The sequence below is a fragment of the Crinia signifera genome, chromosome 5, assembly GCF_055691185.1.
Source record: "Crinia signifera chromosome 5, ASM5569118v1, whole genome shotgun sequence".
Classification (NCBI taxonomy): domain Eukaryota; kingdom Metazoa; phylum Chordata; class Amphibia; order Anura; family Myobatrachidae; genus Crinia; species Crinia signifera.
The window spans coordinates 183,451,399-183,739,756 of NC_139221.1; the positions used below are offsets into that span (position 1 = coordinate 183,451,399).

The following is a 288,358-nucleotide window of genomic DNA, read 5'->3' on the forward strand; positions in this document are numbered from 1 at the left end:
AATTAAACAGCCCCTTCTAGCCACATTACTCCCATTCTCTACTCCCTTACTGGCTTCACTGGCTGCCAATAAAATGGCAAATAATTTTCAAGATCAATCTACTGAGTTTCAAAGCCCTACATGACCAAGGCCCAAGGTACCTGAAGCAGCTTCTGATTCCATACTGTTCCACCCAATTACTGCGGTCTGTAGATGAAGGACTTTTAGCAGTACCTAGGATCTCCTGTAATTCATCTGGGGTCAAGCTTTTAGCCATTCAGCTCCGACTCTATGGAACTCACTTCCCCGCACAGTTCGAGAGACCAACACTCTAGAATGCTTCAAAAACCGACTCAAGACTTTAATATTTACTCAAGTGTTTCCTTCAGTCCTTTAAGTATTGTTTATGAAAAGCTTTTCTGTAATTCATTGTTTCTGTACTGTATTACATTCATTCTATCTGTTAAGCGCCTTGAGTCATATTGGAGAAAGAGCGCTATATAAATTATTATTATTATTATTATTAAATGATGGGTCGCAAGTACATTCATAGAGAAATATTTAAGCTTAATTATCTGCAAAAGTGTTATTGCTCTGTAAAATATGACTGTAAAGCTAACAAAGTTGTTGGTACATTTGTCACCCATGCTACTGGACTGAAAATTCCCATAATGTTATCTTGTTTGAACTTGAAACAATTAGTTGGTGTGATGTAAATTTGATTGGTTGGATGGAAAATCTTGATGGCCAATGTTGTTAGGCTCCTTTATTTTCAATAATGTGAGATTAAATATTATCCTTTGTTTAGACACAGTAATGAATCTCTGGCAACATGGCATTTACATGGTTGATTTAAGCTTGTTTGCAATTGTTCAATGAACTTTATGAAAGCACTGGAGCTATGCTCTATGTATCACTTATCCCTTGAAATATACAGTACAAAAATACATTTCTATTGTAACTTCAAAGTGAACAAATGGACATATGTTTTAGTGATTCATCTAATTGTGTTGTATAATTCTTAAATCCTGCATCCAAAGAGCTTTTATTTCAATGTCAACTATTTTAAAGGGCAACATATAATATTTATTATTTGTTCTTAAAACAGAGCAATTTTTTTTTTAGGAGCAAATTAAGGCCTGATTCAGAACTGATCGCACGTCTCCGTATTTGTACGACAGCTGATTATAGATATGCTGCACATGCGTAAGGTTCAAAGTAAGCATGTGCAAGGCCGCCCTGTGAAGAAATCCTGCAACTAATTCAGGCGTCTGAGATGATTTGTGCCCAGTGACAAAATCATTAGATGGTGAGCCTATTGCGATGGGTTTTGGACATATTTGCATGGTTGCAAATGGATGTGTAGCCATACACATCCATTAGCAAACACTTTAATTCACAAGGAGTGCTTTCACTCTAGAGGGGCAGCGTCTTCACTGAAAGCTGGCTATACAAATTTGTAACTGTGCGATCATGCCTGAATCAGTCCCAAAAAACAAACCTTTGAAAGGAGATATATGACTCAAGCCAGACTGCATAATTTATTTAAATTGGGTAACATTTAAGGGCCCTACATACGCAGAGATTTGTGCCAGAGATTCATAACAGGAGATTCAGCACGAGAGATTTCACTCTCTCAGATAATGATCCACATACAGAGAGATTTGTGTCAAAGATTCATAATGGGAGATTCAGCATGGGAAATTTTAAATCTGTCACAACTGTCACAGAAAGTGACGTTAAAAAAACTGCACTTCATCACAAAAATGATGTTATATGGTATAGACAGTGATTTCCTAAATAAACGTATAAATAAATAAATAAATAAATGTATTTAATAAATAAACATTGAAGGCATAGTGCCTCGAACAAATAAATATTGGTGGCATAGTGTCCCCCCTCCCCCAACCAAAGAAACATTGGTTTAATACGGGGACAAAATGAATAGGGGGTCCCCCATATTTTGGGGACCAGCACCAGGCTCCACTAGCAGGGGGTGTTATGCCATAGCCAGGGGACTTTATGTGGTCCCATGGCCAAACCATTACCCACACTAACTAGTCAGACCAGGCCGGGAGTTTTTGGGGAGGTGGGGACCCCCCAAAATAAAGGGGTCCCCCCTCTCCAGGGCACTTTGTGGCCATTTTGAAATATTTTTCTCCGCTCCACTGCACCAATGGATGAGGGGGACCCAGACCACCACCCATGGGGACCAGGAACACCGCCGACGCCACCAGGGTGAGTTTATTGAGGGTGGGGGAGGTTTGGAAGTGCTGCGAGGGGTGAGGGTGGGATCGGAAATGCAGCAAGTGTGGGAGGGGGGGATCTAGGTGCATCGAGTGGGGGAGGGGGTCGGAAGTGCAGAAAGTGGGGGATGGGGGGTGTCTGGGTGCCACAAGTGGGGGAGGGGGGGTTCGGAAGTACCGCGAGTGGGAGAGGGGGGTCCGGGTGCTGCGAGTGGGGGAGGGGGGTCAGAAGTGCCGCAAATGGGGGAGGGGGGGTCCAGGTGCTGCGAGTGGGGGAGGGGGATGGAATTACCATGAGTGGGGGAGGGGGGCCGGAATTGCTTCCAGTGGGGGGCGGGTGGGTGCTGCGATTGGGGGTCTGGGAGGGGGGGGTGCCGCATCATCCGCTCAGACGCCCTGCTCATCTGCCCGCACCACACATGCAGGATATGTGCAGGAGCTTCTGAGCGACTGCAGAGAAATTATCTGACCCATCTGTTCTGAATCTTGGGCAGATTCAGAACGGTGGGGCCGCACATTTAAATTGCTGTGTAGTCTACACACACAGCCATTTACATGTCTTTTAGGCATTTTCTGAGTGAAAATGCCTGAAAATGCCTGAATGTCGCCCTGTGTGTGGGGCCCATTACTTTCCAATCCATTTGATTTGGGAATGGGATCATTCCTCAGACTGCATTTAGGTCTACAGTCATTAGGTCGACCCCACTAGGTCGACTGGCAGGAAGGTCGACCTGACTTAAGGTCGACATGGGCCAATGTCGACATGACTTAAGGTCGAATTTGCATAAAGGTCGACATGAGGAAGGTCGACTGGTCATAAGGTCGACATGGGTTTTTCACTGTTTTTTGATCCGAATGTCGACACAGTCGACATGGACACAGTTGGCAATGAGAATCGGACCCTCGCATCGCTCGCTTCGCTCGCGATGCTTCGGGCACGGTGCCTCGCTGCGCTCGGCACACTATTTTATTCTCCCACCACGCCCTAGTGGATGGTAGGGCATGAAATACCGCCTGTCGGCACATGTCGGCTCAAAAAACAGTGAAAAACCCATGTCGACCTTATGACCAGTCGACCTTCCTCATGTCGACCTTTATGCAAATTCGACCTTAAGTCATGTCGACCTTGGACCATGTCGACCTTAAGTCAGGTCGACCTTCCTGCCAGTCGACCTAGTGGGGTCGACCTAATGACTGTAGACCTAAGTTCATTCTAATAGATGACCGCATCCCTTGATTTGTATGTGATGGAAGCTAATTTCCTATAACATTTAGTTCACTAAACCAACAATTAAAAAAATACAATCATAGACTGACTTGTATGTCCTGAAATGTAATCTAGCCATCCTTGTAAGACCATATTCATTATATTTTGATGCAAAAAATCCAGCAAAAGGATTACCGAGAGGTGAACTTTTAAGTGTAGGGTAATCTATTGTTGATTTCATCCTCATGTTTAAACTTGGAGTTTATCTTACAGGTAACTCTTTACTTTACAATGATAGATGTTGGCAAACAAGGACCTGAAGCACAGTCATTGAAAATGTCAAAAACATGACTTTTTAAAGTAATAGCCAAAAAAGCTAATGTATTTACCCATTGCAAATTGGGTGTAGAAAACTTTTATTGTAGGTGCCTAGATAGGATGGATAGTGATTGCTGCTACCGCTTCATTTGTTTTCAGACAATGGAAAGATCTGACACTCTATATTCAGGCTGTCAAGCAAAAGCAAGACAAATGTGGTGTCCTTAGTGATTATTTTCTTAGATGCTAAATCAATGAGCTTATTATCACTGCAATTACATTACTAATGTAAACAGATGCTCCGTATAGACAACCAGTTAACCACTTATAGGAGTACTTATTTTTTATTCCCTCCGGAGAGTGGGTGTGTTTGTGTGCATTTAATTAACATTACAATTACAATGGATCTTGTGTTCCCGGTATTAAAAGATTTTATTTTGTAGTTTTGTGTGATACAAAAATAACTCACACAGAGGGTGAAATTTAATAGGATGAGAGATTTAGACAGGGGTTAAAGTGAGGGGGAACGAGGTGGAACTGAGTTCCACCACCTCTAATGGTCAGGTGGAATATTTACACCTCAACATTGGCCTTGCACAGTAATTCTCACAGAAAAGCATTCCAGTTTGCAGGGGGATGCCAAAAACCCTACCACTGGCCCTGTCTCTGCCTAATGGGGGGAGGAAAGGGGGTGTAATTAGATGGCATAGAGAAATGAGTTCCCCCACCTCTGCATGACCACTTTATGCCCTGGATTTAGAAAGTGAGAGAGTTGATAAGTTTTTTGGTCCAGTTTTTTTAAACCGGTTTGATTTTGAAGTGTAAATGAATGCCGCTTTAAATATACTGGAGATTTCTTACCAAATCTCTCACTTTCTGAATCTCTCATCCTATTACATTTCACCCATTATGTTTGAATCGCTTGTATAGGGTATAACTTTCCAACATACTGTTTACACAGAACTTAGCCATTTATACAGACTCCAAGGTTCAACTTTTGTCTGCATAGTTAATGTCTAAGAGTGGATATATTTTTTACATAGTTAAGGTACTTGTGGAGTATCACGGCTCCCATCGTATGCCATCGTATGCCATATGTAGTGGCATACGATGGCATACGATGCGATGCGATGTTTTACCGATTTTTGAGCATTTTTGCTCAAAAATCGTATGCCATCGCATGGCATCGTATGCCATATGTAGTGGCATACGATGGCATATGATGCGATACGATGTTTTACCGATTTTTGAGCATTATAGCTCAAAAATCGTATGCAATCGCATCGGATGCCATACGATGGCATCCGATGCGATGCGATGGCACCCGATTTTGCACAGAAATGCATCAGAATGCATTGAAATGTGTATTAAAGTAGTGAAATGCCCCCAAATGCCATTTTTCATAGTGCACCACCCCCACTATCAACGTCAACCCGAAGCGTGGCGAGCGCAGCGAGCCCGCGAGGGGCGGCGGTACGCGTCCTACGACCTTTTCATACCCCCACTATCCACGTCGGCGTGGAGATGAGAATAGAATAGTGTGGCGAGCGCAGCGAGCCACCGAGCCCGAAGCGTGGCGAGGGGCCGCGGATACCTGTGAAGCCCGCGAGGGGACACGTTTAGCTGTGATGGTATCCGCGTCCCCTCGCGGGGCTCGCTGCGCTCGCCACGCTTCGGGCTCGGTGGCTCGCTGCGCTCGCCACACTATTCTATTCTCAACTCCACGCCGACGTGGATAGTGGGGGTATGAAAAGGTCGTAGGACGCGTACCGCCGCCCCTCGCGGGCTCGCTGCGCTCGCCACGCTTCGGGTTGACGTTGATAGTGGGGGGTGGTGCACTATGAAAATGGCATTTGGGGGCGTTTCACAAGTTTAATACACATTTCAATGCATTCTGATGCATTTCAGTGCAAAATCGGGTGCGATCGCATCGCATCGCATGCGATTTGATCGCATGCGATGCGATTTTTAGCATACGATCTGCATACGATGCAGGTCGTGGGAGCCGTGATACTCCACAAGTACCCATAATTACTTATGACCCAGCATAATATGTTTGGATATTTATTTTGAAATAAGGAACAGAGAAATAAATTTTCTTCCACTAGTGATCTTTCTTTGACATGTACCATGAATTATTGATTTATGCAATTATCATACTTTTTATTATCTTCCACATATCACTAAATTGCCGCTAAAATCTAAATTGGCAATAGTCAGGATGGTTTCTAGATTTTATGACCGCTGATGCAGATGGAATCATGCTATATAATTGTGTATGGGAAAATTATGTTTTATATTTTTATTAAAACTCTTTGAAAAGTTTGTTACTCCAGTAGTTTGTATTTTAGTAGGATATCAAGATACAGTATTATTATTATTATTATTATTATTATTATTATTATTATTATTATTATTTCTATTGCACCACTGATTCTGGAAATCCGTACAGACAAAAGTACAAGATTTGTGTCAATTATATATGAAAACAATATATTAATGCTGAAGTTCAACTGAGTGTACTTCATGTGCAAAAATATAATGGATATCATACCAAAACAGGAATACATTATGGGCCAAATTCTGGTTCACCCGCAAAAGCAAACTCCTTCTTTAATGGAAACTTCAGGTGGTACTGATTTAAGATGTGCAGAGAGAGTTAGATTTGTGTGAGTTATTTTGTTTCTGTGCAGTGTAAATACAGGTTGAGTATCCTGTATCCGGGCATCCATTATCCGAATTATTCCAAAAACCGTGGTTTTTGGAATCATTCGAATAATTTTTTTCCCCCAGGACTGCGTGGACGCCGAGGGACCACCGGACACCATCAGGGGACAGGTAAGTATGGAAAAAAAAATGTATTCCAAAAACCGAAAAATTCCCCTATCCGGAATGCTCGCGGTCCCGAGCATTTCGGATAGGGGATACTCAACCTGTACTAACTGCACAGAAACAAACTACAAATAAGTACACTGCAATATAGATATCAGTTTGAAGTACAAACCCCACCCAAATCTAACTTTCAACCCCACCCCATCCCTGCAGTGCACAGGGTTTTGTCCATTAAAGAAGGAGGTTGCTTTTGCAAGTGAACCAGAATATGGCTCTATATGTATAGTACCTGGCTTCAGTAATATAAACATAAGGCAAAACATCACTTTTCATTGTACGACATAACAGGGATATTTAAGTTAACGCAAAGGACATGATTGATAACCGGGGCAATTGCTTAGCTATAAATTTTGCTCCCTTCTGCCAAAAATGTTTCAGCTGTTCACCCCTCACTGACTTCAGCAGCCATTTCAAATATGGTGCTGGCTCCTGAGCCAATTGCAGCTCACAGGCTGGTAGCCTATCACCATGGCTGCTTGCTCTGATTGGCTGGCAGCCAGCACCACATGTGAATTGTCTGGATGTGATGCCCTTAAGCCACTACGAGGGCAGCGGGGGTTGTACATACACCAATGCATGGTGGGAATGTAATAGCCTGCCGGATGCAGGCATTGCCACAAGACTGCCAAGTTTTTCCAATGTATTAAAGCAGCAATAATTGGAAAGGTGAAATCAGGTTGGTTTAGGCTTTTATATGATTGCTGATTTAGAACATTTGGCAGACATTATTTAATTGCGCAGATTCTTGCATTTCACAGGCTATTACATTACATATAGATTTTTTGTTTACTAAGATGATTCTACCCAGCAGATTTAAACCCAAATTTTGAAAGATCAACAATTGCAAGGTAGGAGGGAGTAAAATTGCCTAATACAATTCAGTTTTAAGGCTGTATCCCATTATCTGCAGTAACTTACCATAGATAATTACGCTGGCGGTGGTATCCAATCCACCTTTTTTCCATGAAAAGTGCCATAAAAAAAACACAGTGACAAAGCAAAAGTTTTCAGCTGCAAAAAATAGTGACCTAATTGGGTGCTTCAAAAAATTGGTGATAAACAATAAAGTATTTGTGAAAATCCCCCCATTTTTCACATCCAAAATCTTTTTGGGAAAAATAGGATACTTTCTAAAGGTACCCATACACGCTGCGATTATCGCATGCGTTTTGAACTTTTAAAGTTCAAAACGCATCGCATTTGCGATGATCACTCCGTGTACCTGCGGGGATGCGATGTGATGCATCCCCATGGGTACAATATTGTATAGCACAAAAAGTATCTGCAGGCAGTACTTCTTGTGCTACATTGCATCGCATCAATTTAGTAGTACATGCGATGCGATGCTATGTACATTTGTAACTATTAACTTTAAAAAACAAAGAGAGGCTGAAATCGCATTGCACCCGCAAAGTATAGTACATCGCATCACATCCACTTCAAGGGACAAAATTGCATGGCAGCTTGAAGTTTAAAACGCACAGCACACAAAATTGGTGCGTGTTTGGGCACCTTAAGTCTTAATTTTTATACAGACATTTAAACAATAGAAAGAAATCCAGTTGGCCCTCTAGAAAACAGATGGCATAATTATGGTTATGGGGAAATCTAGAGGTGGTATGGGTCATTTTTCCTGTGCAATTGCGATGGAAGTGAGGGCACCAGCAAGGGGAGGGATCAGAGAAGAGGGAAAAATTTAAGAATCATGATCAATTACCACCCTACAATACATATCAGCAAATATGTCACTGTCTCCATGATATAAGGCCAGAGTTATATGCAAACCCCATGGTTTGCATTCAACTCCAATAGTAGGTGTATTGTGCATGCGCAGAAAGGTCCTATACTTCTTCTGACACAGATTCCCAGATGTGTCAGGAGCCGCATGGTTAATAGGAGACTGAGGCAGGCTGCTCTAGTATAGCATCTGCCTTTACTTACTCAATTAGGCATCTGCTGCGGTGGTTGGTGGATTCTCATACAGGTTGAGTATCCCGTATCCGAGTATCCGTTATCCGAATTATTCCGAAAACCATACATTCCAGAAAGTGAATTTTTTTTTTTTGCTAAAAACTCACTGGGGACATTTGTAACAGCACTACTGGTGACATGATATGTAACTGGCACTATTTAGGTGCAAGAAAATGATTGCTTGACATTCAAATTCAATATCTTAGATAGTACACAAATTTTGTTTCATGTTTTGAAACCTTGTTTTTTGAACAAATAAAATATATTTGTGTGTATTTTATGTGGTAATAAAATATATTTGTGTGTATTTTATGTGTTTATACAGCATACATGCAAGATACTTCAAAATAAATAATTGAAATATTAAAATATTCCAAAATACGGAATAATCCGTTATCCAAAATTCTCCTGGTCCCGAGCATTTTGGATACGGGATACTCAACCTGTATTTAAGGAGCTTCCTGTGAGCCCATCCCCGCCGGTAATAACTTTCTTTGTTGACAGCCCCTGGATCCTGAATCCAGATTCTGCAAGTCTGTATCCTGTTTCCAGTCTGTGAGATCATGTTTTCCTTCATCCAGTCTGAGTGGACATGAAATTCTGGTCCTGTACTGTGTACTCCTGTAGTCACCGTATACATCCCTCATGGTACCGGGAGTCCAGTGGCTTCACCGCACATTGCAGCAATAGCCAAATTTATTTTGTACTAGTTTACTATGTTCTTATCGCACTTTATTGTTTATACATTATCATATTACATTTATGCGTCAGTGTCACATATTAGCTGTGGGACGTTAGATCTTGTTTATCTGTGTTATTCGCAGCAGAGCTGCTCATATCTGGTATTATTCTGAGCCTGGTTTCATCCCTTGTGTTCTGTTATTTAAGTTTCCTCTTCCTTTCTCTGTTGGTACCTTGTCACCCTGCAAAACCTGGTGGCATCCAAATATGGAACAACCATATAACCTCTGAAAAACAGAGGTTGATTGGGCGCTAATGAACCAAAAGAGTAAAAGATTTTTTCAAAGTATATTAAAGAATATTTGAATATATATTACTGAGCTGCAGTTCTCAAAAATTGTACTTGTGTCTGTACATATACAGTAGGCTGTGTTTCCTCATATACCAGGTTTTTAGACCTGGCTTTGAGTATACACAGAAAGAATACTTGGTTCCTAAAAGGAATGGAGGACTGCGCTAATAAATAAAATTTCCTGTCTTACACCATGAGTAAATATGCATGCTCAAAACAATGTTTTAATTTTAAATGAAATATTTTGCAATTTATTTAATAAATATAAAGATGAATAAAAACAAAAAATAGGCGCCACCTATGACAAATAATGCACTATTAAATCACATCAATATGCACATTCAGGATTTAAATAAATAAATAAAATGCAGTACAAAGAATAAATGCAAATATATGTTCCTTATATATGAAACTGCAAGGACATACTTATTATAATTTAAGCCACAAGACTTCCAATGGACTATAGAATTCCACACTTTATATGTATCCTTAGAAATAGAGAGAGACGACTTTTGCCCGCTATAATGCCAGATGTCAGTAATCACAAATAAAGAGCAAAGGACAGTCATTTGTTGGGTGTATATAGTAATTGTGTGCATTTAGCACATGGATCTCACCCGTAGTGGTCCTGGATGGTGGTGAATTAATGGAGTGTCCAGCTGGTAGGGGATCAGCGTGTCTGTCCGTGTGATGAAGGCAGCTGGTGGGACTCTCACCCCAGCTGCTGCTGGCTGGTGGTATGATGCTGATGGCTGTGTGTCTCTCACTTACACCTGCCGTATCTCCTCCTCCTCCCAGCATTTTCCAAGTGAAGCGGTTTGGGCTGCGGCTGTGACGGCTCAGATTGGAAAGCGCCATGTGCTGGATATTGGATGGTGTGGATGATGGAATTGTGTCCAGTGGATATCTGTGGTCTTGGGCTTGATAAGGCTTTTAGTGGATGGCTTGGCCTTGAAAAAGCTGTGTGGGTAGTGAAACATGTGTTGGCTATGATCTAACAATGTCAATTAGAATAATAGATATGTTATTTTAATGTTTTTAGAAAGATCAAATATCTACCATACTGAATACGAAATTGTTGGAGTTATGTTCTCCTTTCCAAACAGCAGAGGGCATAAATGCTCATAAAATACAAATTTATCTGATATATAACTCAGACAAGCCAATCCACCCAATAGAGGGCGGTAGAACCTAGACTACTGTTTTCCCAAGATTATGTTATAATACAACTATTTGGTGGCAACAATAGAGGCAATATAGCCAGAATTGCAAAGACCACCCAGTCTATAATATACATGACTGAACATAGTTGTATGTATTAAATTACACAACAGGGGATATTCATATATCTATTTCTGGCTCTTGTACATAAAAGTGCCTAAGAACCCTAATCTGTACAGCAGAGGTCAGTAAAGCCATATTAAACTACCAGTAAAGATAGTAGACTTTTTGAGTACATGTTTGGAAAAAGGAATAATCACATACCCATTAAACTGACCAGTCATTGATATTTCCTTAGATCTGAACTATTATATACATTGAAGCTGTGCTGAAATAAATAAAATTGACATTTTCAGTTATATACCTTTCTAGGATCACCTTTCTCCTCTATTTGTTCACTAAAACACCATCTGTGTGTATATATGTTTGTATGTGTGATTTTAACCCCTGTAAATTCACTGCAGCCTCCCATCATATCCTACAATGGGACTTTTTAGAATATGACATATTAAAAGTTACATTTTATGTATACTTTTTTGCGTCTGAAGTGTACTCCCAAAACAATAGTCCTTTTTCTCCTTGTTAATGCTTAAATCTTTACTGTTTGGGAACTGCACCCCCACCAACTAATTGAATAAATGTGGGGAATGGATCTACGGATCATATAAACATAATCTCTCTTTAGTGTGCAGGCATACCCCCAGGTCCGATAAGGAGCAACTTGCCTATATCTAAGTGATAATCTCTCTTTAGTGTGCAGGCATACCCCCAGGTCCGATAAGGAACAACTTGCCTATATCTAATTGAATTCACCCTATTTATAAATAAACTGTTATTTCAACTTTTGCACATTTCTGTTTTATATATACCTCACTTTAAATAAGTATTTGTCCTATTGAGCATCTCAGTATCACAGACAACAATTTCATAGATAACTCACATTCATGGAGAAAATAAGTTTTACCCCATAATAGTATTACATTGTCACATACACTATCTCCAGTGAATTTTTAAATGTTCCTAGTGTTCCTATTAGCACCAGAGAACATTTTTAAAGACTACCCCCAGTGTCTAGTTAGTTGGGAGAGAAGATTTGAATATACCTTTGTTGTGTGAATCTTACATTATTCTATTTTGCTAACTATTAAACATAGATGGAACTTATGCATACAAATAAACTCAAAATTATAAACCTTAAAATTCAAGCATAATATTATAAAGATCCATGTAGGCTAGAGCAAACCACTGTACCTGTTTTCTGCAAAAAGCCCTTGCTTTGTTGTCTGCCAATTGTTTTTATTTTATGCCGCTAAACAACTACTTCTTCTTAAGCATTTAAATTAAAAACAATGGACTCTAGAAGCATAAACCATATCACTTTAACTGAATTGTAGTTATAGCAATAGCTTTTCAAATTGATGGGAAGTAGTTCCACTTGAGGAGGACATGGCTGGCATGTTAGTTCCTGACAGCAGACTTTGTTTGGTACATGGTGCATTTAGGATTATTGTCAACCTATTGTTTAGAGCCATGCTGTTTTATTCTTCAACCATTTTCTGTTGTCTATGGCTGAGCAACTATCTTCACATACTTAACAGAGCAGAAAGAGGCTCCCCCCTGTTGTATGACTTCTCACATTTAATTACCTGATTTTCTTATTCTATGGTCAGAACGTAAAATAGTATCACACCATGCTCCATGTAACCTTCGAACAGCATTGATTTTTTCTAATAGAGCCACGGGTGACAGGCACAATAGTTGTATCCTTTGTTTCAGATCGGATATTAGACCATTCAAACAAGGGGAAATGTTCCTGGTCTGCAGATTTTCAATAGAACACAATGGAATCAGATTTCTACCTTGTCATCCACAGCAAAATATAAATCTTTATTAACACTTATGACTTTCTGCATCCTTTACATATCTTCCTAAATATATCACTACATATGAATAAAATTGATACTAGCTTTAAACGTGCACATCATTTGTTACATATGTACATCAATATTAATGAAAAAGATGGTAATATAGACACATCTCAAAGGAGGCTAGAAACAAACTAGTTTTATATATATATATATATATATATATATATATATATATATATATATATATATATATATATATATATATATACACATATAAATGGCTGTCAGACCGGCACTCAACCCGAAGATGAGCAACCACCTGGGTGCCCCCTGGAACTGTGATGTAGTATTCGGTGCTGGACAAACAGCGGCATGTTTTGGGGCCATAAATGGAACCCATTCTTCAAGGTATATAAGCATATACATACTAAAAGCAAACTGGAACATACATACATACATATATATATATATATATATATATATATATATATATATATATATATATATATATATATATATATATAACAGGCGTAGGGTCAGGCACTCCAAATAACACAGGTAACTTCAGCTGGTGCCAGCATAAATAGATAGGTATAGAGCCGGTAGATGTGGCACTCTTAGCTTGTTGTAATATAAATGACAATAGCCAAGATTATAACAACGTTTCAAATTTTAGTAATTTTTTTTTTTTTGGTAACCTGATGAAAAATTACTAAAATTTTAAACGTTGTTATAATCTTGGCTATTGTCATTTATATTACAACAAGCTACGAGTGCCACATCTACTGGCTATATATATATATATATATATATATATATATATATATATATATATATATATATATATATATATATATATAGCATAGAACACCCACCAGGTCTCCCCGCAGGGTGGTGAGATTAAGAATCTCACCACCCTGCGGGGAGACCTGGTGGGTGTTCTATGCTATATTTGCTATTGGAAGGCACCGCGGCATTACAATCCTCATCTGGAGTGCCGATCGCTCAAACTCCACTATATATATATATATAATTATTTATTTACAGTTTCTTATATAGCGCAGCAGATTCCGTTGCGCTTTACAATAGTAAACAGTGATAAAACAAACTGGATAACAACAGACAGACTTAGAGGTAGGAGGGCCCTGCTGCAAGCTTACAATCTTTAGGGACATAGGAGGGACACACAAGGACAGGCACCAGTAATAGCATAGCAGTCCCACCAAGTTGCAAGTCCAGAAGAAAATCTATATAATACATAAGTGCCTCAGAGGGTTATGCTTGTGGTACTTAAACATGATAGGCTTGCCTGAAGAGGTGAGTTTTCAGGGAACGCTTGAAAGTTTGGAGGCTAGTGGAGAGTCTTATTGTGCGTGGAAGGGCATTCCATAGGATGGGAGCAGCCCGATGAAAGTCCTGTAATAGTGAATGGGAGCTAGTGATCCAGGCAGAAGAGAGACGGAGATCTTGTGAAGAATGGAGCAAGTGAGATGGGAGATATTTTGTGATAAGTAAAGAGATATATGCTGGTGCAGTATGGTTAATAGCTTTATATGTGAGTAGAAGTGTTTTATATTGAATATGGTAAGATACAGGCAACCAAGGAGGGACTGACAGAGCAGAACAGCAGACGATGAGCGTCTTTCAAGGAAGATCAGCCTAGCAGCAGCATTTAAAATGGATTGCAGTAGTGAGAGTCTGTTCTTGGGATGACCAGTTAGGAGACTATTGCAATACTCTATGCGGGATATAATGAGTGCATGGATAAGAGATTTAGTAGTGTCTTGTGTGAGATAGGGTCGCATTTTGGATATATCTTTTAGATGCATGTAACATGATTTGGAGACAGATTGAATGTGGGGAAAAAGGGACAATTCAGAGTTGAGGATGACCCCTAGGCAATGAGCTTGTGGGGTTGGGTAGATTGTTGAGTTGTCAACAGTGATGGAGATATCAGGATGGTAACTGTTCTTGGCTGGTGGGAATATAAGTAATTCCGTTTTGGAAATATTGAGTTTGAGTTGGCGAGAAGACATCCAAGATGAGATGCAGAGAGACATTCAGATACTCGGCCCAAAACCACTGGTGACAACTCTGGGGTTGGTAGATAGATTTGAGTATCATCCGCATATAAGTAATACTGAAATCCAAAAGAGCTGATTAGTTTGCCAAGAGAGGAAGTATAGATTGAGAAAAGCAGAGGACCTAAGACTGAGCCTTGTGGAACTCTGACTGTCAGAGGTAGTGAAGAGGAGGTAGAGTCAGAGAAGCGAACACTGAAAGAGCGATCAGATAGGTAAGATGAGAACCAGGAAAGGGCAGTATCATTAAGACCTAGGGAGTGTAGTGTTTGTAAGAGAAGAGTGTGATCCACAGTGTCAAACTCAGCAGAAAGATCTAGAAGAATAAGTAGTGAGTAATGGCCTTTAGACTTAGCAGTTACCAGATCATTCGCCACTTTAGTCAGTGCTGTCTCAGTGGAGTGTTGAGAGCTAAAGCCTGACTGAAGCAGGTCTAATAGGGCATGAGAGTTAAGAAAGTGTGTGAGGTGAGAGTAGACAAGTCTCTCCAGTAGTTTGGAGTGGCATGGGAGCTGAGAGATACGATGATAGTTAGAGAGAGAGTTAGGGTCAGAATTGTGTTTTTTTTCAGAATGGGAGTAATCACTGCATGTTTGAGCAGAGAAGGAAAAGTACCAGTAGCAAGAGAGTGATTGCAGATTTTAGTTAAGGTTGGAATAATCACAGGAGATAGATTTTTAATGACTTGCGCAGGTATAGGATTGAGAGGAGAGGTAGTAGAGTAGGAGGATAAGAAGAGTGTGGATACTTTCATTTGCTGGCTCAAATGAAGAGAAAGTGCCAGAGGGTTCAGCAGGGGAAAAAAGTGGGTTAGAGGTTGAGGAAGAGCATACCATTTCATCTCAGATGTTAACAATCTTGTCCTTAAAGTAGGAGGCAAGTTCTTGTGCACTGATGGTAGCCGGTGGGGGAGGGTACAGAAGAGACTTAAATGTGTTAAAAAGTTGCTTAGGGTTGGTGGCATGAGAAGAGATAAGAGATTGGTAGTATGTTTGTTTGGCAGTGTTCAAAGCATTGCTGTAGGAGTGGTACTAGTCTTATATGTGAGGAAGTCAGTCATATTACGATATTTACAGTGATTGGTGTTCTACTTTACGTGACTGATTTCTTAGTTGCCTTGTTGTTTTAGAGTGCCACGGTTGGCATCTAAGCCTACATGGTGTGTAATGGGAAGCTGGAGCCACTTCATCAAGGGCTGCTTCTAGTGTCTGGTAGAGGTGGGAAACAGCAGTCAGGAGAGGTAAATATCGAAATTAGTGAGAGTGGTTGTTGCAGGGAGGTTGAAGATTGTGGAAAATTAATACCATTAGTATTTCTGCAGGTTATGGTAGGCTTACATGATTTCAGTGTCAATGTGCTTGGGGTAATGGAGTCGAGCGAGAGGGTAATGAGATTGTGATCAGAGAGAGGGAAGGGGGTGTTAGTAAAATCAGAGTCTGAGCACAGCCTGGTGAAAACAAGGTCAAGGCAGTGGCCTTCCTCATGAGTAGAGGAGTCGGACCACTGGGAGAGGACGAGAGAGGAGGTTAGAGAGAGGAGTTTGGAAGCATGCAAAGATGGTGGACTGTCAATAGCAATATTTAAGTCACCCAGGATGATAGTGGAGATGTCAGAGGATAAGAAATGGGGGAGCCAGGCAGAGAAATCTTCTAGAAATTGAGTTTTGGGAAGCTAAGGTGGGCGATAGCAGCAACACGCAGAGGGAAAGGGGAAAAAACCCTAATAGAGTGAACTTCAAATGATGTAAATGTGAGTGATGGAACTGGTGGTAGAACCAGGGGCGGATCCAGGATAAAATGACAGGGGGGGCACCATGATAAAAGAGGGTTTAGGTGGGGGAGGGGCGGTGTTAGTGGTGCCAGTGTACATGGTAAGAGAGCAGCAGAGAGAGGGTGGGAATGGGATTAAAAATAGGCCCTGGCATTTAAAGTACGCAGGCCCACCATGGTGACAAAAGTGAAGGATGTAGTTGTGCGCGCGCCGAAGGCGCGCTCCGGAAAATGGGGTGTGGCCACTCAACAGGGGGCGTGTCCTTGAGTGTAGTGTACAACACCATATACAACTTCTACACATTATGCAACAAAATACTAGACCCCATTATACTTGTCCCTTACACATGATGCCAAATGGAATGAGCCAAAATTCACATTATGCCACACGGATTGAGCCAAAATTCAAATAATGCCACATGGATTGATCCAAAATTCAAATAGTACCACATGGATTGTGTCAAAATTCACATCAAGCCACACGAATTGAGCCAAAATTCACATAATGCCACATGGATTGATCCAAAATTCAAATAGTACCACATGGATTGTGTCAAAATTCACATAATGCCACACGGATTGAGCCAAAATTTACATAATAACACACGGATTGAGCCAAAATTCACATAATGCCAAATGGATTGAGCCAAAATAAACATAATGCCATATGGATTGTGTCAAAATTCACATAATGCCACACGGATTGAGACAAAATTCACATAATGCCACACGGATTGAGACAAAATTCACATAATGCCACACGTATTGAGCCAAAATTCACATAATGCCACACGGATTGTGACAAAATTCACATAATGCCACACGGATTGAGCCAAAATTCACATAATGCCACACGGATTGAGCCAGAATTCACATTATGCCACACAGATTAAGCCAAAATTCACAATACGTTTCATAAACAGGAACATTGTCCACCAAAGGAGCGCATTAAACATTTACACCATAATGTCCATTACACGTTAAGTTACACGCCATTATGTCCATTATGTATTATGTCAAACACCATAATGCCTATTAAAAATTATGCTACGTAAGTGCTGCTTATCTACATGCTCATTGCCAAGGGTCCCATGCTCATTGCTAGAGGTTCCATGCTCATTGCCATGTGGGATTACATGCTCATTGCCAAGGGGAATACATGCTCGTGGTAAATGGGGGACAGCCGCCAGGCAGAAGTGATAGCCACTGACAGTGGCAGAGCCTGGCTGTATTCAGAGCACTGCAGGTCCCGGCTATTTGAAATAATACCCCTTTCACACCAGAAAATGCATTCCCAGGTTGGCCCCTTTTACACCAGCCTAGTCCCTGCATTTTCTGGTGTGAGGGGGAGAGAAAACCACCCCTTCCCCCTCTTTAACCAGTTATCTTATTTAACCGGCTATATATTCGGAACCAACTGATCCATTTACATGAGACAAGTATCATATTGAAGAACTTTTGAGTGGGCTTTGAATGATTTTGGTCCAGTGAAACTGGAACGTTTGGTTCCAGAGTAATCTGCCCTCAAAGAACATGAACAGCCATGAAATTACATTTCAAAAATAAAAAAATTAGTTTACACGCAATATCTCTGGAAACGATTAACCGATATGGACCAGCCTGGTATCATATTGAAGGCCCAGCGATTTGGAATTGAATGAGATCAACCACCAGCTTCTGGGATGCCAGGGGGGGAACTGGCAGCCGTCGGAACTGGGTGGAGGTCAGAATTGACGGGTCCCATTTTATCCTATGGGGAAAAAACGTTACAGGATTGCCAGGCGATATCTCTGGTTCCCGGGGGGCTAGAGACACGGGGCTGGGCTCATTGGAAAGCCCTATTCCTCGGCTACAAAATGAATGAAAGGGGGGGCACGTGCCCAGGTGCCCCCTCCTGAATCCGCCACTGGGTAGAACTGAGTATGCGAAGGCTTGTAAGATACCTACCCCACCTCCTTTACAGTTACCAGGCCTGGAGGTGTGAGTGAAGTGGAAACCACCATGTGACAGTGCTGCAGGCGAGGCTGTGTCTGATTGTGTGAGCCAGGTTTCTGTAATGGCCAGCAGTTTGAAGTTACGAGAGATAAAGAGGTAATCAATGGATGTTAATTTTTTGCAAACAGAGCGTTCATTCAATAGGGCACATTTAAGTTGTTTGGTGTGTGGTGGGAGGCATGTGATACTTATGAGGTTAGCTCTATTTCTATAAGGCTTAGAAGCAATTCAATCTGAGTGGGACAGGTGGTTGGGGCCTGGGTTTGGTAATTTGTCACCAGCTAATAAGATTAGAAAGGAGAAATAGATATAGGTGGATGTTTGTGTTTTTTTGTATTGGTGGTGGGATGTGGATGTAAAAGTACAAGTAGAGAGGTAAACAAAGAGCTCATGGGTGTTTAGAAGAGGGGCGTGAATGATAGAAGAGGCAATGTGCACTGAGTGGTGAGTGTCATGGAGATTATAGGATGGTTGAAGTTTGGTGAGTATACCATGTAATGAAATGAGAAGTAGCAGTTTGGTAAGCATGATGTGATTGTGTGTATGTTTGAGACAGGGTTAAAAAGAGTGGATTTGTATAATAATGAATCTGATGTGTAATAAGTATTGTATTTACTTTGCTTGATGTTGGTCAATGTTTTTCAAGTGTTTTTTTTTTTCAATATCGTTTTTATTGAAATTTTCAGACACATCAAGTAGCAAAACATTAACCGATATGGTATACAGTGGAGTAAGTAATGTGTAACAAAACTTGACGATATCTTTACCAGTATAAAATCCATGACATTTCAGTTCGTTGTTACCAAATATATTTCAAAATATTCAACATATACGAGATTTCACTGTATATAATCTGCCATTGAATATTATGTACATCAAACTATTGTCGATTTCTTAAATATCAATGACAAATAAATCTAGACGTAGACATAAACATAAACTAAACATCCTTAGAAAAGAAATAAGAAATTTGACGAAGACGGGGGGGGGGGGGGGTAAGGGGTAGTAGGGAGGAAGGGGTGGTAAATAGGGGAGGGGGGAGTGAAGTGTCCGAACTGGTGTATTTGGTAAATATGAATAATATATATCTTCTGTACTGCAAATTTACATACTAAGTCTTTCTACAGGGTCATCGATAGTAGAAGTAACTTTCCTTTTAACCACCGCATCTAATGTGTTTATGAAAAAAGACCATTTTACATATACTTTACGTTTTCCATCAAGAAGATTTAGTCTGGCATGTTTTTTCTCAAAAAGAAGGATTTGTACAGTTTATGTTACAAACCATTGATAGGTTCGGAGCCAACTTTTTCGTCCAATGCATTAAGATACATTTACGTGCAACTGTAATTATTGTTATTAACAAAGGAAGAATTTCTCTGTTAATATTTTCCATGGACAATACAGGCTAAGGGATCCACACTCCACTTGGCAGAAAACATCATGTTGATAAAACTAATGATCTTACTCCAAAATCTTCTGAGTTTGTAGCAATCCCACATATAGTGTGCGAAGTCAGCTTTGGACACACCACACTTATAACAATAACCCTTTTCTTCTGCTACCATGTGTCTACGTTGGTAAGGTGTGATATATGCTCGATGTATTGTTCTAATAAAGACCTCTTGAAAATATGATGATTTAAGCATTTTAATTGATAAGGTATATAATGTATTAATATCTTCAATGTTTTCAATAGATGTTATATCGGTGGACCATCTTTCAGCCAGGCCAGACCACTGCACATTTTTAGAGAAAGCTATGTCGCCAATGAGATCATATAGATATTTTAATTTAAATCATTTGGTGATTAGGTGTTGTAATATTTCATCAACCGTAGAAAATTTCAAAGATGTCACTGAGGTATTAAATATAGGTACAGTAGCCTTAATGTGGCGCAAAAAAATTCGTAATTGGTAATATAAGAACAGGTGGGATTGGGGAGATCGAATTGTTGTGACAATATTGAAAATGGAAGTATACTCCCTCCAGGGTCAAAGACTTTGCTAGATAAGTCCAGCCCTCTATCCCTCCAGATATTGAATCGGGTGTCAAGTAGTGAAGGGGGGAAAGCGGGATTTTCCCATTATGGGATTTAGAGAGTAATGCATGATTTTCTTTTAGTGGTAGAAACATCCCCACTTCCGAATTGCAAAATAAAAAGCTTCTCTCTCTAGTTTTAAGTCTGCATAGGTGGATTTATTTAGTAGCCAGTCGCCTATGTAACGGAGATGTATAGCTAAAGAATAATTGAACAAATCTGGGTAACCTAGTCCCCCTTTAGATGCATGGGTTTTGAGTTTTTGGAGTTTTCCATAAAAATTTAGAAAACAATGTTTCTACTTTTAAAATATCCGATTTTTTGAGTGAGGATGGGATCATTTGCATACGGTATAACATTTTGGGCAACAAGACTGATCTCATCACCGCCATCCTTCCTAAATTGGGAGATCCTTCCAGGAATCTAATTTTGTGGCTATATGTGAGATAATGTGAGAGAAATTTAAGGGATAAAATTGTGTAAGATCATTGATTTGGATTCCCAAATATTTAAAATGCGTTTTGCAGATAGGGAATGGAACATTCAGGGACTACAGCAACTGAGGATCCGTATGTCCAAGTGCAGAAGTTCTGATTTTGTTAGATTGACTTTATATCCGGATATTTTTCCAAATGAGTTAATAAGATGTAATAACGCCGGTAGTAAATGGGTGGGATTTGAAATAAAAATCAAGGTGTCATCTGTAAAAAGTGCGATCTTAATTTCTTAATTTCTAATTTTAATTCCCTGAATTAAAGGGATCTAATTGCCGCCGCCAAGGGCTCAACTGCTATGGCGAAAAGGAGAGGGGATAAGCGGCATCCCTGGCGAGTGCCTCTATTCAATAGAAAGGGTTCTGAAAGAAGTCCATTACAGGCTATTTTCAACTTTGGGGAGGTATATAAGGTTCGAATAATATTAACAAATTCTAAGGGAAAACCAAATTTGTCTAAAGTTTGGTAAGGGTGGGGCCACAGAACCATGTCAAATGCTTTCTCAGCATCTAACGTCAACTAAATTGTTTTCATTTCGATTGGCTGAGAAAGCATGTGACTTCTGTATGGCTATCAATAATCTACGGACATTCGATACTGAATAGCGACCTGTAATAAAACCAGACTGGTCTGTATGAATTATGTTCGGAACGATGTGTTTTAGCCTTTCGGCAAGGATTTTAGTAAATAATTTATATTCAATGTTAAGTAGGGAGATAGTTCTGTAAGACCGTGGTAAACTCATGTTACAATCTTTTTTCGGCAATATTTTGATGATAGCAAGGCGGTAAAGAGCCTTGTGTCATAATGAAGTTAAAGCTTGCCACCAGGGGTGCAGCTATATGTGGTGCCATAAGCTTAAAAAACTTGTTTGAATAGCCGCCAGGCCTTTGCCAATTTCAATTTACTGATGTCCCATAGGACTTCCTCTTCTGTGATAGGAGAGGCTAAATTGCTTTTAAGGGTTTCTGGAACTTGAGGCAAAGTTAAGGAATTCCAGTAAGTTGGTAAGGTATCTTTTCTCTCCATGGGTCCACCCACCCCATATCTGTCACAAAACTGCCAAAGTTCTTAGAGCTACTGTCCCTTTTAATACCCGATACATTTTTGTTCCATCTATCCATTTTTGAATCTAGCACGTTATTAAAGTCGCCGAGACAAATTACTGGGACCTCTGGGGTTAATGCAACAAAATCTGCTATCTTTACCATAACATCAAAGGAAAAGGGGGGCGGGATATATACAGCAAGTAAAAGAATATGTAAGTTATTAATCACACAATCCAAACAAATAAATCTCCCTCCAGGATCAATTTTAACTCTTGTATATGAAAACGCTATGGATTTTCTAATAAGGATTGATATACCACGTGCTGACGATGTGAAGGGGGCATGAAAAACATGACCTACCCAAGCCTTTTTTAAGGCCAGAAGTTTCCCACCTATCAGATGGGTCTCAGTTAAACAAACAATATCTACGGCGCAGCCCCTAATATACCGCAAGACTAATGACCGCTTTATCTTGTTATTCATCCCCCTAGTATTCCAGGTTAATAACCGTACCATTAATCAGTTTTAAGATAATCCCATTTTTCCCGTTCCCCTTCCACCACCAGCATAATTACAGACATTTTCTTGGTGCCTTGATGTCCTTGTCCAACTCATAACACACAACCCCTTACATATACCCCCCTCCCTCCAACATATAGCACACGAACCCTTACATATACCCCCCTCCCACCACCCTGTATACCTCCCCCCCCTTGGTATACCTAACCTCTCCACCCTCCTCCCTTGCAGGTTAGGTTACCCTATCCTGCTCCCAATTTGTATGAGGCTAAAATCCCCTGTAACCACTTATTCCTTTGAGACCGTAATAGTTCCCCTCCCCTGGCTTATTTATTATGTTTGTTTTTCTAAATTTTTTTTTTTTTTTTTTTTTTTTAAGAAAAATGCATGTTCATTATTGTCTCTACAGTAATGTTCATTACCCGACTATGTAAAGGCTTTTATCCGGCTTTTCTACATGCCGTTATACAGATTCCAGTGCAGCCACATTTTAGTACCCCTCCCCACCCCGCCCCCCCAGTAACAAGCATCTATCTCCAACTTATATTATACTTTTACGATATTACTTAATATCTCAACTGGGCTGTTCAAAAACGACGTATTATGTTAATATCGACAATTCTAACATTTAACATCGTTAGCCTCTTATACTCTAGCAACACAACCCTTTACCCGCAATAACCGGTGGGTCACAGACATCCCAACCTAGGCAGCTATTTGATGCCCAGCTGGAAATCTACTGTCCAACCATTCTCCAGCCTCCTTTGGTGAGTGAAAAAATTTTGTTCCATCGTCAATAATGACTCTCAGTTTGGCCGGAAACTGCATGGAATATTTTATGTCCAGGGACCTTAGGCGTTTTTTAACATCTGCATATTTTGCCCTGCTCTTCTGCACCTCGATAGAAAAGTCTGGGAATACTGCCAGTTTTACACCTTTATAGTCCATAGGGCCTTTCACCCGTGAAAGGCGCAGGATTGTGTCCCGGTCTTGGTAGTTAAGCATCTTAAATATAAGAGTACGGGGTGGAGCCCCTGGTGGCAAAGGTTTAGTTGGTACTCTATGCGCCCTTTCGACCGCAAATTGGCCCGAGAAGGAAGAGGCACTGTAGTTCTCCCTCAGTAATTGTTCCACGAATTTCGGCACCTCATTGCCCTCCTCTCTCTCGGGGAGGCCCACCAACCTCACATTGTTCCGACGTAGCCTTCCTTCCACGTCGGATAATTTCAGGTTTATATCCCGAATTTGCCCGGCCATTATGTCCATTGATTTTAACATTTTAGTGTTAGAGTCCTCCAGACTAGAGACCCGATTTTCTGCCTCTTTAATTCTCTCTTTCACGGATTAAACGTCCTGCTTTATCTGTGCTATATCCACCTGTACATCATTAATTTTCTCAAGCAGTCTAGTCTCACTGCTACTGATTGCATCGAGTATCTGTTGCAATGTTATATCTGTGGTGATAGCAGGGGTTATAGCGGGGTTTGATCCTTTAGCAGGGGTGGTTTGAGGAGTGGTAATATTTGACTGTGATGAGTTCCCTGCTTGGGACCTTGCATATTTTTCCAGGCGTGCGGCCGCAGCTGTATTGCCTGTCTTCCCCATTATGCTCAATGCTTAATACCGTCTCCCAGCTTTTGTTAAGGACAGTCAATTCCTTCCTACACGGGAAGTGTCGCGTAGGCACCGGTCAAACAACCCAAATGTAAAGGGCCCTTGATGCGGGAAAGTTCACCAGATTTATTTCTTACAGAGCTACACAGCTACACAGTCTATCAACGACAGTTATTAGGCACTTTTTTATAAGCCGGTTTCACTCACCCCTTTCTGCAACCACGGGCTTTCACCGCTTCACTGCGTCCAACTGCTGTCGTTACTCTCCAGACGCTCACACCTTCCTGTTGCACAGCAACAGTTTTGGACGGTTTGGAGGGGGATTTCCACCGTGGGAGCCCGGGCAGATATTCACGCTTCTGGTTACTGTGTACTGTGTATGCCGGCGTTCCCAATATCTGTGCCTTTGTCCCGGCGCTTTTAGGCCAGTGTTGGTGCTTCACTCAGCACTATATGTCCAGGCTGCCAATTTCTATCTGGTTTAAGCAACCAGCACTTCTCCTCTGCGCCTGCCACTCACAGGCAGAAGGCTGGGTACAAGTCGGCGTCTCTGGGTGCCCTGTGCACCACCACACACCCTGGTCAAATTCTGCTTGGAGGTGTCACTGTTACTGGGTGCAGTTAATGAGCTGGGGAGACTGCTGGGGAGACTGCTCATTAGCCGGCTTCTAGCTGTGCCTGCGTCTCCGTCTCACAATACCTAATCTGGCTTCCAGCGCAGCTTGTAGCAGTATACGCTGAATGATAGAACGGCCGCTTAGTTCTGCTGATAGGCGGAGGGGGAGACAAGCGCGCTGTATGTCTGTTTTCACCTGTAGCCGGGTCCCCGTTTCCAGCGCCTCCACACCGCGTCACTTCCCCGCACTCTCCCGGAAGTGTGCACGGGAAAAGCGCTCCCCGCCACGAAGCACACAGTGCTTTGTTCCGACTGCCGGGCTCCACTTCCAGGACCAAGGCAACTCAATTGCACATTATATCGAACTCAACTGTGCCTCCGTCCAGCGTTCCCCAGCGGCATCACACCCCCGCTCTCTGCCGGCGATATAAACGGGTAAGCAGGCTCACTGTGCACGCATTTTTCTTATGGATGTGTAGCCAGGGGAGCTGCGACCATACTCCTCACTCCTGCTCGTCCGTGGCCACGCCTCGTTTACAAACGTAATACAATACTCTTGTTTTTCTGCATCACATACTGCCTTTTCAAGAATTGATATGGTATTTGTTTCTAGGGTGCTGTTGCCTTCAGTTAGTGAAGTTAGTTATAAAACTCGGGGGATCTCCGACCACTCCCCACTAGTGATAGAGTTGAGAGAGTTGACTGACAGGGGTTGCCAATTTTGGAAGTGTGATGCCGTATGGTTAAACAATCCGGAAGTGACAACAGGACTGTTAGATCAATGGGGTGAATTCTGGGCAATCAATAAGGGGACCGCTTCGGAAAATATAACTTGGGATGCTTTCAAAGCCTTTCTAAGAGGGACATTTAAAAAAAAAATAGGTATAGTGAAAAGAACAAATCGTCAAAAGCTAATGGAATTGGAAAAAAATTGTAACATAAACGAAGCAAAATTTTTGACGGAAGGTACAGCAGAGGCGAAAAAAGAGTGGGAGGCTTCTAGAGAGCGGTGGTTGGATTACTTAAATACAGCAAATGTTAAAAACATGAAAGTAAATGCACAAAAGCTATATAATAATACAGATAGGGCTGGGAGATATTTAGCCTATCTTGCTAATGTAGATAAACCATTAAACACGATTCACAAAATAAAGGATTTATCAGGGGCATTGCAATTTAAAACACCAGAAATAGGCGGTGCATTTAGGGAGTATTTCTGCAGGCTGTACAGGACTAGGGTGCAATTTGATCAGTACCAAATCCGGGAGTATATTAGTAAGATAGGGCTACCCTCCTTGGAGGAGGTGGAAATGCAGTCCATGGAAGGCCCCATAACATTGGAGGAGATTATGATGGCGATCAAAGAATTACCAGCTGGGAAAGCCCCGGGATTGGATGGCATCCCGATGGATGTATATAAAAAGTATGCGGAATTTCTCGCCCCATTATTGCTTGAGCTGTATAAAGCTTGCTTTGATACTGGAGATTGCCCGCAAACAATGATGGAGGCGAGAATAATTCTACTACCAAAGCAGGGGAAGGATCAGGAGGACTTAGAGGCATACAGACCTATCTCTCTATTGCCCTCAGAAGCTAAAATCTTGGCAAAACTGTTGGCAAGGAGGCTGGGCGGTAATATTGATAAAATTATTCATCCGGATCAAACCGGCTTCATGCCCGAGAAATCTACATCCATCAACATCAGAAAAGTATTTAGACACCTACAAGTCACTAATAATAATACAGATGACACAGCAATAATGTCATTAGATGCCATTAAGGCATTTGATGCTGTTGAATGGCCATACCTGTGGGAGGTGATGAGGGCGTTTGGATTCGGGCCTAACTTCGTGAGATGGGTTCAGCTTCTCTATTCTGATCCAAGGGCCAGGGTGTCGGTGAACGGGTGGACGTCCTCTGCCTTCTCCCTCTCAAGGGGGACGAGGCAGGGATGTCCACTGTCGCCGAGCCTGTTCGCATTGGCGGTGGAGCCTTTGGCTTGCGTCATGAGAAGGCATCCTGATGTAAAGGGCTTTGGGGCAGGACCAGTGACCGATACAGTGGCATTATACGCCGACGATGTATTAATATTTTTGCAGAATTATAGGGATGCAGCCTCTAGGGTCCTACAGTTAATTACAACGCATGGAGGATACTCGGGCTTTGAAATTAATGTTCATAAATCCTGTATATTGGCAATAAAAAAACAGCCTATAATCGGGGCACAGGGAACACTGCCAATTAAATGGACAGAGGCCTTTAAATACCTCGGGATATGGATTACTAGAGACCCTTTTGATTTCATTAAACTAAACCTACAGCCATTGTGGGAGTACGTAGGTAGAAAGTTTAAAACTTGGAGTAAGCTCCCAATCTCAATGTCTGGGCGGGTAAACTTAATAAAAATGATAATTTTGCCGAAAGTCCTGTACATTCTGCAGCAGTCTCCGGTGTATCTGCCAATGGCCATCTTTAAGAGGCTGAATAGCTTAATATCATCCTTTTTATGGGATAACAAAAGAGTTAAAATTAAACTAGATACCCTAATGAGAAAAAAGGGGCAAGGCGGATTAGCACTCCCCAATTTCAGATTGTACTATTTGGCTGGCCAGTTGGCACATATACGGGAGTGGGTTGTAGAGGACGTAGGGACTAACTTAGTTAAAATTTTGATTGCTCAAGGCAAGGGAAATAACAGCCCAGTACAACTTTTATTAAAGGGGGTTGTATCAAAATTTGATGCACCATTAGTAGTACAGGCGATTAAAGTCTGGAGAGAGGCTGGTAAAATAACCAAATATAATGATATAGAAATAGACCACCCTCTATCAGACATTAGACGATTTAAAGAACTTAGTGAACTGCGTCCCGATAAAATATGGGGTACATATGGGATTAGTGCAATGAGTCAATTGTTTAATACTGAGGGGCTGAAATCATTTACACAGCTGGCGGAGGAATTTTCACTCCCACGGTCATTTTTTTTTAGATTTCTACAAATAAGAAGTGCATTAGAGACCCAATTTAGGAATGAAACACTTATATTTTCAGTTTCCCCTTTAAAAAAAACCTTACTGGAAGGGGGTAAAAAGAAAGTAGTATCAAGGCTGTACAATCAGTTAGTGGAAGCCATTCATGATGACAAAATGGGGGAACTTAGAGTAAAATGGGTAGAAGATGTTGGTAATATAACAGAAATAGAATGGAATATGGCCCTGAAGATGGTCTCAGTAGCTACTAATTCAATAAAAACCCAGCAAGTACAACTATACATTGTAAATAGGAGCTATCTGACTACAAATAGATTGGCTAAGATTAAGGGCAATGTTTCATCCTCTTGTCCTAAATGTAACAATGGTATAGGCACGTTATGGCATTTATTATGGGATTGTCCAGTCCTGAGAATTTTCTGGACTAAAGTAATTAAAACTATTAACAACACAGGGATACCTGAATCAACGCTAGGGCCAAAAAGCTGTATACTTGGAATATGTATGGATAGGAATCTGAATAGATATGATAAAGCATATATAATTAATTTATGTGCTTTGGCAAAATTACTCATAGCTAGAGTATGGATGGCAAAGGATGGACCAGAACATGTAGCTTGGATTAACTTAGTCAACCTCACAATGGGACAAGAAAAGTATGTATACATAGGTAGAAATAGCACGAATATATACACAAAGATTTGGCACAGATGGATTAGTTCCGGGCATACGTCAGCTAGCCCGGTCTTAGGTTAACGTTGATTAATATTAAAATAAAAAAAAAAAAATATATAAAAATAATATAAAAAAAAAACAAAAAAAAAACACAGAACTGTATGGATAAATACTAGGTATTTAAGTGACACAAATATTGCAAAATAAGCACGTTGTTGATAGAAATTATCATAAAACACATTATTAACACGGTTATCTAAATAGAACCACAAAAAAAACTAAAAAAACACATAAAGACACAACACATGGACTCATTGTCTAGGGATAATGTTGTTGTAAAGGTTGATGGATAGCATGTTGATGTTGCTACAAATAAAGATAGTTCTGGGATCTAGGGGAGTTGAGCCCGTACTATAGTATTAAACCATAGCGAGTAAAAGACTATAAGAATAGATAAGTATTAAATGACGCAGTAAAGTTATAATTTATCCGTTGCCAATTCCACAAGTGATAGAGCGTTCAGCAGGTGTCAGGTTGTCCTAAAAGAGTGTGCTGTCCAACTGTCTGTATTGTAATGTAATTGTATTGTATGTCATGTAAAGGTAAAGCATATTTGATTACTAATGTAATACATATGTACTTTTTGTTACTGTTGCAAAAGAAAATAAATTCAAATTTTAAAAAGTTGGTAAGGTATCAGAGTTATGTATAGGAGAGGGAGCATATTGTCCAGGTAGGTCTACTAAAGGGGGTTCTGGCACCGAATAGAGTTGTTCGTAATAATTTTTTAAGACTGCTGCAGTCTGAACGTCGGACTCGGTAAGGGTACCATCCTCGCTTATTAGAGGCTGTACAATGGTACGTAGTCTAGAGCCTTGCAATAGATTGGTGAGTATTTTACCAATCTTATTTCCAAATTTAAAAAATTTGGAGTTTACATTAAACAGATATTTGTCTCCAGTTGTGGCCAGATATTCATTACAATGCAGTTGTGCCGTTTGATAAGCTAATTTATTAGCTGGGGACGGGGATTGTTTAAATTTCTGGAAAGCATCAGAAAGTTCTGCCTGTAGGTCTATATATCCTTTATTTTGCTGCCTCTTTAGTTTTGAGACGAAGGAGATTCAACTGTTTTTTTAACTGTTCTTTATGAGTAATTCCCACTTTGTAATTTCGACTTCATATATTTCTAACTGAGACAACTGCCCTGGCAAAGAACTGCCCTCTATTTGAAGAGATATAGCAGTTCTAATTAGGAGAGCCTACAGCCGAGGTCACATAACCAGCTAATCAAAGGACATAAATTAGCCTGAGTTAAATAAACACTAGTCAAAAAATATACTCCAATAAATTATGCTTCACTGAACATCAGCTTCAAACAGGTAATACACAGACCAGAAACACATCTTTAACAATACAACACTGGTTATGCAATGGGCAAAATACAGATTAGCAGTTATAATGATTTTAAGATGCAAGATTAAATCACATACATTGTATAATTACTGCAATGTGCTCATGGGAGTTTATGCACAGCAGACAGCTGGGACTTGTAGTGCTGATCAGTATATATACCTCTGACGAAGTTTTAATACGAAACGCGTTAGGGCGGAGCCAGGTGACGATCGCTCTCCTTACCAGGCATCCCACTACTACCCGCTGTTCCTGTGTTGGGTGCCCGAGACGCCGAGTCCACGTGGAGTGACCAGCGTTCCTTGCTGTGGTTTCCCCCAGAGCTCCGGAGGCGGTAGGAGTGATTGCCTGGATTGTATATATAATATCGTGTGGTAGCCAGCCCACAGCAGTGTGTCTTTTGGTACGAGCATTATATTGGCTGTTACCTTGGAGCTTTTTACTGCCCATTAAAATATTGTGGTTTTACACTATGGAGCGCTCCTCCTTTGTTCTATTTTGACATATATATATATATATATATATATATATATATATATATATATATACAGTGGTAGAAGAAGTGGGCCAGTATGCGACGGTATGACATACCGGAACTTCTTTTCCACTGACCCGGAAGTGCTGTTTTTTGAATAAATTAATGTGGACAGAGAGGCAGCCGCTCTATCCTAGTTGCCGGAATCCCACTACTCCCTCAGCTGACCTACTTTGCCTTAGGTACAATATTGTATCTGCACCCCTCTGCGCCTCTCCCGTTTATCACCTGAAATCAGCTGCGCTGCATGCTGTCAGGCGCCAAGAAGCATGAGAAGACTCTGTGCTAGGGATTGGGAGCGGGAGCTGCTGGGGACCCTGCACTGAGAAAACCTAGCACCATGGAGCGGGAGCTGTAGGAAGAAAACTTGGCTCCATGGAGCAAGAGCTGCCGGGGACCCTGCACTGCTGAAAGGAGACCCAGGAAGACAGAGTAGAAGCACCTGGGGGAGAGAGTACATCTGCTCATCCTCCATATGTCCACTCCTCCTCTCCTCCCCCTCCTCCTCCCAACTCCCTTCTGCCCCCCTCCTCCTCCCAACTCCCTTCTGCCTCCCTCCTACCCCTCCCCTCCTCCTTCCTCCCCCCTTCCCCTCCTCCCTCCTCCCCTTCCTCCTTCCTCCTTCCTCCCCCTCCTGCTCCCTCCCCCTCCTTCCTCCTCTTCCCCCCTCCCCCTCCCCCTCCTTCCTCCCCCTACCCATCCACCCTTCTTCCTCCTCCACCCACACCTCCTCCTCCCACTAATCCTCCTCTCCCTCAATGTCACCCTCCCCCTCCTCCTCCTCTCCCCCCTCCTCCTCCACCCACCACTTACCCTCCTCCTCCTCTCCCCCACCTCCTCTCCCCACCCTCCTCTTCTACATTCTTCCACACTTTTCCACTCCTCTGCTTAACTCACCGTCAGGCCCTCACCCCTCTCATGCTCTCCCTTCTCCTCTCCTCAGCTCCCCCACCACCTCCTCTGCTTTCCCTCCTACTCACCCCCTATCCTCCGCACCCCTCTACCCCTCCTTTGTTCTCCCTTCTCCTCTCCACCATTCCTCCTCCTTTCATCAGCTCCCCCACCACCTCCTCCTCCGTTACCCCTCCTCTCCTCTGATTCCCCTCCTTCTTACCCCCTTTCCTCGGCACACCCTCTCCTCTCCCTTTTCCGCTCCCTCTTCTCTGTTCCCCCTCTCCTCCTCCCCTTCATTTCCCCTCCTCCTCTCCCCCTCTCCATCTCTTCCACTCCCTCTCCTCCTCTCCTCCTTTTACCCTCTTATTCACCCTCTCCTCCTCTCCCCTCTCTTTCCCTCACTCCCTCCGCCCTGCTTTCTCTTCCTCATCTATCTCTATCCTCCCCACCACTTTCACCACACTTCTCTCTCTTTCCAAGACTGCCAGGGACCCTGCGCTGGGGTACAGGAAAAGAATACCCAGCGCCAAGAAAGTGGACGGCAGGGAACAGGCACTGCCGGGGACCCTGTGCTGCAGGGGGAAGAGTGCAGCAGACCCGGGAACAGGAGCAGAAAAAAAAACAGGAGCAGACCCAGGAACAGGAGCAGCTACCATTGCTGCTTGTTGTGACAGGAGGTACACAGCGCCCGCTTCTACTGCTCACCCTTCTCTGCTCCTCCTCCTCTTCTCCCCCCACATCCCCATCTCCTTCCCCTACCTCCTCTCCTGCCCTACCCTTCCCCCTACCTCCTCTTCCTCTTATACTCTTCCACTACTCCTCTCCTCTGCTTAATCTCCTTCTAACCCCCTCTCCCCGTCTCCCTGTCCCCTGCTCTCCCTTCTCCTCCTCCTCTCCCGATCCTTTAATTCATTTCCCCTCATCCGCTCATGCTCTCCCTTCTCCTCTCCTCAGCTTCCCCTCCTCTTCTACTATGCTTCCCTCCTCTACTCCTCTGCTTTCACTCCTCCTCTCCTCTGATTCCATCCTTCTCATCACCTATCCTCTGCACCCCCTCCTCCACTCCCCTCCTATCCTCCCCCTCTCCTTTACTTCCCCTCCTCCTCACTCCCTCTCCTGCTCTCCCTTCTCCGCTCACCTCCTCTTCTCCTTTGCTCCCCTTTCTCCACCACTCCCCCACCTCCTCCGCTCATCCTCACCTACGCTCCCCATCCCCCACTGTCCATCCTCCTCTCCCCTTCTCTCTCCCTCCCTCCCTCCCTCTGCCCTGCTTTCTCTTCCCCCTCTATCACTCTCCTCTCCACCACTTTCACCACACTTCTCTCTCTTTCCCAGACTGCCATGGACCCTGCGATGGGGTACAGGAAAAGAAGACCGGCGCCAAGAAAGTGCTGTGCCAGGGAACAGGCACTGCTGGGGACCCTGTGCTGCAGGGGGAAGAGTGCAGAAGACCTGGGAACACAAGCAGAAAAAAAACAAGAGAAGACCCAGGAACAGGAGCAGCTACCATTGCTAGGGGCCCCCGGCCCAGCCCAATGGGAAAGATGGTGGCCGGGGTCTGGGAATCTGCTCACCCTCGCTGGGGGATCCGGGCAGGGGGATCAGGGCGGTGGCGGTAGCTAGAAGCCTGATTCGGCGAAGCTCTATTTGCCGGTGGGGCGGGAAGCGCTGTTGCATTTGAATAGACTGGCCAGACGCCGATTGGCTGAATTCAGAACATCAGCATCCGGCCAGTCTTTGAAAAGGCAACAGCGCTTCCCACCCCGCCGGCAAATAGCGCTTCACCTCCTAGCTAGCAGTGAATTTAATTTCGGGGGTCCGTGTGCCGGGGTTCTGATCACCCTCACTGGGTGATCCGGCAGGGGGATCAGGGCATTGGTGGCGGTAGCTAGGAGCCCGAAGCGGCGAAGCGCTATTTGCCGGCAGGGGGGGCGAGAAGCGCTGCTGCATTTAAAATGACTGGCTGAATGCTGATTGGCTGAATTCAGCCAATCAGCATCCGGCCAGTCTTTTCAAATTCAACAGCGCTTCCCGCCCCCGCCGACAAATAGTGCTTCGCCGCTTCGGGCTCCTAGCTACCGCCACCGCCGCCCTGATCCCCTTCCCCAGCGAGGATGGTCGGATCCCCGCCACCCGGCCACCATCTTTCCCATTAGCGCTATTTGCCGGTGGGGCGGGAAGCGCTGCTGCATTTGAAAAGACTGGCCGAACGCTGATTGGCTGAATTCAGCCAATCAGCGTCTGGCCAGTCTTTTCAAATGCAACAGCGCTTCCCGCACCGCCAGTTAATAGCGCTTTGCCACTTCAGGGCAGGCTCCTAGCTACCGCCGCTGCCCTGATCCCGCTGCCCGGATCCCCCAGCGAAGATGATCGGATCCCCGGCAGCCAGAAGCTGACTGGCTGCCGCACGGAGCCAGAGAGGTGAGGGTTGGGGAGGTGACTGTGGGCTCCTGGGCAAACTAATTTGGGGGGGTCCAGTGAGCTAGGTTGCCCAGGGGCCCTTCCTAATGTTAAGACGGCCCTGACTTCCCCTCCTCCTCACCACCTCTTATCATCTAGCTTCTTTGCTCCTTCTCTCCTCCGCTTCCCCTCCCCCTCTCCTATGCTCCAAATCCTCGCCCTCCTCCTCCACTCCCCCACCTCCTCCACTTCCCATCCTCTCCCCCTCTCTTTCTCCTCCTCTCCCTCTACCCTATGCTCCCCATCCTCCTCTCCCCCCTGTTCTTCCTCCGCTCCCCCCTCCTCCTCTTCTAGACTCCTCCTCTCCTCTGCTTAGCCTCCTTCTCACCCCCTCTACCCCTACCCTGCTCTCCCTTCTCCGCTCCTCCTCTCCTCCTCCTTTCTTTAACTTCCCCTCCTCCTCTCTTCCATTCTAGCTATCCCTTCTCTTCTCCACTCCTTCTCTTCTCCACTTCTTCTCCACCACCTCCTCCTCTCCTCAGCTCCCCCCACCACATCCTCATCTGCTCCCGCTTTTCCCCATCTCCACTCCTCTATTTCCCCTCCTCCTCTCCTCTGCTTCAATCCTCCTCACCCCCTATCATCCTCTCCTCTGCTCCACCTCTTCTACTCAGCTCCCCCACCACCTTCTCCTCCTGTCCACTGCTTCCCCTCCTCTGCACCCCCTACTCCTCTCCGCTGTTTCCCACCTCCTCTCCTCTGTTTCCCTCCTCCTCACCCCCTTTCCTCTACACCTGCTCTCCCTTTTCTGGTCTCCCTCTCCTCCACCCCGCTCTCCTCTTCCCTACACTTCCCTCCTCCCCTTCACTTCCCTTCCCTTACCATATGCTACGCACAGTGATCCTCATTATACATATGCCGGACACTGTGATGCCCATATTCAACCAGAAGAGAATAGGGAAGAAAACCAGCGCAAAGATTTCACAGAGACTTGCTTGTGAGCAGGAGAATCGGGACACAGGTGCTGTGCTTTGAGTGGGCTTAATTAACCACACTTACTTTCTGCTCCCGACCCGCGTTCACATAGCAGTTTCTTTAAACACCATAAGCGATAGGTATCACAGGTTTCTTGATATAAAAGGCAAATGAAAACTTACATCAGTATTCTGTCACGCATTCACGTAACAGTTTCTTTAGGATCCACTGCACGGACTCCAAGATCACTGCAAAAAGGTTTATTGAACAAGCAGGGTATACACACACGATTTAAACCAACAGGTGTCACCGCAGTCTTCCAGCTAGCATAGATGTTGCACAGTCCCCCCGGCGCTGCAGACGCTTGAAGAGGATGCTTGCTTCCAGACCACGGATCTGTACCTGAACATACACTTCTGACGGCGGGTAACGTCAGGATGTCACGTCAACGCGTTTCGGATTACCTCCTTTTTCAAGACGTGCTGCTCGTTATCCACGGTTCCTTATTTATTGCAGGAACCGGTGTCACATGATATTAGATCCTCCAATCAGCTTATACCTATATCCCGGCTCAGTACCTTTCATTTCATACCTAATGGCATCTATTTCAAAGCCACATTGAATGCATACACACTATCCAATCTAAAAAATTTCATACATATATATAAATATGAAAATACATATCATAAATCAATATAATAGTACAAAAAATACAAAAATAGAAAAATTACACCAATAAATTTTTTTATATAAAAGTACAAAAATACAAATAGAGCGATAAAAAGATCTGATAAAATGTATGCACATTGGACATAATAAATTACTGTACAGCTTATAAATTCAGAGCCGGGATAAGGGAACATAAACGACAAACAAACAAGAATAAAAACAGATTAGTATGATATTAAAACCAATAATGCCCTGCAATAAAATGTTTAAATGAACCATTTGTATTCAAAGTCTACATTGAGACCTCTTGGGGTCAGGGTCTTAAGTTCAAAGATAGTCTTCATCTCAAGTTTAGCCAGGTCTTGTTCAGTATTTTTAGTGCGCCACTTTTTATTGCACATTCTGATCCCACAAAAATTCTTTATGTGGTTTACATCACAAGCATGGCTATTCTTGAAATGAAGGGATACGTTGTGTAATTCGTTTCCCTTCTTTATATTGCGGATATGCTCTCCTAAACGATCCTTGAGCATCCGCCCTGTCCTCCCAACATATTGGGAACCGCAAGAGCACTCCAACAAGTATATAACATTCTTGCTGCCACAGGTGATAAAGTCTCTTATTTCATATTCAACATCTGTTGCATTCGACTTATACCTAGTAATTTTTTTCTCTGTTTTTATAATTTTACAAATGGTACATTGTCCACATCTAAAAAAACCTTTTGTTGTGATTCTACTTGGTCTCGTGTCTTTAGGCAGAGCGCTTTTAACCAACATACTGCGTAGATTATCTGCTCTCCTGTACACGAATCTAGGACCCGTGCCCAGGAAAGGTTGCAATTCGGGATCTTTAATAAGAACATACCAATGTTTCCTTATAATGTGTTCTATGGTTTTATGGTGGGAAGTATATTTGGTGATAAAACTAATTTCATTCGCACCATTCTTGGGATTTTTCTCTTTCCCTTCTAACAGAGTACTCCTAGGTATTTCTGCGCACATTTCCAATGATTTCTCAACCATAGTGGGGTCATACCCCTTTTCCAGGAAATTTCTTTTCATTAATTGGGCTTGTTCATTATAAACAGTCACGTCCGTACAATTTCTACGCAATCTTTGAAATTGTCCCTTAGGAATACTACGGGCCCAATTTCTATGGTGGTTGCTTTCACAACTTACATAAGAGTTACAATCTGTTGGCTTGATAAAGTTTTTTGTTTTGATCTGATTATTTTCCACATATATCGTGAGATCCAGAAAATTAATCTCATTCACACTTATGGTAAATGATAACTCTATATTATATATATTTTTATTCAGGTGTGAACAAAAATCCTGTAATAGTTCTGGACCCCCACTCCACACAAATAAAATATCATCTATGTAGCGGGTCCAGAGTACCAAGCTGGCAATCCAGGGGTGTCCTGCCCATACCTGTTCGTCCTCCCATAAGGACATAAACAGGTTGGCATACCCCGGTGCCAGCTTGGCACCCATCGCTGAACCCGCTACCTGGAGATAGAACTCTCCTTCATACCAAAAATAATTGTTGGTTAACACCAATTCTAACCCCTCAATAATAAAATTTTTATGTTTACCAGTGATTGTGTGTTTTTCCAAATGGTAGTCCACTGCCTTAATACCATCACTGTGCTGTATAATAGTATAAAGCGACTTTACGTCCGCAGTGACTAAGGTGTAATTAGATTCCCATTTTATATTGTTAATACTATTGATCACCGATATTGTATCTTTGGCATATGATCGGGTAGCTTTCACCATCAACTGAAGTTTATTATCCACATAACTTGATAGGTTAGCTGTAGCTGACCCGATACTTGCCACTATCGGTCTCCCTGGTGGATTGCTGGTGGTTTTATGTATTTTCGGGAGCAGATAAATTACTGGAATCGAGGGATTATCAACTTTTAAAAATTCGGCTTCTTTGTCTGTTATGGCGTCGAGGGACAGATACAGTTGTATAAACGTGTCCATTTTTTTCTGTATTTTTATAGTAGGGTCAGCAGTCAGTTTTTTATATGTATTTAAATCCCTGAGCTGCCTCATTACTTCTGTATGATAGTCATCCCTATCAAGGATGACTATCCCTCCGCCCTTGTCAGCCGGTTTTATTACTATTTGGCTGTTATTTTTAAGGGAGTCTATGGCCTTCTTTTGTGCCTTTGTAATATTGGGGTCACGAATCTTATTAAATGAGGATTTTTCCAGATCATCCTTGACCAAATTCTCAAAAACGTCTATAAAACTGTGATGCCCATTATACATATGCCACACACTGTGATGCTCATTATACATTTGCCACACACCGTGATGCCACAAATTGTAATACCCAATATACATATGTGGCTGTCCCTGTGTCCCCGTTGTCTCTCTGTGTCTCCACTGTCACTCTCTCTATGTTCCCGCTATCAGTCTCTTTCTCTGCTTTCACTCTCCCTGTCTTTTTGTCCTTGCTGTCCTTGAATTTTGGCTCATACCATGTGGCACAATGTGTCATGTTCACTAGTACAAGATAGTATAAGGGTTAAAGGGGTCCTACTAGTGTGGTGTATAAGCGGTATGTGTTGTGGTATGTTACACTTAAAGACACGCCCCCTTTTTCAGTGGCCACACCCTCTTTTCCCAGATCACGAGCACCTTTGGAGTGTGCTTAAATAACTCTATATTTTTCCATACCCCCACTAAAATTTCCACTTCAAGCACTGTATATATATATATATAAATCCAGAAACAGGGCACTCACCAATTATTTGCAATAAAAAGTGCTTTTATTCCTCACAAATGCTGCATATTCCCAACGTTTTAGTCATGGTGCAGTCCATCACAAAAACCTTAAAGTAGTGAATGACTGCCTGCACCATTGAATCAGTATATGTAGTCACACAATTAGCATATTGAATGACACCTGTGTTTCTAAGGTCAGCCCATCTTACACCATAGTGTTAACTTCTATTTAAGCCATCTTATCATCCACACCACCAGAATTTTCAGGTTTAAATATTTCAGAATAAATACATTTATTAATGATCTCTATATCTTAATATACTTCATATATAAAGTGCTCTAGTGCCCACATATAGTCTATATCAGTAGTTTTAGCTGCCATCCACAACCTGCATATCGCAATACTGTTCTTATAAAACCACTATAGACAAACATGTAACATATATTAACCCTTAAATATGTAACATATATGTAACCCTTCACTATCTCCAATTAATAGAGATTTAGGGTCCAAAATATACAAAACATACATATATTATAAATAAATACATGCAAAAACCCAAATGATATATAAACAATTCCTGTATAAAGCCTGTCCTTATTATAACCAATTCCGTGTATGGTACCAAGTTTTAGTCAATATTTTTATAGAAAACATCTTAGCTAGTTGTTTTCATTTAACCCTCTCGGGTTAATGGTATCCAAATGGTATATCCATCTTGCCTCCTTTCGTAATAGGATTTTGGCCCTATTACACCCCTCAATGGTACAGGGACATGATCTATGATCATACTTCTTACAGTGAATAAGGGGTGTGATTGTTCCAAAAAATGGCATGTCACTGGTTTATCAGAGTGCCCAGATAATAGTGCACCCCGTATACTTGTCCGATGGTTCGCGATTCGTTCTTTAAAGGCACGCACTGTCTTGCCGACATAGATGAGTCCAAAGGGACATTTCAATATGTAGATAACGAACTCCAAAGAACATGTCAGGCGATGTTTTATCTTATACAGAAAGAACACCCTGAGTCTGCTATCACTGAGGTGTGACATATTTAGACACACAGTGCGACACCAGAAACCAGGGATATCGGGCGCATGCAATTAAAAGATATAATAAACTGCAATTTAGTTATAAACAAGTTGTGGCAAGTGCTGCTCTCAGGAGTGATTCTGTATCACTCAGAATAAAGACACCACAAAGCAGTCGAGGATGATTGTGACTACTACACATGAACCTAATGCTCAGATCCTCACGAACAGCTTCAGGAAACATTGGGGCATTGTGTCGACTGACCCCAGATAGGGGCTAGATAAGAAGAGACCACTGATTTCTTATCGAAGAGGGTGATATTGCGAGATCAGCTAATGAGACCAACGCTGAATTTTCAACTGACTCTAAGTCAAATGTGGTTGAACAAAACCAAACTGGGATGTTTAAGGTGTACTGGTTGTACAACAGACCAGTCAATGAACACAGGCAGTTTCTTTAACCACCCATATAAAGGGAATAAGATTGAGATAAAACCTCGCCTGACATGTTCTTCGGAGTCTGTTATCTACATATTGAAATGTCCCTGTGGACACCGGAACCTTACACCAGCATTATCAGTGAGTTCCGGGACCATACAGACTATATATATGTATATATATATATATATATATATATATATATATATATATATATATATATATATACAAAGAAGATCAGGGTGCGCTAAGGTAAATTACACAACTTTCTCATTAAAACATAAATATTTAATAAAAAGCCTCTGATAAGGCTTAGAATAAATCAAATCAAAAAGAGTTACACAGCCATTTCATAGAATAATTTAACAATCCACAGTATGGAACAGGCCCAACGCCCCAATCATCAAATTAAAAAAGTGCTTGAAAAGCATTGGTCCATCCTCTTAAGAGATCCGGTCCTAGGTCAACATCTACCTCCGAGGCCGAACTTAGTATACCGCCGAGCAAAAAATTTAAAATCCATGCTAGCACCTAGCAGAATGAAACCAACCATTCCTTCCACTTCTAAAACGCCACATTTCCTAAACAAAAAACCGGGGGTCCTGCCCTGTAACAAGTGCATTTGCTGCCCGTTTCTAGACAAGACACCCTTCCATCACACTTTGGATAATGGCAAAGAGTATAGAATTAGGGAAGCAGTGACTTGCAATTCGGATCACGTGGTTTATAAAATCACCTGCAGCTGCAACCTAGTCTACGTTGGGAAAACCATCAGACAGACGAAGTTGAGGATACAGGAGCATATGCGCAATATTAAAAATAAAGTGAAAGTGCACAGCCTGCCCAGACACTTCCTCGAGAAACATAACTCTTTGGTAACCAAGGACAATTTCAAATTCACCATTTTGGAACGTGTCCCGATCAATCCTAGAGGAGGAAATAGGGGCCAAGAGCTGATTAAAAAGGAAAGCTTTTGGATTTATTCCCTTAATTCTCTTACGCCAAAGGGTCTCAATGAAGGCGTTGATATAGTGGCTTTCCTCTGATCCCACCTTCAATGTTTTTTTCCTCTTTTTCTTTTCTTGTTTCATATAATTCACACCAAGTGTACATACCAATGTTGTATTATAATCGCTATCTATGGTAAAATCATCTAGATGTAAATGAGACGGTAATGAACTAACGGGAGTTGTAATAATAGTATTTTTTCGATCCCTTCCCCCGCCCCCCCCTCCCCCCAAGGTGTGGGTTTTTTTTTTTTTTTTTTTTTTGAGACTCTAGGGACTGGATCCCTATAAAGAATAGTCTAATAGTCCTTCACTGTATCACTAGGTACATTTATAAATAAACTAGATACACTAAATTAAATATAATCTCTATAATATAGATTCACTATGACTGAATGTACATCACGCTTTATAACTAAGCATTGCAGTTACATTCCTACTGTGCACTTTGGGAGCACATAGAGACACCATATTAAGTATAACTGAAACCCCTATCAGTACACTATATTTATCACATAAAAGCACTAAACGTAAGGTTAGTTTAATTAAAGTAATATGAAACAACTTTATTGGTATTATGGATCCAGTCCGTTTTATTGGGGATTCAGCACATTGGCAATCTTAGGGTGTTTTGCGTTCCAATGACATTAAAAATGGCAGCCATTTGGAACGCATTTAGATATATTAGTTTATAGATATATTTTTCCCTTAATAGGGTTTCACTAGCTATGAGGGTCTTAGCATTAGCGTATATAAGGACCACCATATACATTTCTAGTTTTTCAGGTATGAGAAGCGGAGCTTCTTAAACACAGCGCTATTGCGTGTCAACTTAGGAAAATGGCGCTGCTTTGAAACGCATGCTACTTCCGGATTTATTAGATCACAGTTTTCATTACTAAGTCATTGGCGGACCAGCGACCTATCACAGCACATTCACGCTCACCATTATATTCAATACAGGAGCTTAGCGGCCAGTCATATCCGGCGCAGCGTGTGCGTTCCATGTCAGGCAAAATGGCGCCGATTTGGAACGCATAGCGGAGCTGCCTGACGTTTCTTTTTTCTTTTTTTTTTTTTTTTTTAATATTTTTTCTTTTTTTTTTTTTATTATTTTTTTTTTTTTTTTTTTTATAATTATTATTATTTTTTTTTTTTTTTATTTTTTTTTTTTTATTATTATTATTTTTTTTTTTTTTTTTTTTTTTATCAGCACACAATGCTATTCTAATATTGGATTCTCTTGTCCTGTTATCTGAGCCTTAGGGTCTCATTAAAGGTCTTGGCAATTGTGTTTTAACACACAGGCTTACTTTCATTGGGGACACCTGGGATTAATTTATACAGGAAGTGATGTTTTCTCCCTGGGTCCTTATATAGCCCTTTTTCCACACCAGCAGTCATTCTGCATTTGGATCCACTAGAGTGAACTTCTGGCCTCCCAGCCTTATGTAAGTACTTAACCTTATGCCCTCCCTTTTTTGGGAAGTTTGAACTCCTGTTTTTTATTATGGTCTCATATTGGGCATTTATGCCTCATTGTATGTATTCCTAATGGGGGAAAAAAAACTTTTTATATTACTAGATTTTTTTGAAGCTGCTCATTGGTCCTTGATGTTAGCACCGATATAAAAGGTGTGAGAAACGTGATCCTTGGTGACATACGCCTGGACTATTGCATTTTTTGTTCCGATATTTGGCGATATGTAAGTCCTTTGAAAAATACCCCTAACTATCATTAGGTGTTGGTGGTGGTTAAATATAAGTTGATATTGTCTGACTCGGCCACCATATATGTCTCTCCATTTAGATTTACATCTGTGCAACTTTAGCTGAAGTACACAGCTATTTATTTGGTCATTTAGAGACGCTCCAAGAAGGTACAATTTTTATACCCCAATTTTATTATATGTGATGTGCATTTTTCTGATGCAGTAACAGATGATGAATAAGTACCTTACTATCATGTATGTCCCTTTATTCAGATATATATCTGTATGGGTCTTGCTTGAATACAATATCTATGGTTTGACCAATTGGATACACCCCTAGAAGGTACTCTTTTTCTTCAATGTCTATATAAGGATCTTTTCGGTGGATGTTAAATGCACACATGGAATCCTTTTATTTGTTAAAAATGTGTTTTTTTTAAACACGGTGGAAAATATCTGTATACTGTTTCAAAAAAAAAAAAAAAAAAAAAAAAAAAAAGTGTATATGTATATATGTGTGTATATATGTGTATGTGTGTGTGTATATATATATATGTGTATATATTTGTATCAAGATAATTTTGAACTATCAATTGTTCTGCCTCTCCTTTGTCCTCTTCATCTTTTTCGATTACCTCATCTTTGTGTAGAAATACGTATTTTTTATATGCATTCTGCTGTTTTATGCATTATGTTGAATTTATGTTTATCATTTGCAGTGCTATCGCACCTTATTTCAATCAACATCCAAAGCGCCCCTGATGAAGTCACGTGGGTGACGAAACGCATTGGGCCTGTTCCATACTGTGGATTGTTAAATTATTCTATGAAATGGCTGTGTAACTCTTTTTGATTTGATTTATTCTAAGCCTTATCAGAGGCTTTTTATTAAATATTTATGTTTTAATGAGAAAGTTGTGTAATTTACCTTAGCGCACCCTGATCTTCTTTGTATTTCTGTCCGTCCCGGGTCTCAGCTAACAGGGATCCTTCAGAAATGCAGCTTTGGGCTAATAGGGCGCGGTGTTGGGTACCCCTTGCCTTTCTTATATATATATATATATATATATATATATATATATATATATATATATATATATAGCTTCCTTGTAAATAGCGGCACTCACAGAGACTTGATAGCGGTGAAAAATTTATGTATATGTTTCGATCAACAATGGCTCGAAACATATGTCGGAATAATCAATATTTTTTTCACCACTATCAAGTCTCTGTGAGTGCCGCTATTTACAAGGAAGCTATATGGACAATTAAGTCATGGATGGCACCGGAGCACGATACTAACAACTACTAAGAGTGCGGGGATCATGCAGGATATTTATATATATATATATATATATATATATATATATATATATATATATATTAATTTGGAGCTGAGCAGTACACACCTCTTCATTTGGAGCAAAAATACTATTTCGTGCTTCTACCACAGTATAAAGGTGGGTTTCCTACCCGAAGGACCCTGATAGTTCTTTGCTCATGAAATAACATCAACTAGTGGAATTTTCCGACCAATATACAATTGACCCACAAGATCCCAGACTTTTTGGTTAATTCCATCACTTTGAAGAACCCCAGTTTAACTCTATGATCGTGTGTTCAACTTGTTCAATCATTGTACCGCGCCCTGATGAAGTCTTATCTAAGAGGAAACGCGTTGGTCTAATGGGCAAACCAGAATCAGAAACAGAATCACTTTATTGGCCATGTATACGCTTGTATACAAGGAATTTTTTTGTGGATACAGTGCAGCTTCAAGCATGGTACAAGAGGGATAACAGGACATACATACATACATACATACATACATTGCATCAGTTGCACATACAAAAGACAATTCACATGTTAGGATTTGCAAGGTTAGATAGAGCAATTAGGTGTTTAGATTAGCAGCATCTTAGAGTACATTATTCAATAGCTGAATAGCTATCAGGAAGAAGCTTTTTGCAGTTCTTGACGAATTGGCAGGAATGGACCTGAAGCGTCTACCTGATGGGAGAATATCAAGCAAGCTACGGCCAGGGTGGAGTTTGTCCGCCACGATCTTCCCAGCTCGCTTCTTGACCCTACTTAAGTATTGTTCCATTACAGGGGGGAAGTCCGTCCTAATAATCTTCTCTGCTGTCCTCACCACTCTTTCCAGTCTTTGTCAGATTCATTGGCCCCTCCATACCAGATTGTAATAGAGGAACATAGAACAGACTCCACGATAGCAGTGTAAAAGAGTTGCAACAGCTCCTGCGGAATATTGAATTTTTTCAGTTGCCTCAGAAAGAACAGCCGCTGTTTGACAATGAAAGTTATGTTCGGCTCCCATCTGAGGTTGCAAGAGATTTTTGTTCCAAGGAATTTGAAGGTCTCTACCCATGACACCACTCTGTTGGAAAATACCAGTGGGACCGTGACATACGGTTTTCTCCTGAAGACTTCTATCATCTCGACTGTTTTGATGGGGTTGAGGTCCAGGTTGTTTCTGCCGCACCACTGTGAAAGTCTGTCCACTTCCCCTCTATATGCAGACTCATTTGCCTCCTTGATTAGGCCGATGATGGTGGTGTCATCAACAAATTTTATGATTTTTACTGACTGGTCACTCGAGATGCAGTCATTAGTGTAGAGGGAGAAGAGCAGGGGGGGAAGTACACATCCCTGGGGTGCACCAGTGCTGACCGTACAAATGGCGGATGTGAAGGCTCTGGCTTTCACCACCTGTTTTCGTGCCATCAGGAAGTCCACAATCCAGGAGCAAGTAGATTCTGGAACTCTTAGGGAGAAAAGTTTGGGCATTAAGATAGTGGGGGCAATTGTGTTAAATGCAGAGGTGAAGTCAAAGAATAGGACCCTCGCGTAGGTGCCTGGATGATCCAGGTGTTCCAGGATATAATGCAGCCCTAGGTTAACTGCAGTGACGTGCGGTGAGGTCATTGCCTGGGGAGGCACTGACCTCACCACCACCCCCACCCCCCCCCGGACATGGCGGTGCTACATATGCAGCGGCCGCCGGAACATGCGCCCCCACTCCCACCACCCGGCGGACTCACCTGTCCTCGGCGGTGGCAGCGGCCAGTCCTCTCGGCGGTGAGACGGGTGAGTGACATCGGCTTTCTCCCAGCGGCGCCGAACTCCCCACTGCCCGCGCTGCTGCATCCTCTCCAGGGCCCTGCATATATGTGATTGGACAGCGGATCCAGCACTGGATCTGCTGGCCCAATCACATCTGGGGGCGTGCGTTTATACTGGTGCCCCTGTCATTGCGGCATCAGTATAAGTGCTGCTTCCCCATTCATTTTCAATGGGCTTTTACAGCCCATTGGTGCACCCTGCTGCCCGGAGTTTTAATGTTAACAGCGGGAGGCACCTCTCCCGCTGCCTTCCACCCTCACATGCAGCAGTGTAAGAAGGTGGGAGGCAGCCGGAGAGGTAGAAATGATGAAAATAATAAAAGAAGATATATAAATATCTTCTTTTTATTATTTTCATCATTATGACATGGGAGGCTCTGCCTCCCCTGACTGCACGTCCCTGGTTAACTGCATCCTAAATGCTTCTGTTTGCTCGGTAGGCTAACTGCATGGGGTCGAGATGGGTAATTGTCACCTCCCTCAGATGGTTCAATACCAGTCTTTCGAATGCCTTTGTTAGTGTGACTGGCCTGTAGTCATTTAGATCCTTCACAGCCAACTTCTTGGGAACTGGAATAATAATTGAGCATTTGAAGAAGTTGGGGACCCTACTCATTTCCAGTGAGGTGTTAAAGATGACAGTGAAGATGGGTGCAAGCTGCATTGCACAGATGTTAAGGGTAGATGACGACACTCCATCAGGACCTGCAGCCTCCCTAAGTCTAACCCTTTTGAACAAAGCTTCTACCTCCCCCTGGTCCACCTGCAAGACCTCAAGGCATTGGAGGTGTGGTGGTGGAGCCGCCTTACTATGGTCGAGAGGAGGGGGGTATGAGGCACTGGACTCCTTTTTAAAATCTGCAGTAATACTCATTCAGCTCCTCAGCCAGTTCCTCGAGCATTGGAGTTGGGCTTGGGGCTTTCTTGTAGCTGGTAATAGCTTGCATACTTTTCCAGACTGCTGCGGGGTCATTGGCTGAGAGGTTGTTTGTCAGCTTGCTGGCGTATAGCTTCTTTGCCAGCCTGATTTCACATGTCAGGCTGTTCCTGGCCTCTTTGTACTGTGCCCTATCCCCACCACTGTATGCCTCCTCCTTGGCCCGGCGGAGCTTCCTTAGCTGACTGCCAAACCACGGCTTATTGTTATTAAAGGATTAAACTGTTTTGGATGGTACACACAGATCCTCAAAGAAACTGACGTAGGATGTCACAACGTCTGCTAGTTCGTTCAGGTCAGTCGCAGAGGCTTCAAAAACCCTCCAGTCCATGCACTTGAAACAAGCCTGAAGCATTAGTTTTGTCTCACTTGACCAGATTTTAACTGACCTGACAGTGGCCTTTGCTGATTTTAGCTTCTGAGTATACATTGGGAGGAGGTGGAACAAGCAGTGGTCCGAAAGTCCCAGGGCTGCTCATGGGATGGATCGGTAGGTAGACTTTATAGCGGTGTAGCAGTGGTCCAGCATCCGTCCCTCCCTGGTGTGACATTTGACCTACTGCTTGTACTTTGGTAACTCCTGGGACAGGTTGGCCCTGTTGAAGTCACCTAATATTATGAACAGTGAGTCCGGGTGCTTGAGTTTGGTGTCCGTTATCAGGGAAGCTAGCTGTTGTTGAGCTACTTTTGTGCTCGATTGTGGGGTACATCCTGCAATATGCCGGCACTCTGTCCTTAAAGTCCAACTTTGATTGGGTGCACTTTAAAGTCTTCAATAAATCCTTCCCAAGAAAGGCACGCCAACACAGCATAGATAATCAAAGAATATTTTAGTTTGGCAACATGGACATTACCAAATACCAGTATTTTCGGGGACAGAGCCCCTTCGTCAGGGTATAATCCACACCAACAGATACAATCAACCACCCCCAGCACCCATCGTCTTTAAATACCTGTAGCTGCTAGATGACTCCATTCCCCCCCGGGCACCGCACTCCATGTCCCCGGAAGCCTGATTTCAGAACTTCTGGCTCAGACAACAGCCGGAAGACGGAGCGCTCTCACCGTGCCTTCCATCTGGACATCACGTGTGCGTTCCACTTCTTATCGCTGTCACCTCTACGAACTGCGGACCATCAGCTGCTTCCGACCTACTGGAAGCGGACCCTGATAGGAAAGCGGCACAAACAGTAAAAACATAATAATACATACAAATGTGCCAACATACAAAAATACATAAAATACAAACATACAAGCAGACTATATGGAGATATGGAAACATCATAGGAACTCCACACATAATGTACTATCATAAGGAATCCTACACTAAGCTATTCCAGTTTATTTTTTCATTTAGACCAAAGGGATTTATTGTATTTAGTCTCAATATCCATAGAGATTCCCTAATCAGCTGGGTCTTGGCCCTATCACCTCCCCTTAGATTTAAAGGGACATGGTCAATCATGAAATAATGGATAGCTTCTGGAGGGTGCCCGGCTGCTTTGAAATGCCTGGACACAGGCTGGTCCACCTCCTTTCCCCTGGCTGTCAGACCAATGGCGGATCTATGGGCCGCCATCCGCTCTTTGAATTTTCTAGTGGTCTGACCTACATAAAGCAAGCCACAGGGGCAGGTGACAACATAGACCACATGTGTAGAATTGCAATGGAGGACATGTCTAATTTCAAAAGTTTTATCCCGATGTGGGTGTTTGAATTTTTTGCAAGTTATCATAAATTTGCAGGTAATGCAATTACTGCAACTATAACACCCTGCGGGCTTGACATAGATATTAGGTCCTGCTGGAGGAGTTTTGATGGTAATATCGGACTTAAGCAACCTATCCTCAGGTTTCTGCCCCTGGTATAGGCCAAAAGGGGTCTCTTATTCTGAAACACTGGTAATTCTTTGTCCGTCCGGACAATGGGCCATAATGCTTTTGAAGCCCTATATATACCTATATATAATAGGGCTAAAGACAGAGAACTCATTAACCCATGGGATGGTATTCTCAACCCTCCGTTTCTTGGATGAAAACAATTCCTCACAGGGCATGTTAAGTACCCGCTGTTTCATGTTGAGAAGAGTCGACTGTTCATAGCCTCTCTCCCTAAATTTAGCTACCATTTTGTCCAGTTCCTCTGGAACACATTCTTTATTGCTCATGATGCGGGCAACCCGCATGATCTGAGACAAAGGTAGTCCATTTTTAAGCGGAGCTGGGTGACAGACCACAACACCCGCAATTGGGTGTTGTGGTCTGTCTCCTTGACGAAGACACCTGTTGTAATTTGACCTCCCTTAACTGTAACAGCAACATCCAGAAAATTAGCATTGGTAGTACTACTGTATGTGTAAAAGTGAATTTGATAAATGGACTTGAAGCGTTAATCCGCTCCATGAGTTCTAGAAACAGATCGTCTCCCCCCGTCCACACCATGAACACGTCGTCGATGTACCTGGTGTACATGACGACGTGCCCCCTGATGCGGGGATCGGTGAAGAAGAGGTCCTCTTCCTGTGAAAACATGTAAACATTAGCGTAGGAGGGTGCCACAGACGAACCCATGGCACACCCCCTACGCTGAACAGAAAATGTACCATCAAATAAAAAGTAATTACGGGTCAACTTAAGTTTGAGTAATGTAAGGAACAAACAATGATCAAACACCTCAGGATCTAGATGCTTCTCCAGAAACATCTGCATAGCCCTAAGACCCCCCCTCATGCGGAATGGACGTGTACAAACTACACAGGAGGAGGGCCCCCGGGGGAATCGTTTTCAGTTCCTTTAACTTAAGCAAAAAGGAAGTAGTATCCTTGAGGAATGTCCCTTGTAGTGGCTAGAGTGGCTGAATTATACTGTCCAACATCTGTGAGACTGTTTGAAGCAGGGAATTACAAGCTGAAATAATCGGCCGTCCTGGGGGCCTAGCAGAGTTCTTATGAAGTTTCGGTAGAGTATATATTACAGGCACCATAGGGTGTTCCACACGTAAGGCTTCATATACTTTCTTGGGTAATTTGTATTCCAAAAAGGCCTTCTCCAAATTGGATAACAATTCTTGCTTGTAACTGGAGGTAGGGTCACGGGCCAATTCTGTATACACCTCGCCGTCAGAGAGTTGTCCCATAATTTCTTGACAATAGTAGGACCTATCCATAATCACAATCGCCCCGCCCTTATCCATGGGGCGAATGATGATTGATTTATCAGATTCTAACTCCTTCAGGGCAGCCAATTCATCTTTATTCAGGTTTGGACGAACTTGGTACGGTGTTGCCAAAAATCTGTCCATAGAGTCATCCAAGAGTCTGCAGAATGTTTTTAAAGAACCATTTTGTGATGGCGGATCAAATGATGATCTGGACCGTTTAGAAAGAAAGGGATCAAATACTGAAACTTCACGCTGAGTTACAGTGTTCTGGAAGAACTCCTTAAGTCAGAGTTGTCGTGAAAACTTGTGCAAATTTTTCTTCCAAGTGAACTCATTATGGGGGTTCGTAGGTACGAAGCTTAACCCCTTATTAAGAACCCTTCTTTCCAACGGTGAGATCGGCCTCTGTGACAAATTAAAGATCAAACTTTCAGTTTGGTCGCGGCAATCGTCGCCGCATTTCCACCCCGGCGGGTGGGGGCAGACTTGCAGCAGTTGCCCCTTTCTTTTGTCCTAAAGGGACAGTACCAGAGGCACTTGGATCATCTGACTTTCTCACGATCAGATCTGGCATTCCTTTTATTCCACGGGCGACGGCGTCTCACTTGGGCTCTATCATATTGATTCCTCTCACCCCCTGGAGCCAGGTGTACACTCGTCGATCCTCATAGTCAGTATCTACCACTGCTTTTTTATTTTTCTTACATTTTTTCAGCTCTTTTTTATATTGCTCACATTGAGCTCCCAATTTTTGCATCCAGCTCACACTGCTTTCCAGATCCAGCATCTCCTTAAATTGTGACTGAACCACTGCAATTTTCTGTCTGGTAGCATTCAATTCCTTATTGGCTACATCAACCACAAGTATCATTAAGTCGAACACGCACTTGTTTAATATCGCAACCCATTTGCGAACGAACTTGGGGTTGCTTCTTCCAATTGTTGGTGAGTTACGAACTCTGAAACCTCGAGGAATTTTGCGCTCTTTATAATAATTCGACAATGAGACACTGTGTAATAAATAGTCGGTTTCCCGACGCCGTAATTTGAGTAACCGATGGAACACATCCTAAATACAGTCTGCTGTTTCCAATATGTCTGCATTTTCTGTGAGACAATTGCCTCAATCTGCTCCTGGGAAAAGCTGAACATCTCACCAGGCGGCAGAATAGGCATAGTAAACAATTCACTGATGTCTGCATCAACATCACCAACCGTAGTGTTATCCATTATCTGGATTTTGATGTAACAGACTATGGCTGGGCAAAGAGACCAATTGTATTCCACACTGTTGAATAATTACAATAAGTCTGAGTATAGGTGGTCGGTGCCCTGCAACTAGTGTCCTGCTGACACTACCATACACATCCTGCAATATGCCGGCACTCTGTCCTTAAAGTCCAACTTTGATTGGGTGCACTTTAAAGTCTTCAATAAATCCTTCCCAAGAAAGGAACTCCAACACAGCATAGATAATCAAAGAAGCTTTTAGTTTGGCAATGTGGACATTACCAAATACCACTATTTTCGGGGACACACCCCTTCGTCAGGGTATAATCCACACCAACAGATACAATCAACCACCCCCAGCACCCATCGTCTTTAAATACCTGTAGCTGGTAGATGACTCCATTCCCCCCCAGGCGCCACACTCCATGTCCCCGGAAGCCTGATGTCAGAACTTCCGGCTCAGACAACAGCCGGAAGACGGAGTGCTCTCACCGTGCGTTCCATCTGGCCGTCACGTGTGCGTTCCACTTCATATCGCTGTCACCTCTCCGAACTGCGGACCATCAGCTGCTTCCGACCTACTGGATGTATCTCTATATAGTCTGCTTGTATGTTTGTATTTTATGTATTTTTGTATGTTTGCATATTTGTTTGTATTTTTATGTCTTTACTGTTTGTGCCTCTTTCCTATCAGGGTGCGCTTTCAGTACGTCGGAAGCAGCTGATGGGAAGGATTTATATATATATATATATATATATATATATATATATATATATATTTAAATGGGATTGATCCGGTTCTCCCTGTATTTGGCTGGTCTGCGCCGGGTGCCCGCTCCAATAAATAAATAGAAGGCAGGGGGGGGGAAATGCAGCACTCCAGGCGTCTTGTCAAAGAAACACGATCAGGCCATCCAATATGGACAACGTTTCATTGCTTTTATTTCAGCAATTTCGTCAGGTCATGGCATCAACAATAAACAGAGTTCATGTCCTACCTTATATTCACCCCAGTGTGTGACAGCGTCTTCCGGAATCGGGACCGCACGCCCGTCCGATTGGCGCTGTGTGATGACGACAAGAAAAAAGGCTGGCCCTCCGGGGACTTGTAAAATGTGCTGTATTCAAAGCAAACAACTGACCAACGTTTCGGGGGTGGTCCCCCTTTGTCAAGGTGCGTGGTGATAACCACGCACGTTGGTCAGTTGTTTGCTTTGAATATAGCACATTTTACAAGTCGCCGGAGTGCCAGCCTCTTTTCTTTCTTCTAAATCATCTTGTGGAAGGGCACCAGGGCAGGTGAACAGAAGCGGAGAGTGCAGGGCCGCACAAACCTCTCTCTCTCTCTCTCTCTCTCCCTATATATATATATACGGTGTTGGCCCTGAGGACGGAGTAATTCCGAAACGGCGTTGGCCGCTGCACTTGAGTAAAGCTTTGTATTGATTAAGTCCCGGAGTGACGCCTATTCATTTCTATGGAACCAGATACATTGGCACAAAAATCCAATTGAGGAAGGCACCCGGGCACCTATCGCTTGCACACTGGGAGTGCCAGACCCCACATACAATATATATATATATATATATATATATATATATATATATATATATATATATATATATATATATATATATATATATAGAGCGTCAGAAATCCTCACTGCTCCCCGTATGGTCGGTTAGCAACCTAGGAGGCTAACAGTTCAGAGAAAATAAGGGAATATGGCCACTACAGGACATCATAGCTGTAACAATATATACAAACCTTGTATTTATTTATATATATATATATATATATATATATATATATATATATATATATATATATATATATATATATATATATATATATAGGGATAATCAATAATAATGATAGTGAGAATAAGAATAGTAAAAAGGGCATAATTGCAAGAGATTAGTGTGTTTCAGATGTATATCCTGTAACTGCACTGTTGCTGGCTGTAACCTTTACAAAAATATCTGGCAAAACATGTAGTTCACGCATGCTCCTGTGAAATTCTTGCCAAGTGTTTCATGTACTGCATGTAAATGCAACACATGTTCGGAACCTCTGGGGTGTGAGCACTATTGTAAACAGCGTGTGACATAAATTGCTTTCTTTTTATCACTGCTGTTACCGTTCACAATGTCTGTTATATGTTTTACTGCTGTTATCCTTAATAACCCTGCAATCCTGTTAGGAACAAACTGTCTTGCTTAAACTCTATTTTTTAATTCTGCTGGTGCCCAATGTTAACCTCACTGGTTATACACCAATATTACATATAAACAGGTTACTGGCCCATTATGTACAGTATGAGCCAAAGTACCTTGTGTGTTAAGCCATAGTTGCCTACCCTCCTGCATTCTGCAGGAGACTCCCTGAAATAGCAGCAATTTCTTCATTAGTCTAGCAATCTTCCTCATTTCACCTAGCCCACATTACCCTGTTACATTTTTGGGACAAAAATAAATGAGAGATAGATACATTTAGATTGAATCATCAGAACCATTTCCCAGCACTTTACCAAGTATAGTATGTCTTACTAACTGCTTTGGGGCTCATCTACATTTGGATATAAGTCATTTTCAAAGATTCCTCTCAGATACACACCCACGCTTCTAGGTGTCACATTCACAGTCTCTTTTCACAATCTCTCCATATATGGTACTAGACACGCCCTTGGTTGGAGCATGACATGCCCCTTCAATTACAAAATTCTGCTACCAACCATAATCTCCCTGAAACTGGTTTTCAAAAGTAGGCAAGTATGTATTAAGCATACAGTGAGTCCTGCATTTTGATCAGCATACAGTATGCTGTGAAGCAGCCAGCATGATCTTCAAGACTACAAGTAATCCATGTGACAATCCTAATCCTAATGAAGTAGATAGAGCCATGGGCACAATAGTTTAAGTGAAGCAACACGTTTACTCCATAATACCAGGGTTGCCGACCCTCCCGGAATTTGCGGGAGTCTCCCGAAAATCGGGTCCTTCCTCCCGGCCCCCGGAAGGGTGGGCAACCCTCCCGGAATCAGGGGGACCCCCACTGAGCCCCCCGATCGCGGCATTTATATGCCGCGGGTCTCAGGGGAGGGGGCGGAGCTAAAACGTCACAATCGTGTCGTTTTAGCCCCGCCCCCTCCATGGATATCAGTTATTTAGCCTATTTCCCGTAATGGGGCGGGGCTTAATGACGTCACGGTTAAGCCCCGCCCCCAAAATTCGTAATGAAAGATTCCTCTCCGGGCTTCTCCCGGAGAGGATTTTTTGAAAGTCAGCAACCCTGCATAATACACAGGAAAATAGTAACACATAACAAATGGATAGTCTTGTACACAGCATAAACGGACAAAGGTCTCATGAGGATAAAACATTTAAGGAAGACCATAGTGCAACAATGTCTAAATACTTCATGTTGTTTAATTTTCACAGGCCACTCAAATGGAAATGAAATGACAGCGCATATCATAGAAATTATCTTTTTCATTTTTTCATCCTTTTTTCTAAATTAATCCTTAGTCACCTATAGGGACTTGATAAAAAAATTGATGGTGCAATATTGTTTAATAAAAAACATCTACAATTTATTGGTGCACTCACAATTAAAATAGAAATATAAGCATATCACCCATGGAGGGTAAATGGTCCTTGATGCTTTACGGACCGGGTTTCATCTCAACAAGGGGAGAAGTCGCCAAATGCCCAAGGTAGGTCTGAAACCCGCAGTGCAGTTAGGTCTGTTCGGTGGTGATGAATAGTTTGCTTGAGCGCGCTTTCGGGCTATATAAGCCCTTCCTCAGAAGCATGATCATCCCCATCGAACGGGGCCTTCTTAAGTGCCCCGCCCACAATCACAGTAAACGTCGCACAGTCGTTTGCACTGCCAGTCTCTCCCGGATGTGACATATCGCAGCCAAAATGGAAGTCCCGGAAATGATGTACCGCTGTTTTGCGTTCCACTTCCTGTTTGCGGTCCATATTGATTGTCAGTGGAATGAATCTTTATATTTGGAACACACATCCATTTTGATTTGCTCACAATAAGGTCCATGATAAAAGTTTAAATAAGAGTCCATATACCCCCCCCCCCCAAAAAAAAAATAATACTATATATTATAAATCTCTATTTTTAGCCAGATCTGTCACTCAAGGCAGTGTATATAATGGTGGGCGGGGTTACACGGGTGATTGACAGGCCCGCCCACCGTTATCCACACTGCAAAACCTGCGACCTAACGTTCTACACAGCCCTGCGTCCTACACAACATAAGCTCCCCCACTATCCGCCCCCTCCTCGCCCACCACTCCCCATGTCCGCCCAAGTACGGCCAAACCCCGCCCCACGGCTATACACCATGCCCCCGCCACACCATCTCTCTCCGGCCAGCCTCACCAGGACTGCGGGACATTTCCCGGTGGGCCGGTCAAGAAGCCCCCTTGGCGGGCCGATCTGACGGCAGTTCCAGTCTCCAGAATAACGACCGCCGCTGAAGACAGATTAAATAGACAAAATAGTTGTGGTCACTACCTCCCTCCACCAGCAGGTGTCGCTGCCTGTCCTAAATCCGTGGCTCCATGCTTCCTGTCAGAGACGGAGTGTCAGGACGGGCAGAGTGATGGAGGAGCCGGTGCAGGATGGTTGGTGCACCATTCCACAGCCGGCTGACATGCAGGGCTGCTTCTCCGCAGCTAGCCGGGAGCAGCACCTGCCAGCTGAAAAAGAAACACCCCCAGTGGGCGGCGGCAGTGGCTGAGGGGGTGACAGGATCAGCGGCCACAGTGAGTTATACTAGCACACATATATACTCCACAGCGCTGTACAAGGGCAGATTTATGAATGTGTATGTTTGATTGGGGTCAGGGGATGCATGTACAGTATATATGTGTGTGTGTGTGTGTGTGTGTGTGTGTGTGTGGGGGGGGGGTGGTGTGTGTGCATATACAGTATGTGTGTGTGTGGGGGGGGGTTGTATGCATATACAGTATGTGTGTATGGATATATGGTATGTATGTGTTTGGGGGGTGCATATACAGTATGTGTGTGGGGGGAGATGGTTGCATATAAAGTATGTGTGTGGGGGGTGTGTGCATATACAGTATGTGTGTGTGGGGATGTGTGCATATATAGTATGTGTGTGGGGGATGTGTGCATTTACAGTATGTGTGTGGGGGATGTGTGCATATACAGTATGTGTGTGGGGGTGTGTGCATATACAGTATGTGTGTGGGGGGATGTGTGCATATACAGTATGTGTGTGGGGGATGTGTGCATATACAGTATGTGTGGGGGGATGTGTGCATATACAGTATGTGTGGGGGGATGTGTGCATATACAGTATGTGTGTGGGGGGATGTGTGCATATACAGTATGTGTGTGGGGGCATGTGTGCATATACAGTATGTGTGTGGGGGATGTGTGCATATACAGTATGTGTGGGGGGATGTGTGCATATACAGTATGTGTGGGGGGATGTGTGCATATACAGTATGTGTGTGGGGGATGTGTGCATATACAGTATGTGTGGGGGGATGTGTGCATATACAGTATGTGTGTGAGGGGATGTGTGCATATACAGTATGTGTGTGGGGGGATGTGTGCATATACAGTATGTGTGTGGGGGGATGTGTTCATATACAGTGTGGGGGGATGTGTGCATATACAGTATGTGTGTGGGGGGATGTGTTCATATACAGTATGTGTGGGGGGATGTGTGCATATACAGTATGTGTGTGGGGGGATGTGTTCATATACAGTATGTGTGGGGGGATGTGTGCATATACAGTATGTGTCTGGGGGGGATGTGTGCATATACAGTATGTGTGTGGGGGATGTGTGTATACAGTATGTTTGTGGGGGGGATGTGTGCATGTACAGTATGTGTGTGTGGGATGTGTGCATATAGTATGTGTGTGTGTGTGTTGGGTGTGACCACCACCAGCCGCTGCCTGCCGCCCCCAGTTGACACACAAATCCACTCTCCTGGACACACCGTCACCCGCCGCCAGTTTCTTCCTGTGTGAGCGGAGTACAGATCGCCGGTGAGGAGGATCCGGACAGGTGCCAATGTAGTCCAGCTGTCCGGAGAGCCGGGGTCTGACCTCTGTGCAGGATCTTCACTGCGGTAGATCTGAAATCTCCGCAGTAAGGTTTGCAGGAGACAGATGACAGTAGATTGCGGCTGCCCGCGAGCACACCAGGGCCAGCACGAACCAGACTAGGGGTCCCGCCGCGCTCACACTAAGAAGGATCCCAGGAGGACATCAAACAGCCCGGCAGCGGCAGGGGGGCATCAGGGGCCACGGTGAGCTGGGCAGGGAAGTTCAATGTCCCGCAGTCAGGATTTAAAGCAGTAGCACACGCACCCTGCGTCCTAACACTTACTTAGCAAAGCCACGCCCCCCGCCTGTTTATTCCTGTCGCACTCTCTGAGACCTGCTGCCAACGAGCGCCGCCCTCAAGGACCTGCTGCAGCCGAGCACCAGCCTCTGGGATCTGCTGCCACTGTGCAACACCCTCCAGGACCTGCTGCCGACAAGCGCCACCCTCCAGGACCTGCTGCAGCCGACCGCAACTTTCCTGGACCTCCTGCCGCAGACCACAAATCTACCCCACCCATCTGTAAGTACTACCCACCACCCCATACCACTACACCACCAATGAATCTTCAAACACAGCTCCCTTCCGTTTCAGGGCAGTACCTGCTGCGTGACACCCAGCACCCCATACCAAACTATCTCAGGCCAGTACGCCTCTTCAAACACACCTCTCATCATTCAGCAAATTACACTAATATCTCACACTCACATATATTTCTACTTCTAATGGGGCGAAGCCCCTCACAACGGTGTGAAGAGTGCCCTGAGGGTGCGATGAATCACCTAGTATATAATAATAAGAATAAAAATAATAATATAAGAATAAAAGCGGGTAAGTGTAAAACATCAATAAATAAATACATAAAAGGATACTGCATAAAGGAGGAAAAAAATTACTGGAAGGCAATCTTAAAAAAAAAAATGCATGTACAGTATATGTGTGTGTGTGTGTGCATATACAGTATGTGTGTGTGTGGGGGGGGGGTGTATTCATATACAGTATGTGTGTGTGGATATATGGTATGTGGGTGTTTGGGGGGTGCATATACAGTATGTGTGTGGGGGAGATGGTTGCATATACAGTATGTGTGTGGGGGATGTGTGCATATACAGTATGTGTGTGTGGGGTGTGTGCATATATAGTATGTGTGTGGGGGGATGTGTGCATATACAATATGTGTGTGGGGGATGTGTGCATATGTGTGGGGGGATGTGTGCATATACAGTATGTGTGTGGGGGATGTGTGCATATACAGTATGTGTGGGTGGGGTGTGTGCATATACAGTATGGTTGTGAGGGGATGTGTGCATATACAGTATGTGTGGGGGGGATTTGTGCATATACAGTATGTGTGTGAGGGGATGTGTGCATATACAGTTTGTGTGTGGGGGAATGTGTGCATATACATTATGTGTGGGGGATGTGTGCATATACAGTATGTGTGTGGGGGGATGTGTGCATATACAGTATGTGTGTGGGGGATGTGTGTATACAGTATGTGCGTGGGGGGGATGTGTGCATGTACAGTATGTGTGTGTGGGATGTGTGTGACCACCGCCAACCGCTGCCTGCCGCCCCCAGCTGACACATAAATCCACTCTCCCGGACACACCGTCACCCGCCGCCTGTTTCTTCCTGTGTGAGCGGAGCGCAGATCGCCGGTGAGGAGGATCCGGCCAGGCGCCAATGTAGTCCAGCTGTCCGTATCGCCGGGGTCCGACCTCTGTGCAGGATCTTCAGTAGCAAGCAGCAAGACCTTTGAAAAAGTTCTTAGATAACAATGAAACGCGTCAGGTGCTGCTTGCTACTGGACACTGGACATCTTACCCACCATCCACTTGAACAAGATCCCTACCAGACTTTCTGGACCCCACAAAAACATCTGTTTCCAACAATGGACTTTACCATTAAGGGACACCACCACCTGCTCAATATTTGGATACCCCACCTGTACCTACAGGTACCTGATAAACATCCTCAGGAATTACATCTCGGGACTTCTGCAGGTATATGGATACCCACAATACCAGTCACTTGGATTACAAAATGGGAGATCTAGCCATATCAGTATAAAGGAAACCTTACTAGGAACAAGTGGTAATATTCAATATTCATTGTCCGTAGCAATTTTATTTTTGTGCATATTTTTACAATTTTTGTATTAGTGTGATTATATATGTTATATATTAAATTCATGTTTATTTTAATGTAATACCCAATTGATCAAGGTGTGTTATTAATAGGTTTAGCGCTCCACCACTCTTTTTACTTGTTTCTTCTTGATTTTTTAATAGGGGACTGACCCTCCCCCCCCAGGTGTAAGCAGCTAGCTCTACATCCCGTCCCATAAGCGCCTGTACTGTTCATCTAGGTGAACAAACCCTTTTTCTACACCAACTTTCCTGGACCGCCTGCCGCAGACCACAAATCTACCCCACCCATCTGTAAGTACTACCCACCACCCCATACCACTACACCACCAATGAATCTCCAAACACAGCTCCCTTCCGTTTCAGGGCAGTAGCTGCTGCGTGACACCCAGCACCCCATACCAAACTATCTAAGGCCAGTACACCTCTTCAAACACACCTCTCATCATTCAGCAAATTACACTAATATCTCACACTCACATATATTTCTACTTCTAAAGGGGCTAAGCCCCTCACGACGGTGTGAAGAGCGCCCGGAGGGCGAGATGAATCACCTAGTATATATAATAAGAATAAAAATAATAATATAAGAATAAAAGCAGGTAAGTGTAAAACATCAATAAATAAATAAATAAATACATAAAAGGATACTGCATAAAGGAGGAAAAAAATTACTGGAAGGCAATCTTAAATTTTTTTTTATGGATATTTGAATTTAAGAAAATTTAAAGGAACCATTTTATTTCAAAGTCACCATTCAGACCCATTGGTACTAGAGTTTTGAGCATATAGAACCACTGCATCTCGGTCTTCACAAGTCGTACCTCTATATCATTGCAGCGCCAAATTGGGTTAACCTGTTGTGTCCCCGAAAAAGATTTTATTTGGCAGGGTTCTGAATGGTGAACTTTTTTATGTTTTTCACCAGTGGGTGCACTGTTTTGTTATTACTCCTTGTCTATGTGAAAGCTTTTTTTGGTGGAAGCTTTTTTGGTGTCACCTTTGGCAGAATTATTATTGCGCTGTGGATATCAGACCTTTTAGATTCTCCAGATTGCCATGCTGCAAAAGAAGCATGACAAGAAGACACTGGAGCGACAAAGCATCTCCGTTGTAAGCAGAAGTTGTTTACATCACTAACCACCTGTGAACTTATAAAGTTTAGAGGTATTGTAGATGAGGACTTTACAACCACAAAATAACGAAATGCCTAAGAAAAAGAGGTGATATATGGGGACAAACTTATTTGCCATAAGTGTCCTACAGTAGAATGGATCAAGGTCAAGGTTCCAGAGGGCAAATGTGTTGTGCAAAGTAAAGAGGACCATTATAGAGAAAAGCAATCCCATACCAAAATATTATACCTTAGGCACAGAAAAGTGTTGTTTAATGGAGGCCTCTCTTTATCTCTCACAACTTCAACCTGATGGCCATTACAGAAACCTGGCTCACACAATCAGACATGGTTGCCTGCAGCACTGTCACATGGTGGTTTCCACTTCACTCACACCTCCAGACCTGGTAACTGTAACGAAGTGGAGATGGTATATTAGTGTCACAAGCCTTCACATACTCAGTTCTACCACCAGTTCCTACACTCACATTTACATAATTTGAAGTACACTCCATTAGGGTTTTTTCCCCTTTCTCTCTGCGTGTTGCTGCTATCTATCGCCCACCTGGGCTTCCAAAATCTAAATTTCTGGAAGATTTCTCTGCCTGGCTCCCCCATTTCTTATCCTGTGACATCTCCACTATCATCCTGGGTGACTTCAACATTGCTATTGACAGTCCCCCATCTCTGCATGCTCCAAACTGCTCTCTCTAACATCCTCTCTTGGCCTCTCCCAGTGGTCCGACGCCTCTACTCACGAGGAAGGCCACTGCCTTGACCTTGTCTTCACCAGGCTGTGCTCAGTCTCTGATTTTACTAACACTCCCTTCCCTCTCTCTGATCACAATCTCATTACCCTCTCACTCTCCTCCATTACCTCAAGTTTACTGACACAGAAATCATGCATGCCTACTCTAACCCACAGAAATACTAATGCTATTAATTTTCCACAACTTTCAACCTCCCTCCAACAGCAGCTCTCACTAATTTCTACATTTACCTCTCCTGACTCTGCTGTTTCCCACCTCTACCTGACTCTTGAAACAGCCCTCGATGAAGTGGCTCCAGCGACCCATTATACCCCACGTAGGCTTAGAGGCCAACCGTGGCACTCCAAAACATCAAGACAACTATGAAATCAGTCACGTAAAGTAGAACGCCAATGGCGCAAATCTCGTAATATTTCCTCACATATAAGACTAGCTACCACTCCTACTGCAATGCTTTGGACACGGCCAAACAAACTTACTACCAATCTCTCATCTCTTCTCATGCCACCAACCTAAGCGACTTTTTACCACCTTTAAGTCTCTTCTGTACCCTTCCCCTCCTCCCCCACCTGCTACCATCAGTGCACAAGAACTTGCCTCCTACTTTAAGGACATGATTGATAACATCCGAGATGAAATGGTATGCTCCACAACCTCTAACCCGCTTTCTTCCACACCTGAACCCTCTGGCACTTTCTCTTTGTTTGAGCCCACAAATGAAAAGGAAGTATCCACACTCTTCTTATCCTCCTTCTCTACTACCTCTCCTCTTGATCCTATACCTGCACTAGTCATTAAAAATCTATCTCCTGTGCTTATTCCAACCTTAACTAAAATCTGCAATCTCTCTCTTGGTACTGGTACTTTCCCGGCTCTGCTCAAACATGCAGTGATTACTCCCATTCTGAAAAAAACACAATTCTGACCCTAACTTTTTCTCTAACTATCGTCCTATCTCTCAGCTCCCATGCCTCTCCAAGCTACTGGAGAGACTTGTCTACTCTCGCCTCACAAACTTTCTTAACTCTAACACCCTATTAGACCCGCTTCAGTCAGGCTTTCGCTCTCAACACTCCACTGAGAAAGCACTGACTAAAGTGGTGAATGATCTGGTAACTGCTAAGTCTAAAGGCCACTACTCACTGCTTATTCTTCTAGATCTTTCTGCTGCGTTTGACATTGTGGATCATACTCTCCTCTTACAAACACTACACTCCCTAAGTCTTAATGATACAGCCATTTCCTGGTTCACATCTTACCTATCTGATCGCTCTTTCACTGTTCGCTTCTCTGACTCTACTTCCTCTTCACTAACTCTGTCAGTCGGAGTTCCGCAAGGCTCAGTCTTAGGTCCTCTGCTTTTCTCAATCTATACCTCCTCGCTTGGCAAACTAATCTGCTCTTTCGGATTTCAGTATCACTTATATGCAGATGATACTCAAATCTATCTATCAACCCCAGAGTTGTCACCAGTGGTTTTGGGCCGAGTCTCTGAATGTCTCTCTGCCATCTCATTTTGGATGTCTTCTCGCCAACTCAAACTCAATATTTCCAAAACAGAATTACTTATATTCCCGCCAACTAAGGAAAGTTACCATCCCGATATCTCCATCACTGTTGACAACTCGACAATCTACCCTACCCCACAAGCTCGTTGCTTAGGGGTCATCCTCAACTCTGACTTGTAATTTCTTCCCCACATTCAATCTGTCTCCAAATCATCTTACATGCATCTAAAAAACATATCCAGAATACGACCGCATCTCACACAAGACACTACTAAATCTCTTATCCATGCACTCATTATATCCCAGCAAGAGATTCTGAGCGCTATGGGTTAATGTGTGTGTGCTGTGTGCAAATGGCTGCCCTCTAGGAGGGGGTTGCCGCCCCCAAAAAACAAGAGTTTACAAAAGAAAAAGAGATACCAGTAGGCGCCTCTTGCACACAGGTATAAAATTTATTGAATAAACATATCATGCAAACATCATTTGCATTATTCAAATTAATAAACACAGGATATACACAAAAGATAAATATAATGAATAGATAAAATAAAAATACAGATAAAAATAAAATCAAAACACAAATAGTAAAAATAAAAATAAATATAAATAAAGAGATGAAAAAGAAAATACAAAGATAAACGTAAATATAAAAATGTTGATATTAAAAAGCATGTGCAATATTAGCAACTGTTTAAAGTGCAGTATATAATTACCAAGTCCTGGTTAATTGATTTCTTTTCATATGCGCATATGAAGCCAGGAAATGATGTCCCAATTGGGGGGTAAATCGTCAACACTTCGTGGGGATAAAGGAAAGACTGTAGAATGACCCAACAGGGTATTTGTAATCCACAACGGTGATTTTCCAAAGGCTTTGAAATACCAGCAGGATAGGTGGTGTGACACTGTGGTCGACACTTGTGTCGATGAAGTCGGCAGCTTGCGATCTTGTATAGCGATAATTGCTCTGCAACAAAACTTAGTGGGGGAAAATGGACCACGCCAGATGCCCTGCGTGCTGTGTCAGATGTTATCAGAGCGGCTGTGCCGGCCAGACAGCCAAACACAAGCCGCTGGACACTGACGCGGGCAGAGGCTGTTTGGAAGTATCGGTCTCCTGCGCTCCACCAGAGACACGGGGCAGCTGTATGTTGCAGAGAGTTCAATAGCTGCTGCCGTCTTCCGCAAAAAGCCGCTGCTGCGCCTGTAGGTAGTTGCCAGGGACCGAGGTGGGGTGGATGTAATAGGACTCAGTAATTGAGATTTACCTCCAGGTCCACTGGTTCAAATGGCGGCAGCGGGGCTCCTGTCCAAGACGCGTTTCGCCGCACTACGGCAGCTTTTTCAATTGGGGATGATGATCCCCAATTGAAAAAGCTGCCGTAGTGCGGCGAAACGCGTCTTGGACAGGAGCCCCGCTGCCGCCATTTGAACCAGTGGACCTGGAGGTAAATCTCAATTACTGAGTCCTATTACATCCACCCCACCTCGGTCCCTGGCAACTACCTACAGGCGCAGCAGCGGCTTTTTGCGGAAGACGGCAGCAGCTATTGAACTCTCTGCAACATACAGCTGCCCCGTGTCTCTGGTGGAGCGCAGGAGACCGATACTTCCAAACAGCCTCTGCCCGCGTCAGTGTCCAGCGGCTTGTGTTTGGCTGTCTGGCCGGCACAGCCGCTCTGATAACATCTGACACAGCACGCAGGGCATCTGGCGTGGTCCATTTTCCCCCACTAAGTTTTGTTGCAGAGCAATTATCGCTATACAAGATCGCAAGCTGCCGACTTCATCGACACAAGTGTCGACCACAGTGTCACACCACCTATCCTGCTGGTATTTCAAAGCCTTTGGAAAATCACCGTTGTGGATTACAAATACCCTGTTGGGTCATTCTACAGTCTTTCCTTTATCCCCACGAAGTGTTGACGATTTACCCCCCAATTGGGACATCATTTCCTGGCTTCATATGCGCATATGAAAAGAAATCAATTAACCAGGACTTGGTAATTATATACTGCACTTTAAACAGTTGCTAATATTGCACATGCTTTTTAATATCAACATTTTTATATTTACGTTTATCTTTGTATTTTCTTTTTCTTTTTCATCTCTTTATTTATATTTATTTTTATTTTTACTATTTGTGTTTTGATTTTATTTTTATCTGTATTTTTATTTTATCTATTCATTATATTTATCTTTTGTGTATATCCTGTGTTTATTAATTTGAATAATGCAAATGATGTTTGCATGATATGTTTATTCAATAAATTTTATACCTGTGTGCAAGAGGCGCCTACTGGTATCTCTTTTTCTTTTGTAAACTCATTATATCCCGCATTGATTATTGCAATAGTCTCCTAACTGGTCTTCCCAAGAACAGACTCTCACCACTACAATCCATTTTAAATGCTGCTGCTAGGCTGATCTTCCTTGCAAGACGCTCATCGTCTGCTGATCCGCTCTACCAGTCCCTCCATTGGTTGCCTGTATCTTACCATATTCAATATAAAACACTTCTACTCGCAATATAAAGCTATTAACCATACTGCACCAGCTTATATCTCTCTACTTATCACAAAATATCTCCCATCTCGACCACTCCGCTCTGCACAAGATTTGCGTCTCTCTTCTGTACGGATCACTAGCTCCCATTCACTATTACAGGACTTTCATCGGGCTGCTCCCATCCTATGGAATGCCCTTCCACGCACAATAAGACTCTCCACTAGCCTCCAAACTTTCAAATGTTCCCTGAAAACTCACCTCTTCAGGCAAGCCTATCATATTTAAGTTCTACATGCATAACCCTCTGAGGCACTTATGTATTATATAGCTTCCCTTCTGGACTTGTAACTTGGTGGGACTGCTATGCTATTACTGGTGCCTGTCCTTGCGTTTCCCCCTATATCCCTATAGATTGTAAGCTTGCAGCAGGGCTCTCTCACCTCCAAGATTTTGGAGCTTGCTCATTGAGAGAGAAGCTTGCAGACTAAAGTGAAGCTTGAATATTTAAGTGACTTGTGAGTTGGAAACAGAAGCAGGTGAGTTAGAATTCAGAAAAAGGTGAGTTTCAACACAAAAGCCAAAACACATATTATTGATATTACCATACATCTGATACAATGTTTGGCCTGGTGCAGTGCAATGGATGTAATGCATTTGTTTTGAGGGAGACATTCTGGAGACTCGGTTGCTGTCCAATCTGCAAACAATTTTCTTTGCTGCTGGAGGAGATAGCTAGACTGCATGCTGAGCTGCGTAGGATGTCTGTGTCCTTGCAAGCACCACTGGCTCTGAAAGGCAGAGACTGACAGAGGGCATCAGACACATTCCCCAAGTGGTCACACTGCTGCTCTTGCAGGGTTGGAATGTATGACCAACATAAGCAATAAAGAACAGGAAGACATGAGGACTTCTACCTCTACTAACTGTAGGTCCAGGAAAATTTCACCTCAAAAAAGGACTGCACTTCTTTTGGGAGATTCCATCATTAGAGGAGTTCATCTGGGAAATGCTACTAAAGTAGAGAAACAAGTAAGGTGCTTACCTGGAGCCACAGCTCCAAGAGATAAAGAACGCATGCTAAGAATTGTAAAGGCAGCAAGAAAAGATGGGGAGGTGGATGTCATCGTCCACCTAGGCACAAATGACCTGGTTTATGCTGAAGTCATGGCCGTAAAAGATGAATTTAGAAAGTTAGGAACTGCTCTAAAACAGGTGGCAACCACTGTAACTTTTTTTCAGAAGTATTGCCAGTACACCAAGGGGAAGATAGAACTCTGAGAATCAGAAACTTCAATGTTTGGCTAAGGAATTGGTGCAACGAGGAGAGATTTGGATATTTAGGTCAAAGTCAAGCTACCTGGCAAGACAGAGCCTTATATAAAAGTGATGGCCTGCACCCATCTTCAAGGGGAACGAGAATATTAAGGGCATTATTCTGGTCGATGCGGTCCGTTCCGAATTCTTTCGGAGGCCGCATTTTAGCCATCTGCGCATGCGTAGGCAACGCTATGCGCATGTGCCACGCATGGTCTCCGTACTCATTCTCACTAATACCGTACAGAAATGTCCACCGAATTGACTCAGGAAATATGGGCGTTTTTGGGCATCATTCGGACTTACACAAGGGCGTGGTTTCAAAGTGGGAAAAACTGGGCGTAAATATGGGCGTACACGAGGGAGAGCACACCGACTGCGAACGAAAGAACACGCATGAAATATGTGGTCTTCATAAGCAAGTTTCATTTTGCGGAGAGCACTTGTTCATGTGCTAGGCATTCGGTTCGCCCAATTAGTACGGCCGCACCTGAAGCACTGTCAGCTGAACACAATACAATCCACTCCTCTACTCATTACTCATTAATTACACTCTTTTCATTGCTTCAATTGGAAGCATTGCTGCCTAAATGGACCATTACTTAAAGACACAAAGATAAGCTAAAACACCATTGCATGTTTGCTATTTTACCCACATTTACACTGCAAGCAATGGTCAGAAATTGGTACCAATAATATAATTTTACACTTTGTCACTTTTACATTCAACAATAACACCACACATTTGGAAATAAAATAGCCTATTTGCATAAGTGTGTCATGTGACAGATTTATGAGTTCAGATAATAGTCGTGAGTTTTGCGTAAATACACCGCATCGGTACGTACGGGCAGCTTCCCGTCCGTTCTGATGCTGTAAGACCGTGCAGAATCTTTGTGTTCCCACCGCACATGCACGGTTTGGATGTGGTCCGAAAACACACCCTCTTCTTAGAGAGCGAGTTTGTCCGAATGCGGAGGACCTGTGGGCGTTTGTTCTTACAATGCCCGCACAGCGTGGCGTTCGGTCAGCTCCGAAAGAATTCGGAAAGTTCTGCACCAACCAGAATAACCTCCTAAGTGAGAAGTTTGAAAGCTTCATAAGCAACTTTTTAAACTAGCAGAGGGGGGCAGTGAACCAAATAAGAATGAAGAAATCTGCTCCCCCAACCTAGAGGTATTGTCGTTGCAGGCAAATGGAACAGGAAGCCTATCCACTGCAACAGAAGATAATGCCAATCAAAACCTAATAGATATAGGCAGAAAGATGAACATACAGTAGCTAGCAGCAGGAGAAGCACAAACACAACTTTAAGAGCTATGTGTGCAAATGCTAGGAGCTTAGGAAATAAAATCCCAGAATTAATTGCAATAATGACAAGGGATGAACTGGATATTGTGACTATTACAGAGACATGGTGCAATGAAAATCATGACTGGGACATAGCTACACCAGGATATACTTTATTTAGGAAGGACAGAATGGGAAAAATTGGAGGAGGGGTTGCAATATATGTGAAAAAATATATAAAGACTACCTTAATACAAAGTATTGAAGAAAAAACTGAGGCCCTTTGGGTGACCATAGAAACAGGGGAAAAGGCGATTCTTCATATAGGGGTGATCTACAGACCACCAGGTCAGGAAGAGGAACTAGACAAGAGCCTATTGCAGGACATCAATAAAATGGCATTAAAAGGAGAGGTGATAATCATGGGAGACTTTAATCTACCTGATGTAAACTGGGAGCTGCCTGTTGCAAGTTCCACCAGAAGTAGGGACATGCTGAATTCCTTGCAAGGAGCATCCCTCCAGCAATTGGTGAGGGAGCCCACTCGTAAGGACGCAATATTAGACTTAATACTTACAAATGGTGACAGAATATCTGATATAAATGTGGGTGAAAATCTGGGATCCAGTGACCATCAAGCAGTATGGTTCAAAATAAAGACAGAGACTGACTCATCGCACACAAAAACAAAGGTGTTAGATTTTAGGAAGGCTGATTTTGTAGAGATGGGAAACTCTGTAAGGGATTCTTTGGAAGAGTGGAAGAACTTGAAAGGAGTGCAGGATAAGTGGGAAAAATTAAAAAGTGCAATTCTAAAAGCAACAGAACTTTGTGTCAAAAGAGTTAGGAAAAACACAAGAAAAAGAAAGCCATTGTGGTTTGCAAAAGAAGTAGCAAGTATTGTGAAAGCAAAAAAGTTGGGCTTTAAGAAATTTAAGCAGACGCAGAAGAATGAGGACAAAGAGGTGTATCTTGTTAGACAGAAGGAGGCTAAGAAGTAATCAGATGTGCAAAAGCACAGGCTGAAGAGAAAATGGTCCAGTCAGTGGGTAAAGGGGGGAAAACTTTTTTTAGGTATATAAGTGAAAGGAGAAAAGCAAAAAGTGGAATAATTAGACTGAAGACAGAGAGTGGATGTTTTCTTAAAGGGGGACAATGTAATAGCAGATAATATTAATAATTATTTCTGCTCAGTATTCACTGCTGAAAGAGAGGGGAAGGGGCCAAAGTTAAGTTGCAAGTATAGTCAGAAAACTGAGGGAGAGACAAGTACATTTACAGAGGAGAAAGTCCTCACAGAACTCTCAAAACTGAAAGTGGATAAATCAATGGGGCCAGATGGGATACATCCAAGGATACTAAAAGAGCTTAAAGGGGAGCTGGTAAAACCAATAACAGAATTATTCAACCAGTCACTAGCTACTGGAGTAATCCCAGAGGACTGGAAAACAGTGAATGTAGTCCCACTGCACAAAAGTGGAAGCAAGGAAGAAGTAAGCAACTATCGACCAGTGAGCCTTACATCAGAAGTAGGGAAATTGATGGAAACACTCTTAAAACAAAGAGTTGTAGACTATCTCAAAACCAGCAATTTACAGGATCCAAAACAGCATGGGTTTACTGGGGGAAGATCATGTCAAACAAATCTTATTGACTTTTTTGACTGGGTGACTAAAGTAATAGATCAAGGTGGGGCTGTAGATGTAGCTTATCTAGACTTTAGTAAAGCTTTTGACACTGTCCCACATCGCAGACTGTTAAATAAAGTTGAAAGCTTGGGATTGGATTCTAAGATAGTTGAATGGATAAGAGTGTGGTTGCAGGACAGAAAACAGAGAGTTGTAGTAAACGGAGTACAGTCAAAGGAGGTAAAGGTTACAAGTGGAGTACCCCAGAGATCTGTACTTGGACTGGTGCTTTTTAATATCTTTATTGGTGATATTGCAAATGGAATTGAGGGTAAAATGTGCCTTTTTGCAGATGACACAAAGGTATGCAACAGGGTAGACACACCAGGAGGGGTAAAACAAATGATTGAGGATCTAGGTACAGATGGCGCCGGGCTTGTCTTTGCTGGGGATGGCGGAGGACTCGCCACCCGCCATCCCCCGCCCCGCGCCATCTGTATGTCGGAAGGGGACGCGCGTGCACGAGGTGCACGCGCGTCCCGTTCCGACGGTGCTTTTGCCTGGGTCCCCGCCGGCTTCCCCGGGTCCCCGCCGGTCCACACCGCCCCCCCGCAGCCCCCCGCAGCCCTGCCCGTCTCCCTGAAGCTGGAGACGGGCAGGACTGCACCCGCCGCGCCGCCTCGCCGCCCGGCTATTGAGACGCTCGTGCGTGGGAGACGCACGAGCGTCTCATTCAGCCAGAGCGCCAGATTGCTGGCGGATCGCCAGGGACACGGTCCTGGCGCTCCGCCAGCAATAATAAGGCCGGCGCTATCTGTAGATTAGAGAAATGGTCAAGAGCATGGCAACTACAGCTTAATGCCAAAAAATGCAAAATCATGCACTTAGGTCTCAGAAATCCAAAGAATAAATATGGTATAAATGGCACTATAATGGAAACTACTGAGGAAGAGAGGGATCTAGGTGTCACTATTTCAGGGGACTAAAAAGCAGGTAGGCAATGTAACAAAGCAATGAAGAAGGCAAGTCAGATGCTTGGTTGCATAGGGAGAGGTATCAGCAGTAGAAAGAAAGAAGTAATAATGCCACTGTATAGGTCATTGGTACGACCTCACCTAGAGTATTGTGTTCAGTTCTGGAGGCCATATCTCCAGAAGGATATAAATACATTAGAGACTGTACAAAGAAGGGCAACTAAAATGGTGCATGGCCTACATCACAAAACGTACCAGGAAAGACTAAAATATCTTAATATGTATACTTTAGAGCAGAGAAAGGAAAGGGGGGACATGATAGAAACTTTCAAATATATCAAGGGTTTTAACAAGGTACAGGTGGGAGACATTCTTCACAGGAAGAGGAGCAACAGAACACAAGGACATGCACTGAAACTAGAGGGAGGAAGATTCAGGGGAAATGTGAGGAAGAATTACTTCACAGAAAGAGTAGTAGATAAGTGGAATAGCCTACCATCAGAGGTGGTAGACGCAAATACAGTAGTACAGTTTAAACATGCTTAGGATAAGCATATTGATATCCTTACAAAAAAATAAGGATTAAATATGGTTTGAGGTAACATGTTTAAAAAAAGGGGCAGACTAGATGGGCCAAGTGGTTCTTTTCTGCCGTCAAATTCTATGTTTCTATGTTTCGATGTTAAGTCTGTCCGTTGTTACCCAGTTTGTTTTATCACTGTCTACTATCGTAAAGCGCAACGGAATCTGCTGTGCTATATAAGAAACTGTAAATAAATAAATAATAAGGCCTCTGATTCAAATTACAGTGTCAAGTATGTAAGTAAACCCATTTTCACTATCCAACATCAGTAACCAGAGCTGAAACAACCCTAGCACTGGTACATACATATGTTTGTAGTCCAATGGAAGTAAAATTAATATGTAGATACAGATACTTTCTTGTGTTCATCAATGACTTTATAAGAATGACAGATGTTTACTTATCAAAGCAAAGACCAAATTAATAAATAATAATGTAGTTTACAAGAGTGTCACCACTCGCCCCCAGCATTGAATACACCCCATTGATCATAATGCCTATGCTAATATATCCACATAGAAAAGATACAAGTTGGTTTCCAAATCATTGGAATGCATCATGTGTGGATATTGCCAAGAGAGCAAGGGATACAGACTTTGGGATACTAGAAAGAAAAAGCTCATAAAGTCAAGAGAAACAGTACCACCTAAAATAATAATGAACTATACAGTAGGTCATGTTTGTTGCATTGGTTGTCAGCATCAGAATATGTGTTTGAGTTAGAAGCTGACACAGAGATATCCAGACTCAACCGTAAAGTAGAATTTCTCTGAAAAAACTACGTAATACCACCAACTACTACACAATTAGAAGCCGATGGGTGGGTGTGAGAGGCATAAGAAGTGATCTATTTAGCTATTTTTAAATGCTTTAGATTAAAGACTAAGTAGAGAGAAGAGACTCAAAATATGTTTTTAAGGAAGTGTTCAGAATATTTTGATAGAAGTGGTACAGTAGATAGTCCTACATGCAAAGTCACTTTTGTTATGCGACTGATGTTCTACTTTAAAATAGAGGCCTTATAGCTATCTTGGTAATAGAGCATACATTCGAGGGAGATACTGGGATGTGGTGGTGGCAAATATTCAGGTGTGTCACAGGTGTTTTATGGGGCAAAATTTTGGAATTAGGACCCAGCACCGCACCAGTCCCTTGCATGGGTCCTAGTTCCAAAAATACAGATGAAAAAGGACACATGAGTCTCCCATATTTTTAAACCCAGCACTGAGCTCCATTAGCCAAGAAGCTAATGTCACAGCTTGGACACATGTTTATACTGGTCCCTGAGGCATCATGCATTGTGCCCCCCCCCCCCCCCCGCACACCAACTAGTCATCCCTGGCTGGGGTTCCCAATTAGGGAATATACCCCCCCCCCCCCCCATAAAGGGCACCCAGTAGCCATGGTTGGAGCTTGGAGCTATCCCCACTCCAGGGATGAAAGTTTATAGCATTGAAATATAAAACTCTGAATTAATATTGTGTTTAGCTGTGGAACAACAGGTCCCAAGAAAGATCCCTCCCCCACATACTGGTACTTGGAGAAGCACAAGTACCAGTATAAGGGCATTAAAGGGCCTGATGCTATGTGTCGTCCCATCAGTAAAAATAATATTACAAAACATAATGGACTTACACCATGAAAGTACAACTTTTATAAAACACACTTGTTGCACACTCCACTTGCACTCACATGCAATCACAGAATCTAACCTACATTACCCATAGTCATTCACGTTCCCTTCTTAAGTATAAAGCCATAGGTAACCAGGGGTTATACAAATCAAACTCCAAATCCTGATTACATTTTACAAATGGTGGGCCTCAAATCACATGGGTATTTGAGGGCAACCACAGAATTGGCCTTGATTAACCTTGTGGTTTGCAGTAAACTGCTAGCCAATCGGCTCTCAACTACCATGTTTGAAAAAGGACAGGTAGGAGCTGATTGGTTGATCGGCTGGTTGTTTATCACTCTCCACTTTATTACTTTTTGAAGTGTGATACATATATATGGCCCTTAGACTTCTATGCAGCTTTTTCTTTATAGAAGCGTATAGGCTCAATATGAGTGACAGCTCAGTGACATGAAGAAAATCAGAAGATGGCATTCACTGTTTTTCTGGCATGTCCTCATGTAACAGAAGAGACGTGAAGCCCTGCCATTCAGAAAAGGGAATTCCTGCATATACGCAAAGAAGCAATGCACGGATCTGACTTATCCATGCATGCTTCTCCAATAGTGCTGTCTGTAAGGTGTTCTCTTTCAAACGTGCATTTCCAGCTGATTTAGGGCGAGATTTACTAAAGGGAAAATATCGTAAAACCCCCGTTTTACGGCATTTTCCTATGTATCAATCAACGTCCGCCCCGTTTTCGCAAGGCTGGGTATCGCCACCCCCTGGGTGGCGATACCCTATAGAAGCCTATGGGCTTCTTTCGCCTCCCGCCGTATGACGTCCGCGCGTTCCCCCCCCTCCCGTCCTCCAAAATCTCCTCCTCCCCCTGGTGTGACAGCCGGGAGGACATCCGGCTTCAGGGGGGAGGAGGAGACGCAGGGGGACGCTGCCAGCCGCCGGGAGGTGACGGAGACCCCCGCAGCCCACATCACAGGTATCGCGGGGGTCTCCGTCACCGCAACCTGATGCTGGCCGCATATGTTAGTACATATGCGGCAGCATCGCGGCGGCTGCAGTGCGAAGGGCGGCGATGTATGTTAATACATCCCGCCCTAACACTTGGTAAATTTTCATGTTGCATTGGTGTCTATGAAAAGTCCTGCTGAGTTTGGCCAATGGTGCATTGATTTGTACATGTCTGTACCCGTTTTTTTTTTCATATCTATTTCAGAAAACTGTGTCATGTTTTGTGTTTGTAAATTACCGAGATGCATTTTATATCTGAGAGTACAAACTTAAATTTTGATCATGTGTAAGAATATGACAAACCAAGAGTTTTTTGTTTATGGAATATATATAATGTACATGTGATAACATGCTCTACCTATGAATTATTTGATACTATTTAACATCTGTTACTTTAATCTGTGATTATTGTAGACCCAGCTTCTACAGTAGCTTCAAACTCCATGCATTTTCAGTAGATCTCTAAAGACAGACTAGAACGATTTTTTGGCAGATTGTCCGATTTCCGACCGATCGGCCAACATATTGGCCGATTATGGTGATAATCGACAATAATCGACCGATTATTGCTGATTATCAATAAAATCGGATGATAAATCGGACGATCGGTTGGAAATCAGACAATCGGCCAAAAAAATCCTTCGAGTGTGTGGGAACCGTTATACGCAATTTAAGTGGATTGAGCACCATACTGAATCAGACTCCATGCTACCATATTATTTAAAAGCATTAAACTTTAACAAAATATCATAAAAAATATCTGCCTTTATTAAAATGCAAAAAGATGAGTATGCAATCTTTACATACTGTAACAGTACATGAAACATTTTATATACTAAAATTCTACTCAGCAGGAAGTATTCAAACACATAAACACAAGCTGCAAAATCATGCTGCGTTCTCATTGCCGCCCCTGCAAAATCCCGGGTTTTTCTTGCCGTTTTTTTTGGGGGGGGGGGCACAGAGCTTGTCAGCTCAACAGACCCCCTTCACACTGCACCTCAGTCTACCCCTTTCACACTGCTTTCCATGGTCTGCCTTCCAACAAGTGTGTGGAATGTAACAGCAGCTTTGAATGGGTGTTGGGAAATTTGTACAAATTGCTGTGATAGGCTGTTTAAAAGCAGCTTTGGTACTTATGTAGTATCTGGACGCCCGATTATCGCAAATGCATCCGACCAATCCGCATGCGATGCGATGGACCCGATTTTCCATAGGATTCTATGGGAAAAAGGGTCCGGTACTTATGTATTATCTGGACTTCCATGTTAAATGCACCCCATTTTTTCATACCCCTACTATCCAACTACGCATGGAGTTGATTTTATATAGTGTGGCGAGCGCAGCGAGTCACCGTGCCCGAAGCGTGGTGAGCGCAGCGAGCCCCGCGAGTGGACGTGGCCTTATAAGAAAAACGTCCAGATATTACATTTGTACCAAGGGTCCTTTTCATTTCCCCACTATCCAACTACGCATGGAGTTGGATATAAACCTGTGGCGAGCGTAGCGAGCCACCGAGCCCAAAGCGTGGCGAGCGCAGCGAGCTCCGAGAGGGGACACGGATTCGTTAAAAAGTATTCCGCATCCCCTTGCGGGGCTCGCTGCGCTCGCCACGCTTCGGGCTTGGTGGCTCGCTACAGGTTTATATCCAACTCCATGCGTAGTTGGATAGTGGGGAAATGAAAAGGACCCTTTTTCCCATAGAATCCTATGTTAAAATGGACTCAGTCCATTTTAACATTGAATCCTATGGAAAAATCGGGTCCATCGCATCGCATCACATGCGATTTGGTTGCATGCGATGGACCCGATTTTTTAATCGGGCGTCCAGATACTACATAAGTACCGCAGCTTTTATTGGCTGGCTAAAGATGATGTCCCATATCACATGATTACATCCCCCAATGAGCTAGTTTTTGTGTGAAAAACCCGGGTCTGTGCTGTTCACACTGCCATACATCAGTGTATTACCCAGGAAAAACCCTGCCAAAAACCTGGGTGTAATTCCAGGGGCATAACACCCGGGAATTTCACAAAGACCCTTTCACACTGAGACAGGACACGGAAATTTTCAACTTGCCCCGGGAAATACCCAGGTTTTTGTGGCATTGAGAATGGGGTATCAGTCTGTAAAATGTTTACTTTGAATTTGAAACTGACCAACAGCATGAGCCCTTCTAGTGCAGATAGTTTAAGTACAGCTCACGTTAGAGGATCTAACAACTAATGCTGAATGAGCTTGAAGGATGAAGGATCTTTTTAACACTACAGTAAAGGGATTGTTTTTAAGTGGCTTAAATGGAAAATCCTAAACCACCTTTGTTGTTCAAAAGCTGCAGACATTTTAAAATAAAGCAAGCAATGCTTATCCATTTGGTATTTCCTGCTCAAAGACTATATTTTCCTTTAATCTTAACACTTTATCACCTCAATCTATGTAGAGAAATCACATGGACTAAACTCAAATCATTTGCTTTAGGAATACATACCTGGGAATTAGGAAATAACTCTGATCATTTGCCAGTGGCCTTTACAAGTAAACTAATTAGGTGATTAAGTCATTAGAAGGATATGTGCATCTTAATAGCTTCAACTCAGTCATTGAAATCAGAGGAGATAAAGACAAGATACTTTTTTAAATCTCTTACCATGAATAGGTAATTATCCATTTACTTTTCTATAGTACAGCGGAAAATGAAGGAAGCTAGCTTTCAGAAAGCCTTTGAAACAAGCTAGTATGACTAATGGTCCTTTCTTCAGCACATTGTAGACAGATGATAATTTTGACCATTTTGGATACAACTATGACAAGAAATCATCAAAACTCAAGTAAATATAGTCAAGCTTAGGAATTTAGACATGTGTCTTTATATACAGTAATTGACATTCCCTTGAAATTGAATATATAATTTCATAGCACAGGTGAACAGGGATTATTGATTTTAATATGCCATTATGTTTTCCTTTATAGAAGGTATTAGATTTACAAGCATATTTATCAAAATTAATTTTACAAAAATAATATAAAAAAGGGTGTTGTCACACCATTGTTCACACCCTTTAACATATACTAAATGTGTAATTAAAATATAATATGTAATAGTAATAATTCTATATTTAATATTTGGTTATAATATAGTTATAATACAGCAGGGGTCTTCAACCCATGGCCCGCGGGCCACGAGTGGCCCGCGGAGCTGATCTCAGTGGCCCCCTGCCCGTCAGCCCGCCATGCACAGGATTTTTTTTTTTTAAGTCAAAGAAAATGCTGCCGAGGGAGGCAGTGTAATGGAGTCCCCTTGGGTGCCGCCTACCCGATTTCCATTGGCTGCAGGCAGGGCAGAAGAATGGATCCAGCGCGGCTGAGGGAGGAGGAGGCACGTCTGGTCATGAGCTGGGGAGTTGGTACCCGGCGAAGCTGCGGGAGGAGGAGACGCAGCTGGCAAGAGCAGGGGACCTGGCACTGGAACTGCAGGAGGAGGAGGCACAGCTGGCGGAGGGGACCCTGCGAAACTGCAGGAGGAGGCATGGATGGTGGAAGCAGGTGACCCTTCAAAGCTGCAGGATGAGGAGGTACATCTGGCGGGAGCAGGGGACCTGGCAAAGCTGCAGGCATTACTGGGGGCATTGTGTGTGGGGCATTACTGGGGGCATTGTGTGTGAGGGGCACTGCTGGGGCACTGTGTGTGAGGGGCACTGCTGGGGCATTGTGTGAGGGGCACTGCTGGGGCATTGTGTGAGGGGCACTGCTGGGGCATTGTGTGTGAGGGGCACTGTTGGGGCATTGTGTGTGAGGGGCACTGCTGGGGCATTGTGTGTGAGGGGCACTGCTGGGGCATTGTGTGTGAGGGGCACTGCTGGGGCATTGTGTGTGAGGGGCACTGCTGGGGCATTGTGTGTGAGGGGCACTGCTGGGGCATTGTGTGTGAGGGGCACTGCTGGGGCATTGTGTGTGAGGGGCACTGCTGGGGCATTGTGTGAGGGGCACTGCTGGGGCATTGTGTGAGGGGCACTGCTGGGGCAATGTGTGTGAGGGGCACTGCTGGGGCATTGTGTGTGAGGGGCACTGCTGGGGCATTGTGTGTGAGGGGCACTGCTGGGGCATTGTGTGAGGAGCACTGCTGGGGCATTGTGTGAGGGCCACTGCTGGGGCATTGTGTGAGGGGCACTGCTGGGGCATTAGGTGAGGGGCACTGCTGGGGCATTAGGTGAGGGGCACTGCTGGGGCATCATATGTATAAGCAGGAGTACTGCTGGCATTATGGTCTGTCGCATAATGGGCATCAGTGTGGGGCATAATGTGCAATGGGCATAATTTTGTGTGGATTAATGTGTAATGGGCATCACGGTGCGGCATAATGTGTAATGGGCATTATGGTGTATGACATAATGTACAACAGGTATTACGGTGTGTGGCATAATGTCTAATGGACACTATGGTGTGATGCACAATGTGTAATGGGCATTACGGATAAACAGTGTAACAGTGTATATTGATTTAAGTAGCCTTTCATTGTTTGGGTTTGATCTGTGAGGCATACTATTTCACTGTGTGGGCCTTCATGTTTATATGTCATTGTGCAGCCTTCAGTCAACTTAAGCGTGCGAGAACAACGACCATTCCTGCGGTAACCAATGTCTGGTCATGCAGGTTGCAAAAGAGGTGTCAGGTAATTGTTTTCCTGCTAGTTCGCACTCGTTATAATTAGACCACGCCCCTTATAATTAGGTTACACCCGTTTTTGGGAGCGTGCCTACGGCGCGTGCAATTTATTCAATATCAATATATATATGGGGGGGGGGCGGCACATATTTTACTGTTTGCACTGGAACCCAAATTGGCTGCTGATAACTATTAGGGTGTGTGTGTGTGTGTGTGTGTGTGTGTGGGGGGGGGGGTTATGTGCTGAGTATGGGCGGCTGTGCCAACTATCTATGAAGGACTGTGCGGACGTTATAGGGGAGCTGTGATTCTATGGGGCTGTCCGAAATTCCGTAGGCGATTTTAGTGGCCCTCGGGCTTCACTGGATTTTTTTAGGTGGCCCACGCTGTCTTAGAGGTTGAAGACCCCTGTAATACAGTATGTTCATTTTTAAACTATCTTGTGCCCACATTATAAATCACTGTGGTACATGTGCATTTTTGGTGGAATTGCTTATATTATGTAGAGATATACAGTATTTAAGAAGGGGCTATAATAAATATTAATATCCTTTAATTTACCCTATGGAACGTCCTTCCATGCACAATAAGACTCTCTACTAGCCTCCAAACTGTCACGCATTCCCTGAAAACTCACCTCTTCTGTATCCCTATCATACTGTATTTAAATAGCACACGCATAAACATACACATACATGAGGCACTTATGTATTATATAGCTTCCATTCTGGACCTGCAACTTGGTGGGACTGCTATGCTATTACTGGTGCCTATCCTTGTGTTTCTCTCTTATGTCCCTATAGATTGTAAGCTTGCAGCAGGGCCCTCCTACCTCCAAGTCTGTCTGTTGTTACCCAGTTTGTTTTATTACTGTATACAATTGTAAAGCGCAATGGAATAAGAAACTGTAAATAAATAAATAATAAATAAATATAGCACCATGTGGTCTACAGCACTTAACCCCTTCCCGACGGGGCGTTTTTTGTTAACTTTTTTTTTTTTCCTCCTCGCGTTCAAATAAGCGTAACTTTTTTAATTTTCCGGCTATATAGACACATGAGGGCTTTTTTTTGCGGGACAAGTTGTACTTTTTAATGGTACCATTTACTATACCGTATAATATTCTGGGGAATCAGGAAATAATTCAATGTGGGGTAAAAAGAAAAAAAAAACGCAATTCCACAATTTTGCGCTGGTTACGTTTTTTTTGGAGTTCATAGTTCGTTTAAAATGATGGGTTATCTTTATTCTATGGGTCGTTACGATTCCGGTGATACCAAACTTATATAGTTTTCGTTACGTTTTACCACTAAAAAAAAAATAGAAAATTTTACGGTTTTTCTAATTTGCGTCGCGTCGCCATGTTCTGCGGCTTATAACTTTTTTATTTTTCCACCTACGGACCTGGGTGAGGGCTCATTTTTTGCGGGCTGAAGTGTACTTTTTAATTAATACCATTATGGGATATGTGCGACTTTCTGATCTCTTTTAGTTACTTTTTTTTGGGTAGGCGATGCGACCAAAAAACGTAGTTTTGGCGTTGGGAATTTTTTTCCGTTTACGCCTTTAACCGTGCGGGATAACTAATGTTATATTTTAATAGATCTGACTTTTAGGAACGCGGCGATACCAAATATGTTTATTTTTTTTATTTTTTATTTATTTTTATTTGTGAAAAGGGGAAAGGGGGGTGATTTGAACTTTTAATATTTTTTTATTTTTTTTTTATTTGTTAACTTTTTTTTTTTTTTTTTTTTTACTTTTACTACAAGGCCCCCTAGTGTACTTGACCACTAGGGGGCGCGATCGCCTGTACTAGGTTCAGCCATAGAGCTCTATGGCTGAACATAGTGATTTTCAGCACTTCCTATTACATCCTGCCTCAGGCAGGATGTAATAGGAATGCTGACATGGCCAGCACAGGGGTCTACATTAGACCCCTGGCTGCCATGACAACCGATTGGCACCCTCCGATCTCGCCGCGGGGGGCCCCGATCGGCGCCGGAGGGGGGCGCCCCCCCTCCGATCAGCTATTTAAGCACTGCGGGCGCTTTGCCCACGGTGCTTAAAGGGTTAAACGGCCACGATCGGCGAACTCGCCGCTCGTGGCCGTGAGAGCAGGTACCTGGCTGTAATATACAGCCATTACCTGCTCTCTTTCAAGCCAGCTCACTCCGTGAGCTGGCTTGATTCCCCCGCAACCGTCATATGACGTACATGTACGTCATATGTCGGGAAGGGGTTAAAGTACATTAAAAAAAATTGCTAAAATAAGATTATCAGCAATTTATGGGTTCTAAATTATGGGCCAACTTTCAGGCAATTTCTGACCGATTTTCCTAAATTGCTCAGAAAATGCCTAAAAACCGCACTGCGATTTAAATGCGTGGCCCAACCAGACTGAATCTGGTGTTGATTAATAAACTGCACGCAGGTTATTAATAGAGATGTGCGGGCTCGGATTTCAGAGATCCGAGCCCCCACGGACGTCATCATTCCGAGCTGCGCTCGGAGATTCCCGCCTGACTCGGTCCGTCCGCGTGATTAGAACGTCATCTCCCGGCGTCGGATTTCGCAAGGCTTTATAAGCAGCTGCCGCGCCCCCGCCATCTTCACTCCAGTCAAGTAGTGGGTTGGGAGAGGGTGTGTTGGTGCTGCTGCTGGGGCTTAAACTTGAGCTTGACCTTGAGCTTTTGCAATCGCTGGTGCTGTCTCTCAGTGCTGCTGTGTAGTAGTCTAACTGTGTACTTGTAGTACTACTGTCTCCTCTGTGCGGTCTACCTCTGGTGAGCTGTGCTGTAATTAATTATTTTATTTGCTAGGGCTGTCTCCCTCAGTGCTGCTGTGTACTATGTTCTCCTCTGCTTAGGAGAACAGTCTAACTGTGTGTACCTGCCTGTAGTACTACTGTCTCCTCTGTGCTGGGGCATACCTCTGGTGCTGTGCTGTGCCATTTATTATATATATATAATTATTAATTAATTATATTAAATATAAATATATATAGTCCACTGGTGCTGCACTGCTGCCTGCACTGAATCTGCCAGTCTGGCGGTCTGTGGTCTGGGGCTCACTGGCTAATAAATAATTAAATACTGCCTGCCTAATAAATAATTAAATACTGCCATATATCTCTACCTTTGTGGTCTGGGGCTCACTGGCTATACTGCCGTATGTACCGTCTGGTCTGGGGCTCACTGGCTAATAAATAATTAAATACTGCCGTATATCTCTACCTTTGTGGTCTGGGGCTCACTGGCTATACTGCCGTATGTACCGTCTGGTCTGGGGCTCACTGGCTAATAAATAATTAAATACTGCCGTATATCTCTACCTTTGTGGTCTGGGGCTCACTGGCTATACTGCCGTATGTACCGTCTGGTCTGGGGCTCACTGGCTAATAAATAATTAAATACTGCCTGCCTAATAAATAATTAAATACTGCCGTATATCTCTACCTTTGTGGTCTGGGGCTCACTGGCTATACTGCCGTATGTACCGTCTGGTCTGGGGCTCACTGGCTAATAAATAATTAAATACTGCCATATATTTCTACCTTTGTGGTCTGGGGCTCAATGGCTATACTGCCGTATGTACCGTCTGGTCTGGGGCTCACTGGCTAATAAATAATTAAATACTGCCGTATATCTCTACCTTTGTGGTCTGGGGCTCACTGGCTATACTGCCGTATGTACCGTCTGGTCTGGGGCTCTCTGCCTAATACTGCCGTACCTGTGTGGTCTGTGGCTCACTGCCCAATACTGCTGTATCTACCCTCTGGTCTGGGGCTCACTGCCTAAATACTGCCGTATATCATTATCTACCTGTCTGGTCTGGGGCTCACTGCCTAATACTGCCGTACCTGTCTGGTGTGTGGCTCACTGCCCAATACTGCCGTATCTACCCTCTGGTCTGGGGCTCACTGCCTAAATACTGCCGTATATCATTATCTACCTGTCTGGTCTGGGGCTCTCTGCCTAATACTGCCGTACCTGTCTGGTGTGTGGCTCACTGCCCAATACTGCCGTATCTACCCTCTGGTCTGGGGCTCACTGCCTAAATACTGCCGTATATCATTATCTACCTGTCTGGTCTGGGGCTCTCTGCCTAATACTGCCGTACCTGTCTGGTGTGTGGCTCACTGCCCAATACTGCCGTATCTACCCTCTGGTCTGGGGCTCACTGCCTAAATACTGCCGTATATCATTATCTACCTGTCTGCTCTGGGGCTCTCTGCCTAATACTGCTGTACCTGTCTGGTGTGTGGCTCACTGCCCAATACTGCCGTATCTACCCTCTGGTCTGGGGCTCACTGCCTAAATACTGCCGTATATCATTATCTACCTGTCTGGTCTGGGGCTCTCTGCCTAATACTGCTGTACCTGTCTGGTGTGTGGCTCACTGCCCAATACTGCCGTATCTACCCTCTGGTCTGGGGCTCACTGCCTAAATACTGCCGTATATCATTATATACCTGTCTGGTCTGGGGCTCTCTGCCTAATACTGCCGTACCTGTCTGGTGTGTGTCTCACTGCCCAATACTGCCGTAACTACCCTCTGGTCTGGGGCTCACTGCCTAAATACTGCCGTATATCATTATCTACCTGTCTGGTCTGGGGCTCTCTGCCTAATACTGCCGTACCTGTCTGGTGTGTGGCTCACTGCCCAATACTGCCGTATCTACCCTCTGGTCTGGGGCTCACTGCCTAAATACTGCTGTATATCATTAACTACCTGTCTGGTCTGGGGCTCTCTGCCTAATACTGCCGTACCTGTCTGGTGTGTGTCTCACTGCCCAATACTGCCGTATCTACCCTCTGGTCTGGGGCTCACTGCCTAAATACTGCCGTATATCATTATCTACCTGTCTGGTCTGGGGCTCTCTGCCTAATACTGCCATACCTGTCTGGTGTGTGGCTCACTGCCCAATACTGCCGTATCTACCCTCTGGTCTGGGGCTCACTGCCTAAATACTGCCGTATATCATTATATACCTGTCTGGTCTGGGGCTCTCTGCCTAATACTGCCGTACCTGTCTGGTGTGTGTCTCACTGCCCAATACTGCCGTATCTACCCTCTGGTCTGGGGCTCACTGCCTAAATACTGCCGTATATCATTATCTACCTGTCTGGTCTGGGGCTCTCTGCCTAATACTGCCGTACCTGTCTGGTGTGTGGCTCACTGCCCAATACTGCCGTATCTACCCTCTGGTCTGGGGCTCACTGCCTAAATACTGCCGTATATCATTATCTACCTGTCTGGTCTGGGGCTCTCTGCCTAATACTGCCGTACCTGTCTGGTGTGTGTCTCACTGCCCAATACTGCCGTATCTACCCTCTGGTCTGGGGCTCACTGCCTAAATACTGCCGTATATCATTATCTACCTGTCTGGTCTGGGGCTCTCTGCCTAATACTGCCGTACCTGTCTGGTGTGTGGCTCACTGCCCAATACTGCCGTATCTACCCTCTGGTCTGGGGCTCACTGCCTAAATACTGCCGTATATCATTATCTACCTGTCTGGTCTGGGGCTCTCTGCCTAATACTGCCGTACCTGTCTGGTGTATGGCTCACTGCCTAATACTGCTGTATCTGTATAACTGCCTGCTAGTGCATACTCACTGACATATATAATTGCACTCCAGTGGTGCTGTTCTGTGACATAACTCCACAATAATAATGGAGATCCAAAATATGGAGGTTAACAAACAAAGGAAAGATGAAGATGCACTTACTCATAGTTCTGAAGCTGCTGCCACTAGTCATGACATAGACGATGAAATGCCAACAACGTCGTCTGCCACGGCCGATGCCCAGTGTGAAAGCAGAGGGCATGTACAATTGAAACCAAACTTCCGTAAAAGGAATAAAAATATGAAATGTAAATCGTTGGAAGAGAAACTTAAACTTGGCAATATGCCATTTACGACACGGAGTGGCAAGGAACGGCTAAGGCCATGGCCTAACTTCATGACTAGTGGTGCAGCTTCAGATGACGAGGAAAGTCCTCCTCCTCCTCTCTCCCCGCCCAATAGGAAATCAAAGAGAGTTAGGCTGACACTGACTCAAAAAAGTCTGACAAAATTTCAGAAAAAAAAACAGAAAAAATTCAGAAAATAAATCTGGAAAAAACTCATCCTTCTAAAGACATATCCCAAATCCCCACGGAGAGTCCGAGGGTGGCGGTGGTTGTGATGCCGGACCTTCCCATCACTGTACGTGAAGAGGTGGCTCCTTCCACCATTTGCAGTACGCCCTCTGCATATGCTGGAAGGATCACCCACAGTCTAGTTCCAGATTTTATTAGTGAAGGTGATGTTGAACACCAGGAGGAGGATATTGATGTAGCTGGCACTGAGGAGGAAGTTGTCGAGGAGGATGGAGACTTGGTTTGCTTAAATGACGCACCAGGGGGGAAAAATTTGTTGTCCATGGGATGAAAAAGCCCATCGTCATGCCTGGACAAAGGACCAATAAATCCACCTCTGCGGTCTGGAATTTTTTTTATCCGCATCCGGACAACAAAAGTATTGCCATTTGTAGCTTATGTAAAACTCCAATAAGCAGAGGTAAGGATCTTGCCCACCTAGGGACAACCTCCCTTCAACGTCACCTAAAGACGCGTCATGGTTCAGTGTTTAGTCCAGAAAGTGCGGCTAGCAGTCCAGCGACACCTAAATCACTTGGTCCTCCTTTTGGAGCCAAATGCCTGAAAAGCACACCACCAACTCCCTCCTCGACAAATTCCTCCTCGATCCGGATAGGGGGGAGTCCTGCAGTCCATCTCACCTGCATGAATGACTCCATAGATTCCTCCGGAGGATCCTGCAGCACTACGCCTACTACTACTACTACTGCCGCTGCTGCTGCTGCTCCTGGAAGTCAGTCATCATCCCAGAGGGGAAGTCAGTCATCATCCCAGAGGGGAAGTCGTAAGACCGCTACGTCTTTCACTAAGCAATTGACCGTCCAACAGTCATTTTCCATGAGGATGAAATACGACAGCAGTCATCCTATGGCAAAGCGGATAACTGCGGCCTTGACAGCTATGTTGGTGTTAGACGTGCGTCCGGTGTCCGCCATCAATGGAGTGGGATTTAAACGGTTGATGCAGGTATTGTGTCCCCGGTACCAAATCCCGTCTAGATTCCACTTCACTAGGCAGGCGATACCCGCAATGTACAGGGAGGTCAGAAAAAGTGTCCTCAGTGCCCTGAAAAATGCGGCTGTACCCACTGTACACTTAACTACAGACATGTGGACAAGTGGATCAGGGCAAACTAAGGACTATATGACTGTGACAGCCCACTGGGTAGATGCATCACCTTCCGCAGCAGCAGCAGCAGCAGCATCTCCTGCATACCAGCTCCTTCTTAGGCAGGCTACGCTGTGTATCACCGGTTTCAAGAAGAGGCACAACGCCGACAAACTCTTAGAGAAACTGAGGGAAATCATCTCCCTGTGGCTTACCCCCCTTAGACTCTCCTGGGGATTTGTGGTGTCGGACAACGCCAGTAACATTGTGCGGGCATTAAACATGGGCAATTTCCAGCACATGCCATGTTTAGCCCACACAATAAATTTGGTGGTGCAGCATTTCATAAAAAATGACAGGAGTGTGCAGGAGATGCTTGCGGTGGCAAGCAAAATTTGCAGACACTTTCGGCATTCTGCCACAGCCTGCCGAAGGCTGGAGCGGGAGCAAAAACTCCGCAACCTGCCCTGCCATCAGCTGAAACAAGAGGTGGTGACGCGCTGGAACTCCACCCTCTATATGCTGCAGAGGATGGAGGAGCAGCAAAAGGCCATTCAAGCCTACACAGCCACCTACGACATAGGCAGAGGAGCGGGGCTGCACCTGACTCAAGCGCAGTGGAGGCTGATTTCCGTGTTGTGCAATGTTCTCCAGCCGTTTGAAGTAGCCACACGTGAAGTCAGTTCCGACACTGCCTGCATTAGTCAGGTGATTCCCCTGATCAGGCTGTTACAAAAGCAGCTGGAGAAAGTGAGGGAGGAGCTAAAGCGGAGCGATTCCGCAAAGCATGTCGCTATTGTGGATGAAGCCCTCCATACGCTTTGCCAGGATACGAGGGTGGTCAGTCTGTTAAAGTCAGAGGAATACATTTTGGCCACAGTGCTCGATCCTCGGTTTAAAGCGTATGTTGTGTCTCTGTTTCCGGCGGACACAAGTCTACAAAGGTGCAAAGACCTGCTGGTCAGGAGATTGTCATCTGAAGGGGACCGTGACACGGCCCCAGCTCCTCCTTCATTTTCTCCCCCACCTGTGCCTGTGAGGAAACAGCTGCGATTTCCCACACAACCCGCTGGCGGGGATGCAGGGCAGGCAGGAGGGAGTTTGGACATCTGGTCCGGACTCAAGGACCTGCCAACGATTGCTGACATGTCTACTGTCGGTGCATTGGATGCTGTCAACATTGAAAAAATGGTGGATGATTACTTTGGTGACAGCATCCAAGTAGACATGTCAGACAGTCCTTACCTGTACTGGCAGGAAAAAAAGGCAGTTTGGAAACCCCTGTACAAACTGGCTCTATTTTACCTGAGTTGTCCCCCCTCCAGTGTGTACTCTGAAAGAGTATTCAGTGCAGCGGGGAACCTGGTCAGTGAGCGGCGAAGGAGGTTGCTCCCGAAAAATGTTGAGAAAATGATGTTTATAAAAATGAATTATCACTTATTCAATGAAGACCAGGAATTGCCTCCAGAGATTATAACTGGACCTGTGATTGTGGAGTCCAGCGGGGACGAATTGATAATCTCTGAGAATGAGGAAGTACACACTGAAGGGGGCGAGGAATCAGAGGAGGAGGAGGAGGAGGAGGAGGAGGATGATGATGATGATGAGTGACGATGACATCTTGTTACTGTAGAGCCAGTTTATACAGGGAGATATTATGAATTGGTTTATTTTTTTGTGGGGGCCCAAACAAACCAATCATTTCAGCCACAGTTTTGTAGGCCCTGTCGCTGAAATGTTTGGTTTGTTAAAGTGTGCATGTCCTATTTTCGCAACATAAGGGTGGGTGGGAGGGCCCAAGGACAATTCCATCTTGCATCACCATTCATTATTCCTACTGCTGAGAGTCATTCATATGTGGGACTTGTCTTTTCAATGCATACAACTGTTTGCATTCCACCTCATTGCTGCACCTTCATGGGTGAGAATGTGATCTCCCTGACCTGGAGGAGTCAGGGCTGTTGCAGGAAGGCTCAAATACACTTCTTTTTGGGCGGCTACACTTTTTTTTACCTGTCTGGTCTGGTGCACACTGCTGAGAGTCATTTTTAATGCACATCAGGGTCAGGATCAGGCACATCATAATTAATAATCAATCAATCATAATCATAATCAATCAATCATAATCAATCAATCTATCATAATCAATAAATCATAATCAGAATCAAGCCTGGGCGGCTGCAATTAAAGTTCTTTGGGGGCGGCTAAAGTTTTTTTTAGTTTTCCAGTTACTGCAGTTTTATACATAGCTTGGTTTTTGTAAGTTGAAGACTTGTCAGTGCAATTTTCTTTTACAATATCCTTTATCTTTGCATGGACTTTGTGTATTTGGTTAGCATTCTGAGGTGTACACTGACTGCCTTCACCTTGAGCACGATCAGTTTCTGAAGCGGCAAAAATCCTTTTGTTTTGAAGATAGTCACTTTCTTTGCCGTTAGTTGTACAGGCTGACCTACTAACAGACACAGTTGCTTCGGAACAAGTTGTTGGAAATTTTTTAGGAGATAAAGCTGTACAAACCTTCTGGCCCCCCTTTTCAATTTTTAATTGATTTGCAAACATTTTGTAGTATTTGTCATATGTGCATAGCCTTTTAGAGAGAACTGCTTTTTCCTCATCAGATAACCTTTGTAATGATTTGACCTTCGCATCTCTCTCCTTTTTATTTAATGGCAAGAACGATGAATACTTCTTTAATTTCTTCATCAACTGTTCTTTATTCATGAAATGGTCCGATAAAGCCTTTCCTCAAAACTTAAGTAAAGTTATGTTTCCTTGATAATACTTTCACAGCTCACAAAATTCTCATCACTGGCTTCCTTTTCCTTGCCACTTGATACCTTGTTTTCACAATAAAGATTGGTTTCTTTTTGATGACCAGTTGGGTACAATTACACATCTTTTTGGGCGGCTAAACTTTTTTGGGGGAGGCTGCATTTAAACTTCTTTGGGGGCGGCTGCAATTAAACTTCTTTGGGGCACAGGGGCACTCGGGGAATCCTGTAGTGGGCTGCCACACATTTTTTTAAATATGGATCTTTCAGCACAGAGACCAACTGCACATCAGGGTCAGGATCAGCCAGGTTGTTAAACGGGGTTTCGACCATGAATCAATCACATCATAAAATTAATTAATAATCAATCAATCAATCAATCATAACCAGAATCAAGCCAGATAGGGGTCTTGTTAAATATTAAACTGACCAAAACAGATACACACACAACTAGTACTGCCTCATCTACCTGTCTGGTCTGGTGCCCACTGCTGAGAGGCAATTAAACTTCTTTGGGGGCCGCTGCAATTACACTTCTTTGGGGGGCACAGGGGGTATCCTGTAGTGGGCTGCCACACATTTTTTTAAATATGGCTATCCACAGATTGTTCAGCCTGCCATTTGAGATTGGGATCTTATATCACATAGACCAACTGCACATCAGGGTCAGGATCAGCCAGGTTGTTAAACGGGGTTTCGACCATGAATCAATCACATCAAAAAATTAATTAATAATCAATCAATCAATCAATCATAACCAGAATCAAGCCAGATAGGGGTCTTGTTAAATATTAAACTGACCAAAACAGATACAAACACAACTAGTACTGCCTCATCTACCTGTCTGGTCTGGTGCCCACTGCTGAGAGGCAATTAAACTTCTTTGGGGGCCGCTGCAATTACACTTCTTTGGGGGGCACAGGGGCACAGGGGGTATCCTGTAGTGGGCTGCCACACATTTTTTTAAATATGGATCTATCAGCACAGAGACCAACTGCACATCAGGGTCAGGATCAGCCAGGTTGTTAAACGGGGTTTCGACCATGAATCAATCACATCATAAAATTAATTAATAATCAATCAATCAATTAATCATAACCAGAATCAAGCCAGATAGGGGTCTTGTTAAATATTAAACTGACCAAAACAGATACACACACAACTAGTACTGCCTCATCTACCTGTCTGGTCTTGTGCCCACTGCTGAGAGGCAATTAAACTTCTTTGGGGGCCGCTGCAATTACACTTCTTTGGGGGGCACAGGGGCACAGGGGGTATCCTGTAGTGGGCTGCCACACATTTTTTTAAATATGGCTATCCACAGATTGTTCAGCCTGCCATTTGAGATTGGGATCTTTTATCACAGAGACCAACTGCACATCAGGGTCAGGATCAGCCAGGTTGTTAAACGGGGTTTCGACCATGAATCAATCACATCAAAAAATTAATTAATAATCAATCAATCATAACCAGAATCAAGCCAGATAGGGGTCTTGTTAAATATTAAACTGACCAAAACAGATACACACACAACTAGTACTGCCTCATCTACCTGTCTGGTCTGGTGCCCACTGCTGAGAGTCATTCGTATGAGGGACTTGTCTTTTAAATGCATACAACTGTTTGCATTCCACTTGATTGCTGCACCAATCGCCCACTGCTGGTTGCAGCTCTCACCCTGCATTAATTTGGGAGTCTGCCACTGAAGTCTTTTTTTTTGGAGCCTTGAAACTTTTCGGGATGCTGTACTAGCCGACACCTTTAGGTGGACTCTGGTCTGTCTTGTATCCAGCACAGTGGTCTCATGTGCAAGAGATTGTTCTCTGTCCTCTTTTGGATTTGTGTCACCATCACCATCTTCATGGGTGAGAATGTGATCTCCCTGACCTGGGGAGTCAGGGCTGGGGCAGGAAGGCTGCAATTACACTTCTTTTTGGGCGGCTGCAATTAAACTTCTTTGGGGGCGCCTGCAATTACACTTCTTTTTGGGCGGCTGCAATTACACTTCTTTTTGGGAGGCTAAATTTTTTTTATCCTCCTTTTTTAATCCTCCTTATCTGCACAGCCGGGTCCATCAGTTACTGCCACTGCTGCAACTAATGCTAGTGATGGTTACGCATGCCCTATGGCATCACCACGGGCAGCAAAGTTTTCCAGCGCTGCATGGAGCAACAGTTCGCTGGCTTTCCATTTGACATCATCGCTGTCAGCATCCTCCTGATCTGCACAGCCGGGTCCATCAGTTACTGCTAGAGATGTGCGGGCTCGGATTTCAGAGATCCGAGCCCCCACGGACGTCATCATTCCGAGCCAGATTCCGAGCAGCGCTCGGAGATTCCCACCTGACTCGGGTCCGTCCGCGTGATTAGAACATCATCTCCTGGAGCCGGATTTCGCAAGGCTTTATAAGCGGCTGACGCGCCCGCCATCTTCAATCCAGTCAAGTAGTGGGTTGGGAGAGGGTGTGTTGGTGCTGCTGCTGGGGCTTAAACTTGAGCTTGACCTTGAGCGCAATATTTTGCAATTATTTACCGTCATTTTCGTTCCTTCTAGGGGGCTGAAAATAGACTCTGTTGGAGGTGGTACGGCTGGTAGGGCCTCCTTTGTAACAAGAGTACGTGACATATTGATCAGCGTTTTAGTCCGTAGTAAAGGTACTGTTGGGGCAGGCGGTGTAGCACTGGGAGCAGTGTACGTATCATTCTGTACAACTTTAGTGAAAGGTAATGTTTGGCCAAGTGAAAATTGGTTGCCCAATGTTCCTGGTCTTTTCTGTAAAGTATTTGCAGCTGTGAATTTCATCTGTTTGGAAGGGATGGGAGCAAGTTCCATCTCATCATCCTCATCATCATAGTCATCATCCTGAGATGAGACCTGTTTAACAGGCTGGTGGTTGACCACATTTATTCGCATTCCCTTGACAGATATTCAGACCTGAAATGGTCTTGTGTTGTGGAATCTGGATGGTTTTTGTGAGGTTTATTGCCGATGAACCTTGTGCCATAGGTGATTTAGCAGCTACTGTTGGAGCATTCCTCTTAAAGTAATCTTTTCACGAGCGTCCATCACTTTGATAGGCTTGTCTCCTGCCATGATCTGTTGCTTTCTCGAATTCAGCATTTCACGGGCGTCCTGCACTTTACCCTTTATGCGGAAGCGAGCATCTTTGGCCACCAACTTTTCACGGGCATCTTTTATCCCTAGTTTTTGGCGTGCATCAGTCACACCAATTTTCTGACGAGCATCAAATGTTCTCTGAAAACTGGTGGCAAGTGGACGATTGTTCACAGATGGTTGGAGTCTGGATCTCACGTTTCCTATACCTCCCCTGTTACTGACCCTGCGGTACATCCCAGTGCCCACGGACATTCCCCGTTTCCTGATCAGTTCATCCAGCGACACGTCGGCCATATTCCTCCAACCACACAGCTGCTATATCTAATTTAATAAAAACAAAAATAATACTTGTGCTGTGTGGGACTGTAAAAAAGAATTCCATGCTGCTTGTGCACTGACGTCTGCCACTGAGTGCCACGGCCAAGCAGTACCTAATAAGAAAATTAATTATTATAAATTCTGCTGGTGCACAATACTAGTATTGCTGACGTATCTACCTGTCTTGTGCCTAGTACTACTGTCTTATCTACCTGTCTGGTGCCTAGTACTGCCATATCTACCGTCTGGTCTGGGGCTCACTGCCTAATACTGCCGTATCTACCTGTCTGATCTGGGGTTCACTGCCTAATACTGCTGTACCTGTCTGGTCAGCGGCTCACTGCCTAATTTTTTTTGGAGCCTTGAGACTTTTAGGGATGCTGTACTAGCCGACACCTTTAGGTGGACTCTGGTCTGTCTTGTCTCAAGCACAGTGGTCTCATGTGCATGAGATTGTTCTCTGTCCTCTTTTAAAATTGTGTCACCATCACCATCTTCATGGGTGAGAATGTGATCTCCCTGACTTGGGGGAGTCAGGGCTGGGGCAGGAAGGGTACAGGCTGAGTGGGGGTAGGGCACCCTTGTACTCTGCTGCTTTTGCCGGCTCCGGCTGGTAGCGTCTCCCTGGTGTCACGGCTGGCACTTTGCAGGGCCTCCCTCTTGCCTTCCTCATGATGCTGGCTGCTGGCTCTCTCTGTGTGCGCCGCTGTCCATCACCGCCGGGTCTCCTGCACGGAAACGCTGCCCGGCTCTCTCCTCTCTAGCGGGTCTCACTTCTGCACGCTTCCAGGCTGCGCACTCTGCTGCTCTCCTCTCTGTGGATCTTTAGGGTGCCCAGCCTGTCTTCTCTCTCTAAGCACGTGTCATCCTCTCTCACGCTGCTGCAAACCCTCCTCCGTCACGCTGCACAGTTTCATTTCACCTCTGACCTCTCCTTTTGCGCTCCCTGGGCAGCCAATCAGGGGGGTGCACGTGGACTGAGCTGGGGCTGTTTAACCCCTCACATCCCTGCAGTTTTCCTTTGAGCAGCATTGGCTGCAATTAAACTTCTTTGGGGGCACTCCAGGGGCACAGGGGGTATCCTGTAGTGGGCTGCCACACAAGCCCATTCACATTTTTTGAAATATGGCTATCCACAGGTTGTTCAGTCTGCCATTTGAGATTGGGATCTTTCAGCACAGAGACAAACTGCACATCAGGGTCAGGATTAGGAAAGTTGTTAAACGGGGTTTCGACCATGAATCAATCACATCATTAAATTACTTAATAATCAATCAATCAATCAATCAATCATAATCACAATCAAGCCAGATAGGGGTCTTGTTAAATATTAAACTGACCAAAACAGATACACACACAACTAATACTGCCTCATCTACCTGTCTGGTCTAGTGCCCACTGCCTAGTACTACCGTATCTACCGTCTGGTGCCTAGTACTTCCTAGTACTGCCTTATCTACCGGTCTTGTGCCTAGTACTGCAGTATCTACCGTGTGGTGTCTAGTACTGCTTCATCTACCTGTCTGGTCTGGTGCCCACTGCTGAGAGTCATTCGTATGAGGGACTTGTCTTTTAAATGCATACAACTGATTGCATTCCACTAATGAGAGTAATTGATTGCTGCACCAATCGCCCACTGCTCCTCGGCTGCACTGTGTAGACAGTGCACAATCAAGCCAGATAGGGGTCTTGGTGCTTGTTTTGAGGTTGTAGCAGGGGAGTGCAGCTACGAGTCGTAACACCTTGAGAGAAGATCAGTACTTCTCTACCGGCAAAGGACATCCTCCTCGACAGAGCGCACAGCTTCACGAGGGACGCATGTGAAGCAGTGAGCAAAGGGAACACCCGCCTAGCGAGCCAGATCATCTGAATCCACCCTAGCGATCAATAGAGTTACAGAAGTCGCAACCAGATAGAACTCTTCCAGCTGCCACCTAGTCATTGATTAGCCCCCTCCACTCCACCCATTAGGCAATGATTGATGAGACGAATGGTAATAATAAATAATAAATGAATAATATTACTAATCACCAAATTAAAAATCAGATGAAATTAATTATAAATAATCATAATCACAATCAAGACAGATAGGGGTCTTATGAAATATTAAACTGACCAAAACAGATACACACTCTGCACCATCGAGCAGGTGATCACTGACATGCCAGGTGCAACGGTCTTTAGCACCCTGAATGCCAAGTGTGGGTTTTGGCAGATCCCTCTGGACAGAGCCTCTTCCATGCTTACTGCCTTCATGACCCCTATTGGGTGCTACGTCTTCCTACGCATGCCCTATGGCATCACCACGGGCAGCAAAGTTTTCCAGCGCTGCATGGAGCAACAGTTCGCTGGCTCTCCCTTTGACATCATCGCTGTCAGCATCCTCCTTATCTGCACAGCCGGGTCCATCAGTTACTCCCACTGCTGCAACCAATGCTAGGGATGGTTACGCATGCCCTATGGCATCACCACAGGCAGCGAAGTTTTCCAGCGCTGCATGGAGCAACAGTTTGCTGGCTTTCCATTTGACATCATCGCTGTCAGCATCCTCCTTATCTGCACAGCCGGGTCCATTAGTTACTGCCACTGCTGCAACCAATGCTAGTGATGGTTTACATTACATTACATCTTCCATCTGCCACCTTAAAATTGATTAGCCCACTCCCCTACACCCATTAGGCAATGATTTAAGAGACGACTGGTAATAATAAATGAATAATAATCACAAAATTAAACAATCAGATTACATTATCACACAATCAAGCCAGATAGGGGTCTTGTTGGATCGAAACAGTTACACACTTGCAGACAAACTCTGTGCTGCACAAAATGCCCACCGCTCCTTGGCTGCACATGGTAAACAGTGCATGATCAAGCCAGATAGGTATCTTTTATGGGCCTATTTTTTTAAACTGCCATCATGTCTGCCGCTGCAGTGCCACTCTTACATGAGCCATGTGTTTGTGCCGCACACTTGTGTGGCTTAGCATAGTTATCCAGCTACCTCAGTGCAAACTTTGGCAATAAAAACAATATTGTGAGGTGTGAGGTGTTCAGAATACACTGGAAATGAGTGTAAATGAATGTTATTGAGGTCAATATAGCGTAGGAGCAAAAAAAACACCAAATTCTGCAATTTTAGCTTTTTAGGCTTTTTTAACAAAAAAATCAGAACCCAAAACCCAAATAAATCCAAACACAAAACACTTAGGAGGTGTTTTGCCAAAACCCATTAGAACCCAAAACCTCAAGGTAATCAGAACCCAAAACCCAAAACCCGAAAAGTGGCCGGTGCACATCTCTAGTTATTAAACAGTTGGGGACATTGTTCTTAACAGAGAACACCTCGCTCAGCACACATGGGGTTATTCTAGTTCACTCTTTCTGACATATTCCTTCTTAGATGGACAAAACCATGTGCACTGCAGGTGGGGCAGATGTTACTTGTGCAGAGAGAGTTAGATTAAGGTGGGGTTTTACTGCAAAGTGAGATCTATATTGCAGTGTAAATATAAAGCAGACAGTATTTACCCTGCACATAAACAAAATAACTCACCCAAATCTAATTCTTTCTGCACATGTTACATCTGCCCCTCTGCATTGCACATGGTTTTGTCCATCTACTGTAAGAAGGATTTTGTCAGAAAGAGTGAACTAGAATAAGGCCCACAGTGAGGTGAGTTCTGAGCAAAGTAGCTTCGCTCAGAATGTTCATCGGCCTGTGTGTAGGGCCCATTATAGTATAAGAGTATGCTGGACAAGTACCTGGTTCATATACATTGCTGCATCAGGAGCCAGAACACACAAATAAGCTGCAGAGTGGCAGTAGGGACTTTGGAATAGGTGATAGTTTAGACAAAGAAAGGAAAAGAACATGAAAGAAGAGGTCCCTGCTTGTGATAACTTATACTGCTTTCACAACAAAATGGATGTCATTAGTAATGGCCCTTTTTAAGGGCTGAGAATGATGAGGTCCCAAAAGAGGAAGGTGGGGATTCCTGGGGACATAATTGCATTAAGCATTGTGGCAATGTTGGCCGACAGAGTAGCTGTGTCTACCCCTGAGTTCCTTGCAGGTTTCAGCTTTCTGCTGTATTATTATTTGATAGAGAGGTGGAGAAGCCTGTGGTGCTGTAAGCTTTGGTGCTGTCAGTGACCATCTAATGATTTCGGGCCCGCACGCTAGCCTGTGAATGGATGATTATGTAAAACAACCATTCGCATTGTGGCTGGTACAGTATCTCACTAGGTGGCTGGGGGGGGGGGGGGGAGGCATTCAAACAGCTGGCAGGTGGCGTTTGAAGGCTTGCTAAGCAGTGAAAATTATATCACAAATAAAAAAAAACATGGATATACAGTATATATATATATATATATATATATATATATATATATATATATATATATATATATATTCAGGTCTAACTTTAGCTGCAGGTGTCTGTGGCTTGCTCCGTTGCCATATGTCAGGAGGCTGCAACAGGTACAGCCAGCAATGTAGGCAATGGAAAAACAAAGGCACTCGGAGGCTTCTTAGGTGAAGAAAAATAGACCCATTTAATCCATACAGTGCAAAAGCCTGTCTACGTTTTGGGGGTCAAGCCCCCATCGTCAGGACAATAAGACTGCACTGGATTATGTCTCTATGGGCCTTATTTTGGTTCATTCTTTCTGACAAAATCCTTCTTAGATGGACAAAACCATGTGCACTGCGGGTGGGGCAGATGTAACTTGTGCAGAGAGAATTAGATTTGGGTGGGGTTTTTCTTCAAAGTGAGATCTATAGTGCAGTGTAAAATAAAGCAGTCAGTATTTTCCCTGCACAGAAACAAAATAACTCACCCAAATCTAATTCTATCTGCACATGTTACATCTGCCCCCCTGCAGTGCACATGGTTTTGTCCATCTAAGAAGGATTTTGTCAGAAAGAATGAACTAGAATAAACCCCTATATATGTCTGCACTTGCACTTTATGTTTTGTTATATACCAGCCTTATTGTCCTGACGACGGGGGCTTTTGCACTGTATGGATTAAATGGGTCCATTTTTCTTCACCTAAGAAGCCTCCAAGTGCCTTTGTTTTTTCATTGCCTATATATATATATATATATATATATATATATATATATATATATATAGGACGAAGGAGCGGCACTCATAGCATAAATAAAGAGGCGATAAACGGGTTTCTTAGATCAACGTTTCAATTTCATTGAGCGAAATTTTCATCCTGATGAAATTGAAACGTTGATCTAAGAAACCCGTTTATCGCCTCTTTATTTATGCTATGAGTGCCGCTCCTTCGTCCTATATTCTACTTACCACTGTGATGGCACCGGCTATTTGAAATCTATTATTTGGAGTGCCAGACCCCTGGCTGCTATATATATATATATATATATATATATATATATATATATATATATATATATATATATATGTTAGGGGGGTTGCGGCCTGGCACTCTCCGGTCCCCTTTGCAACTGCCCCGGTGCCTTCTCTTAACATGGATAGCAGAACGAAGAATAGGCGGCACTCAGAGGTCTTTTCAAATAGATATATTTGAGCAGAAAAGGCATAACGTTTCGGAGCTGCGCTCCTTTTTCAAAAGCGTGTGGTGAGACATCTCACCACACGCTTTTGAAAAAGGAGCGCAGCTCCGAAATGTTAAGCCTTTTCTGCTCAAATATATCTATTTGAAAAGACCTCTGAGTGCCGCCTATTCTTCGTTCTGCTATATATATATATATATATCAGTCAATGGTAACTGGCACTGCCGTGTTGCCAACAGAATTAAGCTTGCTCAGGTGCCATCCTAGAGTCTGGCTGAGGTCAGTTCATATGTATACTGGAACATTAAGGCAGTACTCAGAGACGTATGATCCAGAGGTAAACCAAAAGTGGATTTAATGGGCAACGTTAAATCTACAACAAGTGTATCTTGTTGTAGTGGCTTGATAATGGGGTGCAGCCCCGAAACGTTGCCCATTAAATCCACTTTTAGTTTACCTGTATCTGAGTGCCACCTCACTGTTCCAGTATATATATATATATATATATATATATATATATATATATATATATATATATATATATATATATATATATATATATACAGAATAGATAGAAAAATAACCCTTTCACTGCGCTTAGAATAAGAGTTCCTAGGCAGCACCTCTATAAGTCCCCCCTGTTAGTGGGGGATGGAGAACAGTACACACTACGAAAATATAGAGTGCGCCTTCTCATATGTCACCACCACCACCTTAGATTTTTAGATGGAAAATTGATACTTTGCTCGATGTTATAAGACAATTATTCAATTTAATAAAAAATCAATAAAACAAATGAAATTGCAGCATTGTTTCATTTAATGTTTCATATGGAGTCAAATTTTCAATCATCACAATAACCCAACCCAAAGAATACACTCCACTCCAACTGAAGCGATCATTCAGTCCCTTTGGTTTAATAGTTTGAAGTCTGTGAATCCATCTCGACTCAATTTTGAGGAGAAGGCCATCTCTATCGCCTCCCCGGCGCATGATAGGGACATGGTCTATTAGAATGAATTTTAAGTCCGTGACTTGATGATTGGCCTCCAGAAAGTGACGGGCGACTGGTTGATCGGCTTTTTTAGTGTGGATAACAATATTGATGACCGATCTATGGAGAGCCATTCTCTCCCTGATGTTATGTACAGTTTTGCCTACATAAAAATGTTGACACGGGCAAAATAACAAGTAAATTACATGTGTCATAAGACAAGTCCATACTTGTTTAATAGGGATGTCTATTTTAGTAATAGGATGTTTAAATGAACGGCAAACTACCATATTTTTGCACATAGTGCATTTCAGACACCTATAGCACCCCAGTGGTTTTTGCAAGAATTTTGATGATTGTGTGTCGACTTTGACAAAACCAGTGATGTCGATATGTACAATTTGATCTTTTAAATTGCGTCCTCTGGAATAACAAGCCATTGGTTGGATGGAGCGAAAGCACAGCAAACTTGGATCTGTCTTAACTATTGGCCACAACGCTTTAGTGGTCCTTTGTACTACCGGGCTTGATGTTGTAAATTCTTGTTTCCATGGTAGGATGTCAGTTTTGGTGCGCACTATAGTAGTTAATAATTGCAAACGTGATATTGCCAATACTTCAGTTTGCGTTTTCCTTAATGTTTGGAGAACAGCTCTACCACCTGATTGGTGCTTATAATTGCCGCTTGTGGGGTACTTGAAATTCTTGCCACCTTCATGAGCTGTGACTTGGGGAGACCCCTTTTGAGGGGTTTGGGATGATGGCTGGCTGCTGATAATAGCGTGTTACAGTCCGTGGGTTTAATGAACACCTCTGTTGCAATCTTGAAATCAATGATTTTAATCATGACATCCAGGAAGTTGATGGCCTCTTTTTGGATGTTAATAGTGTATTTAATTGGAGATGCACTACTGTTAAGGTTGACAATATATTCCTCCAGATATTGTACTGGACCAGTCCACAAAAAGAACAAATTGTCGATGAAATGGACGTACATCAACAAATGGCGATTAAAGGATGCATTTTGTAGGAATTTTTCATTTTCTTCCTTAAACATGTAGATATTTGCCAAGCTGGGTGCCACTGGGCTTCCCATGGCTCACCCGCTGGTCTGTTGGTAATAATCACCATTATACATGAAGTAGTTCCTCTCAAGTGTGAGGGATAGGAGTTCCACAAATACATTTTGATCCATGTCGGTGATATTGTTTGTTCTTAGAAATTCTGCTACTGCTGCTATACCTGCTCATTGCAGAATTGAGGTATAAAGGCTACTGATGTCCATGGTGACTAATACTGTGTAAGTAGGGAGGAAGTCAAGCTGTTGAAGACATAGCAGAAATGCTGTTGTATCCTTGATGAAGGATGGTTGCATCTGAATGTGTGGCTGGAGGATATTATCGAGTAGTTTGGATACTGAATAATATAAAGTACTGATGGCTGAAATGATAGGGCAACCATCTGTTTATTGATGTTCTTATGGATCTTTGGAACCATGTAAATGATTGGGACCACCGGATATTTCTGGGTTAGTGCCACCGCTAAAGAGGCTTCTTTGATGTTATTTGCTGTTGCCTGCTGCAGTACTTGGTCCAGTTCCTTCTTGTATTGAGTGGTAGGATCCATGGTTAATTTTACATATGTCCTTGTGTCACCCAGTTGTGATTCCAATTCCATTTTGTAATCTGACAGATTTTGAATAACAATTGCTACTCCTTTATCTGCTGGTCGCACAAGAATGTGCCGATATCCAGCCAAATGGTCTAAGGCCTCCTTCTCAACCTTTGATAGGTTATAATGAATGTGTGGAACTGCTGCGTTGTATTTTGTCACCGCTGCGTCCACTAGTCTGGAGAATGTCGGTATTGACTTGTTAAGCGATTGTGGATCAAAAGTAGATGTGGTTCTGCTACAAATTAAGTTCTTTATGACCGATGTTTCCTGTTGCAATTGGTCTTGGTGTTGAAAGTGTTCCTTCAAACGTAGGTTCCATTCAAATCTTGATTTGCCATTGTATATCTCGATGTTTATTAGTGGGGATAAATGAAAGTCCTTTATTGAGGACAGATATTTCTGTAAGCCTATGCTTACACCAGCGTTTGTGCCACACATGTCATTTGAGCTTATTAACTGAATTTACTGATGCACCAAGTACTTCCGGGTTAAGATCAGTATAAATAGAGAGACACTGTCATCTTAATGTTATCTTGACAAAGGTCCCAGAGGAGGACTGAAAGGTCGATGGTGATACCCTGCACCATCTGCCATGTTGCCTGATTAAACAACTTTGACTGTTTACAAGACTGGTGAGTGACATCATCCTTTGAAGTATGTACTTATCATATGGTGTGTAATAGCACCTATGGTTACTGTCTGTCACCCCAGCAATAATCAACACAATCCAGATGTGAGTGCCAGTCCTATGGACTATATATATATATATATATATATATATATATATATATATATATATATCTCAGAAAAAAGGGGATTGTGACCATCTCCTGCGCTTTTTTGGAAAGCTGCACTACTCTAGGGCCTCGCTGTTAATAGAGGTCCATTGAAAAGAGATGAAAAGAGAAGATGTAGAGGTGCCCTAAAATGTGTTTCACTAACAGCAGACTTCTTTAAAAATAGAATATATTTATTCCAAACAATAAAAAAATATGAAGAACATAATACAGAGAATTTATAAAACACAAGATACAGAGATTTTTCAGGTATATTGATTCCTGATTTGACCTTGGATGTATAGTGGTCTGAGAAACCCTACGCGTTTCGTCCCTTAGGGACTTCTTCAGGGGTAATACAACGAGATCTACAATGATGAAACAATGCCGTGAATGGGTAATGTTTTTAGTATCCAATGATACAAAAATGGGATGGGAGGAAGGAACGTATGAAAGAAGGAGGAGGAAGGAAGGACGGACCAGTGATCTTTACCATAGAAGGTGGAACTTGGAAAGAAAATGAGAACAGAACCTTTGGGACCGGTGGTCCAATTCACCCAGGTGGAAACATATAAAATACATGGGTGGAAAACATACCATTCGGTTTATGCAGTTATCACTCATAGATTATGAGAGAAACCTCAGGGATGTACAGTTTTAAAATATGGCCGAAGCTGGTAAGTCAAGAAATGGCTGGTATTCACATATCACGATAACGTGAGTATTGGCATGGTCTGAAATGAATTTTAGCAAAAAACCAATAAACATACTCAATGCACTCCTCAGACGAGCTCTTGCTCTGATCATATTTAACATGAATATAAGCCATATCAGCGTTAAACAGCAAGTAGATTAAAAATGGCTACTTGAGACAAGCAATTCATCATTTTAACATAGGGCATATCACAACCGGGCTGAAGCAAACATACTTCAAGTCTATCAGTAAGATGGATAACTACATGATTTGATATCTTGGAGGGAAATAACACTGAACTGTTTTCCGTTCATAATGGTACAGAGTAAACGTTGCATCAATAATTTCAGTCATACTAACATTTCTTAGCCCCATAGGGGCATTCACATATTAACGGTTTCACATCGTAATTTAACCATTAGTGTATACTGTACACAAAGCAGAATATACATACCGGAAATGGAAAAATTATTGAACACCTCTCCCGTGATGTCCTATCCAATTCTGCGGTATAATCTAGAAAATGGTAATAAATACCATCTATACAAATATTTCTTAGCCACATAGGGGCATTCACATATTAACGGTTTCACATCATAATTAACCTTTAGTGTATACTGTACACAAAGCAGAATGTACATACCGGAAATGGAAAAATAATTGAACACCTCTCCCGTAATGTCCTATCCAATTCAGCGGTATAATCTAAAAAATTATGGTAATAAATACCGGTCTATTAAGGTGTAATGTTCACATATAGCATGAGCCACTCCACCAGTGTGTTTTTTCACCTAGTGAAGTGGTATGAATCTGCTGACAATGTATAATGGTGAGTGATCCTATAGTTACATCATGCTCCATAACATGAGCTTATCATATGGTTACATAGTGATACAATTAATGCAACAGTTTCTCCAGGTCAAAATATGGTTACATAATGATATACAGTCCTACTATTAGTATCTGAATGGGACAGTTTCTCTAGATCATAATATGCATTATGGTTGGTTCTGGAGCTATAATTACAAAGTGGTATCCCAATGTAATACCTTTAAATATATAACACCAATCTAGTGCAACCTACCAGTATCAAAATCAAGTGGGGTGTCCGCAGTCAGGAAGGAGAGATAATAATCTCCTAGTCTGCTGGGTTTAAATACCAGCATGAGCTGACATCACTTCCTGTATTCGGGTGATGTGTGAATAATAGAAAACAGCTATATCTCCTGTGTTTACACATCTTGCATTGAGCTGACCGATGGGCTCTGTGAGTGTTCGGGCAGTGATTAAAATAGACGGGTGTGCAGAGACTTTTAAAGCTTATACAAGCTATAACTTCACCGGTTAACGGAAACCACCCCCGCCGGTGAAGTTATAGCTTTTATAAGCTTTAAAAGTCTCTGCACACCCGTCTATTTTAATCACTGCCCTACCACTTTGTAATTATAGCTCCAGAACCAACCATAATGCATATTATGATCTAGAGAAACTGTCCCATTCAGATACTAATAGTAGGACTGTATATCACTATGTAACCATATTTTGACCTGGAGAAACTGTTGCATTAATTGTATCACTATGTAACCATATGATAAGCTCATGTTATGGAGCATGATGTAACTATAGGATTACTCACCATTATACATTGTCAGCAGATTCATACCACTTCACTAGGTGAAAAAACACACTGGTGGAGTGGCTCATGCTATATGTGAACATTACACCTTAATAGACCGTTATTTATTACCATCATTTTTTAGATTATACCGCTGAATTGGATAGGACATTACGGGAAAGGTGTTCAATTATTTTTCCATTTCCGGTATGTACATTCTGCTTTGTGTACAGTATACACTAAAGGTTAATTATGATGTGAAACCGTTAATATGTGAATGCCCCTATGTGGCTAAGAAATATTTGTATAGACTGGTATTTATTACCATTTTCTAGATTATACCGCAGAATTGGATAGGACATCACGGGAGAGGTGTTCAATTATTTTTCCATTTCCAGGATGTATATTCTGCTTTGTGTACAGTATACACTAATGGTTAAATTACGATGTGAAACCGTTAATATGTGAATGCCCCTATGTGGCTTAGAAATATTTCTGGTATGTACATTCTGTTTTTTGCACAGTTTACACTAATGGTTAATTATGGTGTGAAACCGTCAACATGTGAAATGCCCCTATGGGGCTAAGAAATGTTAGTATGACTGAAATTATTGATGCAACGTTTACTCTGTACCATTATGAACGGAAAACAGTTAAGTGTTATTTCCCTCCAAGATATCAAATCATGTAGTTATCCATCTTACTGATAGACTTGAAGTATGTTAGCTTCAGCCCGGTTGTGATATGCCCTATGTTAAAATGAAGAATTGCTTGTCTCAAGTAGCCATTTTTAATCTACTTGCTGTTTAACGCTGATATGGCTTATATTCATATTAAATAGGATCAGAGCAAGAGCTCGTCTGAGGAGTACATTGAGTATGTTTATTGTTTTTTTGCTAAAATTCATTTCAGACCATGCCAATATTCACGTTATCGTGATATGTGAATACCAGCCGTTTCTTGACTTACCAGCTTCGGCCATTTTTTAAAACTGTACATCCCTGAGGTTTCTCTCATAATCTATGAGTGATAACTGCATAAACCGAATGGTATGTTTTCCACCCATGTATTTTATATGTTTCCCCCTGGGTGAATTGGACCACCAGTCCCAAAGGTTCTGTTCTCATTTTCTTTCCAAGTTCCACCTTCTATGGTAAAGATCACTGGTCCGTCCTTCCTTCCTCCTCCTTCTTTCATACTGTACGTTCCTTCCTCCCATCCCATTTTTGTATCATTGGATACTAAAAACATTACCCATTCACGGCATTGTTTCATCATTGTAGATCTCGGTGTATTACCCCTGAAGAAGTCCCTAAGGGACGAAACGCATAGGGTTTCTCAGACCACTATACATCCAAGGTCAAATCAGGAATCAATACACCTGAAAAATCTCTGTATCTTGTATTTTATAAAATCTCTGTATTATGTACTTCATATTTTTTTTATTGTTTGGAATAAATATATTCTATTTTTAAAGAAGTCTGCAGGTGAAACACATTTAACCGCACCTCTACATCTTTTCTTTTATATATATATATATACACACACATATATATATATATATATATATATATATATATATATATATATATATATATATAGTTCGGTGGTCTGGCACTCCAAATGATGATAACAATGTCCCGGGTGCCCTCACAAGTTAATAGTATAGACGTGCAGAGGTGCGGCACTCCTGGTATGAATAAAGACTCGTAGGCGGGAAATTTCCCGCCTACGAGTCTTTATTCATACCAGGAGTGCCGCACCTCTGCACGTCTATATATATATATATATATATATATATATATATATATATATATATATATATATATATATATATAAATATATATAAAAAGTGTGTGGTGCACTAAGCGCTAACAACCTATTTAGTGATACAGATGATTTGGTGTGACAGTGAACAATCAATAATTAATAAGTAAATAAATAGATACACTCCAAGAAAATACAAGGGGTTGCAAAAAGTCTCAGGTGGTCACGTTTTGTCCGACGTGACTGATTTAAAGACAGAGTCAATAGTAGACAGCTGCGCCTTCAGTGTAAAACATAAAGGTGTTTATGTTTTACACTGAAGGCACAGCTGTCTACTATTGACTCTATATATATAAATACATATATATAATATAAATAATTATTTATATATATATATATATATATATATATATATATATATATATACATAAATTATATATATATAGTTCTTTTTCATTATATACTATATACAAACTTGTTTGCAGTTAGTTGTAAACTTCTGTGTCCAAGCCATGTATACAGATAATTCTGGGACCAGCGGCGTAACCAGTTCTACAGCAAAGAATGATTTCTATTTATTATCAATGGTTTAAACAGGACTATACTGTATCTAATTGTAATCTCAAAGATGTAATGTGGGGGCTATAGAGATCTTGGTTCTGGTTTTGTAGCTTTTAGCCGGTGACATTGTTCTTTAACATGGCCATTCATCCATTAGGTTAAAATATCATAACTGTAGAATAAGGATTACATTATAAAACATGTAACTATAATGTTTTATAATAAAATAGTTGTTTTTTTCCCCAATCCGGAGATTGTAAAATAACTATTACCTACAATGACAGTAGAATCTATATTGACTGTTACTCTTTTATATCACAATTCAAGTCTTATTCTACTTTACTTTGGGTGTCTTGGAGTCACTAAGTAAAAATTTTCTCATTCTGTTATTTGTTTCACAGAATAAAACACCTCTGACAAGTGAGTAAATTGATGTTATTCACACATTGTAAATCCGCCACATAAAGATACTGAAGATCAATCACATTTTCTGGGTATGGATGACAAGCCACCGAAAACATTGTTGTGAGGAAAGTGTCTGCTAGAATGATCAAGCTACCAGAAGAAGTTGATACTAGCAAGGCAGAGATTCACCTGTAGACTTGTATGTGAAGTACTGAGAAATCTGGAATACATACAGAAATATCTTCAAAGGCACAAATGTGCATTATCCCCTCAATGTTCAACATTGAGAGTGCTAGCTGCAAAAACAAAGGAAAATGAAAAAGACCAAGAAACAGAACTTTGAAATGGTTCACAGATACTGGTACTCACATACAGCATGTCAACCCTTTCTGATTTTATGCATTCAAATTCTTAGGTTTTGAAACCTTGAAAAAGCATAGATTATATCTACATGGTGTGTCATCAGTGTTTATCCTGAGGTATGTTTACAAATACAAGGGTTTCTGTTCTGTGATATACTTTTCTCTTCAGTGCTTGTGGATAAACCTTGTTCTCTGCAGAACTTTCCACATGTTATGATGTCAAATTGGCACAACACAATTGTATACATTTACAATGTTAATGCATGTTTGGTGGCCAGAATGAGCATCTACTGTAGTTTTTTTTTTTTTTTTAATAAAGTCTTTTTTTTTTTTAGACAATATTTTTTTTTGTACACAGAACAATATATCAGATCAGTTGTTCATGTATAGAAATTATCATGCATAGCTGAATTGAAACAGAAATACGATGGACATGCAAATGTAATAGATATATCATGTTTTATGCATACATAAATAAAGAACAATTAAACACTCTATATCTGAGTCCTGTGCATATTAAATATCTAAACCATAATATCAATTTATATTAAATAACGAGAGTAAAGGGGGGAAGAAAAGGGGAAGACAAGAGGAAAAGAAAGTGGTATCATGCAAATACCAATTAGCAATTAGTAGTTATCAATCAGGGGGGCACAATCCACTTGTAAAAAGAGCATTACGTTGGAATTACAGCACTTTACAAATAGGTAGGCAGTAAATAAACAGTCGGTATGAATCAGCACATAATGCATCCAAGGCACATCTCCACCTCAGATATCAATCCCTAGAGTGGCCACTAAAGATCAGGCTCATTTGTGTTAGGAAGGAGACAAAGTGTGTGGGGACTCCAACCATCTATTCCAAATCTTGTCAAACCATGATATTACAGGACATGTATACATATGTTTCATGTTGTACAGTGGTGTTTACCAAAGCCTTCCACTCCACCAGTGGAGGTCCCGAGCCAGCCATCCAGTGCCTAGCTATCACCACCTTAGCGTGAGAACAGAGATTTATCACATACTGGTATTCTGTGTTATTAAGTGGGGTGTTTTCCTTAAAGCCTATCACACACAGCTTGGGCGTCAGTGCCTGGTTAGGTATCCCTGTGGAAACTATGGTCGCCCTAACACTCGCCCAGAAGGAGGACACCAAGGGGCAATCCCATAGAAGATGCCAAAAACACCCCTGGAGGGAGTGGCATTTAGGACAGTCTGGAGTAGCTCGTCCTCCAAATTTCACAAGTTTAGTTGGGGTCAGTTACGTCCAATGCAATATAAATAGTTACACCTGTTGAAATCTCGCAGAGACTGTAGCATTTCGTGGAAGTGCCACCGCCTCCTCCCACTCCTCATCCTCAATCTGCCCAATATCCGCCACTTTCAGAGTATGTCAAGGAAATAGCTCTAGTCTAACCCAGGTTGCTTATAAAGGTTTTTGTTGGGGAGGTTGTCAATTACAGGGGGGACTATTGTTAAATTGTGTACTCCGGGCATGACGCAGTTGCAGGTACCTGAAATTGGGACAGTCCATACTCCTACTTCAACTGTTGAAATGATTTCAGAACACTGGCTTCGTAGAGCTGCCCAATAGTCACCACACCCCGAGACGACCAGAGCCGCCTACACGACAAATGGGTGGTTTTAAATAATTTCATAGAATGCCAGATGGGAGTCTCCAGGTCAATATCGGCATACCCTATTAATCCCTGAACCTCCTGCCAAATCTTGACAGCTTGGACAATCAGTGGGGGAGCACATCTGTGCAACTTAACACCCAGCAACAATTGTAGGGGTGTCACCATGGGGCAAATATGATGTAACAATGCAACGGAGAGCGATAAATGGTCATCATCCACAGCCTAATATGGGAAAGCTGACAGGAGTGGTAGTAAAGTCTAAACTGTGGCAGGGCCAATCCTCCATCTGTCCTCGGCCTAGTGAGTGTACCAATACTAATCCTAGGGCATTTGTTCGCCCATATCAGGGAGGACAACTAACTATTGAGGTGTCTAAAAAAGGAAACCAAGACATAAACTGGCGCCTGCTGCAACACATCTAATACCTTAGGTTGTACAATCATTTTAATCAGACTAACCCTACCAAGGACATTTAAAGGCAGTTACTCCAGACTGAGGTTTTGTCTTTAATGTAGGATAGAATCGGAGTCAAGTTCTGTGAAATAATATCATGGCTGTTATTAGTAATAAAGATCCCCAAGTAATTAAATTGGGAAACCCAGCATAGTGGAAGAGGGATACCTGGGTCAAGAGGCAGGGAGCCCCGCAGAGGCATAATAGATGACTTGGACCAATTCATGGTTAGGTCTGGGAAACTACCAAACTCTTCCATTATTCACAAAACAATTGGCATAGATAACCTATAGTATTTAAGAAAGAGTAACAAGTTGTCCGCATAAAGCGCCACAGTGTCAGTTCTCTGTCCCAGTGTCAGCCCAATTATACCAGGATGAGTATACATGCCAACAGCTCAATTGCTATGGCAAATAGGCTAGGAGAGAGTGGGCATCCCTGCCTAGTACCTCGTCCCAGATGAAAGGGGAGCGATGTGTGGCCATTGACAGAAATCCTGGCAATCGGGCAAAGTTTTATGTGACAGTGCCCCTGTAACGGTGTGGTGTAAGATGGTACCTGAGTCTGGAGCTGATTACGGCGGCAGCTTCTGGATTCCTCACGGCTTCTTCTGGAGAACCTGTGGCAGGGAATGGCACAACCCAAGGAGACCCACAAAAGACAACTCTACCACGATTAGCAGCGACAATAATTTATTTACTAACACACGGATTGACCGCTGCAATATCTCAATGACAAATGACAAGAAGAAATACTCAATGAACAAATATCTACAGTAAAGCATACAATCAAACAATAATCATTCTATCTAGCAATCAATTTAAATGGCTCAGAAACCTCAATATAATCTATTGGCAAATGAATCAACATACACAGTCACGTGTCAACATAATGGTCCCACGTCGACATATATCCTCACTTTGAATTAGGACCTAACTTAGTGTGCACACTGACTACGAGCATGGCAGAGCAAATTAACAATCCCTTCAATAGGGTACAGGCGGGTTCCCGTTACCTAGGGCAACCCCCTGCTAGACATACAACGAAGGCTGTAGATATAGGCTTGGCAGTGGTGGCAAATCTGGCATGCAGCCAGAGGGGTGTTGCAGGTGTCTCTGGGCTGCTAATGTCGCAGGGTGATCAGCACCCCAATAACAGTTGTCCCCTATGCAGTGGAGAGCCACTTCAATAGCTGGGTAAAGTGGGCCAATGTGGGGTGCAGGCCAGCCTGGGGGTAGGGGAGCTCCTGTACCTTAACTCTCAGCTGCAGATGCCAGCTCCTGCTGGTCATGACTCTTCAGGGTCTCTCACTCCTCTCTGGGTCTCACTCTGCCTGGCACCTATCAGCAGCACCTGATCTCCTCTTCAGTGCAGGACAGGGGAACAGCTTCTCCATTCACTGCACACACGCTGCTGGGCTTTCTCCTCTCTCTGCCTGAGCCTCTCCCTGCTCCAAGCATGTCTTCTCACTCTCTCTGTGCACAATCTCTGCCTTCTCTCCACTGCAGCAAGTTTTCTCTGTCCCGTTCTGCTGGCTGACCCCTGACCTCTCTGCTTCCTGTCTTCACACACTCCAGGGCAGCCAATCAGGGGAATGTCAGGTTCTCTGCACGTGGATGTGAGCTGGGTCTGTTAACCCCTCACATCCCTGCAGTGTCTATAAAAATGCAGTTCTTTCTCTGAGCAGCATTAGCTGCAATTTACCTTCTTTGAGGGCACAGGGGCACTCAGAGTGGATTGCCACATACCTCCCTGCTGGAAATTTGCCTGTCCGCAGGCAACTTAACCTGGGTCAGTAGGTTCCTGCCAAAAACCTCTCAATGTCCATGACAAGACATTTAACGGTGAGAAAGAAAACAGGTGAGTACACATACATTCACCACAAATACAAATTACTGCCTCCCTATCACCTGATATCCAATGTGGGCTCCCCAGGTCAACCATCCCCCCGCCACAGGACCTCCATCCCTCTGCGGTCCAGCTTCTCCAAGGCTGTCAATGGATGGCGCCCACTCTCACGATGTACGCATCTTTAGGCATGTCTCACCTCTCGAACTTGCCTCTTCGACCTCTGTATCGCCTGCTGGATTCTGAGGGCGAATTCCTCTCCTGAGATGGTCGTATATTCACCACTTGTTACCGGCTTCTCACCGATGAAACAGATCTTGGCCTTGGATTCAGGCAGTGGCACAACTGGTTCTGCTGCTGACGGCTCCACTGTCTGTGTCACAGCCATGTGAACCACAAATTTGGAGTTTCTCTCCGGTTCAGCCATTCGGACATTTCTTGGCCCTAGGTTCGCCGCTCGGTAACCGGCATCATCCATCCTGGGCACATACTCCCGCGTCGGCTCTGGAAGTTGAGGCCTGGTCGCTGCTTTCTGCTTCTGGTGGACTGCCTCACTCCACACAAACGGTTTCTTGCTTGCCCTTGTGATCTCAGGTTCTGGTGGGCGGGGCATCTGTCCTGGTCGAGGAGGGTTGGTGTTGACCCTTTCGTTCTCCTGCTTGACCTCTCTAGGTTCAACTCTACTTCCGCTGTATTGGTGGTAAGGTGGAGGCTCTTTACGGTGTGGGTAGTGCCAATGCTGTTCTGGGGCGTGTCTGTTGCGTAGCACCGGCGTTCCATTCGGCCCCGTCACTTTTGCGGCCTTGGTGCCTTTCTTCCCGCTTGTTAATTCGAATTCGACGGCTTCACCATCGCTCAGGCTCCGAAAGCAATTCTGGGGGTCTTCATTCTGTATTGCGGTGTAATGGACATAGACGCTCCGCCCAGTATCCGCACGTCTAATGTATCCATATCCGCGTGGCACATCAAACCACAGGACACGACCTCTGATCCTTCTTGGGCCGGTTCGCGGCCTATCAGTCATCTGCGTTACACCGGATGCTCTTGACGTGTTCTGGAACACTGCCGGTGGACCTCTTCTCCCATGCCATCTCACAGTCTGTGGGCATACATCGGCTCGGTCACGGTGTAGTCGTTCCGACCTCCATTGGCGATTCTGTTGCCATCTATGCCTTCTGCCACCTTCACGTTGCTGTCTTTCCTTTTCATCCTCCGCCCATTCCTGACGCATCTCACGGATCATCCTGGTCATTTCGGTCATCGCTTCGATGATGGCCCCAATCGAGTTCTGATTGGCTTGGGCTGGTGGAGTGGCGGTTCTTCGCATCTCCAGCGGTTCTATGTACTGCGATCTCCACATCTTGCCGTTCACAGGGGTCTTGTGCAATCCTGTTCGTAGACGCCAAGTGTGACAGTGCCCCTGTAACGGTGTGGTGTAAGATGGTACCTGAGTCTGGAGCTGATTACGGCGGCAGCTTCTGGATTCCTCACGGCTTCTTCTGGAGAACCTGTGGCAGGGAATGGCACAACCCAAGGAGACCCACAAAAGACAACTCTACCACGATTAGCAGCGACAATAATTTATTTACTAACACACGGATTGACCGCTGCAATATCTCAATGACAAATGACAAGAAGAAATACTCAATGAACAAATATCTACAGTAAAGCATACAATCAAACAATAATCATTCTATCTAGCAATCAATTTAAATGGCTCAGAAACCTCAATATAATCTATTGGCAAATGAATCAACATACACAGTCACGTGTCAACATAATGGTCCCACGTCGACATATATCCTCACTTTGAATTAGGACCTAACTTAGTGTGCACACTGACTACGAGCATGGCAGAGCAAATTAACAATCCCTTCAATAGGGTACAGGCGGGTTCCCGTTACCTAGGGCAACCCCCTGCTAGACATACAACGAAGGCTGTAGATATAGGCTTGGCAGTGGTGGCAAATCTGGCATGCAGCCAGAGGGGTGTTGCAGGTGTCTCTGGGCTGCTAATGTCGCAGGGTGATCAGCACCCCAATAACAGTTGTCCCCTATGCAGTGGAGAGCCACTTCAATAGCTGGGTAAAGTGGGCCAATGTGGGGTGCAGGCCAGCCTGGGGGTAGGGGAGCTCCTGTACCTTAACTCTCAGCTGCAGATGCCAGCTCCTGCTGGTCATGACTCTTCAGGGTCTCTCACTCCTCTCTGGGTCTCACTCTGCCTGGCACCTATCAGCAGCACCTGATCTCCTCTTCAGTGCAGGACAGGGGAACAGCTTCTCCATTCACTGCACACACGCTGCTGGGCTTTCTCCTCTCTCTGCCTGAGCCTCTCCCTGCTCCAAGCATGTCTTCTCACTCTCTCTGTGCACAATCTCTGCCTTCTCTCCACTGCAGCAAGTTTTCTCTGTCCCGTTCTGCTGGCTGACCCCTGACCTCTCTGCTTCCTGTCTTCACACACTCCAGGGCAGCCAATCAGGGGAATGTCAGGTTCTCTGCACGTGGATGTGAGCTGGGTCTGTTAACCCCTCACATCCCTGCAGTGTCTATAAAAATGCAGTTCTTTCTCTGAGCAGCATTAGCTGCAATTTACCTTCTTTGAGGGCACAGGGGCACTCAGAGTGGATTGCCACATTTACCCACCTTAAAAACCGAGGGCCAAATCCCTTGAGTCTCACTACTTGCCATAGTTAAGGCCACTCGACAGAATCAAAGGCCTTATTGGCATCAAAGGAGACTATAGCTGAGTGTGCCTCCTCCAAATGGGTAGCCTGAACATGTGTGTACAGACGTCTCAGGTTGGTACAGGTGGACATGCCTTGCATGAAGCCGGTCTGGTCCGGATGGATTATGGACAAGATTACGCCATTTAGCTGGATGGCCAAGATTTTTGCCAGGATTTAAGCATCCGTTGCAATCAGGGAGATAGGCTTATAAGAAACAAGGTAATTTGGGTCCTTCCCAGGCTTGAAGAGAACCATTATGACCGCTTCTGACATAGTTTGGCATAACACTAAGGTCAAAAAGACTATTAAATAAATTCAGTCGTTTGGGGGCAAACAAGTCTAAGTTTGACCTATACAGTTCCATCGGTATGCCATTAATACCCGGGCCTTTCCCCCCCAAAAAGGATCTGACCGCCACCTCCACCTCAGTCACCGTAATAGGGGCATCTAGAGAAGCCCTGTCCTCAGTAGATAACATGAGGAAGTCAATGCACCCCAGGTATCCACAGAGGTCCTCCCGTGAATTTCGATCCTCTAGGTGTGAAATCCACTCAGCCTGTGCCAGGTCCCACTCCACCCTAGTTTCCCCCAGGCCACTGCCCAAGTATCTAATCTCCAAGTCCCAAAATTTCTCCTCTAGCTCCTCACCCCTAGCTCTGGCAGATTTCCTAAGAGAGGCGATCTTAGATATTAGAGTGCCCCTCAGGTACACCTTGAAGGATTCCCAAACCATCGGGGCAGAGGCTGAGCCCATATTATTTTTAAAATATCCCTTCCATAAATTCTGGAGATCTGAGGACTCACCAATCTGAAGCAGCCATGAGGGATGTAATTTCCAATGGGATTGTCCCCTCTGGCACTCCATATCTACAGTTAGCATGAGGGGAGAATGATCCGAGATACCTCTCGCCTTGTAGCAGACATCTAAAATTCTAGATCAGAGCAAGATCAATTCGCGAAAATGAGTGGTGTGACCTAGAGTAACACGCCATGCATCTGAGCCATACTATTTGATCATCTTAAGTACTAGGGAGCACTTGACTTGTCATTTATACCCCGGACATTCCAGGTTAACATAGTGAGGTTGCGTCATCATGGAGGGAAGAACATAACATAGTTATTGTTACCTCGACAATCCCTTCAAGTCATAAGGTGCAGCACCATCACCCGGCCAAAAACTGTTGAATCCCCCGCAAGGCATATTGAGATAAAATGCATGATACACAACATAATACAAAACAAAGAGAAAAAAGGGAAAATAAGAGACATAACTACAAAGATCCCAAAATAACTCACCCGCTCCCTGTATACCTCCCCGAACACTGGCATACATGGATCCCTAACTACCAAATAACAAAGCAGAGTAAAGAGAAAAATCCCTCCCAATTAAACTCTGAGGGCAATTAAGTAATAGCTACCAATACAAGCAATGGAGCCCCCCAGACACACATTAATATAAGTAAAATCCCTAAAGCCCCCCTACCCCCCCCCCCCTTGAGATGGCACATTATAAATACCTTCAACACAGTGGCGTAAGTTCATCCCAGTTGCCCAGGGGCAAGGTCAGTATTGGTGCCCCCCAAATAGCTCATTCAGAAAGGTGTCTGTCTCCAGTAAGGTCATGGGATCTAATACAGGGTGTGACACTTGCAAACATTATGTTACAAGGGGGAGTAAGCCACATTAGCAATATCAACTGCTTTCAATTAACTGATTCAAACTTGGGGAGGGGAGGAGAGGTGCACCCTTGGGAGCAGGAGCCCGGCGGCAGATGACTCCATTGCCTCCCAGAGTTCTGCCTCTGCTTCAACATAGAACACATCTCTCAAATAATACAGATACAGATAAGGGCAATATCAAAGATAAAAAGGCAATGTCCTCAGCAATTAATCTTGAAAGCTATCCCAAACTATTATCAACGGAGAGTAAACATTTTTGTAGTACCTCCCAAACTTTCGTAACCACACTCCCAACATGAACCACACTCCTACATAAGCAACATGAAGAATCAGGCCGGAGCCAGCTGTCTAGCACCGAGTGCAAAGCGATCCAGCCATGCCGCCGCTTCGTGGGGATTACTGAAGAATTTTGCTTCATCATCTGCCACCAGCTGCAGTCTGGCCGGAAACAACATGAAGTATGGGAGGTTCAGATCTCTCAGCCTGCGTTTCAAGGGCACAAACAAAGCCCTTTCCTTTTGTACCTCCATGGCAAAGTCTGAGAATTTAGAGATAGTCACACACTTTCTGGTTAGAGGGCCCCTGGTGCGGTTTAGCCATAGCACTGTATCCTGGTCCTTATAGTGTAAGAACTTCACAAAGAATGTCCTAGGAGGCGCCCCAGGTGGAAGTGGCCAAGTAGGGACCATGTGTGCCCTCTCGACTGCAAACTGAGGGGTGAAGATTCTTTACCATAAGCTGCCAGGAGCCAATCTTCCAGGAACGTTTCAGGTGCAGAGCCCTCTTCCCTCTCTGGTAGACTGACAAATCTCACGTTATTTCTCCTCAAACGGCCCTCCATGTCCATTAACTTGCTCTGAATAGTGGTGACCTGTTGTGTCAGAGTAGATACCGTGCTCTTCAGGGGGTCAATTGCATCTTCAACTGTAGATACACGAGTCTCGACCTCTCCCACTCATTCACGAATGCGGTGCACATCCTGTCGGAGCAGTGACAGATCGAATTGGACTTTTTTGATTTTGTCCGACAGCCTCTTTTCACTGCCAGATATGGCATCTAAAACTTGATGGAAGGATGCAGGCGCAGGTGGTGCATCAGCATTAGGGTCTTTGGGGTCATTTGGATCTCCAGAACTTGGCGAATCATCTGCATTAGATGCAGACTGAGTGTGCACCTCAGAGCCCCTAGCATATTTTGCAAGTTTGGCCACAGGAGTATTGTGATGTTGTTTCACCATAATGGGCGGAGATAGGAATATAAATCCTGCTGTACACCTGCTGGAGAGTTTCCACAGTAGCAAGCAGGATGAGATTAAGTTGCAGTGATATTTGGTGCAGCACAGGGCCTCAAGTAGTATATAGAGTGTGCTGAGTGATAATGAATACATACCATATATACTCCCACACAAGAGATTGATTAATAAAATGGAGAACCTAGGATTGGGTGAAAATATCTGCAGATGGGTAGGGAATTGGCTATGTAATAGAGAACAAAGAGTGGTTGTGAATGGTGCCGTATCAGATATGATACCGGTACTAAGTGGAGTGCCCCAGGGTTCGGTTTTGGGGCCCATTTTGTTTAACATTTTTATTAACGATATTGGGATAGGGTTACTCAGCAATGTATCCATCTTTGCGGACGATACAAAACTTAGCAAAGTCATAAAATCACCAGAAGATGTCACCATGCTTCAAAATGATCTTGCAATTCTAGATGAGTGGGCAAAAAAATGGAAGATGAGGTTCAATGTAGATAAATGTAAGGTTATGCACCTTGGGAGACACAACCAGTGTGCAAGTTACAACCTTAGCGGAGAGGAACTGGGTAATTCCCTACTAGAAAAGGATCTAGGAGTCCAAATAGACAGCAATCTAGGATGTAGTGCCCATTGTAATGTAGCTACAAAAAAGGCCAACAAAATTCTGGCATGTATTAAGAGGGGAATGGAAACTAGGGACTCAAGGGTAATTATGCCACTATATAAAGCGTTGGTGAGACCTCACCTAGAGTACGGAGTACAGTTCTGGGCCCCACACTATAAAAAGGACATCATAGAATTAGAAAAAGTCCAAAGGCGAGCAACAAAGCTTATTAGGGGAATGGAGAATTTAAGCTACGGGGAGAGATTAAGCAATTTGGGACTATTTACATTAGAAAAGAGACGTTTAAGGGGGGACATGCTCAACATGTACAAGTATATCAAGGGCCAATATAAGGAACTGTCACACACCCTATTTTCTACTAGAAAGGAATCTAGGACGCGAGGGCATGAGTATAGATTAGAAGAAAAAAGATTTCATTCAGCTAGTAGAAAGCATTTCTTTACGGTCAGAACAGTCAAACTCTGGAACTCTCTTCCCAGAGAGGTGGTAACAGCTGGCTCATTAAATGCGTTCAAGGCAAAGTTGGACAAACATTTACTGGAGAAAAACATCCATGGGTACAAATAAGAAATATAATTTGTCTGTAAAATACCAGAACCTACCAAATCAGCAATGGATATCTATACCAGGTTGAACTAGATGGACGCAAGTCTTTTTTCAGCCTTACCTACTATGTAACTATATGAGTATAAGACTACTTTTTCAGAACATTTTTCATGCTGAAAAAGCCCCTGGGAGCACTGGGGGGGACAGCATACAAGCGGTGGGCACTGGGGGGGACAGCGTACACAAATGGGGGGGACAGCATACACAAGGGGGCACTGGGGGGACAACAGCGTGCACATGGGGCACTGGGGATGAGGCAGCGTACACACGGGGGGCACTGGGGGGGGCACAGCTTACACGCAGGGGGGGCACAGCTTACACGCGGGGGGGGCACAGCTTACACGCGGGGGGGCACAGCTTACACGCGGGGGGGGCACAGCTTACACGCGGGGGGGCACAGCTTACACGCGGGGGGGGGCACAGCTTACACGCGGGGGGGGGGCACAGCTTACACGCGGGGGGGGGGGCACAGCTTACACGCGGGGGGGGGCACAGCTTACACGCGGGGGGGGGGGGGGCACAGCTTACACGCGGGGGGCACAGCTTACGCGCGGGGGGGGCACAGCTTACGCGCGGGGGGGGCACAGCTTACGCGCGGGGGGGGGGCACAGCTTACGCGCGGGGGGGGGCACAGCTTACGCGGGGGGGGGCACAGCTTACGCGCGGGGGGGGGCACAGCTTACGCGCGGGGGGGGGGCACAGCTTACGCGCGGGGGGGGCACAGCTTACGCGCGGGGGGGGCACAGCTTACGCGCGGGGGGGGCACAGCTTACGCGCGGGGGGGGCACAGCTTACGCGCGGGGGGGGGCACAGCTTACGCGCGGGGGGGGCACAGCTTACGGGGGGGGCACAGCTTACGCGCAGGGGGGGGCACAGCTTACGCGCGGGGGGGCACAGCTTACGCGCGGGGGGGCACAGCTTACACGCGGGGGGGGGGCACAGCTTACACGCGGGGGAGGGGGCACAGCTTACACGCGGGGGAGGGGGCACAGCTTACACGCGGGGGTGGGGGCACAGCTTACACGCGGGGTGGGGGCACAGCTTACACGCGGGGGGGGGGCACAGCTTACACGCGGGGGGGGGGCACAGTTTACACGCGGGGGGGGGGCACAGCTTACACGCGGGGGGGGGGCACAGCTTACACGCGGGGGGGGGGGGGGGCACAGCTTACACGCGGGGGGGGCACAGCTTACACGCGGGGGGGGGGGGCACAGCTTACACGCGGGGGGGGGGCACAGCATACACGCGGGGGGGCACAGCATACACGCGGGGGGGGCACAGCATACACGCGGGGGGGCACAGCATACACGCCGGGGGGCACAGCATACACGCCGGGGGGCACAGCATATACGCCGGGGGGCACAGCATATACGCCGGGGGGCACAGCATACACGCCGGGGGGCACAGCATACACGCGGGGGGCACAGCATACACGCGGGGGGACAATGGGGACAGCGTACACACGGGGGCACTGGGGGGGAGCACAGCGTACACACGGGGGCACTGGGGGGGCACGTTCACACAGGGGCACTGCAGGGGTGGGACAGCGTACACACGGGGGCACTGCAGGGGTGGGACAGCGTACACACGGGGGCACTGTACACACAGACGCACTGGGGGGGCAGCATACACACGGGGGCACTGGGGGGGACAGCGCACACACACGGGGGCACTGGGGGGGGCAGCTCAAACACGGAGGGGGGCACAGCGTACACACGGGGGGGGGGCACAGCAGACACATGGAGGGGGGTCACAGCACACACACGGGGGGGCGCGCACAGCACACACATGGAGGGGGGTCACAGCACACACACGTGGGGGGGGTCACATCACACACACACGGGGGGGTCACAGCACACACACACACATATATATATATATATATATATATATATGTATAAAACTGCCTCATGTCAGCTCTACCTCATGTCAGCACCAACACACAATACCTATTTACCCTCGGGACCTGCGCACTCACAGTCGATTCCCTCACTTTATATCACATGCAGGAACATCCCCACACTCTGTTCCCCCAGTCCCTGCACACACAGTGACACACATTACCTCCTGGTCGAACAACAACCTCAGGAGACAGCAAGGCAGGCATGGAAGAAGCAGTATAGGCTGGACTCAGGCTGCATTAAGTTTGTTCAGGTCAACATAAAGGGGGCGTGGCATAATCATAATCTTGGCCACGCCCCCTAAAAGCCTGATTATTCTGCAGTGCAGCACAGTAATAGCAGGTACTTACTTACTGGAGACTCGGAGGGCACTGTGACATGGCCTGCTGTTAGCCCTGTAGCCCTCCGTCTCCCAGTGCCTGCTGTTGAGGCATGTAACTGACCCACTCGTCTCTCTCTGCTGGAGTCAGGACGGGCGACCCCTGCAGGAGAGTGAGAGAGCAGCAGAGGAGGAGAGCCCTGGGTGTAGTAGCAGCCCGCACATAGCATGTCCCCAGCGCTCACCGGGAGAGGGGGGGTGCTCGGCAATTACAGCGGCTCTCACCCGGGTGCCCTGCCATATAACAGCATTAGATGGGGCGCTGCACAGTATTGTGATGCTCCTTATGCCCGGGGCACTGATGGGAGGTGCATCTTGCTGCAAGCTCAGGGTGCCCAAATGGCTGCAAACTCTTTTTCCTGGTGGCTGTATATATGTCTCTGTCACAGTGTGCTAGTAAGCTAGCTCCCACCAGCAGGGCACAGAGACTTGTCTGCCCACATGTCAACACACCCCGCTCCGCTGGCTGCTGCACAGACCACTTTTGAATTTCCCGGCAGTGCAGTGAATAAATTAAATGATGTCAGCTTGGTTACAGCCGCCTGACACAGTGGTAGCACGGACCTTAAACTCTGTAATTAAAGCAATGTCAGGGCTAATAATCACTCAGCACCCATCCCCATCCCCACACCCACCCACATTTATAACTTAAACACAGCTATTTCCACTTACAGACGAGAATTTCAGTTTGCGAGCAGGAGTCGGCCATCTTGGTACACCCAAGTGAAGCCACTGTGAGTACACCCCCTGCTGTGGCGGGACTGCGGCTGCGCAACAAGTTGAGCTCTCCTATCTTTATAATGGGGGACATTTCACTAAATTATAAAAAAAAACTGCACCTATCTGAAAATCCTCAACCCCAAAAGGCACTCCACTGGGACAATATCTACCTAATAAAACAAACCCCAAGTCTCAATTGTTCCCCTACCCCGAGTTATGCCTTCCCAAAAAAAACCTCATAGACTAACATGGGTGACAAAGGACTGCCGCTTCCGGCTCATGTCTGGAGCAGCCTGAACGGCACAGCTCCGTTACCGTACCCGCATAATTTTGCAATTAGGGTCGACACACAGCCTCCCGCCCACCAGCTGACCTTACCCGCAGTCTCAGGGATAAAATGGATACATCTCTAGGTCCGGGGACATCAAAGAAGCCCCAGCAACAGAGAGCAGAGAAACGCAGGGCTGAAACCAACATGGTGCCGGAGCTGGACTCGGCGCCCCCCTCCCCAGCGGACAGATACAGTGAAGGTAATCTGCTGCACCAAGATACCCTGCTAAATAGAGACCCAGCGTCCCCTGCAATATATAAGGATATTATAGACACAATACAGGCTGCTATGGCTCCCTTACTGAATAAAGCTGTTGCTGAAATAACACAACAGCTACAGCTTCTCAATGTCAGAGTCACTGACACTGAAAATAGAATGGGAGCACTCCATCATGATATGCACTTAGCCCAGAGAGACATCATCAAGCTGCAGAAAGAATACCATCAGCTATGGGATAAGCTTGATGACATTGAGAACAGGTCGAGAAGACACAATATTAGACTTGTGGGTCTCCCGGAGACCATCAAAGGTCCAGCACTCGCAGCATTTGTTTCTACAACACTACCGCAGTTATTAAATATACAAGCGGAATGTAAGGATCTTGTGGTAGAGAGAGCGCACAGAGTGGGACCCTCTCCCAGACAGAACGACTCCCGCCCCAGGGTGGTTCTTTTTCGCTGTATGAATTACCTGCACAAGATGGCAATCTGGAAGGCGTCCCGTAAAATACCTAACCTCACATGGGAGGGGAAAACCCTACGCCTTTTTCAAGATTACTCTGTGGAGCTATCACGCATGAGAAGGGCATTTTCTCCTATCTGCTCCAAGTTGGTAACAGACAAACGCAAATTTGCGTTGCTCTACCCTGCACGCTTACGTATTTTCACTGATGATTCACACCTGGATTTCGCTACACCTGGAGACGCGGAGGAATTCCTGAGGGAACAAAATTCTGGAACACCAGCAGACATCTCAGATCATCAGCCATGATCTCAAATATTACCCTTCCATGTCCGCAAGACCCGAAATAATTTTTGTTCATCACACTCGCCAAGATGTCAGCTCTGACCCCCAAACTCCCAATATACCAAGCACCACCACCTGAGGATTTTTCATAACGAAATCCCCTATATATGGGAACTAAAGTGACACTGACTATATCTCTTCTCTCCATGCCTAAGATTGATAAAAAAAAAAAAAAAAACTCAGATTATTACTCCTTCTGTTAATATTACTTCATATTTCTCTATTTCTGTTCCTAGTAATTATTATTGTCTATACTTCCATTAAGACCTCCATCCAATCCCATCTAGAATTACTATATAAATGTTTAATGGTCACTCCTATCTACCCCCCTAGGGTTACGGTTCAAAGATTATGTACCGGTTTAGTTACGAAATGTTGTGCCACAATAACTGGCACGTTACTAATTTACATTTTTTTATCAGCATTGTGCGGAATGTCGTTTTCTCCGTAATAATATATAGTATGTTATACATACCCTTTTCATGTGATTGTCAGTCCCCCTTGTCAGGCCATTGTTTGTCTCCCCTTCCCCAATTCCCCTCTTGTTTTCCTAGCTCAACCCAAAGCAACAGATTGAAGTCGTCACATCCTGTTTTCGGTGGACTTAGATTAACCCATCATGACTAATCTGAAGATTGGAACCCTAAACGTGGGCGGCTTCCATTCCCCCATCAAACGGCGCAAGGTACTGCTCTATCTCCAGAGGCAAAACTTAGATTTGATATGCTTGCAAGAAACACACCTCCTCCCCCCAGAAGTCCTTAAATTGCAGATGTACAATTGGAGGCTGATAGCCTCAGCCTCGGCCCCTTACTCTAGTAAATCTAGGGGAATAGTTATTTTAGCTTCAAAATCACTCCCTATAGAAATTATCTCAGCACAACCAGACCCAGAAGGACGATTCCTCCTGACCTCCTTAAAAATTCACAATGCTGGATATGTGGTATGTACCATATATGCACCCAACAAATATTCAAAACAATTTGTCAAAACAATTATAGGATTACTCACTCCACACTTGGACTCCCACATCATACTTTGTGGTGATTTTAATATGACCGCCCATCCCACGCTTGACAGATCCTCCAGAACCCGCACGCAGAGACATAACCCCAAACTAGGCATTTCATATATTCTCCAAGCACTACATTTAGTTGACACCTGGAGAGCCCTTCACCCTACCCAGAGGGAATATACATGTCTATCCGCAGCACACCATACTTTCTCGTGCATCGACTACATATGTACTTCTCTTTCCATCTTCCCCCAAATTAGAGACTCTGATATACACCCTATTATAGTGTCGGACCATGCGTTGTCCCACATTGTAATACAGACCTCAAAAGAATTATCCCCATACAGATCATGGAGATTTCCTGCCCACCTAGCCCAAAACTCCACATTTCAAAATAAACTACAATCAACGTGGGATGATTTCCACTCCCATAACAGCTCTACATTAGCTACCAATCCCGCCCTATATTGGATGACAGCAAAGTCGGTCCTAAGAGGCTTTATCCTATCTCATGAAAAACAACAGAAGAGAGCCACATATTCATTATATATTCAGCAACAGACTACTTTAACTGAAGCCTACTCCGCATATACGACACAATCCTCCACCACAAACAGAACTAATTATCTACAAGCTAAGGCCATATTCGATGCTACCCTACAGAATATGTCAGATAAACATCAATTTATCTCAAATTACCGCTATTATAAATATGGAAATAAGACTAGCAAGCTACTAACTAATGTTCTGAACTCCACCCGCCCTGCTATGGCTGTAAATCATCTCTGTCTCCCATCCGGCTCCCTTACCACTTCTAATGCTCAAATATCCCAAGCCATGTCAGACTACTACACCTTGATTTACTCAGAACCCACACCAGTTCCCCCCCCCCCCAGATAACAATACTCAAGCCACAGACATTGATCACCCAACCCAAGACTGGTCTTCTCTGCAATATACGCAACTCCCACCACAACTCAGCTCTCAACTCACAGCACCCATATCCCTAGATGAAGTCATCAAAGCCATCAAATCCCTAAAATCCGCCAAAGCACCTGGTCCAGACGGTTTCTCTGGAGATTTCTACAAAATGTACCCAGACAGAATAGCCCCCATCTTAGTTTCACTTTTTAACTCCATACTAGCCAACAACACAATCCCGCCCCATTTTAACTCCGCCATAATAAAGGTCCTCCCAAAACCAGGGAGAGATCTAACAAAACCAGGCTCATACCGCCCCATTTCCCTTCTTAACTGTGACTATAAACTACTCACCAAAATCCTGGCTGACAGACTAAATCCCGCACTTCCTTCTATCATACATAAAGACCAGACAGGCTTCATTAAAGGTCGCCAGTCTACATGCAACATCCGTAAACTACTAGCTGCCACCCAATCCCATTTCTCAAATGTTCCATCAGACTCCCCTAATCTACTCCTGGCCATAGATGCAGAAAAGGCCTTCGATTTAGTTTCCTGGCAACATCTCTATCATACTATGACTCAATTTGGCTTTCCCCAAAAATTTATCTCATTCCTAAAAACCTTGTATACGAACCCCACATCACAGATAGCTTGTAATGGCTTTTTATCACCTCCTTTTCCTATACAAAGAGGTACTAGGCAGGGATGCCCCCTCTCTCCTCTATTATTTGCCATTGCAATAGAACCTTTAGCCATGGCCCTCAGAGCATCCCCAGACTTTACAGGAATTAGAGTAGGGCGAGTGGAGCTCAAATTAACATTATTTGCTGATGACATGATTCTACTGATATCTAACCCTTTATCTTCCATCCCACATATCCTAAGAATAATCAACTCATTCGGTTCTATCTCAGGATACAAAATTAATATAGATAAAACAGAGATACTCCCACTCTCATCTCCTTCACAGTCATTTTCTACCCATCAGCTAATTTCCAAGTTTAAAATTCAAACAACATACATCAAATATCTAGGAGTCTTAATTACCAGTGACCCTCTCAAACTATACAGGACTAATTTGCCACCCTTACTATCCAAAATAGAATCTCAGTTAGAAAATTGGACCAAACTTCCGCTGTCATTATTAGGTAGATCAGCAGTATTAAAAAGTGTGGTCTTCCCAAAAATCTATTATATATTTCAAATGCTTCCTATTATTGTATCTAAACAAGACGTATTACGTATCAACACACTAATGAACAAATTCCTCTGGAACAGTAAAAAACCGAGTATGTCCATTTCCAAACTAACGAGACCCAAAATTGATGGAGGTCTGGGACTCCCAGATTTTCAACTTTACTCCTGGGCTTCTCATTTCCGGATCATATCTGATTGGTTAATGGACAACTCAACTTTTACGAACCCTACAGTAGAAAAAGAGATATTTCACCCCTTCTCTCCTAGTGCTCTTATTCACTCACATATAAAAACGATCCCCTCACACATTCTCAATCATATATTATTTAAGGGCACATACAACTCTTGGATCCAAATAAATAAAACTCTTGACAGGAAACCACATATCACACAATATATACCTATCTGGGGCAACCCTCAATTCCCTCCCTCGCTGACTAATTGTCAGCACCGGGGTTTCTTGTGTTCCCGGCTGTGACCGTGGTGGACCAGTGGAGGGCGCTGGGTAGCAGGACGAAGGAGGTTGGAGGTAGTCGTAACTCATGCACGGAGGATGGGGGAAGACGACCTGCCGGGGACACAGAGGATTGGCTGAGACCTAAAGCAGAGGCGCGGGGTCTAAGCCGACAGTGGTATCACCAGGGACCCCCGCAAGGGGATATGGACTTCGCTGCAACTGCCGACCAGGTCGCGGCCCTCTGCCCAGGTTCCCCTGTGGCTTTGGCAGGGTTTGAAACACAAGAGTCTTTTGAGGGGTACTTAAACCATCGATGGTGATCGATGGCACTGAATGCTATACAGCAACACGGAGGACACTGAGGAATGTGAATAGCAGGGAGTACACAGTATTGGAGAGCTGAGTACCGTGAGATGCGGCCTGGAAGCCGGGGATGACACGAGGGTACCACAGGAAGACGCTGGAGACACTGAGGATCGCTGGAGCGGCTAGGGAGCCGATACTGGAGATCACTGGGGATCACTGGAGCGGCCTGGGAGCCGATACTGGAGATCGCTGGAGCGGCCTGGAAGCCGACACTGGGGATCACTGGGGATCACTGGGGCGGCCTGGGAGCCGAGAGGTGACGACCTGGGAGTCGTCAGTACACAATGTAGATAACTAGGAAAGTGTAACAGGGTCTCTGGAGGTACTTTTGTATATAGTCGACACAGGATGTCGGCAACAAGTGTATATGCGACAATACTTGAATGCAGCAACTGGTGGACGTCAGGGATGTAATAGTCTCTATGGAGCACAATAACAGTGAGCCAACCCAGGTGTTGACGGGGACTGTCGACAGGATCAGGACAAGATGGTGAAATCACTGATATTGGTAACTGGCTTAAGAGCCAGAGAGGTGCTCAGCGAGACACCTGATACTCGACCGCAGGGATGGTATTAGCAGGAGTCTCTGGAGATGAAAGGAACCAGGTAAGTAGCAGCAGGACACTTGGAGATGGTATCGCTGGAGACTGGATAGCCAGGAGCCTTAGAACTCTCTGTCTCTGGGGTAACCACACAGGAAGCAGAATGAACATTTGTTCAAGGCAAGGAGGACTCTGGGAAGCTGGCTTATATTCCTCCAGGTGATTGCTTGATTTTCTGCAGCTTGCAGCAGCAGACAGAACCAGGAAGTATGCCTTGAGTTACCTGGGATCATGTGACTGGTGCTGAACTCAGGGAGCTTCACAGGAGTTCTAATCACTGAAAATGCAGAGCAGCTGCAACAGCAGCAGCTAGGAAACAAACAGGCATAGAAACCTCAGGAAATAACTGTGAACCAAGTCAGGTTCATGACACTAATAACACGTTTCTAATATGGAAATGCAAAGGTCTGGACTTAGCAACCAAGTTGTTTGACCCAGGGGGCACTATACATTCTTTCGATACTCTAAAACGAAAATACAACCTTCCGAATTCAAACTTTTACATGTACCTACAGGCCAGACATTTTATAACACCTATCATCCCTGATATAATCTCTTTTGTAGAACCTGACCCTCTACTACCTCTAAGTACCACCAAATTTAAAACAGCTCTTATAATAAACATTCTATTGGAACATAAAAAACAGCTTCCGACATCTCCTCTTACAACACACTGGAGCACTGACCTATCGACAGAGATAGACATGAAATCTCTAATTGGTCACTTTACTAACACAATGAGTATACTTCAGTCTTCCTACCTCCAAGAGGTTCATTTCAAAACAATACACAGGTTATACATAGACCCTGCCCAGAGTTAATACATGTCTCCTGAAGCTAACGGGGAGTGTGTCAAGTGTGGGATGGCGAACGCAAAATTCTTCCATTGTTTCTGGTCATGTAGGAAAATTCTGAAATTCTGGAGAAAGGTTGTGCAATACATTAATGCCTTATTCTCAACATCAGTTACCATAGACCCACTCGCATGTCTATGTCTTAATTTCCGAAATTGGCCCTCTCTCTCCTATCCTAGTAGTAACCTCCCCTTCCTTACAGTTATACTTACTTTGTCTAAGAAACTAATACTGATCCACTGGATCAAACAATCAACACCCACCATACGTGAATTAAAAGATAAACTCCTTCAACTTCTTCTATTTGATATTAGAGCAATTAAATTTAGCCCCTCACCTTCTCAGAAAAAATTTCACCAAAAATGGAACTTATTCATAAACTCACTAGATCCAGAATTAGTGAAATCAGCCAATATCCCGATCCCTAATGACAAATGATCTATTTATAGAGGATTTGTGGGGTACGGAGGTGGGTGAGTTCTCTATGCCTCTGGGGATGAGAGTAGTGACCCTCATAAACAAATCTTTCCTATGTGAAGCAATCCCGAAGCCCTCATGTTGATATTATTGACAGACCTCCTACTGAGCTCCCTACATAATAGTTCAGATACCCACTAAGATCTGGTTCCTGAAGCCCCTGGACGACAACCAACATCTTTCTTGTATCCGAAATAACCCTTCTCCTTCCCACCTCCCCCTCATGTTCTCTTGTCTTGTCTTCCCCCCCCCCACACCTCAGTACAACAGTACTCATGCCGAAAATTCCCCCTTGTTTGACTTTAGTAATTTATATATTGTTAAATGAAAGAACGAGAATATTATACTTTTTCATAGATGTTGTATGAAAATTTTCTTCTACTCATTACTCCCTAAATATAACTCAAGGTGGACCTAATATTCAATATACTTTAAGTCTATTCATGTTAAGACAATTTGTTATCGTGTATGTTTATATACATATTCCTTATTTTATGCAAAAAACTCAATAAAAACTATTGAAAAACATGGGTGACAAAGTGTCATTTCTGAAGTGTCAGAAAAAAACTGGCAGTTGGAAGTTTAGATCGCTCCCAATTGGTCATTTTTTAATATTTCGCCCTGAAATTTGGCACGCAGCACCGGTTGACGATTCTACACGTACATGCCAAATTTCAGCTCAGTACGCCCAGTCACTTTTGAGGTGCAGTCCCTCAAACACCATGCCCCCATCCGAAAAGTTCCCTATGGGAAAAATCCGTTCGTTCGATTCAGCCTTAATATAAGGGCACTACCGTGCCCTTATAATATATATATATATATATATATATATATATATATTTTTTTTTTTAATGCCATCCATGTGGACTCCTATTGGGAATGGTAAAGTGTACCAGGTGCTACTAATTGGGGGTCCAATTTCATGACCTTTTCATGTGTTGACTTTTTCGCATATCAACTTTTTGCTTGTGTCAAACTTTTTCCTGTGTTGACCTTCTGCAGTCAACATAGACACTATCAACCTGCTATACTGCACCTATATCTGAGAAATAGATTTTTTTTTTAAATGTATACATAATTAAACTTTTATTAAACTTCAGATTAGACAAGGATGGGGGGAAAGAAGAATTACACCACATACTGTATGTATGAATTGAGAAATATAGGGATTTCTATTACATATGTTGTGTTATAAGTGTCTTTGAATAGTATGTGAAATCTAAGTTTTGATGGGTTAGATGTAGATTTGGTCTGAATTAAGGCCCCTATGGCATATGGAGAAAAAATTGCCTGATCTAGTGAGTTGTCATTATATACAGATTTATTCAGAATCCAGTCACTTATATACCTGAAGAATACTAATACTGAAGGGATATGTTTTCAAGTCAGGATAACCTAGACCTCCTTCAGATTTAGGGGTTTTAAGTTTTGTTCTAGCAATCCTAGGATGTTTGTTTTGCCATATGAATTTGGAAAAAAAGGGCAGGGCCGGCAACAGAAATCTTGGGGCCCTGTACAATTATATTTCTGGGGCCCCCCACCTAATCCCAAATCCACACAATGCTCTTCTGCATGAGCCTTAACCTTTCGCTGCTCCAGATCCTGCTTTCAGGTACGGACTTCTCTCGTTCTCAGTCCTGCTGGCTTGGCTCCTGGCTGCTGCTTCCTGCTGGCTCCAGCTGCTGCTGGCCTGTCACTTTCACAAAAGAATGCTGAGTGCTACGAGCAGGCAGGGCAGATCTTTCGCAGAGTGCGGAACAGACGACCAGCGCAGTAAAAGTACAGGAGCTAGAAACTGAGGCAACAGCACCAGCGGTGGGTAAGGCTGTGCGCCTGCGGCACCAGGCCATGCGCACACACAGAGTAGATGGCTCTGAGCACCAAGTGGCAGGGTGCACACACAGTAGACGACAGTGGCACACAGTGAGTCAGTCAGACTCAGCCAAAAACAGATGGTGCACAGTAGACTGCCAACCCACAAGGGTCACTGACAGATCAGCTAGTACAGGCAGTGGCCATGCCCAGGCATGGAAGCTCTGGGGCCCTTCATATCTCTGGGGCCCGTCACACTTGTCCCCCTTGACCCCCGTGTCGCCTGCCCTGAAAAAGGGAGTCCAGTCTATTTATATCTGTTTTATGTAGAGCTATCGGTAGCATCTGCATGCAACAGAATATTTTTGGGAATATAATAGATTTTATTATTGCTTATCTGCCTAGTAATAAAAGTGGAAATTTTTCCAAGATCTAATCTAGCACCACCGAGGATACTTCATTAAAATCATCTCCTAAAACAGTATTAGTATCTAAATATGAAGTAAACATAGTAATAATTCTACAAAATAATATTTTAGAAAAGACATTGGGAGCGTAAACATTGCATAATTTATATCTAAATGAATAAATTGAATAAATTGAAATATTGTCCCTCCATGTCTGAATGAGAAGTATGGACAGAGGTAGGAATATGTTTCTGAGTCAATATTGACTTAAATTTAAAGAATTAAAGGAAGCCAATGCCAGCACCAACCACGGTGTTTAATTTAAGTATTTCAGGGGGTGTCAGGTGAGACTCCTGTAGAAACACTACATCTGCACATAATTTATACCCCTTTTACAGAAAAAACCCTGGTCGGACCCTGGTCTTTGAATTCTGGAGTTTCCAGGATCTGACCCTGATTTATACCCCATTTACAACGCAACTTCGACCTGGGTCGGACCTGGGTCTGCACCATTTACACTGAACCAGGGTCAACCCTGCATTTTCGTGTGGATGTCATTAAAAATGCTTGCTCATTGCCAAGGGGGGTGAAATTGCTTGTTGCCGGATGGGTTGCTCATTGCAAGGGGGGTGAAGTTGGCCATTGCCAAGAGGCAGGGCCATCTTAAGAGCATTAGGACCCCTGGGCAAAGCAGTGCAGTGGGGTATATATATATATATATATATATATATATATATATATATATATATATATATATATATATATAGCCATTCATCGTCTGCCTTGTGTGACTTCTCTTCCCGTGTGCTGCTGCGGCTGCTTCGGCAGCGTGAGTATGTATACTTGACTGACAACAGTCTACAGCTGGCACCGGGCTCCTATGACATTTGTTGTGCATGTGCTTAGCCCTCTGGACATTATATATATATATATATATATATATATATATATATATATATATATAGATATATATATAGATATATAGATATATCTCACATGCAAGTATTATTTACAATTTACTAAAAAATAAAAGCTCACATACACTTAAGTTTCAGGACACGAATATGATGATCACATCACCAGCAACAATCAGGCTTCTCAGCAAGGCGGTAGCAAGATCTTTCCACAGCTTGTAAGTTAGACCGGCTAGATTTCCCGCGTCACTGCCAACAAACCCTCAACGCGCTTCGTCATGTCAGGACTTCGTCAGGACCTGGGTAGAGGACCCGTGTAAATGGACACGGCTTGACCCCATTTACACCGCCGCAGATCCGGGTCTAACCGGCCTCTGACCCGGATTTTTCAGCGGTGTAAAGGGGGTATAACTTATTTGCTATCTGTGAAATAATAAGAGAAAAATGTAATGCATAAAGTTTGGATAGGTTAGCACAAATTTGGATCCCTAAATATTTAAAGTGAGAAAGGGTACAAGCAAATGGGATATTGAAAGGTTTTAGAGAATTTGGATCTGACTTCCCAAGAATAATATTAATGATTTTGTCAGATTTACTTTATAACCTGAAAGTTTTCCTAATGAGTCAATAAGATTTCATAAAGCCGGTAAGGAGTAAGTGTGGTTAGAAATAAATATTAAGGTATTGTCCACAAATAATGCAATTTTTAATTGGTCCAATTTTGATACCTTGTATAAGAGGATAAGTTCTTACCTTGTTATCAAGTGGTTCTATAGCAATTGCAAATAAGAGGGGTGATAAGCGACACCCTTGTAAAGTTCTTCTGCCTAGTTGAAAAGGGGATGAAAGCAGGCCTTTACACACTATTCAAAATTTAGGGCAGGAGTATAAAATGTGAATTCAATTAGTATATTGGCCCTTATTCTGGTTGGTGCGGTAATATCCGTTCGTGCCGCCGATGTTTTGTGTCTGCGCATGTGCAGAGGCGTCTCTGCGCATGTGCGAGCGGGACGCACGGCCACAATCCGCATGAAATGTGTACACTACGACCAGGGGGTGGAGAGGGGTGTGAAGGGCTGTTTGGGCTCATTACCATATGTTTACACCCCGCGTTTCATGGGCGTTCCCATGCAAACGCTGGGCGTATGTATGGTAATGCGGCCGTGACGCACTGCTGGCGAACCCCATAATATCCGTGTGGACCACAAAGTCCTTGATATTGTGGCCCCGAGTATAACACGACAGGGGTCTAGATGACTTGAAACAAGGTAAAGCCAATGATTTAGTGGCTCTCTGTACAACAGGGCTACTGGTTGTAAATTGTTGTTTCCATGGGAGGACGGCCTCCCCAGATTTTGGTTTACTGGACAGTAGTGTGTCCCTAGGCATAGAAAGTACTTCCCGTTGTGTGTTCCTGAGATGATTTAGCTGATATCCCCTATGATGAAATTTGTCCACTATCATGTCGGTACTGTTGATTGCTGCCTCCGTTGTGCTTGAAATTCTTGCTGCTCTCATTAACTGGGATTTCGGTAGTCCACGCTTCAAAGGTTTATGGTGATGACTGAAGGCCAACAAAAGAGTGTTCCGATCATTGGACTTGGTATATACCCCAGTTTCAATCCTGTTGTCATGTATGCTCACCAATACGTCCAGAAAGTTAATACTTTTAGTTTGAATGTTGACAGTGTATTTTATTGGGGAGTCACTCGAGTTGATAGCTGCAACATGTTCCTCATGAATATGTGTGGGGCCAGTCCATAAAATAAACACGTCTAAATTGTCTAAATTGTAGATGATGTAGGAATTTCTCACGTTCTTCGCTAAACATGAAAATATTGGCGAAACTGGGTGCCACTGGGCTCCCCATTGCACACCCACTTAGTTGTTGGAAAAATTTCCCATCGTATAGGAAATAGTTGCGTTCCAATGTTAGGAGCAACAGTTGTAGAAACAGTGGATGGTCCAGGTCCTGAATATCATTATCACGGAGGAAACATGCTACCTCAGCCACCCCTGCCCGTTGGGGGATGGACTTGTACAGACTGCACACAACCATGGTAACCAGTACCGTATCAGGGGGAATGGTGTCCATTTGATGTAATAATGTTAGGAAAGCTGTGGTGTCCTTAATGAATGTAGACTGAACCTGGACATGTGGTTGGAGAATGGTATCCAACAATTTCGAGACAGGTTGATATAATGATTGATTGGCAGTGATGATGGGTCTTCCGGGAGGTTTATTGATGTTTTTGTGTACTTTGGGAACTGTGTAGATGAGAGGTACCACCGGGTGTGGCTGAAGAAGAGCCGCTGCCAGTGTGGGTTCCAATTGTCCAGTAGCCACTGCTTCATGAAGAAGAAGATCCAATTCAATTTTATATTGTTTAGTGGGATCTTTAGAGAGTTGGGCGTATATATTGGCATCTGATAATTGGAGTTCCAGTTCCCTTTTATAGTCGGCCAAGTCCTGAATGACTATGTTTGTAGCTGGATAACTGTGTTAAGGCATCCCTTTCTTGACGAGACATGTTGTGGTAGATAGTGGGGGCTGCTCCATTATACTTAACCACTGCTGCGTCTAGCGGACGGGAGAATATGGGTATGGACTAATTGGTGGAACTGGGATCAAAAGTGGACGTTGAGTGAGATCTAATGAATTTTTGTATGCTGGAAATGGGTTCGCTGCTCGCTTGGTGCTGGATATGTTCTTTTAATCTCAGATTTCTTTCAAATCTGTATTTAGCAATTTGCCACTGGAAATCATTTTGTTTGTTAGTGGGGATGAATGATAACCCCTTGTTCAAAACTGACATCTCTGCCGAGGTCAGGACATGGCTGGAAAGGTTATAAATCAATTCAACGCCAGGGCTCTCAGCTCTCGGCATCCGCGAGTTCTGGCCACCCCGGTGGGTGGTCGTCCTATGCCTCTTCCTCGTTTGGGGGCTGCCAATGTCTCCCCTAAAGGGACCTCTGATCTCTGAGAGGGTTCATCCGAATCCCTCAGTCTGAAATCGCTGTCAGAATTGGACGTGGGTGCCTCCCTTGTGCGGTTTTCTCTGCGTCGGCGATAAGCATAGGTACCGTTGCCATATTGTTGAGGCTGTGGTTCCCCTCCCATCAGCCAGTAGTACACTCTATTTTCCTCATAGTCACGCGTCACAGTCGTAAACTTATTGGTCTTAAACTTAAGTAGATCTTGTCTGTATTTGTTGATTTTTTGGTCCAACGTCGTTACTCACTCAGGATTCGTAGTACGTATAGTAGGGATATCAAACAGGGTTTCCAAAGTGGAAATTTTATCTTTTACCAGCTTCAGTTCCCGGGACGATTCTTCAATAACCAGCAAGATAAAATCATTACTACATTTATTAAGTATTCCTACCCAATTGGTACAAAAGTCCAGGTTGAAACGTCCTATAGTGGGTAAATTACGGATTCTAAATCCTCTGGGAATCATTTGTTGTCGATAATACTTACATAGTGATGATCCATGTAGCATGTAGTCTATCTCTCTCTTTTTGAGTCGAAGGAATTGATGAGCAATGTCCTCCAACTAAGTCTCTGGTGTCAATTCGTCTTCAGTGGAGTCGAATAAAATGCTTTGGGCCTGCATATCGTAGTCTATCTCTCTCTTTTGGAGTTGAAAGAAATTATGAGCAAGCGTGGGCTACCGAAATCCCAGTTAATGAGAGCAGCAAGAATTTCAAGCACAACGGAGGCAGCAATCAACAGTACCGACATGATAGTGGACAAATTTCATCATAGGGGAAATCAGCTAAATCATCTCAGGAACATACAATGGGAAGTACTTTCTATGCCTAGGGACACACTGCTGTCCAGTAAACCGAAATCTGGGGAAGCCGTCCTCCCATGGAAACAACAATTTACAACCAGTAGCCCTGTTGTACAGAGAGCCACTAAATCATTGGCTTTACCTTGTTTCAAGTCATCTAGACCCCTGTCGTGTTATACTTGGGGCCACAATATCAAGGACTTTGTGGTCCACACGGATATTATGGGGTTCGCCAGCAGTGCCCCCCTACCAACTTCCGCCAGAGACAACCAGGGTGCTACAAGTGTCTTAAATGCACCACATGTATGAACTTAGTGGTTTGCAGGACATTCAAGCACCCTCATAATGAGCAACTGTTCCCAATTAAACATGTTTTATCATGTTTGTCCACTCATGTAATTTATATGTGTTTTGCCCCTGTCTGCTTCATTATGTAGGCAAAACAGTTAGAACGGTCTGTGAACGCATGGCACTCCATAGATCTGCCATTAACAGTGCCCTCTTGTCAAGGAAATCTGACCAACCGGTAGCCCGCCACTGGCTGGAGATGAACCATTCCATCTCTGACATCAGATTTATCATCATTGATCCTATTCCTGCGGCAATCCACGGTGGGGATAGAGCTGGACAGTTGCTGAGATTGGAATAAAATCTCGGTTTGGAATACGATATTTCAACTGTAGTTCCGAAAACAACAGTATATTTTTCCCACCAGGGTCAAAGACATCTCTTATGGCTGCAATATCTCGATCCCTCCATTCAAGAAATGTTGTTTTCGAGGCCTGGGAGGAAGCATGGGTTGCCCCACAGTGTATTGTGTATGGATGACTCAGGTTTTCTACTTATTTTTTCATGGGAAGAACATCAAGCTAAATATGTATGCCAAATAAAATGTTACTTTTAACTTCTAAAGGGAGTTTATGTTGGGGTGTATGTAGGAGCGCAGCGGGCGAATTTGTAATTTGTAAATGTAGATCTGCCCCATAACCAGTCCGTAATATAACGGAACATTGTTGCTCTGCTAAATTGGATAGGGTTAGGGATGCCCAAACCTCCCTCCTCCCTGAGCAGCCAAAGGCTTTCGAAAGGAATTCTTGATCTCTTACCTGCCCATAATTTTTTTAAAACATCTCATTATACGTTGGGCATCTCTTCTAAGAAAGGTAAGGTTATTAATACCGTATATATACTCGAATATAAGTCGACCCGATTATAAGCCGAGGAACCTAATTTTACAAAAAAAAACCTGGGAAAACTTAGTGACTCAAGTGGGACCGTCACTCGAGCATAAGCCGATGGGGGCTTTTTCAGCATAAAAAATGTTCTGAAAAAGTAGGCTTATACTCGAGTATATATGGTAAATATGAAAGCTTAGGGAAGGCAACTCCCCTAATCACTTCAGCTCTGCCCAGAAGGGAGAGAGGAAGAGAAAACAGTCACTAAGCAACTTTTCTATTTTCAAAATTATTAGTTCCGAAATTTAATAAATATAGATTTGATAGAGAAGATGGAATGTGTATGCCAAAATATTTAAAACTAGAATTAGCTATGGGAAAATGTGCTAGAATTGGGTGGTTCAAAAAAAAACAGAGGCCTCTCCTGTCAATACTAAAAGTTCTGATTTTGCTAAATTAATTTTATATTCCGAAAATGAACCAAATGATTCTATTTGAGTAATTATTTCAGGGATAGATATTAAGGGTTTAGAAATAAATAAAAGCATGCCATCCGCATACAGTGAAAGCTTAACCGAAATATTGTTAATTGTGATACCATAAAAGTTCTCTAAATTACGCAGAGAAACCACAAGAGGTTCCAGTGCAAGTGCAAAAAGCAAGGGGGATAAAGGGCACCCCTGATGTGTGCCTGAGCTAATAAGGAAAGGAGATGAGAGGAAATCATTTCCTAGTACTTGTGTGAGGGAGCTTGATATATTGGAGAGATTAAGTCTACAAAATTCTCTGGCGCTCCGAATCTTCGCAAAGTCTCCCAAAGATGATCCCAAATAATAAGATCAAAAGCCTTTTCTGCATCTATTGACAATAATACGTTTGTTTCGGATGCGTCAGAGGACTGCAGACTCTGTATTACAGCTAGTACTTTCTGAATATTACTGACTGCTTATCGACCTTTAATGAAACCAATTTGGTCTTTATGTATAATACTGGGTACTATAACTGACAATCTCTCTGCGATGATTTTATTAAACAATTTATAATCAATATTTAATAGGGAAATAGGACAGAAAGAACTAGAAAGTTCAGGGTTTCGTCCAGATTTGGGAATAACCGTAATTACCGCAGTGAAATATTTTGGAAGTGGTTCTCCCTTTAAAATGGAATTAAATACATTTGACAGGGGCTAACAGATTTTAGTGGAAAGGATTTTATAATACTCATTCGAGAAGACACCTGGGCCTGGTGCTTTTCCTGTTTTTAGTCCTGCTATTGCTTTTGAAACTTAATTTACTGATATTGGGGTTACATAGTTACATAGTAGGTAAGGCTAAAAAAAGACTTGTGTCCATCTAGTTCAACCTGGTATAGATATCCATTGCTGATTTGGTAGGTTCTGGTATTTTACAGACAAATTATATTTCTTATTTGTACCCATGGATGTTTTTCTCCAGTAAATGTTTGTCCAACTTTGCCTTGAACGCATTTAATGAGCCAGCTGTTACCACCTCTCTGGGAAGAGAGTTCCAGAGTTTGACTGTTCTGACCGTAAAGAAATTCTTTCTACTAGCTGAATGAAATCTTTTTTCTTCTAATCTATACTCATGCCCTCGCGTCCTAGATTCCTTTCTAGTAGAAAAGAGGGTGCGTGACAGTTCCTTATATTGGCCCTTGATATACTTGTACATGTTGAGCATGTCCCCCCTTAAACGTCTCTTTTCTAATGTAAATAGTCTCAAATTGCTTAATCTCTCCCCATAGCTTTAATTCTCCATTCCCCTAATAAGCTTTGTTGCTCGCCTTTGGACTTTTTCTAATTCTATGATGTCCTTTTTATAGTGTGGGGCCCAGAACTGTACTCCGTACTTGAGGTGAGGTCTCACCAATGCTTTATATAGTGGCATAATTACCCTTGAGTCCCTAGTTTCCATTCCCCTCTTAATACATGCCAGAATTTTGTTGGACTTTTTTGTAGCTACATTACAATGGGCACTACATCCCAGTTTGCTGTCTATTTGGACTCCTAGATCCTTTTCAAGTATGGAATTACCCAGTTCCTCTCCGCTAAGGTTGTAACTTGCACACTGGTTGTGTCTCCCAAGGTGCATAACCTTACATTTATCTACATTGAACCTCATCTTCCATTATTTTGCCCACTCATCTATAATTGCAAGATCATTTTGAAGCATGGTGACATCTTCTGATGATTTGATGACTTTGCTAAGTTTTGTATCGTCTGCAAAGATGGATACATTGCTGAGTAACCCTATCCCAATATCGTTAATAAAAATGTTAAACAAAATGGGCCCCAAAACCGAACCCTGGGGCACTCCACTTAGTACCGGTATCATATCTGATACGGCACCATTCACAGCCACTCTTTTTTCTCTATTACATAGCCAATTCCCTACCCATCTGCAGATATTTTCACCCAATCCTAGGTTCTCCATTTTATTAATCAATCTCTTGTGTGGGACAGTATCAAATGCTTTAGCGAAATCTAGGAAAATCACATCTACAGCATTTCCATTATCGAGGATTTTGCTAACCTCTTCATAGAACCCTAGTAGATTAGTTTGTCATGAACGATTTTTCACAAACCCATGTTGGTTAGTACTGAGTAGACGGTGATGATCTAAATATTCCTGGATACCATCCCTTAAAAATCCTTCAAATAGTTTACCCACAATTGATGTTAAACTAACGGGTCTGTAATTAGCGGGATCTTCCTTTTTTCCTTTTTTGAATATTGGCACTACCTCTGCTATTCTCCAATCTTTTGGTACTATACCTGACGATAGTGACTTGCTAAAGATATAATGTAGGGGGGTAGCTAGTTCATCCCTTAATTCCATTAATACCCTCGGATGAATCCCATCTGGCCCTGGTGATTTATTTGTTTTGAGTTTGCTTAGCCTCAGTATTATTTCCTTCGGCGTGAAATCCACAATGAGATCTGGCTTATTTGTCCCGTTTGTGGTAAATGTTCGTTCCACAGTTTGCTCTCCCTTAGTAAATACTGATGAGAAGAACTCATTTAACAGTTTTGCTTTTCCCTTGTCCTCAGTAACACTTTTTCCACTAGTATCAGTAAGTGGGCCTATGTTTTCCTTAATTAAACGTTTACTATTTATGTATTTAAAAAACTTCTTTGGGTTGGTTTTGCTTTCAGTGGCTATGCACTCTTCATATAATATTTTAGCTGCTTTGATTACCCCTTTACAAGTTTTGTTTGATTCTTTGTATTTTGCGAACGCCTCCTCATTCAAGTTATTTTTATAAAATTTAAAGGCTCTGGTTTTATTGTTGATAGCTGACCTTACTTCTTTGTCCAACCATGGTGTCTTTTTTTTGTTGAATTTACCTTTAGTTACTTTAGGAATGTATTCAATAGTTAGTGAATCAAGCACCTTTTTTAGAGTATCCCACATTTCCTCTGCATTTTTTCCCTCCATAACTGTTTCCCACCCAATTCCTGTTAGGGCTTCCCTGAATAATTAAAAGTTCGCTTTTCTGAAGTTTAGTATTTTTGCAGATCCTTTTTGATGTAATTTACTGAAGTTGATTTCCAGTGAAACCATATTGTGATCACTGTTCCCTAATTGTTCAATTACTTTTGTGTTTGAAACTAAGTCTGTGTTATTTGTTAATACTAAGTCCAAGAGTGCCTCATCACGAGTTGGAGTTTCTACCGTTTGTGTAACTGGTCTTTAAGTAAGCTTAAGAACCCATTGCTTCTTGCTGATTTACTTGTTTCGTTTTCCCAATCAATGTCGGGTAAATTAAAATCCCCCATAATTAATACCTGACCCTGATTTGATGCTTCTTTGATTTGGTTTAAAAGAAGAGACTCTTCCCTTTCGTTTATATTTGGTGGTCTATAGCATACCCCTATTTGTTTTTTGTTTTTTTATTATTGTCGGTTATCTCTGCCCACACTGTCTCTGAGTTGTCTGTGCTCATATTTTTCTCACATGATGTTAAGTTATTATTTACATATAGGCACACACCCCCGCCCCTTCTATTTTCCCTGTCTTTCCTGTAGAGTGTATATCCCTCCATGTTTAATGCCCTCATTACATTGTCATGCGACTCATTACACCAGGTTTCTGTAATACCAATGATGTCGTAGTCGTCCCTACTGATCACCGTTTCTAGCTCCCCGTTTTTACTCACTAAGCTTCTTACATTAGCCAGTAAGCATTTTAATTTATGTTTATTTTTAGATATGGCTCTAATATTGTGATTAGTTTCACCCCAGGACCCATTTTAATTCTTTACTAGCTTCCTCTTTCCCCTCTCCCCTTCAATAGACTCTCTACAGGCCTCCCCACCATGCACACTGCCTGCCCTCTTTATAGATCTGGGAATTCTTCCTCTGTCATTCCCTCCTTCCTGTTTACTAAGATCATCTGTACCTAAGAACTGTAATGGGGTAACGTGACTGTTACAACATAACATTTTATTACATGACATTCCTGATGCACCCTGAGAGTTACCCCCGATTATACCCTTGTTATGTCCCAGGACTTTGTCTATGTCTCCGCCCCCCCCCCCCCATCTCCTTCCCCCATATGATTCCTGATCCCAGTCCGGCTTCTCTCCCTGAGGGTCCCATAATGTCTTGCTGTCCCCACCCCCCACCCCCCCCGTCGCCTAGTTTAAAATCTCCTCCAACCCTCTAACCATCCTTCCCCCCAGCACTGCAGCCCCCTCCTCGTTCAGGTGCAATCCATCACGGCAAAAAAGATGGCGCCTGACCGAGAAGTCCGCCCACTGTTCCATGAACACAAATCCCTCTTTCCTACACCAATCCTTAAGCCACACATTTACCTCCCTGATCTCCCTCTGCCTCCCTGAACTAGCGCGTGGCACTGGTAATATTTCCGAGAAAATTACCCTAGATGTCCTCGCCTTTAATTTCTTACCTAATTCCCTATACTCCTTCTTGAGGACATCCCACCTACCATTTACTTTGTCGTTGGTGCCGATGTGCACCAAGACCGCCAGGTTGCTCCCAGCCCCTCCCAACAATCTGTCGACTCGGTCCGCGGTCCGGGTTAAAAGAGAAATCCCCTGTTCTTTTGATATCTGAGGTAATTTTATTTTATGCCAAAAATTCACTTTATTAGAATAATCAATTATGGGTTTGGAATATAATTTAGAATACAAAGCTTGCAATACCTCAGTTATTGCTGACAAGGTTCGAACTGAGTTATTTTAAGTTATATCCATCAATTTAAAATAATCCCTTTTTTTACCTTTTCTATTAGTCTCTGAAAGAGATTTAAATTTCCTATTTGCTTGATTAAATATTGACATACCTCGGAGATCATTATTATATACATATAAAAAAAAACCACAAACATTGTGTAAACTAGGGCCAGGAAAGTAATTTGTACTTTAAATCATTGCCAATAATATATACATTAACTTAACTAAGCAACAAGGAAGTTTAAAGTATTCTAAAGCAAAGTGTAAAATACTGCCAGCCACCAAAGCAAACGTCAGGCTGAGATAGAATACATTTATAGGTTATAAAGAACAATGATACAGTACACTGTATTTGCACAAGTAGATGGAAGGTAAATATTTAAATATCTACATTAAATTTCCTTTCAGACTGTAATTATTTGAAGTTATTATTATAAGGGCACGGCCGTGCCCTTATATTAAGGCTGAATGGATCAAACAGAATTTTCCCATAGGGAACTTTTGAGATGGGGGCATGGTGTTCGAGGGGCTACACCTCAAAAGTGACTGGATGTACTGAGCTGAAATGTGGTACGGTTGAGTAGAATCGTCAACCGGTGCTGCAATTTCAGGGCGAAATAGTAAATAATGAGCAATTGGGAGCAATCTAAACTTCCAACTGTCAGTTTTTTTCTGCCACTTCAGAAGTGGCTATTTGACATAATTTGTAATGATAGCCTATGAGGGGATGTTTGGGAAGGCATAACTCAGGATAGAGGAGATAAATGAGACTTGGGGCGAAATGTAATAGGGTGCGATTTTTTAGACTAAAAAAAAATCACACCAAATCGCACCTTTAAAAATCGCATTTTTTGCAGCGAATTCGCATATGTAATGAGATGTTAATTTGCGGCAATAAATGCGATTTGCCGCGATTTCGGGCGATTTTTAGTCATGAAAATGTGCGCATTTTCAGTCATGAAAATGTGCGCATTTTCATAAATGCGATTTTGTGCTAAAAAAAAAGTAAAAAAAAAAAACGGCGTGGGGTCCCCCCTCCTAAGCATAACCAGCCCCGGGCTCATTGAGCCGGACCTGGTTCCAAAAATACGGGGGGGGGACAAAAAGCATAGGGGTCCCCCATATTTCTGAAAACAGCCCCGGACTCTTGGACCGGTCCTGGTTCCAAAAATACGGGGGACAAAAAATCTGGGGGTCCCCCGTATTTTGAAACCAGCACCGGGCCCATTTTTAGAAAATGTGCGATTTCTGCCGTTTTTGACCAAAAATCGCACATGTCTAAAAATCGCACCCTATTTACATTTCGCCCCTGGGGTTTGTTTTATTAGATAGATATTGTCACAGTGTATTGCCTTTTGGGTTTAAGGTTTTTCAGATAATTAAATTTTTTTTTTATTTAGTGAAACATGCTCCATTATAAAGATAGGACATTTCAACTTGTTGCGCACGTGCAGTGGCTTCCAGCAGGGGGAGTACTTAGATAGGCTTCATTTGGGTGTACCAAGATGACCGACGGTGAAGCCATGTGCTGCTGTGGTCAGAGCCTGTGGGGGGGCTAGAATCGCGGGAGGGGGGGCCCATGAATCGTGGGAGGGGGGCCCGTAAATCGCGTGGGTGGGGGGATGCACGAATCGCAGGCAGTGGCGCGCAGGGCTGGGGGCAGGCCTCTGTACTTTTAATGGTGTGGGACATATTTCAAGCACTAAAGTTTTTTATTTTTCATTAAAAGTGCTGCTGACATTCCCATAACCCTGCACCCTTGGCTTCACCTGCAGTGTGTAGCCTGCAGCTATAAGGTATCCTCATCCTACAACTTATTTCACATTGGGGATGGGTGATGTGCGGTGTGATGTGGGTGACAGGGATGTGCGTTGTGATGTGGGTGACAGAGACGTGTGGTGTTTTGTGGGTGACAGGGATGTGCGGTGTGATGTGGGTGACATGAACCTGCTGTGTGATGTGGGTGACAGGGACGTGTGGTGTGATGTGGGTGACAGAGACGTGCAGTGTGATGTGGGTGACAGGGACATGCGGTGGAATGTAGGGGACATGCAGTGGAATGTAGGGGACTTGTGGTGTGATGTAGGTGACTGGGACATGCTGTGTGATGTAGGTGACAGGGACATGCAGTGTGATGTAGGGGGCGGGGTAGTGCAGTTTGATGTGAGTAACAGGGACATGCGGTGTGATGTAGGTGACTGGCACATGCTGTGTAATGTAGGTGCCAGTTAGATGTGGTGTCATGCGGGTGCCAGGGACGTGCAATGTGATGTGGGTGCCAGGGAGGTGCGGTGTGATTTGGGTGCCAGGGACGTGCGGTGTGATGTGGGTGCCATTGACAACAGTGTGATGTGGGTTACAGGAACCTGCTGTGTGATGTGGGTGACAGGGACGTGCGGTGTGATGTGGGTGATAGGGACGTGCGGTGTCATGTGGGTGACAGGGATGTGCGGTGTGCTGTGGGTGACAGGGATGTGCAGTGTGATGTGGGTGACAGGGACATGCGGTGGGATGTAGGGGACGTACAGTGGAATTTAGGGGACGTGTGGTGTGATGTAGGTGACTGGGACATGCTGTGTGATGTAGGTGACAGGGACATGCAGTGTGATGTAGGGGTTGGGGTAGTGCTGTGTGATGTGAGTAACGGGGACATGCGGTGTGATGTAGGTGACTGGCACATGCTGTGCAATGTAGGTGCCAGGGAGGTGCGGTGTCATGCGGTTGCCAGGGAGGTGCGGTGTAATGCAGGTGCCAGGGACGTGTGGTGTGATGTGGGTGCCAGGGACGTGCAATGTGATGTGTGTGCCAGGGAGGTGCGGTGTGATGTGGGTGACAGGCATGTGCGGTGTGATGTGGGTGACAGGAACCTGCTGTGTGATGTGGGTGACAGGGACGTGTGGTGTGATGTGGGTGACAGGGATGTGCGGTGTGATGTGGGTGACAGGAACCTGCTGTGTGATGTGGGTGACAGGGACATACGGTGGGATGTAGGGGACGTGCAGTGGAATGTAGGGGACGTGCGGTGTGATGTAGGTGACTGGGACATGCTAAGTGATGTAGGTGACAGGGACATGCAGTGTGATGTAGGGGGCGGGGTAGTGCAGTGTGATGTGAGTAACAGGGACATGCGGTGTAATGTAGGTTCCAGGGAGGTGTGGTGTCATGCGGGTGCCAAGGAAGTGCGGAGTAATGTGGGTGCCAGGAACGTGCAATGTGATGTGGGTGCCAGGGAGGTGCGGTGTGATTTGTGAGCCAGGGACGTGCGGTGTGATGTGGGTTACAGGAACCTGCTGTGTGATGTGGGTGACAGGGACGTGCGGTGTGATGTGGGTGACAGGGACGTGCGGTGTGATGTGGGTGACAGGGACGTGCGGTGTGATGTGGGTGACAGGGATGTTCGGTGTGATGTGGGTGACAGAGATGTGCAGTGTGGTGTGGGTGACAGGGACATGAGGTGGGATGTAGGGGACGTGCAGTGGAATGTAGGGGACGTGTGGTGTGATGTAGGTGACTGGGAAATGCTGTGTGATGTAGGTGACAGGGACATGCAGTGTGATGTAGGGGGCGGGATATTGCAGTGTGATGTGAGTAACGGGGACATGCGGTGTGATGTAGGTGACTGACACATGCTGTATAATGTAGGTGCCAGGGAGGTGCAGTGTCATGCGGGTGCCAGGGAGGTGCGGTGTAATGCAGGTGCCAGGGACGTGCAATGTGATGTGGATGCCAGGGAGGTGCGGTGTGATGTGGGTGCCAGGGATGTGCGGTGTGACGTAGGGGACAGGGACATGTGGTGTGGTGCCGGGGACAAGGACGTGCGGTGTGATGTAGGTTACTGTGAATTGCTGTGTGGTGTAGGTGACAGAGACATACAGTGTCATGTGGGTTCCAAGGACGTGTGGTGTGATGTGGATGCCAGGAAGGTACGGTGTGATGTGGGTGCCAGGGAGGTACAGTGTGATGTGGGTGCCATAGAGGCGCGATGTGATGTGGGTGCCATAGAGGTGTGGTGTGATGTGGGTGCCACGGAGGTGCGGTGTGATGTAGGGGACAGGGACTTGTGGTGTGATATAGGAGACAGGGACGTGTGATGTGATGAAGGGGACAGGGACGTGCATTGTGATGTAGGGGACAGGAACGTGTGGTGTGATGTAGGTGACAGGGATGTACAGTGTCATGCGGGTGCCAGGGACGTGCGGTGTGATGTGGGTGCCAGGAACGTGCAATGTGATGTGGGTGCCAGGGAGGTGTGGTGTGATGTGGGTGCCAGGGAGGTGTGGTGTGATGTAGGTGCCAGTGACGTACGGTGTGATGTAGGTGATGGGGACATGCGGTGTGATGTAGGGGACATGCAGTATGATGTAGGTGACGGGGATGTGCAGTGTGATATAGGTGATGGGGACATGCTGTGTGATAATGGGGACTTACAATGTGATGTAGGTGACAGGGACGTGCAGTGTGATGTATGTGACATGGAAGTGCGGTGTGATGTAGGTGACTGGGACATGCTGTGTGATGTATGTGACAGGGACAAATAGTGTAATGCGGGTGCCAGGGACGTGCAGTGTGATGTGGGTGCTAGGGACGTGCAATGTGATGTGGGTGCCAGGGAGGTGCGGTGTGATTTAGGTGCCAGGGACTTGCAATGTGATGTAGCTGATGAGGACGTGCAGTGTGATGTACAGTAGGTGACATTTACGTGCGGTGTGATATAGGTGACTGGGATATGCTGTGTGTGTGTGATGTAGGTTACAGGTACATACAGTCTTATGCGGGTGCCAGGGACATGCGGTGTGATGTGGGTGCCAGGAACGTGTAATGTGATGTGGGTGCCAGGGAGGTGTGGTGTGATGTGGATGCCAGGGCGGTGTGATGTAGGTGTGATGTAGGTGATGGGGATGTGCGGTGTGATGTAGGGGACGTGCAGTGTGATGTAGGAGACGGGGATGTGCAGTGTGATATAGGTGACGGGGACGTGCTGTGTGATATAGAGGACTTACATGTAGGCAGCGGTGTAGCTAGGTGCCATGGTGCCTGGAGCAAGTGCATATTTCGCGCCCCCCCCCCCCCCCACGGAATCTGCAGCGCTATATAAGGTGCTATAACTGAATCTGCTGCGCTATATAAGACGCTGTAACGGAATCTGCTGCGCTATATAAGATGCTGTTACGGAATCTGCTGCCCCCCCCCTTCCCCCAGGCCCCACCAATCCCCCAAACCCCAAATTTATAACACCATGTTTATAACATCATTAATTAGTTGTATAAAAAAAAGAAGAAAAAAAATTCACCTTCACCTTGAATAATGATTACAGCAGGGCCAGGGCGGCACCGGCGGTAGCAGAAAACCTTCTCCTCCTCCAGGCTACAGCCAGCGCTTGAGATGGCTGATGTGCGCTACTGTTGCCAGGGAGGAGGGTAGCATTGGCCGAGGAACCTTGAAAAAGCTGAACCAATCAGCGAAACGCGTCGGTGGGAACATTGCACCCTCAACCCTGGCAAAGGCTGACAAGTGATGGTTTAAACTGCTGTCTCCCATCAAAGGAAATTACCATCCAAACGGCTTTGGCTGGCTAACAGCCACTACAACATCTGAACACCACCAACAGGACTGTACCTTACTGGGAAAGCTCCCCAAGGCCCTTGATACTCCTCCAGCGGCATCAACATCTAAAATCATTCCACACCGCACAAATAGTGAGGACAACGGACCCAAGCCTGGAAAACTCCCAAAGAGTCCAAGTGGTGAGATACATGCCAATACTTATGCCCTAGGGCAACTTTTGAAGAGACTTAAAGTCAACAGCTTAAAATTTCAGCCAAAAACTGCCAGTGAGGGGCAATAGAAACTTGTACCATCTTATTCATTCATTTTTTTATTTATCATATGCATGTCGATTTTTAAAATAAATGTAAAACATTAAGGCAATCCCGATATATATTGTATCATTTAGCGCTGTGTGATGTAGGAGACAGGGACATGCGGTGTGATGTAGGGGACAGGGACGTGCAGTGTGATGTATGGTACAGGGACGTGCAGTGTGATGTAGGTGACGAGGATGTGCGGTGTGATGTAGGGGACATGCAGTGTGATGTAGGTGACAGGATGTGCAGTGTGATGTCGGTGACGGGGACGTGCTGTGTGATATAGGGGACTTTGCAGTGTGATGTAGGTGACATGGACGTGCAGTGAGATGTATGTGACTGGGACATGCTGTACGATGTAAGTGACAGGGATATACAGTGTCATGCAGGTGCCAGGGACATGCGGTGTGATGTGGGTGCCAGGGATGTGGGGTGTGATGTGGGTGCCAGGGAAGTGCGGTGTGATGTGGGTGCCAGGGCCATGCGGTGTGATGTAGGTGACGGGGATGTGCTGTTTGATATAGGGGAATTTGCAGTGTGATGTAGGTGACATGGACGTGCGGTGTGATGCAGGTGACAGGGACATACAATGTCATGCGGGTGCCAGGGATGTGTGGGGTGATGTGAGTGCCAGGGATGTGAAGTGTGATGTCGATGCCATGGAGGTGCGGTGTGATGTAGGGGACAGGGAGGTGTGGTGTGATGTAGGGGACAGGGACGTGCGGTGTTATGTAGGGGACAGGGACGTGGGGTGTGATGTAGGGGACAGGGATGTGTGGTGTAATGTAGGTGACTGGGACATGCTGTTTGATGTAGATGACAGGGATGTACAGTGTCATGCGTGTGCCAGGGACATGCGGTGTGATGTGGGTGCCAGGGACATGCGATGTGATGTGGGTGCCATAGAGGTGCGGTGTGATGTGGGTGCCATAGAGGTGCAGTAGGGGACGTGCAGTGTGATATAGGTGACAGGGATGTGCAGTGTGATGTAGGTGACGGGGACATGCTGTGTGATATAGGGGACTTGCAGTGGGATGTAGGTGACAGGGACGTGCAGTGGGATAAAACAAATGGATGGTGTACACTGCGCTTACAAATAAATATTCCAATTACATTCATAAACATGTGCCAATATTAATCAATAAAAACAATTTAATAATACATGATAAACATATATATAAATAAAAACTGGGTGAACATGAATAACAACACTGAATGGTATTGAGTGCTCACATATATGGAGCTTCTTTCCGTACAGTATTTCTTTTGGGAGCGATGGAATGAGATCCATTCCTATAGTGCCTTTAGGTATGTCCTGATTGTAATCCCGTTCAATGGGGGCTCCTGTTCCTAGTAGGATGGCGATGTTTGAGGGGATAGCACTCCCCGGCCAGATGGTAAGACGCCCACTTGAGTGGACTCAGGACAATTCCGCCAAAACTTGGGGAAAAGAGACAGGATAGATTCTTGAGGTTGGCTGGTTCGGACTCAAATGAGATCTCCCAGTGCTTATAGCAGTTTGTATGGGACTATGGGTTTCCTCTCCTCCACAAACGCGTTTCGCCTGTAGAAAAGGCTTTTTCAAGGTGTATGAGAGCATTGTGACTGCAGGGTTTAAATACCTGTGTTGTTATGCTAATGAGCTGCCTAATTGGCACCTGTCTTGTGTATAATTAACAGGAGGGTATTTAGGTGAAGGGGAAGTGCGTTGTGATATGAGGACGTGCAATGTGTCTCCCTGAAGTGAAAACGGGCAGGGACATGCAGAGTCCCCGCCTAGAGACTTGGACGCGCGTGCATGTGAGACACACACACGTCCCAGTTCAGTGTAGCTCCTGCCGCTGGCGCTCGCCAGTGGGGAGGGTCTGGCGAGCCCCGGCCAAGGATGGCATGGGCTACATCTGTAGGTGACATGGACGTGCAGTGTGATGTAGGTGACTGGGATGTACAGTGTCATGTGGGTGCCAGGGATGTGTGGTGTGATGTGAGTGCCAGGGACGTGTAGTGTGATGTGGGTGTCGGGGAGGTGCGGTGTGATGCAGGTGACAGGGACATGGGGTGTGATATACCACAGGGACGTGCGGTGTGATCTAGGTGACGGCGATGTGCGATGTGATGTAGGGGATGTGCGGTGTGATCTAGGTGATTGGGACTTGCTGTGTGATGCAGGTGACAGGGACGTACAGTGTCATGTGGGTGCCAGGGATGTGCGGAGTAATGTGGGTGCCAGAGACATGCAATGTGATGTGGGTGCAATAGAGGTGCGGTGTGATGTGGGTGCCGTAGAGGTGCGGTGTGATGTGGGTGCAATAGAGGTGCGGTGTGATGTGGGTGCAATAGAGGTGCGGTGTGATGTGGGTGCCAGGGAGGTGCGGTGTGATGTGGGTGCCAGGGAGGTGCGGTGTGATATAGGGGACTTTGCAGTGTGATGTAGGTGACTGGGACATACTGTGTGATGCAGGTGACGGGGACGTACAGTGTCATGCGGGTGCCAGGGAGGAGTGGTGTGATGTGATTGCCAGGGACCTGCAGGGTGATGTGGGTGACAGGGAGGTGCGGTGTGATGTAGGGTACACAGACGTGAGGTGTGATGTAGGGGAAAGGGATGTGTGGTGTGATGTAGGGGACAAGGATGTGGGGTGTGACGTAGCACAAGGATGTGCGGTGTGATGTAGGTGATGGGGACATGCGGTGTGATGTAGGGGACGTGCGGTGTGATGTAGAGGACAGGGACGTGCGATGTAATGTATGGGACAGGGACTGGGGTGTGATGTAGCAGACAGGGAAGTGCAGTGTGATGTAGGGGACAGGGACGTGCGGTGTGATTTAGGGGACAGGGATGTGTGGTGTGATGTAGGGGACAGGGATCTGCAATATGATGTAGGGGACAGGGACGTGCAATGTGATGTGGGTGACAGGGATGAGCGGTGTGATGTGGGTGACAGAGACGTGCAGTGTGATGTGGGTGACAGGGACGTGCGGTGTGATGTAGGGGACAGGGATATGCAGATTGATGTATGTGACTGGGACCAGTGGCGTAACTAGATACATGTGGGCCCCATAGCAAAAGTTTGCAAGGGCCCCTATTTATCACCTATTGCTGAAATATGTATACAGCACATGATACTTTGACAGGCAAAGTGGGCCCCTCTCATCTCTGGGCCCCATAGCAGCTGCACTCCCTGCACCTATGGTAGTTACGCCCTTGACTGGGACATATGCTGTGATGCAGGTGACAGGGAAGTACAGTGTCATGCGGGTGCCAGGGACGTGTGGTGTGTTGTGAGTGCCAGGCATGTGCAGTGTGATGTGGGTGCCAGGGAGGTGCGGTGTGATGTGGGTGACAGGTACGTGCGGTGTGATGTGGGTGATAGGGATGTGCGGTGTGATGTGGGTGACAGAGACGTGCAGTGTGATGTGGGTGACAGGGACATGCAGTGGGATATAGGGGACGTGCAGTGGAATGTAGGGGACGTGCGCTGTGATGTAGGTGACTGGGACATGCTGTGTGATGTAGGTGACAGGGACATGCAGTGTGATGTAGGGGGCGGGGTAGTGCAGTGTGATCTGAGTAACGGGGACACATATGCTGTGTAATGTAGGTGCCAGGGAGGTGCGGTGTCATGCCGGTGCCAAGGAGGTGCGGTGTAATGCAGGTGCCAGGGACGTGTGGTGTGATGTGAGTGCCAGGGATGTGCAGTGTGATGTGGGTGCAAGGGAGGTGCGGTGTGTTGTAGGGGACAGAGACGTGCAGTGTGATGTAGGGGACAGGGACGTGGGGTGTGATGTAGCACAGGTACGTGCGGTGTGATGTAGGGGACAGGGACGTGCGGTGTGATTTAGGGGACAGGGACGTGCGTTGTGATGTAGGGGACAGGGACGTGCGGTGTGATGTAGAGGACAGGGACGTGTGATGTAATGTATGGGACAGGGACTGGGGTGTGATGTAGCAGACAAGGAAGTGCAGTGTGATGTAGGGGACAGGGAAGTGCGGTGTGATTTTGGGGACAGGGATGTGCGGTGTGATGTAGGGGACAGGGATCTGCAATATGATGTAGGGGACAGGGACGTGCGGTGTGATGTGAGTGACAGGGACGTGCGGTGTAATATAGGGGACAGTGATATGCTCTGTGATAATAAAAAAAAAAAAGCATAGAACAAACAATAAAGTATGGTTCATCACACTTCAATATACACACTCATGTACAGTGTCTCCATAGTATTTTTCTGTTGAGATTTATGTGTTTATGCAAGCAGGCATTTCAGGCGGCTCTAGGGTGGCATGCAGCCACGCACCTCCACACTGACCTGCCTTTGCCGCCTGCCTGTACAGTGTTCTGTGTCCGGAATCTTGGTTGGCCCTGCATGCTTGTCCCCCGGTTGTCTCCCCTCCCCTCTCTTCTGTATGATTACCTGCTTGTTCTCCCCATAGGTCTGCCTATTCATCCATGCCCCTGAATGTCTGCTTGCTCATCACCCAGCTCGCCCTGCTTGACTAGCCCCATCTCCTCCGCTTGACTGCCTGATCTCCCAGTCCCCTGCATGTTGGCCTGCCCACCCCCCAATTGACTGCTGCCTCCGACCCGCCCCGCTCATAGGCTGAGAGGAATTGGCACAGGCACCATTGACTGCGCTGCACGTTCAGGCAGTGGCAGGTATGTGGCAGGGTTGGTATTGGGTCTGACAGGCACAGACCTCTCATAATATGCATTCAGTGACCCAGCAGCACCCTCCTGCCCTGATGCACGTACCCTGCAATCTAAAAACTCCGGACAGTTGGAGTTGGAGGTATTTAGATGCCTACAGATGGTCATCCTGCATTTTTGGTGCCACTCACTGTTGCCTCCCCAAACAGTCCCTCAGGTATATTCAATGCTGGGGACGAGCTGTGACAGCCTGTTCCATCAGTATTCATCTGGCCCCCCTCCCCTGCATACACCGATTCCCCCTCGCTATGTTTTTGGAGCGAGGGGGAATCGGCGTATTAGCCACGAGCCTCACTGTTTAGGAGAATCCTCGTTATCCTGTGACAGCGAGCATTCCCCCAGAACATTGAATACGGCATGGGGGTTAAACAGCAAGGATAACTGATTTTTGGCGACCCCTGCAGATTAACCCCCTCACTGGCCGCATAGAATACGGCCCCCTGGTTGAAATAGTCACTGCCAGCAGCATCGCTATGATACCTTGGCGAATGCACATTGCAACAACATTGTCTCCTTTTTTTACCTTTCAGACACCTTTATATGTTGGTAAAAGAACAAAGGTTTTGTTTTTTTACACGAATCTCGACACAGTCAACATAAACAGTAAAACGTGGCACCGTGTCCTCTCGCATGGATCGATGCACTCACCATGCTTCGGGCACGGTGCCTCGCTACGCTCAGCACACTATTTTATTCTCCCACTACTCCCTAGTGGATGGTAGGGCATGAAATACCACCTGTCGGCATATGTCCTGTGTACATGGACACTGAAACGTACCACCGCCTCCCCTCGCATGGCTTGCTATGCTCACCATGCTTCGGGTGCGGTGCGTTGCTACACTTGGCACACTATTTTTTTCTCCCACCACGCCCAGTAGAGTGGATGGTAGGGCATGAAATACCGCCTGTTGGCACATGTTGTGTCGATATGGACACCGAAATGTACCACCGTGTCCCCCTGCATGGCTCACTACGCTACCCATGCTTTGGGCATGGTGGCAAGGTCGACAGGTGCCTAGGTCAACATGGGTGAAGGTTGACAGGTGTCGAGGTCGACATGGGTCAAGGAAGGTCGACATGGGTTTAGCGTTAGGTCGACACGGGTTAGATCGACAGGTCGGAAGGTCGACATGTTTTTTTTACTGTTTTTTTACCCGAATGTCGACACAGTTGACATGGACACAGTTGGAAGTCAACCACAGCCCCTCGCAACACTCGCTGCACTCGCCATGCTTCGGGCACGGTGCCTCGCTATGCACAGCACACTATCTTATTCTCCCGCTACGCCCTGAATACGCTGCTGAATGCGCATCTTCAGGGTTTTCATTTGAGCTTATGGAAGGAACATTTTGTCAGTGAATGATTATAGAAGAGTTACAAGAGAAACAATTTAATGACACTTTTTACTTTGATTCATGTGAAAAGTTGACATGAAGAATATATTATGTTGTGCTGCTGAATTATTGTGCAGTATATTAAATAATCTATATGGACGGAGCTTATGTTGCACCAGTATTTCGTACCGGTATGCCAGTCTAAAAGTTCTGAGGTATGCTGTTCTGATGCTGGCTCTCTTGCCCCCAGCCGTCTGGCTAGCTGCTGTGAGAGCCTGTTTCTTTTGCATAACGCTGCAGGAGCCCGGTTCACTTGCCTGCAGCCTTGGGGAGCCTGATGCTCCTGCTTACTGTGTAGGAGCCCGGCTTTTCTCCATGCCGCCTCCAGGGTCTTCATACTGCTGTTCCCAGCCCTCCTGCTTGCTGTTACAGGAGTCTGGCTCTTGTCTCTGCCGTGGCGCTCCCAGCTCTTCTCCCTGGCACCCGTGGCCCAGAGCCCAGCTCTCCTGCCCCCTCGCCACCGGAGCCTGACACTGCTGTGGGAGTCTGTCTCTCCTGCCTTTCCCCGCAAGAGCTGGCTCTCTTGCCCCAGCCATCTGCCTAGCTGACGTGGGAGCCCAGTTATTTTGCCAGCCGCAGTGGGAGCCTCGTTCACTTGCCTGCAGCCTTGGGGATCCTGGCACTCCTGTCTGCTGTGTATGAGCCTGGCTTTTCTCTATGCCGCCTCTGGAGTCTTCACACTCCTGTTCCAAGCCATCCTGTTTGCTGTCACAGGAGTCCGGCTCTTGTCTCTGTCGCGGGGGTCCAAGCTCTGGTGCCCCCAGCTCTTCTCCCTGCCGCCCAAGGCCCGGAGCCCAGCTATTTTTAATGCTGCCTCAAACACTTCTTCCTGCAGGTCCTGGAGCCTGGCTCTCCTTCCTACCATCACAGGAGGCTTGCTCTCCAACCTGACACCCCCTCTCACCCTGCAATCCTGCTCTCACCATGCATTGTCTCTTACACCTTACATCTTCCCTCTCACCCTGCATCCTGTCTCACACTGCATCTTCTTTCACCATGCACCACCTCTTTCTCTGCATACCCTCTTCTCCTGAGCCCCCTCTCACCTTGCATCCCATCCCACCCTGCACACCCCCCCCCCCCTCAGCCGGCGTCCTCTTTTACAATATGTCCCAACCCTCTGTCTATGTCTCTCTCCTCAATATGTCTATCTCCCTCTCAACATCACCCCTTCCTCTGTCCCTCTCCCCAATATGCCCTCCTTCCATCCTGCATGCCCCCTCTCATTCAGTGCCTTTATCCCACCCAGTGCCTCAATCCCCAATATGTCTCTCACCCACCCTGCATCCTCTTCCACAGAGCATCCCCCATTCCTCTGTCCCTCACTCCAATATGTCCCTCTCCTACAATGCATCCTCTCCTACCCAGCACCCCACCTTTCCTGTCTCTCTTCCTAATGTGTTCTCATTTCACCTGGTGCCACTCTCCCACCCAGTGTCCCAATATGTCCCTCTCCCAACCAGCATCACAACTTCCTCTGTCCCTCTCCCTAAAATGGCCTCCTCCCGCCCAACATCCCCCTCTCACCCTCTGCTCCTGCCCCCCTCATACCTTCCATCACTATGTGTCCTCCCTCTCATCCAGTGCTCTAATTCCCAATATGTTCCTCTCCCACCCTGCATCACCCTTCTTTATCTGCATCCCTTCCCACCCAGTGTCCCCTCTCACCCTGCATCTTCTCCCACCCTACACCCCTCATCTCAGCCTGCATCCTCTTCCACAGTATGTCCCAATTTCCAATATATCCCTCTCCTCAATATGTCTACACTGCATCCTCCCACTCACCCAGTGCCCCTGCCCCCTCATTCCTTCCTCCACTATGTGTCCTCATTGTCATCCAGTGTCTCCTAAGGACACACCCCTTGTGCTAGACTGTGCCTATTTTTTCCCTGCGCATGCCAACAATTATGCCTGGTGGCCATATAACGGTTCTCGTGGAGGGCTCCGAGCTGTTGCCCGCCACCTGCCAGCTGTTGTTATTTGTGAATATCTATCTATGAGGAGGACGGAGGCGCACGTCTGAAGATGGAAGGTGTCACAGTCTCCAGCGTTTGCAGCGCTTCAGACCGGTCCATCGGACACCCGCCTCGCTACCACCTCATTCACCTTTCCTGTGTACATTCCCCTTGTTTGCCTGCTGGTTTGCATGCCTTTCGGATAATAAACATATTTTTTACCTTTGGAGATCGGGGTCCTGATTACAAAGAACCTGCTATGTGAACGCGTGGTAGAATTACTAAGTAAGTGTCACCATTATATCAGTGTACAGACATGGATATTCATAGTGGTAGAAGATTTTAAAAAAAACATTACATGTATGCGGGGCAGAACTTAGAAGTAAGTGTCTGTCAATCAGGGGTAAAATAGACCCCAACTGTTGCCTTATTGTCTGCACCTGCAACATTGCTTGGATACATGAAAGTATGATTTATGCTGCTATTATCACCTGCTATACCCTCTCACTGAAGCCCAACTTTCTATAGCGCTGGTTGTGTTCAATTGTGGTTCTAATCGTATTCATGTTATTTGAGATTTATTGATATGGTATAAGAAAAAATTAATAATAAATAATTTAACAAATGTAAATCAAACTATACATATTTAATATGTTAGATACATTATTTTTCAATTAATTAATTAAAATAGGAAAGCATCTTTTTATGCCCATATACTTATGCAATCGGATGCGATGCAACATAGCAATGCAACATAGCAATGCAACATAGCAATGCAACATAGCAACGCAACATACAGTAGCAATGCAATGTCCCATCGCATCCGATCACATCTTGTGGTGCCCAGTGTGTCTTTTACCAGCACCCAATGTCACATGCCATCTGCAATGTGACATTGGATGCTGGAAGAGGGGTGGTGGGAGAAAAGGCACCAAAGCGCTGGCGGCTAAGGAGCATGAACTGGAGCGGCAGAGCAGCAGAGCTGTGAAGGAGCACTGTCAGGTAGTGGGGCTCAGCAGCAGCAACAGCAGAATTTGAAACACTAGGTGACCATCTCATTGGCTGAGAGAGAGCTTTCTCAGCCAATCAGCGGCTGCCTGAATGTGAGGCTGCTGATTGGCTGAGAGAGCTCTCTTTCTCAGCCAAACAGAGGGCTGCCCAGTGTTTAAAATATTTTTTTTTCATATTCTGGCCCCACTGGTGAGTCACACCGCCACCAGTGCTCCACCGCTCTAGTCCCCGCTCCACCACCACCAGCACTCCGGTCCCTACTCCAATACCAGCACTCTGGTCCCCACTAAACCACCACCCACGCACCGGCCCCAGAACCTGACACTGATTGCATTTGAGTGATCGCATGTGGTAAAAATCAAATGCGATTGCTCATGCAATTTGATAAATATTATGTACAGGACATAATATTTTTCAATGTGACATGTGACCAGTGGGCCCACGAATCGCATCAGGGGACCCATTATTCATGCATACAATCCTTCAGTTTATCTCACAGAAGTGGTCAAAATCAAAGGATTGTATGCAATATTGCCTTAGTGTATGGGCTACAATTGTTTTGGCTCATTATGAGTGTATATTTATCTTGATAGGAGATCTTCAGTTGCATGTAGATATTTGGGGTGACATTCTATGGAGTGAGATAAATGCGCATGTTTTTATCTCGCACCACATCGCAGCTATTCGCACTTTTTTTTCGCATTTTTTGATAATAAATCGCATATTTAATGGGATGCGATTTGGAGGCTGAAAAGTGCGATGTAGTGCGATTTGCGGCGAAGTGGTGCGAATTTATGTCACAAAAAAGTGCGATTTCTTCCACCGGTCATGTGCGAGTTTTGGACCAACCGGAGTGCGATTTACAAAACTGTCTCCGCATGACTAAGAACTAGAGATGAGCGGGTCCGGATCCCCGAGATCCGTCAGATCCGAATATTGGGGATCCGGGTCAGATCCGAGTCGGCTCGGGAGTTCCCGCCTGAATTCCGGACCAATAACAAGGCCGAACGTCATCATCGCGCTGTCGGATTCTCGCGGGAGCGGGATCTTATAAAAGACGCACGCGCGCCCAGCCATCTTCACTCCAATCTTGGAGAGGGAAGAGGGTGGTTGGGAAGCTCCGTGTGCCCTGTGCTGTGCTCTGTGCCCTGTGCCATGTGCTCCGTGCTGTGCTCCGTGACCTGCCCTGTGCCCTCACTGCCCTGTGCTGTGCTCCGTGCCATGTGCTCCATGCTGTGCTGTGCTCAGTGACCTGCCCTGTGCCCTCACTGCCCTGTGCTGTGCTCCTTGATCTGCCCTGTGCCCTCACTGCCCTGTGTTGTAGACTTGTATTGCGTTTCCCATGGGTGCTACACATCCCCAACACCCCCCGCCCGCACTGCTCCATGCAAATGGACAGGCGAATAATCAATTTGCCACACCCATTCGTAAAAAGAGGGTGCAAATGTGCATAAATATTTATTCGCATGCAGTGGCGTAACTATGAATTGGGCGCCCCCCCGCCGTTAATGGGGGGCGCCCCCCCCCCCCGCCGCACCCCCCGCCCGCAGCCTTACCTGTCTTGCTGGTCCCGTCCCAGCTCCCTTGCTGTCTTCATTCTTCTGCGAGTGAGACGGACCAACACAAAATGTCCGCCCCCATACAGCAGACAGTTTCAGAGAACTGTCTGCTATATGGGGCGGACATTTTATTGTGGTCCATCTCACTAGCAGAAGAATGAAGCCAGCAAGGGAGCTGGGACGGGACCAGCAAGACAGGTAAGGCTGCGGGCGACGGATTGGCGGGCGGCAGATGGGCGGCAGATGGGCGGACGGGAGGGGGCTAACTATAGCACCACAGCCCCCTGGCGCCCACACATGCACAGCGCCCCCCCCACGGCCGCGGGGGCTGCGGTGCTATAGTTACGCCTCTGTTTGCATGCGCACAGACAAACCATCGCTCCCCTGTGTGAACATGCAGGGGAGTGAATCAACCAGAATGAGGGTCATATTGCAGTGTATGTTTGAGAGGGGGGTGCAAGGTACCAGCAGTAGTATGTGCAAAGGGGTTTGTGTAGGTCAGCAGCGGTAGTGTGGGGGGAGGGGGCTGCAGAATGTTGGCAATAGTGTAGTGTGTGTGGAGATGAGGTGCAGGGTAGCAGTGGTAGTGTGTGTGTGTGTGTGTGTGTGTGTGTGTGGAGGGCAGGATAGCTATAGAGCTTGATTCAGTAGCAATTGCAGTTTTGCTTAAAAGTACAGAGCTCAGCTGCAAAGTCAGACGCAAGGTTAATATTTTCCAGATTGCTGCGGCTGCGTGTGCTGCCTCTATGCTTACGGTATTGGGATTCTCAATACGGTATTGTGATTGGAGCACCTAGGAGGGACTACTGCTAGCTACATTCATCTTTGGAGTGCTACCCTTAATCGTATCATGATATTTTTCACAATGACCACCATATAATACAAAGAACTTTGAAGTGACCGACATATAATACAGAGAAGTTTGCAGTGACCACACTATAATAAGGAAAACATCACTGTGACCACCATATAATGCAAGAAGATCACAATGAACACTATGTAAAGCAGGAAGAATCACAATGAACCCTGTGTAATACAAAGACCATCAGTGCCACCATATATAATAGAGTGTCACAGTGCCCACCACATAATTAAAATAGTGTCATATTTTCCACCATATAATACAGAGTGTGTCTATGTGACTGCCATTAACGGAAACAGTGACCACTATATAAAAGAGACACAGTGGAAACTATATAATGCAGGGAGCAATGTAGTGACCCACATATATCACAGATAATATTAATATACCCTTCACACACAATATAACACCCCCCCCCCCACACACACACACACACACACACACACACACACACACACACACGCATACAATATAACAGGGGGGCATCGGGTGACAGCATTCCCATTAAAATGCTAGGAGCTCCCATGCAAATGGCCTGGTGACGAGGGTGCAAGGGGTGGACAGCTGACATCAGCAGATGTCAGCTGCCCGCCCGCTTCCCACACATGGCGCTTGCAGAGGTAAGACAACAGAGAGGTGTCTTATCTCTGCGAGCAATGGAGATGCAGGAAGTCAGACTTGAATGGGTCAAGCAGTGAGTAGAAGGAAAGAAAGCAGTAAGGTGATTTTAGACCATACGCTCAATGAGTTTGGAGGCAAAATGGAGGAGATAGATGGGTTAGTAGTTGATACAAGATTATACTGAACTAAGTAAACACTGTCATTGTTTTCTCATGGGTGCAAAAGTAGCTTGTCACATGATGAATACATGTTCTTACAAAACATTAGTTAGTAGTAGAGATATGCGGGCTCGGATTCCTCAGATCCGAGCCAGCACGGACGACATCAATCCGGGCCCGGATACGAGCAGCGCTCGGCGCTTCCCGCCTGACTCGAATCCGGGCGCACGGGCAAAACGTCATCGCCCGGCGTCGGATTCTAGCGAGATCACGGAACCCTTAAATTCCGCAACCTCACGCCGCCATCTTCACTCCAATCTCGGAGAAGGGTAGGGAAGGGTGTGCTGCTGCTGTGTGTGGTCTCTGCTGGGGCCCGTGCTGCTGTGTACTGTGTCTCTGCTCAGTGATCAAGACATCACCATTGCAAGGATGACTGGTGCTGTGTTCTGTCTCTCCTTTGTGCTGGGGCCTGCCTCTGCTGAGTCTGCTCCTGTATAGTCAGTCACAGTGTGAGTCCACTGGTGCTGCTAGTGCCACTGCCTGTCCTGCACTGCCTAGTGTCTGCTGCAGTCTGCTCTCTGCTGTTGCCACTGGCTAGTGCCTACCAGTACCTATTGCAGTATATAATTCCAGTGTGCTGTTTCCCCTGGCTACCAGTACCTATCACAGTATATAATTCCAGTTTGCTGTTGCCACTGGCAGTGGCTACCAGTATTTTATTTATTGCAGTATATAATTCTAGTCTGCTGTTGCCACTGGCTACCAGTATTTATCGCAGTATATAATTCCAGTCTGCTGTTGCCTCTGGCTACCAGTATTATTTATCACAGTATATAAATCCAGTCTGCTGTTTCCACTGGCTACCAGTATTTATCGCAGTATATAATTCCAGTCTGCTGTTGCCGCTGGCTACCAGTATTATTTATCACAGTATATAAAAATCCAGTCTGCTGTTTCCACTGGCTACCAGTATTTATCGCAGTATATAATTCCAGTCTGTTGCCACTGGCTACCAGTATTTATTGCGGTATAAAATTCCAATCTGCTGTTTCCACTGGCTACCAGTACTATCAGTCCAGGGGTGCCCACATGTGTGCTGTATCCATCCAGGGGTGCCCACATGTGTGCTGTATTTGTCCAGGGGTGCCCCCATGTGTCCTGTATCAGTCCTGGGGTGCCCGCATGTGTGCCGTATAATTCCAGGGGTGCCCCATGTGTCCCATATCAGACCAGGGGAGATGCCCTTTTTTTAAATGAAAATAAAATTAAGGTGTTTTTTTTTTTTTACTGCAAGGGCTGTTAAATGCGCTGTAGTCCAGGGGTGAGCCAAGAGTGCTGTATAATTCATGGGGTGTTGCTAAGTAAGGTGTGCTGCTCTTTTTTATAATTAAAAGAATACACATTTTTATTTTTACTGCAGGAATTTGTCTGCCGTATAATTCCATGCCTGCCGCCATGTGTGCCGTAACAGTCCAGGGGTGCCGCCATCTGTGCCGTATAATTCCATGTGTGCCGTATCAGGTCAGGGGTGCCACCATCTGTGCCGTATAATTCCTGGGGTAAGCCAAGTCTGCCGTATAATTCATGGGGTGCTGCCAAGTGTGCTGTATTAGTCCAGGGGTGATGCTAAGCATGCCATATCAGTCCAGGGGTGATGCTAGGTGTGCCGTATCAGACTAGGGGGGATGCTAAGTGTGCCATATCAGTCCAGGGGTAATGCTAAATGTGCCGTATCAGTCCAGGGGTGATGCTACCTGTGCCTTATCAGTCCAAGGGTAATTCTAGGTGTGCAGTATCAGCCTAGAGGGGATGCTAAGTGTGCCATACAGGGCCGGCGCCACCACTAGGCAAATCTAGGCATTTGCCTAGGGCGCCAGCCACTGGAGGGCGGCATTTTGTGCCGCCCGGGTACCTGTCCTACGGCGCTGTGTATTTAAATCTGGCGGCGGAGGCAGCGGGGGTCCCTGCAGTCCATTAGAAATCACGAGTGCTATCCGCCGGGCTATGCGGAAGCGCTTCTAGTGTGAAAACTCTGGCAGCACGGCGCACGCTGATCTCAGCCAATCAGCGTGCTGCCAGTGTTTTCACACTAGAAGCGCTTCCGCATAGCCCGGCGGATAGCGCTCGTGATTTCTAATGGACTGCAGGGACCCCCGCTGCCTCCGCCGCCAGATTTAAATACACAGCGCCGCAGGACAGGTACCCCCCCCCGGCACCGGGGCGCCCCCACCCCGACTCGCCTGGGGCGCTCCGGTGCCTTGCACCGGCCCTGGTGCCATATCAGTCTAGTGTTTGTGCCGCACACTTGTGTGGCTTATCATAGTTATCCAGCTACCTCGGTGCAACCTTTTGCCCTAAAAACAATATTGTAAGGTGTGAGCTGTTCAGAATAGACTGTAAATGAGTGGAAATGAATGTTATTGAGGTTAATATAGCGTAGGAGCAAAAAAAAAAAAAATTATGTGATTTTAGCAGTTTTTATGCTTTTTTAACAAAAAAATCAGAACCCAAAACCCAAGAAATCCAAACACAAAACACTTAGGAGGTGTTTTGGCAAAACCCATTAGAACCCAAAACCTCAAGGTAATCAGAACCCAAAACCCAAAACCCGAAAAGTGGCCGGTGCACATCTCTAGTTAGTAGCAGCTTTTATTTTATTTTTTAACAAAAAATAAAATATATCAATATTCCAAAATAAGATTGAAAGTAATAAAATACTTTTCTTTTAAATTTATTTGCTATTAAATGCTTGCCATCTACAGAACCTTGAAATAAAGGGACAGTAAGGGTTACTATGAGGTGATATGACCTGTATAAAAGTCCTGCAGCTTTGTATGGCTGCCTATAGACATCATGAGGCTTTTGAAACTTGTCCAATTCCTTTTACAGTATTTTATCATGTTATCACTTTCAGTGGGCAAGTAACTCTGTGTTGTAATAATTTTATTTTTCATTTATATGTTACTTTATCCTGCTCAATATATGCATATGAGCTGATCAGAATACAAAAATGCTAGGTATACTACTGTCAGCTGCTAAACACATTTTTCTGTGTTCATTCCTTTGATGGCTGACCCATATCCTCAATAAAAGATGCCTTTCACAGCTATAAGTCTACAGCACAGCAACCACTAGAAGTCACTGCATTTTATGAATGAAATAAATGGCTCATTTTTATTTCTATAAGACTTGAATAAATCTCCTCTTAGTCTTGGACTATTTGAATAACGCATATATTAAATTTTACTGTATCTCCTTTGTACTCTAAACGTCAGTCCTCATGCTACTGATATGAAGTTTAGAAGCTTAAATAAAGTGTAAGCTTCCTGCTGGGCCAGCAGCCTGGGCGTCCAAATGAAATACCCTTTTTGTTGAAAACTCTCATTTGAATAAACAGCATGATGTAGCTGGTAAATGCAGATGGCTTAAGAGTAGAGCTTTATGGGTCTGAAAGAAAAGTTTAAATGTGCTACATTATAACACTTTTTACAAGCATTTACTCATTATTTACACAAACTATACAGAAAAGATGCTTTCATACTGGTTCTTTGCAACCACATACAATTTGATTTTAACAACTGCTGGCCTTAACGCAATGCCTGTCCAATAAAATTCATGAATTCAATAATGGCACAGACAGTTCTTGTTGCACTTCAGAGAAATCTTGAAAATGTGCCACACTTCTACACTCCTTTTTATAAATGTATAGCATACTATAATGCATTAGTTATGTTAATATGAAAGTGTCCACTAAAAATGATATGTCTTTATTTATAGAATTTCACTTACAGTACAATTTCATTACAAGTTTTATTGTAACTTATTGGAGCGAAAATAATAAAGTACAAATCAGCTCCTGTAATTTTTTTAAAACAGCCTGTACAATGGAAGCGGCACACTGATTGGTCAATACTTTATCTCTCTCTTTGCTTTATTCTTTTCCTAGCTTCAGGGGTGAAGCTAAAATACTACCAATTTGTTCCTTTTTTTGTACATAATATAAATTGAAATCCCTCCTCCACCACAAAATACTGATAAACCAAATTGGTTAGCTGTATGTTTTCTTTAACCACTTAAACAAAGGGGATGTTTATGTTCCAACAATGCTTCTGTTCCATATCAATAAAGCATTAGGCTGGCTTGTTATGGCAACCAAGACTAGTTTGGAGCCCATGGCACTTCCATAAATACCATCTAACACTAAGTATGTGGATCAAAAGCCCCATAATAGGCAAGTGCTATCAGTTTTCATTAACTGATAGATTCCGATCCATTTATACAGTATGCTTTTTATCAAGCCCTAAACCAGCTTACACTAAATTTGGTACTTGTTTCCTAGCACGGCGCCACCAATTTTAATTGTATTGATCAGGGCCGCAAAAAATCGCATGCCAACCAAATCGCATGCGATGCGATTGACGCGATCGACCCGATTTTTACTTTGGAATCAATGTAAAATGTTCCCTGAGACCCCAATTTTACATAGATTTCAATGTAAAAAGCCCCAAAAACCCCCATTTAGATAGCAACCCCCCCCCCTTTGATGGGTGAAATGGCCCTCCATTGTTAACGCCACCCCACTACTGACGCCAACCCGAAGCGTGGCGAGCGGTACGCTTCCTCCGACCTTTTCATACCCCCACTACTTAACAGGTATGCGCATCCCCTCGCGGGGCTCGCTGCGCTCGCCACGCTTCGAGCTCGGTGGCTCGCTGCGCTCGCCACACTATATAAAATCAACTCCACACCGACGTGGATAGTGGGGGTATGAAAAGGTCGGAGGACGCGTTCCGACGCCCCTCGCGGGCTCGCTGCGCTCGCCACGCTTCGGGTTGGCGTCAATAGTGGGGTGGCGTTAACAATGGGGGGCAATTAACCATACTTAATACCCATGAGGGGGCATATACAATGAGAAATTGGCCATATTGGCCCTTTTCCCATTGTTCCCTATGTAAAATCGGGTTGATCGCGTCGATCACATCGGATGCCATTATAATGGCATGCGCCCGACGCGATCAACGTGATTTTAACTTTAAAACTAATTTAACATTGTTCTCTATGGGAAAATCCCATTGATCGCGTCGGTCGCATCGTGGCCCATTATAATGGGCCGCGATGGACGCGATCAACGAGATTTTGTCTTTACCAGCAAATAAAGCTGGTAATTGACAGAAAATCGGGTCCATCGCGTTGATCGCATGTCTTAAGTACCTTAACTTAAGGCATGTGATCAACCCCGACGGGCGCCGTGCTAGGAAACAAGTACCCTAAATTCACTAATAGTATAATGACTTTTAACATGAAGGACTCACCGAGATAAATTCACTAAATGTTCTAAAAATTAAAAGAGCTGATGTTGCCCACAGCAGCCATTTTGATTCTTTCTTTCATTTATCTATTGCCTCTTAGAAATTATATACAGAATCTGATTGGTTGATAGGGACAACATAATTTATTTGAACCATAATTTAACCATGATTCATTTTTGGAAGCTTTAGTAAATTTACAATATTTGCATACAACAATTTGCTAAAATCATATAGATACCATGAATTTCAGGTGGAGCCACCTTGATGGCTCTGTGCATTCCCATCAGCAGGTAAGGCATTCTATGGTTCCCTGCTTCTTCTCTGACCACAGGGCCATTCTCTCCCATGGGCTTCTGGGTAATGGTTTTCCATCTTGCCCAGTCTCTTTGAAGTTGAACTGTGCCCTATTGGAAAGGGAGGAAGTACTTGCTGAGCCTAAGGATGCCTTCATCACATGGAAGAATGACAAATGTTATTTTGACTTTATGTCTGACTCAGAAAACTGCAGTGTGAGCTCCAGTCCCTGGTGGACCTCCAGCGGTGTGGCTGAGACGTGAAGGACAACCTGGACTAGACCAAAAAGAGCCTGAAATGGCACTTTGAGGAGTAGTCTAGATGCATCGTCTTCCAGTCCAAGGTCGAGAACCTGGAGAAGGGTTCAGGAAACTCCACTCTGGCCACAAGCCCCTGACTGAGCTGCGTGATAAGAATGGCATCCCCAGACAGGGGAAAGAGGGCGTGATAAAGGTTGTTACTACAGTGACCGCTACTCCCCTAATACTACAGACAATGACGAGGCCGATAAGTTCCTGTCAGGTATCACTAAAACTATTGACCATACAGGTAAATCAGCCATGGATGCTCCCTTCGCACTGGAGGAGGTGCCGCTAAATCCTTTAGGCAAGGCAGGACCCTGGGCAGTGATGGTCTCCCAGCAGAGCTTTATGTTGCACTGTGGGATCTCATTGGCCCAGACCTGCTCGAGCTGTATGAGGAGATGGTGGTGGAGGGAAAAAAGCCTCCTTCGCTGAGGGAAGGAATGATCACGATCTTGTAAAAGCCTAAGGGGGAGAGATGTGACCTGAATATTTGGCATCCCATCTCACTCCTGAATGTGGACTACAAGATCCTCGCAACCGGTTGAAGGCTGTCATTTGGAAGATTATTCATCCAGACCAAACCTGCAGCATCCTGGGGGCAGTACAGATGGTGTAATGGTTAGTATTACTGCCTCACATCACTGAGGTCATGGGTTCGATTCCCACCATGGCCCTAGCTGTGCAGAGTTTGTATATTCTCCCCGTACTTGAGTGGGTTTCCTCAGGGTACTCCGGTTTCCTCCCACAATCCAAAAATATACTGTTAGGCTAATTGACAAAAATTAACCCTAGAATGTCTGTGTGTGCCTGTACAAGTGCTGCGGAACATGTATGCGCTATATAAGAAAATGTTAATAAATAAATAAATATGTTGACTGATGATCCTCCCCTGTGTAAGCCCTCAGCATTGCATAGTACTGCAGAGCACTGTGATGCTCCAGTAACAAAATGACAGGTTTGGGCTTATTTTACCCTTTTATAAAACCAAATAAACAACATGTACTTACTGCCTGATGTTTAAAGCTGGGTACACACTATACAATTGCTTCTAAAGTGATATCATTATCTATATACCTTGAATTCCCGATCAAATGATCCAGTGTATATAAACTGAACAGCGATGTGTCTTACCTCTGCGAGTGCTAGAGAAATAACTCGATGGTCTGCAATCATCCAATGATTTCTCCCCCACACTCAAGGCTGCAAATGGATGTTTATGCTAAACATCCAATCGCAGCCATGTGGAGAACTCGTCGAGCAAGGGAAGTTGAGCAGCATGAATTAACAACAGTGCCAGCCAGGAGAGGAATCTCAGAGCTTGGCAGCACCACCGACCATGACAGATGGCCCCAGAGCTCTTAAGGTGCCCATACACGGTACAATTATTATATACAATATTGTATCGCATCTCATCTCATCTCATCTCATTGCATCGCACAGGTTTTGCAATGCAATGAGATGAGATCTAGTACAAAAAATATGTGCAGCACATACTTTTTGTACTAGATCTCATCTCAGTTGACTTTTTGTTTAATTATTGACTCGGCGGTGGTATGCACCAGAATATTGGAGTTTGGTTTGGATAGTGGCACACAGACAATGCCATAACTTGGTAATAAGCAATAGCCCATGGTAGGAAACTATGGAGGTAACACTTGCACGTTCGCACAGGGGAGAGATGTTCAGCGGCTGTGCATGTGCCTAAACTTTTATGTGGATTTGCAGCCACTTTGTATGAGTGTGCAGGGCAAATGAGTGAACTACACCCTTCTCTATACCTTGTAAGGTAGTTTGGTATTCAAAAAACAAAATATGCAGAGGTGCTCTTTTCAATTTGGTGAGTGAAGGAGATTATCTAGTTATCCAATGTGTTAGTATAAGTTGTTTAGACAATACAAGTATCACCGTAATTTTTGGTATAATGGTACATTTATTAGGTCCCAGACATGAAAGTGTATGAATAAACAAGGCATGAGATTATATAATAGTTGGAGTGAAAATAAGGAATTAAGATAGCCAACAAGCTGTCTCCAAAAGTTTACATTTGGGACAAAGGGCCTTATTCTGGTTAGGTCGGTGCAACGTACGTACGATCCGTTCCACCGTACGTTTCCCGTACGCGGACGGTGAGCGTAAGTCCGCCCACAGAACAGCCGCATACGGACGGTCACAAACACTGACAATGGGGAGTGGCGTACACTTGAGCGTACGCCACCGTATACGGACGGGTCTCCTCTTAGACACCGTTAACTGTGTACAACAGAGCGTACGCCACCGTATATGGATGGGTCACGTCCGTTTTCACACCGACATCTCCTGTATATCTGAGCGTACGCCACAGTGCATGGACGGGTCTCGCCTTTTTTTCAATGGAAAACTCAGCGTGTGTCACCGATCGTGAGAGTGAGCATACGTCTGTGCACGGTGGCATACCCTTCACATATATGGCACTGCAAATCTTGCATTTCAACTATAATTAAGACAATTAATTAATTATTCTAATTGTTATTCAATATTTGTTTTCTATTAACTCAATTGTCTACCTTAATAAACACCCTAATAAAACAACATTTTAACCCTCATTACATTTATATTTATTATGTTTTAATGTTGCATTTTAATCACTATCTATGTGTCCCCACATTGGTTTTACTTTTAAATAAAGTTATGTTGGTGTTTGTGTGTCTATGTACTAAATTATGCCCATAATTAGTGAGTTCCTCATTTTTTACATGTATACCTACCCTAATGTTATGTGTGATGTTTGAATGTAACAACAACAAACAATCATGCTTTTACACTGTTTTATTTAACCATACAACCCACACATTCAGACCACATTCAATCGTTACCCTTCACGTTACATGACATATTTAAGTGACATATTTACGTGACATTACACATCTGTATATACCTGCCCTTACAAACACTCTAACATATTTAAAAAACAAAAAACACATACAACTTCTAAATGTATATAAACTTTTATTTTTAACACAACAAACAAAAATGAAAATTAAATGAGGTCCTGAAGTTGGGCAAATAGAATTGCCAGGTAAATAAGGGTGAGGTGGATCTCACCCAACATGTGGGCCACATCTTCCTGGTGCTGTTGATTGTCTGTGGTGAAGGGAAAAATGGATTACAATTATTGTATAATATACACAAATAATTGTTGTATTTTAAAAAAAGACGAAGTTGTGAGTTAACTGTGAAGGCCACACAAATTTTTATACAACATTGAAGATGGCCCTGCTGTGAACATGGTACAAGCTACTATGGTGTTTACACACACACATACATAACATCAAATAAGTAAGTTCCTCCTTTTTGGATGAATGTATGCTGCATCACAATTGGGAGTTTTGTGCTGGGTGAATCACCTCAAACCTCACAATTAACCTGTGCTATTTAAGGGTCATGACATTGTTGCGGCTTAACCACTCCTTACTTTTTAAAATGTAGGACATTGCTGTACAAATTGTAGGGCTACAGCTATGTTTGAAAAGCATGCATCCGCATGGCCTCACACACTATTAACAAACCAATCTATTAATTAATGTTGCACATCATGCTGGGAAATGTAGTTACACAACAGCTGGGCCCACATAATGTCAACACCACTACTGTAGTATATGTCATTGGATGTACTGTTATGTCAATTACTCAAGGGGTGAGGCGTGCCCACACTCAAAAAATACACCAAGGGGACCCTTGTTCCTGGAGGAGGACAGGCCACAGCTCAGGGTCGCACTGCAATGATATGTTGCAACTAATGATGATGCGGCCTACACATATGTGGGTGTTGTGATTGTTTATGTGTAGAAATGTGTATGTAAACATTAGGCACATTGTTTACTTACGGCTGTCACTCCCATCCTGGTCACTGCTGGATGGGGGTCCTGTGCTTGGGCATGGGGGGGACAGGAGAAAGGTGGATGGGAGTTGGGGATAAGGTGGTGGGGTGGAATGGGGATTGGTAAGGGTTGGGGGTGGGTAGTGGGGAGTAATAGGGGGGTTGAAAATGGGGTTGGGGAGGGGGGTGGGTGGGGGTAGAGGAGTGGGTGGGTGTAGAGGAGTGGGTGGGTGTAGAGGAGTGGGTGTGGGTAAGGGAACAGGTGGGTGTAAGGGAGTGGCTGCTGGAAGGTGAGGTGGAGATGGCGTGGGCACCAGCAGGCCCCAAGGTGGTCTCCTCATCCTCTTTGTCCAGAAGCTGAGCCTCCTGGTGCTGGGCGTCCTGGTGCTGGGCCTCTTCTCTGGCCCTCATGCTGAAATGTTCATGGTGATGGTATTGAATTAGAAGGTTGTGTGTCATGAAAATGTGGGAAAGAAAAACTCACATTAGTCATGTTCATAACAGTACAAATGTACATTTTTCTTATAACTAATAAAAACCTCATGCTAATGAATAGATACAGTATACAAATTCATACCTTAGCCATATACACCCCTATACACCCATATAGACACCCAGATACTCATGCACATATTTAAAAGCATTCCTTAAAACATAGCTAACAAACGCATACATATTTGTGAATAAAAATATACTTACATCGGCTAATATGCCGCCGAATTCGGGATAGCAGTACTGGCTGCCAGCGGCGCAGGTCTGACCAGCACCGCTCCACCTGCCCCAGGCTCCTCCGAACGTGGGTCCTGGCGTAGATTAAGCGCCAGGCAGCATTATACGCCCGGCGCTTCTCTGCATTTGTTACATAGGGGCCCCTGGGCCCCAGGCGCTGGTCCATGACCTGGACCAACGCCAGCAGCTCATCATTTGAAAATGGCGCAGCCCTTGACATAGACATATTGGCAATGGCTCTGTTATTAATTGCAGGTACATATATAAGTTTTGGAGGTTGCTGATTGGTCGAAAACAAAGTTTTTTTTATTGTTAACTATATTAATCCATCTTAGATTAACAATATGTATGCGAATGAAAAGATTTGCTGACCGTTCCGATATGCACACACGATCATACAGTATGCATTCAATGTAGGGAGACACGTACTGTATATACAGTATGCGAAAATGTATACACGCAACTATGTATTAATATGCTGATAATAACGCACATACAACATGTTGCTCTGTGAATAATTATTACATAGAAGAAATGAAATGTAATTGTGACGTTGGTATGTGACATTGTGACGTTGGTATGTTTTTAATTTTTTTACCAGAAACCATACAAGTACTCCAGCAGAGACCACCCGAAATCACACTCATCAGTGGAATCACATGTGCACACATTTACCCATGTAGCACAGAATGGTCAACAACCTGTGTATGTTCATGTACAGGTGAATGCTCAGGTGCGTTGTTCCCGCGTAATTTAAGTGGGATTTTTCAGCGGTAATTAGCTACAACATTGCGGAAAAAAATATGCCCCTTGTGCAAGGCGGGAGTTTAGCATATAAATATGCAGCCAGATGCAGACCACTTTTGCTGCAAACATGTCAGGCTCTGATGATTCCACAGCTGAGGACGCCCTAGAGAGGGCAAGAGTGGAATCCCTGCTGGAAGCATTGAGCAGGAGGGAACAGGAGCGGAGAAGGAGGGCCCAAGAGAGGAGTAGGGCGGAAGATCAAGGGGGCCCCTCACAAACAGGCCCTGTTCCAACTCTACCGGCTCAAGAAGGGCACAGCAACCAGCCAGAACAAGAGATTGCATCTCTGCCAACATGTGTGACCCAGCAGCTGCATGGTGAGGTGACTGGGGCCACCATAAAATGATCTGCACCATCTAGGAAGAGTACTGGGCAGGATACCACCAGCAAAAACAAAAACCCTGCATTTCAATTGGAAGAATTGAGAGTTTTAGTACCCCTAGCACGAGAATGGATTGAATTAGTTCCCAGGAAGCTGTCTTCCAGTGCAAGGATGAAGATTTGGGAGAAAATAACAGAGGAAGTGAGTAAGGTGTCAAGACTGCCAAGGGATTTGGTGGCGGTTAAGAAAAGGCAAGTGTGTTTCTCCCCCTGATATTCAAATATGTGTGTACATATGTTACATGTATGTTTTGAGGATAATAGAAAGGTGTGTTTGTAGATAGTGTTACACTTCAATGACACATGTGAACGCAACCATGTCTAATAACCCACATTTATGGAATTACGATCAGGCGGGGCCACGGCGGTGCGGGAGTGAGGGTGATGTGAGGTGAGCTCCCTGGACTTCCATATATCCGCCATGATGAGTCTGACCTCTGCCGACTGTGTCCCCGGCAAACCGGGATAAAAAAGTACCTCCGACTGCATATAGATCTCCATCGCCGTCCACAGGTCTCACCTACGGCCGTGGAAGCTGCCTACATTGCTGGGAGTTCTTTGGCGCACAGCGGTGACGTAGCCCGCGTCACCTCCTCTCCTCTGTCGGGAATAGCGTGCGGCCAGACTGAGCACCTCCGCCATCTACAGCTGCCGGCAACCTGAGGCAGGAACGCGTCGCCGGGGGCGACCTATTATGGCGAGGACTGTCGCAGAAATGCACGGAGGTCGCGATACAGAGGTTGAGCAGGGGGATTGGATGGTGAGAGGGTCCTTATCCTCCAGGTCAACAGCTCAGCGTGGACTCCATCGGGCGGCAGCACCAGTGAGAAAATAACAAATGGCGTTGGAAGAAGGAGACAGCAGTTATATTCCCAGCAAACCCCCAAGCAACGGCTAGCTGATAACTACTTTCCAGCCTGACTGTGCTCACCATGAAAGCAGGTACTTTTCAGAGATCATTGATGTGCTTCTCTAACATTCTTGAAGTAGCCCAGTGTGTACCTGCCTATTGAGTTATTACTGCTGATATGCCTGTTTGAGCGATACATGATTACTGGACTGAGAACTGTTAAACCTCGGGATATTGCTGATCTTTAAAGCTAGAACCGGCCAGCAATGGTAGGAGGAAGTAGAGGGGAGAAAGGGTTAAAACAGAGCCGATCTGGTAATATTAAACCTGTGCAGAGGTGAGCGGAGTTGGGGACGGTAGGAGAGACCCCTTCCCCCCCCCCTCCTGTATAATATAAGACATTTATACACAATCCGCCCAACACAGTAAAACCCAGAAACCTGTGCTTCTCTCCATCCACCTGCAATAACAGAGGCTACATTCATAGATACATAAGTATCATTCTGGTCAATAAACCAGCTGTTAATATAAAGGCAGAGGCCCGTAAGAAGGGATTAATTACCTGCACCCGCGTTATAGGCCTACCCTTGCAGGACTTTAACTTTGTTGGGATACCCAACCATTACGATCATAGAATGGGCAAAACAGGCAATGCAGCCGCTGCCGCACGTCTGGAAAAATTTGCCCGAGCACAAGGGGGTAATGTGTCGCAGACCCCTACTGCTACCCCGCAAACCACCCCCTCAAAAAGTAAGCCAGTCTCACTGGTACCAGATAATACGCTTCAACAAATATTGGAGGCAATCAATACCTCAGAACAACGGCTGTCGGAACAAATTAAGGACTTACAAACTGACATATCGTCCATAAAATCGGACCTAAAAAAACAACAGAAAGGATTAGTGCAGCCGAAGTGCGGATCTCAGCTATTGAGGACAACAGCAGCAACTGTGCCCGCAAAGTTGACAGGCTGTCTCAACAAGTTGTAGAAATTAGGGCAAAATTGCTGGATATTGAAGGACGGACTCGCAGAAACAACTTGCGCTTTGTGGGCATTCCAGAAAAAGAGGAGGGATCAGATGCCCCAAAATTCATATTGGAATGGCTATGCTCAACGTTCGGACAGGAGGCTTTTTCAAAGCAACTTGCTATAGAGCGGGCGCACAGAGTGCCCCTTAGAGTGCTACCTCTGGGATCCCCCTCTAGGACTCTAATTGTGAAGTTCTTGAACTTCCAGGACAGAGATACCCTCCTGCGTTTGATACGTTCTAAGGGCCCATTAGTGCACAATGGAGTCCAGATCGCAGTCTTTCCGGACTTTGCTTTGGAGGTACAGAAAGATAGGGCGAAGTTTGGGGACGTGAAAAGGCATCTCCGCGAGAAAAAACATCAAATATTCAATGCTGTTCCCCTCTAAACTCAGGGTGATCCACAATATTGAGACTTTATTTTTTCTAACTCCGCAGGAGGCATTAAAATGGCTAGACATGAGTATCCCCGGGTCTCGACAGCTGGCAGAAGGCTAGGTTCATAAGAATTAATAACTAAATTGCCAGGGAGCTCCCTTCCGCATATTGGTGGCTTTATTCTTCTTCTTTTTTTTGGTGTCTTTATTTTTTTAGTCTCCAAGTAGAGGCAGGGAGCATCGATAGGTCTTCTTGTTTCTATTCTTTTGTGTTTTTTTTTCTCTCTCTTTTTTGGGGAGGGGGGAGAGAGGGTTAGGTATGCCTAGCACTGGGAGGTATACAGGGTGGGGGGTGGGACATTTGGGGTTCTGGGAGTGTGTACAGTATGTATTGTTAATGTGTGTAATAGTGTATTATGTGTTACATTGCGCCTGTCGACTTGTTGCTTCACTTTAAAATTGTTAAAGAAGGAGGTATGGCGGGGTCCCACAACCAAGGTATGAAGATTAAAGTATTGACCTGGAATGTTTGGGGGCTGAACTGCAAAATAAAGCGCTCCTTGGTCATGAATCATCTTAGGAGTATGGGCCCAGATATAGTTTCCCTAACGGAAACTCACTTGGTGGGAGGGAAACTAATGGCCTTGAAGAGGCCATGGGTTGGCTACTCCTGCCATGCCTCCTTTACCTCCTCTGCTAGGAGTGTTTTGCTCTTGATAAAAAAAACGATGCCGTTCAACTGTAATAGGGTCTGGGCCGATCCAGGGGGTTGTTATATATTCCTAGATTGCCTAATTCGTGATTCCCCATTTATAATTTTGTCTATATACATTCCACCTCCCTTTTCTTATAAAATATTGACAAAAGCTGTTGAATTTGCGGCCCATTCCCCTAACTCCCCGGTCATATTTATGGGTGACCTAAACAATATCTTGGATCCCCAACTAGACCGGTGGAGAAGCGGAAACAGTGGAATGGTGGGGAGTAACAGGGGACTGGCTAACTTCTTGCAAAATGTTGGATGGGCTGACCCGTGGCGGATACAAAATCCCTCCACTCGCCAGTTCTCCTGTTTCTCCACTTCATATTCTACATTTTCTAGGATTGACTATATATTAGTCTCCAGAGGCCTCACCCCCCAAGTCCACAGGATTGAATATAGATCAAGAGGTATCTCTGATCATTCACCAGTATATATGGAACTCTCCTTGTACAAAGATCGGGGGTGTAGCTTCTGGAGCTTTAATCCATATTGGTTATATAACATCAATAATAGGATAAAATTGGAAGATCAATGGCTGGAATACTGGGAAATTAATCAGGGCTCTGCCTCGGCAGCAATACATTGGGATGCCTTTAAGGCATACCTGAGGGGCACATTACGGAAATGTATAGCTGAATTAAAAAAAGAAAGCAGAGGGAAAATTCAGGAGAAAGAAGAAATATGACTAGCTAGGGAAGCAGAATATCTGACCAATAATACCGACAGTACCTATCAGTCCTGGCAAATGGCCCAGAATACATGGTTAGATGCAGTGAAGGCAGAGAATGCTAAAATAATGCTTCATAAAACTCAGGTAAAATATCGCATTTCTGACAGGTCAGGTAAATATCTTTCCTTCTTGACCCGTGCAGAACTATCCTCCAAAATAATCAGCTTGATTAGGAATGAAAAGGGGGAATTGGTAAGCTCCACCCCACAAATAGGGGAAGCATTTAGGTTATACTTCTCTGGGATATATACCTCCCAGTTGCAGTATAATCCCACCGAGATTGATTAGTTTTTAGATAACATCGCTCTCCCAGCCCTACATATAGATGCTAGAATAGAATTGGAATCCCCCTTAAGGATCGCGGAGGTCGTCAAGGCAATCAAAGATTCAACTAGTGGGAAAGCACCGGGATTAGACGGGATCCCTATGGAAATATATAAGAAATACATAAATTCCCTAGCACCCCTTCTTTTGGAAACTCTTTATAACTGTTTCGCAGAAGGTACTGTTCCCGCTATAATGACCGAGGCCAAAATTGTTGTAATATTAAAAGAGGGGAAATCAGCCTGGGATCTCGACTCATATAGGCCAATATCTTTGATCTCCGCCGAGGCCAAGATATTGGCAAAAATACTTGCCCACAGATTAAATCAGCATATACATACACAGATTCATCACAACCAATCAGGTTTCATGCCGGGTAAGGATACCTCTATAAATATACGTCATCTTTACACTCACTTACAGATCGTCGTTGAGGATAGTAGCGTCTCAATTGTTGTCTCGCTTGATGCAATTAAAACCTTCGATGCCATCGAGTGGCCATATCTCTGGGCGGTGCTCCGAGCATTCGGGCTGGGGCAAAATTTCATACAGTGGGTTCAGCTCTTATATACCAGCCCGGCAGGGCCGGCACTACCACTAGGCAGCTTTAGGCAGCTGCCTAGGGCGCTGGCCACTATAGGGCGCCCATTGTTCAGCCCAACATATAAAGGAATCAGCAGGTCCCATGAGCGATTATCACTTTTCTCCCAGCACCATGCTTTAAAGAAAAATTATTTCTGCGGTGCCTGGGAGATGTGAGAGGGGAGATGTGGAAGCAATTAAGCAGAAGACGCCCGCATCCACTAGCAGCAACCCCACCAGCGGCGCTCTAGTCTAATACCCTCTGATGCTACAGTGCCAGTCTACATCATGAAGCTACCCAGCCCCCGTACCTTCCTCAGAGGCAGGGCGCTGCTGGCAGATCTGCCATGCTGCAGGACACGCTGCTGTGGAGAGTGTGACTGTGTTTTTAACTGTACACAAGAGACACTGACTGTACAGAGCATTGGCGCTGCGTGCCCCCGCCCCTCAGTGGTGAACTGTGCGGGGGTATGCCTTCAGGTCCACAGAAATAAACTAGTGTCTGTCCAGGGCCGACTACAGAGCCCTGTATAGAGAGCAAACTGTCAGCACTAAACTACTGCACTCGCATTGACTGTCTGTGGCTGTGCAAACTGCAATGACTGCATTTAGAGGTGAGGGGAGGAGACAGAAGGGGATGCACTGTATTAGCATAAAACACTCACAGTACGTACAGCACCTCCTTGTCCCTCCTCTGTCACTGTGAAGTGTATAAGCCCTGCCCCCTGGAGGCGGAGTTCCCGAAGCCCATGGGACTAGGCTTATTGCCATAGAAAACATCGCTAGAGGTGCCCACTGCCCTCCCTGAATCAGCCAGCCCAGTGCCTGATCATTCCCTCTGACACCATGGTGAGTTGTTGCACGTGTATGTGTATAGTGACTTGTGTGATGGAGCTATCAGTGGGGAGTGGGGACAGGAGGAAGGGAGGAGTTGTGTGAGAGAGTGGTGATAGGTGTGTGAGGGTAATACATATGTGTGAGGGTAATACATACTACATTTGTGTGAGGGTAATACATATGCTTGTGAGAGCTTTATTTGCAGGGGCACTGTGCATGCAGTAATTGTTTTATCATGGAGAACTAAATCTCCCAGCAATTACAGTGTGCTGTATATGCTAATTATTTTATTTAAAAAGTTTAGGAAACATTGCTTTGGAGATGAATGGGAGCACTGCACATCATTTTACCAGTGAATATGTTTATAGTTTTAGCTGTACATTTCACTGCACACCTTTTTAAGTGATGACTGGCACAGGGAGAAAGTAAAGGTTTTATACCAATAGTGGGTTGTCCAATGTTCAGCAATCACTATGTACACATTGGACATTGGTGATTTGTCATGTCGTGGGGGGGGGGAGTAGGCAAATGTTTTGCCTAGGGTGCCAAAAAACCTTGCACCGGCCCTGCAGCCCGGGTTTCCGTTAACGGATGGACCTCGCCAGCATTTGCTCTTGCCCGGGGGACGAGACAGGGGTGTCCCCTCTCCCCTGTCCTCTTCGCCCTGGCAATAGAGCCACTGGCCTGTCTGTTGAGGCAACATCCGGTAATTGTAGGCTTCCCGTTAGGCGGCTGTAATGATACTGTTTCATTATACGCTGACGATCTCTTGATATATTTATCAGACTACAGCAAGTCCCTCCCGGTGGTCTTGGAAGTGATTGATAACTTCGGTGTTTATTCGGGATTTAGAATAATAAGACAAAATCTATCATCTTCCCAGTTAGTTCATCTCTGAGACAGCCCCCACTACCCTCTTATCCCTTGAAATGGGTTTTGACCTTTAAGTATCTTGGCATAAATATATGTTGGGATCCCAGAGACTACGTTCAATTTAACATCCAACCTCTATTTGTATGGTTAAGGGAAAAAATCAAATCCTGGACCAAACTCCCTTTGATAGTCAATGGGAGAATAAATTTGGTAAAGATGGCGGTTCTCCCCAAGTTTTTATATGTTTTCCATCACTCACCTGTCTACCTCCCGAAACCCCTATTTCGTAAACTTGGTAGTATGATAGCTGCATTCATTTGTAATGGAGCTCGTAATAAAATTAGGTTAAGTAATCTGATGAGGGGGAATGGCGAAGAGGGGTTGGGCCTGCCGGATATGAGGCGATATTATTTGGCTGCCCAGCTAGCACAATTAAGAACGTGGTTCTCACAGGGGGAGTACGGCTGGGAATACGCCAATAAATTATCCTCTCTCTCAACCCCCGGAGTCAGCCCGTCACAAAGAATTATACAAGGGAAATTAAATAATATAGATCCTCCATTAATGGTACAGGCCATCAAAATTTGGCGAGAGGTAGATCAATTATTGGGCGTAGATTTTCTGGATAGAGATTTCCGGATAGTGGATCAACTTACAGACCGTGAAGTGTCCAATTTACAGATCGACGAGGCTTGGCACCTCTATGAAGTGACCAAGCATCACCAGATCTTTACTCCAATCGGGCTCAAATCGTTTTCTCAATTGAAGATAGAATTTAATCTGCCACAGACACATTTTTATCGATATCTTCAATTGAGAAGTGTTATCCAGTCATATTTTGTTAACAACTCTCCCATATTTGGGGATTCCTTGATAAAATCAACACTAAAGTCCAGTAATTAAAAAAAAGATAGTCTCTAGGATATATAAGATCGTGGGTAAAGAAGTGTATAAAGATGGACTAATAGATCTGCGGGAAAAATGGGTACAAGATGTGGGGGAACTGAGTGATGAAGAATGGTCAATGGCAATGAAATCTATAAATAAAGCCACCAATTCCCACCGTGTTCAATTAACACAACTGTATATATTTCATAGATCATATCGGTCAGTAAAAACACTAACTAAATTCCCAGGGAGATCTGCTGCAACTTGCCCCAAGTGTGGTGACCCCTCTGGCACATTTCTGCATCTGTTATGGGAATGCCAAAGTGTTGCAAGATTTTGGGAAGAAGTTAAAAAGTAATAGTAGATACGGGGTTAAGCAACGAGATATTATCCGTTAAGTGTTGCCTACTGGGCATTATGGGCGATTCTGTAAGTGGTAATGATAAAACCTACATCAACAACCTTTGTTCGATGGCGAAAGTCATAATAGGGAGAAATTGGATGGCTAAAGCAGCACCTGAGCTGAACTGCTGGATAGTATTAGTAAATTATATCATCAGACAGGAACGATTTTTATCAAGAGTAAGATATAATATCACATTACTAGGATAGACTCACAAAAGATAGAAATAGGGGTTAGGCTAAAGATGGCTGGGTGGGTCACTACGGGGTTGGGGGCAGGTATTATCACCATATGTAATATATAGAGGATATTGATAACCGAATCACGTGAAGATACGGGATCACACTTGGTCAAAGTCTGAAAGTCGCACGAATACACGTGTTTTTGAATACCGTAATATGTAAAGAGCATATATATAATATATATCACCTTTTTTTTTTTAAATAATGAATCTTACTTTTTTTTTTGCACGCACACCCAACTTCACTTATATTGCTGATACCATAGGAGCGTTGGGTAGCATAACCCTGTCTGGTTTGATGTGCTCCCTTTGAAGTAGAATCAAAGTGTTCACTGCACGGTCATACCCGTGTTTCGTACCCAGTAATAATAACAATCTTGACGTCTTACCCAGATTCGCCATCATTTGCTGGTATGCAGGTCACTCATTACCCACTCAGGTCAGTACGTATTTACATACCTCGGCATCTAGTACCATCCGTACCGACATTAAACTCATATGATAGATCTATATAGTTGGTAACTAATAGGTTGAAATGGGGGAAGACATCTGGAGACTGTATGCCCACCCTCATAAGTCAAGGCAATAAGTAATAGGCGCAATGAGACAAATCTGTATTTTATCCTGTAAATGTAACATAATTGTATTGTACTGTACTTGTCCGTATTTGTATGTATGTTGTATGCTATTCCCTTTTTTGTTTATAGCTGTATTGTAAATTGATAAAAGTAATAAAGAATTGAAATCTAAAAAAAAAAAAACACATTTATATATGAAACATGCACCATTGGTGTGATGTGAGGATATGGCCATAGTTCTGCTCATGTGAAGTATGTGATGGGACAACAAAAGACTTGTAGAAACATATTCCATATGGTGCTAATGAAATTAAACTGTGCACATTTAGCTGTTGAGAATCTACACATCCCAGCATGCCTTCCCATAGTTACATGACTCCATAATAGCAACACTGGCAAGCTATGATGGGATGTGTAGTTTCACAACAGCTGGAGGAGCATACTTTGGCCATGGCTGCTCTCATTTCAGCATAGTGAGATATGTATGTGCATTTAGCAGCCTAATGAGTAATATAGGAGACACTGTAATGCCTCATAATGGTGACATAAATGTGTGTGTGGCAAACGTATGCAGAAAAAGAACATATCAGCCACACTAGTAAATGTAACATAGTAATGATGTTCAGTAGCAGAGTGGTGCACATATGTCCTGATTATACTTTGTATTTTTTATTTGTAGGTGGACATACTTCAAAAGTGGGCTGAAGAGGAAGATGACTGAGCGGTATGCTCACAGCATGTCCACCGGGAGGGGGTCTATCCCATCCACTTGGGAATATACCCCCCTGGAGCTGTTGGTATTGGATGTGGTGTATGTGGCCGAGGTCAGGGGGGATATCCAATATGGATATTGAGCTCCTGGTGGAGGTGTTTGCTGCTGAGTTTCCAGGTAAATTAGAGTCATGCATTGATTGTGGTTAGAGACATTGTTTGTGTATGTGATGGTGACATTGATTTGTATTTTTACCCTAGAAGATCCAGCTACTCCAGAGGTACCGCCAGCATCTTTCCCTTCAGGCCCACAAGTCGAGCAGCCTCCGCCAACACGATGCCCCCAGCCACAGCCGACAGGGGATGCCAAGTGGACAGAGCTGCTGGAGACGGTCGTGCAGTTTGGGGAGTTTTTTGTTGAGTGGAAGGCTGCCAACAGTTTGAGGCGTTCACCCGCCAGAATGACGTTCTGGTGGCTGGCATGCAAAGCATTGCCCAACAACTCAGCCACCAGAATGACATTCTGGCGGAGCTGCTCACCACCGCCAGGTCGCTCAGGGCGGACACCCCATCTGCTGCCCCACCCCAAGCTGCTCCACAAGATTCCACCTCTGCCAACCCTCCTGTGTCCACTGGCCGAAGAGGCCGCAAGGCCGCTGTCCCCAAGGCCCTATCAACAAAGGGGAAAAAAGGGCCGAAGTAATGGCACCTTATTCACTTTCTCTGTGTTTGGACCCCAAATCTTTCCATTTGCAGTGGGGTTGCACTTCCTGAGTGCTAAATCAATCCATTCTCGTGCAAAGGGTACTAATCTGTTTCATTTTAACTCTTGAAATGCAGGGTATATTTTTGCTGGTCTGTATCCTGCTTAGCATTCTTCCTGGGTGATGCAGGTCGTATGCTGGTGTTCCCTTTCATTTCACCATTGCAGTTGCTGGGTAACACATGTTTGTAGATATGCCACTTCTTGTTCTGGCTGGTTGTTATTTTTGTAAAAAAATTTTGTTTTCAATATTTATTCCATTAAAAAAAAAAAAGCTGTGATGCTTATCAGCAAGTAAATTTAACTCGTGTTGTATGTGTAATATCTTGTGCAAACCAAATACTACATTTATGTGTACTTACTCAACTTGGTCTTTAGGTGTATGTAGTGATGTGTCTTTCATGTTTGCCATGCAGAACCCTCTCCGTGAGCATGCACATGTCCATCTCCACCATTTCCCTGCTAATTTGTTTGTGCCAGCACATGTGCAGAGCAACTTAATAGGTTAGAAAATGTGGTGCCCCCAAAACCCCTTCAGGGTCACCACAGGGTTAATAGTAACCCGCACCTCAGTGCAGGACACAGGGGGTTAATTTTTCCCCGGGACTTTGGCGCCAAGGCTGACTGACGGCAGAGGTAGGGCTTGGGGATTGGCTGATCCTGGTAGGAGGAGGAAGAGGAGAGAGGTGTGGAGCGAGGTGAAGGGAGACGTGGACAGGAGCGAGCAGCAGCGTGACCCCCGCCGACCTCCAGGCAGGAGACGGCGCCGGGAGAATTGCCGCAGCCCTAGTGAGAGGGTACCTGAGCCGCAGAACACGGCAGTGTGACCCCCGGCGACCCCTAGAAGGGAAGAGAGGAGAGACGCGACGCGCCTCCTTACCACCACGGCCAGAGCTGGGAGAAGAGAGAAGCGTGAGGACGCGGCGTGTGTGAAGCCGGTCTCGAAGATCCGACGGCGGCGACGACAGAGCAGGGGCAGAGCGGCGCAGATCCCCCATCCAGCCGCAGACAGAGATAGCGGCGCGGGTGACGTCACTTACACCCGTCGCCTGTGAAGAGAGGCGAAGCACCGCCACCCCAGCGACACCCGCCAGGCGGACGGAGATACACTGAGTGGGGCAACGCTGCTGCGGTGGCGCCCCCACTAGTGAGCCCCGCCAAGTAGAAGTCACCCGACGGGAAGCTTCAAGAGAGGACTGGACGCACGGAGCCGGGGCACGTGACGGGCTGGAGCCTGCACCAGTGAGCAGCCTAAAGGTATCCATCGCCTGTTGTTCCCACAAGCAGCCGCCCCAGCCACCCACAAGTGCCCACACTCACTCGATCCCTGTGCCCAGACTTTGGCTCTGCCGGCAACAACCCCATTCACTGCCTATACCTTGGCCCTGCCGGTAATCATTCCATGTGCCCACCTCTGTCCACATCTGGACTCCATCTAAGCTGCACCTGCTGTCTGTATTTCCGAGGAGGGGGTTCCCAAAGCCGAGCTGTAGGATCAAACCAGCTCCCATTTCCTTGATGGTTACTAATCCCCATTAGTGAGGGAACGTCGCCATCTTGTGGCCAAATTTAGGTACTGCTTCATTGTAATTCAACTGGACCCTACGTTCACTAATTTGGTGGGCCCGCCATATCCAAATAGCCCCTTGGGTACTTATGTATTATCTGGGCTCCCATGTTAAATGCACCCCATTTTTTCATACCCCTACTATCCAACTACGCATGGAGTTGATTTTATATAGTGTGGCGAGCGCAGCGAGCCACCGTGCCCGAAGCGTGCGAGCGCAGCGAGCCCCGCGAGGGGACGCGGTCTCATAAGAAAAACGGGAGCCCAGATATTACATAAGTACCGCCCCTTGCCCCACTGGAAGGCGTAAGGTTAAGCGAGACTATTGTGTTCAACGGAGGCCACCGCCAGGCTGATCTTTCCCAAACCCCTGTGCACAGGTAGTCCGGGACTAAGTTACAGTTAAGGTGACGTCACCTCAGGGTTATAGTTAAGATTCTAGACTGGTACACCAGCTAGTCAGATTATTGCCTACTGTTATGGTTGTCATTGTGGTATTTTATATATGTGCTTATATGTGTACATGTTGAATGTAGCCCTCAGTGTTAACGGTACCATGTCTAGTAGTAACGTCAAAGCGGGGGTGTTTGACCCCGACCGCCGTCACGGTACTTCGAACACGTGAAGCCTATAGGCCCCAGTGGGTACATACGTATTCTGTTAAGGTCAGCTACTATTAGTATTACCAGACCTCACTAGTCGTTCAACGCCTGAACGGCGCGTTACTCTGTACTATTGTTTCATGTGATAACCAATTGTATTCAGGAAAATTGTTTCGTAATTACCTGTGGTTCATTACCGTTGCCTTAACCTGCAGTCACTGCTCCGCCGTGAGGGTCAGTGGGCAAAGGCTGCATCTAATTTACAATAAATTTGAGTTGTACTGCAGAACGTGTCCCCTTTATTGAAGTGTCCCTCTCTGGTCCACCGGGTAACAGAAGAACGGACGAACCTGAGTCGCCCCTGAAGAGGCAAGGTAAGGGGAACCTGTTTCCTTCGTACACCGTGCTCCACAAAAGCAGTTTCTGTGCAGGTGATGAAACTCCTACATTACTAGTTAAAACCAGGGCCAGAACAATGAGTTGCTCAGGGAGTGGGTGAGGTAGGCAAACAAGGGGCCAAAGTGACATTTGTGTAGGAATGCATATGTGTCCTCCAAAAACAACCAGTGAGGACTCCCCATAGGTCTTGGTGCAGGTATGTTAAAGATGTGTCAGTCGACCAAGCATGACTAAATGGTTTGTGTGCAAACATGTTCAAATATTGTTTAAAATATGAGTTTAGAGTGTGATAGGCAGATGTTGGGATCCTTTGTTAGAGATATGTGATTGCAATAATGTGCTTGGTGGCATCTTACATACAGAGTGTGCTACATAAAAATCATAGCAGATATGAAAGTGCATAATGTATGTCGTTGGCCTAAAATAAAAAGATTGTGTGCAAAATAGTGGCCATGGCCTTAGGACAATTGTTAACGCCACCCCACGATCAACGTGAACCCGAAGCGTGGCGAGCGCAGCGAGCCCGCGTGGGGCGGCGGTACGCGTCCTACGACCTTTTCATACCCCCACTATCCACGTCGGCGTGGAGTTGAGAATTGAATAGTGTGGCGAGCGCAGCGAGCCACCGAGCCCGAAGCGTGGTGAGCGCAGCAAGCCCCGCAAGGGGACGCGGATACCTTCACAGGTAAACGCGTCCCTTCGCGGGCTTCACAGGTATCCGCGTCCCCTCGCGGGGCTCGCTGCGCTCGCCTCGCTGCGCTCGCCTCGCTGCGCTAGCCACACTATTCTATTCTCAACTCCACGCCGACGTGGATAGTGGGGGTATAGGTCGTAGGACACGTACCGCCGCCTTTCGCGGGCTCGCTGCACTCGCCACGCTTCGGGTTCACGTTGATCGTGGGGTGGCGTTAACAATTGTGGGGGCCATTTCACACTTCAGGGTGCCTATTTGGCCCCTGTGGGCCATTTAACATTCTTTCCTATGGAAAAATCGGGTCAATTGAGGCATTGAACAGGAAAATCGGGTCAATTGAGAAATTTAACATTGTTCCCTATGGGAAATCGCGGGCATCGCGCCTGTCGCATCGCACCCGATTTTTTAATGCATTCAATGCCCGCGATGGGCGCCGTTCTAGGTAAAGAGTACCCAATTAAAATTCCCTCCCACATGTACATGCACACACAGGCATTCTAGGGTTAATTTGTTTGGGAGCCAATTAGCCTACCAGTATATTTTTGGATTGTGGGAGGAAACCAGAGTACCTGGAGGAAACACATCCAAGCACAGGGAGAATATACAAACTCTGCACAGTTAGAGCCATGGTTGGAATCTAACCCATGACCTCAGTGGTGTGAGGCAGTAATGCTAACCATTACACAATTCGTACTGCCCAGGAATAAAATGACTCATTTGCTGCTGGAAGACATAATCTCTACTTACAGTATAAATTGTAAATGGGTTTCCTGTAGCGAGGAGGATTAAAGGTACTGTAATATTGTGGGGCATTTACTCTAGAAGGGGAAGCTCAGAAATGTCATCCTTCCATCTGAGGTCCAACTGTTTATGCAGGAGATCTTTAGGCAAAACTACCAATAGTTTGTATAAATTTTGGATTCTATAGCCTAAAACATTATGTGTTGACAGCAAAGAGAGAACCGGGTCTGGGATGACTAATTTGTCATAAACACATGGTTGGGATTGGGTGTAGTGTCTTGCTTGTACAGTAAGTACATGAAGAATTGGGAATTATGTAAATGATATTCCTCTGCCAGGCCTAAGAAAGGTATAGTTGTGCCGAAGATGTCTCTAATAGTTGCTTTTATCTTCCAGTCTAAATATTTAACATTATCTAAGCCTGGGGGAAAACATGGATTGCCCCAAAAAGTTGAAAAGGGTGTGCTTTTATATCTCCTGCCAAATCATTTATTGGTATTTACCCACATGATGTTATCTCTAAACATAATGTTATCTTTTATAATCTCAGGAAGTATATTGCGTGGGGAGTGAAGAACCAATCAGTAGTGTAATGGAATAATTGTACATAAGGTAGACTAAATTCACCCTCTGCTTTAGGAAGGGATAATCTAGCCAGTGGCATCCTGGGATTTTTGTTGCCTTAGACTTAGATACTGTATAATGGAATTATAGAAATTAATATTGGCTTTAGAAAGGGAGAACGGTAACATTTGCAATGGGTATGATAGCTTAGGGAAAATAACTTTAGTTTTGGTTTGAAGTTAACTATATACAGAGAGTGCAGGTGGAGAGTAATCCTCACTCCTAAATATTTTAAGGGTGATTTAAATATTTGAAATAGCTGTAGAATATGATCAGTGGCCATAAGAGATGGAGGAAAACACAACAGAGACAGAGATGGGACTTATAATTAACCTTGAAGCCTGAAAAGGTACCAAACTCATCTATGATAGATATTATAGCTGGGATGGAAATGCTAGGGTTAGACACAAAAAAAAAGCATATAGTCAGCAAAACATACTCAGCATGACCTCCACATTCCGCACTCGTATGCCAGTGTAAGTGGGTGTGGTTCAAAGTTTAATAGCCAAAGGCTCTAGTACAAGTACAAATAGGAGTGACAAAAGTGAGTAGTTATTAGATAGTATTTGCCAGGATGTCTGGAAATATAGGTTCTGAAGGGCCTGACCCAAGCCCTCAGGAACCCAAAACCCTCACAAAGCTGTAAAGAGCTGGTCCCATGTGACCATGTCAAAGACCTTTTCAGCATCCAATGACAAGACTGCATGAGAGTCTGAGGTTCCTGATAGCCAAAATCACTGCATAACTTTATAAAGTTTATGAATGTTAATTACAGAGTGTCTTCCCCAGATAAATCCAGTTGAATCTTTATCTATGATAGAGGCCACAAGAATTTTTAATCTATCGGCCAAGATTTTTGCATATAATTTATAATCCGTGTCAAGGAGCGATACTGGGTGATAAGAGCAGAGGAGCATAGGGTCTCGGCCTAATGACGATACTCACAAAAGGAGTTGAACAATACTTTCAAAGGAAGTATAAGTTTAGAGGCAAGAAGTTTATATAACTTGTGTGTTATGCCATCTGGGCCAGGTGATTTTCCTGTCTTAAATTGGCCAATCACATGTGAAATTTCCGCCTCTGTGATGTCTGATAATGTATGACATCAAAAAGGCTGTTTGGTCAGTTGTTAGAGTGGGTAATTTAACTGTGGACCAAAATTTGGACTTAACAGCAGGAGTAATGGATGGTGAAGAGTATAAATTAGAATAGTATGTATGCAAAACATTAGAGACATCTTTCTCAGTGTGTATTACCGTGCCATTATGATTAACCAAAGAGGGGATAATAATGGGAGGATGTTGGCCATGTAAAAGTTAGTCAAGAGCGAAGCGAGGACAGGTCGCAACAATGGCGCCGGACGGCGATACCTCCTCCCCTCCTCCTGCCTCGAAAAAAACGCTGGCAGACAGCTACAGCAGCGATGGGGACACTGACCACCAACAACCTGGCGTCCCGCTGACATATGACGACATGGTCGACGCCATCACCGCAACCATGGCCCCGCTACTCTCAAAGGCGGTGAGTGACATAACTGCACAGTTACATGGCCTGACACAAAGGATGGACATTGTAGAAAATAATGTTGGCTCTATGGCTCATAGTTTAGCAGATGCAAGATGTGAGATCAAACGGCTGGAAAAGGAAAATTACACGATTATCAACAGGCTTGAAGAGATTGAAAATCGTTCAAGAAGAAATAATATAAGGCTGGTGGGATTACCAGAGGCAGTCAAGGGGCAGGCCTTGGAAACCTTTGTAGCAAACACACTGCCTACACTGCTTGGAATTAAGGAAGAATGCACATCCATGGTAATTGAAAGAGTGCATCGTATAGGGCCCCCCCCACGCCCAAATGACACTAGACCTAGAGTCACCATTTTCAAGTGCCTCAGTTACACCCACAAGCTGATTATTTGGAAAGCTTCTAGAAAGATAAAAACCCTAACATGGGAGGGCCATAACCTTCGCATATTTCAGGACTTTTCCTCTGAAGTCACAAAAGCTAGAAAAGCTTTCTCACCAGTGTGCAGCGAGCTGATTAAAGAAAAAATCAAATTTGCTTTAATATATCCTGCGAAGCTGAAAATATTCATCAAAGATACCCAGCATGATTTTACTTCCCCAGCGGATGCTATCCAATTCTTGAGAGAAATCCACGCAGCCAGGGCAGAGGACATATCTGATGCAACTTAAACTGCAGCCTCATAAGCAAATGAGACACTACTTATTTTGAAAAACCAGAAAGGACCTCATGGATAGTTAAGTTATCTAAGGCTGCAACTTACAGTTTACAGTTCGGTTGACATGGTTCACAGTATTATAACACGAATGTTTGATCCTTAAAGGTTTGATTTCGGAATGCATAAAGGGGATAAAGCACCCCCCCCCCCCCATTCTCCCGCTCCTATTATCATCCACCGCCCAGGTTCACAAACTTTGGTGCTAACGTTTAGTGCCAGGATCGGAGCGAGTTTTTGCTCCGGATTTATATTAATAATTTCTTTAGTATAACAAACAGGGATGGTTACTCCCATCCTAGGGATAAACCGCAAGTCAATTAGTCTTTTAGTACCTCATATTGACACGCTGGAAGTGTTAATATTTCAAGTAGTTTATTATATGTTATATATGTGTCTTGTCTCCCCTCCCCTTTTGTGTCACCTCCCCATGCTCTTTATGATAGGACAGGTTGGTAAGAAACTATGGTCAAATAATACATGTATTTATATGCTGTGTCGACATTACCCCCCACTTCCCCCCCCCTACTAAATAACAAATGGCGGAACTAAAAGTTGGCTCCTTTAATGTAGGGGGATTCAATTCCCCGGCAAAAAGGAGAAAAATTTTAGTGTACTGCAATAAGCTTAAACTAGATATGGTCTTCATACAAGAAGCCCATCTGATACCGGCCGAAATGCTAAAGCTTCAAATGTTAGGCTGGAAGGTTTTGGCTAGTGCATCATATAACTCTAAGGCCAGAGGAGTGGTTATACTCATTAAAAGAAATATTCCACATGAGATAGAAAAAGTAATAGTAGACCCCGAAGGCAGGTATGTTATCGCCCATGCTACAATTCAGACAATGAAATTCACATTATGTAATGTCTATGCACCCACGGTATATAAAACATCTTTCTTCCATCGATTATTACAGGAATTAACCCCTCACATGCACTCCAACTTATTAGTATGTGGAGATCTCAATCTGGTTTCTGATGCATACCTAGATAAATCCACAAAATGTAAAACAAAATTCAAACTTCCTTCCTTAGGAGTCCCCCAGCTAGCTAGCAAACTAAGACTAGTGGATATATGGAGGGTGCTAAACCCAACATCAAAAGAATACTCATGCCAATCAATGGCACATCATACATTCTCGCGAATTGATTATTTATTAATTTCTGAGACCCTCCTTACGAGGGTAAATGTCACGGAGATGGAGCCCATTACTATATCAGACCACTCATTAATTTGGTTTCAAATAAGATTAACAGATGAACTCCCCTCTAGAGCTATTTGGAGATTTCCCAACCACCTGCTGGTGTCGGAGGCCTTCAAGTGCAAGCTAATAGAGGATTGGAAGGTTTTTTGTAAAGATAACCAGGAACATACAGACACTGACCCCTCTTTGTTCTGGCAAACTGCCAAGGCAGTTTTGAGAGGCAATATCATATCATATATGGCCAAACTCAATAAAAATTACTCTGCAAAATTCTTGTCTCTACAACAAACTTTGACTCAGGCTTATTCGCAATACCAAATCAGTCGTACACCTAAAAATAGACAACAATACCTCCTAGCCAGTACTCATTTTAACGAATACCTCCAAACCAAAGGCAATAAACACCTGTATAGTATAAATTACCGATATCATTGCTTCGGCAATAAAACAGGTAAACTCCTCACCAACATTCTAAATGGATCTAGACCCTCAGCAGTGGTGCGCCCCTTGAAGCGAACGGATGGTTCAACTACAATATCAAATAAACAAATAGCTCAAGAAATGAAGAATTTCTACTCTAAACTATATTCAGAATCCTCACACCCTTCAAAACATAGAGATCTAGAAGGAGAGAATAATGATGCATTGTATGCCCAAATAGAATTTCCTACACTCCCCGCCAACACTACAACACCCCTAACTGCACCCATTACTTCCGAGGAGGTAGAAAGAACTATTAGAAATTTAAAAAAGGGAAAAGCCCCTGGACCTGATGGTTTTGGTAGTAATTTTTACAAATTTATGTGTCCACATATTCAAGACTCATTGGCCAATGCCTTTAACTTCATATTGAAAAATAACATCCTTCCATCACATTTTAATGCAGCATACATCAAGACTCTTCCTAAACCTGGAAGGGATTTGACCTTGCCGGGATCTTATAGGCCGATTTCACTTTTGAACTCGGACTATAAGGTCCTAGCGAAAATCCTGACAGATAGAATAAAGAATTACATGCCATTGATCATTCACCCGGATCAGACGGGTTTTATATCAGGAAGATACTCGGTTGTAAATGTTAGAAAGACCATTACCGCTATCCTACATTATCAAAACAAACAGGAGAAATCCCCCCCCCGGTATTATTATGTCTATTGACGCAGAGAAGGCCTTCGACCTTGTTCTATGGCCACACCTTCACAACACAATGAAAAGATTTGGTTTCCCAGAGATTTTTATTAATTATATTAAACTTCTTTATAAGGAGCCAATGTCCCAGGTCATATGCAATGGCCAAATTTCTGACTATTTTCAATTATATAAAGGAACAAGACAAGGCTGCCCCCTATCCCCCCTCCTCTTCGCTATAGCAATCGAGCCGTTGGCCCTTCTACTGCGTCAATCCACAGACTTTACAGGCATATCAGTCAATGACCATATGCTAAAAAAATCACTCTTCGCAGATGATATGATCTTATTTGTTACAAACCCTAATGTTTCCTTACCCGCTATAGTCAAAATTATAACAAATTTTGGACTAGTCTCAGGCTACAAAGCAAATCTAGACAAAACGGAACTTCTTATGATAGGAAAATACACAACCCCCTTACCTACATCCCCTCTTTTTGACCAATTTAAAATTGCCCCCTCGCAAATTAAATATTTAGGCATAAACATCACCAATAACACAGAAAATTTATACAAGGCTAATTTTTCGCCCTCTATTGGCAAGATAACTACATTATTGAAAGCTTGGATGAATTTGCCTCTCTCACTCCTTGGCAGGGCAGCTGCCATAAAATCTATAATTTTTCCCAAATTATTTTATATTATACAACTGCTCCCCATCGCTTTGCAAAAGAAAGATTTAGATACTATTGACTCCCTACTTGCAAAATTTTTGTGGAAAGGTAATAGGTCAAGAATAGCACTGTCGAAGTTAACTCTTGCAAAGCAGAGGGGAGGATTACGTATACCCGACTTCAAATCATACTCCACAGCAGTTTTCTTTCGGTATGCAAGCGATTGGGTACTAGGGAAATCCGTTTACACAGATCTTGAATTAGACCATGCACTTTTTCACCCGTATTCCCCTGCGGCTATGCTGCACTTGAAGGCCTCTGACGTCCCCAGAGAGATAAAGAATAATTTAATGTTCAAAGACACGTATTATAGCTGGCTGGCATTACATAAAAAGCTAAATATACAGCACGAATCATCCCCCTATATCCCTCTGTGGGGAAACCCCAAATTTCCTCCCTCCCTTATGAGCACCACATTCCAAGGCTGGAGACGGAAGGGACTCTCACAGATCTCAATGGTCTTTGACCCAGGAGGAACTGTTCTTCCTTTCGATATATTAGCTCATAGATATTCAATCCCAAATTCACAATTTTATTTATACCTGCAAGTTAGGCATTATGCTCTCTCACTTAAACCCTCTCCTTGTCTTAATATGAATACCCACCACGTATTAAATATACTAAATTATAGATCTACTAAAGGATTCAAAATTAACCTCTTGTATCCTCTCTTAATCGAGGCTAAGATTAACCCAACTAACCCCCCAGGTTTGCTAGCTAGCTGGAACCAGGATATCCCACTTACACAAAATTTAACAGATGGGGTAATTGCTAAATATTGTTCATATTCTAAACACTTAGGCTCGGCCTATCTACAAGAAACTCATTTGAAGTTTTTGCATAGATCCTTTATTTCCCCAGCTCAAAGGAAATACATGGTTGCAGACGAAACAGGTCAATGCTATAAATGTGCTATGTCAAATGCTAAATTCCTCCATTGCTTCTGGGACTGTTCAAAAGTGCGACGATTCTAGAACAAGATAATCAACTATGTAAATGTTATTATACAAGACAAGGTCCCACTTGCTTCCGAAGTCTGTCTACTACTACATTTTGAAAGTACACCCTTAAATACCACTATCCGACAAAATATACCTTTCTTGGTCATAGTTTTCACATGGGCAAAAAAACTGATCTTAAGACACTGGATCAAGAAAACTGCCCCAAACATACAGGAATTAAAATCAAGACTTCTACAACACCTATACTTCGATCTGAAATCCTGTATTCTTCAACAAAATATGACTCCAGAATCATTATATAGGAAGTGGAGATCATACATTAACTCTTTGGACGATACTTCTAAACTAACAATTCTGCAATTTTTTGATTCATCATCTTGGTCTAAGCTTGCTCCATACCTAGACAGCTCCCCCCAGTAGAGTGGATGGACCCAATGCTCTCCTTAGATGAACAACTCACCTGGCACTACTTCTCATCCTCTTTGTATACAGGATTTCGACATAGCTTTTGAATACCCTTGAGCTCTCACCTAAAACCCCCAACTGAAATATATCCAAATACCTGATGTATATTCTAAGTCTTTTTATTTGATGATATGAAAATTATGCACTAACCTTTTCTACCATGATATCTATGTATTCATACCCCCCCCCCTTCCCCGTCTGTCTCCGTCTGTTTAGCTTTTAGAAATTGTTAAATGAAGGTAGAAGTTGGAGGCTATAAGGCCTAATAATAAATATGTAGTGAAATATGGATGCCAAGTATTAAAAATCTCAAAAACAGTTTAAAGGATCAAAATTATCCTTAAGCTATACTTAGTTATATCTGAGTAAAGCTAAAGTGCCTTAGCTTAGCTTATCTCCCACAATGTCTATGGTATATATTATGGCATCATAAATGGAAAAATATATGTTGTATTAGAAAGGTCTTATTATTATTATTGATGTTATCTGTGTACTGTATACCTTTTTCTTATGTTTGCTCAGGAAAAACTCAATAAAAAGTATTTAAAAAAAAAAAAAAGTTAGTCAAGAGCCAGTTGGATTTGCCTTCGAATCTGTGAACTCTACTTTGAAAGTGGAAAGAGAATTGGGATTCCGCTTCAGTAAATTGTCAAAAAGGGTTAAACTTTGATAATATTCAGTTTTATGAATAGTTGTAGGGTTAGTCTTATATTTTTGGTATGCGGCAGCAAGACGAGTCTGGGACTCAAGATAAAGTCTTGTTTTGTCTTTATGGATATAATTGCCCCACGTAGTACAGGTTTTGAGGCTTGCCAAAATATTAATGGCGAGTCAACCTCCACCTCAGCGTTATTATGCTTGTATTCTATCCAAGTGGTGGACTAACTTCAATGAGCTGTGTGATGATTAGGGAAACACCATTCCTGGTATGGGCCTCTGCCTTGTGAGGACAGTAAAGATATCCAGAATGCTGCATGATCAGATACATATATAGTTTCAATCCCAGAATCACAGACTCATGAAAATAAGGGGGTCAAAAGCAATATATAGTCAACGCGGGATAGAGTGTTATATGCTGCTGAGATGCAAAAAAAACTCTCACTCCAATAGGAGGCATGCTCGCCAGACATCTGTGAGACATAAAGTGGTCCTCAAGTATTTCATACTATGTTTTTGAGGTGGTCTTCTAGTCAGGGAGAACGTTTCTCAATCTAGCACCACCGAGGATACTTCATTAAAATCATCTCCTAAAACAGTATTAGTATCTAAATATGGAGTAATAATTCTACAAAATAATATTTTAGAAAAGACATTGGCAGCGTAAACATTGCATAATTTATATCTAAATGAATAAATTGAATAAATTGAAAAATTGTCCCTCCATGTCTGAATGAGAAGTATGGACAGAGGTAGGAATATGTTTCTGAGTCAATATTGACTTAAATTTAAAGAATTAAAGGAAGCCGATGCCAGCACCGACCACGGTGTTTAATATAAGTATTTCAGGGGGTGTCAGGTGAGACTCCTGTAGAAACACTACATCTGCACATAATTTATTCAGATAAATGATTATCTTTTTGCGTTTGGACGGAACATGAAAACCACCTACATTTAGCATAAATTTAGATCTGCCATGTATAAATGTACAAAAGAGAGAAGTATCTGTGGCTACAATATAAATAACAGATTTTTTCACATAGATCAATGCCCGTACACTCTTGTCAAAAATAAAGTATACAAAACAAGACACAAAAGTGAAGAAGAGGAGGTTTAGAACAGGAGAAAATTTAAGCAACCAGTGTATGGCCAGCCATAGATCACAGATAAGTATTTGAACAGGATAGAGAATAATGGCTACCACACCCTGGTCACCCAAACAAAAATCTTTACCTAGACCTCCAGAATACCAGAAGCATGGATGACTGCTGTGTACAGGAGCGGGGCATACACATATGGAAATGAGCCCAAACAGCCCTTCATGCCACTCTACATCCCCTGCTTGGATAGTTCCATACGATCATTTTCTGCATGGACCTCACGTCGTGTTCGTACATGTGAGGCGTTCACACACGCACAGATACGCCTCTGCACATGCGCAAACACCAACCATCAACTGTCCGTTCGCACTCGGAGCCATCCGATTCGATCAGAATAAGGGCCATAGTACGCAAAGCTGTAATAACAAACAGTTTTAGTCAATATTTAATTCAGTAAATGCAGAGGTTACCACAGTTGTAATCTACAATATTAACCACTCAATGATTTATGATGAAGGGTAAACCATGAAAGGGAGCAGATCACTTGTAAGGTCCTCAGTTTACAATACATTTTTTTTTATTTATCATTGAAATTCTGTTTCCACACTAAGAAATATATCGTATTGTATATATACTAAAAGATTTTATTTTTAAATACATTTTAATGATCTATGTGATTCATGACACTGAAATCATTACTGTATTGAGAGGATGGAGCTTTCCTTTTCAATTATCTGTTAGCAAAGGTCTAGCTTAAAAAGTCATTATTACAAGGTTTGCAAAAGTTTGAAGTCTCATCAGCCTTTCTTAGTTACACCAGACTTCATTAAGAAATCTGGATTACATTGTATGGCTAACATTCTAGGTCAGTCTAATTGGCTGTTAAAGCAGCAAAATGCAACTTAAATCATAATGTTTTAATAAAATGGATGATACAGTAGCTTTTTTCAGAGCAGGAAAGTTAGCTCTGATGTTTTAGTGAAATCACATCTGAAAGTTCTTTTTATAACCTTTTACTGAGCTTTATCATAATTTTTGCTGCTAGGAAACTCTTATATAAGGACATATTTGTACAGTTGTGAAATTACAACTGACAATTCTAAGACTAATTTTACCATGTAAATTTTTCACCTTTTATAATAAAAGTTATATTATGAAAGTAAAATCCAATATTAAAATACAGCATTAAAACTAATTTTAATTTTTATATACATTTGAATACTACAAATTAATCCAGGGCCGGTGAAATTTTTTTAGCATCCTAGGAAAAACTTCTGCTTACTGCTCCAACCAAATACCCACACTATAAATCAGTACTGGCTTTCCACCTCAGAGTGTGGACATGGCATCTTAAGCGGTGTACACATGGTGAGATTTTGGCAGGAGATATTGACTAGATAGTCAAAATATCCTAGAAGGTGTGAGGCACCGGAGGAGCACCCTGGCAGGGAAGGGGTGTACGGCCGCCCGACAGCGTAGCGTCTGGTTGCTCAGCAACCAGAGACGCTAGCTTGCTCCACGCCGGGATGCAACCACCGGCGGAAGCCGCCTGGGTTGCTCGGCAACGGAGGACACCAGGGACAGGTGGGGGGAGCGTCTCTCCTCGCTCTGGCGTTGCTGGGCAGCATGCAGGACGCTGTCCAGCGTGCGTTATCCCAGCAGGGATTAATTAGGAGGATCAGCTCATTGGCCACACCCTTTTTAAAAGGAGTCAGCCCAGCCAGACCCCGCCGGTGATAGCTTCCGCTCTGACGATGTCATCTGCCTGATCCTATCTGCTCCAGCTTCGTGCCTGTCTGCTGCAGCTTGGAGACCTCCTTGGCTGCCAGTCTGTTCCTGGTGCTGTAAGTTCCCCTGTTGGGGACCTGGTTCCTTTCCTCTTTCAAGTTGCCCTCCTGGGCATTTTCACCTTTGTTTATTATACCTCCATTTTGGTATTTAGAGGGTAATTCCAGCAGTTGCTGGGCTTTCGGTGTCCCCTGTCTGGGGTTTGCCAGTAGGGGTTTTCTTCTGTGTTCAGTGTTTGTGCGTTTTGTTTCATTGTGTGCTTTTGGTGTGTTGTATTTTTATTGAGTTGGTGACGCTTATAGCCGCATTAGATAGTAAGTGCCCTTTTCCTTAATTTCAGTTAGGGTTCTTCAGCTAGATTGTCCTTTTGGCTGTCCCCAGTTCGGAAGCGGTACATCTGTCAGAACAGACTTAGGTCTACAGTCATTAGGTCGACCCCGGAAGGTCGACTGTCCACAAGGTCGAAAGGGTTAAAGGTCGACATGGCTCAAGGTCGACATGACTTAAGGTCGACATGGGCAAGATCGACATGGTTTTGGGTCGACAGTCATTAGGTCGACATGCGTTTTTCACAGTTTACCAGTGTCAAGGAGTGAAAAAGGACACTGGTAGTGTCCGAAACAGTTGAGAAACAGTTCGATCAGGTTCTCCACCTCCTGCGGTAAATTCCACCCTTTTTGTATCTCCTGGATGTATTTTACATATTATATGTATGTTTTTGTCCCAATAAATTAGTCTGTGCTGCACCATATATCTCTGTTTCTTCTCATGAGGGGAATCGGATACTATGTATGGGATTGGACGTATGCAGTAAAGAACGGGATACGGTTGATCTAACCCAGGCTATTTACTTGTTGGAGAAGAGGAGCGTTACCCTATTCTGAGGGAAGTGCATTTGTCTTATTATTAGCGCTGGTATTAAGTATCGACCCCCACCTGGTACTCCTGGTACCCACCCTTTTCTATGCTCCTATACTTGTTGTCATACAAATAGTTAAACTCACCAGTCCTGCCTGCACCCAGCCTCCCAGATATATGTATTAAGTGAGTTGTATAAAGGTGCAGGACTACAGGTCCCATAATGCCCTCCTCACTTACATGTCCATATTGCTGGTTATATATACAGATGGGTGGATTGGGTCACCAGGATAGATTATGCCACCTGCCTGCAGCCATACAGTACTTCCCGTATTTGCATTGCACTAATGGAGCGCAAAGTAGCAGCTGTCTCCCCTTCTGCCCACCTTGCAGCACATATAGCCAGTCAGTGGCTTCCCTGAATCAATTGGTGAGAGGCAGTTGGGGACTCTGAGACAACATCAGCAGCTCACACTCAGGAGCAGCGCCGGGGCCTGGAAGAAATAAGAAGTAGCTCACAATCAGCTGGATCTGGTATTGAGATCCCAGACGATCTGGCGGATCCACTGGAGCTAAGGGTTGGGTAAGTGAAGTCTGTCTGACTTGCTCCTCTACTCCCCATTACCATATGCTGTACTACTACTGTATTATAGAATGGCATATCACAATCCTCATACTAGGTATGATGGTTGAGTGTCTGTTGCTCAAGCATCATTTACCCCACAACTAGAGGTATGCACCAGCAGGAATTTATGACATGGCTAAAGACTATGGGTGGGATGCTCTAAATCTAAAATGCGGTAAGAACCCTGTTATCAGGGTTTTTACCACATTTTCGTATGTTCTAACCCCCTCCGTCTGGTCAGCGCTGTGGGGGGAATTGCCAGCAAAAGCTGGTGATACCCTGTAGAAGTCTATGGGCTTCTCTCTGCAGTGATGTGTGAGGGATCCATCATGCGCAGAGGCACTCCTGGGTCTCGGGGAACTTATAAAAATTAACTTAGAAAATGCTGCCACGTGAACTTTTTCACCTGGGGGCCTGGGAATTTTTTTTTTGTTATTTTTTATTTTTGGGGGGCGGGTTGGGGGTTATGCTGAAGATTTTCCTAGGGCGCTAAGAAACCTTGCACCGGCCCTGCTAAGACCTGCTTATATATGTCAAGGTAGTTATTTTATAACCATCTACACCCAATCAGAAAGTGTTTTTGCATACTTTAAAAAGCAGGACACTCAATTCACAGAAGTCGACATGTGTCAACTTTTTCACTGTAACACAAACATACCAGTTTTTTATTATGAAAAAGACACATAAACCACGTCTAAGAGCAACAATGATGTTTTTGGACTCAATTTCTACTTGCAATGTGGCGTATGCTCAGATATACAGAAGGTGTCAGTGGGAAAACAGACGAGATCCATCCGTGCACTTTAGCCTACGCTCTGATGTACGCCAGGTATCGGTGGCTAAGAGGGAGATCTGTTCGTACACGGTGGCCTACACTCAAGTGTACACCACTCCCCATTGTTGCTGTTTGTGACCATCCCTGTGCGGCTGTTCTGTGGGGGACTTACGCTCACCGTGAGCGTAAGGAAAACGTACGGTGTTACATACCGTACGTACGTTTCACTGTTAGAAAGGAATATACAAGTGTGCCCACTGGCGATAGCAATTGACTTACACAGTTGATAGGTTTATATCGAGCTGTGAACAATTTGATCTATAAATTTAAAGACATAAACAGAGAAACAAAGACCATAGTGTAATTCTGTCAAATGGTGGAGATAGATTGATTTTACTCAATACACTCACATAACTCCGCCATATATGCGCATGTCACAGGGTCTTTTTATGAGGCTGAATCTCTCCTGTGTTCCCTTGTCCTTATGTCTGACAAGAAAAAAGCTCAAATAGTGCAATATAGTCGATAAAAGAAATACATTTATTAATGGTGCACTCACAATGATAAAAGATAAAAATGCATATCACCCATTCAGGGATAGCGAAGTCCGGCAAACAGTGGCAACAGGTTACAGATGTCTCAGCATAAGTGTCCCACGTCCGGATCGGTCGGTAATGACAAAAAGCTTAAGCGCGCTTTCGGGCTTTCCCAGCCCTTCCTCAGAAGCGTTGTGTCATTATCGAGCGGGGCGGACCTTATATCCCCCCGTTCAAATCAAAAAAGAACAAAACAGGTGATTTTCCTAATAACGTCCGGGCCGGAAGTGACGAGATCGCTGGGTGTGCTGAATCGCCGTATCCCCAAAAACGGAAGTCGTCATAGCTGTCCGGCTTTAATTTTCTTCCCTTTATGGTATGATGTTTGCGCTCCAGCGCTACGGGTACTTCCTCCTTCAATGGAACGCACGGCCATGTTTAGTTTCCTTTATGATATGCGTTCCAACGTAATTTGCACTTCCTTCTATGTTGGAACGCACGGCCATGTTTATTATAACGTCCATTTTCATATATATGTACCATACCAGGGAGAAAAAAATATATATGTCACAAATACATATATAATAACATACAAAAATTAATCATACACATTAAAACTTTAACAGTAAATGAATTAAAAATTCGACACTGGATGTTGCACTAAAACTATTGGGATAAAGTGACAAGTGCTTATTGAAGTTATAAAAACCACTTCAATTCGAAGTCACCATTCAGACCACCAGGAACTAGACTTTTAAGTTTGTAAATCCAGTGCATCTCGGTCTTGGCGAGACGCACTTCTACATCATTGCATTTCCAGTTGGGACTAATTTGTTCTATGCCCCAAAAGGCTTTAATGTGTCTGGGGTCTGAATGGTGACTTTTTTTAAAATGTGCTGATAGGGTGTGGCTTTCCAGACCTTTTCTTATGTTGTTTACATGTTCGTACAGCCTGGTCTTAAGGCTTCTAGTAGTTTTACCTACATAGACCAGGCCGCATTCACACTCCACAGCATACACCACATTACGTGTGTTACACGTGATAAAATCTTTCAAGGGATAAGTTATATTTTTTACTGTAAAATCTTTAATTTTACTTGGGCCCTTGGTGCAGCGACAGATGTGGCAAGTGCCGCACCTATGGAAACCCTGGCTCCGGATACTACTCCTTTTAGGAACATCCAGAGCACTTCTCACTATAGTATCTTTAATAGATTTTGAGCGTCTGTAGATGAACCCAGGGATAGGAGGTAGTTTGGAGCCAATAGTTGGATCTTTTAATAAAATTTTCCAATTTTTCTTAAAGATTTTTTCAACTTCCCTGTATTGACAGTGGTATTGACTAATGAAACTCCATTGTGTCCTTTCATCCTTCTTTTTTTCTTTTTTATTATTTTGAAAGATAAGGGATTCTCTTAAGGTCTGGTCTACCCTTTCTTTTGCTCTCTCCAAAGTGTTCTTTGAGTACCCTTTTTCCAAGAAACGGGATTCCATTTCTTTGGATTGTTCACGAAACACTTCCGGATCGGTGCAGTTTCTTTTAACCCTAAGAAACTGCCCGTAGGGAATGCTGTCAAGCCAGTTTTCATGATGCTGGCTGGTTTTTTCTATCAAACTGTTGGAGTCTGTTGCTTTGCGAAAGACCTTTGTATTTAACTTACCCTCTTTAATATAGAGACAAAGGTCCAGGAAATGTAATTCCCTATCACTCACATCAAACGTCAATTTAATATTACAATCATTAACGTTTAATGCCTGACAGAATGATTCTAGTTGTTCAGATCCTTTGTCCCAAATGAACAATACATCATCTATATAGCGTCGCCAGAGCACCAGGCCTGCCCCCAGCTCCCCCCCATGCCATATGGTTTCAGATTCCCAATATGACATGAAGAGGTTGGCATAGCTGGGTGCAAACCTGGTGCCCATGGCGGTGCCAACCTTCTGTAGATAATACTGGCCATTGAAGAAGAAATAATTATTTCGAAGGATGAATTTGAAGCCATCAAATTTTATTTAGAGGCCACAGATTATTCTGTGGATTTAAAGGACTTTATTGTAGATGGCATCAGATTCATCCTTCGAAATAATTATTTCTTCTTCAATGGCCAGTATTATCTACAGAAGGTTGGCACCGCCATGGGCACCAGGTTTGCACCCAGCTATGCCAACCTCTTCATGTCATATTGGGAATCTGAAACCATATGGCATGGGGGGGAGCTGGGGGCAGGCCTGGTGCTCTGGCGACGCTATATAGATGATGTATTGTTCATTTGGGACAAAGGATCTGAACAACTAGAATCATTCTGTCAGGCATTAAACGTTAATGATTGTAATATTAAATTGACGTTTGATGTGAGTGATAGGGAATTACATTTCCAGGACCTTTGTCTCTATATTAAAGAGGGTAAGTTAAATACAAAGGTCTTTCGCAAAGCAACAGACTCCAACAGTTTGATAGAAAAAAACAGCCAGCATCATGAAAACTGGCTTGACAGCATTCCCTACGGGCAGTTTCTTAGGGTTAAAAGAAACTGCACCGATCCGGAAGTGTTTCGTGAACAATCCAAAGAAATGGAATCCCGTTTCTTGGAAAAAGGGTACTCAAAGAACACTTTGGAGAGAGCAAAAGAAAGGGTAGAACAGACCTTAAGAGAATCCCTTATCTTTCAAAATAATAAAAAAGAAAAAAAGAAGGATGAAAGGACACAATGGAGTTTCATTAGTCAATACCACTGTCAATACAGGGAAGTTGAAAAAATCTTTAAGAAAAATTGGAAAATTTTATTAAAAGATCCAACTATTGGCTCCAAACTACCTCCTATCCCTGGGTTCATCTACAGACGCTCAAAATCTATTAAAGATACTATAGTGAGAAGTGCTCTGGATGTTCCTAAAAGGAGTAGTATCCGGAGCCAGGGTTTCCATAGGTGCGGCACTTGCCACATCTGTCGCTGCACCAAGGGCCCAAGTAAAATTAAAGATTTTACAGTAAAAAATATAACTTATCCCTTGAAAGATTTTATCACGTGTAACACACGTAATGTGGTGTATGCTGTGGAGTGTGAATGCGGCCTGGTCTATGTAGGTAAAACTACTAGAAGCCTTAAGACCAGGCTGTACGAACATGTAAACAACATAAGAAAAGGTCTGGAAAGCCACACCCTATCAGCACATTTTAAAAAAAGTCACCATTCAGACCCCAGACACATTAAAGCCTTTTGGGGCATAGAACAAATTAGTCCCAACTGGAAATGCAATGATGTAGAAGTGCGTCTCGCCAAGACCGAGATGCACTGGATTTACAAACTTAAAAGTCTAGTTCCTGGTGGTCTGAATGGTGACTTCGAATTGAAGTGGTTTTTATAACTTCAATAAGCACTTGTCACTTTATCCCAATAGTTTTAGTGCAACATCCAGTGTCGAATTTTTAATTCATTTACTGTTAAAGTTTTAATGTGTATGATTAATTTTTGTATGTTATTATATATGTATTTGTGACATATATATTTTTTTCTCCCTGGTATGGTACATATATATGAAAATGGACGTTATAATAAACATGGCCGTGCGTTCCAACATAGAAGGAAGTGCAAATTACGTTGGAACGCATATCATAAAGGAAACTAAACATGGCCGTGCGTTCCATTGAAGGAGGAAGTACCCGTAGCGCTGGAGCGCAAACATCATACCATAAAGGGAAGAAAATTAAAGCCGGACAGCTATGACGACTTCCGTTTTTGGGGATACGGCGATTCAGCACACCCAGCGATCTCGTCACTTCCGGCCCGGACGTTATTAGGAAAATCACCTGTTTTGTTCTTTTTTGATTTGAACGGGGGGATATAAGGTCCGCCCCGCTCAATAATGACACAACGCTTCTGAGGAAGGGCTGGGAAAGCCCGAAAGCGCGCTTAAGCTTTTTGTCATTACCGACCGATCCGGACGTCGGACACTTATGCTGAGACATCTGTAACCTGTTGCCACTGTTTGCCGGACTTCGCTATCCCTGAATGGGTGATATGCATTTTTATCTTTTATCATTGTGAGTGCACCATTAATAAATTTATTTCTTTTATCGACTATATTGCACTATTTGAGCTTTTTTCTTGTCAGACATAAGGACAAGGGAACACAGGAGAGATTCAGCCTCATAAAAAGACCCTGTGACATGCGCATATATGGCGGAGTTATGTGAGTGTATTGAGTAAAATCAATCTATCTCCACCATTTGACAGAATTACACTATGGTCTTTGTTTCTCTGCTTATGTCTTTAAATTTATAGATCAAATTGTTCACAGCTCGATATAAACCTATCAACTGTGTAAGTCAATTGCTATCGCCAGTGGGCACACTTGTATATTCCTTTCTATCCTTGTTTCTATAAGCTTTTGGTGAAAGCTTCACTTGTGTCACCCTGGGCTGAAGGCATTTTTGCGCTGTGGTTAAATCATAAAAAAAATTTCTGCTATTGTACGTTTCACTGTACCAAACAGATTAACCCCCATTATGTGCCCTAATAATACAGGTTGAGTATCCCTTATCCAAATATCCATTATCCAAAATCATTCCGAAAACCATACATTCCAGAAAGTGGGAACATTTTTCCTTGCTATAAGCACTACTGTGGACATCTCTGACAGCATTACTGAGGGCATGCTATGTAACTGCCACTAAATAAGTGCAAAATAATGATTGTTTGGCATATTGTATACTAGCTGACCCGCCCGGCATTGCCCGGGAAAACCTTGGGGTTTCTTTATTTCCAAAACTGCTGAAAAATGTCATCTTACAGTATGCTGTGACAAAGACCTAAGATTGTAATTTGTTATAGATTCCACCATAATGTTAGAATGTGTTTGCATTGATACTCAATGACGGCAATGAAATCAGGTGTGGTGTTGTTGTTTGAAACACAACGCTCCTGAGTTGAAAACTTGTATGTGTTGATGAATTCCACATCCACTCCTTAGATTTATCACCTACTGTATGACATATCCTCCAACATCTGAGGGTCAGAAATCGGGGTACTTATGTATTATCTGGACTCCCATGTTAAATGCACCCCATTTTTTCATACCCCTACTATCCAACTACGCATGGAGTTGATTTTATATAGTGTGGCGAGCGCAGCGAGCCACCGTGCCCGAAGCGTGGTGAGCACAGCGAGCCCCGCGAGGGGACGCGGTCTCATAAGAAAAACGGGAGTCCAGATATTACATAAGTACCAAAATCGGTACAAAATCAGAAAGGGACATGTCCACACCTCAATTTCTATACTTTCAATGGTACAGTTTCTAGGGTGTGTAATTACAGGCGCTGAGTGCGTGGGGTCCGGTGTGGGCGTTACTTACCGCGCCATAATTAATTAAAAATTCACTACTCCCTGCCACTGCCACTCCCCTCACCGAACCTGCCTGCAGCAGTCTCTGAAGTCTGGGTATCTGTAAAGCACATGCACCGAGCATCTCTACCAAACAGTGGGGCAGCCCCTGAGTGTGGGAGCAGGTCCGGGGGCCTGGCCACATGATGTCATGACACGACACCTACAGGGGGCCCTCAATTGATGGGATTTTCACTACAGTGTCACGGTCACAGTGTCACCATAGGGGGATTCCCAATTGGGCAACAGGTGGTCTTTTAGGGACCCTTTACAATCCTGTAGGTCTCTTCTCCTTGAGCTTACAGTCTCCCTTAATGATAGTCAATCACTGAGGGAGACCGTAGGCTCCAGGAGAAGGACCAACGGGATTGTAAAGGGGTCCCTAAAAGACCACCTGAACCCCAATTGGAAATCCCCCTACGGTGACACTGTAGTGAGAATTTCTCATCAACTGGGGACCCCCTGTAGGTGTACCAAACACCAATTATGCCCACAATATCCATACCCCCTCCACCTATAGATTTGTTTCGCAACCCACCACCATCCAAACAATTATCAGTTTGAATCAGAATTTATTTTTTAATCCTACTTTCATTTCTTGATTGTACTGTACTTCTATGTACACATATTTTTTTCACGATTTATTGAGTAAATTGTACACTATAACGTGACAAATCTTTATCTCAGTCTTATTCTTCAACTTCTTACACTCATAACATTCAAACAAATACATGCAGCGCTCATGCCCATCGACCAAACATTATCTATGAACCAAAAGAGTCCGGGAAACCCTTAAGGCAGAGTAGTGCCTGATATCCAACTGACTAACAGGGTGAGTGCAGTGTACCCACTTTGTATTGATCAATGGGTGCATTGGCCAGGACAAAGATTTCTCAGTGCAACTGGCCGGGGAGCGCAGTGACAGGCTGGAGGACTGGAGAGACGGATATGGGGAACCAAGTAGAAACGGTACATTAGGTACAGTTTTTATTTGCCGGTACAGACGGTTAAATAAATGGCAAATTATTTTTTATGTGTTCTGTATGTTTGTGTGTGTTGTACTGTTTTTGTGTGTGTGTTGTAGTGTATGTGGTTGTGTGTGTTGTATTGTATGTATCTGTCAAATGCGTAAGTGTATGAGGTGTGCTACGTATATACAGTATGTGTGTGTTGTGTCTTTGTGTATCTGTGCAATGTTTAAGTGTGTGTTTTGTGTGTGTCGTACTGTTTTTTGGGTGTGTGTGGTGAATGTGGGTGTGTGTTGTGCTGTTAGAGGTATGTTATGTGTGTGTTGTGTGTATCTGCCCTATGTGTAAGTGCGTAAGGTGTGCTATGTATAAATCTGTGTGTGTGTAGTGTGCTGTGTGTATCTGTGCAATGTTTAAGTGTGTGTTTTGTGTATTGTACTGTTTTTGGGTGTGTGTTGTAGTGAATGTGGGTGTGTGTTGTACTGTGAGTGTTGTGTTGTGTGTATCTGCCGAATGTGTAAGTTTGTGATGTGTGCTACGTATATATGTGTGTGTAGTGTGCTTTGCGTATCCTGGCAATGTTTAAGTGTGTGTGTTCTGTGTGTTTGTTGTACTGTTTTTGGGTGTGTGTTGTAGTGTGTATGGATTTGTATTGTACTGCATGTGGTGTGTTGTGTGTGTGTGTATCTGTCCAATGTGTAAGTGTGTGAGGTGCTCTACGTATAAATGTGTGTTGTGTGCTGTGTGTGCGTATGTGGTGTACTGTGTGTGTGTGTGTGTGTGTGTGTGTGTGTGCGTGTACAATGTGTATGTGTGTGTGTTGTGTGGTCTTTGTATATCCTCAATTATTTCCTAATTGTTTAAAGCCTTCACCATAATGTTAGAATGTATCATTCATACTCAATGACAGCAATGAAATCCGGTGTGGAGTTGATCCTTTGCAAAAGGTTTCCCAGATCATCGATCTTTTCCCCAGAACATCAATGAAGGTAAATTAAAACTTGGGGCGAAATGTAATAGGGTGCGATTTTTTTTTTTTGCGATTTTTCCCGCAAAATATGCCGTTTTCGCCCATTTCCCGAAAATCGCATATTTTATAGGGTGCGATTTGCGGGAAAAATCGCATTTTTTAAAGGTGCGATTTTTAGTTAGACTAAAAATCGCATCCAGATGTTTTCCCATTAAAAAGGATAGAAGTCGCATATTTAATAGTTGCGATTCTTAGTAAAGCTTACTAAAAATCGCAAAAAAAATAGACCAGGTTCTGCCTGGCGCTTTTATCAGAAACATGCACAGATCATTGAGATCTGTGCATGGTTCTGTTGTAAAAAAATAGTTAAAACAAAAAAAAAGAAAAAAAACGGCGTGCGGTCCCCCCTCCTAAGCATAACCAGCCCCGGGCTTAAAAAGCCGGTGCTGGTATAATAAAATCAAAGGAACAATCAAGTTGGGGTTCCCTGGATTTTATAAAACCAGCACCAGGCTCAAGGTCCGGCGCTGGTTCCCAAAATACGGGGGACAAAATGACTAGGGGTCCCCCGTATTTTAAGAACCAGCACCGGACACAACCAGCCAGCAGGGTAATGCCACAGCCGGGGGAAACTTATTATATAAGCTCCCGCGGCCAAAGCATTAACCCCCTGGCTGGTCAGCATGGGCAAGGGTCCTGGGGAAGTGGGGACCCCCCAATGAAGGGGTCCCCCCCCTCCAGGACTTACCAGCCCATGCTGATAGTCCGGGGCTGTCCCCGATGCCCCTGGGCGGTGGGCATCTTGCTGATGGATTGTGTAAAAAAAAGGATAAAAACTATTGTTCTTTACTGGCGAACTATGAGTCCCAGCAAGCCTAACCCGCATGCTGGAACTTGGAGAACCACAAGTCCCAGCATGCAGGGCATTAAAGGGCCCGCTGGCACTTGTAGTTCTGCAGTGAAAAAAATAGTGCACAAAATCACACTGACACCCTGTAAAATAAAACTTTAATACACACAAAACACACACACACTGGTACTTACCTACCTTGAGCCCGTAGGACGGTCCCTGGATCCTGGGTCCGGGCTCCGGGGCTCCAGGGCAGAAGAGTCCGGTTCCGGGGCCTTGGTCCTGGTTCCGGGGCTGGTCCTGGGGTTCCGGGGCTCCTGGCGTGAAGAATCCAGGGTCCGGGATCCGTGGTAGTCCCCAGGGGTACCTAAGGAGGCAAATCCTACTCACCTGCTCCCCGGCGGCGACCTCCGGTGACAGCGCTGCTCCAGACTGGTACCCGGCTTGAAGGACTTTGCCCGGCGCTGAGATGTTTCCTCTTCGCCGTCTCTGCACAGAATGATTTCTCGGCCAATCAGGAGCCGAGAAAGTAGGCTCCTGATTGGCCAGAAATCATTCTAACTAGAGACGCCGACGAAGTAACATCTCAGCGCATCCATAGCAGAGATGTTACTTCGTCGGCGTCTCTAGTTAGAATGATTTCTGGCCAATCAGGAGCCGACTTTCTCGGCTCCTGATTGGCCGAGAAATCATTCTGTGCAGAGACGGCGAAGAGGAAACATCTCAGCGCCGGGCAAAGTCCTTCAAGCCGGGTACCAGTCTGGAGCAGCGCTGTCACCGGAGGTCGCCGCCGGGGAGCAGGTGAGTAGGATTTGCCTCCTTAGGTACCCCTGGGGACTACCACGGATCCCGGACCCCGGATTCTTCACGCCAGGAGCCCCGGAACCCCAGGACCAGCCCCGGAACCAGGACCAAGGCCCCGGAACCGGACTCTTCTGCCCTGGAGCCCCGGAGCCCGGACCCAGGATCCAGGGACCGACCTACGGGCTCAAGGTAGGTAAGTATCAGTGTGTGTGTGTTTTGTGTGTATTAAAGTTTTATTTTACAGGGTGTCAGTGTGATTTTGTGCACTATTTTTTTCACTGCAGAACTACAAGTGCCAGCGGGCCCTTTAATGCCCCGCATGCTGGGACTTGTGGTTCTCCAAGTTCCAGCATGCGGGGAAGGCTTGCTGGGACTCATAGTTCGCCAGTAAAGAACAATAGTTTTTATCCTTTTTTTTACACAATCCATCAGCCCGATGCCCACCGCCCAGGGGCATCGGGGACAGCCCCGGACTATCAGCATGGGCTGGTAAGTCCTGGAGGGGGGGGGACCCCTTCATTGGGGGGGTCCCCACTTCCCCAGGACCCCTGCCCATGCTGACCAGCCAGGGGGTTAATGCTTTGGCCGCGGGAGCTTATATAATAAGTTTCCCCCGGCTGTGGCATTACCCTGCTGGCTGGTTGTGTCCGGTGCTGGTTCTTAAAATACGGGGGACCCCTAGTCATTTTGTCCCCCGTATTTTGGGAACCAGCGCCGGACCTTGAGCCTGGTGCTGGTTTTATAAAATCCAGGGAACCCCAACTTGATTGTTCCTTTGATTTTATGATACCAGCACCGGCTTTTTGAGCCCGGGGCTGGTTATGCTTAGGGGGGGGACCGCACGCCGTTTTTTTTTTTTTTACAACCAAAATCGCATATATATATATATATATATATATATATATATATATATATATATATATATATATATATATATATATAATAAGTTGAAGAATCTGTGTGCGTGTGTGTGTGTGTGTGTGCGTGTCCGTCGCATTGCGGACACACCGTGGCACTCAGAGACACCAAATTCAGCAACAAGATACCTCTGGACCCGGTGGTGTGCACCTCGAAGCCGTTTTGGGGAAATTTCACTTAGAAATTTAAAAAAACACCAAGTTTTAATTTACCTTCATTGATGTTCTGGGGAAAAGATCGATGATCTGGGAAACCGTTTGCAAAGGAACAACTCCACACCTGATTTCATTGCTGTCATTGAGTATGAATGACACATTCTAACATTATGGTGAAGGCTTTAAACAATTAGGAAATAATTGAGGATATACATAGACCACACAACACACACACATACACATTGTACACGCACACACACACACACACACACACACACACACAGTCAGGGGCGGATTGGGGACTAAAAGTGGCCCTGGAATATTTCTCGAAGTGGCCTCATGTGGGCGGCAACAAATCAATAATGGGCGGAGCCAACATAACAGTAGGCGGGATTACCACATCACTATACTTTGAAAGGCAAAACTAAAGCATCAATAGTGCTTAATAACAAATTAGATCTGACCACTCTTTGGTGAATTCACCAAAGAGTGGTCCGATCTAATTTGTTATTAAGCAGTAGGGTCTGCGCACCAATATCCAATTCTTCTATCTGCCTATTTCTCGTGTAGGTGTTTTTGTAGTACACCTAAGGATATTTTGCAGCAACCCTATAACACACTGCAGGTACAGTGCAGTCTTACACCTTGCCTTTTTTTCCTTAAAGCATCAATAGTGTCTGAATATCAGATTGATTAATATTAACTTGTGTTTGTTGGTGACACTGTAAAATGTCACTCACATTAGTCACTCACATGGATGGATATGTCATGGTATCTCAGCACCGTCTGGATGGAATGAACACATCAGCCCTCCCTCAAAGGTGCACTACCACTATCTACCCATGCACACTAGAGAAACAACAAACAGGCCCTAAAACTTACCCCCTAATTTGTAACAAAACTACATGTGTTATTATATAGTGCACACATATTCCGCAGTGCTGTACAGAGAATATTATTTCCGGTTATTATATAATGCACACATATTCCGCAGTGCTGTACAGAGACTATTATTACCAGTTATTATACAGTGCACACATATTCCGCAGCGCTGTACAGAGAATATTATTACCAGTTATTATATAGCGCACACATATACCGCAGCGCTGTACAGAGATTATTATTACCAGTTATTATATAGCGCACACATATTCCACAGCGCTGTACAGAGAATAGTATTACCAGTTATTATATAGAGCACACATATTCCGCAGCGCTGTACAGAGACTATTATTACCAGTTATTATATATAGCACACATATTCCGCAGCGCTGTACAGAGACTATTATTACCAGTTATTATATAGCGCACACATATTCCGCAGCGCTGTACAGAGACTATTATTACCAGTTATTATATAGCGCACACATATTCCGCAGCGCTGTACAGAGAATATTATTACCAGTTATTATATAGCGCACACATATACCGCAGTGCTGTACAGAGACTATTATTACCAGTTATTATACAGTGCACACATATTCCGCAGCGCTGTACAGAGAATATTATTACCAGTTATTATATAGTGCACACATATTCCGCAGCGCTGTACAGAGAATATTATTACCAGTTATTTATATAGCGCACACATATTCCACAGCGCTGTACAGAGACTATTATTACCAGTTATTATATAGCGCACACATATTCCGCAGCGCTGTACAGAGAATATTATTACCAGTTATTATATAGCGCACACATATTCCGCAGCGCTGTACAGAGAATATTATTACCAGTTATTATATAGCGCACACATATTCCGCAGCGCTGTACAGAGACTATTATTACCAGTTATTATATAGTGCACACATATTCCGCAGTGCTGTACAGAGAATATTATTTCCGGTTATTATATAATGCACACATATTCCGCAGCGCTGTACAGAGACTATTATTACCAGTTATTATACAGTGCACACATATTCCGCTGCCCTGTACAGAGAATATTATTACCAGTTATTATATAGCGCACACATATTCCGCAGCACTGTACAGAGACTATTTTTACCAGTTATCATATAGCACACACATATTCCACAGCGCTGTACAGAGACTATTATTGCCAGTTATTTATATAGTGCACACATATTGCGCTGCGCTGTACAGAGAATATTATTACCAGTTATATTATATAGTGCACACATATTGCGCTGCGCTGTACAGAGAATATTATTACCAGTTATTATATAGCGCACACATATTCCGCAGCACTGTACAGAGACTATTTTTACCAGTTATCATATAGCACACACATATTCCACAGCGCTGTACAGAGACTATTATTGCCAGTTATTTATATAGTGCACACATATTGCACTGCGCTGTACAGAGAATATTATTACCAGTTATATTATATAGTGCACACATATTTTTATTTGACAATATCAACATGGTGGCGATGTACAGGATCCACGGGGGGGGGGGGGAGTAGACACACTGAGGGTATCGCCGCTTGGAGAGAGCCAGGCTCTCAGAGACGGGAGGAGGCGGGGCCGGGCCAATATCCGGCAGTGACAGTCAGCACGGGGACAGAGAACAAATTTGTACTGCGATCAAATCTGAAGCGATCAGTTAGCCTTCAGGCCGCTCCAGTGAAATATCGCCTTGCAAATGGATCTGTATTGTTACACGTCTGTTCGAACCCAAGTGAATATGTCCAAGTCCCATAGGAAGCTGCTATCTATCAAATGATTTTTTACACTGGGCAACAGTCATTGCAGCCTCGTAGCCCATGACTTATTCGGCAGCTGCGATGAAGACAGGCACACCCGGACGCCTGAGCTTTCCGTGACACTCCCAGCATTTTTTTTTCAGCACGCCTATCATTTTTCTGTGTACTCCCATGAAACGGTCATTCCCACCCCACATATACACTTCCTGTTAATCACCGTGCGTATGGCCAGCAAACAGAAAATTTTTCAGGACTTGATCGCAGCCAGGGATTGCACAAGCACATTGCGGCCCATACCCTTGCGCACTACATTGATAATAGGCCACTGTGCGAATTTGCAGCCAATCAGTTCCTGCCCAGGCCCATAGAGTCCACACACACTATTCAATGCTAACCATCATGAAGCCATTATAAAACAACTTACCAGGCTTCATGCAGCAGTAGCTGCTCCCAGTAAAGTTGGGGCAGAGCTTGTGACTGTGAGTGACAGGCTAAGGACCAACGTAGAGGAGAGTGGTAGGGGCAGCTGCCACACAGATTGATCTCAGGTGACAGTGCTGGAGCCCAAAGAAGTAGAGCATGGGAGAGAGGATGGCCGCTTTTAGTCTTTGACACCCAGTGCCCTGCTACTAGATGCGTCCTCCCGCCCTGAGTCCCAGAGAACAGTGGACGGGAGGAGGCAAAGTCACATACAGTAGCAGAGCACTGGGTGCGGCGTCGGCGGCAGGCAGGGACCCGGGACTGAACGTTCTCATATTTGTATTTGATTGATTGACAACATCAACATGGCGGCGATGTACACAGGGCCATCTTAACAACATTATGGGCCCCCGGGCAAAGCAGTGCAATGGGGCCCCTCAGTGGCGGCATTGTGAGAGGTGAGACCAGGTGACCAAATATAATTTAACTTAAATGCCACATCCTACTCCTGAACCGCAGACACTGCACACAGATTGAAGGGGGGGGGGGGGGGGGGGGGGGTTAGGCCTCTGCATATTTCATGTAGATAGCAAGAAATCTGCAAAATGGCATTCCTAAAATGGATGCCACCTTCTAGGAGACAGATGGTAAAGGTCTTTCTAAACCACTAGCGTGTGTCAGGGGAAGGCAGCGCATACAGCAATAAATGGAGGTGTACTAGCGTGCTTTGCGTGACTAGTATGTAACCCTGTGGAAATAAGCAGGAAACCCCACTGGCAACTAGTTATAAACCCCTGGCAATGAACATGTAACCCCCTTGCAATCAGCACGTAACCCCTGGCAACAAGAACAAAACCCATGACAATAAACACGTAACCCCTCTGGTAATGAGCAAGCAAGTAAAAAATAATAATAATGTATTGGGGAGAGGACCAAAAACTTTTTTGGAAGGAGGGCACAAAATATATATATATATATATATATATATATATATATATATATATTTGCATGATGTGAAATAAATGGTAACAGACAATATAAGCTGCCAAATAAATGTGTTTACTACATTTATTTGGCAAGCTACAAAAGAGGATCTTTACCCTGTCAGTGAAAAAGCAAGCACATACTGTTATGTGCACGGAGGAGTCCTTCCTGACGCTGCTGAACTCTGCTGCTTTGGTAAACACAGGGCATGTGGGAGGGAGGGAGAGAACTGCAGAGCCGTCTGCCTCTTAAAGAACAGCCTTACCACAAGTGCACTCTGCAGTCAAGCCAGCGCGGTTCCACAGGTTAGAGAGACTTCCTGCTAGTGCAAAGTATGGCCTCATAGGATTTGTAGTTTTATCGTTAACTGCTCAAAGTCTAAGCAGTCAAAAATAAACTACAATTCCCATGATCCCACTTCCTGCTTCAGTTTTCTAGCCTGCCGGGTGCCTCTATCAGCTGAATTCCGGCATCGCTCTCCCCTATATGGCACTCTAAGTGCTCGAGTAACCCAAGTAACGGTCGGCCCGGCTCTCAGCTTTGTGGCTGCTGATGGGGATGGAAGGCTTGGGCCCCTAGGCTTGTGGGGCCCTTGGGCAACTGCCCTTTAAGCCCAATCACACTGAGGACACACTGAGGGTATCGCCGCTTGGAGAGAGCCAGGCTCTCAGAGACGGGAGGAGGCGGGGCCGGGCCACTATAAAGCAGTGACAGTCAGCACGGGGAAAGACTTCACTGGGCTGATCCTGAGCCTGCCAGTAGTGACGCCGCAGCCGCCCACTGCTCAGCTGAGCCGGCCTGAGCCGAGGTGAGCAGCTGCTGTATGTTTGTGCTCTCTGCTGCCCCTGCTGCCTGCAACTATAAATTCGGCCTCACTACCATCGGCCTCCCGGGAAAGTTCCCGGTAGATATAATGGCCAATCCGCCCCTGCACACAGTACACCACATACGCGCACACAGCACACAACACACATTTATACGTAGAGCACCTCACACACTTACACATTCGACAGATACACAACACACCACATGCAGTACAATACAAATCCATACACACTACAACACACACCCAAAAACAGTACAACAAACACACAGAACACACACACACACTTAAACATTGCCAGGATACGCAAAGCACACTACACACACATATATACGTAGCACACATCACAAACTTACACATTCGGAAGATACACACAACACAACACTCACAGTACAACACACACCCACATTCACTACAACACACACCCAAAAACAGTACAATACACAAAACACACACACTTAAACATTGCACAGATACACACAGCACACTACACACACACAGATTTATACATAGCACACCTTACGCACTTACACATAGGGCAGATACACACAACACACACACATAACATACCTCTAACAGCACAACACACACCCACATTCACCACACACACCCAAAAAACAGTACGACACACACAAAACACACACTTAAACATTGCACAGATACACAAAGACACAACACACACATACTGTATATACGTAGCACACCTCACACACTTACGCATTGGACAGATACATACAATACAACACACACAACCACATACACTACAACACACACACAAAAACAGTACAACACACACAAACACACAGAACACATAAACAATAATTTGCCGTTTATTTAACCGTCTGTACCGGCAAATAAAAACTGTACCTAATGTACCGTTTCTACTTGGTTCCCCATATCCGTCTCTCCAGTCCTCCAGCCTGTCACTGCGCTCCCCGGCCAGTTGCACTGAGAAATCTTTGTCCTGGCCAATGCACCCATTGATCAATACAAAGTGGGTACACTGCACTCACCCTGTTAGTCAGTTGGATATCAGGCACTGCTCTGCCTTAAGGGTTTCCCAGACTCTTTTGGTTCATAGATAATGTTTGGTAGATGGGCATGAGCGCTGCATGTATTTGTTTGAATGTTATGAGTGTAAGAAGTTGAAGAATAAGACTGAGATGAAGATTTGTCACGTTATAGTGTACAATTTACTCAATAAATCGTGAAAAAAATATGTGTACATAGAAGTACAGTACAATCAAGAAATGAAAGTAGGATTAAAAAATAAATTCTGATTCAAACTGATTGTTTGGATGGCGGTGGGTTGCGAAACAAATCTATAGGTGGAGGGGGGATGGATATTGTGGGCATAATTGGTGTTTGGTACACCTACAGGGGGTCCTCAGTTGATGAGAAATTCTCACTACAGTGTCACCGTAGGGGGATTTCCAATTGGGGTTCAGGTGGTCTTTTAGGGACCCCTTTACTATCCCGTTGGTCTCTTCTCCTGGAGCCTACGGTCTCCCTCAGTGATTAACTATCATTAAGGGAGACTGTAAGCTCAAGGAGAAGAGACCTACAGGATTGTAAAGGGTCCCTAAAAGACCACCTGGACCCCAATTGGGAATCCCCCTATGGTGACACTGTGATCGTGACACTTTAGTGAAAATCCCATCAATTGAGGGCCCCCTGTATGTGTAACAAACACCAATTATGCCCACAATATCCATACCCTCACCTATAGATTTGTTTCACAACCCACCCCATCCAAACAATTATCAGTTTGAATCAGAACTTATTTTTTAATCCTACTTTCATTTCTTGATTGTACTTCTATGTACACTTACATTTTTTTCACGATTTATTGAGTAAATTGTACACTTTGTAACATGGCAATTCTTTTTCTCAGTCTTATTCTTCAACTTCTTAAACTCCAAATCTTATCAATGCATCCATTGATGATTGTGATGGCTGAATCAGTGGATTGGCCCGGTGGGTGTAAGGAAGAATTTGGCCCATTGCACCCATTCCCAGTGGTGCATTACAGTGGTGCGGATAGTGTGCATCGCGTGATGACATCATGTGGCCAGGCCCGCGGACCTGCTCCCACACTTAGGGGCTGCCCCACTGTTTGGTAGAGATGCTCGGTGCATGTGCTTTACAGATCCCCAGACCTCAGAGACTGCTGCAGGCAGGTTCGGTGAGGGGAGTGGCAGTGGCAGGGAGCAGTGAATTTTTAATTAATTATGGCGCGGTAAGTAACACCCACACCGGACCCCACGCACTCAGCGCCTGTAATTACACACCCTAGAAACTGTACCATTGAAAGTATAGAAATTGAGGTGTGGACATGTCCCTTTCTGATTTTGTACCGATTTCGGTACTTATGTAATATCTGGACTCCCGTTTTTCTTATGAGACCGCGTCCCCTCGCAGGGCTCGCTGTGCTCACCACGCTTCGGGCACGGTGGCTCGCTGCGCTCGCCACACTATATAAAATCAACTCCATGCGTAGTTGGATAGTAGGGGTATGAAAAAATGGGGTGCATTTAACATGGGAGTCCAGATAATACATAAGTACCCCGATTTCTGACCCTCAGATGTTGGAGGATATGTCATACAGTAGGTGCTAAATCTCAGGAGTGGATGTGGAATTCATCAACACATACAAGTTTTCAACTCAGGAGCGTTGAGTATCAATGCAAACACATTCTAACATTATGGTGGAATCTATAACAAATTACAGTCTTAGGTCTTTGTCACAGCATACTGTAAGATTACATTTTTTTTACAGTAAATTACAGCAATTTTGGAAATAAAGAAACCCCAAGGTTTTCCCGGGCAACGCCGGGCGGGTCAGCTAGTATATATATATATATATATATATATATATATATATATATATATTTTTTTTTTATTCTAAACTTATATTCAATTTCTAATAAAAATTTCATGCGTGTATTGAATAAACGTATTGATTTTAAATCTTTCTGTGTCATAGCTATTTTTAATGTGTTTATACCTCCATATCGATTCAGTTACTGAAACCTCGTTGCTCATTCTTGCACTAGAGGAATTACACCATCTATCCCATTATTACCACTGATTTACCGCTATTACAACTATATTCAATATGCAGCAGGGCTCTCAGCCCTTAGTCAGGAAATTGCCGTCTCTCTCCCTGCCTGCCTTTTCGAATCCAACCTCAGGCGGGCAGGCCTGGGTATGCTCAGTAGTGTACTAACTATACTAGAGCAACAAAAGTAAAGAGGTGGTTATCCGCATAGGATCCTTATTGTAATTGAGGAAGTTAGGACCCCTCTAGAGTTTAGTTAAGTGTGGCGTCAGCCTTTCATTCAACTTTTGCGGGAGGTGTGCCACCACTGGACAAAATTGGGATAGCTTTAATGAGAAGAGGGAAAGAAAAGTATGTCCTTAAGTATGGTCCTTAAATAAATAAAATTTAACCTTTATTGTTCAATTGTAAAACTCAGCAAAATATGACAAACACACATGTAACATTTAAACGTGAGTACAGGGGAAGGATAGGTGTGTTTATTTAAAATCGGTGGCCTACTCGTATCACACTGGTATAATATAGTAATGACAGGTTTATCTCAGAGTCGACATGGGTGTACACAGAATGAATAAATGTGTTGAATTATTACCGTGTCTCTGTGTCTTTATTTCTCAAGTGAGATATGGCCCACAGTGGTACAGCAGGTTAATTTGTATGTAGATACACTGATCTCCTTCAGGTAAAGTAGTCCCAGGGGGATGATGTATAATTCTCCTAGGTGATCTAAACACCTAGAGTTAACTGAAATTGCATCGGTCGACATGATGTCGTCTTTTTAATAATTACATCACACTTTGGATTTCTGCGGGAGCAATAATTATGATATAGTCTATGGAGCAATAGTGTTTCACATGTACTGGCTGTAACAGTTATTTTTATCTGTGTATTAGCTCAATGGCTTCTGCAGATAGATTTACTGTCTGAGTAAACCTGCAGCTTAGTCATATTACACATATTACACGTACAAGAAACAGTTGTTCCAAAATCATTAATACTGTTAGATTATTTTATCTTAACAGTTTTCACCTCTAGTCAGCCCCACTGGGGTATATGTGGAGGCAGTTGCATCAGGCCACACATGCTATGCTTGTACATACTTTGGTTGTTTTGTGTCAGTCTGTGTGTATTCTTTATGTACTCAATTATGTGTCAGAATTGATTCATATATCTTAGCTGTTGCTGAGAGAGTCTGTGTATATACTTTTTGTGCTCACATCTGTTAGTGGGTATACCTTTATACCTAAATTGTTCCGGTCACAGTCTGTGTATATACCATATGTCCTCACACCTGTTTTAGAATACACTTTGGTCTTGCTCTTGTCTTGTCCGTTCCTATTAGGCACCAGGGTCTTATTAGCTTACGCTGAACATGATTTATCCGTTGTCCCCTGAGTCCATGTCTTGTGCTTAAATGCTTTATGTGCCATTTTGTGTCAGCTTTAAGTTAGCCATTTGGGGTTAGGCTAGGTTGCTGTAAGCAGTGTAGGTCCATCTCCTACCGGTAGCTGCTTGGATTCCTTGGGGTCAAGTTCACACTGCCACCTGCCGACAAGTCCTGGCGGCATACTAGTACCGGTAGACACATAAAGTCTTATGGGAAAAGGGATGTTATAGGCATGAAGGCTCGCCGGTGTGCTCTGTGGACTTGGGTCTGGGGGTTCTGGGTGGCTATCAAGAAGACGTCCAGAGGTCCATCTACTGGGATCACATGCAGCCTATCATCACGGAAACTCCACTCTCCTGTCCTTGTGCCCCATTTCTGGATGTGCTCCAAGAAGCCTCTGTCAGAATCCGTGACTCCCTCCTGGTGAGCATAACAGGAGCAGAAAAGTGAAGATGGGCTATATGCCCGAAACGGCGTAGACTTTTGTTAATACACATTTTTTCACCTAATGCCTATTCTTTTGTTTTAAAGCATTTGGAGTATAATCCTCTATAGATGGGCACCAGTGCAAGTATAGATGCTGCCCTTGTCAACAGATTATTGAAGTGCCTGGCTTTACCACCACTGTTTATATTTATATATATATATATATATATATATATATATATATATATATATATATATATATAAACAATGCAGTGGGGGGGGCGGCACTCAGAAAAAACGACAGGAGACGGCAGCTCTTGTGACCGACGTTTCAAAAGCCCTTGGGCTTTTTTTATCAAGGTGCTGTAAAGGTGAGAACAGATTACAAGTGATACAGTGCTTACCTAAGTAGTGTTGAGCTCCGTCCGTGGAGCCTGCACGCACCGGCAGGAGGGGAGACGCTGAAGGATGACGTCACACCACCATCGAGGACGCGCAGGGCGCACGGAGGGGGGCTCGCCACTGTGAACCAATGAAAACATAGCGGCAATGAATATAAACAAAGTGTATAACAAAAAACATACTACGAGTATCCTGAATGAAAGAAGGGATACATGGGTGTAAAGTAAAACAGTAAACTCATTGCGGCATCTTGGATATTAAGTGAAAAACTACAGTAAAAGATAAAACATATTAATGAAAACGTTAAAAAGCGATTTGCATACCAGCCTGTGTGACTAATAAAGCAGGTTATCAAGGTTCTCTAGGAAAAGACTTTAGTCTAAGAGAGACAAAACTATATAAATGGCATAAACATAATGTTCATGATTGGTCAACCTGTGTCGACACAACACTGTCGATGTCTAGCCAATATGTGCATGGAGTGGACATATGAGAATACTCATAAGAAGCAGCTGAGACCAAGATTCTCATTGAGCCCTCTGGGGGCCAGGGTGCCCAGTGTATAGATCCATCTACACTCTTTTTGGAGCAAAATGAGGGATCTGTTTCCCCCTCTTGGGAGTGGTGGCACATGATCGATGATTTTGTAACGTAGTGAGGTGACAGAATGCCGTGCCTCACTAAAGTGACGGGCCACTGGTTGTTCACTTTTACCTGTAGCAATTGCAGCTTTAATGGCTGACCTGTGCGCAGCAGCGCGCTCTTTAAATTGGCGGTCAGTTTTGCCGACATAATGTCGGCCGCATGGGCAACTGATTAAATAGATGACATATTTAGACGTACATCCAAGCCTATGCCTGATCTTATACTGCTTTCCTGTATAGGGATGATGAAAGCTATCCCCTGGCAACAAATGGCTGCATGTGGCACAGCCACAACAACGGTAGCATCCCAATTTGGGTTTGCTGAGGAAAGTGGGGGGCATGGCTGGGGGGTGCTGGATGTTATTGTGGACCAGAAGGTCTTTTAGATTTTTACCCCTCTTGTAGGCGCTCATCAAAGATTTAGAGTGTAAGGAAGTGAGTGCTGGGTCTGTCTTCACTATAGGCCAGTATTTTTTGGCAAAGCCATTGATTTTAGGGCTGTGAGAATGATATGAATTAACCCAGATGACTTTTTCGGCTGTGGAGCTTTTGGTTTTGGATGTCAACACTTCCTGTCGACTCAGGTTAGCCACTTTGTTTCTGGTGGTAGTGAGCTCTCGTATAGGGTACCCTCTCTGTGCAAATTTGTCGACCATTTGGTCGAGGGCTGGTGGTACCTCTGCTGGTTCGCTGGTGACTCTGTGAACCCTCAGTCACCAGCGAACCAGCAGAGGTACCACCAGCCCTCGACCAAATGGTCGACAAATTTGCACAGAGAGGGTACCCTATACGAGAGCTCACTACCACCAGAAACAAAGTGGCTAACCTGAGTCGACAGGAAGTGTTGACATCCAAAACCAAAAGCTCCACAGCCGAAAAAGTCATCTGGGTTAATTCATATCATTCTCACAGCCCTAAAATCAATGGCATTGCCAAAAAATACTGGCCTATAGTGAAGACAGACCCAGCACTCACTTCCTTACACTCTAAATCTTTGATGAGCGCCTACAAGAGGGGTAAAAATCTAAAAGACCTTCTGGTCCACAATAACATCCAGTACCCCCCAGCCATGCCCCCCACTTTCCTCAGCAAACCCAAATTGGGATGCTATCGTTGTTGTGGCTGTGCCACATGCAGCCATTTGTTGCCAGGGGATAGCTTTCATCATCCCTATACAGGAAAGCAGTATAAGATCAGGCATAGGCTTGGATGTACGTCTAAATATGTCATCTATTTAATCAGTTGCCCATGCGGCCAACATTATGTCGGCAAAACTGACCGCCAATTTAAAGAGCGCGCTGCTGCGCACAGGTCAGCCATTAAAGCTGCAATTGCTACAGGTAAAAGTGAACAACCAGTGGCCCGTCACTTTAGTGAGGCACGGCATTCTGTCACCTCACTACGTTACAAAATCATCGATCATGTGCCACCACTCCCAAGAGGGGGAAACAGATCCCTCATTTTGCTCCAAAAAGAGTGTAGATGGATCTATACACTGGGCACCCTGGCCCCCAGAGGGCTCAATGAGAATCTTGGTCTCAGCTGCTTCTTATGAGTATTCTCATATGTCCACTCCATGCACATATTGGCTAGACATCGACAGTGTTGTGTCGACACAGGTTGACCAATCATGAACATTATGTTTATGCCATTTATATAGTTTTGTCTCTCTTAGACTAAACACGACATACAATACGATACATTTAAAAACAACATAAAAACAACAGTAGCAATAGAATGGTAACAATGTTACATGAAATAATCATATAAGATAACAGTATTACAAAATAACAATACAAGGTTTGTCATTAACGCACAATCTCCATCCCTTACAATTTACAATATTAGCTCAAAGCTCAATGTAGTCCTACAGTCTGTAGCTCGGAAGTTATCCGTGTCAAGTACTACAAGAGAACAAATTAGAGAAAAATTCTTAACCCAAGTTGCTCATTCAACCCCCTGGGCGCCAGCGTACCCAGGCGGTGAATCCACCAAGCCTCACATTTCAGAAGTTTAGCCGATCGATCCCCTCCTCTCATTGATGGAGGTATATGATCGATGATCATATAGCGTAACGCAGCCAGTCCATGTCCAGCCTGGACAAAGTGCCTGGCTACAGGCTGATCACCTGTACCTGAGGAGATGGCATTTTTGATGGCATGTCTATGTGTAGCCATCCGTTCCCTCAGAGTGCGATCAGTCTTCCCCGCGTAACTGAGCCCACAGAGGCATGTAATCAAATAAACAATATAGCGGGTCATACATAATACTCTGTGGTTGATTTGATTACATGCCCGTGTGGGCTCAGTTACGCAGGGAAGACTGATCGCACTCTGACGGAATGGATGGCTACACATAGACATGCCATCAAAAATGCCATCTCCTCAGGTACAGGTGATCAGCCTGTAGCCAGGGGGTTGAATGAGCAACTGGGGTTAAGAATTTTTCTCTAATTTGTTCTCTTGTAGTACTTGACACGGATAACTTCCGAGCTACAGACTGTAGGACTACATTGAGCTTTGAGCTAATATTGTAAATTGTAAGGGATGGAGATTGTGCGTTAATGACAAACCTTGTATTGTTATTTTGTAATACTGTTATCTTATATGATTATTTCATGTAACATTGTTACCATTCTATTGCTTCTGTCTTTTTTATCTTGTTTTTAAATGTATCGTATTGTATGTATTTATTTATATAAGTTGCGTTGGTAACAGGGCCCGTCCTGTGACGTCACAGACGTGCGTCCGGACTGGGACCGCTGGCCGTTCGCGCGGTTTTGCACATGGAGGGGGATATAAGGTGAGCTTTGTATGCATGTTTTGATTATTGCCTGATGACAATGTGAATAAACATTGAAACGTTGCATAACCTTTGTCTACGCTTCTTTATCTTCTGAGTGCCGCTCCTTCTTGTTTGCTGTGATTTATGGTCTTCCTCCTGAGGACCGTCGGTGAAGGCACCGGACACTTTGTGTATCCTGATTGCGAGTGTGCTGCCACTACGGACTGTATATATATATATATATATATATATATATATATATATATATATATATACAGTATATATATATATATATATATATATAGATAGATAGATAGATAGATAGATAGATAGATAGATATATATATATATATATATATATATATATATATATATATCAAATCCACCTAAAACAAATAGAGGGGGCACTTCATGGTGTATTATCGTTTATGATCCAGACATCATATATAAAAAAGCTAATAATATTAAAACGATGTTGTCAAAGAGCCAGCTGGAGAAAATTCCTTTGAATGCTCCCCGGACTATGTTTGGGGGGATTCTGGGTTCATACCCCTGTGGCAGTTGTAAAATCTGCCCTCTAATGGAGCGAGGAGTAAAAGTCTTCCATAACTCAGGGAAGACAGAACAATACAAAATTAAGAGTCTAATCAATTGTAATGCCTCATTTGTTATTTACATGTTGGAATGTCCGTGTGGGCTCCAGTACATCGGAAAAACTAAAATAACATTGAAAATCCGGGTACTGGAGCACACACGGAACATAAAAAATAGAGTCCAGAATCATAGCATCCCGTGGCATTTTGCCCAATGCCATAATGGAGATGCGTCTCTGTTGAAGTTCAGGGCTATTGAACACATTCCGATTGACAAAAGGGGAGGATATAGGGAAAACAAACTGTCCAGGAGGGAAACTTACTGGATAATCACCCTTGATACGGTAATGCCTCGAGGTCTCAACGAAAAATATGAAATAACACCATTCATTCAATAAGAATTATGCCTTGAGTGTACCATCAATGTATTTCTCTGCATCCCCGTCCTCTAACTGGCAATTGTATATATTTTATGTATACATTGTGTAAATATGTTTTCTATGTCTCTTGTGTCTTTGATGTTTTGTGTCTTTGAAGAACGGTCATGCCTAGCCATATCTGTTGGCATATTGCTAATATAAGAAAATCCTAATGTCTGTATATTGCATGAGCAAGTCTTAGGGTGACATTCTATGGTTTGAGATAAATGCGCATGTTTTTTTAGCGCACCACATCGCCGCTATTCGCCCTTTTTGAAATCGCATTTTTTGGTAATAATTTGCATATTTAATGGGATGCGCTTTGGAGGCTGAAAAGTGCGAAGTGGTGCGATTTGCTGCGAAGTGGTGCGAATTTAAGTAACAAAAAAGTGTGATTTATTCCGCCGGTCATGTGCGAGTTTTGGACCAACCGGATTGCGATTTACAAAACTGTCTCCGCATGACTAAGAACCCCCAAACCTATTGGCCCACCTCTGTCCCCTCCATTATGCATCACACCCCCTATATAAAGGGGCATTGGCGCCATTTCACTCTTTGATAGGAAGTAAGGAGCATGGAGAGGAGCAGTGGCAGTGTGAGTAGAGGAAGAGGTGTTGGTGGCAGAGTGAGGAGTGGCAGAGGGAGCAATGGCAGAGTGAGAAGTGGCAGAGGAACCAGTGGCAGAGGGAGCAGTGGAAGAGGGAGCAGTGGCAGCAGCCAGCCAAGTGGGAGAGCCAGCAGTGTGGCAGGCAGCATGGCCACAGCAAGGCCAGCCCCAGACCAGGCCCTGGCCGTCCAGCCCCAGCAGGAGGAGGTGGAGGATCCGCTGGCATCCCCATCCTATAACCAAGACCTTGACCATACCCCACAGCAGCTGCAGGAGGGCCACATGTCAGAGGTGGAGGAAGATGGAGGTGAGGAGGAGGAGGACACTGGCATGGAGGAGGAGGGGTACATGGCTGGAGTAGAAAATGAGGAGGAGGAGGTAGAAGCTGGCCGCACAAAAAGTGGCCGAAAGGTCCGATTCTCCTATGAGGAAAATGCTGCACTTGTCCTGGCTATCATGCCTGTGTTTGACCGGTTACTGGGGAAAAGTCACCACAAGACCACTGCACAGCGTAAAAGGGCTATGTGGAAGGACATCACCCAGGCTGTGAACGCTGTAAGTCAGCACAAGCGCCTGGTCAGAAATGTCAAGAAGAGATTCAATTACATCAAAAGGCAGCTGAAAAGTAAAATGGCCATGGAGTTGGAGGAGGCCACCAAGACTGGCGGAGGAAGCCCCACCACTGTGCGCTACACATCGTATGAGGTGAAGTTGAAGAGCATCATACCGCCTGAGTTCCTGCCTGGCATGCATGTGGAGGATACCGATAGGCCGCAAACGCCATCCAGAGCTGATAAGTGTGACCACATGCAATCTTAAATAAACATGCCAATGTATTTTAACTGTAATCTTCACTTGAATTGTTATGCTAAGTAAAGTGCTGCTGTGGAACTACATAGCCCAGCAAGGTCATGCGCAAGAAATTGCCTGCTCCTACTTTCAAATTGCTCATAATGCCGGGCCTTGTAGTTCCACAACTGCTCATATTGATCAACACTGTAACATTCTTTCTAGCAGCCTAAGATGTATGTGGCCAAAAACACAGAGGTGTACTGGTGGTTTAGCTGCCATGCCTACATACCACAGATTATCCAATAGTTGTCATGTGTACTATAGTTTAATAATAATCTAACAAAATTATCTTGGAAAAAAAAACAAAAAAAAAAACGTGGTGAATAAATAATGCAGTCCTTATCCAAAGGAAGTATTGTCCATTATTGTCATTTGAATGCATGTTTGCATAAGGTCCATAATGGCTGCCCATCTTTCCTTGCACAGATTGTCCATCCCGAAGTGCTGCGGCATCCAAGAAAAGAAGGCCAGTTGCTGCAGAATCTGTGGAAGCAGGTAAATGAACAAAAAACACGCCATTACACATACAATACACACACCCATGTCACATCAACAATATCTCACACTACATTCATCTCCTGCGGCTACATTGCAACGGAAATGAATGTAATCTGAGCTAGACATGTGACTTATTATTAATGTCAATGTTACATGCTGTATCGGGGTACATGTGTAATTACATAACACCCCTAGGTATGTGCGTCCAGCATCTCAAGCCCTTTCTAAAACAGTACAGAAGAGAGTCTGGCCTATATATGCATCAGTACTTACCTCTTCATCTGTATCCACGGGTACTATACAACTAGGGACAGACCAAAACGATTCTTCAATGATGGTGTTAGACGAAATGGACATCATTCTTGAACCGGTGGAGACCTTTGCGGCAGAGGAAGAAATACAGACCTCATCACAGAGTGATCTTCCCCCAAGTGGGGTGTCTCCCAACCCCCACCCACAAACACACCCCATATAGCAGCTTCTGCTTCCCAAGTAGCTAACTCCTTGGTCAATTTCAAGGACAAACAAATAGAATTCATGGCTTCCCAAAGCCTGCAAATAGGTAACATCCAGGGATACATGCGTGACACGTTACTTCAATTATGAAAAATTGCACGTAGTGTACGGGTAGGTGTAGGCACTCATGTGCGCATTGCTAATAGTATTGACACCCGTTTTGCAGATCTAACTTCTGCTGTAAGGGAACAGAATAGCCATATTGGCAGCCTTGCGCAAAGTATAGCTGCACTAAGCCAATCATGCACAGCGCAGACCAATGCCTTAATAGGTATGAAGGCCCAACTACAGCAGCTGGAAGACAATGTCGGAGGTGGCGCAGCATCAACCCTCAGCAGTGTATCTAGCACCCCAATAAGTGGCTCCCCCACTTCCCCACCCCGTCGGAGTATTAGGACCCGTGGTGGGCTGGGTGCAGGTTCTAGAAGTGGTGTAGGGTTGCCTGATGCTGGGAGAAGATAGCTCATATGTTTGATAGTTTTGTAATATGCAATACATCTTGTAACATCCCCCCACAGTTTTTATGTTTCACTTGCAAAAATGCAGATTGCTTCTGACATAGTAGACTGCAGTAAAAATGTCTAACCGCATACCATTGTGTCTGTGTATTATTTTTAAAACAATTATTGTGTGAATTATGACATATTGTAATGGTATATGACAATGGGATTGCACGAAAGTAGTGTGGGGTAACTCCTGGCCCGTCAAAGGTTGTGGAACTACATATTCCAGCAAGCTCTGACACTCATGGTTTGGACTGTAATGGTTATAGTGTGTTAGGGCATGCTGGCACGTGTAGTTCCACAACACCAGTGAGCCATGTTTTCCAGCAAACGTAATTCATACATGTATCAAATGTACTTACAAGCTTGATACCAGCAACGGATAGGTCAGCACCACCAGCTGCATCCAATGGGCTCTGTGTATTAGGCTAAATGTGGGTGGAAACAGATGGTATTGGTCAATAATTTGTTTATGAGTACACTTACAGCACAGGTACATTTTGGAGTACAGGGCACATGTGCTTACCAGAAAAGTAACGGCTGATGATATGTGTGCGCACCAGATTCCCCCTCTGCGTACCCCTCACTACCCGAGGTGTGGTAGGTTGGACTTCCTGCACGACTGCTGCATTTTCCTCCTCCACATAGGCAGGTGGGGACAGGGCTATGTTGTGCAACATGCAGCAAGCCTGGATGATCATCACTACTTTGGCAGGGTGGTAAAGCAGCGTACCCGATGACCTGTCCAAACACCGGAATCGACTCTTCAAAACGCCAAATGTGCGCTCCACCACATTGCGGGTTGCAATGTGGGCTTCATTAAAACGGTGCTGTGCAGGGCCCTCTGGGGAGCGCAAAGGTGTCATGAGCCAGGAAACACACCCATATCCTGAGTCACCTAAAACACAGATCGGAAGTGATTGCCTTATATGGTAAGGTATGTGTTTCTTTCAAACAGGACACACTGTAAGAAGAACAATATGCTTGTGAAACAGGAAACACACACATTAGAGCCGGTACAAATAAGGACAGACATGGTAATATGAAAAAGGTACTTACCTAGTAGCCAGCCCTCTGGCATTTGGTGGTCGGTAAATCGGTTCCAGAGGGCTGAGTGTCTCAGAATATAGGCGTCATGGCAGTTCCCAGGAAAGCCTGCAACAACACTTTTCAGGTGAGCATTGGATACAACCTGCACGTTCAGGGAGTGCCGCCCACGCCTATTGAAGTAGACGTGGCCCCGCACGTGCGGTGCCCTAATCCCAATGTGTGTGCAGTCTATAGCTCCCAGCACGTGAGGGAATGCTGAGAGTCTATAGAAAGCCAACTTGTGGTCCTGCCACTCCAACTCAGAACTGGGGAATCTGATGTATGTCCGCCACAACTTCTTTAAAGCAAGTAACACTTGAGTAAAATGCTTAGAGAAAGTGGCCTGTGATACCCCCAAGGACCATGAGGTCACAGACTGAGTGGAGCCTGTGGCCAAATAGTAGAGGGAACACATTAATTTGTGCAGCCCAGACACTGCATAGTTGCCTCCCCAATAGGGTCCAATTCATCTCTCACCTGCTCATATAAGTCCAACAGGTTAATGCGGTTCAGCCTAAACATCCCCACAACCTATTGATCCGAGAGGGAGTCCAGGTACAGCCGAGCACGATACATACGTGGGGTACGCAGTAGTCGGGGGGCTACCTGGATCTGGCGCGCAGCTTCCTCCCTCCTGAGCAGCTCCTCCAAATGGGCCACATCACAGATAAGCAACTCCAAACCACTCTGCAAAATCTCCATGTCTAAAACCCTCACAGCAGTAGCGCACGCAGGGGGGGGTTCCGAGTACCCAGAACCCCCCCCAGGAGTCTAAGGGTCATTGTTTGAAAGCTGAGGGTCCCCTCTTTCCAAGAGTATAAGAATTTAAAATCGGACCTTGGGAACCGGAGATATCTGACTTCAAAGCAGTAGTCCCCATCCAAGCCTGTTAATTGCTGTTCCCAGTCAGATATTTCAGGTTCTGTCTGACGTAGAGTTTTTCTGCGGATATATTCCAAAATCTGTGACTCTCCTCCTTTGAAGGACACTAGAAGTTTGTCTCTATTGTTCCCAGAACTAGAGATATCAGCCTTCAAGCAGCTGGTTACTGCTCCAGCTCCACACACCTGGTATGTAGTTTTATATACTCCTTGGCAGATTGCTCTGCCTGCTGAACTCTGATCCCCTAGTCCCCAATACCATTTGGTAGGTGGGATTCTCTAGTTTTTAATTCCATTAAAATCTAATAAATCTATTTCCGGGAACTGGAGATATCTGCAGTTAAGCAAGTTGTCCTCCCACCAGAAAATTATGGCTAATAAGCCCACTCCACTATACACCCCTCCTCTGCATATTAAACATCCCCTACCACCCTGGAAGTTATGTATCAGGGCCCCTTCATTCAGCCCAATGCCCCCTTCTCCCACCTCATCTCCCACCATCTGTGCAGTAAAGGGGTAATTAGTGGAAATTACTGATCCAGGCCCTACATGCTGAGCGGTTGATATAATACCCCCTACCACCCGCGGGAAATCAAAACATATACTGGGTCACCTAAGTGTCCATCTCCGTACTTTGCTCCGCCCCTCTGGAAACCCCCTTCTGAAAATCCTGCGTTTGCCCCTGCACAGGTGTCCTTAATGATGTTGGGGTTTATGTAGGGGTGTTTGTGAGTGAAAATGAGGGCACCTGTGCTGAAATTAACCATGTGTGCACTTGACCAAAATGAGTTCTGGGCCAAATCGCCAAACAGAACCTGGTCTGAAATAAGTTCGATTATTAGACACCTAAAAAGTGCGATTTGGGAAAACGCATTGCATTAAATAAGCGATTTGTATACTTTTCTGTATGAAAACATCTGGATGCAAAATAAATGCGAATTTATCTCGCACTTTTGGTCCGCATGCCTTAACGCACATAATATGCGATTTCAGTCCCTTAGCGCATCCTATTAAATAGGCGATTTGACGGAAAAATGCGATATCGCCATTTTGTTTACTAATTAACGCCAAAAAACACAAATCTCATCCCATAGAATGTCACCCTTAGCGTCTGCATATTGCATCTGAATGGCTACCAATTTATATACATCCCGTGTATGCGCTGGTTCACTATGGGTAATCGATTTATGTTTTGAGTTATAGTGAAGCATAAAAAATTAGGGGATCATAATGTATTGCCTTGTATGTAAAGTGAATCCCAATTTCTCACAATATGGGTGACGTTCTTTTGAAAAATCCTTTTGAAGAAAATTTCTTTAAAAAAAAAATATTTTATAGATTTTTATAGACTCTTTTGAAAATTCTTTAAGAATCTCATTAAAAATTCCTTAAAAATTCCTTAAATATCTTCTAAAAAAGATCCGCCATACACTGTTATTGTTTTAAAAAAATCTTGCGGCTGGGGACAGCATATAAAAGTATCTAGCACACTAAATTTCGCTCCTCTTCCGTTCGTTTTTCATTGTAATTTTATTATTACTACTTTTTATTAATTAGAATACATGTTTTAATGACAACTCCGTGATCATAGTATCCATTGCAGCCATAGCGATCATAAATCATTCAAACAGCAATGAATGAATGATCGCGCAGTGAACAGGTGTATGTGCCCCATATATGAGAAGCAGGGAGGCTCTAATTAAACACCTGTAACAGATTGATGATGGTTTAAATGTATGATGCGGCGTCACGCAGACCACCCCACTGACGAAGTCCATTGACGAAACGCGTAGGGGCGTGGTCTGTGTGACGCATATTTGAGCCGCTGTGTGCAAGCTGTGTGGTCGCCCGCTGTTAGGACGCTGAGGCGCTGGTGTCCTGGAGTAGCTGTGCCTGCTGGATATCTCCAAGTGGTACCGTGAGTGACACAAACCTTTTGGGCCTACAGTCTTGAACCAGTGGATAAATTATATATCTTGTGGTATTCAGCCCACACCGGATGATCATTTCGGTACGGGTATTACCTTCTCTTTGGGAGAAATTTTAAAAGTGATTTTCACGTTTTTTAATAAACTATAAAACACCATGAAGCGCCCCCTCTATTTGTTTTAGGTGGATTTGATGTTTAAGGTCCCGTGGGAATCGGGTCATTCAGAGGGGAGCTGCAGTCCTAAAAACATTATCTGGACTGATGTGGATTTGATTATCAAAGAACTTGGTTCCTTGAAGAAAGACGGACTTTAAAGTGTCAGCGCCAGTGGCGGAACTACCGTGGGTGCAGGGGGTGCAGCTGCTATGGGGCCCGGCAGCTGGGGGGCCCCGATGGACAGCAAGCACTCCCCTGCACCGTGCACTGCTTAGGTTTTTTATTTTTTTTAGTGAGCCGTGGCTGCCTGTATTATGTTGAGGCTCGAGCTGCTCGCAAGAGGGGAGAGAGAGCAGAGTAAGGAGCCGGGCGGGGGCGCTAGTCTGGAACTTGAGACTGCGAGGGAGGAGGGACTGTCTGCCTAGCACAGGCACGTCAGTGGTACTCAGTACTACTGACGTTGATAGGCAGCCGAGGGATGAATCCCAGTAATGTGCGGTGGTGGCTGTGTCCACAGAGAGTCACAGCCACTCACCACGACTGCCACCTCCCGCTCCCCGACGGCTGCCGCCGATACCCTACCCTCCCTGCCGCCTACAACCCTCACTCCCCTCCAGGCTCCTCATGCTCCAGTCCCCACTAGAAAACCATGGAGGCAGATACAAAGCTCCTGAGCTTCAGGAGACTGCTGCTACTTTCTCCCATAGTACTGTCTTTCTCTACTCTGACAAGCAGATCGGGGACTGAGTCTGGCTGGCAGCCAAACTTGTGGAGACATCGCAGCAGCAGTTTGAATTTTCTGCTGTCAGTGAGTGAACTAATCACTGCTCACAGATTGGCAGTTGCTCATTCTGATTGGCTGCCTGTACGTGAGCTGTGATTTATTTCAAGAGAGCGGCACATTCAAAATGCTGCTGCGCTAGTTCTACAAAGTTTGGCTGCCAGCCAGACTCAGACCCCAATCAGAGCAGAGACAGACAGTCCTAGGGGCGGAAGTAGCACCAGTCTCCTGAAGCTCAGGAGCTTTATATCTGGGTCACCAATCTCCTGCTGTGCCGGCCGGGGGTCTTTGGGCCTGAGACACCAGTCCCATTTGACCTCCTCCTGATGGTGGCCCTGCAGCAGCACGCACACCTGCCCCCCACTCCTACTGCTGTTGCATTATTAAATGGACCCCTATGCTCCCACATGCTGGTGTACAGGCCTCTCATACCTGTGAAGCAGAGAGGAGCCACGGTGCCTGAGGAGCAGCGTGGGACAGAAATTTTTTTACGCGGTAAGTTTGTAATTGTTGCCTAATGTGTAATGGGCTTTGTGGTACTGTATGTCGCTTAATGTGTAATGGGCTTTGCTGTGCGTCTCTTAATGTGTAATGGGCTTTGCGGTGTGTCCCATAATGTGTAATGGGCTTTGCGGTGTGTCCCATAATGTGTAATGGGCTTTGCGGTGTGTCCCATAATATGTAATGGGCTTTGCGGTGTGTCCCATAATGTGTAATGGGCTTTGCGGTGTGTCCCATAATGTGTAATGGGCTTTGCGGTGTGTCCCATATTGTGTAACGGGCTTTGCGGTGTTTCCCATATTGTGTAACGGGCTTTGCGGTGTGTCCCATATTGTGTAACGGGCTTTGCGGTGTGTCCCATAATATGTAATGGGCTTTGCGGTGTGCCGCATAATTTGTGAGGGGCATTACCCTTTGAAGCGAGGCCACACTCTTTTTTTATAGAATGTGTCCATTCTTTATTTTAGAAAATATCTATTGGAGGGGCACATTTTTACTGTTCACGCTAATGGTGGACACACACGGCGGGATGCGCACTGGTAGAGACCTGAGTTAGGGGGGGCCCCATTATAAATTTTGCTATGGGGCCCACAAAGTTCTAGTTACGCCTCTGGTCAGCGCACCTATATACTTGTATTATATATATATATATATATATATACACATATATGTGTGTGTGTGTATATATATTATAAGGGCACGGTCGTGCCCTTATATTAAGGCTGAACGTAACGAACAGATTTTTCCCATAGGGAACTTTTCGGATGGGGGCATGGTGTTTGAGGGACTACACCTCAAAAGTGACTGGACGTACTGAGCTGAAATTTGGCGAGTACGCGTAGAATCGCCAACCGGTGCTGCATGCCAAATTTCAGGGCGAAATATAAAAAAAATGAGCAATTGGGAGCGATCTAAACTTCCAACTGTCAGTTTTTTATGACACTTCAGAAATTACATCTTGTCACCCATGTTAGTCTATGAGGTTTTTTTTGGGAAGGCATAACTCAGGGTAGAGGTACAATTGAGACTTGGGGTTTGTTTTATTAGGTACGTAGATATTGTCCCAGTGTAGTGCCTTTTGGGGTTTAGATTTTTCAGGTAGGTACAGTTTTTTTTTTAATATAGTGAAACATGCCCCATTATAGAGATAGGATTTTCAGTTGCATAGACTGCATGTGTGTATTCCAATGAGCACACAAATCTGTGAATTAGCAGCTCCACCATTGTGTGAGTGACAGCAATCTCACTCTGTGATGGCATACCATATCTGTATTGCGCAAGGAACACGTCCATGTGTGTATTTAGTAGATGCACAACATAATCAATATATTGGGCCACAAAAATACACTGCTCACATGTCTAGGAGAACCAGAAGCAAAATGTTTGTAGTGAGGGAGCCCAAGATCATTGCCGCTAAGCAGACAATGGCAGGCAAGGGATAGACAACCTATAGCAAGCTCAGAGGTGCAGTACACAGGATGGCAAATAATGACAGACAAGGGTGTTATTGTGACAGAAGCAAACTCAGAAATTTGTTACACAGCAAGTTAGGTGTTGGCATATTGACTCCTAGGTCAGATCCCATGATAAAGCACTAGGGGTGGGTGATCCCAGCATAGACAGGTTGGATGGCACACAAGCGCAATTGTATTCAATCAATGCTGGAACCTGTCAACTCCTGTCAACCTGCAGGCAATGTCTCAAAACGTGACAGCCCTACAAACCTATCACGTTACCAAAGTCAGGGGTACATACTTTAAATGTACGCTGAAACATCAAAACAAAATAAATGCAGGCTGTGACATTTATCTTTTGTTACATACTTTGACCTGCTTATTCTGTGGACTGTTGTGTTGCCTTGCAAATAATATATTTGGTCATCTACTATCAAGAAATAACATGTTGAATTATCACGTTGACTGTGAAATATTTGCTTCTTTGTAATATAATGGAATGACAGCATAGCAATTATGTTGAGTTTTACTTGTGAGACAATTAATTTTAAAGGAAATGAGAGCCCATTGCACATTTTAGCGAACTTTGTAATACCCATTACACATTAAGGCACATGACGTAATGCCAATTAAACATAAGGCCATACATGATGCTCATTGCATACTATATAACAAACCGTAAAGCCCATTACACATTTGACACATACAGTAAGTGCCACTTACCTACATGCTCATTGCTAGTAACTCCATGCTCGATGCCAGGGGCTTCATGCTCGATGCCAAGGGGGACTAAAAATGCTTGTTGCCAAGGGATACTGAAATTGCTCGTTGCCAAGGGGGACTAAAGTTAGAATTAAACTAGGGGGTATAATTACTAAGCATGTCGGTGGTTCTGGCGCTGGGATTTAAAATGGCAATAATAGGTCAATATAACAGCAGGTGTTTTGCTTTTAATAATATTTCCCTTTTAAATCCTGCATTATCTGAGTGAGTATGATCACCCGAAGTGACTCTGAAGTCACTGCAATTTATCAGCAAGTATATTTAAACTAATCTAACATTAAATAGCAATTACAAATATGAAGGGTGACATTTAATAGGAGTCGATTTGTTTTTGTTTTTTTTGCGAAATTTTCGCGAAAAACTGAAGAAATCCCGTTTTCGCATATTTAATGAGATGCGAAAAATGGCAAAAATCTCAGATTTTGCCGCAAAATTGCACTTTTGAAAAGTGCGAATTTAACTCATGCCGGAACTCGCATCCAGATGTTTTCCCATTAAAAAGTATACAATTTGCATATTTAATAAAATGCGAATGTGGGAAATGTGTCTTAAATTCGCCAAACAATCAGACCAGGTTCTGATATGCGAGTTGGCCAGAACCATGCACAGATCATTGACATCTGTGCATGGTCCTGTTGTAAAAAAAATGTGTTAAAGTGGGTTTTTTTGGAAAAAAATTGCGTGGGGTCCACCCTCCTGAGCATAACCAGCCCCGGTCCCATTGAGCAGGACCTGGTTCCAAAAATACGGGGGGGGGGGAAGCGTAGGGGGTCCCCCATATTTTTGAAACCAGCCCCGGACTCTTTGACCGGTCCTGGTTCCAAAAATACGGGGGACAAAAAATCTGGGGGTCCCCCGTATTTTGAAACCAGCACCGGGCTCCAATAGCAGTGTCATTTTTAAAATTGATCAATCATTGTGATAACTGTATTAATAAATTTGTATTTTGTTTTTTACAAAATAATATGTGTCTATAGTGTCTCTTAGCGCCGTCTACTTTGTTTATAGTTTGTAAAATACCAACCTTATTGTCCTGACCACTGGGGCTTGACCCCCGAAACGTAGACAGGCCTTTGCACTTTATGGATTAAATTGGTCCATGTTTTGTCCACCTACGAAGCCTCCGAGTGCCTTTGTATTCTTCTGCCTATATATATATATATATATATATATATATATATATATATATATATATATATATATATATATATATATAAAAGAAAGATACCCAGCGCAAATCAGTCCCAGAGTGTCCAAATTATCAGGCTAAGTCCATAATCTTCCCATATGTGTGCAGCTTCAAAATAGGGATCCAACCACGGCTCCCACGGAGTATGCTTGTAAAGGAAAAAGAAATTGAAGCGCACCAGTCAGCAACAGGTAGGTACAATTTTTACTGATATACAGCTGACAAACATAGGTAAAAACATGAAGGAATAATTTCTTTCCTTTACAAGCATACTCCGTGGGAGCCGTGGTTGGATCCCTATTTTGAAGCTGCACACATATGGGAAGATTATGGACTTAGCCTGATAATTTGGACACTCTGGGACTGATTTGCGCTGGGTATCTTTCTTTTATCTATTGTTTGCCATTTCACCAAGTGCTGCACTTTTGTTCCTACTGTGATTTATCTGTTCAGTTATATTGTTTTATTTGTGGTATATTTAGGGTATAGAGTAATCTCTGTTTTCTGACATCCACTATGGACAAAAGGTTTAAAAGGTTTGAGGATTGCCACAAAAGGTTTAATGAGGCAATGGATGTAAGACATTAAAATGTTAACTCCATGTCTGATGAGTGTAGTGACCTAGACTCCATATGTGCCCAATTAGAGAAATTAGCCCTTAAAGAAATGAAACTTAGTTGGGAGATTACCACACTTGAAAATTATATAGCCTCCAAACGTATACCAAGAGGTTTAAGGATTCTGAAGAATCCTACGTTTGGCAATGAGAGAAAGGAATTTTTAGATGCCTGGTTTAATATTTTAGATTCTTGCTCTTTCGAGTCAATGAAACTTATTATTAGTGAAAGAAAAAGGGAGACCAATGATGTCGATCAGGAAATCTCCATTTTGGAGAAAAAAACTGATCCCATCAAAGAACTTAAAGAATTCTTAGTCACTCAGCGAGTGATTTAAAAATTAACAAAATCGAGGATGAAGTTATTGAAACCAAGGTTAAGAAATTCAAAAGGGATTTACTTGATTATCGTAATGATAATGTTAGAAATTGGCCGCAGGCAAGAAAAAATAGGGATGAGAATAATTTTATTAACAAAAATAATTGGCATGGACAACGTAATGAAGGATGGAGGAAACGACGTGACTCGGATTGGCAGCAACCAAGATATAAGTCAAATTATAGAAATGACACAAGAAATGAGAAATTTGAAATCCCTCTCAGTAATAGATATCAAGCTTTTAATACTATTGAAGCGAGAGGCTCTAGGAGTGATGTTTTTTTAGACAGAGTTCAATCAAAAGGCCGCCACCCCTCAGAACACAACAGATGGGAAAGCCCGGTTGTGAAACCAAAACGAAAACAAGACGTTTTAGAAGGGGAAAGAGAGGTGGACAGGGGACAAAAAATAAGACGCCAAAACCCGTAGAAAATGCTGGTATATTTAACCTGTCTAGTTATGAATTAAAAAATGATGAAAAACTACTTTTATCTAAAGGACTTGCGTTTGCCCCTTCAAAAGGCCCTGATGGGTTCAATTTGTTTATAGATGCTAACAAATTTACTAGATCATTAACTTTAAAAAGGCATTTTGCCAAAAATAATGATGTCCATCTAAACGTATGTGATCCCTCTGTTAAAGGGTCAGGGTCAGGTTTAAAACCCAAATCATTGTTTTACCCAGTTGAATCTCGCAGTAACTACATAGACACCTTTTCTAACCTTATTAAACAAGACTTTGAAAAACTTTGTAAGGAAGATAGACATAAAAAAACTAATATGTCTAAAAAGGAGTATTCCGCTATCCGGGATTTGGAAAATAACAATGATATTATTATTAAACAAGCGGACAAGGGGGGGGGGGGGGATTGTTGTACTTGATCGCAATGATTATATGGAGGAAGCATACCGTTTATTAAATGACATTGACACTTACTCTGTTTTAATAAGTGATCCCACTAATGACATTGTTGAGAAAATTGTTTCACTTGTCAATTACGGTGTGACTGAAAAATATCTATCTAATAAGGAATCACAATATATTATTAACCGATTTCCTACTACTGCAATCTTTTATTACCTCCCTAAGGTCCATAAACGTTTGATTAAACCTCCTGGTCGACCTATAGTTGCTGGCATTGGATCAGCGACAGCAGCTCTCTCAGAATTTGTTGATATACACATCAGAAAATATGTAATGAATCTTAAATCCTATCTAAGAGATTCTACACAGGTATTAATGTTTTTTGAAAATTTTAAATGGGAATCCAGCTATCTATGGTGCACCATCGATGTAGAGGCACTTTACACCTCTATACCCCATGAAGGGGGGTTTGCAGGTGTGAGGTATTATCTTGAGAAAGATAGTGATATTGATGGTGGATTTTGCAACTTTCTATTAGATTGTCTGAAATTAGTTATGGAAAATAACTTCTTCAGTTTCCAACAAAAGTTTTTTATGCAAAAACGGGGGGTAGCTATGGGGACCCCGTATGCACCCAGCCTCGCAAATCTTTATTTGGGGGAGTGGGAAGAAAATAATGTGGAGATAAATGAGACCTTTAAATGTAACATCAAATGTTACAAGAGATATATAGACGATCTCCTGATTGTGTGGGATGGGGATGTGGAATCTTTTGAATTGTTTGTGCTGAAACTAAATAGCAACAATTATAATCTAAAGTTCACCTCAAAGTGCAGTCCCACTAAAATCGAATATCTTGACTTAGTCCTTGATAATAATGACTGGTATGAAGGGCATGAGATTTCTACCTATACTCATGTCAAAGCTGTCGACAGTAACAGCTATATTCATTTTGAGAGCAGCCATTATAACAAATGGATATCTAACATTCCCATACTCGCAGACGTATTAGAAAGAATTGTAATACCATTGAAAAATATGATGAACAGGCTGAGATCTATGAGAAGAGATTTCAGGAAAAGAAATACCACACCCGATTAATCAATAAATGTAGAGAGAGAGCTAAAAATTTGGACAGGAAAGAACTGTTGGTGTATAAAGAAAAACCTATACCTGACCCTAATGTAAATGTTTTTTTACCATTCATCACACGTTTTAACTCTTGTGATAATGAGATAGGCAAAATATTAAATAAACATTGGGACATTTTGCTCCTTGACCCCTTACTAAAACACACTTTACCTAAGAAACCTCAAGTGGTCTTTAAAAAGGCTAACTCCATTAAATCGGTTCTGGCCCCGAGCAATTTAAAAGTAATCGAAGATGGAGGTTGGCTTACAAGTCTTAAAGGTTTTTTTCCATGCAATAGATGTAAAATTTGCCAATACGCTAGTCGTGATAGGCATAAAGTATGGAATGATGAGAAAGATAAATCTTTTGACATTAAAAGCAAAATTACTTGTACTACAGAGAATGTTATATACGTTCTAGAATGCATATGTGGGAAAAGGTATGTGGGAAAAACGAAACGCCCCCTTAAGATCCGCATTCTGGAACATATGAGAAGTATTAAGAACAATGTTTTGCATCATGGTGTGCCGAGACATTTTTTCAACTGTTGTCAATCTAATCTCAAAAATTTCTCGTTCAAGGGTATTGAACATGTAACCCTTGACATAAGAGGCGGTGATCTAAGTATAAAATTGGGGAAACGTGAAACATACTGGATTTATACACTAGGAACCTTGAGTCCGGTAGGCATGAATGAGGGTTGTGAGATCACACCTTTCCTGCATTGAGTGTATGTTTTGGGGACACCCGTAGTGCTGGTGAATGTTGTTGGGCTAATAACCCCGCTCGCTGGCACAATGACGGATGCCACCAGACTGCTCTCGTGCAGGGTCGTGTCTCTCCCTCAGACCTGCCACCGTCGACTTAGGTTTTCTTCCCCCCGCCTGCTATTTGCTTTATTCTTATAGAAAGTTTATAACTTTCTTTGTAATATGTTCTTGTGTTCACCTATATGCATTGAGTATCCCTCTTATTAAGTTACACACATTTCGGTCCCCTTTAGATTATTTTTATTATCTTGTTTTTCAAAAAAAATTTAAGTATATAACACGGTTATGCACCGTATTTATTTACTGATATATTGCAAATATTGTTATGGATTTAATTAGGATTGTATTGTGTATTTATTAAATATGATAACTTTTATGAAATTAGTCTGATTTTAACAGACTACTATGTTGATGTGTTTTTAAATGTATAATGTTCTTCATTTTCATTTCTCTCTTTTTAGTCTGTGCATCCTGCAGGCTGATACTGAATCGAACAGCATTTACTTATTTTTCGCTTATAATATATTTTTTATAATATATATTTTTTCTAGTCACTTTATAGTTATTTATCTGTCCGACTATGTTTATAGTCCTTATAAAATTATTTATATATAAAAAAAAAATTTCACGGATTTTTCCAATAAATTATTTGTACTTTAGCACTCATCACTTTATCATCAATATATAATGTATTTATTTTATGTTAAATAATTTTTTTTTTAGATATATATTTATATATATTTATATATATTTTTTGTATGTATTTTCCTATATACCTTTTTGTATCTTTATATTAGCTATGTGGCTATTTATTCTGTGCTCTTTTGATAAGTATCAGCGTGCATGATTAGGCTTTTGTGTTCATACAATTGTATTTTAATATGCGGCACCTGTGTAATGAAGCTGTGCCGGTATATAAGATAGTGGATGTCAGGGGATAGCCACACCCCCTGACGAAGACCGTAGTCGAAACACGTTGGGCGTGGTTACTCTATCCTGACGCTGTAGACGTCCTGGCTTTGGTCCGCTGTATCCTGTGGAAGTCGTGGCTGGTATCTGCTGTCCGGTGCTCCGTCCGCAACTGATCACTGCTGTCGGGTTTTCCATCGACGCCTGGTATTGCTGTACCGCCCTTTCCATTTGGGAAGTTTTTATTCCTTCATGTTTTTACCTATGTTTGTCAGCTGTATATCAGTAAAAATTGTACCTACCTGTTGCTGACTGGTGCGCTTCAATTTCTTTTTCCTTTACATATATATATATATATATATATATATATATATATATATATATATATATATATATATATATATATATATATATATATATATAGTGTTGCAGTATAGGAATATAGGCAGCACTCTCCAGACTTGTTTAGTGAAAATAAAAAGCCTTTATTGTCTGACGGGGCTTCGGGTATCCACCCGTTATCAAGGACGTCCATAATGCAATTGAATACCAAACACATGTATTAAACAGAACAACCCCGCCCCCACAGGTAACAGCTGAAATCACCCGGTCCACCGGCAGTTGGACGCCATGTACAGCTTTCTGGATGTGGACCCTCCTTAACCGCATCCCCCCACCAGCAGCGGAGCACATACTTCATAGTGCCCCGCTACCCGAAAGTAGCTGGTCCTGGCAGCACTATCCTCCGGTCAGCTGACTGATTTTCACATCACCAAGGCAGATGGCAGGTTATTTGAAAGACACCACATCGCTGTTAAGGGACTTTGATCAATTCCAGAAAGATGAAGGGTTAAGGGGTCTTGAATGTGTTTGCACTGCAGATACAATGGATACAGAATGGTTTGAAGTATAGCGCACCAACAAAACATGCAGCAGTTAGTGAACAGTGTTTTTTGTCAGAACGCCAAAGATACAATAGGGTAAAAAGAGGGGTTTGTTCACCACACAGCGCTATTTTGGGATGTTCCCAAGCGGACAGAATACACCAATGAGTGATAAATTAATCATACATAACTTTCATGTAGATATGTTTATGTTTTCCAGTAGGTCACAGAAGATTTGTCAATCTGTAATGAGATTACCCCTTTTTTTGTCCCCTAATAATCGGGACTTACAATCGGGGTACAAATCAAGAAAACATCATGGTGAAGTAGTTAAAACAGGTACAGTATGGTTTTTAATGATTAAAAAAACTCACAAAAGTTGATGGTAAGTAAAGCATATATATAATCCCAGGCAAAGACTGCTCACACGCTCCCAAAGTTCCTTGTTCCAGGCAATGCAGAGTCCAACTCCGGAAATCGGTCCACCACACAGTCCTGGAAATGGGGGGGGGGGTTGCCAGTCAGCCAACACAGGGATCCAAATAAACAGCACCAACACTTAATGCATTTTGGACCCAGTGGTCCTTCCTCAGAAGTGTGCTGTTACACATAAGCTGCCGATATTTAAGCCACAGGACCGGATATTGATCATGGGTAATTTCCATCATGAAAATGCATCCCCCGGCACATGCCGCACATACTGTGGGAGGCCGGGTGTGCACACAAATGGTGTCCCCACATTTAACATTAAATATCAAGTTCCTATGTGGAGCGGAGGTACCCAGGGTTACCGCACTGATCGCGGCCTCCGGCTCCATCTCCAGTCCCACAAACGCTGGAAGTTGTCATTCAGCCCTTCCAGCAGAGTCTCAATGCTTCACTCGTCCCCTTGATCATCTCGCCGCGGCTGCGGGTTCCATTCTATATATGGTTTGCGTGTGTGTATTCAGTATGATGCCACGGCTTCCATTTTAGAAAAGGGCAAGAATTTGCCCAGATGTTCATAAAGAGGGAAAAACGATCTGAAACTTCAGATTGAGGTATCAGTTTGTATATAAATAAAGCAGCAAAGAAATATTTTTTATAACATGATATAAAAGCAATTTTTAAAAACAATTTTTAAAACAGTTTATAAAAAACAGTTTATAAACAACAGGATAAGAGGAAAACCAGTACAGCCAATTCAAGTTAAAAAAAAAAAAAAAAACATTTTAATTCAAAATCAGCGTTCAGCCCCAGTGGTATTAAGGTTTTCAGTTTAACAATCCACTCCATTTCTGCTTTAGATAAGCATTTTTCAATGTCATTGCTCCTACATTTTGGAAGCATTTGTTGGATGCCATAAAAATGTATTATCTGGCACTCATTTTTATTATGAATGGATTTAAAATGAGCTGGGACTGAATGTGTTTCTAAACCTTTTCTGATAATATATATATATATATATATATATAGCAGGGTGATCCGATGAACGGAGGAGATGGAGCGGCACTCAAGTGGACTCAAAAATCACAGGATACAGCAACAACGTGCGACCAACGTTTCGGTTTATTAAACCTTTGTCAAGATCGTTCAAATATTGAAAAAACATACCTTTTATACCAGACACCGTGTGTTACCCAGCGTCTCCTTCTTCCGGGTCCATCGACGTCACCAGCCGGCGACGCACGCTGCGGGGTGCACGTGATGACACTCACCGCTGTGCTGATGCACAGACAGGGACTTCCGGAGTCAGGGGACAGGTTGCGTAGCAACCACACTACAACAAACAAGACAAGCAAATGAGTGAATACATACACTTAAAATACATGTAAAAATCCAATCACCAGAACATGGAACATGCGCTGCGGGACAGAAATTAAATAGTATGCGCGGCCAAAATCAAAAAATAATCCTGTGGCCAATACACGTGAGGGGCGCAACGAAGCACCACTGATACAAAGTATACCAGTGTGCATATAGCAACATGCGACTATACATAATAGCCAGTGTCTAAATACTATGCACTGGGGCTGTCCACCAAGAAAAAAATATGCAGGCAAAAAACTATAATCAACTGGAAAAAGCAGAACCGTGTCCAAAAAAAGACACGTGATGTGCCTAACTGGCAGTAATCAGATAAATAGAGTAAACAAAATCACATACAAAGGGCATAGATCATAAAAAGTAAATGAGGGTACAAGGATGCGGGTCCTCAGCAGAGTAAATGCAAAACACTAAATGGATGAGCATAAAGTCCAGGCATGATCACAAAAAGCACGATAGGGGTAAGTTCTCATTAAGACCCTCTGGAGCTACGGTTCTTAACCTGAAAATCCACCTGGATTCGTGTTGCAAAAGGGTTTTGGGCCTATTACCTCCTCTGATTTTTTTGGGCACCTGCTCAATGATTTTATACCGTAGAGTGGATAAGCCGTGGCCACACTCACGAAAGTGGCGTGCCACCGGCTGTTCGGTGTCGATTTTTTTGCCACTTAATGACTGGCGTATCGAAGAGCGATGCATCGCCATCCTCTCCTTGAACTGCCTTGTGGTCTTACCGATGTAGTATAGACCACAAGGACAGCGAAGGAAATAGACGACGTGCGTCGAAGTACATGTCACCACCTGCCTAATGGGAATTTTGATGCCCGAATGTGGGTGGTTAAACGTCTCACCCACTTCCATGAAGCTGCAGCAAGTGCATCCTGTGCACCTGTAGCAGCCAGGCTTTTTGGTGAGGAAGTTACTAGGCTGGGGTGCTTTGTACGCAGAAATATCATTGTGCACAAGCCAATCTTTGAGGTTGTGGGTACGAGCATAGCTGGGCATAATGCTGTATTCACCGAGGCCTCTGATATCTCTATCAGAGGTTACCATGGGCCAAAAGGATTTGATCTTGGTGTTAATATCTTGACTACCCGAGTGAAACCTCTGAACAAAGGGAAGTTTTTTGCCCGTACTGGTTTGTCTACCCTTAGGTTTGAGGGCCTGTTCTCTGGGTACAGATAATGCTTTGTTTTTGGCCAAAATGAGATCATTCAGATGATATCCGCGTACCCGAAATTGGTCGATCATAAGATCAATTTCTCTTTCGGTGTTCAGGATATCATCCGAAATCCTATGAACCCTTAAGAATTGCGAGTAAGGTAACCCTTTTTTTGGTGGAAACCGGGTGAGAGCTCTGATAGTGCAGAATCGTGTTGCGATCCGTTTCTTTCTTGTATAAACTGGTATGTATGCGGTTCTCTTTAAGGGAAACACACACATCCAAATAATTAACACTGGTCCTGCTCATACAATATGTGAACCTGATCGGAGTGTCCGATAGGTTGACTTTTTCCATGAGGTCCCGGAAATCAGTCTCGCTGCCCACCCAAATGAGCAGCAAATCATCTATGTACCGGATGAAGAATGGGATCTTGGTGGCGATATCCGGGTCCGACAAAAACAATCCATGTTCCACATCAAACATGAACGTGTTTGCGAACGCCGGCGCCACACAAGATCCCATTGCACACCCCTGCAATTGGATGTACCATTTGCTATCGAAAAGGAAATAATTCCTTTTAAGTGTGAGTTCTAGTAATTGTATAAAGAACTCGATCTTGGGGCCCTTGTACAAAGGATGGTTCGTTAGCAATCTGTGTGCCGCCTGTACACCAGCATCATGAGGGATACTGGTGTACAGGCTGACCACATCCAGAGTGCACAACCAGCAATTGTCAGGTAAAGAAGGTAACTGTTGAAGTTTTGTAATCAGGGTGGTAGTATCCTTGAGGTAGGTTGCCTGAGACTGCACTACTGGCTGGAAGAATGAGTCCAGGTACTTAGAGATGAAATAATAGATTGAATCCCTGGCTGCTATAATGGGCCGCCCTGGGGGTTGGACGGGGTCCTTGTGCAGCTTAGGCAAGGTGTACAAAACCGGGGCCACTGGATTTTCCTGGAACAAGGCTCTACGGGTGTTGTCAGAGATAATGTCAAGGCTAACGGCCTGTCTGAGTAAGGTGTCTAATTCCATGTTGAACTTGGTAGTCGGGTCTTCTGGGAGACGTCTGTAGACGGTTGAATCATCCAGCTGGCGGTAGATCTCTAAGCGATATTGCTCAATGTCCTGTATAACAATACCGCCCCCCTTGTCGGCGGGGCGTATCGTTATAGATTGGTCCTCACTAAGTTTCTTCAACACTTGCATATCTTCTTTGTTGAAGTTGCTGCGTTTAGTAGGTGGGGAAGTAACATTCCCTTGTTGTTCCACCATTCGCAAAAAACATTTGAGAGAAATATTGTTATTGGGAGGATCAAACGTGGACTTTGGTTGAAAAGGATTGTATGGTTCATCAGTGGTGGTCAGGTTATTTGTGGCAACAGAAAAATGTTCCTTGAGGCGAAGGTTACGGCCCAATCTGTAGGTGTCTATCTTCCACTGAAACTTATCAAGTGGGCACGAGGGCACAAAGGACAGGCCCTTGCTGAGGATGGTCATCTCAGCTTCAGACAATGTTCGTTTAGACAGATTAAATATTATTTCGTTTTTTTGCCCCTGGCTCTGCCTCTGCCAGAGCCTGCGGTTTTGGCCGCCTCTGCGTGTCTGTCTTTGGCGCCTGGTACCCGCTGTGCGCGGGTTCGAACCCCTAAAGGGGGTTTACCACTGGAAGATGGACGATTAGAATCAGCGTCGCTGGGAGAGGAATATCCCCCGCTGGAGGTTTCAGTATCCCCGGTGACGCGTTGTGCTCTGCGTCTGTACGGTTTTCTTCTACCTTCTGGATTGAACACCCAGGGATACACCCTGTTCTCGGCGTAGTCTTTCTGCACCGTATGGAGCTTGTCCCGTTTAAAGTTAATAAGATCTTTCTTGTAGGTTTCAATGTCCACGGTTAGCTTTTCCAGCCACTTATTGTCAGTGTCTGACCTCAAAGCCTCAAGGTGTGCAAGTTCAAAACTGGCACGCTTCTCCTTTAGAGAGGAGAGTTCTCGTGTTGACTCCTCTATCACAAGCAGTATAAGATCCAGACTGCACTTATTTAGAATTGCCACCCACTTTCGGCAAAAGTCCTGGTTGAACTTGCCGATCGTGGGGGTATTCCTTACTCGAAAACCTCTGGGAATGAGGCCACTACGGTGATACTCAGAGAGTGTTGCACCGTGCATATAAAAATCAAATTCTTTTTTGTGCAGACGTATTAGCTGTGCATAGAGTTGTTCATTAGATTCAGATACACCACTGATTAATGGATTGTCTTTGTAGCGAATACTATCAGCATCCGTATCCGAGAAACTCAGAATTTCTCTGATGGGCAGGGTGATGCTTTTGAAGCCAGTGATGGGTTCCATGAGGGGAAAAAATAAAAGTAAAAATCCAGGCGTGTGGAAACCACACTGACACACCAATGACAGAGGGTACAACAACTATAGTAAACCAGCACAGGCTGTGAGCAAGTGCTGACGGGGTGCCTTGGTCCAAACCTGTCCGGTAAAGCTGCAATGGCGAAACCACAAACAGGAATCAGATATGGGGTGATGACCCGGCACTCCAGTAATGAAGCAGTAATGGCCCTGGTGCCTTCTCTGTAGCCCGGTCGGCTACTAGATAGCAGGGTGATCCGATGAACGGAGGAGATGGAGCGGCACTCAAGTGGACTCAAAAATCACAGGATACAGCAACAACGTGCGACCAACGTTTCGGTTTATTAAACCTTTGTCAAGATCGTTCAAATATTGAAAAAACATACCTTTTATACCAGACACCGTGTGTTACCCAGCGTCTCCTTCTTCCGGGTCCATCGACGTCACCAGCCGGCGACGCACGCTGCGGGGTGCACGTGATGACACTCACAGCTGTGCTGATGCACAGACAGGGACTTCCGGAGTCAGGGGACAGGTTGCGTAGCAACCACACTACAACAAACAAGACAAGCAAATGAGTGAATACATACACTTAAAATACATGTAAAAATCCAATCACCAGAACATGGAACATGCGCTGCGGGACAGAAATTAAATAGTATGCGCGGCCAAAATCAAAAAATAATCCTGTGGCCAATACACGTGAGGGGCGCAACGAAGCACCACTGATACAAAGTATACCAGTGTGCATATAGCAACATGCGACTATACATAATAGCCAGTGTCTAAATACTATGCACTGGGGCTGTCCACCAAGAAAAAAATATGCAGGCAAAAAACTATAATCAACTGGAAAAAGCAGAACCGTGTCCAAAAAAAGACACGTGATGTGCCTAACTGGCAGTAATCAGATAAATAGAGTAAACAAAATCACATACAAAGGGCATAGATCATAAAAAGTAAATGAGGGTACAAGGATGCGGGTCCTCAGCAGAGTAAATGCAAAACACTAAATGGATGAGCATAAAGTCCAGGCATGATCACAAAAAGCACGATAGGGGTAAGTTCTCATTAAGACCCTCTGGAGCTACGGTTCTTAACCTGAAAATCCACCTGGATTCGTGTTGCAAAAGGGTTTTGGGCCTATTACCTCCTCTGATTTTTTTGGGCACCTGCTCAATGATTTTATACCGTAGAGTGGATAAGCCGTGGCCACACTCACGAAAGTGGCGTGCCACCGGCTGTTCGGTGTCGATTTTTTTGCCACTTAATGACTGGCGTATCGAAGAGCGATGCATCGCCATCCTCTCCTTGAACTGCCTTGTGGTCTTACCGATGTAGTATAGACCACAAGGACAGCGAAGGAAATAGACGACGTGCGTCGAAGTACATGTCACCACCTGCCTAATGGGAATTTTGATGCCCGAATGTGGGTGGTTAAACGTCTCACCCACTTCCATGAAGCTGCAGCAAGTGCATCCTGTGCACCTGTAGCAGCCAGGCTTTTTGGTGAGGAAGTTACTAGGCTGGGGTGCTTTGTACGCAGAAATATCATTGTGCACAAGCCAATCTTTGAGGTTGTGGGTACGAGCATAGCTGGGCATAATGCTGTATTCACCGAGGCCTCTGATATCTCTATCAGAGGTTACCATGGGCCAAAAGGATTTGATCTTGGTGTTAATATCTTGACTACCCGAGTGAAACCTCTGAACAAAGGGAAGTTTTTTGCCCGTACTGGTTTGTCTACCCTTAGGTTTGAGGGCCTGTTCTCTGGGTACAGATAATGCTTTGTTTTTGGCCAAAATGAGATCATTCAGATGATATCCGCGTACCCGAAATTGGTCGATCATAAGATCAATTTCTCTTTCGGTGTTCAGGATATCATCCGAAATCCTATGAACCCTTAAGAATTGCGAGTAAGGTAACCCTTTTTTTGGTGGAAACCGGGTGAGAGCTCTGATAGTGCAGAATCGTGTTGCGATCCGTTTCTTTCTTGTATAAACTGGTATGTATGCGGTTCTCTTTAAGGGAAACACACACATCCAAATAATTAACACTGGTCCTGCTCATACAATATGTGAACCTGATCGGAGTGTCCGATAGGTTGACTTTTTCCATGAGGTCCCGGAAATCAGTCTCGCTGCCCACCCAAATGAGCAGCAAATCATCTATGTACCGGATGAAGAATGGGATCTTGGTGGCGATATCCGGGTCCGACAAAAACAATCCATGTTCCACATCAAACATGAACGTGTTTGCGAACGCCGGCGCCACACAAGATCCCATTGCACACCCCTGCAATTGGATGTACCATTTGCTATCGAAAAGGAAATAATTCCTTTTAAGTGTGAGTTCTAGTAATTGTATAAAGAACTCGATCTTGGGGCCCTTGTACAAAGGATGGTTCGTTAGCAATCTGTGTGCCGCCTGTACACCAGCATCATGAGGGATACTGGTGTACAGGCTGACCACATCCAGAGTGCACAACCAGCAATTGTCAGGTAAAGAAGGTAACTGTTGAAGTTTTGTAATCAGGGTGGTAGTATCCTTGAGGTAGGTTGCCTGAGACTGCACTACTGGCTGGAAGAATGAGTCCAGGTACTTAGAGATGAAATAATAGATTGAATCCCTGGCTGCTATAATGGGCCGCCCTGGGGGTTGGACGGGGTCCTTGTGCAGCTTAGGCAAGGTGTACAAAACCGGGGCCACTGGATTTTCCTGGAACAAGGCTCTACGGGTGTTGTCAGAGATAATGTCAAGGCTAACGGCCTGTCTGAGTAAGGTGTCTAATTCCATGTTGAACTTGGTAGTCGGGTCTTCTGGGAGACGTCTGTAGACGGTTGAATCATCCAGCTGGCGGTAGATCTCTAAGCGATATTGCTCAATGTCCTGTATAACAATACCGCCCCCCTTGTCGGCGGGGCGTATCGTTATAGATTGGTCCTCACTAAGTTTCTTCAACACTTGCATATCTTCTTTGTTGAAGTTGCTGCGTTTAGTAGGTGGGGAAGTAACATTCCCTTGTTGTTCCACCATTCGCAAAAAACATTTGAGAGAAATATTGTTATTGGGAGGATCAAACGTGGACTTTGGTTGAAAAGGATTGTATGGTTCATCAGTGGTGGTCAGGTTATTTGTGGCAACAGAAAAATGTTCCTTGAGGCGAAGGTTACGGCCCAATCTGTAGGTGTCTATCTTCCACTGAAACTTATCAAGTGGGCACGAGGGCACAAAGGACAGGCCCTTGCTGAGGATGGTCATCTCAGCTTCAGACAATGTTCGTTTAGACAGATTAAATATTATTTCGTTTTTTTGCCCCTGGCTCTGCCTCTGCCAGAGCCTGCGGTTTTGGCCGCCTCTGCGTGTCTGTCTTTGGCGCCTGGTACCCGCTGTGCGCGGGTTCGAACCCCTAAAGGGGGTTTACCACTGGAAGATGGACGATTAGAATCAGCGTCGCTGGGAGAGGAATATCCCCCGCTGGAGGTTTCAGTATCCCCGGTGACGCGTTGTGCTCTGCGTCTGTACGGTTTTCTTCTACCTTCTGGATTGAACACCCAGGGATACACCCTGTTCTCGGCGTAGTCTTTCTGCACCGTATGGAGCTTGTCCCGTTTAAAGTTAATAAGATCTTTCTTGTAGGTTTCAATGTCCACGGTTAGCTTTTCCAGCCACTTATTGTCAGTGTCTGACCTCAAAGCCTCAAGGTGTGCAAGTTCAAAACTGGCACGCTTCTCCTTTAGAGAGGAGAGTTCTCGTGTTGACTCCTCTATCACAAGCAGTATAAGATCCAGACTGCACTTATTTAGAATTGCCACCCACTTTCGGCAAAAGTCCTGGTTGAACTTGCCGATCGTGGGGGTATTCCTTACTCGAAAACCTCTGGGAATGAGGCCACTACGGTGATACTCAGAGAGTGTTGCACCGTGCATATAAAAATCAAATTCTTTTTTGTGCAGACGTATTAGCTGTGCATAGAGTTGTTCATTAGATTCAGATACACCACTGATTAATGGATTGTCTTTGTAGCGAATACTATCAGCATCCGTATCCGAGAAACTCAGAATTTCTCTGATGGGCAGGGTGATGCTTTTGAAGCCAGTGATGGGTTCCATGAGGGGAAAAAATAAAAGTAAAAATCCAGGCGTGTGGAAACCACACTGACACACCAATGACAGAGGGTACAACAACTATAGTAAACCAGCACAGGCTGTGAGCAAGTGCTGACGGGGTGCCTTGGTCCAAACCTGTCCGGTAAAGCTGCAATGGCGAAACCACAAACAGGAATCAGATATGGGGTGATGACCCGGCACTCCAGTAATGAAGCAGTAATGGCCCTGGTGCCTTCTCTGTAGCCCGGTCGGCTACTAGATAGCAGGGTGATCCGATGAACGGAGGAGATGGAGCGGCACTCAAGTGGACTCAAAAATCACAGGATACAGCAACAACGTGCGACCAACGTTTCGGTTTATTAAACCTTTGTCAAGATCGTTCAAATATTGAAAAAACATACCTTTTATACCAGACACCGTGTGTTACCCAGCGTCTCCTTCTTCCGGGTCCATCGACGTCACCAGCCGGCGACGCACGCTGCGGGGTGCACGTGATGACACTCACAGCTGTGCTGATGCACAGACAGGGACTTCCGGAGTCAGGGGACAGGTTGCGTAGCAACCACACTACAACAAACAAGACAAGCAAATGAGTGAATACATACACTTAAAATACATGTAAAAATCCAATCACCAGAACATGGAACATGCGCTGCGGGACAGAAATTAAATAGTATGCGCGGCCAAAATCAAAAAATAATCCTGTGGCCAATACACGTGAGGGGCGCAACGAAGCACCACTGATACAAAGTATACCAGTGTGCATATAGCAACATGCGACTATACATAATAGCCAGTGTCTAAATACTATGCACTGGGGCTGTCCACCAAGAAAAAAATATGCAGGCAAAAAACTATAATCAACTGGAAAAAGCAGAACCGTGTCCAAAAAAAGACACGTGATGTGCCTAACTGGCAGTAATCAGATAAATAGAGTAAACAAAATCACATACAAAGGGCATAGATCATAAAAAGTAAATGAGGGTACAAGGATGCGGGTCCTCAGCAGAGTAAATGCAAAACACTAAATGGATGAGCATAAAGTCCAGGCATGATCACAAAAAGCACGATAGGGGTAAGTTCTCATTAAGACCCTCTGGAGCTACGGTTCTTAACCTGAAAATCCACCTGGATTCGTGTTGCAAAAGGGTTTTGGGCCTATTACCTCCTCTGATTTTTTTGGGCACCTGCTCAATGATTTTATACCGTAGAGTGGATAAGCCGTGGCCACACTCACGAAAGTGGCGTGCCACCGGCTGTTCGGTGTCGATTTTTTTGCCACTTAATGACTGGCGTATCGAAGAGTGATGCATCGCCATCCTCTCCTTGAACTGCCTTGTGGTCTTACCGATGTAGTATAGACCACAAGGACAGCGAAGGAAATAGACGACGTGCGTCGAAGTACATGTCACCACCTGCCTAATGGGAATTTTGATGCCCGAATGTGGGTGGTTAAACGTCTCACCCACTTCCATGAAGCTGCAGCAAGTGCATCCTGTGCCCCTGTAGCAGCCAGGCTTTTTGGTGAGGAAGTTACTAGGCTGGGGTGCTTTGTACGCAGAAATATCATTGTGCACAAGCCAATCTTTGAGGTTGTGGGTACGAGCATAGCTGGGCATAATGCTGTATTCACCGAGGCCTCTGATATCTCTATCAGAGGTTACCATGGGCCAAAAGGATTTGATCTTGGTGTTAATATCTTGACTACCCGAGTGAAACCTCTGAACAAAGGGAAGTTTTTTGCCCGTACTGGTTTGTCTACCCTTAGGTTTGAGGGCCTGTTCTCTGGGTACAGATAATGCTTTGTTTTTGGCCAAAATGAGATCATTCAGATGATATCCGCGTACCCGAAATTGGTCGATCATAAGATCAATTTCTCTTTCGGTGTTCAGGATATCATCCGAAATCCTATGAACCCTTAAGAATTGCGAGTAAGGTAACCCTTTTTTGGTGGAAACCGGGTGAGAGCTCTGATAGTGCAGAATCGTGTTGCGATCCGTTTCTTTCTTGTATAAACTGGTATGTATGCGGTTCTCTTTAAGGGAAACACACACATCCAAATAATTAACACTGGTCCTGCTCATACAATATGTGAACCTGATCGGAGTGTCCGATAGGTTGACTTTTTCCATGAGGTCCCGGAAATCAGTCTCGCTGCCCACCCAAATGAGCAGCAAATCATCTATGTACCGGATGAAGAATGGGATCTTGGTGGCGACATCCGGGTCCGACAAAAACAATCCATGTTCCACATCAAACATGAACGTGTTTGCGAACGCCGGCGCCACACAAGATCGCATTGCACACCCCTGCAATTGGATGTACCATTTGCTATCGAAAAGGAAATAATTCCTTTTAAGTGTGAGTTCTAGTAATTGTATAAAGAACTCGATCTTGGGGCCCTTGTACAAAGGATGGTTCGTTAGCAATCTGTGTGCCGCCTGTACACCAGCATCATGAGGGATACTGGTGTACAGGCTGACCACATCCAGAGTGCACAACCAGCAATTGTCAGGTAAAGAAGGTAACTGTTGAAGTTTTGTAATCAGGGTGGTAGTATCCTTGAGGTAGGTTGCCTGAGACTGCACTACTGGCTGGAAGAATGAGTTCAGAGGTTTCACTCGGGTAGTCAAGATATTAACACCAAGATCAAATCCTTTTGGCCCATGGTAACCTCTGATAGAGATATCAGAGGCCTCGGTGAATACAGCATTATGCCCAGCTATGCTCGTACCCACAACCTCAAAGATTGGCTTGTGCACAATGATATTTCTGCGTACAAAGCACCCCAGCCTAGTAACTTCCTCACCAAAAAGCCTGGCTGCTACAGGTGCACAGGATGCACTTGCTGCAGCTTCATGGAAGTGGGTGAGACGTTTAACCACCCACATTCGGGCATCAAAATTCCCATTAGGCAGGTGGTGACATGTACTTCGACGCACGTCGTCTATTTCCTTCGCTGTCCTTGTGGTCTATACTACATCGGTAAGACCACAAGGCAGTTCAAGGAGAGGATGGCGATGCATCGCTCTTCGATACGCCAGTCATTAAGTGGCAAAAAAATCGACACCGAACAGCCGGTGGCACGCCACTTTCGTGAGTGTGGCCACGGCTTATCCACTCTACGGTATAAAATCATTGAGCAGGTGCCCAAAAAAATCAGAGGAGGTAATAGGCCCAAAACCCTTTTGCAACACGAATCCAGGTGGATTTTCAGGTTAAGAACCGTAGCTCCAGAGGGTCTTAATGAGAACTTACCCCTATCGTGCTTTTTGTGATCATGCCTGGACTTTATGCTCATCCATTTAGTGTTTTGCATTTACTCTGCTGAGGACCCGCATCCTTGTACCCTCATTTACTTTTTATGATCTATGCCCTTTGTATGTGATTTTGTTTACTCTATTTATCTGATTACTGCCAGTTAGGCACATCACGTGTCTTTTTTTGGACACGGTTCTGCTTTTTCCAGTTGATTATAGTTTTTTGCCTGCATATTTTTTTCTTGGTGGACAGCCCCAGTGCATAGTATTTAGACACTGGCTATTATGTATAGTCGCATGTTGCTATATGCACACTGGTATACTTTGTATCAGTGGTGCTTCGTTGCGCCCCTCACGTGTATTGGCCACAGGATTATTTTTTGATTTTGGCCGCGCATACTATTTAATTTCTGTCCCGCAGCGCATGTTCCATGTTCTGGTGATTGGATTTTTACATGTATTTTAAGTGTATGTATTCACTCATTTGCTTGTCTTGTTTGTTGTAGTGTGGTTGCTACGCAACCTGTCCCCTGACTCCGGAAGTCCCTGTCTGTGCATCAGCACAGCGGTGAGTGTCATCACGTGCACCCCGCAGCGTGCGTCGCCGGCTGGTGACGTCGATGGACCCGGAAGAAGGAGACGCTGGGTAACACACGGTGTCTGGTATAAAAGGTATGTTTTTTCAATATTTGAACGATCTTGACAAAGGTTTAATAAACCGAAACGTTGGTCGCACGTTGTTGCTGTATCCTGTGATTTTTGAGTCCACTTGAGTGCCGCTCCATCTCCTCCGTTCATCGGATCACCCTGCTATCTAGTAGCCGACCGGGCTACAGAGAAGGCACCAGGGCCATTACTGCTTCATTACTGGAGTGCCGGGTCATCACCCCATATATATATATATATATATATATAAATAATCCAGGGTCCGGCACTCCCAATAACCAAAAAACCCTTTGCGACGGGTCCCGGTGCCTTCACTTGTGAACAAATGTAGTAACCTTCTGATGTGCGGCACTCGGAATTGAAGTAAAGAACGCAGGGTATTCAGAATACCCTGCGTTCTTTACTTCAATTCCGAGTGCCGCACATCAGAAGGTTACTATATATATATATATTTATATATATATATATATATATATATATATATATAGATACAGAAGTACCAACACACTCGCCATTCCTAGGAATGGGGTGCAAACAGCACCCACATCCCAGGGTGGGGTGGGGTGGCCTGTGACCACACACTCTAGTAAATACAAACACAGGGGGCCCAGCACTCACTACAACAAACTAACTCACCTTAACATTCAAATAATCAATAAATAAATAATGGGGTTTTAGTTCATGAATTGATCAATGCATTTAAGCTTGCAGCCTATCGCCAAGGGACCCCATTTCACTGCAAGTCCTACACTAGCAACTGTTTTTCTTGAGAACCTGGCACCTGCTTACACATCATAGCTAAAATGAACATGTGTTTTTTTTTCTGGGTTAATGCTCAACTGCCAAGTAACTGCCCCTTTAATTCTAATTCAGGTGCTGTGTTTGGGATTGTCTCACCTTATAAAAGCCATGTTACTTGGCAGTTGAGCATTAACCCAGAAAAAAAACACATGTTCATTTTAGCTATGATGCGTAAGCAGGTGCCAGGTTCTCAAGAAAAACAGTTGCTAGTGTAGGACTTGCAGTTTTTAACTTTTTCCACAAGAAGGTCCTCTCTTCTTATTTCTGATATCCGTATTTTAGCTTTAGTAATAGTTTTTTGCTGATACTCTTTCGTCAAGAATCGATTCGAAAGTTCTTCTATCTGGTTTTCGCAGATAGTGGCTTCTGTGCAATTGCACTCTACTCTAGTGAACTGGCTGAAAGGAATACCTTCCAGCCAGTTTGAGTGATGTTCACTAGTGCGGTCAATAAAACTATTAGAATCAGTCGGTTTTCTGTAATTTTTCGTACAAATTTCATTATTTAAAATATATATTCACAAATCTAAAAAAGAGAGGCCTTCCTGACTAATATTAAAAACTAATTTAATGGAAAAATTATTAGTTTTCAGATTAGTGCAGAAGTATTCAAGATCAGAACAGTTCCCCCTCCAAATAAAAAGCACATCATCAATAAAACATTGCCAGGATACCAGGTTCGCCACCAGATGACCATCTGGCCTAATTTGTTCCGCCTCCCAGTACGCCATAAATAAATTTGCGTAACTGGGGGCGAACCGGGTACCCATAGCAGTGCCCACCAATTGGAGGTAAAAGCTTCCATTAAAGATAAAATAAATGTTTTCTAAAATGAACTTTATACCTTTAATAATATTTTTTTTAAATTGGTGAAAGATCTGTTTGATTTAAAAAGAAAGATACAGCTAAAATACCCTTTTAAATATCAATAATGATACCCTTTGAAATAGCAATAATGGTGTAGAGAGTGGACACGTCGGCACTCACTAAAAACATATTGTCCTGCCATTCAGTATTTGAGAGTCGCCTAAGGACATCACCAGTGTCTTTTAGGTATGCCTTTGTTTTATGGACTAAATGTTGCAGGGAATAATCAATTAATGAAGATAAGTTTGAAGTGATACTGTTACAGACTGAAATAAAGGGCCTGAGATACCTCAATCTCAAGTTTCAGATCGTTTTTCCCTCTTTATGAACATCTGGGCAAATTCTTGCCCTTTTCTAAAATGGAAGCCGTGGCATCATACTGAATACACACACGCAAACCATATATAGAATGGAACCCGCAGCCGCGGCGAGATGATCAAGTGGACGAGTGAAGCATTGAGACACTGCTGGAAGGGCTGAATGACAACTTCCAGCGTTTGTGGGACTGGAGATGGAGCCGGAGGCCGCGATCAGTGCGGTAACCCCGGGTACCTCAGCTCCACATAGGAACTTGATATTTAATGTTAAATGTGGGGACACCGTTTGTGTGCACACCCGGCCTCCCACAGTATGTGCGGCATGTGCCGGGGGATGCATTTTCATGACGGAAATTACCCATGATCAAAATCCGGTCCTGTGGCTTGTAACTTGTCTTTGTTTTTTTGGGGGGGTTTCTTGTTCTTCTTCTTTGGGGTGTGGTGGGGGACAGGTACGCCTACAGGGTATGGGTGTACAGGGAGGGGGTGGGCGGGGACCGCTTGGTGACCTGTAAATCTGACAAGTATTATCAGATGCTTATAATCATCTATTCTCATTTCTCTGAAGGCCCTTTTTTGGTGCAAATTAGTGATCAGGTTGTCAAAATTTGGAGTGTAATGTGTAGACGGTAATATATAACTACTGTGCATATAAAAACCAAAATAGTAGATGGTTAAGTTACTATCATGGAATATCAGGGGGTTAAATAATAAGATTAAACGTTCCCTGGTGTTGAACCAGATATGTTCGTATGGGGCAAATATTGCCTGTTTATCAGAAACCCACCTTATAGAGGGGAAACTTATGGCACTCAAGCAGCGCTGGGTCGGTTGGGTGTTTCATGCCCCTTTTACAACCTCTTCCAGAGGTCTTTCTATACTCATAAGGAAATCATTAGCTTTTATTAGTAATCAGGTCAAGATAGACCCAGGTGGTAGATACGTCTTCCTGGACTGTGTTATTAACTCCCTCCCACTGGTATTACTAGTGGTATACATTCCCCCAACCATTTCTTATGAAATATTAACAAAAGCTATTACCTTTGAGGCAGGCAACCACGGTAACATGTACAGGGGATTTCAATAACATTTTAGATCCATCATTGGATAGATGGAGAGGTGGTTCTACCATAGTGGCTGGTGGCAGCACCTCTTTTGCCAATTTCATACAAGACGTCAGTTGGGTGGATATTTGGAGGGAATGGAACCCCAAGGTTTCACAATTCTCTTGCTTTTCTCTATCATATCAAACTTTCTCCAGAATTGATTTAACACTGGCATCTCGGGTCTTAATTTCCTCCGTTAGGAACATAGAATACAAACCACGGGGTATATCCGACCATTCACCCATAATCATGGAATTTTTGGATGAACTAGAAAGGGGTCAGGGGTTTTGGAAACTCAATTCGTCATGGTTACACTATATAGGACAAGAGAATAGTATGTACAATCTTTGGCGAGAATTTTGGGGAGGCAAATCAGGGGTCAGCAAAGGCCGCTATGGAATGGGACGCGTTTAAAGCCCATATGAGAGTGATATTACGGAAACATATAACAGAAATTAAGAAGGCTAAGAAACAGCGGTTACAGGAGATGAAGGAAAAATGCTTAGAGTTAGAATCTGAATATTTATTAAATAAATCTGAAACAGCAAGGCAGAGTTGGCTAGAAGCTCAAAAAAAACTTGGTTAGGCGCAATCCAGGAGGAAAATACCAAATTGCTGATCCACCAGTCCTGTAAGGACTATCAAACATCTGATAAAACCGGGCGCTACCTCACATATCTGGCAAAAGCAGAAGCTCCCTCCTCCTGTATAGGCCCAATTAGAAATACACAAGACCAGCTGGTATTTGATTCACCGCAGTTGGCAAAATGGCTCTGTGATTACTTCGAGGAGCTGTATTCCTCCGAGTTTATGATCACCTCTGACGAGATCTTGCTCCAGATCGACAAGATCAAACTCCCCAACCTTTCTCAAATGGATAGTCAAGAACTTGAAAAACCATTAGATATTAATGAAGTCTGCCAGGCTATAATAGATCTCCCGGGGAGTAAAGCACCTGGGCTGGACCGGTTTCCAGTCGAGGTGTTCAAAAAGCACATAGATGTAATTGCCCCTCAATTCCATGCTATCCTGACTCGCTGTTTTGTGGAAGGAGAGATCCCTGCGTCAATGGTCGAGGCTAAGATAATAGTGATCTTAAAACAGGGGAAGGATGCAACCAACTTAGACTCATACAGACCCATATCTTTACTATCAAATGAGGCCAAAATTCTCGCCAAAAGTTTGGCAAACAGATTAAATAATACATTTATAAAATTGTGCACCCTAAACAGTCAGGCTTTATGCCCGGCAAATCAACATCGGCCAATTTACGGAGGATATATACACATCTACAGTTAACCCCGGAACCAGATAGTCAACCGGCAGTAGTATCTTTGGATGCTACTAAAGCATTCAATGTTGTGGAGTGGACATACTTATGGGCTACCCTTAAGGCATTTGGAATAGGGGAAAACTTTATCAAGTGGATACAATTACTATATAAATGCCCCACGGCCAGGGTGTCCCTGAACGGGTGGACATCACCCGCATTCAGACAGGGGTTTCTCCCCTTTTATTTGCGCTTGCAATCGAACCCCTTGCCTGTATGCTAAGGACCCATACTGACATTCAAGGACTTCGGATGGCCCATGGGACAGACGTGGTTTCTTTATATGCCGATGACGTGCTAGTATATCTTTTTGACTACAGGGCTTCACTCCCTGTCGTCATTAAATTGATTTCTGAATTTGGAAAGCTTTCCAGCTTTAAAATCAACTGGAATAAATCGCCACTTTGTGCATTGCCTCCTCTGCTTCCACTAGCCTGGGCAACAAAATTTAAATATTTGGGTATACAGATAACTCGTAAATCTGAGGAATTTATTCAGTATAATATCCTTCCAATGTTGACTAAATTAGAAACTAAATTTAAATCATGGAGCAAATTACCCCTGACAGTCACAGGACGGATCAATCTAATTAAAATGGTGGTGCTTCCACAGCTGTTATATATAATCCAGCAGTCCCCATTCTTTCTCCCAAAAATAATAATTTAATAGTAAACTTTTGTCCTTTATCTGGCATAACACCCGCCCAAAGGTCCAGTTAAATAAGCTAACGATGGACAAGGGGGTAGGGAGATTGGGGCTCCCAGATTTTAATTTATACTATATATCCACCCAAATGGCCCAACTACGCCTATATATCCACCCAAATGGCCCAACTACGCCTATTAATAATTTAATATTAAACTTTTGTCCTTTATCTGGCATAACACCCACCCAAAGGTCCAGTTAAATAAGCTAACGATGGACAAGGGGGTAGGGAGATTGGGGCTCCCAGATTTTAATTTATACTATATATCCACCCAAATGGCCCAACTACGCCCCTGGTTAGTGGAGGTGGAGGACAGCGACCTCGAACTGGCAGCGGTCACAGTGGATTCACCGCTATACCATCCCAAAAATAGGATACTACAAACATCTATTCATGTGTACGATCCACCACTAGTGAAACAAGCTATAAAAATTTGGCCAATAGCATATTGAATATACAAATTATAGACCCACTGCATCCAATAGATGACTCCCTGACCTTTAAGGAACTAACAACAATACAAGTTAAAGAAGTTTGGAATAGTTATTCAATTATATTTTTTGGTCAAATATTTCTCTTCGGCCCTATAAAAACTTTTGCAGAATTGATGGCTGAATTTGGTCTTTCTAAAACATACCTTTAACGGTATTTGCAGCTGAAGGCGCCAATGGGGGCTCAGTTCCGGGGGGGGGGGGGGGCTCCCCAACCTTAGGAGAATCTCCAATTAAAACCATAGTAAGGACAGGAGGGGAAAATAAATTGGTTAGTAGAATCCATAAATGTCTTAACTGAGACAAGGGTCAGGATAGTATGGAAGCCCTGAGGAACAAGTGGGAGCAGGATGTGGGCCGATAGAGGAGGAAGATTGGCGGTTTGCGGTCTCCAACATTGTACAGGCCACAAATGCACTTAGGGTACAACAGGTTCAATACTTCATATTACATAGAGTCTGTATGTCAGTAACCCGTATGGTAAAATTCAATGGACGTACATCGAAGTGCATTCCATATGAGGGCACTTTTTTTCATCTTTTATGGCAGTGCCAAACTGTGACTGCATTTTGGGAGGAGGTAATTCAAACCTTAGTGGACTCAGGCATACCCAGAACTGTACTGTCCGCAAGAGGCTGTCTGTTGAATATTATTGAACTGCGGCAGCTTGAGCCCGGCGACCGGCAATATTTTACAAATTTGTGCGCATTAGCTAAAGTAATAATTGCCAGAACCTGGACGGCAAAGAATGGCCCGAGTCCAGCCTGCTGGAAAGCATTGGTGAATTATACATTTAAGCATGAAAAATATCTTTATTTCAGTAGACATACGATGAACAAATACCATAAAATCTGGCATCGGTGGTCCGAGCTTCTTCCCAGTATATAGGTGCTAGTTATTAGATAGGGTGGTAATGGTCAAATTAGACACAATAGTATCACGACTCTGTTTAACAGACTTAGAAAATTAATGAATGGGTAAAGAAATGCCCCGCAGCATGCAGTCTATCACTTAATAATTAGACAGACACATTTCACAAATTATAGGTAATAAGAGGTATACGATTTATTAGTTTGCACTTTATATAGTCTTAAACAGATCACACATTGCACTTTAAAAACGATCATTAAGGACCTTAAAAAAATTTAAATAAAAAAAAAAAGCGACACTTTAGACACAATAATGATATGAAATCCACACATCGGGTAGGATAAATCAATTAAGCTAAGAATGGAAACAGTCTTTTAAGTAAAGGCATCTAAAATCAAACTATGGGAAAAGACAGGGGTTAACCGGAGAGTAGGTTAGAACCAGGACCAGAAGTCAATCACTGAGGAGCATGACAACAGGTCAACCAGGCGGGGGGGGGGGGGGTTTGAATTTGGGACAAGTACATCATGTGGCATTGTATGAATTGTATTGTGTTTTTAATATGCTGGTATGCCCTTACTGTGATTGTTCGTTAAATGTGCAAAAATGCAATAAAGAATATATTAAAAAAAATATATCTTCTATACTCATCCTAGACTTATACACACAGAATCCTAGGCTTACTCGGTTGGACTTATACACACAGAACCCCAGCCGTCACTTTACACTTTTAACCATGGGACCAATCTATGTCTCCCTAGACCCCGTTGTGGCCATAAAGGTATATTTTAAACTAACCTACCTACCAACTAATCTACCACCTACTATACTCTATACACCTTCTTTTCACATAACCATATTCCAACTTATCTCTTCCTTGCATAATATCACAGGCAGAGAAACAGTATACAGGGGCGGATTGGGAATTAAAAGCAGCCCGGGAAATAATTAGCAGCAGCCCTAGGGGGGAGGGGGGTCTAACTTTTGTGCGCCGGGGGCGCGCCCAATTTTTTTAGGGGGTATGGCCTATTGATATGGGGCGTGGCCTATTTCAACAAGGTCACGCCCCATTTTCACCTCTGGGGGGCATGGCTAGTAGCTCACCCACACCCACAGCCTGCCCCTTGACCCACCTTATTTTTTTTTTTTTACATTTGCTTCAAATCTATTCTTGATTTCGCACACAGTAATACCACATACACGTTATGTCACACACTGTAATGCCCATTACACGTTATGCCACACACTGATGCCCATTATACATTATGGCACACACCGTGATGCCCATTACATGTTACAAAATTTGCCCTATAATACCTATTACACGTCACACATCCATATTATACCACATGCCATAGTGCCTATTACACATTATGCCAGGGCTCAACAATTTTTCATAAAAGAAGGACAACAGTGACAGTGCACACCAGAGGCCATGATATCCATTACGAGTTATGCCAGGGCTCAACAATTGTTTAAAACTAAGGACAACAGGGATAGTGCGCGCCGAAGGCGCGCACCAAAAATTTACACCGTTATGCTTGCTACACATCACACACCCATTACATATTATACCACGTGCCATAATACCCATTACATGTTATGCAACACACCGTAATTCACACGCAACACGCTATAATGCCCATTACACGTTATACCAAACACTGTAATTCCCATTACACATTATGCCACACATCGTGATGCCCATTACACATTACTCAACACACCGTGATGCCCATTACACATTATGCCCCACACCACGATGCTCCATTATACATATGCCCCACACCTTGATGCTCATTATACATATGCCACACATATGATGCCCATTATACATATGCCCCACAGGTTGGAGTCAAAGGCAAATTGAACTACTGCGCACTTCACAAAGCAGATGCGCACTGCACAAATAGCCAGCACACACACGGTTTAAAAAAAAAAAAGAAAGTTTACCAGATACAGGAGGCCCAATTGGATCAGCGGCGATGGCGGCGACAAATGAGTACAGCATGAGGCAACGGAGAAGGCGCAAAATCTTGCACTGTGGAAGTCACCTCACTCAGCAAGAGAGTGACCTCCTGCTGCCAAGCGAGGAAATGCTACACGACAGCTGAGCGGCAGGAGGTCACTGCCGCCAAGTGAGGACCGCAACACGTCGGAGCTCAGTCTAGCTACCGCTGAACACCTGGCGGCGAACCTGGGTGTGGTCCATGCACGGCTGCGCCTGCCTGACTGCCTGTTCCCGGACATTGAATAGTCCGGTAACACCACCTGTCCGGACTCCCCACAGTGCCAGATATGCCCCCAGAGTGCCACACATATATGCCCCCACAGTGCTAGGTATGCCCCCAGTGCCACACATATATGCCCCCATAGTGCCATTTATCCCCCACAGTGCCAGATATCATATTCCCCCACAGGGCTAAGTATGCCCTCAGTGCCAGATATTCCCCCACAGCACCACACATATATGCCCCCACAGTGCTAAGTATGCCCCCAGTACCATATATGCCCCCACAGTGCCACACATATGCCCCCACATACTGTATATATATATATATATATATATATATATATATATAGTGTGTGTATTGTGTACAATACATTACTTGTTATGCTGGCGGCAGGCTGTTCCTGGACATCTGAGCTCCCATTGCAGCCCTCCATCCTTGGTCCCGACTCCCAGCGTCAGAGTGCATGTGGACAAGGCAAGCAGAGCTGGGGAGGGCCTCACAGCGCCGATGACGTCACCGCCGTCGCGGACCTACTCCGAGTCCACTCCTCACCCCTTCCTTTCAGCCGGCAACAGTCTATGTTTACCCGGCGCTGCGGCGCTGAGCGGCGCTGAGCGACACAGGCTCCCTGACTTCCCCCGGCGCCGGGAGGGGGAGCAAATTCCCGGAAATTTCATAGTCCGCGTCAGGACGGGTGGTAACCCTAGTCGGCATCCAGCGTCCCCAAACAGTGCAGCATTGCCCAAAACCAATATGGCCGCCGCCTATATGCATTTAATATATGCATATAGGTGGCGGCCATATTTGTTTTGGGCAATGCTGCCGTTTGTGACCAGGCTGTGCTGCGGCCGCTTCTAACAAAGGTAAGCGGCCCAGCCAAAGTGAAATCTGGTCCGGCCCACCGGGAAACAGCCCGGTTTCCCGGTGGGCCAATCCGCCTCTGACAGTATATTTGCAGTTTTGGCATCTATGAGTGTCTTAATAAACAAATACTGGACAAGAAAAACAACCAACAATATTTCTATTTATCAACAATATACACAACATCTCCTTTATCATAAAACTACCTTAGCTTATCATATGTTTTAGTAGCAATTAAGTGAAAAGGAAATAGAAATAAGGAGAAAACAATATTTAAGAAGCTAATAAACAACATTTCTATACCACGTGTCTTATTGACCAAATTTCAACAACAATTTCCACTATGCATGGCTTATATATGTATCCTTATGATCATATATATGTACAAATACACAGATATACGTTATCACTAGCGCTAGAACTTACCCCTAGCAATCCCAGGGTTCAGCTCTAGTAACTCTATAGACCACAGAATAGACTGTACCAGGCACAGCAGATAGAAAGAACACATTAAGAACTATAAAATTACCTCTATGTAGTACCACTGCTGCTCTCCCTCCTTCTTATGCGCCTGGACAGACTGTTGCACCCGTGGACTGTAGAGGTCAAAGAGGTCAGACCACCTAGCCTGGCTTTAGGCCAGATTACAGTTGAGAGAAGTAAGAGAAGCTGAGTAATACAATCATTAATAATTGACAAACAAGGCGTACATATTTAATGATATAGGCGTATGTGGGCGTATATGGGAGTGTATCATCATAAATCATTATAGTTTTCCACATGTCGATATATGATTGGTCACCAGATAACGTCTTTCTGGCTGTACTGACATGTGCATAACCAGAAGATAGCGACCGGTACCACACTTGACAATTCCGATACTTTAGATGATGAAAACGGTTAACATAGTACTGACATGAGTTCTGTTTGTTCATAGTCCATAAAAGAAGGTTTTCTTATCTTAAATAAATAAAAGTTACTGTTAGTTTAAGCTTTGACCATGTCACTATGACCCTCAATGACCATTTCTACTTGCAAATTGCATAAACAACAAAAGTTCACTAAAACCTCTGAGTAAGCTATCTGGTAAATGTCTAAAATAGGACTGAAATGTATTTCATATAGATTTGATATATAAGATGAATTACCTTACCTTATAGATTCTAATAACAAATATTGTATTTCACATTATCAGGTACAATTAAAACAGTAAAAGGAAATATAACTCCAAACGGCGCCACAGGTGAAGACAAAGAGTGCAATTAACACTATACTTGTAGGTGATGAATATACCAAATAAAATGTATTCTTCCGTTATAACATATATGATTTCCTTCATGCTTGTGTGTCCAAAAAACACCAAGGTCTCGCCTGATAAAATTGATGCTCCGGTATATGCAAAAGAAGAAGGGCTTATAATGGTGAAGCCAAAAAAGACAGTTTTAATACAATTAAAACAACAAATACGTACAATAAACAATATCCAATATATATATATATATATATATATATATATATATATATATATATATATATATATATATATATGTATATATATATATATATGTATATATATATATATATATACATATATATATATATATATATATATACATATACTGTATACATATACTGTATATATATATATATATATATATATATATATATATATATATATATATATATATATATATATATATATATATATATATATACAGGTTGAGTATCCCGTATCCAAAATGCTCGGGACCAGGAGAATTTTGGATAACGGATTATTCCGTATCTCGGAATATTTTAATATTTCAATTATGTATTTTGAAGTATCTTGCATGTATGCTGTATAAACACATAAAATACACACAAATATATTTTATTACCACATAAAATACACACAAATATATTTTATTTGTTCAAAAAACAAGGTTTCAAAACATGAAACAAAATTTGTGTACTATCTCAAATATTGAATTTGAATGCAAAGCAATCATTTTCTTGCACATATATAGTGCCAGTTACATATCATGTCACCAGTAGTGCTGTTACAAATGTCCCCAGTGAGTTTTTTTTTTTCACTTTCTGGAATGTATGGTTTTCGGAATAATTCGGATAACGGATACTCGGATACGGGATACTCAACCTGTATATATATATATATATATATATATATATATATATATATATATATATATATATATATATATATGAAGAAAAGAGGGAGTTTCAGGGTGCGCTGAGACCTTAAGTTATCAGACAGTAATTTTACAATAAAATTGATTTAATAAACATTTGCTCACAGAGCATAGCAGTATATAACAAAAAGGTCAGATAAATACAGTTACAGTGTATAGAATAATGGTATGTCAATTTTGACCGTGGTCGAAATACGCCCAATAGGTCCAACGCGTTTCGTCGTGAACACGACTTCCTCAGGGGCACAATACAACAGTAGGCAACGGTGGTCACACAGTCTAGAATTAAGGTTGGGAACCCTCTAGATAAAGAAATTTTCGGGAAAAGAGATGTCCTTGGACGATTTAAAACATAATGTCCACCAGCTGTTAGTGATGGGTAAACAAATAGAAAAACTACCCAGAGTTAATCATCAAAATTGTCCACCTTCAAGTATAGGCGGATAAGGTGAAATTTGTAGAACAATGGTATGAAGTGTACTGCTCTGCTCCAAAAGTGAGAGTCATATCCGCCTATACTTGAAAATTTCTTTATCTAGAGGGTTCCCAACCTCAATTCTAGACTGTGTGACCACCGTTGCCTACTGTTGTATTGTGCCCCTGAGGAAGTCGTGTTCACGACGAAACGCGTTGGGCCTATTGGGCGTATTTCGACCACGGTCAAAATTGACATACCATTATTCTATACACTGTAACTGTATTTATCTGACCTTTTTGTTACTGCTATGCTCTGTGAGCAAATGTTTATTAAATCAATTTTATTGTAAAATTACTGTCTAATAACTTAAGGTCTCAGCGCACCCTGAAACTCCCTCTTTTCTTCATCTCTATACTGGGTCCCACCTAACAGGGGACCCCTTCAGGGTTGCAGCTTAGTCACTTCATTGAGCGCATTGTGTGTCCACGGGACAGCGCTACAGAGGCTGTTATCTACACCGGAGAAAGCCAGCTCACCCCGCAGTCAGCACACTCTGTTTGTGTGTGAAATAAGTTATACTTTTCTCTGTGTGTGTGTGTATTATTGTACCATTCTTTTTACAGGTGGACTACAAGTCCCAGTGGGCCCATTAATGCCCCGCATGCTGGGACTTGTGGTTCTCCAGGTCCCAGCATGCGGGGGAGGTCTGCTGGCACTTGTATTTCTCTTGCATATAGCAATGTTAGGTGTGTCACATTTAACCCTATCAGGCCGGCGTCCACTGGCCATGGACGCCGGTGACAGCCCCAGGCTTCAGCCCTGGACAGTTGAAGCCTGGGGGGACCACTTTTTTGGGGGGTCCCCACTCCTCTAGGTACCCCGTCCAAGGCTGACCAGCCACGGTGCTCATGTTTCGGCCAGGGGACCTTATGTAAAAAGTATCCCTCTGCTGTGGCATGACACCACGGGCTGTTGAAACTTGGTGCTGGTTTCAAAATACGGGGGACCCCCAGATTTTTTGGCCCCCAGAATTTTGGAACCGGGACCGGTCCAAGAGTCCGGGGCTGGTTTCAGAAATATGGGGGACCCCTATGCTTTTTGTCCCCCATATGTTTGGAACCAGGTCCGGCTCAATGAGCCCGGGGCTGGTTATGCACACAAATTCGCACATTACCTAAAATTCGCACATTTTCATGTCTAAAAATCACACATATTCATGCCTAAAATTCGCACATTATCGCACTTAATCGCACCTAATTAAATATGCGAATTTGCGGCAAAAAATGCAATTTTAAAAAGTGCGATAATGGGCGAATTAGAAAGTGCGATAAAATCGCATTCTATTAAATGTCACCCTACGACCTCAAAATATGAAAAAAAAGGGTGAGATTTATTGTGTTTACCGTTTTTGGCAAAATACGATTTTTTTTCTCAAATCGCCCTATATGGCCGTTTTTTTAAATCACATTTTTTGTCAGAAATCGCGTATTTAATGGCTGGCGTAATGCCGCACGAAAAGTGCAATATATGGCGATATAGGGCGATATGGTGCGAATTGAGCCGATGTAATACGCCATATAAGTGCGATTTCCGGGTTAGGTCGTGTGCGTATTTGCGGCCAACCGGAATGCGATTTACACAAATACACCTGATCAGCCCATACACCATGCTAACCTATTGGCCCACCTCAGTCCCTTGCAATACACATCACACCCCCTATATAAAGGGGCGCAGGCGCCATTTTAACCTTTGAAAGGGAGTAAGGCGTTTGACATGGAGAGAAGAGGAGGAGTGCTAAGGTACAGAGGAGGCAGAGGGACAGTCAGCTTGGGCCCAAATACCCCAACCACTGGGAGAGGTAGGGGAGTGAGAGGCAGTACTGTCAGAGGCAGGACAGGGAGAGCCAGCATGCTCCCAGGAAGAGCTGCGCCAGGGAGAGGCCACATGGTGGAAGCTGAGCAGGTGGCTATGGAGGAGGAGGAGGAAGCAGGCACAAGTCATGTGTCCTCACAGGAGGAACAGAGTGCCAGGCACACAGAGGAGGAGCTGCAGGAGGGAGATTATTCTGAGGTGGACTGGCCTCTGCAGGAGGAAGATGAAACAGACTTGGAGGTGCTGGGGGAAGAAGCAGGACAGGAGGAGGAGGAGCGTGACCCTGAAAATGTGGAGGAGGAGGATGATGCAGCTCGTACAGCTAGTGGGAGGAAAGTCAGGTTCTCATACGAGGAGAATATGGCCCTGGTGCGTGCACTCTTGCCCCTGTATGACCGCCTGCTTGGTCCTCACCATCACCGCACAAGTGTGGCAAGGAAGAAGGGGATGTGGGACAATATAACCTCCGCGGTCAATGCAAGAGGAGTGTGCACAATGTCAAGAAGCAATATAATGAAATCAAGCGCCTCCTCAAAGCCAAGCTTGCCCTGGAGAAGAAAGAGGCCTGTCGCACAGGAGGTGGACCTAGGCAGGAAGTCCGCTTTAAGGCCTATGCGAGGCTGCTTTGCAGAATTATCCCACCGGAGGTGCTTCCCGGCATTCACATTGCCGACACAGACAGGCCTCCCACTCCACCGCCAACTAGTAAGTGTCCACACATGTCAACTACACACTTTGCTATGTCATGTGCGCATGCAATTATGGTAGAATGGTTTATGTGTCCAATTGATTTGTGTCTGTGGAACTACATATCCCAGCAAAAACACATGTTTCTAGCTTGGGTTGCTAATTAATGGACTGGGCATTTTGCTGGGTTATCATCATCATTCCAGCCACCAACACCCCCACTAATGCAGAGGAGTTGGCTCAATCCATCCATATCTTTAAAGGGAAACAAATCTCTTTTATGGAGATGCAGACCACCCAACTAGAAACCATTAAGGGGTATGTGCGTAACATAGGTCAACAAATGAGATGAATTTCCCAAAGTGTGCGTGCTAATGTAGGGACAAAAATTCGTCTTGTCTCCCCATTAGACACACGCTTAGCCGAGATTGGACAAGCCATTCAGGGCCAAACCACTAATTTCCGATCACTAATTGCTAATATGGTGGAACAGACCCAAGCTACTGTATTAATGGGCAAACAACTGTGTTGATGTCCCTACAAACTCAACTCAGCCTCAGTGCTACTAGTTTGTTAGGTCAGCACCAATTCACAGCTACGCAAAGTAGTAGTGTCTCCTCCACACCCATGAGTGGGTCCCCCACTACTCCCCACGTCGTAGTATCCGTACTAGGGGTGGATGTGGCACTAGTGTTAAGGGTGCTAATATCCGTGCTCAAGGGAAAAATGAGTAATGTTGTGTGCATTAACATTTAACATGTGCTGTTCTATCCTTCTTAAGTCATGCTGTGATTGTTATTCTGTAATGTTTCTATGCAATGGGCAAAGCCTAAATTTTTCCGCAAGTAAAAATTATTTGCAGCCAGCAACCTTGTTGTCATTATTTAGAAATGTTTACCCAGACAGTACTTTGAGGTCTTTTGAAATAGTGACATTTTAGCAGAGACGGGTCATTTGGTTGTGTGTGCTTAATTGTCATATACTGTAAATTGTAGGAAATAATGACATTTGAGGGGGATCAGCATTGGCCAGTGCATACTGTAGGTAGCAGCCAGTTGTTTTGGTGAATTCCAACCACCTCAGATCAATGATCCATGTAAGCTCCATCCATTACCCCTATGTTAATTAGCTTTTTCAATCATTTCCACCAAGTAAGAACTACTTACATTACAGTGTCACAGATGTCATCATGTTGCCAGGAATAAACTATGCTGGGTTGTGGTAGCTTGCAGGTGTTGGGCATTATTGCTGGTCTGCTTCTGGCCAATGTACAGGGGAAAAAAATATTTAAGGTAAACAATGTATGTGTGGTAAAGGTTCCCCTTTCCTATCCATTTTACACACCACAATTACCTGTGAAATGCTGAAGTATCATCTGTGTACGCACCACATCCCCCCTCCACGCACTACAACATCTGTAGTTTGAGCTTCCTGCACGACTGCTGCATTGGCCACATCTACATAATTCGGTTGACCCAAAGCTATGTTATGCAGCATGCAGCAAGCCTGGACAACCAACAAAACTTTGGATGGGTGGTATAGCAGTGTACCTGCTTACCTGACCAAACACCGAAATCGGATTTTCAGCACCCCAAAGGTGCGTTCCACTACATTGCAGGTAGCAATATGTGCAGCATTGTAGTGGTGCTGTGCAGGGCTTTGTGGGTTCCGCAGAGGTGTCATGAGCCACGAATGACACCCATATCCTAAGTCACCTAACATGTAAAGGGATTTGTGTGGTCACATATCATGTGGGTAATTTGCACATAATAGTAGCAGGCCAGACTATATTGTTAGGGCTAGTATAAACAATTAAAACAAAAATGACTCTTTAATATAAGGTTACACACATGGATCTTAAAGGCAAGACATAGGTTAGCAAACATCATGTAAACAGTGCTAAGTTACTTACCAAGTAGCCAGCCCTCTGGCATGGTGTGGTTGTGAAAACGGTCCCAGAGAGCTGACTGCCGCAGGATATAGGCATCATGGCAGTTCCCGGGATAGCCTGCAACCACACTGAGAATTCTGAGGTTGGCATCGCAGACCACCTGCACATTGAGGGAATGTCTGCCCCTGCGATTCACATAGACATGCTCCCTCACGTGCGTGGCCCGAATCCCAATGTGGGTGCAGTCTATAGCTCCCAGCACATTTGGAAATGCTGAGAGCCGATAGAATGCCACCTTCAGGTCCTGCCACTCGGACTCACAACGTGGGAATGTGATATATGTCCACCACATCTTCTTTAATGCATTTAACACCTGAGATAAATGTTTACAGAAAGTGGCTTGTGACACCCCCAATGCCCATGAGCTCACAGACTGTGGAGCCTGTGGCAAACAAGTGGAGGGCACACATTAATTTCTGAAGCCCAGACACTGCATAGTTGGCCCCCCACAAGAGTCCAAATCATCTCTCACCTGCTTATATACAGATGGGGCAGGCCTCTTCTTTGCTGGCGAATCGCCAGAACGTCACCGCTGGTGATCCGCAAGCAGCCTGCCTCACCATCTGACTGAGACGCATGTACATCTCACGCGCACGCGCGTCTCAATCTCCGTCGGCAGGGCGACGGGAACCCTGTCCGTCTCTGCTTCAGGGAGATGGACAGGGGGGGTGCGGGCAGGCGGCGGGGACCCCGGGTCTCCGCCGACAAGCCGTCGGTGACCCGGGGGAAGCGCTGGAAGCGCCGTCAGAAGGGCACGCGCGCGCCTCTCGTGTGCGCGCGTCCCCTTCTCGCTATAGGGATGGCGCTGGCAGGGGATGGCGGCTGGCGTCGCCATCGCCATCCCCTGCAAAGATGGGACCTGCCCCATCTGTAAGTTCAACAGGTTCTGTCGGTTCAACCTAAACATGTCCACCACCTGTTGATCAGAGAGGGAGTCCAGGTACACCCTAGCACGGTACAAACGAGAAGCTCGGGGTACCTGGATCTGGTGGACAGCATCATCCCTCCTGCGTAGATCCTCCAAATGCCCCAGCTCACACACTAGCAGCTCCAGTCCACTCTGCAAAATCTCCATCTCAAACACCCTCACAGGTGTCCATAATCATGTTGGGGTATATGTAGGGGACTTAGTAATTGCTATGTGGGTCACCTGTGACAGATTTAACCATTTACATGTTCAAACGCTGGTGATTTTGCTGAAATCGCCACCCTCTACTTGGTCTATTTTTTTGGGGGGGGGGGGGGGGGGGATCACATTTTGCGGGCGATTTCCAAATTCGCTACCCATTAAATCAGCAATTAGTATCTTTTTCAATGGGAAAACATCTGGATGCGATGTTGGAAATCGCCACTTCAGAAAGTGCGAATTAGCGGCAAAAAGTGCGATTTATGCCGCAAATCGCCTCCCATTAAGTAGTCGATTTGGGTAAAAAATGCGAAAACGGCTGTTTTTGAGAAAAAAAATCGCCAAAAGCCCAACATCGATCTCTAATAAATGTCACCCAAAGTGTCTAACATCTACAATCACCAAAGTGTTGTTTCTCCGTGTAATACTGTACATTCTTTGGTGTCAACTGTCATTTTAGATTGTAAGACCTTGCAAGTCGATATTCTTTAATTGATGGGTACTTATGTAATATCTGGGCTCCCGTTTTTCTTATGAGACCGCGTCCCCTCGCGGGGCTCGCTGCGCTCGCCACGCTTCGGGCACGGTGGCTCGCTGCGCTCGCCACACTATATAAAATCAACTCCATGCGTAGTTGGATGGTAGGGGTATGAAAAAAATGGGGTGCATTTAACATGGGAGCCCAGATAATACATAAGTACCAATTGATGTTCTTGATTTATAACTATTATTTATTTTCTCTCCTCATTCTATAAATAGAATATAATTTGTTAAATTAACCAATTATTAACCAATCATTTAAATCTTTGCCGGCTCTGTAATACCATTTGCAGTTATGGCTTCAATAAGTGGGCAGACATTTCACTAATCTGTCTTTGTTTCTAATTAAGGTTTTAATGTAGGGAAGAAGGACAAACAAAGTAAACCTAATGTATGAATGCAAATATTCAGAAAGTTTTTTATTTATTCTGAACATACAGTATGTCCATAGAAATCAAATACTCCCCATTGTAAAATTTTCCATTTTATGTACATGTACATATACAATAGTATGTTTCCATTTCCCATTGTCTTCCGCTGACTGAGATGTTGCAGAATTTTCATTTGTAGAAGGAAAGTACTGTGAAGTAGTAAAGACACCTCATATTTCTCAATTTTATTGTTCAGACATTTAATACACTTACAAGAAAAATAAAGTAAGACACTGAATCTACAAGCTAATATCTTCATCTGAAGTGAGATCAATATGTACAATGCTCCATGGTGTTGCCTCTGGCTTGATCAGCACCTGTTTCTGAAAAAAACATTGATTGTGTAAGACGTTTGTAGATGCAGATGATGATCTTTGCAAATATGTTTTGCATTGATTAGAAAATAAAGTTCCACAAGGTCTACAGCAAAATACATTTATATAGATTAAGGACAACATTGTGTCATTTTAGGTCAACATGAGGTTGAATAAATGTAGGCTAATGTATGTATCCTCTGTTGGAATTCTGAAATTGAATGGCCAAATTCATGAGCAATTTATATATTTAGCATTCATATATATTTATAGATATGTCATGTGCTGTTTTCCTGGAGATGTGTTCTCTGTAGACTTATCATATGGAAACCATTTCCCCTATGAGAAAAATGATGCAAATGGAATTCTATAGTTTCAAGAATAATTATTCTAATATGCAAATCAGATTGCACAGTTCACTAATCATACTACAGCACTGGAAAATTGAACCCCATATATTAAGTCAGATAATGCCTACAATAAATGCAATTATTGCGTTAAAAGGCTTACTTCTGTAGTTACAATAAATATAGAGAATTTATGACATGAAACATTTAAAGGCTTATTAATCTGATTGAGGAAAATTGAAAGCTCAATAAAAACATATGCAAACATTTGATCTAGTTTAAATGAATTTAAAGTATGCCAATCAAATGCACACTCTGTAATATATGTAACCTTACTTCTAGTATATCTATATGTACTATTTTATATTATCATCATAGATCTACAGTATAGATTATATGTACTGTATATCTGGAAATTATGCTTATATATTGAGCCCTGTACCACTGTGGATAACCTATACACAGGGCCGGATTTGTGCCTAGGCACGTGAGGCACCGGCCTCAGGGCGGCACCAATTAAGGGCGGCAGGCGGGCTGATATTCTGTTAAATAGCAGCATGGCACAGCGGGTGGGCAGCAGCGAGTGACGAGCGCCGCCGCAGACATGAATTATCATGTGTAGGCGGCAGCGCCGCTCGTCACCTGCCACTGCCCACCCACTGTGCCATGCACATTATATCACTGCTTAGTGGCTGGGTCCGACGGTCCCCCTGCGTGCCCACTGGCTACTCTACACACACAGTCTATTGGCTGCTGTGTATCCAGCAGCTGAGCTGAGTGGTGTGCAGATCCTCCCTGCGCTCAGTCAGTCACAGTGTGAGAGAGACTGATGGAGAGTGAGACACACTGTGCTGTAAAACACTGTACTAATAAGTGCCTCCCTCCATCCGAGTCCTCCGTACAGTGAGCAGTCCAGAGTGCTTAAAAAAATATTGAGGTGGGCTACAGTTAAATTTTAATGAAATATATAAATAACATTGTATATACATATATGAGTACATTAAACTAGGAGGGGCGGGGGGACAAAAATGTTGTGCCAAGGGGCGGCCTGACCCCTAAATTCGCCCCTGCCTATACATGAATCATGGAAGAGAGACACGGAGACCAATGATATCTGTCTGGTATTCTGTCCCCAAACCAGATATATATATAGTCTCCATGTGTCGCCACTCACTGGGATGCACTGGTTACTTGCCGAGTGCCTCCTGAAGAAGCTTCAGACGAACGGCTGACCTTCTAACACAACAGTCGCAGCAGTGGCACTCCGAACTTCTGTAAATGATTGAGTCGAAACACAGTTCAAGTGCAACGTTTCAACGCTTTATTTTGCGTTTTTATCAAGCCATGTTTAATGTGGTTACAAACAGGTTTATATAGTACAAAGCACTATCCTCTTCCGCTCCAAGTCCGGCCTCTACTCATCAAGGCTAACTCGCCTTCACATGATGCAGCAGGCTGGAGGTGTCAAACTGTTATTGCACAAAGATGTCATACAGACAATTAAAGTGATATACGTGTCATTAAATATACAAATATCAACAAACATACATATAACAATATACATAATACATCAGGACACATAAGACAATATTTACATAATGTACAAAAGATACACAAAAAATACAACCAATGTACATACATGCCCAATACAGTGTAAAATCCATATTTATATCCACAATATTTTATTAGTTTGTTGTTTTTTTCATATTTATTTTTTCTGCATTAAATAACATTCATTATTATATATGCACAGTGTCTTACACAAAATAACAGTTGCTCATTCAATCGAAGCTTTATATAGAAATAGAATATCGCTTGTACTTTTGGGTCTCTGCATTATACCATTATTACAGGAAACATTGCAACCCTATCATTTCGTTTAACCCTTTGGGCGTCAATGTTTCTAACTTCATTATCCAGCGGGATTCTAACTGTAAGAGTTTCCTAGATCTGTCTCCACCCCTTGGCAGTGGGGGGACTTGATCAATTATTTTATATCTTAATACAGTTAGACTGTGTTTAGCCTGTACAAAGTGTTGTGCTAATTCATTACACACCATTGGATAATTAAAGAACTCCCCAGCCTAGAAGAGGCACAAATACATTTAAGAAAAAAAAAACCTGATGAAGTTCCTAACCGGAACGAAACGCGTTGGGAATTTTTCAAAATAAACAGAGAATTATTCCAGAAAATCAGAAGCTACAAGTGTTTCTCTATTGTATTCTATTTATTATATATAAGAATGGATATTACATATTGTACATAGGGCGTTAGAAGACACTATTGTGGGTTGTTGAAATTTGTTGGTTCCTGCTGGTAGGGAACCTTAGTGTCTGAACAGCGACATTTTGTTCATAGAAGCGCAATGTTAGTGATATTGATATATATGAGTCAAATGGAAGCGACACTCAGAGTCAAATAAACACAAGGAAGCAGGTAATACGATTGAACGTTTTCGATGTATTCAGAACATCTTCATCAGGATAACTGCACATGTAACAGACATACCTTATAAAAGATATCACCACATCACGTGAAGTTACCCGCCGCCGGAGCCGGACAGACACGTCCACTGATGACGCAATCATTAGGCGCCGGTAGCCATGGCAACCTAGTATAAACAGTGAAAAACATATAGATATAAAAAAAAACATACTCTGTCAGAAGCAATTACCATGATACTTAGTAGTCATAAATATGGAAACATGAATAATTACATTTCAGCAATTCTATTATTTATAGATTTATATAACCAGCACATAACCCAAATGCTATCATGGAGTGCACGGTAGCTGAGATAATTCACAAGAAACAATATAATCCTGCAGACTCGTTGAGTCCGTGAGGTGCCAAGGTGGCCAATGTGTATATCCACCGGACTTCTCTGCGGAGTAGGCGTAACGATCTGTCATATCTGAGCATAGTCGATCTGAGCATAGCCAGACTGTGACCCTTAGTGACCCAATATCGAGCCACAGGCTGATCACTGTGACCACTAGCCAGTGCTGCACGAATGGTCGACCAGCTATCCTTTCTCGTAGGGTACGGTCCATTTTCCCCATGTAACAAAGCCTGCAGGGGCATGTAATCAAATAGATAATAAATCTAGTGGTACATGATACACGGAACCAGATGGAAATACTTTTCCCTGTGTGGGGATGTGGAAAATCAGAACCAGTGATCATGGATCTACACACTACACAATTCAAGCATCTAAAGCAACCAGCTCATAAGCTCAGAAAAGTAGTGCCACAGACGTTTCTTATACAAGTGCTGGTTCAACTAGATAGATAGATAGATAGATAGATAGATAGATAGATAGATAGATAGATAGATAGATAGATAGATAGATAGATAGATAGATACTGTAGATACACACACTAATATATATATATATATATGTGTATATATATATATATATATATACACACATGCATATATGCACACACAGAATGTATTTTAAATTATCAGACAAATGACAAAAGATTAGCTTCAACACATATAGACATAATTATATTTATAACACTTCTACGCTCTGTTTGTAGAAATAAATCCTGTGTGTTTGACATGTATTTACTTCAGTCCTCAGCAGCTTAAACTAATCAGTGGAGAATATTCTTGGTAGACTGCAGGAAGAGGTTTCAACCCGCAGGGAGTCTCAAGATGAATGTATAACTGCTCCCTTTTCTGAGGTCTCACTTACAGCACTGAGGTTAAGATAGCAGCTTACAGTGTAATAATGCTTGCTGTTTTGATCCCCATTCTTAGAGAACTGAACTGTTAGAAAAGAGTCTGTTGTGATAAAGGACTATTCAGCTTGTGGTTATGGCCTGCTGAGATGCAAAGGACTCTCCTAGAATGAGCTTACTGCACCCCCTACAGTTCACTTGCAAACAATGTTTCCATTATGTAACGGAAATGATTAGCTGTACATCAGGGGAAAAAATAAGATGCTAAACCCTTTTTGTGATACAATAAGCTTTAGAAAAATGTAAAAAGAACATTAAATTCAATTTATGCATTGTTTGCCCAATATATAAATACACATTTAATTGGCATTGGCAGACATGCCTTCAACTGCTATTATACCTAAAATGTATGGGCATAATTAAGGGGGTTCTACGCTTTCAAATGAAGCAAATAAACACACATCCACCCTAGATAATATATGTGTAAAATGTTCTTGGAAAGTGTACTCAATCTCAATGTTGTATTGTTATATGGCAGCATCCATTCCATGTTGGTGCTGTCCATTAACTTGATTAGCTTAAAGGAATTAAATAATTTGTTGGCAATAACTCTAGGAAGGACAGCATGCAGATTCCTGGTTATACACACACATTTATTTATTAACAGTACTTTATGTAGTGCATATATATTCGGTATACAGTCGTATTATCAACCATAGTTAGGTCGACAGGGTTCTAGGTCGACTTGGGTCAAGGTCGACTGGTGTCTAGGTCAACATGGGACAAGGTCGACATAGGTTTAGGTCGACATAGGTTTAGGTCGACATGTGCGTTAGGACGACAGGTCTTTAGTTCGACATGGGTTTTTTCACTGTTTTTTTAGCCGACATATGCTGACGCGGTATTTCATGCCCTACCATCCACTAGGGCGTGGTGGGAGAATAAGAGTGCAGGGAGGCATAGTGCCCGAAGCATTGCGAGCGAAGCGAGCGATGCGAGGGGCTGCAGTTGACTTCCAACTGTGTCCATGTCGATTGTGTCGACATTCGAGTCAAAAAACCTATTTACATTGCGCACACATAGGGGCAAATTTACTAAAGGATCTATAAAAAAAATGAGGTGATGTTGCCCATAGCAACCAATCAGATTATGGTGGTTTTTCATGTTTATTCAGTCCTCCACGCATTTGCACAAAGGACCAATGTTGTGCGTCTGCGCATGCGCAGTCGCATTTGCAGATGAAAGGCTCAGGGCAGCTCCATTACCATATGGGAACACCCAGCGTTTCATGGCTGTTCATTCTCATGGTAATGAGGCGGTGACGCGGGTGCGGGGGGCGGGCAGCTGACATCACCATATCCGTCCCAGTGTACACGCATATGGAAGTCACTTTTATATGCGTGTACCTTCCACATCTTTTGATGGTCCACGACCATCAAAAGATGTGGGAGGTTACCCGCAGCATACAAATGGATTTTTATGCTAATCATCCATTTGCAGCCTGTGCGGGCAAAACCGTGCTGCGAGGGGGGATCATTCGCAGGGTGGGGTTTGGGGGAATTCAACCAGAATAACCCCCTATGTCTATCATTTCTATATTGCATCCTTGAAAATTATTGGTTGCTCTGGGCAACATCATCTATTTCTTTATTAGGAGCTTTAGTAAATGTACCCCATTATGTATACTAGGGTTAATATTTCGCCAGAAGGCAATTATCCTAACAGTATGTTTTTGGATAGAGTATCAATATTTATTCTTCGACAAACAAAAATACATTCACAAATTAAATTGTGGCTATTTGATCATTCTAAATAGCTTTATTGTAACTATATGACTGTGCTTGGTTATGGTATAGGGCAGTGTTCAGGGAACAGGGGTAAATTACCCTAAATGGGGTCAAAATGAAATTCCTGGGGGTAATGGACGGTCATTCTGATCTATCCTGCGATGTTGTTGGGCTGTGCAATCGCATATACACTTATGCGCATGTGCAGTTCATCTGTGTGAGTGGATACAGTGTTTCATGGGCGTCCCCCTGAAAATGCTTGGCGTTCCCATGGTAGTTCACCCACGATGTGGGGGCTTGGGAGTGGGCCGCTGATGTCAACTGCCTGCCCTCTTCCCGTACCAAGGCACCACAGAGAATGACTTAGATTTTGCGAACGCCTTAGAAATAATTTGATGGCCGGCGACCATCGAATGATTTTGGCAATGCGCGCAAGCTGCAAATTGATGTTTATGCTAAATATCTATTCACATGCGTGCAGGTGAAATCGGCGAGCGTGTGGTGGGCGGCGTTTGTGCAGAGGCCATTCATGTGGGTTGTGGATGTTGTTTACTTCACTCTCAAAGCTGCAAATTTTGCAGCTTTACAAATCAATCAGAATGACCTCCAATGGACGGTTTCACTGCCGAGACACAGCTGGGCATACATATGAATTTATATGCACGCCGGCTATGTCTCAGCAGCGCGACCGTCCATTGACCCCCCCAGGAATTTCATTTCATTGCATATAGAATCTATATATAGATTCTATATGCATGCCTGGATGTGTGTGTTACAGTACTGTAGCGTCAGGCCCTTGTATATAACACGCTTTCCAGCGTGATGCCCCGGCCCCGCCTCCAAGTCTGCCCGCTTATTCAGTAGAGTCGACTAGTTGCTGCACCATCTCGGCAGCGCACAGTCTGTACTGCTGCTGGGGCACCGAGTTTCTTTACCTGGTTATAGCCTCCTGTCAAGGTGAAATAGTTCCCTGAGCCCTGGTATAGGGGGTCGATAATGTCTAGGTCGAGAGTCACTAGGCCAACCACTTATGATCGACAGTGACTAGGTGACATCTGAAAATGGTCAACATACTACAGATCGGCATTGACAGAGGTTGACGCAAGCTGAATGTCAACATGGGCATGGGCAACACTAAAAAGGTCAACATGTGTTTTCCCCATTTTTTGTGTCTATGTCGACACATGTCAACATGGACACCATATAAGTGTACTGCTGTGCTCGCCATGCACTATTATATTCTCATTCTATAACCACTTGGATAGTAAAGTATGAACCACGTCGGTCTACAACTGAAAAAAAAAAGAAAACTTTGAAAAACTTATCTTGCCCTTTTGAGTGTCCACTATGTTGTGTCGATTTTAAGCTTGTGTAGACCTTCTGTTAATATGGACATACAGTATGGTATGTTCAGTGGCGTAATTACCATGGGATGCAGCTGTTATGGGGCCCGAAAGCCCAGCAGGCTATCCCCTGCACCCTTTTGTTTTTTCCCCACATACTTCAGTGCGGGCAAATGCTGCTCCGCTGTCCCATCAGTGTCCCGGCATGCAGGAGCCCGTGTCCAGCCCACAGCCACAGGACATCCGGCGCACTGATATCGGCGGCTGCCTGAGCCCCTGTGCAAAGGACACGCACCCAGCACAGGAGACTGGCGGCTGCCTGTGATGCCTGAGCCGCTTATAAAAGCCCGGGCGCAGTACAACTGAACGGCAGCTGCATGAGATAAGCAAGAGCAGGGGCTGGTCTAAAGATGCCACTGCCGGAGCCTGATGGCGGCCGGGTGAGAAATATGCCTGTCACAAGTAAAAATCCTTTCATTGCTCACCCCTCTCTTTCCCCTCCTCACCTCACTCCCTACCCACAGGACATCCAACGCACATTTCAAAAGCCCCTGCACACAGAAGACATCGCACCTCACCCCTTCTAACTCTTCCCCACTCTCTCCTTGTTCTCCCCCACTCTCTTTCCTTTTTATTGCTCTCTCCCCATTCCCTTTTCACTCTCTTTCTCTCAACGCTTTATATCTCTGCCCTAGTCTCTCTCTTTATCCTCTCTCTCCTCCCCTCCTCTCTTCCCACACTTCCCCTCTCTTTCCTTCCACTCACTCACTCACTCACTCACTCAGTCTCTCTTTCTCTAACTGAAACCACCTCTCTCTAACACCATCTTTCACTCTGTCCCCCCCCCCCCCCTTTATCTCCATTCTCCATGATGGCATCTCTCACTACGTGTCTCTTCCCCTGACTCTCTCTCTCTTTCTTGAAAATGGTGGTGGGGAGGCCCATAGCAGTAGTTTGCTATGGGCCTCCCCACCATAGCCTCTGGGTATGTTGACAATTTTCTGGTGTCGACCTAGTCACTGTTGGCTATTAGTTGTCGACCTAGTGAATATCGACCCAGGGATCGAATACCACTGTGCATGAGGTATCTTATTTGAGGTGTTGTATGTAAGTAATTAACAGCCTCTCTGAGGTACCACTAGGAGATCTATACAGTGGACTACAGATGGGGCAGGCCTCTTCCTGGCTGGCGAACGTCCCCGCTGTCGATCCGCCAGCAGCTTTGCCAGCCATCATACTGAGACGCGCGGGGGTGCGGCAGGCGGCGCGTGAATCTCCTTCTTGCAATCGATATGGCGCTGGCGGGGGATGGCGGCTGGCGTCGCCATCGCCATCCCCTGCCAAGATGGGACCTGCCCCATCTGTATTATAAAGTTCCCATTAGACAGCCACAGCATTATTCATTCATTCCAGTTACATTACAGTTGTCTATCCAGCCTTCCAAAGGCCCTTTACTTTGGCGACAACAGTGTTGGTGGTAACAAGAAAGTAGGGACGAAATGGTCATGTTTGGAACAAGCTCCCATTCCTCCAAACTCACCACCCCCTGCTGCAGGTAGTCATGTCTGGAGAGCCACCAGCCACCCCTCCCTCCCTGCAGATTACAGTGCTTACCTCTCCGGCGGCTGGGGCATCAGCATGTGGAAATTGCCCCAAACATGTTCACTGTGCCATTTTCCTGGAGATCTGCACATGCACATTAGAGTCTCAGACTCTATAGCACTCTGCTGCTGCTGGCAGAGAGAAGGAGGCTCCTCTTCTCTTAAAATGTCCCTGATTAAAGGGACTAAGGGGAATATTACCGCCCAGGATCGCATTGTAAAATGCGATCATATCGGGGCAATCAGTGGCGTATCTACTGTAAGGCAGCCCCAGCAGCCGCTTGGGGGAGCAAGCAGCAGCAGGGTCTGTGTGGGCACCGGCACCTACTCGCACTGACATGCTGCTGCCTGCTGCTGCCCACTGACTGAGCACCAGAGGCAAGTCAACCGCAGCGCGGGTGCGGCCATGGCAGAGGCGACAAACCCCCCCCAATGATTCAATTGACTGTACACAGAGCCGGCTATTGGCTACTGTGTACAGGATGGGCGGGCGGGCGTGCTGCGGCGGCCTGGGATGCGCCGGAGCCAAGGGAAGCCGCAGTGTATGCTGGTCTCTCTTCCTCTCTCCTGCTTCAGCTTCTCCGTTATGCGTGTGACATCATCACGTCACATGCTGGGGAAACATGCTGGAGAGGAGCCTGGGGGGGCACACACTTTTTGGCAGGGGGGAGCAAAATTTATAGTTACGCCACTGGGGGCAATGTATCAATATTAAGGGCGCAGGGACAGGGCTCCGAAAGGATGCCCGTCCCTGCGAAGCCCTAACTCTGAAGCCGGGGTGTCAGCACATGCGCGGTTATGCGCTGACCCCCGCCGACCCCTCCACCCAGGGGCGTAGCTAAGGGTTCATGGGCCCTGGTGCGAAAGGTCAGCTTGTGGCCCCCTACATACAACAAAATTAAAATCTCGGTCTGTTTATATTTTAATACATCAAGTATATTATGTTAATAATAGAACTAACATTTAAACATAGGATAGTAGTTTATTTAAATAAAATATTAAAAGAACAAAGATGATAAAACTGGAGAGGCCCAGGTTACTGGAAGCTATGGTGTGCTAGGTATTAATCTACAAGGCCCAAAGGATTATATGATACTAGTGGCCATGATATCTAGATGTGGCACTACAAATCCCAGCACATCCTCTATCGGCAGAGCATGCCGATGCCCACATCGGCACAGCAAGCTGGCAGGGAAGGGATATCCCCAGCACGGCTGTCTGTAATCCCCATGGCATCTCCTTCCTATGAGTCACCCAGGATGAGCCCCCCACCTTCCCTCCTCAGCATCATGGCGTCCCAGCAACGGAGGAGCTCGCTCATCCATAGCCCCAATCCTCCCGGCACAGCCACTCAATGGGCCTTATTCTGGTTGGTGCGGCCGGGCCGTACGCCTACGTTCCGGGGTTTTTCATGATCTGTGCATGCGTACCATCTCCAATGCGCAGCCGCGAACACTCCACAACGCTTACGGACGGGTCTCTACGTGCGAAAAAAACTGTACGCGAGTGTACGGGCATTGGGGGCGGCATAGGGGCATGATGAGGGGAGCGGCCGAAATAATGAGGGAAAATGGGCGTAAATATGGGCGTACACGGGGGTGTGCACCAAAAATGAGCGGTGCTACTACCGCACGATCGCCTAAAGCACCGTTCATTTCGGACACAAAACAGGCGGCCGCCAACCGCCAGCTCAGACCACCCCTACAGATACCGCATGCCAGCGTGCGCCTGGGTTTGCTAATTAACGCTGATTACTACTCAAACACATACACCTGAATGTAATAAGCAATGCTGCAGTCTATTAAGTCCAAACCATGATTTCACTACCTGCAAGCCACACACAGCACTCAAACACATTGGAAGCTTATCTTTCTATACTTCTCTACATTTAAAGGTTTGTTTAATTTAAGGTAAGAATCTTTTTAAGACCTGCTTATATATGCTAAGGTAGGTATTTGCTAAACAGTTATACACATTCACTACGTGATTTCATAGACTTTACACAGTAGCACACTCAATCTACACAAGTCGACATGTGTCAACGTGTTCACTCTAATACAAACATAGGTTTTGTATTTATGATACAGAGGGGGAAATTTACTAAAGGAAATTTGTAAAAAATAGGTGTATTTGTATCCAGAAATACACTTATTTTTGACATTTACTATCCCGAAAATACAGCAATTCGTATTCGTATTGATAACACATCAATACGAATACGAATTGCCCTATTTTCGGGATAGTAAATGTCAAAAATGAGTGTATTTCTGGATACAAATACACCTATTTTTTACAAATTTCCTTTAGTAAATTTCCCCCAATAACATAAACCACATCTAACACCTACAAAGGATGTTTCAGCAATGTTTTAAGCCCATGCCCACTATTTTGCACACAATCTTTGTATAGTACCCAAAATACAGAACTGTACCACTATCTGATCTGCTATGAATTGGATTTGACTACACTCTGGATGTAAGATGCCACCAATCACATTATTGCACTCACATCTCTCTAACAAAGGATTCCTACATCTGCTTATGACACTGTAAAATCATATATATTTAAAAAGTTATACATGTTTGTTCACAAGCAATTTTCATGTTTGGCCGATTCACACATCTTTTTTTAGGGAGGACACATATGCATTCCTACACAAATGTACCTTTTGACCCTTGTTTGTCTGCCTCACCCACTCCATGAGGAAAGCATTGTTCTGGACCTGCTTTTACCTACTACTGTAGGAGCTACCTCACCTGCACACAAACTGCTTTCTCTGCACATGTGCTGACACAAACTAATTAGCAGGGAAAAGTTGGATAGGAACATGGGAATGGCCATGGAGAGGGTTACACATGGGAAACTTCTACCACACTTCAACAAATGTTCAAAAATACCCTGGTCAGTAAGTACACATAAATGTAGTATTTGTTTCACACAAGAAATTACACATACAACAATTTTGTTTTAATTGGTAAAATAAATTTATTTGCTGTTCAGCATCACAGCTTATTTGACACTTTAATGTCATAAATCAAATAAACAAATAAAATAGACACAAAAATAAAAAAACAGCCAGAACAAGAGGTTGCATATCTCCAAACATGTGTTACCCTGCAAATGCAATGGTGAAAGAAATGGGGACACCAGAATACGTACTGCAACAACCAGGGTGAATACTAAGCAAGATACACACCACCAAAAATTTATCCTGCATTTGTAGAGGTCAAAATAAGAACTTTAATGCCCATGGCACGAAAATGGATCGATGGCCAACTCAGGAAGTGGATGACCAGTGCAATTTAAACATTTGGGGTCCAACCACAGAGGAAGTGAACCAGGTCTCATTATTTGGGCCCTTTTTTCCCCCTTTTAGATGGGGCCTTGGGGACAGGGGCCTTTGGCTCAGATGGCTTGAGGCGTCTTCCCCTAGTGGACACAGGAGGGTCAGCAGAGGTGGAAGGTTGGGGAGCAGCTTGGGGTGGGCCAGCAGATGGGGGATTGTCCCTTAGGGACCTGGCGGTGGTCAGCAGCTCCGCAAGAATGTCATTCTGGCGGCTGAGGTGTTGGCCAATGCTTTGCATGCCAGCCGCCAGAGTGTCATTCATGCGGTTGAAGGCCTCACACTGCTGCCTGTTTGTGGCCTTCCAATCCTCCAAAAATTCCCCAATCTGCTGCTGACGGAGCGCAGCATCCACCCCTTGCTGCTCGATCCTCTCCAGCATCACCATCACGCTCTCATCCCATGTCTCCTGTGGCTGGGGGTGTCGTCTTGGTGGAGGCTGGACCACTTGCTCCACCTGTGGCTCTGCAGAGGAAGATGCTGCCGGTTCATCCTGGGTTTCTGCTTCTTCTAGGATAATAATTGAAAACAATGTCACCATCACATACGCACAAAAAAATATCTTTCAAAATACAATGCATTACTGTGACTTACCATCAAAAGCAGCAGCAAAGACCTCCGCCGGGAGCTCACTATCCATATTGGAGATCCCCCTGACCTCGGCCACATCAATGACGTCCAAGGCGTCCTGCTCCAGGGGGGTATACTCCAAATTATCAGGCATAGGACCTCTCCCGGTGGACATGCTGTGGTTGTACCGGTCAGTCATCTTCCTCTTCAGTGTCGTTTTGAAGTCTGTCCACCTACAAGTTTAAAAATACAAATATCACCATGAGATATGTGCACCACTGTGCTAGTGAACATCATGACTACATTACATTTCCTAGTGTGGGTGATCTTATGTTTTTTAGCCATATGCCATTTCAGTGTCTCATCTCATTCATTAGGCCACTAAATGCACATACATAGATCACTATGCAGAAATGACATCATCCATGGCCAAATTATGCACCTCCACCTGTTGTGAAACTACACATTCCACCATAGCTTGACAGTGTGGTTATTATGGAGTCATTTAATTATGGGATGGCATACTGGGATGTGTAGTTTCTCACCAGCTACATGTGCACAGTTTGGTCATTCTTGTGTCAGTAGCATCATATGGAACATGTTACAACAACTCTTTCCAAAACACACTTTCTCTTGTCCCATCACATACTTCACATGAGCAGAACTGTGCCCATAACCTCACATCACACCAATGGTGCATGTTTCATATATCAATGTGGGTTATTAGACATGGTTGTGTTCACATGTGACATTGAAGTGTAGCACTATCTACAAACACACCTTTCTATTATTCTCAAAACATACATGTAACATATGTACACACATATGACATTATCAGGGGGACAAACACACTTGCCTTTTCTTCACCGCTTGCCAATCTCTGACCACTGGTGACACCTGGTTCACTTCCTCTGTGATCTTGTCCCAAAGGTTTCTCCTTGCACTGGCACCCGGCTTCCTGGTTGGCAATTCGATCCATTTGCGTGCTCTGGGCACTAAAATTCTTAATTCTGCCTCTACAAATGCAGGGTTTCTCTTTTTGGTGGTGGTATCCTGCTCAGTCCTCACCCTAGATGTTGCAGCTCGTTTTCTGGTGGCCCCAGTTCTCTCACCATGCACCTGCTGGGTCACACCTGTTTGGAGAGATGCAACCTCTTGTTCTGGCTGGTTGCTTGGCCCTTGTGGAGCTGGTGGAGGTTGAACAGGGCCTGTTAGTGAGGGGCCCGCTTGGTCTTGCAGGCTACTTCTCTCTTGAGCCCTCCTTCTCCGCTCCTGTTCCCTCTTCTGCAAAGCTTCAAGCAGGGATTCTGCTGTAGCTCTCTGTAGAGCGTCCTCAGCTGCGGAATCGTCTGAGTTAGACATGTTTGCAGCAATTCTGGCCTGCATCTGACTGAATATTTATATGTTAATCTCCCGCCATGAAAAAGGGGGCGTATATTTTTCCCCGCAATGTAGTTGCTAATTTACGCCGATATTTCCCGCCGATAATTGCCGCTTAAATTACGCAGGTCTCAACGCACCTGATCAATCACCTGTATATGCACATACACAGGTTGTGGAGCATTGTGTGCTACATCGTGAAATGTGAGCACCTGTCATTCCAATGATGAGTGTTGTCAGCTGGTATCTGTTGGAGTTCGTGTATGCTTTGTGAGTCACATTTCAAAACATCACGTTATAATGCTTTCCTTACACATGTCATGAGTCTGAAATTGTCATACACCAACATGTTGCATTGTGCCCCTTTTAGCAGCGTATTTATTAGTAGACGGTTGCGTGTATTCTTTTACGCACACTGTATATACAGTTCCTCTCTATACATTGAATGCATGCTGTTGGTTATGGTGTGTGTATATCGGAACGGTCCGCGTAAGTTTCTATTCGCATCCAGTTTGTTAATGTAAGAAGGATTAATAAAGTTAATACTAAACAAACAATTTTTTACACCAATCAGCAAGCACCAAAAGTGATATATGTACCTGCAATTAATAACTGCGCCATTGCCACTATGACTTCAACCAGGGCTAGGGCGTTTTCTACCCAGGAGCTGTTGGCCTTGGTTGAGGTCATGGACCGACGCCTGGGGCCCAGGGGCCCATATGTGTCCAACATGGACAAGCGGCGGGCATATAATGCTGCCCGCCGGCTAATCTTCGCCCGGACCGGCGTCCACAGAAGCCTGGGCCAAGTTGAGCGGCGCTGGTCTGACCTGCGCCGGCGGCAGCCAGTGTTGCTTTCTAAACTTCGCCGCCATATTGCCCGATGTAAGTTTTTATTTACTAGTATGTCTGTGTTTTTTTGCAATGTTTTCTGTACTTTTTATAAATATGTTCCTGAGTATGTGGGTGTATATGGGGTGTATATGGGGTGTATATGGGTGTATAGGGGGTGTATATGAGGTGTATATGGGGTGTATAGGGGGTGTATATGGGTGTATAGGGGGTGTATATGGGGTGTATAGGGGGTGTATATGGGTGTATAGGGGGTGTATATGGGTGTATAGGGGGTGTATAGGGGGTGTATAGGGGGTGTATAGGGGGTGTATATGGGTGTATAGGGGGTGTATATGGGGTGTATATGGGGTGTATATGGGTGTATAGGGGGTGTATATGAGGTGTATAGGGGGTGTATAGGGGGTGTATATGGGGTGTATAGGGGGTGTATAGGGGGTGTATATGGGTGTATAGGGGGTGTATATGGGTGTATATGGGGTGTATAGGGGGTGTATATGGGTGTATAGGGGGTGTATATGAGGTGTATAGGGGGTGTATATGGGTGTATAGGGGGTGTATATGGGTGTATATGGGGTGTATAGGGGTGTATAGGGGGTGTATAGGGGGTGTATATGGGTGTATAGGGGGTGTATATGGGGTGTATAGGGGGTGTATATGGGGTGTATAGGGGGTGTATATGGGTGTATAGGGGGTGTATATGAGGTGTATAGGGGGTGTATATGGGGTGTATAGGGGGGTGTATATGGGTGTATAGGGGGTGTATATGGGTGTATATGGGGTGTATATGGGGTGTATAGGGGGTGTATATGGGTGTATAGGGGGTGTATAGGGGGGTTTAAGTAGTTGCTCAGTTTTTGGGTGTAGCATATCAATTAGTTTGCATGATAAATGTCTGAAATATACTGTAACAGCAATGATAATTTGGAAGGTTATGAGCATGACTAATGTGAATTTTTCTTTCCCCCTTTTTTATGAAACCCAATCTTCGATTTCTATGCCATCAACATGAACATTTCAGCACGGGCAAGGGCACGCATAGAAGCCCGGGAGCAGGCAGCCCGGGAGCAGGCAGCCCAGGAGCAGGCAGCCCAGGAGCAGCCAGACGAGGAGGACGAAGAGGAGGAGGAAGAGGAGGAGGAAGAGGAGGAGACAATGGGTCAAGCTGG

At 44.1% G+C, this 288,358-nt stretch overlaps 2 long non-coding RNA genes across 3 annotated transcripts; one reads left to right on the top strand and one right to left on the bottom strand.

Moving 5' to 3' along the window:
- Positions 1 to 41,905: 41,905 nt before the first annotated feature.
- On the top strand, positions 41,906 to 43,356 carry LOC146079606 (uncharacterized). 2 transcript variants are annotated; one of them, XR_014474641.1, is made up of 4 exons: positions 41,906 to 42,141; positions 42,276 to 42,570; positions 42,676 to 42,745; positions 43,122 to 43,356. It is a non-coding gene; the product is annotated as an uncharacterized LOC146079606 (long non-coding RNA). The 2 variants fall into 2 exon arrangements; XR_014474640.1 differs by having other exon boundaries at positions 42,276 to 42,745.
- A 3,782-nt stretch (positions 43,357 to 47,138) lies between these two features.
- Positions 47,139 to 193,559, bottom strand: LOC146079607 (uncharacterized). Its single transcript, XR_014474642.1, has 3 exons — positions 193,397 to 193,559; positions 130,955 to 131,028; positions 47,139 to 47,649 (listed from the first exon to the last, which is right to left on the bottom strand). It is a non-coding gene; the product is annotated as an uncharacterized LOC146079607 (long non-coding RNA).
- Positions 193,560 to 288,358: the final 94,799 nt, after the last annotated feature.